Source organism: Ranitomeya variabilis, chromosome 3, assembly GCF_051348905.1.
Source record: "Ranitomeya variabilis isolate aRanVar5 chromosome 3, aRanVar5.hap1, whole genome shotgun sequence".
NCBI classification, from domain to species: Eukaryota; Metazoa; Chordata; class Amphibia; order Anura; family Dendrobatidae; genus Ranitomeya; species Ranitomeya variabilis.
The window spans coordinates 33,761,263-34,049,620 of record NC_135234.1 but is presented as its reverse complement, the minus strand read 5'-3'; the positions used below and the strand labels follow the sequence as shown (position 1 = coordinate 34,049,620).

At 44.9% G+C, this 288,358-nt stretch overlaps 3 protein-coding genes across 9 annotated transcripts; 1 reads left to right on the top strand and 2 right to left on the bottom strand.

Annotated features, from left to right (window-relative positions):
- Positions 1–4,765: 4,765 nt before the first annotated feature.
- GART (phosphoribosylglycinamide formyltransferase, phosphoribosylglycinamide synthetase, phosphoribosylaminoimidazole synthetase) lies at positions 4,766–50,293 on the bottom strand. 3 transcript variants are annotated; one of them, XM_077293928.1, is made up of 22 exons: positions 50,195–50,293; positions 46,912–47,058; positions 44,550–44,645; positions 43,940–44,114; positions 38,263–38,374; positions 23,773–23,841; positions 22,098–22,223; positions 21,563–21,650; positions 21,401–21,486; positions 21,001–21,169; positions 19,986–20,217; positions 18,023–18,117; positions 17,475–17,584; positions 17,154–17,352; positions 15,744–15,995; positions 15,437–15,589; positions 15,024–15,227; positions 14,715–14,858; positions 13,587–13,717; positions 12,950–13,091; positions 6,243–6,358; positions 4,766–5,650 (listed from the first exon to the last, which is right to left on the bottom strand). In XM_077293928.1, the coding sequence occupies exons 2-22, from the start codon at positions 47,054–47,056 to the stop codon at positions 5,444–5,446; spliced, it is 3,051 nt and encodes a 1,016-aa protein (XP_077150043.1). In that variant the 5' UTR covers positions 47,057–47,058; positions 50,195–50,293; the 3' UTR covers positions 4,766–5,443. The 3 variants fall into 3 exon arrangements, with proteins under 3 accessions (XP_077150043.1, XP_077150045.1, XP_077150044.1); XM_077293930.1 differs by having other exon boundaries at positions 50,098–50,207; XM_077293929.1 differs by lacking the exon at positions 50,195–50,293 and adding an exon at positions 49,931–50,042.
- Positions 50,294–72,621: 22,328 nt separating this feature from the next.
- Positions 72,622–126,332, bottom strand: PATL2 (PAT1 homolog 2). Of its 2 annotated transcripts, none has more exons than XM_077293926.1 (20): positions 126,249–126,332; positions 111,155–111,220; positions 110,334–110,436; positions 109,360–109,631; positions 105,423–105,494; positions 105,271–105,342; positions 104,808–104,975; positions 104,050–104,136; positions 103,758–103,927; positions 103,159–103,230; positions 101,751–101,886; positions 101,555–101,675; positions 101,073–101,170; positions 100,040–100,093; positions 90,912–91,060; positions 89,263–89,422; positions 88,911–89,051; positions 87,239–87,336; positions 86,389–86,538; positions 72,622–72,999 (listed from the first exon to the last, which is right to left on the bottom strand). In XM_077293926.1, exons 2-20 carry the CDS (start codon positions 111,176–111,178, stop codon positions 72,960–72,962), a joined length of 2,187 nt encoding a protein of 728 aa, XP_077150041.1. In that variant the 5' UTR covers positions 111,179–111,220; positions 126,249–126,332; the 3' UTR covers positions 72,622–72,959. The 2 variants fall into 2 exon arrangements, with proteins under 2 accessions (XP_077150041.1, XP_077150042.1); XM_077293927.1 differs by having other exon boundaries at positions 125,951–126,328.
- Positions 126,333–160,865: 34,533 nt separating this feature from the next.
- On the top strand, positions 160,866–287,798 carry SON (SON DNA and RNA binding protein). Of its 4 annotated transcripts, XR_013223674.1 has the most exons (14): positions 160,898–161,031; positions 168,255–168,376; positions 185,882–186,048; positions 203,626–215,877; positions 216,175–216,341; positions 219,265–219,408; positions 229,630–229,809; positions 270,587–270,697; positions 277,196–277,312; positions 278,133–278,739; positions 278,996–279,143; positions 284,827–284,892; positions 285,446–285,561; positions 286,926–287,798. XR_013223674.1 is itself a non-coding variant. In XM_077293922.1 (13 exons), exons 2-13 carry the CDS (start codon positions 168,258–168,260, stop codon positions 287,088–287,090), a joined length of 13,752 nt encoding a protein of 4,583 aa, XP_077150037.1. In that variant the 5' UTR covers positions 160,898–161,031; positions 168,255–168,257; the 3' UTR covers positions 287,091–287,798. The 4 variants fall into 4 exon arrangements, 3 of the variants coding, with proteins under 3 accessions (XP_077150039.1, XP_077150037.1, XP_077150040.1); XM_077293922.1 differs by lacking the exon at positions 278,133–278,739; XM_077293924.1 differs by lacking the exons at positions 168,255–168,376; positions 278,133–278,739 and having other exon boundaries at positions 160,866–161,031.
- Positions 287,799–288,358: the final 560 nt, after the last annotated feature.

Genomic DNA, 288,358 nt, shown 5'->3' with positions numbered 1-288,358 from the left:
ACTTCGCCAAAACCTGGGGAGAAAGAAAAGTACCTTCCCATCCAGCATGAATCAGACGTCCGAAATCCTGCGATGTGGGACGTCCTCGTCTCCTCAGACCGACAGGCTCTGGTGGGCGAGTGGGTGGGAGGCGGAGGCAGGGCCGGGTCCGGATCACCTGAACACGCTTCTGTGTTAGGGGCTGGGGTCCTGCCGACTAGATGTATGAGGACACGGGGTGGCAGTACACGCCGTACTCAGTCTCTGTGTGGGAGTACAGATGTGACTGTTCACACTGTATCCCTCCGTGGTACCTGAAAAGGAACGACGCACACTCAGGTAGATAAGGGTCTAATGAAAGACCCGTGTCCACCTCCTACTGACACTAAGCTAAACTGAATATCCAACGTCCTGTCGGTGGGGTGTACACTGCAGAGGAGGAGCTAACTTTTTTATTTGCATAGTGTCAGCCCCCTAGTGGCAGCAGCATACACCTCCATGCTTTCCTGTGTCCCCCAATGATGCGATAGAGAAAAGTGTAATGCAATGACATATCCACTTCTATTCCCATATGGGGACAGTGCATGGACAATAAACTTGACAACTCAAATTGCCCTAAGTGTGCAATATCAAGGAATTGGTGACATTCATCTACCATCCATACCAGTGGATCAAGATCGACAAGAAAAAAAAAATCACACTGTTGCAGTACTATGCATACAGGCTTGCCATTCATGACGAGTTCAATCCCCTTTTAAATGCTGGGAAGTTGACGCAACAATTTATCATTGACAGTTACGTCAAAATTTAATCCGACAGGATCAAATATATAAATCAAAAGGCATTACGCGTCGACAATTATGCCGGCGTTATGGATCACATCCATAATGCTGCATTACAGCAAGGGCTAAAAGCTGGGGCACCAGTAAATTGACCTGATTTCCAAAGATAAAAATGCCAAAGATGCCAATCCAGACGTGACGGCATCAGTTTCCTGTCATGTTGGCTTTTGCAATGACCATCAACAAATCTCAGGGACAGTCCTTGGATATTGTAGGAATTTATTTGCCTCTCCCAGTGTTTTCATACGGGCAGTTATATGTGACTTTCTCCAGGGGAAGGAAAAGCCAACAAATAAGGGTCAAAATATTTGAGACACAGAAGCAAGGTAAACTTATTCCTAATGTTAACAAATGGTTTACTGTCAACTGTGTGTACAAAGAAGTCTTTTATTAAGCGTTTAACAATTGTAAAAGCCAAAAAACTCCTAGCCGCAGTCTGCGGACCAAACATTGGGCATGGGCAGGGCCTTGGGGGCAGATCCCAAGGGCGCTCAACCATGTGAAATAGCTTACGCTCAGGAACATTGAGGAATAGTGCTATGGGATAGCTCTACCCGTTCATTTCCTTTAGGAATAGGGCTATCGGCTAGCTCTACCCGTTCATTTCCTTTAGGAATAGGGCTATCGGCTAGCTCTACCCGTTCATTTCCTTAAGGAATAGGGCTATGGGATAGCTCTACCCGTTCACTTTCTTCATGGATAGCGATATCGGATAGCTCTACCCAAACAGTATTAACCCCTTCCCGACCTTTGACGCCACGTAGGCGTCATGAAAGTTGGTGCCAATCCGACCTGTGACGCCTATGTGGCGTCATGGAATGATCGCGTCCCTGCAGATCGGGTGAAAGGGTTAACTCCAATTTCACCCGATCTGCAGGGACAGGGGGAGTGGAACTTCAGCCCATGGCTACGATCGCTCTGATTGGCTGTTGAAAGTTTAACAGCCAATCAGAGCGATTTGTAATATTTCACCAATGAAGATGGTGAAATATTACAATCCAGCCATGGCCGATGCTGCAATATCATCGGCCATGGCTGGAAAACCTAATCTGCCCCCCCCCCCCCCACCGATCGCCTCCCCAGTCCTTTCTGCCCCGTACTGTGGTCCGCTCCCCTCCGTCCTCCTGTCCGCTCCCCCATCCTCCTGTCCGCTCCCCCCGTGCTTCGATCCACCCCCGTGCTCCGATCCCCCCCCCCCGTGCTCCGATCCCCCCTCATACTTACCAAGCCTCGCGGTGTCCGTCCTTCATGGGCGCCGCCATCTTCCAAAATGGCGGGCGCATGCGCAGTGCGCCCGCCGAATCTGCCGGCCGGCAGATTTGTTCCAGGTACATTTTGATCACTGTGATAAAACCTATCACAGTGATCAAAATAAAAAAAATAGTAAATGAACCCCCCTTTATCACCCCCATAGGTAGGGACAATAATAAAAATAAAGAAAATATATATTTTTTTTTCTTCCCCCACTAGGGTTAGGGTTAGGGTTAGAATTAGGGTTAGAACTAGAGTTAGATTAGACTATATGCACACATGGTGCGGATTTGGCTGTGGATCCGCAGCGGATTGGCCGCTGCGCATTTGTAGCAGTTTTCCATCAGGTTTACAGTACCATGTAAACCTACTGAAAACCAAATCCGCAGTGCCCATGGTGCGGAAAATACCGCGCGGAAACGCTGTGTTGTATTTTCCTCAGCATGTCAATTCTTTGTGCGGATTCCGTTTTACACCTGCTCCTCAATAGGAATCCGCAGGTGAAATCCGCACAAAAAACACTGGAAATCCGTGGTAAATGCGCAGGTAAAATGCAGTGCCTTTTACCTGCGGATTTTTCAAAAATGGTGTGGAAAAATCTTACACGAATCCGCAATGTGGGCACATAGCCTTAGGGTTGGAATTAGAGTTGGGGTTGGAATTAGGGCTAGGGTTGGAAATAGGGTTAAGATTAGGCTTGTGGTTAGGGTTGGGATTAGGGTTAGGGGTGTGTTGGGTTAGGGTTGTGGTTAGGGGTGTGTTGGGGTTAGGGTTATATCTAGAGTTGGGATTAGGGTTTGGGGTGTGTTGGGGTTAGTGTTGGAGTTAGAATTGAGGGGTTTCCACTGTTTAGGCACATCAGGGGTCTCCAAACGCAACATGGCGCCACCATGGATTCCAGCCAATCTTGCGTTCATTAAGTCAAATGGTGCTCCCTCCCTTCCGAGCCCCGACGTGCGCCCAAACAGTGGTTTACCCCCACATATGGGGTACCAGCATACTCAGGACAAACTGGGCAACAATTATTGCGGTCCAATTTCTCCTGTTACCCTTGGGAAAATAAAAAATTGTGGGCTAAATAATCATTTTTGAGAAAAGAAAAATTATTTATTTTCATTGCTCTGCGTTATAAACTTCTGTGAAGCACCTGGGGGCTAAAGTGCTCACTATGCATCTAGATAAGTTCCTTGGGGGTCTAGTTTCCAAAATGGGGTCACTTATGGGGGAGCTCCAATGTTTAGGCACACAGGGGCTCTCCAAACGCGACATGGTGTCCGCTAACGATTGGAGCTAATTTTCCATTCATAAAGTCAAATGGCGCGCCTTCCCTTCCGAGCCTTGCCGTGCACCCAAACAGTGGTTTACCCCCACATATGAGGTATCGGCGTACTCAGGAGAAATTACCCAACAAATTTTAGGATCCATTTTATCCTGTTGCCCATGTGAAAATGAAATAATTGAGGCTAAAAGAAATTGTGTGAAAAAAAATGTACTTTTTCATTTTTACGGGTCAATTTGTGAAGCACCTGAGGGTTTAAATTGCTCACTATGCTTCTAGATAAGTTCCTTCGGTGGTCTAGTTTCCAAAATGGGGTCACTTGTGGGGGAGCTCCAATGTTTAGGCACACGGGGGCTCTCCAAACACGACATTGTGTCCGCTAAAGATTGGAGCCAATTTTTCATTCAAAAAGTCAAATGGTGCCCCTTCCCTTCCGAGCCCTGCCGTGCGCCCAAACAGTGGTTTACCTCCACATATGAGGTATCAGCGTACTCAGGACAAATTGGACAACAACGTCCCTGGTCCAGTTTCTCCTTTTACCCTTGGGAAAATAAAAAAATTGTTGCTAAAAGATCATTTTTGTGACTAAAAAGTTAAATGTTCATTTTTTCCTTCCATGTTGCTTCTGCTGCTGTGAAGCACCTGAAGGGTTAATAAACTTCTTGAATGTGGTTTTGAGCACCTTGAGGGGTGCAGTTTTTAGAATTGTGTCACTTTTGGGTATTTTCAGCCATATAGAACCTTCAAACTGACTTCAAATGTGAGGTGGTGCCTAAAAAAAATGGTTTTGTAAATTTTGTTGTAAAAATGAGAAATCACTGGTCAAATTTTAACCCTTAACTTCCTAGCAAAAAAAAAAAAATTGTTTCCAAAATTGTGCTGATGTAAAGTAGACATGTGGGAAATGTTATTTATTAACTATTTTGTGTCACATAACTCTCTGGTTTAACAGAATAAAAATTCAAAATGTGAAAATTGCGAAATTTTCAAAATTTTTGCCAAATTTCCATTTTTTTCACAAATAAACTCAGAAATTATCGACCTAAATTTACCACTAACATGAAGCCCAATATGTCACGAAAAAACAATCTCAGAACCGCTAGGATCCGTTGAAGCGTTCCGGAGTTATTACCTCATAAAGGGACACTGGTCAGAATTGCAAAAAAACGGCAAGGTCATTAAGGCCAAAATAGGCTGGGTCATGAAGGGGTTAACTACAGAGCTTTTTCATACACAAGGTAGGAGTGGCAGGAGAGGTACACCAGGTATCTGTGTTTGCTATTCGTCTGCACATACGCCAGTCTGGTGGTTCGTAATAACTTGCTCCCGAAGGGCGCGCAATCACTCGTCCCCTCTATGTGGAATGAACCATCGATATTGCACATCGCCACCCTTAATAAACCAAACCCACATGTACATCTTTTTCTTAGCCAAAACATTTATTTGAAATACTGTACATCAGGAGTACAAAAGAAAAAAAATATTTACAAAAATAATTTCTAGATATAACAGTATATCACAGGTTTACACACTGCATGTACAGCTCAAACACGGGTCCCAAAGCCTGACGGAAAGGCTTCACATGTAAGACGTCTTCCAACACGAATAGTGATCCGAACTATAACATTTGTGTGACTATGGTTGGAAAATGGATACCATGCCACAGCTCTGGTGGCCAACATGGCCCTGTGGTATCGGACTGTAGGGATCACATGACCCTTCACCTCATCATCTGCATGGACCAAGATCATAGACTTCACACATACAAAGGATCATTTGACTAGACTTCTCATTAAAGTCATCACATCTTATTTTGGTCCAAATACTGAGTGATGTGGTGACCGATTTCTCAATATATATCTTTGAGGACCATGTCCTCTGTGTAGGCAGATTAACAGATAACATTGTCTCCCTGCAGTCTCCACTAGAGGGAGCTCTCTGTATTGGAACAGTGCGCAGTGAGCTCCCTCTAGTGGCGACTACTGAGAACCGGCGTGCTATGCTTTCCTTCTGGTCCAGTGATTTGGTACACTATTGGAAAAAAAACAAAATGGAGCGAGATGTAGACAGAGTTATTCAGCACACGTTATGCTCAATGGTTATTGCACAGCAAGTCCTTATTCCAGCAGATTTTGCCATCTTCTCCCAGCTTTGCTGCACCACTGGCAACGAGCTGTAAAGCTGCGGGAAAAGCTTTGTGTTCAGCCTTTTTGACCCGTTCAGACAGGCTGTCTACAGTATCGCCAAACTCTACAGGTACGGCCTCCTGATAGACGATCGCTCCCGCATCCACCTCCTCCTGAAACAAACAAATAAAAACGTCATTTCTGGAACTAAAAATGAAAAGTCCACAATCCTGACTTGTTGTTTTATTGGAAGATACAAATATTTGGCAATGTAAAAATTTAGGAGAATCACTTCTTAGATCCTCAATGTGCTGACCCTCTGTTAATGCTCCTGGAAACATGAGCAAATTCACAGAACTGGGCCTTACTATTCCCAATGTCAACATGGACGTCCCTATAGTGTCTGATCCGTGATTAAGAAACCCTACTAACAAGTGTAAAAAGGTAACAATTGTACAATGCCAAGAGTGATAACAGAGGAACATTCTAAGAATTATGGTTTCATCGAAAAATGGGTATTCCCATTAGCAAAACATGCCCATAAATGAAGGGCAGATGAGGGTCAGTGGAGAGGTGGCCGTATGAGCACGGTGCTCTCCAAACATTTGTATGGGAGGTCCGACCACCTCCCCACTTCCAATGGCGCATGTAGGACTGACATGTATTATCTGGTGATCGCGTATCCTCTGGGGGATCAGCATCATTTCCCGGTCAATTATATAATATCCAATATAAAACACCGTTTTTAAGACTTCATGTACTTACAGCTACAAAGTGCACAGTGCAACCGGTGACCCTCACTCCGGCTTCTAACACCAGCTTGTGAGCGTGGGCTCCTTTAAATGATGGAAGCAGCGATGGATGGATATTGAGAATCTTTCCTGCAGAGAAAAATAAAAAGAACGTCAAGTGTCCTGTAGGACTGTGCTACAAGAGTCAGGCCGATGGAGACAAGTCGCTGGTGTGTAATAAAAGGGATAGCCCCCTACTCGGGATTCACCCTACAGGACCGGGAACAAAAGGGACTCTAGGTAAAACTGGCTCTGCCGTGTCCACCCAGTACATGAACAGTGATTAACCTGAAAAGTCTACATTTCATGCTACATTTTCCCCAATTTATCAGATTATTAGTCTATAATCATAAAAACAGTCACAAGGTTCTACTCTGGTCATAGGTCGCTGACTAACCAAGCCAACTTTCTCCGAGCCCCCATGCGACTGTATTATCTATAAACTAAGAGTCAATGCTGATGCCAACTCCTGGCAAACTCGGACAAGTGCTGGGGGCAAACCTGGCGCTCAGGGAGCCCACCTGGCCCTGTGTGCACTGCTTGTCCGGAGGCTCAGGAGCTGGTCATACATCATACAGCGCGGGGCCAGGTGTGCTGTACAGCCAGCAACCAAGTCTACAGTAAGATCCAATTTAACCCCAAATCTATTACAGCAGTGGAATTTACGAGTTTGGATATGGGGTCCTGATAGACACTACAGCCATATAGCAATACCTTCATATTAAAAAAATAAAATAAGTTGGCACATCACCACCCAGAATGTAAAAAAGGAGATTTTTGTTTACTTACCGTAAAATCTTTTTCTCCGAGCCACTCATTGGGGGACACAGGACCATGGGTGTTATGCTGCTGCCACTAGGAGGACACTAAGTAGACAGAAAGATTAACTCATCCTCTGCAGCATACACCCCTTCACTGGATACAATTTGAACCAGTTCGGTAGTAAAGCAGTAGGAGCATGAACAAAGACAACTATGTCAAAACCAAAGAAGTAACAACAAGCCAAAACAGGCTAACAGGGTGGGTGCTGTGTCCCCCAATGAGTGGCTCGGAGAAAAAGATTTTACGGTAAGTAAACAAAAATCTCCTTTTCTCCTACGCCTCATTGGGGGACACAGGACCATGGGACGTACAATAGCAGTCCCTGGGTGGGGAGCAATATGCTAAAACCCCATGTACCACTGGCTTACGGCTTAAGGAACTGCCGCTTGCAGAATGCGCCTGCCAAGGGCAGCGTCTGCAGAAGAGATGGAATGAATGTGGTAATGCTTGGTAAAAGTGTGCAAACTGGACCACGTCGCAGCCTTGCAGACCTGCTGTGCTGACGCCTGGTGCCGAATGGCCCACGAGGCGCCCACCGACCGAGTAGAATGAGCCGTGATCCCAGCTGGAATGGGAACACCTTTGACACGATAGGCTTCTTGAATGGCTGACCGAATCCATTTTGCCAGAGTGGCCTTTGAAGCAGGAGAACCCCTCCTGGGCCCCTCTGGAAGTACAAACAGGACGTCTGACGTGCGGAAGGGAGCCGTTCTTGAGACGTACCGACGAAGAGCTCTCACCACATCAAGAGTGTGTAGAGCCTTTTCGATGCGATGAACAGGAGCCGGGCAGAACGAAGGTAGAACAATCTCCTCATTGAGGTGGAAAGAGGAGACGACCTTGGGCAAAAAGGTGGGAGAGGTCCTCAATACCGCCTTGTCCGGATGAAAAATGAGAAAAGGAGGGCGGCAGGAGAGCGCAGCCAACTCCGAAACCCTTCTGATGGACGTGATGGCTACTAGGAAGACTACCTTCCAAGAAAGGAAGGTCAAGGAAACGTCCTGTAGAGGTTCGAAGGGATTCTCCTGAAGGGCTCCGAGAACCAAGTTGAGATCCCACGGATCCAAAGGTGACTTGTAGGGAGGCGCCACACGGGAAACTCCCTGGAAGAAGGTTTTCACCGGCAACCTATTGGCAATCTTCCGCTGGAAAAGGACTGACAATGCCGAAACCTGGCCCTTTAGGGAGCTAAGGGCAAGTCCCGACTCTAGTCCGGATTGAAGAAACTCCAGTATGGAAGGAATAGAAAATACTAGAGGAGATCGTCCCTGTGCATCGCACCATGAGAAAAAAAAGTCGCCAGGTACGGTGGTAACTACGCATGGAAACAGGTTTCCTAGCTCTGATCATGGTGGAGGACACCGTGGGAGAAAACCCCGCTTGACCTAGAATCCAGGACTCAACGGCCAGGCCGTCAAAGACAGGGCCCTTGAGTTCTGGTGGTAAATTGGGCCCTGTGAAAGGAGATCCACGCGATCTGGAAGACGCCAGGGGACGTCGGCCACCAACTGAACCAGTTCGGCGTACCATGCCCGACGCGGCCAGTCTGGCGCGACGAGAATCACCGGTACCCCCTCCGCCCTGATCTTTTTGATGACCCTCGGTAGCAGGGGAAGAGGGGGAAAAATGTACGGGAGACGGAATTGACGCCAAGGTAGGACCAGGGCGTCTACCCCGAGGGCCCGTGGGTCGAGGGACCGAGCAAGGAACTGAGGGACCTTGTTGTTCATCCTGGAAGCCATGAGGTCCACATCCGGGGTCCCCCAGCGATGGCAAATCTGCTGGAAGACCTCCGGGTGGAGGGACCACTCTCCGGAAGCGATGCCCTGGCGGCTGAGGAAGTCCGCCGCCCAATTTTCCACACCTGGAATGTGGATCGCCGAAATGGGCGAATGGTTCGACTCCGCCCAATGGAGGATGTGAGACACCTCGAGCATGGCCGTTTTGCTGCGAGTTCCGCCCTGACGGTTGATATATGCCACGGCCGTGGCATTGTCGGACTGTATTCTGACTGGATGACCTGCCAGAAGTCGGTGAAAGTGAAACAATGCCAGCCTGATAGCTCGAATCTCGAGGATATTGATGGCGAGACGAGACTCCTGAATGGACCACCGCCCCTGGGCTGTGTGCTGGTTGAAAACCGCTCCCCAGCCTATGAGACTGGCATCGGTGGTCACCACCAGCCACCGTACTGGGAGAAAGGACCTTCCCTGGGTTAGGGAGGACTTCAGCGTCCACCACCTGAGAGCCTTCCTGACCCGAGGGGACAGGATGAATCGCCGGTCGAGAGAGGACGGGTTGCCGTCCCAAGCCGACAGTAGTGCATGCTGCAGGGGACGGAGGTGAAACTGCGCAAATGGGACCGCTTCCATGGTCGCTACCATCTGCCCGAGAACTCGCATGCTGGCGCGAATGGAGTGGGATACTGGACGAGAAAGACGCTGGGCTCCCTGCTGCAAGGCCAAAGCCTTGTCTTGAGGGAGTATGACCAGACCGCGGAATTGTCCAGTATCATCCCCAGGAAGGAGATTTGTTGAGCCGGAATTGGAGAAGATTTTTTGAAATTTATCTTCCACCCCAGGCGACAAAGAGTATCCACCGTAAGAGCGACGGACTCTTCGCACGCTGGGTAGGAAGGACCTTTTATCAATAGGTCGTCCAAGTACGGAATTACCACCACTCCCCTGGAATGAAGAATGGCCATGGCAGCCGCCATGACCTTCGTGAAAACTCTGGGAGCGGTGGCGAGACCGAAGGGCAAGGCCACGAATTGAAAGTGCTCCCCGCAAAAAGCGAAACGAAGGAACTGCTGATGCGGAGGGAAGATCGGTATGTGCAGGTAGGCGTCCTTGATGTCTATGGATGCCAGGAATTCTCCCTTTTCCATAGACGCGACCACAGAACGGAGGGACTCCATCCTGAAGTGTCGGATTTTTATAAATCTGTTTAGTAGTTTCAGGTCTAGGATCGGACGTAGTGATCCGTCCTTCTTTGGGACCACGAACAGATTTGAATAGAAACCCTTGAATCTTTGTTCTAGGGGGACCGGAATGATGACTCCGTCCCTTAGTAGTGCCCGTATTGCCTGGTGAAACGCTGTGGCCTTTGACCTTTGAGGGCAAGACTGGAAGAAACGTGTAGGGGGGAGGGAGGAAAATTCTATTTTGTATCCGGTGGACACCAGTTCTCTGACCCACTCGTCGGAAACGACTGAGAGCCAGGCCTGACGGAACAAGAGTAGGCGTCCGCCTACTTTGTTGGAGTCCACCGGATAATGCAAGGAGTCATTGGGCGGAGGATCCATGGGATGCGGATCCCTTAGGCCCGGGAGGTTTAGGTCTGGGTCTCCAGTTACGATTAGGTCTGTAAGAGACCTGGGTGCCTCGGCCACCGCGCGAACCTCTACCTGATGCGGGGGTAGAGGATGTAGAAGACCAGTTGGTATTGGACCGAAAAGGCCGAAATGGAGGTTGCTGCTGGTACCGAAAGGGCCGGGTAGGCTTTTGCTGGGGAAGAAATTTACTCTTCCCTCCGGTAGCATCCGAGATCATTTGATCCAATTTTTCTCCAAATAGCCGACCAGCCTGGTAAGGCAGGGCTGTTAGAGAACGTTTAGAAGCCGAATCTGCTCGCCAATCCCTGAGCCACAGGGCTCTCCTGATGGAAATTGCATTGGCGGCTGCCTGTGCAGCGCAATTGGCTGCGTCCATAGAGGCGTTGACTATGAAGTCTCCGGCCTGCGCTATCTGGTTAACTAGGATGCTGGCTTCTGGAGGTAAGTCACTGGCTTGGATGTTAGAGGAAAGAGTCTCGGTCCAAGAGACCATAGCCTTAGCCACCCAAGAGGCGGCGAAAGATGGGAAGAGAGACGCTCCTGAGGCCTCGAAGGCGGAACGAGCCAGATAATCAATCTGGCGATCGGAGGGATTCTTAACGGAAGAACCGTCCGAAAGAGACAGGATGGTCTTGGACGCGAAGTGTGACACAGCAGGGTCCACCGAGGGAGACTGCAGCCAGTCCTTGACTAATTCCCGAGAAAAAGGGTATTTGGCCTCGATGGACTTTTGTCCAATGAAGCGTTTATCTGGGCGATCCCTATGTTTTTGTACAATCTCCTTAAAGTGAGGGTGAGTAACAAAAACATTTTTAACACGTTTAGTCTTTTTGAAAGACACCACATGTTCGGGCTCTGAAGCAGAGTCCTCAGTCACCTTCAGGGTCTTGTTTACCGCCTCAATGAGAGAGTCAAGGGACTCTTGGGAGGAGGGGGGGTCCTGAACGTAGGAGATGTCGGACTCATATTCAGAGTCATCCGAGTTTGGGGAAGGGGACCTGGAAGCAGCGCTTGCAGGTACTGAAGGGCCCGCTAGCTCTTGGTCAGGGGATGAAACGTGAACACGTTTTCTGGGACCCCGGGTAGAAAGTGAACGGGTATGCCCCCTACTGGTAGAAGAATCCATACAGTCGTCTGAATCCTCCACGGTTCGACCTGGAGAGGGGCCCCGGAGGGAGACAATTGCCCTGGCTAGGGAAGCCACAGATCGTGACAGAGAGGTTGCCCACTCAGGGGGGCTAGGCCCTACCGGGTCGACGGCTGCGGCATCGGTGACGGTACCGGCGTCGGCAAGGAGCGGCTGCACAGAGGGTGAGACGCAATCTGCACACAAAGGACTAGTGTGGGCTCGGGGCAGGGCCGCATTGCAGGTGGCACATACAGTGAAAAATACTGTGTGCTTCTTGTTACCCTTTTTTGTCTCCTTGGATTGAGACATAGTGCCTTAAGAACAGAGCGGGCAGTATTGCAGAGAAAGGGTTAAGCTTTCTTGGAGCAGCTTACCCACGGTCCTGTCTGTGTCCCCAGAGAGAGATATGGCGGTTCTTTCCAGGAGTTCTCCTTGGAGCGCTTGTAGAAGCGTGGGCTCCGTGCAGAGAGAGAGGAAATATGGCCCCCGAGATTAGGAGGGCGCCTCTCGTCCCAGACGAGAAGCGCCGATGAAGGGGGCGGAGCTACGGCCGTGGGAGTGGATTTGTCCCTTGCGGCCTACTCCGGCTGGAGAAGCCGGGCACTAAATTTATGAGGCCTGCCGACGATGTGCGGCGGCGGCCGCGACGGAGCGCCGCCGAGCACCACCGACCCCCGGTCGGCGGTGCCTCTCCCTGGGGACCCGGACCGCATCGCTGCCGCTGAGGGGGAGCAGGGGGGAGCCCCCTGAAGGTACTTACGGCCGCTATTGTTCCCGGATCTCACAGGTCTGCAGGGCGCTGCTGTGAGGATGTCATCTCAATCCATGCACCCTGGATGGGGATGGAGAGGCCCCTGATGTGCTGCTGTAGCAGAGGGGGGCTGCGGCACAACATCCCCTCCGGACTGCATACCCAGATTACATCGCTGTAATGCAAGGTCCTGGAGGGGGTTGGGGGGAAATCGGAACCAAAAAAGGAACCGTTGCCCTGGCGCAAACCTTATTCGTGCGCCATACGTCGCAGGAGAGGGACGGGGAGGTATACTCGCCGTGCTCGCCTGTTGATGGTTCGGGGGAGAGCGGACCTTATGAAAAAAAAAAAAAGGACCCGTCGCCCCCTTCACTCCGTTAAATAAAAATTAAAAATTTACAGAAAATTAAAAAATCAAAAATTAAAACAAAGTTGGGGTCTGGAAAAAAGACCCAAGTGCCTCCTAAGACACTAAGCAAGAACTGGTTCAAATTATATCCAGTGAAGGGATGTATACTGCAGAGGAGGAGTTAATCTTTCTGTCTACTTAGTGTCCTCCTAGTGGCAGCAGCATAACACCCATGGTCCTGTGTCCCCCAATGAGGCGTAGGGGAAAGAAAGTATTTAGTAACGGTGCACACTTACCATTCCACCTCCTGACAAAGGGACCAGATAAAATCCGCATGAAGCCGGCCAGACATACGAGCTCGATGGAGAACTCCTCGAGAACTTTCCCAACAGCGCTATCAAACTCTTCCCGGCTGCTGAACGGTCTGTGGTCAATCACCTGTGATGGAGCGACTGGATTAGTATAAGTCACCTAAAAACAGCCATAAAGTGAGGCCAAACTGACTAACAAGCCAAGTTACGTGGAAGCAAAAAATGGTGGAATGTGTCCAAAAGGAAGATCGCACTGTATTCTAAAGAAAAGCAGAACGGCCCCTAATAGGACAAGCCTGGAGCATTCTGGGAAGACCACCACAAGGTCCTTGTCAGCCCCTGCCAGTAGATGATGGTGGTGGTGCGCCCATATTTTATGACAGCCAGATTGAAAAAGGACACCCATCCTCCTTTATGTAGATGTAATGGATGCAGTGATTGCTATGGATCCTGGCATTTAAGGTGTTAAGTGCTGGGTATTATCTTAGCGGATAAAGCAAGAATAAAACCGATTGTAATTAATGTGGCCACGTGGAAGTCACGACACAACTACAGAAAGCTGCACGTGCAAACTATAATGTGAGGATAAACCAGAGAGCGCCATAGGAAGAGAAGATCGCACCTTGGTTGGAATCCCGGCAGCCTCCGCCTTCTGCAGACCTCCGACACCTGCCTTGTTGGAGATGACCAGGGCAATGAGAGCAGCGCTGCCGGGGGACTCGGTGCTTCTAATTAGGGCATCAAGGTTTGTGCCTGAGGAGAGGAAAGAGCAAACATGTTATAATGCTGCGCGGCTCAATATAAAGCAGCGCTGCACACAGACCGATACTGGCAGGTGAGGGCCATGTCTCACATATACCAGTTATCAGTCGTTATGTGCCGTTTATAGGCCAGGGCTACATGGCTTCTGGTACTGTGGTCTAACAGAAGTCTCCACAGTTTGTGCAAAAAACTAAATATATTATATTACTTATCCTGTTCTGATCAGTTACATCCTGTATTATACCCCAGAGCTGCACTCACTATTCTGCTGGTGCAGTCACTGTGTACAGACATTACATTACTGATCCTGAGTTACATCCTGTATTATACTCCAGAGCTGCACTCACTATTCTGCTGGTGCAGTCACTGTGTACATACATTACTGATCCTGAGTTACATCCTGTATTATACCCCAGAGCTGCACTCACTATTCTGCTGGTGCAGTCACTGTGTACAGACATTACATTACTGATCCTGAGTTACATCCTGTATTATACTCCAGAGCTGCACTCACTATTCTGCTGGTGCAGTCACTGTGTACATACATTACTGATCCTGAGTTACATCCTGTATTATACCCCAGAGCTGCACTCACTATTCTGCTGGTGCAGTCACTGTGTACATACATTACATTACTGATCCCGGAGTTACATCCTGTATTATACCCCAGAGCTGCACTCACTATTCTGCTGGTGCAGTCACTGTGTACATACATTACATTACTGATCCTGAGTTACATCCTGTATTATACTCCAGAGCTGCACTCACTGAACGTATACCAATTTGAACCAGGAAAAACCATTCTCCCCCGGCACTGCAGAACCTCATCTATACGTTAGGGCCATGTCGGATGACAGCCTGCTGACTGTTTCCTATACCCACCAGCAAAGCTATGACTATATGCATTAAATTACAGGCTGTAACTTCAGATCAGCAGTCTACTAGATTTTATGTCATTTTACTCTTATAAATCAGAATAAGTCCTTACCTGTCCCAGAAATGAGAACAGCTACTCTCACTCTCCGCTCCACAGCCAGACGTTCCCCATCACAGACTGATGCATACTTTTGTGCTGGCGGTTCTGTCCTGTTCAGAGCAGCAGACAGATTCTCAATTTTCACGCTTTCGGAGCCTATGGGAAGAGAACACATCACTGTAGTATCCAATACCAGCAATGGCAATTTCTATGGGACTGTGGGAGCCAAGACCTTCGTAGCATTGCTCTGCCCTTTATCATCAGCTCTGCTCCATGGCTCCCCACACGTCATTCCTGCTGGGTCACTGCAGGTAGTCTGACCTGTCGGGAGCAGGATTACTTCTCCGATGAACCAGGCATCTTCAACAGCTTGGATTTCCTTTAAGACGACATCTGCAAACATCTTCTCCACGACAAGCACAGCGCCGATACCACAGTTAAAGGTCCGGCTCATCTCCTCCTCAGATAGGCCACCTTCCTTCTGAAGCCAAGAGAAAATACCCGGTACCCGCCAGCAAAAGGCATCTGAAAAATCATAAATCGTGAAATAGAGAGGGGTATGTATGCATGTATGTACTTTACGCCCATTTTTCAGTCCACTATATAAAAAAAGAAGGGAGTAATTAAAAAACAAAAAAACAAACACAACAACAACAACTTGGCATTACATTCAGAGCAATTTCTGGCCCATTCGGGTCTCCTCCGTGACTAGCTACACATGCACAAATTCTCACCTAAAGTTACACCAAGTGATGCGGGCAGGACCCTGGGAATATTCTCCAGCAGACCACCCCCTGTGATGTGGGCATAGGCCTTCACGTGGCCGGACTTCAGGACGGGCAGGAGGGCTCGGCTGTAGATCTTGGTAGGAGTCAGTAACATTTCTCCTGCAAGAAAAGCAAAACCACGAAAGAATGAACATCTCAAGGACAAACATTTCACTGCGACAAGGAGAAGGCTCCATTCCGCAGAAGACCTAGGACGAGCAGAGCTAGTGATTAACAAGGTCTCAATTTACAATTCACGTTAAAACGTTCTCACCCAACGTCCCAGTCCCACATCCGGGCGGTGATGGCGACGACAATTCCAGAGACGACTTCTCAACAATCTTCCGGACTAAGCTGAAGCCGTTGCTGTGAAGCCCAGAGGAAGAGACGCCGATCACCAGGTCACCAGCAGCGATCTTCTCCAGACGTGGTAGCATGCAGCCTCGCTCCACTGCGCCCACAGCAAAGCCGGCCAGGTCATACTCCCCGGGGGCGTACATTCCTGGCATCTCAGCCGTCTCCCCACCTGACAACACAAGGCAATTAATATAAGAATGATCTCTATTAGATTTATTTAACATATCAAAAATGTCAAATAAAGTTAACATTTGGATGAACAGTCATAATCCTGATATCCAGATAGTCCACCCCTGGCGGCCTGGTAGGGTTTCCAGACTAGTGGAGTTATCATATGCATGTAGAATATACTGATCAGAGCAGAGTGGGGGAAAAAAAAACAACACAAATGTCATGGCCACCAACAAGGTACAACAGGCGACTCCAACATTCACTATCTGACACTTCTAGTCAATGCCAAATCCATTGGCTGGAGGTCTGCTGTGATTTCTGAGCAAATGTGTGTGTGGGGGGGCGGCTTTGACAACTGGGGGTGAGGAGAACGTGGAATAAAGGAAGGGGGCGGCTGTTGTAACTAGATGTATGAGTGCTGCTGTGACTACTACTGGGGGCGAGTTGCTGCAGCTAATGGGATAGTGAGAGGGGACCTGCTGTAACTAGAGCAATTGAGGGGGATTGTGGCCATCACTATTGTAAAGGGGGACAGGGGGTCTGTGTCTAGGCTAGTGTGATGAGCTGCTAGGACCACTGAAGAGCAGCCAGGACCACTGAAGGGCTGCCAGGACCACTGAGGGGCTGCCAGGACCACTGAAGGGCTGCCAGGACCACTGAAGAGCTGCCAGGACCACTGAAGAGCTGCCAGGACCACTGAAGAGCTGCCAGGACCACTGAAGACCTGCCAGGACCACTGAGGAGCTGCCAGGACCACTGAGGAGCTGCCAGGACAACTGGAAGCATGGGAGATGTCTGTTGTGACTACATTAGTGTGTGGTGAGGCTGTAAAATAGAAGCTGGCCATATCTAATGAAGGGGGCACCACTGTGACTACTGGGAATGTTATGGAGAGTAACTGGGATAGTTCGGTACCTGCTCCAATAACTGGGAGAGCAGAAAGAAAACAGGGAATAGAGAGAGGAGGAAAAATACACTGACTCTAGAATCAAAGATTTATTTTTTCCTTTTACTGCAGGGGGTAGACCGGGCCCCAGGGTGTCATATTTGGCACTAAACTATTAAAAGTGGAGTCCCAGAGTCTCAAGTATCGAGTTGCCTGAAGTAACAGCATTTTATTAAAGTCCAAGTGATAAAGCATAAGTCACTACACTACCTAGAAGGGCACATCCGGCCATCTGACAGGCCTTAGCGATACCCGAGACCACCGACTCAGCCACCGACACGTCCAAGGCCCCGCAGCCAAAGTAGTCGAGGAAGAACAGAGGCTCCGCTCCCTGCGCCAAGATGTCATTGACGCACATGGCCACCAGGTCCTGGCCAATGGTGCCGTGCTTGTCACACGACTGAGCGATCTGTGGAGAGAAGGGGACAGCTGAGGCCACGCTGGGCGATGCATCCGTGCAGGAGACGGACGGTTAGAGCATCGTATAAAGCTTTGCTGGTTATAAAGCTCTATTGTAGCTTTCCAGTTTACCTTTAGCTTCGTTCCTACACCGTCTGTACCAGACACCAGTATGGGGTCAATAAATCCTGCAGCTTTAAGGTCAAACAGGCCGGCGAACCCTCCGAGCTCCGCATTACAGCCTGGGGAAGAAATCAAATGGCGACAATGTACAGAAGGTACAACAAGTCCTGCCGAGCAAAAGCACGGTCCTGCCAACATCTGCTACAGCAAGTCACAACTACTTTTCTGGCACATAGCAGTCTGATGTATAGGAGCTGACCAGATTCTCATGCTCTCGAACTTGACCTTCACCCCTTTTTGAGTGGTGGCTCCTCCCCAGCATTCCTCCAGCACTATAGGTGCAAGATCTTCCTTACCTCGAGTATCCAGGATGCACTGACCAGTCCCATCCGGTGGCCGGCCTCTAACTAGAAGCTCGTCTTCTCGGCTATGCCTATATGTAGTTAGTGTCTCTGCTCTTGTTCTCCTGCTTATCATCTACAATTATTATGTTCCCTATGGACGGGTGACACCCGGCTCTGCTGGGTCACCACCACAGTTCATGAGAATAACTGTACCTGGTCTAGCTGTAGCTTCCGCAAATGGTTTAATTTTCCGCACCAGGTTATTTCCAGCCTCAATATACACACCACTGTCCTTGTAGGTGAGATGTCTGTAAGAAGCAGAAGTCTAAAGTCACCCTCTGTTATAATCTAGATCCTGATCAATATTTTACTCTACACAGTTATGCTGATTAACTTGTAAATTATAAAAATTCACTTTTTTTTTTTTTTTTTAAAGGGTAAGGGGAGATTATTATTTTTTCTTTATTAATAAATGCTTTATGGCGTTTGAACACCGTAACCATCTACGCAAGCGAGATTTCCCCTCACCTCTGTGGTATATGAGAGGGGTGAGCATCCTGTGTGCAGTATGGAGATGGCGTTTTGTTTTCTCCCATCCCTCCTAATTAGGCTAAATCTCAAAACAGCATTTTTTTCTGATTGAATTTTATCAGTTTACGTGAATATGTGATCCTTTTTTATTTACCATAAAAATTTGATGCTTTTTTTTTTTCAGCTGTAGCATTTTTTTATGTCAAAACTTATAAAAATAAAAAAACTAACAAGAATGGAAAAAAAAAAATTAATTCTAAGATCTGTATGAAGCCAGTCTTAAAGTAACTAACAGCATGAGGTTGTGACTGAGATACAGATTTGAGGGATGTGTCATTAATTAGGCTGTGTGCTGCTGCTTCAATACAATGAATGGTTTATCACCAGGAGATTATCACTGCCAGGATCGGTGCTCATGAGCCCTGGTCTAACCACATCCCCTCCCCTGAGAAGCACTGTCAATAGACTAAGTACATAGTGGACTATGGTGTGGCGGGGTTAGCTTTCTCCACTCTGCTTCATTTTAAACCTGCCAAAAGCCCACCAGGAATCTTCTGTTGGCAGTTTTCTTCTCATTGTTCCAATATTGGGCAGGAACAAAAACAAACTATTATACAAATATATAATCTAATAAATTACCGGTATTAAAATTATGTATTACAAATATAATATAATTAATAATAAAATATATATAAAATTACACACTTTTTTTTTAATAAATGTATTTTTTATTTTTTTCAGTGCCCAATTGCTCCAAAAGATAAGACTGTTACCTGTTCCTTCCTTCCTACCTGAGCGCGGGATAATTCTAGGTCTTTATTACGGAGCCTCTTCCAATATATGGAGTTCAAGATATAAGTCACGAGAACCAAAAGTTTGCTCTAGTAAGGTATCCCAAATTATTATTACCCTTTAAAATATTTAGGTTGTGTGTAGAATTATGAGCCAATGTGGATTTCAAGTACAAATCGACACAAGTTTGCTTTTGTGGATTTTAGTAGGGCATTTCACAAGGCACAGTCCACTTTTTAGCAACGTGACGAGCAAGAAGAAATGAGCAAAAGAAGAAAAAGAGCAACAATAAGAAGAATATATAAATATTGCAACTTTGACTCTGAAAACTGGAGTAGAGGAATGATAAAATCTCTCCCTTTATTGTATTTTCTGTCCATGACATTAACTACTTTGGATATTGTTATGCAAGTGATACGCAGGAGCTGCAAGGTTAATTCAGTGCATCTAAAAGGGTGAATTTTGCACCGACATCCGCAGCATCAATGCTGCAGGTCTCTAATTTCCAAGAATCCGATGCCTTGTAAAACAGTATTTTCTGCAATCAAATATGCAGCTTTGATGTGAATGTAAGACTGATGTAAGAGGATAGCAAGAGATAAAAGTAAATTAATAAAATAAGGGGGGGGGAGAGAGAGAAGGAAACCCAAAATAAAACATTCATGGACGCATGATAAATATATTGATGTTTTTTGGTGATAATTACATGGAGACGACACGGGCTTTAAACAAAACTTGTAGTGTTTTATTGCAACCAAATAAAAGTTACAGATGAAAATCTACTCAATAACAGTCGCTGGCCGGTTACAGTCACCGATGACACGAGTCTCACTGCTGATCCTCCCATACACACCTGTGCTGCCGGAGATAGGCGATGGCTCTGAAACCAATGTCCTTCCTGTACACGGCTCCGGGGAAGTCTATGGCAGACGCTCCTTTGTTGGCCTCTTCTAGTGCAGATGGTAAATCCTTCCTAAGTGAAGTCACGGTCAGAACTCGCCCTCCGCTGGTGACCACCTTTCCATCCTTCAGTGCTGTGCCAGCGTGGAACACCTCCATACCAAGGGTCTGGGCATTTGTTAGCCCTGGGAAAGAAACAAAAAATGTACCCAAGTGTGGTGTGTAATAAACACTGACTGGGTAGCCTGCCCCGGAAATACATGGCTCACAATACAAGCAAATGGATTTTCACGTAATGCATAAATATGGCCGTTCAAAGAGAAGAGGAGCTGCCCTGTGTAGTCATCCTCTGCTCAGGCCAATACCTGGGGATCCTGTACAACTCCCCTCTAAAAACACCAGAAAGAGGATATTCATGTAATGATGGATTTGCTTAATCTGATGAGCATTACAAAAGGCACAGATTCAGCTTTGACAAGCTACTTAAATAGATATGTTACTATGCATATATTATTCTGAATTCTACCCAGAGCTGTACTCACTATTCTGCTGGTGCAGTCACTGTGTACATACATTACTGATCCACAGTTACATCCTGTATTATACTCCAGAGCTGCACTCACTATTCTGCTGGTGCAGTCACTGTGTACATACATTACATTACTGATCCTGAGTTACATCCTGTATTATACTCCAGAGCTGCACTCACTATTCTGCTGGTGCAATAACTGTGTACATACATTACTGATCCGGAGTTACATCCTGTATTATACTCCAGAGCTGCACACACTATTCTGCTAATGGAAACCGTGAAATCTGATTTTTTTGTTACTCATCGCATGAATGAAAATAGAGAATTTGCACATTCGGTGTCATTTCTAAAGGTATAACCGAGTGACTAATAGCATCAACAACTGATCATTTCCAAATTTACATTAAATAAAAAAAAAAAAAAAAATTCCCTGTACCTGTGATTTCCAGGCCCTTGCTATAACTACCAGGATAGCCTCCACTGGCCATGACCACAGTAACAGCAGCGTGGTCTTGTAACCAGACTGGCATAGAACCAGCAAGTTGACCATCGATGGTGGCCTGGAGAACTTCATAGAGGTCGCTCTGAAGCAGCGGCAGAATCACCTTGAAAATAGAACAGTTGGTTAGTTCATGGTGAAGATCTATAGATACAATGTAACCGGATTTTGTGGGGTCACCCGGGGCCTTTCTTTTCCACCTGATGTGGCATGGAGAGACACTGCAGTAACCAGGCACGACAATGACTAAGGCAGCCATCCCATACCCAGCGGGTCTCACCAATGTAAACCCTTCAAACAAATCACACAACAGCCGTCAATCGCCTCCAAGACTCACCTGACATTCCGGGTCCCCAAATCTGCAGTTATATTCCAGCACCTTAGGGCCGTCCTTTGTCAGCATTAATCCAGCATAGAGAACACCTGAAATATAAAGCATCAATAATGGCAGAAAGTCTGGGAAACGTTCGCTTGTATCAAGTGGACGTCTCCTACTCACCAACGTACGGGGCGCCCTCTTCTCGGATCCCGTTCACGGTTCTTTGCAGAACAGAATCCCGGATCTCAACAAGCAAATCTTTAGAAACCTGACATGAGATTAAATGAAATAAGTGGCAAATTGAATACAGGAAGTTTAGCCGGCATGACTGAGGTTTGTGCAGATATCTAGCAGACTTTCAAAAGGAAAACCTCAAAGTGACACATTCCTATTAATTCTGGAGCAACTTTCCTGTAACGAGGCCAATGACGTTCCTCTGTTAACCCTCCTGTCAGTTTCTGTATGCGGGGTGTCTCCACATGGTGCAGCACTGATTTCAGTCTGTGTAGCAAATCCCTCATAACTAGTAACATCCAAATGTCAATTAATTCATAGGTTTCCAGTAGGAATAACGGAGCGACCACACAAGATTCAGCTATAGGGAATGTTGACCCTGTAGTCTTGTTTTATGAAGAATGCAATGACCACAACTGACAGGAGAAAGGACAGATCCTCTTTAAAAGGAACACACACTAGGCCCTACTTTAGGTTATACCTGGGGCACAGGACAATAAGCCCCCATTCCTCCTGTGTTGGGGCCTTGGTCTTCATCCATCAGTCTCTTATGATCCTGGGCCGGTGGCATTGGGGCAACAGTGAGTCCATCCGTGAAACACAGGCACTGCAGAGATTCAAAAGAGGAGCCAAGTTTGTGATCAGTTATTACAGCAGAATTGTAAAGATTATAAACCCCCCCCCCCAAAAAAAAAAAAAAAAAAAAAAACCCTCACAGCGCTACATCCTGAAAATGTAAAATGTTATGGGTCTCTGAAAATGGCAAAAGTCATTTTGAAAAAGAAAAAAAAAAAAGAAAAATTCCTTTTTGTATCAGAGACCCGTATCATTTAACATTTTCATGTGGCGCTATGAGGGTTTTTTTTTGTGTTTTTTTTTATACAAATTTCTGACATTTCTCATCACTTGAGGAGAAAAAAAAAACAAAAAAAACCCTCATATTTCCAAGTTTAAAAGTATGGCTCCGAAGAAGGGGAGGGGAAAAAAAACAAAACAAAACACAGAAATTGGTGGGAGCAGGGAGGGATATAGATATAGAGAATAAATATATATATATATATATATATATATATATATATATATATATATATATATATATATACACATACACTCACTGGCCACTTTATTAGGTACACCTGTCCAACTTCTTGTTAACACTTAATTTCTAATCAGCCAATCACATGGCGGCAACTCAGTGCATTTAGGCATGTAGACATGGTCAAGACAATCTCCTGCAGTTCAAACCGAGCATCAGTATGGGGAAGAAAGGTGATTTGAGTGCCTTTGAACGTGGCATGGTTGTTGGTGCCAGAAGGGCTGGTCTGAGTATTTCAGAAACTGCTGATCTACTGGGATTTTCACGCACAACCATCTCTAGGGTTTACAGAGAATGGTCCGAAAAAGAAAAAAAATCCAGTGAGCGGCAGTTCTGTGGGCGGAAATGCCTTGTTGATGCCAGAGGTCAGAGGAGAATGGGCAGACTGGTTCGAGCTGATAGAAAGGCAACAGTGACTCAAATCGCCACCCGTTACAACCAAGGTAGGCCTAAGAGCATCTCTGAACGCACAGTGCGTCGAACTTTGAGGCAGATGGGCTACAGCAGCAGAAGACCACACCGGGTACCACTCCTTTCAGCTAAGAACAGGAAACTGAGGCTACAATTTGTACAAGCTCATCGAAATTGGACAGTAGAAGATTGGAAAAACGTTGCTTGGTCTGATGAGTCTCGATTTCTGCTGCGACATTCGGATGGTAGGGTCAGAATTTGGCGTAAACAACATGAAAGCATGGATCCATCCTGCCTTGTATGGAGCATCTTTGGGATGTGCAGCCGACAAATCTGCGGCAACTGTGTGATGCCATCATGTCAATATGGACCAAAATCTCTGAGGAATGCTTCCAGCACCTTGTTGAATCTATGCCACAAAGAATTGAGGCAGTTCTGAAGGCAAAAGGGGTCCAACCCGTTACTAGCATGGTGTACCTAATAAAGTGGCCGGTGAGTATATATATATATATATATATATATATATATATATATATATATATATATATATATATATATATATATATATATATATTTTTTTTTTATTTATTTATTTTACACACACAGTTACTCCATTGACAGAAAATACGGTGGCAAATGTGATACATACAGACACCTCTTCCCCCTCCAGCAGCTCTTCCACCACAACTGTATCTCCAGCTTCTCCAAAAGTCCTGTCCTATATGAAGGGAATATACAATAAGAATTAATGCAGTGACAGCGAGCAAAGGAGAAGCAGAAGCATATCATTTACTCAAAGTGCATTATCCGTGGACATCTGCAATACCACAGACAAGAGAAGCTGAGAATAGAAAAGAAAAGCTGAACCCGAGTTCTATAAAGTAAAATATCTGCATAAATATTACAATGTATCAACAAGCCCAACATCATAAATGTATGAGACAAAGAAGAGATCCCAACCATATAAAAATAATTCATCAATTTTTATTAATCCAAAAAAGACAATAGACAACCATAAAAGATAATAGCAAAATGCCGTCTAGGGGACGCCAGAAAAATCCCCCACACACAATAGGATCAATAAACGAGTTTAAACGCTTCTTATTGTTGGTATATAAATTCAAATTTGACATAAATAGGGATTTTTGTATACTCACCGTAAAATCCTTTTCCCCGAGCCACTCATTGGGGGACACAGAACCTGGCTGCTGTCACCAGGAGGCTGACACTAAGTTGAGACAAAAAAAGTTAGCTCCTCCCCTGCAGTATACACCATACTGCTGGCTTCCAGAGACCCAGTTCAGTGTAAAAGCAGTAGGAGATTAACAAAATCTTACATAATATTAGAGTACAATAAATCAGAGTAAGTCAAGAACCAAAAAGAGAAACAAGCCATAAGGCTAACAGGGTGGGTGCGGTGTCCCCCAATGAGTGGCTCGGAGTAAAGGATTTTACGGTGAGTACACAAAAATCCCTATTTCTCCTTCGTCACACTGGGGGGACACAGAACCATGGGACGTCCCAAAGCAGTCCCTAGGTGGGGAACAATACAACCAAATAACTCCGTGTACCAACTGACTATAAATGCGCAACAGCCGCATGGAGAATACGTCTGCCAAGGGCTGACCAAGTTGAGTGTGCCCTAATCCCCGCCGGAATAGGTCTGCCCCTGACCCGATAGGATTCTTGAATAGCTGATCGGATCCATCTGGCTATCGTGGCTTCTGAAGCGGCTAGACCCTTTATGTGACCCTCCAGGAGCACAAAGAGGGAGTCCGATTTGTGGAAGGGGGCAGTCCTAGAAATGTACCTCCTGAGGGCTCTCACCACGTCCAAGGTGTGAAGGGACTTTTCCACCCTATGTCTTGGTTGCAGGCAGAAGGAGGGAAGAACGATATCTTCATTAAGGTGGAAAGATGAAACCACCTTGGGAAGAAAGTACGGAGGAGGACGTAGGACTACCTTGTCCTGGTGGAAGGAAAGGAAGGGCGCCCTGCAAGACAGTGCGGCCAACTATAAAACTCGCCTGATAAGAAGTAATAGCACAAGGAAATCGACCTTCCAGTAGAGAACAACCAGCGAGACATCCTGCAGAGGTTCAAAAGGGGACTCCTGAAGAACACTCAGGACCAAATTGAGATCCCAAATCTCTAACGGCATTCTATAGGGGGGGGTACTACGTGGGAGACCCCCTGAACAAAAGTCCTTACTTGCAAGTCAGTTGCAATCTTGAATTGGAACAACACGGATAATGCCGAGATCTGACCCTTGAGAGAACTGAGCGCCAGACCGGAATCCAAGCCGGACTGGAGAAATTCCAGAATGGAGAGAATTGGAAAAAAAAACGAGAGGAGGGCGTCCACGGAGCCTGCACCATGAGAAGGCTTTCCAGGTGCGATGATAGATGCGAGCGGAAGACGTCTTGCGAGCGCTTATGGTGGCAATGACTTGCTGGGGGAAAACTGCTTGAGTTAAGATCCAGGTTTCAACAGCCAAGACATTTAATGTAGGACCCCTGAGCTCTGGTGGTAGATCGGCCCTTGGCAAAGCAGATCTGGGCGGTCTGGTAACCCCCAGGGAACGTCGGCTACGAGTTGAACGAGCTCCGCGTACCACGCGCGACGAGGCCAATCCGATGCGAATAGAATCAAAGGAACCCCTTCCATCTTGATTTTTCGGATTACCTTCGGTAGTAAAGTAAGCGGAGGAAACACGTACGGGAAGTGGAACCGGTGCCACAGGGATATCAGCGCATCCACTCCAATGGCCTGGGGATCCCGAAAACGTGCTATGAAGTTGGGAACTTTTGCATTCAGTCTGGACGCCATCAGATCCACGTCCGGAGTCCCCCAGCGAAGGCAAATTTGCAGAAAGACCTCCGGATGGAGTTCCCACTCTCCCGAGGCAAGACCCTGACGGCTGAGAAAGTCCGACGCCCAGTTGTGGACGCCTGGAATGTGTAGTGTGGAAATGATGGAGCGGTTGTTCTCAGCCCAACGGAGAATGTGGGAGACTTCTCGCAATGCCGCTCTGCTGCGGGTCCCCCCCTGATGGTTTATGTACGCCACAGCCGTGACGTTGTCTGATTGAATTCGAATTGGGTGGCCCGTGAGGAGGAAGTGGAAACGTCTCAGGGCAAATCTGATCGCTCGAATCTCCAAGATGTTTATCGGAAGTCTCGACTCTCGAATGGCCCAACGCCCCTGGGCAGTGTGGTGGCGAAATACCGCTCCCCAACCAAGGAGGCTTGCGTCGGTAGTCACCACCAGCCAGTGGGTTGGGAGAAAGGACCTCCCCTGGCTGAGGGATGATTCCAAAGTCCACCATTTAAGCGCTTGCCTGATACGCGGGGGCAGAGGACATGGCCGATCGAGGGATAAGGGACTCCTGTCCCAGTTGTCCAGCAGAGCCTGTTGTAGGGGGCAGAGATGCAGTTGAGCGAAGGGAACCGCTTCCATTGCAGCCACCATTTTTCTCAGGATCCTCATGGCAAACCGAATGGAATGAGAAGAGGGACGACAAAGCGTCCGGGTTCCCTGCTGAAGCGCTTGGGCCTTGGACCGAGGAAGCAGGACCAGCCCCTGGGACGTCTCCAGAATAATGCCTAAAAAGGCGATTAGTCGGGCTGGAATGGGAGAGGACTTGTCCAAGTTGATCAGCCAACCCAGGCGTGAAAGGGTATCCAAGGTGATGCGGACACTTGATTCGCAGACGTGATAGACGACCTCCTGATCAAAGGTCCGTCCTAAGTATGGCAACACAACCACTCCTCAGGAGTGAAGAATGGCCATGACCGCCGCCATGACCTTTGTGAATACCCTGGGTGTGGTGGCAAGGCCGAAGGGTAAAGCTGGAGTTACACTAAACGACTTACCAACGATCACGACCAGCGATACGACCTGGCCGTGATCGTTGGTAAGTCGTTGTGTGGTCGCTGGGGAGCTGTCACACAGACAGCTCTCTCCAGCGACCAACGATCAGGGGAACGACTTCGGCATCGTTGAAACGGTCTTCAACGATGCCGAAGTCCCCCTGTAGCACCCGGGTAACCAGGGTAAACATCGGGTTACTAAGTGCAGGGCCGCGCTTAGTAACTTGATATTTACCCTGGTTACCATTGTAAAAGTAAAAAAAAAAAAAAAAAAAAAAAAACCCACATACTCACATTCTGATGTCTGTAACATCCCACGCCGGCGTCCACAGGGTTAAAACTGCTTTCGGCAAGAGCGCTGCTTATGCACGCGCTGCTGCCGAGAGCTTCTCTGCACTGAATGTGTCAGCGCCGGCAGTAACAGCGGTGACGTCACCGCTGTGCTCTGCTTTACGGCCGGCGCTGACAGTCAGTGCAGGGAAGCTCTTGGCCGGAGCGCGTGCATTAGCATCGCTCCTGCCGAAAGCAGTTTTAACCCTGTGGAAGCCGGGGGACGTGACAGACATCAGAATGTGAGTATGTAGTGGTTTTTTTTTTTTTTTTTAAACTTTTACAATGGTAACCAGGGTAAATATCGGGTTACTAAGCGCGGACCCGATATTTACCCTGGTTACAAGTGAACACATCGCTGGATCGGCGTCACACACGCCGATCCAGCGATGACAGCGGGTGGTCAGCGACCAAAAAATGGTCCTGATCATTCCCCAACGACCAACGATCTCCCAGCAGGGGCCTGATCGTTGGTCTATGTCACACATAACGAGATCGTTAGCGGGATCGTTGCTACGTCACCAAAAGCGTGACGTTGCAACGATATCGTTATGCGTGACTCAGCCTTAAGGCCGTGAATTGAAAATGGTCCTCCTGGATGGCAAAACGCAGGAACCTTTGATGAAGCGGGAAGACTGGGATATGGAGATAAGCATCCTTGATGTCTATTGATGCTAGAAACTCTCCTCTCGCCAGTGGAGGAGATGACCGACCGGAGAGATTCCATCCTGAAGTGTCGGACTTTTACGTACTTGTTCAGGAGCTTTAAATCCAAAATAGGGCGCATCGTCCCATCCTTTTTTGGAATGACAGAGGTTTGAGTAAAAACCTCCGAATCTCTCGTGTTCTGGAACCGGAACAATGACTGTTTCAGCGGAGAGTTTCGATGGCGCGGTGAAGTGCGCGAGACAGCTCCTGAACTTGGGAGATGAGAGGGAAAAACCGTGCCGGAGGGGAGGCGGAGAATTCTATTTTGTAACCAGAAGACACCAGGTCTCTGATCCATTCTTCGTGGATGACGGAAAGCCAGGACGTGTTGAAAGAGAAGCAGGCGTCCGCCTACTCTGGTGGTGTCGACCGGAAAACTCCCCGAGTCATTATAAAGGAAATCTGGAGGGCCTGGATCCCATGGTTCTGGGTTGCCTAGGCTTACCTCACCAGGACTGATTCGGCCTGTATGAGGGCCGAGAGTCTCTCTCTGTACGTGGAGATCGTTCTGATCTGGACGAAGCCGTCGAGGAGGACCAGAATGGGCTATTGCGAAAAGGCCGAAAGCGAAAATGTTGCTGACGCTGAAAAGCAGTTTTAGGCCTATGCTGCGAGAGGAATTTGCTTTTCCCCACTGTAGCATCGGAAATAAGCTGGTCTAATTTTTCTCCAAATAGACATCCACTCTGAAAAGGCAGAGAAATCAGACTTTTTAGAGGAGGAATCCGCACACCACTCTCTAAGCCATAGTGCTCTCCGAATGGTGACGGCGTTTGAGGTAGCAACTGTCGCACAGTCTGCTGCGTCTAAGGACACGTACATCACATAGTCTCCAGCCATAGCGATCTGTTTAGCGAGATCCGCCGCCTCAGAAGGAAGAGCCTGGTCTTGAATAGATTTTGCAAGGGCATCTGCCCAGAAAACCATTGCTTTTGCGACCCATGCCGCAGCGAAGGAAGGGGATAGAGAGGAACCCGAGGCTTCATATACTGAGCGAGCCAGGGAATCTAACTGGCGTTCTGTGGGATTTTTAATTGAAGCCCCATCGGGTACAGATAAGAGCGTTTTGGTAGCCAAAAGCGATACCAGAGGATCTACTGTTGGAGGTTCCGTCCAATCTTTGACAAGATCTGCGGAAAAGGGATACTTCAATCCCAGGGCCTTTTTACCCGTAAAGCGCTTATCCGGAAGCTCCCTAAGTCGCCAGACTATCTCTAAGAAATCCGGATGAGAGGCGAACACCCTATGGGATCACTTGGTTCTTGTAAAAGATACCGCATGATCCGGAGCCGAATTATGGTCATCATCAACCTTTAGCGCATGATTGACAGCTTCAATGAGGGAATCCACAGTCAATTCAAACTCCGGCGGCGGAGGGCTCCTGGGCACATTGGGCATCACAGGCTGAGCAGAGCGGGGAGCTTTGAGGCCAGGGGAGAGGACCCTGGCAGGTGGTACACGCAGTGAAAAAGGTGGTATGAACTTTTGTAGCTTTTTAGCCCTTGACTGCGACATGATGTACCCCAATATATGTAAAAACGCTGCTAGTGGAAGCTATGAGGGGTAAAGCTGCAGGGAAGCACCTAGTGCAGACTCCTTACCCAGGTCCTGTGTCCCGCAATCAGATGAGGTGGCGCTGAGTAGGGGAGAAGACGGTCATCCAGGGCTGCTGCACGTGCAGGAAAAAAGGAGGCCGGAGCAGCGGTGCTGTGCAGGGAAGATGGCTGCCGAGATTTGAGGGGTAGTCTCGCATAGAGCGAGAAGCGCCAGGACTGTTGGCGGAGCTGCTGCGATAATGCGAGTGGTGCCTATCAGGATGCGGCCTACACAAGGCCGAAGCCGGGGACTATATTTCTGGCAGCGTCCGGAGAGCACCCGCAGACCGCCGAAAAAGCCGTGGAGCCCTGCCGCTAAGGAGCCCTCCTGACACCGCCGGAAAACGACCCCTCCTGGGTGGCACTTACCCCAAAATGAAGGGGATGGCAGATGCTGCAGGTCAGAGCTGTGCCCGGGGTAGATGGGCCCCTTCAAGTCGTCCTGTCGCCCCAAGAATCAGCTCAGGCAGTGGCATCCCACGTCGCAGGAGAGGATACGGAGAAGTAATACTCCCATGCTCGCCTGTTGTTGGTTCGGGGGGGAGATCGGAGCCTTGAAAGGTTCCGTCGCCCCTTCGTCCGGGTAGAAAGGTTAAATAGTAAAAAATCCAAAGTTCTGGTCTGAATAGCAGACACAGTGTGTCTCCTACGGACACTAAGCTTGAACTGGGTCTCTGGAAGCCAGCACGAGGGTGTATACTGCACAGGAGGAGCGAACTTTGTCTCAACTTAGTGTCAGCCTCCTGGTGACAGCAGCATGGTTCTGTGTCCCCCAATGTGGTGAAGGAGAAATATTAAATATGAAGACGTTTTTTAAGAAAGTTATATTTTCTCAAACTATTATGCATATTCATAACAAATAATCAATGGTCAGATATCAGAAAAGAAAATTCTATCACCAGTCATATATTTCAGCATCACATAGAGACGTGGGAGATCTATCCTCCTAACAATCATGCAGTCTCCACTAAGTATACGCCTATTGTTTTTGCCTAGTGAATGTTGCTGGGATACAAAGATATGGCATAATATAGAGTTAAGTATGTACCTAAAAAAGGAGATTTTTGTTTACTTACCGTAAAATCTTTTTCTCCGAGCCACTTATTGGGGGACACAGGACCATGGGTGTATGCTTGCTGCCACTAGGAGGACACTAAGTAGACAGAAAGATTAACTCCTCCTCTGCAGTATACACCCCTTCACTGGATACAATTTCAACCAGTTTGGTAGTAAAGCAGTAGGAGCATGAACAAAGACAACTATGTCAAAACCAAAGAAGTAACAACAAGCCAAAACAGGCTAACAGGGTGGGTGCTGTGTCCCCCAATGAGTGGCTCGGAGAAAAAGATTTTACGGTAAGTAAACAAAAATCTCCTTTTCTCCTACGCCTCATTGGGGGACACAGGACCATGGGACGTACAAAAGCAGTCCCTGGGTGGGGAGCAATATGCTAATACCCCATGTACCACTGGCTTACGGCTCAAGGAACTGCCGCTTGCAGAATGCGCCTACCAAGGGCGGCGTCTGCAGAAGAGATAGAATGAATGTGGTAATGCTTGGTAAAAGTGTGCAAGCTGGACCACGTCGCAGCCTTGCAGACCTGCTGTGCTGACGCCTGGTGTCGAATGGCCCACGAGGCGCCCACCGACCGAGTAGAATGAGCCTTGATCCCAGCTGGGATACGAACACCTTTGACACGATAGGATTCTTGAATGGCTGACCGAATCCATTTTGCCAGAGTGGCTTTTGAAGCAGGAGAACCCTTCCTGGGCCCCTCTGGAAGTACGAACAGGACGTCTGACGTGCGGAAGGGAGCCGTCCTTGAGACGTACCGAGGAAGAGCTCTCACCACATCAAGAGTGTGTAGAGCCTTTTCGATGCGATGGACAGGTGCCGGGCAGAACAATCTCCTCATTGAGGTGGAAAGAGGAGACGACCTTGGGTAAAAAGGTGGGAGAGGTCCTCAATACCGCCTTGTCCGGATGAAAAATTAGAAAAGGAGGACGGCAGGAGAGCGCAGCCAACTCCGAGACCCTTCTGATGGACGTGATGGCTACTAGGAAGACTACCTTCCAAGAAAGGAAGGTCAAGGAAACGTCCTGTAACGGTTCGAAGGGAGTCTCCTGAAGAGCTCCGAGAACTAGGTTGAGATCCCACGGATCCAAGGGTGACTTGTAGGGAGGCGCCACACGGGAAACTCCCTGGAAGAAAGTTTTCACCGGCAACCTATTGGCAATCTTCCACTGGAAAAGGACTGACAATGCCGAAACCTGACCCTTTAGGGAGCTAAGGGCAAGTCCCGACTCTAATCCGGACTGAAGAAACTCCAGTATGGAAGGAATAGAAAATACTAGAGGAGATCGTCCCTGTGCCTCGCACCATGAGAAAAAAAAAATTCGCCAGGTACGGTGGTAACTACGCATGGAAACAGGTTTCCTAGCTCTGATCATGGTGGAGGACACTCTGGGAGAGAAACCCGCTTGGCCTAGAATCCAGGACTCAACGGCCAGGCCGTCAAAGACAGGGCCCTTGAGTTCTGGTGGTAAATCGGGCCCTGTGAAAGAAGATCCGCGCGATCTGGAAGCCGCCAGGGGACGTCGGCTACCAGCTGAACCAGCTCGGCGTACCATGCCCGACGCGGCCAGTCTGGCGCGACGAGAATCACTGGTACCCCCTCTGCCCTGATCTTTTTGATGACCCTCGGTAGTAGGGGAAGAGGAGGAAAAATGTACGGGAGGCGGAATTGGTGCCAAGGCAGGACCAGGGCGTCTACTCCGAGGGCCCGTGGGTCGAGGGACCGAGCAAAGAACTGAGGAACCTTGTTGTTCATCCTGGAAGCCATGAGATCCACATCCGGGGTCCCCCAGCGATGGCAAATCTGCTGGAAGACCTCCGGGTGTAGGGACCACTCTCCGGAGGCGATGCCCTGGCGGCTGAGGAAGTCCGCCGCCCAATTTTCCACACCTGGAATGTGGATCGCCGAGATGGGCGAATGGTTCGACTCCGCCCAATGGAGGATGTGAGACACCTCGAGCATGGCCGTCCTGCTGCGAGTTCCGCCCTGACGGTTGATGTACGCCACTGCCGTGGCGTTGTCGGACTGGATGACCTGCCAGAAGTCGGTGAAACTGGAACAAAGCTAGCCTGATAGCTCGAATCTCGAGGATATTGATGGCAAGGCGAGACTCTTGAATGGACCACCGCCCCTGGGCTGTGTGATGGTTGAAGACCGCTCCCCAGCCTATGAGACTGGCATCGGTGGTCACCACCAGCCACCGTACTGGGAGAAAGGACCTTCCCTGGGATAGGGAGGACTTCAGCGTCCACCACCTGAGGGTCTTCCTGACCTGAGGGGACAGGATGAAACGGCGGTCGAGGGAGGAAGGTTTGCCGTCCCAAGCCGACAGTAGCGCATGCTGCAAGGGACGGAGGTGAAACTGCGCAAATGGGACCGCTTCCATGGTCACTACCATCTGCCCGAGAACTCGCATGCTGGCGCGAATGGAGTGGGATACTGGACGAGAAAGACGCTGCGCTCCCTGCTGCAAAGCCAAAGCCTTGTCTTGAGGGAGTATGACCAGACCGCGGGAAGTGTCCAGTATCATCCCCAGGAAGGAGATTTGTTGAGCCGGAATTGGAAAAGATTTTTCGAAGTTTATCTTCCATCCCAGGCGAGAAAGAGTATCCACCGTGAGAGCGACGGACTCTTCGCACGCTGGGTAGGAAGGACCCTTTATCAGTAGGTTGTCCAAGTACGGAATTACCACCACTCCCCTGGAATGAAGAATGGCCATGGCAGCCGCCATGACCTTCGTGAAAACTCTGGGAGCGGTGGCGAGACCGAAGGGCAAGGCCACAAATTGGAAGTGTTCCCCGCAAAAGGCGAAGCGAAGGAACTGCTGATGCGGAGGGAAGATCGGTATGTGCAGGTAGGCATCCTTGATGTCTATGGATGCCAGGAATTCTCCCTTTTCCATAGACGCGACCACAGAACGGAGGGATTCCATCCTGAAGTGTCAGATCTTTATGAATCTGTTTAGTAGCTTTAGGTCTAGGATCGGCCGTAGTGATCCGTCCTTCTTTGGGACCACGAACAGATTTGAATAGAAACCCTTGAATCTTTGTTCTAGGGGGACCGGAATAATGACTCCGTCCCTTTGTAGTGCCCGAATTGCCTGGAGAAACGCTGTGGTGGCCTTTGACCTTTGAGGGCAAGACTGGAAGAAGCGTGTAGGGGGGGGGGGGGAGGGAGGAAAATTCTATTTTGTATCCGGTGGACACCAGTTCTCTGACCCACTTGTCGGAAACAACTGAGAGCCAGGCTTGACGGAACAAGAGTAGACGTCCGCCTACTTTTTTGGAGTCCACCGGATGATGCAAGAAGTCATTGGGCGGAGGATCCATGGGATGCGGATCCCTTAGATCCGGGAGGTTTAGGCCTGGGTCTCCAGTTACGATTAGGTCTGTAAGAGACCTGGGTGCCTCGGCCACCGCGCGAACCTCGTCCTGATGCGGGGGTAGGGGATGTGGAAGACCAGCTGGTATTGGGCCGAAAAGGCCGAAATGGAGGTTGCTGTTGGTACCGAAAGGGCCGGGTAGGCTTTTGCTGGGGGAGAAATTTACTTTTCCCTCCGGTAGCATCCGAGATCATTTGGTCCAATTTTTCTCCAAATAACCGACCAGCCTGGTAAGGCAGGGCTGTTAGAGAACGTTTAGAAGCCGAATCTGCTCGCCAATCCCTGAGCCACAGGGCTCTCCTGATGGAGATTGCATTGGCGGCTGCCTGTGCAGCGCAATTGGCTGCATCCATAGAGGCGTTGACTATGAAGTCTTCTGTGGCCTCAAAGACGGAACGAGCCAGGTAATCAATCTGGCGATCGGAGGGATTCTTAACGGAGGAACCGTCCGAAAGAGACAGGATGGTCTTGGACGCGAGGTGTGACACAGCAGGGTCCACCGAGGGAGACTGCAGCCAGTCTTTGACTAATTCCCGAGAAAAAGGGTATTTGGCCTCGATGGACTTTTGTCCTATGAAGCGTTTATCTGGGCGATCCCTATGTTTTTGTACAATCTCTTTAAAGTGAGGGTGAGTGACAAAAACCTTTTTGACACGTTTAGTTTTTTTGAAAGACACCACATGTTCGGGTTCCGAAGCGGAGTCCTCAGTCACCTTCAGGGTCTGCTTTACCGCCTCAATGAGAGAGTCGAGAGACTCTTGGAAGGAGGGGGGGTCCTGAACGTAGGAAATGTCGGACTCATATTCAGAGTCATCCGAGTTTGGGGAAGGGGACCTGGAAGCGGAGCTTGCAGGTACTGAAGGGCCTGCTAGCTCATGGTCAGGGGATGAAACGTGAACACGTTTTCTCGAGCCCCGGGTAGAAAGTGACCGGGTACGCCCCCTGCTGGTAGACGAATCCATACCGTCGTCTGAATCCTCCACGGACCGACCTGGAGGGGGGCCCCGGAGGGAGTCAATTGCCCTGGCTAGGGAAGCCGCAGATCGTGACAGAGAGGTTGCCCACTCAGGGGGACTAGGCATCGGCGACGGTACCGGCGTCGGTAAGGGGCGGCTGCACAGAGGGCGAAACGCAATCTGCACACAAAGGGCTAGTGTGGGCTCGGGGCAGGGCCGCATTGCAAGTGGCACATACAGTGAAAAACACTGTGTGCTTCTTGTTACCCTTTTTTGTCTCCTTGGATTGAGACATAGTGCCTTGGGGACAGAGCGGGCAGTATACGCAGAGAAGGGGTTAAGCTTTCTTGAAACAGCTTACCCACGGTCCTGTGCGTCCCCAGAGAGAGATATGGCGGTTCTTTGTCCACAAGCTCTCCTTGGAGCGCAGTGGAAGCGAGGGCTCCGTGCAGGGAAAGAGGAAATATGGCCCCCGAGATTTGGAGGGCGCCTCTCGTCCCAGGCGAGAAGCGCCGATGTAGGGGGCGGAGCTACGGCCGTGGGAGGAGATTTTCCCCACTGCAGCCTACTCCGGCTGAAGAAGCCGGGGACTAAATTTTTGGGGCCTGCCGACGATGTGCGGCGGCGGCCGCGACGGAGCGCCGCCGAGCACCACCGACCGGCGGTCGGCGGTGCCTCTCCCTGGGGACCCGGACCGCATCGCTACCGCTAAGGGGGAGCAGGGGGGAGTCCCCTGAAGGTACTTACAGCCGCCATTGTCCCGGTTCACACAGGTCTGCGGGCGCTTCTGTGAGGATGTGAACTCAATCCATGCACCCTGGATGGGGATGGAGAGGCCCCTGATGCATCACGCTGCTGTAGCAGAGGGGGCTGCGGCACAACATCCCCTCCGGACTGCATTCTTCTCCAGATTACATTGCTGTAATGCAGGGTCCTGGAGGGGGTTGGGGGAAATCGGGACCAAGAGGAACCGTTGCCCTGGCGCAAACTTTTCGTGCGCCATACGTCGCAGGAGAGGGACGGGGAGGTATACTCGCCGTGCTCGCCTGTTGTTGGTTCGGGGGAGAGCGGACCCTATGAAAAAAAGGACCCGTCGCCCCCTTCACTCCGTTAAATAAAAAATTAAAAATTTACATAAAATTAAAAAATCAAAAATTAAAATAAAGTTGGGGTCTGGGAAAAAAGACCCAAGTGCCTCCTAAGACACTAAGCAAGAACTGGTTGAAATTGTATCCAGTGAAGGGGTGTATACTGCAGAGGAGGAGTTAATCTTTCTGTCTACTTAGTGTCCTCCTAGTGGCAGCAAGCATACACCCATGGTCCTGTGTCCCCCAATGAGGCGTAGGAGAAATTGGTGTAGAAATTAATATTTACCTGTGGTGTGGATGCTCCTCACGTCCCCTCACCCAGACGCGCGTTTCGCCGCCTGCTTCTTCCACGCCCCGGAAGAAGCAGGCGGCAAAACGCGCGTCGGGGTGAGGGAACGTGAGGAGCATCCACACCGCAGGTAAATATTAAATTTCTAGGTATATACTTAACTCTATATTATGCCATATCTTTGTATCCCAGCAACATTCACTAGGCATAAACAATAGGCGTATACTTAGTGGAGACTGCATGACTGTTTAGAAGGATAGATCTCCCACGTCTCTATGTGACGCTGAAATATATGACTGGTGATAGAATTTTCTTTTCTGATATCTGACCATTGATTATCTGTTATGAATAGGCATAATGGTTTGAGAAAATATAACTTTCTTAAAAACGTCTTCATATTTAATATTTATGTCAAATTTGAATTTATTTACCACCAATTTGTGTATATAAGAAGCGTTTAAACTAGTTTATTGATCCTATTGTGTGGGGGGGATTTTTCTGGCGTCCCCTAGACGGCATTTTGCTTTTTTTATTATTATTATTATTATTATCACCACCATCATCTTTTATGGTTGTCTATTGTCTTTTTTGGATTGGATTAATAAAAATTGAAGAATTATTTTTATATGGTTGGGATCTCTTCTTTGTCTCTTACATTTATTGATGTGGGACATGTTGATACATTTTGATGAAGTGCCCTAGGTATTATTGGACACATGATGATTTGATATACCGTATATACTCGAGTATAAGCTGAGATTTTCAGCCCATTTTTTTGGGCTGAAAGTGACCCTCTCGGCTTATACTTGAGTCAGTGTCGGCGGGTGAGGGGGAGCGGCGGCTGTCACATACTCACCTGCTCCCGGCGCGGTCCCTGCATGTCCCATGGTCTCCGGGCAGCTCTTCTTGTGTTCAGCGGTCATGTGGTACCGCTCATTACAGTAATGAATATGCACGCGGTACGTGACCGCTGAACACAGGAAGATGCCGCCGGCTCCCGGAGACCATCTGACAGTGAGACGCTGCCTGGGACCGCGTCGGGAGCAGGTGAGTATATCAGGGGAGGTGAGCATTGCGCGATAGTCACCTTCCTCGTTCCATCGCTGCGCGCTGCTCTGTCTTCCATCCTCTGGCTATGACTGTCCAGGTCAGAGGGCGCGATGACGCGATTAGTGTGCGCGCCGCCCTCTGCCTGAACAGTCAGTGCGGAGGATGGAAGACAGAGCAGCGCGCAGCGATGGAACGTGGAAGGTGACTATCGCAAGTGCCGGGGGCCTGAGCGAAGAGAGGTGAGTATGTGATTTTTTTTTATTTTAATCGCAGCAACAGCAAATGGGGCAAATGTGTGGAGCATCTCATGGGGCCCCTAATGTGTGGAGCATCTCATGGGGCCCCTAATGTGTGGAGCATCTCATGGGGCCCCTAATGTGTGGAGCATCTTATGGGGCCATTATTAACATTTGTGCAGCATTATATGGGGTATATTTTAATATGGAGCATTATATGGGGCCTATTTTGCATGGAGCATCTTATGGGGCCCATCATGAACTGTATGGAGCATTATATGGGGCTCCTGATTCAATATGGATATTCAAAAACACTTAACCTACTGACGTCTCAATTAATTTTACTTTTATTGGTATCTATTTTTATTTTTGACATTTACCGGTAGCTGCTCCATTTCCCACCCTAGGTTTATACTCGAGTCATTAAGTTTTCCCATTTTTTGTGGGAAAATTAGGGGGGGCGTCGGCTTATACTTGGGTCGGCTTATACTCGAGTATATACGGTAAATATTACAATGTAGGCTAAAAATAAGGGACTAAAACTGCAGCCAGAACAAACCTGCATGATTTCCTTCACCGCTTTGCAGGCCTCCTCTTTACTGCTGGCTACAATCACTCCCTTCCCGGCAGCTAGGCCGCTCGCTTTTACCACCAGGGCACGGAAATCCGCACTAAAATATTAAGAAAAGGGGTACAAAAAGCAAAAATTACCGTATATATAAAAACGTAAAAAAGCAGCATGGTATAAGGGATCTAGCAGAAAATCCTCAGCCATAGTGGGACTGACCTGCAATACCATGCACAGCCATGGAAAAAGAAAGCATTTTCTAAAAAGGGTGGAAGGTAGAATGACAGGTCCCATTTAATCCCTTAAATAGTCTATGGCTTGTCCAGGACTAGAAGTGTCCATGCAGTCCACACTATTCTGCACTGTTCTAACACATCAATGCAGTGTAAGCTGCTCGCACAAGATTGTGGTGGCGAAGAGCCGAGTGTCAGACACAGCCAGACTCCACACACAAGAAAGATGGTTTATATTATGCCTTCTCAGTCTCTGTACACACAGCGCTGAATCAGCACATATGTATATAGAGCAGGACTCACTGACAGCATCTTGTCCACCGAACCAAGCGAGGATGCGATTGCCGGTTGTAGGGAGCAGGAGCTGTTGAGTCCTAGGAGACCCAGTCAGCTGAAATTCACATGTAACTGGGAGCAATATACCAGGGAAATTAACAAAAAGGATGTATTAATATGTTAAAATGCCCCTAAAAAAAGGTGGGAGCGCACAGTGGGTGAAATTAATAAAAAAAAAAAAAAAAGTCTGAACAAGAAAAATCTACATTAAAAAGGATTGAATGATAAGATGTGAAATTATGCCTGGTCAAGACGGGGTGGGGGGGGGGGGAGGAGGGAATGTCACAAATATAGCAATACCAAACTACACTTTGCTGATTTTAAGAAGATTGAGATTTAAAAAGTTAAAAAAAATGGGTCATTCCATGTCAAGTGGACCAGTGGTCCCCACTCGACCTTCTCCGATTTTGCTGAAAATTTCTAAGGATGTACATGTATGTTTGAAAAGAGGTTCTGTAAATTTTTAGGGCCAGATCTCAAATACATTGGGCACTGTTGACCTTTCACTGGAGGTTCCACCAAGCCTGCGGCTTCAGCTAAGAGGATTTTGCAAACTTTGGCACATAGCCATTAGAGTTCTATACTGGCTATGACGCTGAAATTTGGCATACTAGCTCAACTTTTGCTGCTAAACACGATAAAATTATTACCGGCTATGACAAAACAATATTTCGGCCGCAATTTTGTGTCAAAGTAGCTTGAAAAACGCGTCGCATAAAATTTATGCCAAACTGCCCATATATAACTCAAGACCAAAAACCAATAGTAACTGGTGCTTTGCCCTGTACACCAAACATCTACATGACTTTGCATTGCTGCAATATCACGGTCAAAGCATATGTATTTGTGGAAATATTCACACCCACATATGATGAAAAACTTAAACGAATTTTACCTATTTTTAGGTCAAATTTCTCAAAAAGGGTACCCCTAAAATATATTAATTCTGATATCATTAGAAAGAGCACATTTTTCTCTACAAGGATCATTGGGGGTTTTTTTGGAGTCTCAGTTTAAGAAATGAAAAATGCCACTGAACATGGTGTTATTTATTAATACGCAATGAATGGTAACTGCACTATTCAAACCCTTGCGTTGGTCCATGGTGGTTATACCACAACCAATTCCCTAAGAATTGGTATGATAATCCTACTAAGAATTGTAATAATGCTGTCTTTCGAGAATTGGCAGCCCCATCGACTATGAGCCATGGCCGATAGCCGTGCAAGGCGAGCCTCGGGCGGTCTCTATCGCAGGTTCCGAAGCCTGAGGGTGGGTGTCTTTGCCTAGGATCCCAAGCCTAATACTGGGTATCTTTTGTTGGTTCCCAAGCCATAAGGTTCAGTCTAAGTCGTCTGGAATTGTTGCTGCATTTGCAACATAATCGGTTCAGAGAAGCTGTATTGTCGGCCCATTGCTGTTGCAGCTGGTGCTGGAATTATTGCAATGATTGACTGCTCGGGAATCCAGCATGTATCATTTCTCACAGGCCAGTGAAAGAAGTTAGCTGGTCCATGAGGATGCATAAAATTTATTAATGCATCATGCTCGTCGACTGAAATTTCAGAAATATTTCCAATCCACCAGTTCCTATCGTAAATGCAGGCAATGTATTGCCCTGGCTGGGGGTTTGCAATTGGCACAAAAGGCATTTCTGATCTGACAGATCTATCTACATGGGCAATGAAAGATGATGGGTCATTTGACACCCTTGAAATGCAAATCTTTTTGTCATCAATTGGCACAAACTGGTGATTTTCTCTTGTTCCAGCAATCGTATGTCCATCTTTGAACCTTTCCCATTGAACTACCCGTATTTTGTCAATTTTTTCTTTTGGAACAAAAAAACTTGATTCCATGCAGTTGCTCGTTGCAAAAGTTGAATAAATCCACCAGGGTCAGTACTTGGTTTTCAGTTGGGCGTTGAAGACTGACACGAGCTGCCAACCTCTTTACTGTCCCTCCAATCCCATCACAGGGCGACTTTCCATGAATGGTACCAAAAAAATTCCATTCAGCGCTGATATTGAAATCAGCATTGTGGTGGCACAAGTAGAGAAAATTTTTGAAATTTTTGTACTGGGCTGCAGATCCATCGCTGAAGTAGTGGATATGACGAATCCCATAGATGAGTCTTGAGATACTCCACAATTACTGTTAAGAAAGTGTGGACTGCAACTGTGTCATGTCCTGAGCAATCACTGATTATGCACAAGCTGATGTTCTGCGCAGCTTCACCATTGAACTCCTTGAAGTAAATTACAAATGGGTGTACTGTAGCTTGACTATTTTCCCAGTGGAAACCTTGAATGGCATCTTGAACAATAAATGAGTAATTTTCAGCAAAGTCCATAAGGATCACAAGCTCTCCAGGTCTCAGATTTTCCTTCAACGATTTCAGATATAAACTTTGATGTTTGGCGATGTAGTGATGGCTACAAAGTTTAGAAATTTTCAAAACCAATTCTTCAATGAAATCTTCTATAGTCAGTTGTTTGGTATCAAGCGTGTCTCGATCAGTGTGAATCCATTGTTTGAACTCAATAATATCTTCAGGATCACTGTTGACAAACACATTGACTAGAAATTCTTTTAAAACTTCAGGACCCGGGCATTTATCACAACGGCCAAGCATACAGTCCTTGGATTCAATTCCACAGACCATTTTGCATATGAGCTCTTTGTAGTCATCATTGATTCGGCATGCTGCAAGCATTAGTTTGACATTTTGGTGAATGGTACACACAAACGGAATGTGTTCCAGCAGATCCAACGGTTACGCACCACTTTGGCCAAAGCTCACAAAACTTAGAAAATCCAATTTCAGGGCCATTCCGATCCCGATAGGCAACAAACATTTCCCTCATATTGCTCAGTAATAGTCGCTTTTGCATCTGCTTTTTTTCTCCTGCTATTCGCACTGATACATAGTCTTTTTTACCAGGGCACATTCGACTGAATTCATCATCCTCAAAAAATGCCTGCACCTTTTTCTTCACTTCCTCGGAAACTTTCTTGCCACACTTGATTCTAGGTAAGGCTAGGGTCACATTGCGTTATGTGACCGCGTTTAACGGACTACGTTACACCGCGGCATAACGCGGTGTTAACGTAGTCAGTTAACGCTGCCATAGCCTGTAATGGTGAACGCGTCGCTAGCGCCCGCCCACATTGGGCGTGCGCTAGCGATGTGCCGTCATTTGAGTGACGGACCTCGGACGCTGCTTGCAGCGTCTGCGGCGCGCCCGAGGTCCGTTCCTCGCTAGTGCAGATCGGGGATCTGCGCTAGCGTGGACGCCGACCCTAGATAAGCATTGCGTTAGCGCAATCCTCTAACGCTATGCGCTTAACGGATTGCCCTAACGCAATGTGACCCTAGCCTAAGGCTAAGATCCCATGTTCACATTTAAGCTTTCGAGCTTGTTTGACCATTCGTTCAGAGACACCGAATTCGTCTGATATAGCCTTAATGGACCAACTTTTAGGTGCCAATGTCAAGATTTGGACCTTTTTGGACAGCAATGGGCCGACAATACAGCTTCTCTGAACCGATTATGTTGCAAATTCAGCAACAATTCCAGACCACTTAGACTGAACATTATGGCTTGGGAACCAACAAAAGATACCCAATATTAGGCTTGGGATCCTAGGCAAAGACACCCACCCTCAGGCTTCAGAACCTGCGATAAAGAGACCGCCCGAGGCTCGCCTTGCACGGCTATCGGCCATGGCTCCTAGGCGATGGGGCTGCCAATTCTCGAAAGACAGCATTATTACAATTCTTAATAGGATTATCATACCAATTCTTAGGGAATTGGTTGTGGTATAACCACCATGGACCAACGCAAGGGTTTGAATAGTGCAGTTACCATTCATTGCGTATTAATAAATAACACCATGTTCAGTGGCATTTTTCATTTCTTAAACTGAGAGACTCCAAAAAAAACCCCCAATGATCCTTGTAGAGAAAAATGTGCTCTTTCTAATGATATCAGAATTAATATATTTTAGGGGTACCCTTTTTGAGAAATTTGACCTAAAAATAGGTAAAATTCGGTTTTTAAGTTTTTCATCATATGTGGGTGTGAAGATTTCCACAAATACATATGCTTTGACTGTGATATTGCAGCAATGCAAAGTCATGTAGATGTTTGGTGTACAGGGCAAAGCACCAGTTACTATTGGTTTTTGGTCTTGAGTTATATATGGGCAAAGTTTGGCATAAATTTTATGCGATGCGTTTTTCAAGCTACTATGACACAAAATTGCGGCCAAAATATTGTTTTGTCATAGCCGGTAATAATTTTATCGTGTTTAGCAGCAAAAGTTGAGCTAGTATGCCAAATTTCAGCATCATAGCCAGTATAGAACTCTAATGGCTATGTGCCAAAGTTTGCAAAATCCTCTTAGCTGAAGCCGCAGGCTTGGTGGAACCTCCAGTGAAAGGTCAACAGTGCCCAATGTATTTGAGATCTGGCCCTAAAAATTTACAGAACCTCTTTTCAAACATACATGTACATCCTTAGAAATTTTCAGCAAAATCGGAGAAGGTCGAGTGGGGACGATTTTTAAAACTGGTCCACTTGATGTGGAATGACCCTAATATAAAGTTAAAAAGGTGGAGATGCAGGTGGAAGAAAGGATGGGAAATGGAGTGTGGTGACTAAAAAACAGATTTCTGGCATTTCAATTTTTTTAATTTTAGCAGTCAGCAAATGCAATTTTAGATTTTATTAGTTCAGGCAATTTTACATATGGCGATACCAAACATGTTTTTAGAGAACATCTTTGATAAGTGCAAACGATAGCCTGCATTAAAAAAAAAAAAAAATTATAATTCTGAAATTTTTAAGAAATAACTTCGGGAAATGTCCCTCCAGTAAATATAATGAACTTGTAACTGTTACCCTTTGTCGGTGTCAGACTGTCTAGACTCACCCTATTCACTGCCCAGTTGCAATTTTACTCAAATTTCCAAGAGGAGTAACAGAGGAGCAGCAATATGGAATTGTGTAAGAGGGAATACAAGTATTTACAGACATGTCAGGAGAGCCGACAGGTCATCTTAGGGGGTAAGCAGAGTTTCTGGCGTGGGCTACCTAGTTATAAAGTCACAGGCCTCCTCTGGATTAGTGAAGGATTTGTACTTGGCTGTCGGGATACCATGGCGGACCATAAAATCCTTAGAAAAGCTTTTACTGGATTCCAGCTGTGCGGCCTTCGCTGTGGGCCCAAAACATCTCACTCCGGCCGCGGTCAGATCATCAACAAGACCTGGAATAAAAGAGGAAATGACTGGGTCTGATGTCCACAGCAACCAATCACAGTGCAGCTTTCATTCCACCAGTGCGGTTTTCAAATTGAAAGTGGAGCGCTGATTGGTTGCTATGGGCAACAAAGCCTTTATTACTATTTTTATGAGTGAGGCCTAGTATGGATGCAACAATGCAAGACACCCCTTTTTTTGGTCCACTAACAGATCACCATTTCTATATTGATGGCCTATTCTTAGGATAGGTCACCAATGTCTGATCGGCCAGGCGTCCCACACCATCCTTGGAGTAGGCCATCAATCTAAAAGTAGTGGACAATTTCTTTAATAGAGTTAATTAAAGTTAATAAAAAAAAAAAGCCAACGTGGCCACTAGACCAGCAGCCTGCGGGTTTTTACAGCTCAACAGGTGTAAGAAATCTATATGGCACCATTACCTGCGGCAAGAGGAGCTTCCGGCCCGACCACAACAAGGGCTACGTTGCCACTTTTGCAAAATTCGATAAGTTGGTTGTGATCGTTGGTAGGGACGTCTGTAAAACAAGAAAAGAAATAGCAACAGTAGAAAATGAAGAAAAAACAAAAAAAAAAAGTTATCCCCTATCCATTGTACTTGGCAGTCCCATAGACATTAAATGGAGCGTAGACCAAACATGCGCACCCCTGCTCCATTCATTCTACAGAACTCTGTTCTCGTGATCACTGGGGGTCCCAGCAGTCGGACCCCCTGCCATCAACAAGTTAGGGTTGAGCGACTTTTGCTTTTGCTTTTTTTGGGTCTCTGTCCCCCTCTCCCCCCGTCCCTGCAAAGTTTGTGTTTCACCGTGCAAATCGCTATATCCCAAACGTTAAGATGGCGGTTTTACCCCCTGTGACGCCGCACAAAGCAAGCCGGAACCTATGTCATCACGCTGCCCACACTCCTTCATTGGCTGAAAAAATGGCGGCGAAAGCGTCATATGAAGCGCGACTTTGGCGCGAAGATCGCCGACCGCATGGCCGATCCCACAGTGGGGTCGGGTTTCATGAAACCCGACTTTGCTGAAAGTCGGCAACTTTTGAAAATGCCCGATCCGTTTCGCTCAACCCTACTCATCATTACTGAACCATGGAAGAAAAGAGTAAGGGCCCCGGAGAGGAGAGGGATTTAATTAAGTAATGATTTGCTTTCTTATTTTATAACAATTCATTTAGCTGCGCAGCCCTTTATGGAGGGGGCACGGCAAAAACACATGATTAGAAAAGGAGGGGCGGTGAGATCAGGTCACTGGCACAGATTTAAAAGAAAAAAATAAAAGAAAGGGGAATCCCGGTTTACCCTTCATTCAAAGAGCTGGTTCCTACACCAACTCTATTCTAGAAAATAAAGCACAAACACTAGGAGCCCGATTCATTATTGCATTTGCACCTTTCTAGTTTTTTTTTTTGCCGGTTTCACTCTTGCACATTGTCATTTTAATTTGCGCATCTATAAAATCTAAATGCATGCTTAAACTTCTTATGCAAATTTTGCAATGTTGTAGAGGAACAGGTGACAATGCAAAAAAAAAAAAAAAAAAGAATTTTTAGGATTTTGAGCAAAACTCATGAATCATATGCGTCATTTCGAATGATCTGGAGCTTAATATGATCAAATATCAAAAAGACAAAAACAAAGTGAGAAAAAATAAAGTCTGTTGCTCACTGGGACCAGTCAAGAAGCAGATCGGTGATTAAGGCACGTTCACACGGTCAGTATTTTAGATCAGTATTTGTTAGACAAAACGAGGAGAGGAACAATCAGAGGAAAAAGTAAACAAATCCATCAGCAGGATCTTGCTGATGGTTTCCAAGTGCAAAAATAGAAAAGAATAAAAGAAAAAAAAACAGCAAAACCTTTTTTTGGGTGGAGGTAGGGGGTGGGTGTTTAAAGGACAAAGTCAGAGTCACAAATCAATTATGCCATAACTATAGGCCTAATCGACAACGACCGTTGGAAGATTAGGGTTTTTGGCAGATTTACACTCTCGGCATGACGGATTCCAGGAAGCCGTAATCATCAGATGATTCTCCATGTGATCCACACATGATGAAGGGAGGATGTAGAGAAGTTAATTGTGCCTCACAGGAGCCTTCGAGGAGTCCATGTACATGAGTGCCGATATTCAGGTGACAGCTGGATTTTTCTGATTTTACTGCAGATGGTGCACAACTAGTCGCCATGATATTCTAAAATTCTCACCGTCTCCGCTGGCACTTATACAGGGTAACACAAAAATGGATTTTATAGATTGTATTTGCCATAATCTAACATTTATACTTTTTACTCTCTTCTGCGTCGCGATGTATACAAGGAACGACAGATTCAACATCAAACACGAAAAATTAAAATTTACGGAAGCAAATAAAAAGCTGAACAGGTTTGCAGATTAAAGCCAGAAATATATTTTTGAGGATGGGCCAAGTTATGCACTTGGTCAGGACCTTAAACTTTAGAAGTTTCCCAAAAATAGTAAGTGCTGGCATTGCTAATGCTATCCCAGCCCCCTGTCTCCGGAGATACTTGTTCTCTTGAAGATCCCCTCATAGGGAATGTGTCAATGATATTGTCGAAATCAGACTTTTGTTACACAATATGAAGATGCCGAATTTGGGTCAGTTCTGCCGAAAGTCTGGAAACCACAGAAAAGTGAAAGCAGTCTTAAGGGTTAAATGGCCATAAGGGTCCTGGGCCTTTTATCACCCATGACCGCTCAGCCCAGGGCAGAGGCAAACACTTTAGCAGTGGAGTAACATGGACTCATCCAATATCAAACTTACCAGAATTTGAGATCTTTCCCTTGTTGGCCGTGCCGGCATTTCCCGGGGCAACCAGAACTTGCTTGACATGAGAAGATTGTGCCAGTTTCCAGGCTAACGCATGTTCTCTGGCTCCACTACCGATCACAAGAACCGTTTCCGCCATCTCTACATAGAAAAAAAAAAAAGAAAAAAAAAAGTCAAGAAAGAACTTGAGTCAAAGGAGATTGGTTCAATGCAATGTGACTGTCACCCCCCCCCCTTAATCTCTCCTCAAACATAGGATTGGGCATGTCAATATCCAACAGCCCGATCCCATTTACCCCTCCACCAGTTGGAGATGAATTCGAACATCCCAAGCCTCCTCCTCCACTGATTAGTAGACCCCCCACCACGTACAACATGATATTGTGGGGCTAAATCAGAAGGGTGCCAACATGTAATAGGAAGTTTGCATTGCTCGTCTGGTGGCCACGGAATACTGATGTTCTCGCTGGACCAGGGCCCTGCAAATAGTCTTGTTCAATTCTAGTGCAAACATTTTTTTCATGACACTCAACTGCAAAGATGATTTTTTTTTTTTTTTAAACTTAAGAGAACCAGTCATCAGGGTTTTACACCCCCAAACCCTTACCATTCTTATAGAAACCTGCTTTGCTGTTTTGGGCTATGTTCACATGATGCATTTTTGTGGGTTTTTTTAATTTTTTTTTTTTTTTTATTATTTTAGACAAGTTTCAGCTGCTTACAAAAAGCAGGTTTTTCTTAGTTTTTGCTGCACTTTTACTGCAAAAGTTTGATTCAATTTTATCAGGTGTTGGCACGAAAAAGAACAAACAGCAAAAAACTGATACCTGCGTTTTTTTGCAGAGTTTTTGCACTACCCATTGCTTTCAATGGATGAAAAATGCTGCAAAAACCCAGCTCTTTGACAAAACAGTCATAAAATAAAAAGCATGCTGTGTGCATGAGACTTCTGAAATCTCATACTTCGCTGATACTGTGAAACATGGCTGAAAATTTGCACTTAAAAAGCGGCAAAAAAAAGGAAGTGTGAACACAGCCTTAGGGTAAGTTCACACTGGGCTTTTTTTCTGCAGCAAAACCCGATTTCTTGGCAGGAAAGAAGCTGCGGCAAAAACGGCAGTGTTCACAAAAATACAAAAGATATTACAAAAAGAGACAAAACACAATATGCACAACAATTAGAAAATAAAAGGGATGAACGTATGAACTTATATCTCAGTCACAGGTATGACGTGTTGATAAAGGGGAGGAAAAGATCCCAAAGAAATGGTTCAGCAGCACAGGACAATGTTCTTAGCTGTCTGTCCAGCGTCTGACACCTCCCAAAAGGTACGTTTGTTTCATGCTTTGCCCACAAACCTAGAGACTCCTGCTTTTGCTGACCTCACTGGTTGGCTGTGTACAAGGAAGGTACACCTCTCTTTGGAAGTTATCAAAAATCCTATTTTCCATATCTTTGGCTGGAAAGCTCACAGGGCGACAATAGGGGCATTATATTTTCCCCTGCGAATTTACCATTCTTTTGAGACCAAACATGGCATGTATGCATGTTACTGGGGGACAGAAATTTGTTTCCCAGGTTTCTGATGGCCCTAATGGCCACGTAACGCCGCCATGTGTAGCCGTACAGAGGAAGACAGAGGGGGCTTGTGGCTGCAGGCAGGAGTTTGAGTCCTTACAGAAACAACAAGGGGGGGGAAGGGCAGTAAGTCAGCTTTGGTTGTGTAAGCCGAACAACGGAAAATGATTCATATTTCCTTGACACCCATTCAAGTGAATGGCGTTCGGGTCCGTTCTGCTGGATGACAGGCAGTATGGGCGCACCGTGCAGCCTGCAGGGGTAGAGCCGAGAGTGAGGTCACATCCAGCTGTCCTTGACTTTTCTGCAGCAAATACACTGCAAAAAAGAGTGAACCTGCATATTTGCAGCATTATTTCACCATCAATTCAAGTCAATGGGTGAAAATCGCTGCAAAAACGCTGAAAGAAGTGACATGCTCTATGTCAAAGAAATGGTGCAAAGCACAAAATCTAAACAGGGAGATGGCGGAAGAGGTAGAAGTGCACAGACTGGCCACTGCACAGCTATGGCTATGTTCACATTTGCGTTGTGCGGTGCAGCGTCGACGACGCAACGCACAACGCAAATGTAAACGCATGCACAAAGCAGTGTTTTGTGACGCATGCGTCCACTTTTGCACGGTTTTTGGCGCAGAAAAAACTGCATCATGCAGCGTCCTCTGCGCCCTGACGCATGCACCACAGTGTCGCATGCGTCACAAAACGCAAGAGCAATGCATGTCCATGCGCCCCCATGTTAAATATAGGGGCGCATGACGCATGCGTCGCCGCGGCTGCGCCAGACGCAACGCTAATGTGAACGTAGCCTAAGTCATCTAAACAAAAAAAAAAAAGTGGTACAGTGTTAGCAAGAAAAATCAATGTAAGTACTTTTATAAAAAGCATTTACAGAAAAAAGTTAAAAGGAAACAAAAATTATATATATTGAATTGCAGGCTATGGCCCGGGAGAGACACCTTTTGTCCATTTAATTGTAGACTGATAACGCAAGAGTGGCATGTCCAGCAGAACAGGGACCCATCAGAGGGAGGTCACCTTGCCGTGGTTGATGGGCACTCATGAATTGGCCAATTTATGTGCTAAGAAGCTTCATTCTTGTAAGTTCATCTTACTGAACAACACAGTTTAGATTCATTGTCTTCAGGGTTTGCATATATCTTGGCCCCTATAGAGTGCTGTGGCAACTGTTCACACCTGGGAGGTGCTGGTCAGGGATAGGAAAAAAAAATAAAAAATTATATATATAAATAATCAAGCATAAATAATTATGCTTGCCTTATGTATTATATACCACATGCATGCACTGAGCTGTAGATATATATGCAGAGAAAAATATCTATTTTCCCAGCATGTATTCATGTATTGCGTATACAGCTTGTAGAACTGTGGATAAATGTGATTAATACAAAAATATATATATATGCATGCTCACCCCCAGCTCAGCAGGCAGCAGTCTGACCGGACACAGCAGCCCCCACGTGTATGTGAGCCCCCAACTGACCGCACAGCAGCTCATACACCGGTCACACTGTATTACCACTCCCACACTGCCCCCTGCCGGCCGCATGTATATCACAGTCTATGCAGCTACACTCTCACCGGGATTTACAGCAGAGCCGCCCGCTGCCGCTTCTCCTCACCGGGCTCCTACCAGTGTTAATGTGGCGACCTATGTCCCGTTATTAGTGGCACTTACCGGGAAGTATCACAGCGGAGCGGACCCACGTGTTCTGTACAGGACGCACTGGGAGAAGGACGCTACAGCAAGCAGAGCGAATCTGCGTTTCCAGCGCCACCTGCTGGTCGGATGACTTTACTGAACCTTTCTAAAGTTTTTGAAACTAGAATCAGTGGTCAGTTTAGGCCGCAGTCATAGTAAAGGGTAAGTTCACACAGGGCGTTATTGCTGCGTTTCTTGCTACGTTTTATGCAAAATTTCAGCTGCTTTTTACAGTGCCAGCAAAACCTATGAGGTTTCAGAAATCTCATGCACACATTGGTTTGTCATCAGGATTTTGTGCTTTGCAGCGTTTTTTTTACATCGGCATCAGGGCCGCCATGCCCTTACTGGTATATGGGGCCCGGTGAGGAGAGGGGGCCCAGGGCGGGCCCCCTCTGTTCTGCTCACCAGACCCAAGTGAAAGGATCCTGCTTCTTCAGTATCTGACCGTGCATCCTCCAACTCATGATCAGTTAAAATCTGTTGTGCGCTTCAGCCGAATCGGAGAGGAGGTCCGAGGACACACCGCAGGAGCTCGGCAAAATCCTTTTTTTTTTTTTTTTTTTTGGTAAAGCCGCGGTATGGAGCATACTATACTATAATGGGGGGAAGGAAAAGGGGATGCATTATATCCCTATGGGGATGCCGCATTATACTGTGGGGTGCATTATATCCCTATAGGGATGCTGTATTATACTATGGGGTGCATTATATGCCTATGGGGATGCTGCATTATATCCCTATGAGGATGCTGCATTATACTGTGGGGTGCACTATATCCCTATGGGGATGCTGCATTATACTATGGGGTGCATTATATCCCTACAGGGATGCTGCATTATACTGTGGGGTGCATTATATCCCTATAGGGATGCTGCATTATACTATGGGGTGCATTATACTGTGGAGGGCATTATATCCCTACAGGTGTTAGGGGTCGAGTTCCCACCTCTGCACAGGGGGAAACTCAGGCCATCTCCGCTGCGATCTCCCATACTTCTCCTACCGCAGTGGAGCCTGCTCAGCGGAGACGTCGGTCCCAGCATCTCACTCAGTCTGACTCTGTACAAAGAGTTACTGCTGCCTTTCCTGCTTCTGCCACTGAAGTCAGTGCTGGGCAGCGGTGAGCAGACGCTTCTGGGACTAAGTCCTGCTTTTCTCGTTCTGAGCATGCCCAGAGTAAGATCTCTCAGTGGAGATCGAGGGTCACATGATCTGATACTGCAGCTAAGGTCATTGGTCCTTCAGGAAGGTCCTGTAGGTGCTCACGCTCTGTGGCAGCCTCTCATTGGTCCTTCTAGGAAGGTCCTGTACGTGCTGCAACTATTTAATGCTCGCAAGACCGCACAGCCATGCGCTAGTATTGTTCTTTGTTATGTGCTTTGCGCCAGTGTGGTCACGAGAGTATGTGTTCAGGGACCCGGCTGAAATAAGCCCCTAGAATGCTGGCACCTCCGGCGAGGAGTTTGTGTTTGTATGTATTCAGGGACCTGGTTGAAATAAGCCCCTAGAATGCTGGCACCTCCGGCGAGGAGTTTTGTGTGCATGCGTGACCAGTGACTGCTCTCTGTTTGGGCAGTTAGCCTGTGCCTCTGTGAAGTCTAACAGGGCACAGTGCTTTGCTTTCACGGCTACTCGGTGAATTAACTGAGTTAGTCCATACCGCCATATAGTGCCGCCGTTTGCTAGCAGCCGGTACTCCTGCACGGTGGACCCCAGGCTGCGAACGCACCAATATCATTAAAAACATCTCTATTTACTCGGTGCGTTCCGCTAGCCCTAACAACGGGGATGCTGCATTATACTATGGGGTGCATTATATCCCTATGGGGATGCTGCATTATACTATGGGGTGCATTATATGCCTATGGGGATGCTGCATTATACTGTGGGGTGCATTATATCCCTATAGGGATGCTGCATTATACTATGGGGTGCATTATATCCCTATGGGGATGCTGCATTATACTATGGGGTGCATTATATGCCTATGGGGATGCTGCATTATACTGTGGGGTGCATTATATCCCTATGGGGATGCTGCATTATACTATGGGGTGCATTATATCCCTATCGGGATGCTGCATTATACTATGGGGTGCATTATATGCCTATGGGGATGCAGCATTATATGCCTATGGGGATGCTGCATTATATCCCTATGGGGATGCTGCATTATATCCCTATGGGGATGCTGCATTATATCCCTATGGGGATGCTGCATTATACTGTGGGGTGCATTATATCCCTATGGGGATGCTGCATTATACTATGGGGTGCATTATATGCCTATGGGGATGCTGCATTATATCCCTATGGGGATGCTCCATTATACTGTGGAGTGCATTATATCCCTACGGGGATGCTGCATTATACTATGGGGTGCTTTATATCCCTATGGGGATGCTGCATTATACTTTGGGGTGCATTATATGCCTACGGGGATGCTGCATTATATCCCTATGGGGATGCTGCATTATACTGTGGGGTGCATTATATCCCTATGGGGGTGCTGCATTATACTATGGGGTGCATTATATCCCTATGGGGATGCTGCATTATACTATGGGGTGCATTATATCCCTATGGGGATGCTGCATTATACTGTGGAGTGCATTATATCCCTTTGGGGATGCTGCATTATACTATGGGGTGCATTATATGCCTATGGGGATGCTGCATTATATCCCTATGGGGATGCTGCATTATACTGTGGGGTGCATTATATCCCTATGGGGATGCTGCATTGTACTATGGGGTGCATTATATGCCTATGGGGATGCTGCATTATATCCCTATGGGGATGCTGCATTATACTGTGGGGTGCATTATATCCCTATGGGGGTGCTGCATTATACTATGGGGTGCATTATATGCCTATGGGGATGCTGCATTATACTGTGGGGTGCATTATATCCCTATGGGGGTGCTGCATTATACTATGGGGTGCATTATATCCCTATGGGGATGCTGCATTATACTGTGGGGTGCATTATATCCCTATGGGGGTGCTGCATTATACTATGGGGTGCATTATATCCCTATGGGGATGCTGCATTATACTGTGGGGTGCATTATATCCCTATGGGGGTGCTGCATTATACTGTGGGGTGCATTATACTGTGGAGTGCATTATATCTTTATGGGGATGCTGCATTATACTATGGGGTGCATTATATCCCTATTGGGATGCTGCATTATACTATGAGGTGCATCATATCCCTATGGGGATGCTGCATTATACTATGCATCTGATGAGGAATAACCTCATGACCCAGTATCAACATGGGTTTACTAGGGACCGTTCATGTCAGACTAATTTGATCAGCTTCTATGAAGAGGTAAGTTCCGGACTGGACCAAGGGAACCCAGTAGATGTAGTGTATATGGACTTTTCAAAAGCTTTTGATACGGTGCCACACAAAAGGTTGATACATAAAATGAGAATAATGGGGATAGGGGAAAATATGTGTAAGTGAGTTGAGAGCTGGCTCAGGGATAGGAAACAAAGGGTGGTTATTAATGGAGCACACTCGGACTGGGTCACGGTTAGCAGTGGGGTACCACAGGGGTCAGTATTGGGCCCTCTTCTTTTTAACATATTTATTAATGACCTTTTAGGGGGCATTCAGAGTAGAATTTCAATATTTGCAGATGACACTAAACTCTGCAGGGTAATCAATACAGGGGAGGACAATTTTATATTACAGGATGATTTATGTAAACTAGAAGCTTGGTCTGATAAATGGCAAATGAGCTTTAATGGGGATAAATGTAAGGTCATGCACTTGGGTAGAAGTAATAAGATGTATAACTATGTGCTTAATTCTAAAACTCTGGGCAAAACCGTCAATGAAAAAGACGTGGGTGTATGGGTGGATGACAAACTCATATTCAGTGGCCAGTGTCAGGCAGCTGCTACAAGGGCAAATAGAATAATGGGATGTATTAAAAGAGGCATAGATGCTCATGAGGAGAGCATAATTTTACCTCTATACAAGTCACTAGTTCGACCACACTTAGAATACTGTGCACAGTTCTGGTCTCCGGTGTATAAGAAAGACATACCGTATTTTTCGGACTATAAGACGCACTTTTTTCCCTCCAAATTTGGGAGGAAAGTGTGGGTGCGTCTTATAGTACGGATATAGCATGTGGGGAGGGGGGCAGCAGCGAGTGGGATCGCACTGTTATCCCACTTCATTTATCCCACTTCAGGATGTCCCGGCTGCCCGGAATCAGCTGCTGGGGAAAGCACATGGCCCCGCTGATTAAGTGCAGTGGATATTTATTAGCTGCTCCCCGCCCACCGATCAGCTGAGTGGTGAGCTGGGAGCAGCAAATGAATGCTGCACTTAAGCTCCAGGGAGAATCTGTGTGTCCGGGGGAGGAGGAGGCAGCAGCAGGGGCCAGGAGATCGCTGCATACCTGCCTGTGCTGGACGCTGAGCTGTCTGGTGCACAGGAAGGACCTGTGTCAGAAGTGGGCGGGCTGGAGCATCACATGGCAGCTCAGAGCCCTCCCTCTTCTGACATCATCACAGGTCCTTCAGACTCCCACCTAGAATCTGCAGCTTCCTCTTATGTCCTGCGCTGTGGAAAGGCAACAATAACAGGGAGGGCTCTGTGTGTGTGCAGCCATGGGATGCTCCAGCTTTTACCTCACCACAGTGTGGCTGGCTGCCACAATTAAGAGGTCAGTCTTTACAAAACACAATAAAGCACTCTGCCACTCCTTTGGTGAACTATAACTCCCAGCATGTCATAGGATCTGCAGGACATGCTGGGAGTTATAGTTCTCCCATGGGATTTTAAAGCAGCACTCCAGTGTTATTTTGCAGTGCTGGAGTGGTGCTTTCACTATAAGCCCTGTGCACCCATTCTTAGGGCTCATTTCCACATGCGAGGCACACGTCCGTATCTCGCATGTGGAAACCAAGCTGTGGAGCTGGCACTCCAGAGCGGAGCGTGCGGCCGCATAGGAACACATGGAGCTGCACAGCTCCGCTCCAAAGTGCCGGCGCCAGAGCTTGGTTTCCACATGCGAGATACGGACGTGTGCCTCGCATGTGGAAATGAGCCCTTATACTCACCCTCCAGCATCTTCATATCGTACTTCACAGACACCACACTGGTCCCGCAGCTTCCAACATAATAACATACTATTATATATAATAACACCACATATAATAGTATGTTATTTATGTTATTAAATATTTTACCACATTTTTTTGCTTCAAATATTTTTTTCCCTATTTTCCACCTCTAAAACCTGGGTGCGCCTTATAGTCCGGTGCGTCTTATAGTCCAAAAAATATGGTAGCTGAACTAGAGCGGGTGCAGAAAAGAGCGACCAAGGTTATTAGAGGACTGGGGGTCTGCAATACCAAGATAGGTTATTACACTTGGGGCTGTTTAGTTTGGAAAAATGAAGACTAAGGGGTGATCTTATTTTAATGTATAAATATATGAGGGGACAGTACAAAGACCTTTCTGATGATCTTTTTAATCATAGACCTGAGACAGGGACAAGGGGGCATCCTCTACGTCTGGAGGAAAGAAGGTTTAAGCATAATAACAGACGCGGATTCTTTACTGTAAGAGCAGTGAGACTATGGAACTCTCTGCCGTATGATGTTGTAATGAGTGATTCACTGCTAAAATTTAAGAGGGGACTGGATGCCTTTCTTGAAAAGTATAATGTTACAGGGTATATATACTAGATTCCTTGTTAGGGCGTTCCAGGGAACTAGTCTGATTGCCGTATGTGGAGTCAGGAAGGAATTGTTTTCCCCAATGTGGAGCTTACTCTTTGCCACATGGGTTTTTTTTGCCTTCCTCTGGATCAACATGTTAGGGCATGTTAAGTTAGGCTATGGGTTGAACTAGATGGACTTAAAGTCTTCCTTCAACCTTAATAACTATGTAACTATGAGGTGCATCATATCCCTATGGGGATGCTGCATTATACTATGGGGTGCATGATATCCCTATGGGGATGCTGCATTATACTATAGGTACTAGACACCACACTGATATGAAAATATGCCATAACAGTAGGAAGTGACGAGAAGAGAAAAGGAAGTTTGTAAAAGAAATTCTTTATTAATTAAGATGTATATCAAATATTTAAAAAGACAGGGGGGAAGAAAATACCTCCAATAAGTGGGGAGGAAACAGCAAAATCATAAATGCCTGCACTGAAACAGTAGTGTTAAAGGGACATAGCATACAGCTCTGGAAGAAGCTTAGTTGCGAAACGGCGCTCATTGGGCACTGGAAATGACACAGCTCTCTCTCTCCTAGCTGCACTGCATCGCAGCAACCACATTTCCACTTCAGGTAATATTCATGAAAAGAATTTCTTTTACAAACTTCCTTTTCTATTCTCGTCATTTCCTACTGTTATGGCACATTTTCATATCAGTGTGGTAAATAGTTAGCATATTGAAGTGCTTCCAGCCTACCTTACTTAAAGGGCTATTGGAATCATTATAGTATGGGTGCATTATACTATGGGGCTGCTGCAATTATTCTATGGGTGCATTATACCCTTATGAGGGTGCATTATACTACTATAGGGTACATTATACTGCTATGGGGGTGCAGTATAATGCACCCCCATAGTAGTATAATGCTATGGGGGTGCATTATACTATATACAGTGGGGCAAAAAAGTATTTAGTCAGTCAGCAATAGTGCAAGTTCCACCACTTAAAAAGATGAGAGGCGTCTGTAATTTACATCATAGGTAGACCTCAACTATGGGAGACAAACTGAGAAAAAAAAATCCAGAAAATCACATTGTCTGTTTTTTAACATTTTATTTGCATATTATGGTGGAAAATAAGTATTTGGTCAGAAACAAAATTTCATCTCAATACTTTGTAATATATCCTTTGTTGGCAATGACAGAGGTCAAACGTTTTCTGTAAGTCTTCACAAGGTTGCCACACACTGTTGTTGGTATGTTGGCCCATTCCTCCATGCAGATCTCCTCTAGAGCAGTGATGTTTTTGGCTTTTCGCTTGGCAACACGGACTTTCAACTCCCTCCAAAGGTTTTCTATAGGGTTGAGATCTGGAGACTGGCTAGGCCACTCCAGGACCTTGAAATGCTTCTTACGAAGCCACTCCTTCGTTGCCCTGGCGGTGTGCTTTGGATCATTGTCATGTTGAAAGACCCAGCCACGTTTCATCTTCAATGCCCTTGCTGATGGAAGGAGGTTTGCACTCAAAATCTCACGATACATGGCCCCATTCATTCTTTCATGTACCCGGATCAGTCGTCCTGGCCCCTTTGCAGAGAAACAGCCCCAAAGCATGATGTTTCCACCACCATGCTTTACAGTAGGTATGGTGTTTGATGGATGCAACTCAGTATTCTTTTTCCTCCAAACACGACAAGTTATGTTTCTACAAAACAGTTCCAGTTTGGTTTCATCAGACCATAGGACATTCTCCCAAAACTCCTCTGGATCATCCAAATGCTCTCTAGCAAACTTCAGACGGGCCCGGACATGTACTGGCTTAAGCAGTGGGACACGTCTGGCACTGCAGGATCTGAGTCCATGGTGGCGTAGTGTGTTACTTATGGTATGCCTTGTTACATTGGTCCCAGCTCTCTGCAGTTCATTCACTAGGTCCCCCCGCATGGTTCTGGGATTTTTGCTCACCGTTCTTGTGATCATTCTGACCCCACGGGGTGGGATTTTGTGTGGAGCCCCAGATCGAGGGAGATTATCAGTGGTCTTGAATGTCTTCCATTTTCTAATTATTGCTCCCACTGTTGATTTCTTCACTCCAAGCTGGTTGGCTATTGCAGATTCAGTGTTCCCAGCCTGGTGCAGGGCTACAATTTTGTTTCTGGTGTCCTTTGACAGCTCTTTGGTCTTCACCATAGTGGAGTTTGGAGTCAGACTGTTTGAGGGTGTGCACAGGTGTCTTTTTATACTGATAACAAGTTTAACCCCTTCCCGACATGTGACGGTATAGTACGTCACATGTCGGGACCCCCGCTTTGATGTGCGCTCCGGCGGTGAGCGCACATCAAAGTCGCGACATGTCAGCTGTTTTTTACAGCTGACATGTGCGCGCAATAGCGGCGGGTGAAATCGCGATCACCCGCCGCTGTTAACTAGTTAAATGCCGCTGTCAAACGCAGACAGCGGCATTTAACTACCGCATCCGGCCGTGCGGCCGGATATGAGCGCATCGCCGACCCCCGTCACATGATCGGGGGTCGGCGATGCTCCTCCATTGTAACCATAGAGGTCCTTGAGACCTCTATGGTTACTGATTGCCGGTGGCTGTGAGCGCCCCCCTGTGGTCGGCGTTCACAGCACACCTGCAAATCTGCTGTGTAGCAGCGATCTTATGATCACTGCTGCATAGCAGAGCCGATCGGGCTGTGCCTGCTTCTAGCCTCCCATGGAGGCTATAGAAGCATGGCAAAAGTAAAAAGAAAAAGTTTTTAAAAATGTGAAAAAAAGAAAAAAAATATAAAAGTTTAAATCACCCCCCTTTCGCCCCAATCAAAATAAATCAATTAAAAAAAACCCCAACCTACACATATTTGGTATCGCCGCGTTCAGAATCGCCCAATCTATCAATAAAAAAAAAGCATTAACCTGATCGCTAAATGGCGTAATGAGAAAAAAATTCGAAACGCCAGATTTACGTTTTTTTGGTCGCCACGACATTGCATTAAAATGCAATAACGGGCGATCAAAAGAACGTATCTGCACCAAAATGCTATCATTAAAAACGCCAGCTCGGCACGCAAAAAATAAGCCCTCACCTGACCCCAGATCACGAAAAATGGAGATGTTACGAGTATCGGAAAATGGCGCAATTTTGTTTTGTTTTGTTTTTTGCAAAGTTTGGAATTTTTTTTCACCACTTAGGTGAAAAATAACCTAGTCATGTTAGGTGTCTATGAACTCGTAGTGACCTGGAGAATCATAATGGCAGGTCAGTTTTAGCATTTAGTGAACCTAGCAAAATAGGCAAGCAAAAAACAAGTGTGGGATTGCACTTTTTTTGCAATTTCACTGCACTTGGAATTTTTTTCCCATTTTCTAGTACACGACATGCTAAAACCAATGATGTCGTTCAAAAGTACAACTCGTCCCGCAAAAAATAAGCCCTCACATGGCCAAATTGACGGAAAAATAAAAAAGTTATGGCTCTGGGAAGGAGGGGAGCGAAAAACGAAAACGGAAAAACGGAAAAAGCTCCGGGGGTGAAGGGGTTAAACAGGTGCCATTACTACAGGTAATGAGTGGAGGAAAGAGGAGACTCTTAGGCTGCCGTCACACTAGCAGGATTTGGTCAGTATTTTACATCAGTATTTGTAAGCCAAAACCAGGAGTGGAACAATTAGAGGAAAAGTATAATAGAAACATATGCACCACTTCTGCATTTATCACCCACTCCTGGTTTTGGCTTACAAATACTGATGTAAAATACTGACCAAATACTGCTAGTGTGACGGCAGCCTTAAAGAAGAAGTTACAGGTCTGTGAGAGACAGAAATCTTGATTGTTTGTTTCTGACCAAATACTTATTTTCCACCATAATATGCAAATAAAATGATAAAAAAAACAGACAATGTGATTTTCTGGATTTTTTTTTCTCAGTTTGTCTCCCATAGTTGAGGTCTACCTATGATGTAAATTACAGACGCCTCTCATCTTTTTAAGTGGTGGAACTTGCACTATTGCTGACTGACAAAATACTTTTTTGCCCCACTGTATGACAATGGGGTACATTAAACTAATATGGGATGCATTAAACTGCTATATATGACTGTGGGGTACATTATACTATTATGGATGACTGGGGGCAATATGGAGAGACATGGGGGAAGTATGGAGGGACATGAGGCAGAATGGGAGGACACGTGGGGTCCAGAATGTGATATAGTATTACTGTAGTGGCTTATTAAAGAATATTATTTTTGAGGATAGTGTCTTCAGTGTTAAGGAGGAGATGTCCTGTTACTGTGCATGGCAACACGGCTGCTTATTTTCTACATCTGGTGTAGTGTGGAGGTTGGGGAAAAATTGGGGAATGTGCTCTAGATATCTTAACTGTGTTATTTTCTACAGAGATGAGTCCTGGCTGGAAGAAGTGATGGCGGCATGCGCTGGATGAAGATGAAAAGCGAAGATAAAGGACTTCAACTAAAGATGTCACCGGTGACTCAGTGTGTTACCAGTACACTGACACTATACACATACAGAGCTCCTGTGTATAATGTTACTGATGATCACTGTATTATCTGTACACCGACACTATATACAGAACTCCTGTGTATAATGTCACTGGTGATCCTTGTATTACCTGTACACGGACACTATATACCGAGCTCCTGTGTATGTCACTGGTGATCTCTGTATTACCTGTACACGGACACTGTATACGATGTACAGATATCCTGTGTATAATGGCACTTATGGTGATATTAGTATTGTGTTTTTTTACTAATGATCAGTATTGTAGTATTCGGTCACCATGTTGTGGTAATATGTGATCTGGTCCTGGTGTGGCTGTATTTGTTCCTTGTGTTTTCTATTATTCGGTCACTGTGGTGGTAATATGTGGTCTGGTCATGGTGTGTCAGATTTTGTTACTTGTAAGTGGTATTATTTGATCACTATATGGTGGTAATATGGTGTCTAGTCATGGTGTGGCGGTATTTGTTACTTGTATGTGGTATTATTGTTCATCATGCGGTGGTAATATGTGGTCTGGACATCGTGCGGTGGTATTTGTCCCTTGCATGTGATATTATTCGGTCACTATGTCGTGGTCAAATGTGGTCTGGACATGGCGTGGCGGTATTTGTTCCTTGTATGTGGTAAGTAATATGGTGTCTGATCATGGTGTGGCGGTATTTGTTCATTGTTTGTTATATTATTGGCCATTTTAAAAATTAAAAAAATAAATAAAAATATACCTAAATTGTATTGGATATTTTAACAAATGTTTAGTAAGTTACAGTAGAGTAGAGTCCAGCCAGAAGGGTCTACCTTGTCTTGGTGGTGGATTAAAAAATCTTTTGGCCAAAACAAAAGCTGCTGATTATGTATGTGATGATGGGAACTGTAAATGAGTGACTGGTGAGGATGTGGTGCAGAAGTGGAGTTTTTCCAAGGGAGGGCGGTGGGACTGTGGATGGTTCAAGGAGTGAAGGCGGGGCTGGGGTAGAGCCTGGATGGAGTCTCAAGGGGGGCCCCGAAATTCCTAGTGGTTGTCCTGTCGGGCATGTCACTTCTTTCAGCGTTTTTTCAGCGTCTTTCACCTTGTCTTGAATGGATGGGGAAAAAATGCTGGAAATACGCAGGTTGACTTTCCTTGCAGCTTATGTGCTGCAGAAAAATCAAGGACAGCAGGATGTGACCTCACAGTCAGCTCGGCTACATCTAGATGGCAGGCTGCATGGTTGCATGATTCGTCCATACAGCCTGTCATCCAGCAGAGTGGACCCGAACCCCTTTCACTTGAATGGGGGATCCAACAATACAGAGTTTGACACGCTGTCATATGCATGACAGCGCGACAAACACCGCTTATGATCGTATTATAGGCAGGGAAACCATCCCCACTGGTCAGAGAGCCGCGGTTCCCACGCTGTCAAAAGACAGCGTGAGCGCTCAGCTATTATTGGAGGTATAAAGTTTACCTCCGGTCACTGGTGTCAACCGCTCCCATCATCCGATACCTGCTGCTGATAACAATGAGAGCAGGAGCGGCAGATGGGAGTATTCATCAGCTGCTCCTGGGCTGTAAATAAATAATTAAAAAAAACAACCTGTGTGGGTTCCCCCTATTTTTCATAACCAGCCAGGCAAAACTCACAGCTGTGGGCTGCAACTCTCAGCAGTCAGCTTCAGCAAGGCTGATCATCAAGAATTGAGTGGTCCCCAAGCTGTTTTTTTTATTATTTAAATAATTAAAAAAAATGTAATGGGGTCCCCCCCCCCATATTTAACGACTAACCTTGCTAAAGCAGACAGTTGGGGGCAAGTATTCTCAGACTGGTAAGGGGCCATGGATATTGCCTCCCCCCAGCCTAAATATATCAGCCTGCAGCCGCCCAGAAAAGGCACATCTATTAGATGCACCAGAATTCTGGTGCTTTGCCCAGCTCTTCCCACTTGCCCTGTAGCTGTGGCAAGTGGGGTTCATATTCATGGGGTTGATGTCACCTTTGTATTGTCCGGTGACACAGCTTAGTAATGGAGAGAAGTTTATAAGACACCTATCCATTACTAATCCTATAGTGGTATAGTTAATAAAGACAAAGCAAGAATAAAGTCCTTTATTAGAATTAAACAAAAAAAAACACAACTTATTTTTAAATAAAAATGGAAAACTAACACAGTAAGAGTATGTGCACACGCTGCGGATCCGCAGCATTTCCGCAGCTGCGGATCCGCAGCAGTTTCCCATGCATTTACAGTATAATATAAACCTATGCGAAACAATCCAGAGTGCACATGCTGCGGAAAAAAACACGTGGAAACGCAGCGGTTTATTTTCCGCAGCATGTCAATTCTTTGTGCGGATTCCGCTGCAGGTTTACACCTGCTCCAACAGAAAACTGCAGGTTAAACCCGCAGTGGAATCCGCAATAGAAAACGCGATAAGGGTATGTGCACACGTTGCGGATTTTGCTGCGGATTTTTCCGCAGCGGATTTGGAAAATCCGCAGTGCAAAACCACTGCGGTTTTCACTGCGGATTTTCACGCCATTTCTTCTGCGGATTCCTCTGCGGGTTTTCAACTGCACTTTCCTATTGGTGCAGGTTGAAAACCGCTGCAGAATCCGCAGAAAGAAGTGACATGCTACTTCTTTTGTTCCGCAGCGTTTCCACGCGGAATTTTCCGCAGCATGTGCACTGCGGCTTTTGTTTTCCATAGGTTTACATGGTACTGTACACCGCATGGAAAACTGCTGCGGATCCGCAGCGTCAAATCCGCAGCAAAAACCGCAACGTGTGCACATAGCCTAAATCAGCAGGAATAACCGCAGCGGTTTTGCACTGCGGTTTTCCAAAATCCGCAGACCTCACAGATGTGTGCACATACCCTTATACTCACCTAACATCCATTCCATTGAATCCCTCGTCTCCTGTAATAAACCAAAAATAAAACAACAGTATCCCTCACCTCTCCGTCGTTATGTCCCATGCCGTAATCCATGTCTGGGGGGATAGTTTTCAACCTGGATGGTGCGACCAAGATGTGACCGCCCAGGCTGAGAGCCACTAATAACTGAACTGCTGTGAGCGCAGCGTCAGTGACTAGTGGTGACATCACTGAGGCTACGTTCCCAGCCGAGCTGAGCTGCAGTGATCTCGGTGAGATCCCCGCTAGCACCGTGAGAAAGTTGCACGGTGGAGAGGCGAGTTCACCGCAGTGAAATTCTCCTGGTGAATTTTCCTCTGCATCATGCGACTTTGTCACTGAGGCTGCACTCACAGCAGTTCAGTCATCAATGGTTCTCAGCCTGGACGGTCGCATCTTGGCACCGTCCAGTTTGAAAACGATTAATCCCCCAGTCATGGATTACGGCGTGGTGAGGGATATTGTTGCTTTATTTTTGGTTTATTACAGGGGACGAGGGCTTTGGTGGAATTAGGCGAGGTCGCAAGTATGGTTTAATTAAGATTATTAAAGGAGCCTGTGTCATTTTTTCAATTAAAGGACTTCATTCTTGGTGTGTGTGTTTTTATACAATGTGACTATGGGGGTAATAATGCGGGCGTCTTATTGAAGCCTTTCCATTACTAATCTCGGGGCTTGATGTCACCTGACCATACAAAGGTGACACCAACCCCCCCCAACTATCACCCCACTTGCCATCGCTACAGGGCAAGTGAGAAGAGCAAGGCTTAGTGCCAAAATTGGTGCATCTTAGAGATGACCTTTTTCTGGGGCAGCTGATGTTTTTAGCCTGGGGGGCAGTATATCCTTCCTAGGCTGTTAATATCAGCCCGCAGCCATCTGTATAGCCTTTACTGGTTATTATATGGGGACCCTACATTATTTATTTTTTTTTGGTTCCCCATTTTAATAGCCAGTAAAGGCTAATTATAAAACTGTGAGCTAATATTAATATCCTGGGAAGTTCCTTAGGTTTTACCCCCTTCCCAGGCTATAAACATCAGCCCTCAGTTTTCCTTCTGCTGGTTACTAAAATGTTGGGGATCCCACACTTTTTTCAGAAAATAATTTTTTTACGTAAGTAAATACATGTGCAGTAAGTTGCGCACACTCTAATTGTGTATCTCACCGACATCTACAGTATATCTATTCTATATATCTCTATCTCTATCTCTATCTCTATATATATATATATATATATACACACATACATACATACACACACACACACACAATCTATTCAATTCTGCCGGGTCACGTTGTGATTTTACTCTACCCAACAGGTGAAATGTTGGATTTTCAAGGACATCGGTGTAAAAGTTGGATGGCACTCACATGGTCCGAGTGCTGTGATTTTTTTTTTCTCGCACTCTGATTTCAGTTGCTAAATGCTTTCTGATTTCTGATTACAGTCGCAGCAAGCTGATTTTTTTTTCCAATCTGAGCTGGAAAAAATAAGAAATAAAATCGCAGATTGACACATTGATAGAACAACATTGTTCCGAATGCAATCTGATTTTCTATCGAATTTCATTTGTCCAATGTAATCACAATTGGGAGCGAGTCATTACAGGGAGAGTCTGCTGCTTATCATTGTGCCGAAATGTCCTCATTTTACAACTGATGTTTTAGCTTATTCGCATTGGTTAAAGAGACGCACTAAAAACAAGTGCATTGCAACAAAATTGGGATATAAGTGATTTTCACTTTATTTGCTGTTCTTTGTAAGCCCATTTCATTATCTGTTTAGTGCTTTTTATAGTTGTCACAAACCGAAAACCACACGGCTATTACTGCGCCTGCGTGGGAATAGCGGAGACATGTATGTCACTTACGCAGCCATTCCATTCTGATGGGGATAAAAGTTAACCATTTTGCCAATCAGTGCAGGTCCTAGCGGATGGGCCGACACCAGAGAGTTATCACCTATCCTCTGGATAGTCTTTTCTCACGACAACCCCTTTTAAAAAGGGATATACTCATGGAGTCTTGACACTGATAAGGAATTTGCACACAAAAATATTTAATAAAAACAAAACAGACTTTATTCTACTAAGGCCGGTGTCACACTTGCAAGTGCAATGTGAGAAACTCCCGCGAGTCTCGATACCCGGCACTCAGGGCCGGAGTGTGCTCCTCTATAGATTTCTATGCAGCTGAACGCTCCATTCCGAACCACCGCCGGGTATTGAGGAGAGTTCTTCCCATTGCAGTTGCCAGTTTGACACTGATCTAAATGATTTGTATCCTTTGACCGCATGTACATGACAGAAGAATGGAGGGGCAATAGCGGAGTCCAAGGCAGACAGAATTTTGTTGGAGGTCAGACTGCAATTACTGGTTTGTAAAAATCAGGTTTACTTTAGGGATCTTTAATGTCAGATACCAATGTTTTCTAGAGCGGTCCGACCCAGGGCTAGTGTTAGACAAAGTGGGATCCAAATACTATTGCACCATCACACAAACATTTCGGTTGTATTTATATACGCTGACATAAGGCCATTAAATGAGCGCAGTCGACGGTATTGAAGTCGTTCGATGCTTGTTTGCTGGCTGATGAAGAATGGTGGGGACAGAACGATCACTGGTAGAGCAGTCTGTCCCCATACAGTATCATGTTAGCAGCATATCTGCAGTTTACACTGGGCGATACGTGGCTGAGAACTATTACTTGTTCCACCATAAACAATCCAATCACCTGATGAATAGGCAGCATTTTTTCCGTTCGTTGGGCAACTCATCTGTGCTGCCGGTGTTTATAAATGTGGATGCTCGCACAGTATGTGACATACAGTTTATGTACCGGCACACATACCAGTCTCATACTCCGTTCTTCAAAGACTCCCACATGGTAGAGCCTTTTTTTTTTCTTTCACATCAACATCAGAAACTCCTGGGTGGCCCTAATTTATTGAGGGCCCAGGGCAATTGTCCAGTTTTACCTCCCACCACACTGGTCCTGGTGAGATCTTCAGTCATCTTCAGGGATCGTTCAGGTAAGCAGTTAATGGGTCCACCTTCTGTAAGTTGGGTAGCATACAGAATAGTGTAGTTACTTACCGATAACGGTATTTCTCAGAGCCCATGACAGCACTACCAGAGAGAGGGAATCCGCCCTTCAGGGACAGGAAACCTACAGGATAAAAACGGCGGTACCTCTCTCCTGCTCCAGTTTGGTTTACAGAGCATCAGAGGTCCTCCAGGTTAGTGACAACAAGAATATACATATTTTTAGCAAAATACTTATGAAGATTACACCGTGTCTAAATCAAACACATTTCGTTTAATAAGGTGCTCACCGCACACGTGATAAGGGGGGGAATAAGCAGGTGCTGTCATGGGCTCTGAGAAATACCGTTATCGGTAAGTAACTACACTATTCTCAGTCGCCCATGACAGCACTACCAGAGAGAATTGCAGAGATTATTGCTTTAGGGAGGGACCACAGCCTGCAAGACCCTTCTTCCGAAGGTTAAGTCCGACGAAGAGGCTAAGTCTAAGCGATAGTGCCTAAAGAAGGTTGAAGGTGTTGACCAGGTGGCCGCTTTACAGATTTTATCTATTGGTACCTCCGACTTTTCGGCCCAGGAGGTCGCCATAGCCCTTGCAGAGTGTGCCTTGAGTCCTTCAGGCACTGCGTTTCCCGTGGACGAGTATGCCAGGGCTATCGCATCAGTAACCCAGCGAGCTATAGTGCTTTTGGAGGCTTTGAGTCCTTTCCTAGGTCCCTGAAAACAGACAAAAAGAGAGCCTTCCTTCCTACACTGTCGGGAGGATTCTAGGTAGTGTATTAGACACCTTCTCACATCTAAGGTGTGGAATTTTTCCTCTTTTTGATTTTTCGGGTTTGGACAGAAGGAAGGAAGGATTATTTCCTGGGATCTATGGAAATTGGAAGCAACTTTGGGTAGATAAGCAGGGTCTGTTCTCAAAACTACCCTATCCTCCATGATTTGTGTGAAGGGAGGGTTCGCAGATAGAGCCTGGAGGTCACTAATTCTACGGGCCAATGTTAAGGCTGTAAGAAGGGCTGTTTTGAGAGATAAGATTTTAAGTGGTATCGAATCTATGGGTTCAAACGGGGGTTCTGTCAGAGCTGAAAGTACTAAATTTAAGTCCCAAGATGGATGACTTGATTTTTATCGGTCTAGAATGTACAGCGGCTTTAATGAATCTTGTTACCCATGGGTTAGTGGCAATACTATCATTGTATAACGCCCCTAAGGCCGCTACTTGCACCTTTAAGGTGCTCACCGATAGGCCCATATCCAAGCCTTTCTGTAGGAACTCTAATATTTTGACTACTGGAACCCCATCTTGTAGTTTTACCCCGGAGGTGGCAGAAACTTTTTCCAGGTTTTACCATAGATTTTAGTTGTTATTGTCTTCCTACTTTTTAATAGTGTGGACACTAAATTATCTGAGAAGCCCCTTGCCCTTAGCAGTGACCTCTCAAGTTCCACGCTGTCAAGTGTAGATTTGCCGACTGAGGGTGGAGCACCGGTCCCTGTGATAAGAGGTCCGGAAGATCCGGAAGGACCCAGGGATCGGTGACCGATAGAATTCTCAGCCAGGAAAACCAGGCCCTTTTGGGCCAGAAGGGGGCTATTAGGATGATTCTCGCCCTGTCCTGTCTTATCTTCCGTAGAACTACCGGAATAAGTATATGAGGGGGAAAGGCATATGCCAGACCGTGAGTCCAGGGAGTCGAGAATGCATCCCCTGTGGTTTAGAGAGCAAAATTCCTTTACTTTTCTGTTCTCTATACTGGCAAATAGGTCTATTACTGGGACCCCCCAGACTTTGGTGATCTGATCGAAGACTCTTTGGTTCAGAGCCCATTCCCCCTGTTTTAGCTGGGTACGGCTTAGGAAGTCTGCTTTTTTGTTCACTACGCCCCTTATATGTAACGCCGAGAGGGATAGGAAGTGATGTTCGGCTAAGGCGAAGATTTGGGAAGTAGTTTTCATCAGGGCTTGGGATCTGGTCCCGCCCTGGTGGTTCAGGTAGGCTACTACTACCTGATTGTCCGAAAAAAACCCGGACATGATGACCCCGTAGTTTGGGAAGAAAAATTGACAGGGCATGGCTCACTGCGCAAAGTTCCTTTTGATTTGAGGATACCTGGTATTCTTAATCTGTCCATACCCCCTGAGTAACACTGTTTCCCAGGTGAGCTCCCCACCCCATGGGACTGGCGCCCGTGGTAACTACTCGATGTGCATCTATCACCCACGGAACTCCCTTTGATAGATTGTTGGGATCTAGCCACCAGTCTAGGGAACGAATAGTGTCTGAACTTAGAGTCATGCGACCTTCTAGGTGTCCCCTCAGTGTAACCTGATTTTTCAGGACATCCCACTCGAGGTCTCTCGTGTGGATTTGAGCCCACTGTACTGCCGGGAGACAAGCAGAAAGGGACCCCAGCAGTGACATCGCTCCTCTCAAGGTCATATGAGGGTTTGAGCGAGCTCCAGACAAAATACTTAATATTTTTTGTTTCTTCTGGTCTGGAAGGCGACATTTCTGTAAAACCGAGTCCAGAGTTAGGCCCAGAAACTCTTGCACCATGGTCGGTTCCAGTTTTGACTTTTGGAGATTTAGAAGCCAACCTAATTCCGTTAGAGTTTTTATTACTCTGCTGCATTCTTGTTGGCAGTGTTGGGCTGAGTTGCTGACAATTAGGAAGTCGTCTAGATATGGTATTATAATAACGTCTTTTTCCCTTATGTGGGCCGTCATTTCTGCTACCACCTTGGTAAAAACACGGGGCGCTACTGAAATGCCAAATGGGAGGGCCTTGTACTGGTATTCTTTTACTACTCCCTCCATGACTACCGCTAGTCTGAGGTATCTGAGTTTTTGTGGATGGGGACGTGATAGTACGCATCGCTGAGATCCAACACTACCATGAAACAATTTGGAAACAGGTTTTTTATTGTTGATTTTATCGATTCCATTTTGAAGGTCTGATTCTTTACATAACTGTTTAATTTCCGTAGATTTATTATTGTGCGGAAGGAACCGTCCGGCTTTGGAATCAGAAAAAGTGGGGAAAAGAATCCTTTCCCCCTTTCCAATAAGGGAACTTCTCGGATCACATCTTTGGCTATGAGTTTTGAGATCTCTAGTTCCAAGGCCTGTTGTTGCCGCCATGAGGGTTTCAATGGATGACCACATAGTGTTGGGGAGGAAGGGTGGTAAAGTTTATCTGAAGTCCCATCTTTATCAGGTTTAAAATCCAAGTACTGGAAGAGATTTTTTTCCCAGGCCGGAAGGTATTGAGACAGTCTCCCTCCCACCCTGGGGGAGGTGTCACTTAGGGTTTTTTTTATTTCTTGGGGAATTGCCAAAGAGGAAGCCCCTATCCCTATTTCTCCCATCCTCCCACCTGTTCTGTTCTCTAGGGGGGCGTCTGCGGAAAAACTTCCTGTTCCGAAAGGGCCGCCTAACGTATGGCGTGGCCAGGTTAGGGAATCCCTTCTTTTTATCCCCTGCTTTTTGTAGAATGTCATCTAGGGTTTCTCCAAATAGAAATTTTCCCTCACATGGGATTGAACAGAGTTTTTGTTTTGTCTGTAGGTCGCCTGGCCAGTTTTTCAGCCATAGCGTTCTACGAGCTGCATTAGACAGGGCTGCCGATTTTGAAGTGAGTTTGATAGAATCCGCCGAAGAGTCGGCCAAGAAAGCTGCCGCCCCCCTAATCATGGGAATTGATTCCATTACTTTTTGTCTGGATACTCCATCTCTTAACTGTTTCTCTAAATTGTCTATCCAAATCATTAGAGATCTAGAAGTACAAGCGGCTGCTATTGTGGGCCTTAAACATCCCCCTGCTGACTCCCAGGCCCCTTTGAGGAAGGTGTCGGCTCTTTTATCGAGGGGGTCTTTCAGTGTTCCCATGTCCTCAAAGGGCAGTGCAAACTTCTTTGACGCTTTAGCTACTGCCACGTCAAGTTTAGGGGCTTTGTCCCATGCTGTAGAATCATCTTCCGCAAAAGGATATTTCCTTTTAAGAGAGGGTACAGATGAATTTTTTCTTTCTGGTTTCTCCCACTCCTTTTTAATTGAGGCCTGCACGTTTTCGTTAAGTGGAAAAACTCTGTTTTTTCTGGCCCAGACCTCCAAACATAATGTCCTGTACCGTTTTGTCAGGACGTGGATCTAGGACACCCATTGTAGATCTTACAGTCTTTACAAGGGCATCTACTTCGTCTAAGGGGAAGCAGTGACGGCCTCCACTCTCAGAGTCCGAGGAGGAAGAGGAACCTTTTCTGTCTGATATATCTTCATCAGAACTAGAAGGATCGGAGTGAGAAAGGGGGACAGGTGTTCTCTCCTTAACCCCCTCCCCTTTAAGGGATTTGAACACTGTTTCTACCTCTGATCTTATTACTGAACGTAATTCAGAGGCAAAACTAGGGGTTTCTTCACAAAGGACTTGTCCTATACAGGAACCGCATAATTTCTTATCCCAGTTCTGTAACAGGGGTTCTCCACATAAGGGACAGTCTCTATGTTTAGTTTTCTCCGTTTTTTTTCTTGCCTAAAAAATAAACGGAAAAGGGGACCCTAATTATTTGGTGAACTTTCACGAAGATCACTCACCCATCTTGCGCAGCTACAGGTACCAGTTCTGGAGGAGGTACGGGATCTTGTATGAGACCCGAAGAAGGTGTCGGCTGGCTGGACATATTGGAGGCTTTACTCTGCGTTGTGGAATGGCTCCTGGAGCGGGTACTTCGGGTGCCTGCAGAGGTCCCTCTTTGTCTCGCCTGACTTGCGCTGGTGGTGTCGCTGCTGTTGCTGCGGCGGCGGCTGTAAGGGCTGCGCTGGCTGGAGCTGCTGATCGCTGTCCGCCATATTGGGACTGCATGCAGCAAAGGGCGCTCTCACAGCTGTCTTTTAAATAGTGCGCCGATCACCCCTCCTCCAGGGCTGCTTTGTAGGGAAGCGCTGGTCCCCAGTGCACACGCGCGCTCCCCGGGACCCGGAAGTAGACAGCGTCTATATCTGGTGCGGCGGCCATCTTGGTGCTCTCACACACCGAGCCGCCGCTCCGGACCAGGCCTCTGCTGCAAAGGCACGCCGGGTCCCTGAAGCCCCTACCCCAATCCGGGGAGGCAGCCGCGCTCCCCTCCGCACGCTCTGCAGCCCCATCGGACCCAGAAGCGGCGGCGTCGGATACCGTACCAGCGGTGACAGGGGCCTCCCCGCCGTCATACCTCCACTGGTCGGCTCCGGATCACAGGTACCGATCCTGAGGGTTCCCCTGTCAGGGACAGGAAACAAAACTGAGGCAGGAGAGAGGTACCGCCTTTTTATCCTGTAGGTTTCCTGTCCCTGAAGGGCGGATTCCCTCTCTCTGGTAGTGCTGTCATGGGCGACTGAGTAAGCAATCTGACCAATTCAAGGCAGCATGGTACGAAGCAAAACTCATTTCTCCAGAATGTCCTAGGAGCAGTTTTTCAAACACACCACCCTGCCGCACGTTGGTTTTGTCACCAAGCAGCCTGCATGTCCCAAATTTGCCAATATGGCCTGCAACTTCTCAGGACTTGTCTCCTATCAAGCACATCTGGGACAACATTGGTGGGAAATTCTAGAGGTAGCTGCCAGCAGTGGATCTTTATGATCTGCCCAAGTGTATTCAGTGCAGCAGAACATTCCTAAGATGACCATTAATAACCTCAGTGATAGCACCTAAGGCATGCAAGTTCTGAAATCTTTGCACATTGCGCTCAATTGAAGTTTTGTAAAATAGTTTCCATAACTTTTTTTTTTTTCATTATTTGCATATCATTAACATCCTAATGAGCTTTGAGGCACCAAGATGAAGGGTCATCAGCTGGCTCCTGGCAGCCCATCAAGATGGCATTGCAGGGAAACTGATGAGCACCTGGACACCACAGTTGGGAATCGCACCACTTAAGAACTGACAATAATATATAAAGTGGTTAAAAATCTGATCAGAGTTCGCTCCTGTTGCTGCTGTTCGAGACAGATGATGGATGTATAACAGCCATCACCTGTCCTGTGTGCAGCAAGTTCTTCTCCATACACCTGCACTATGATCAATGTGTAAGTCATGAAGGGCGTAATGGGATATTTTAATTTTGTACATTTATGAGATACCCACAGGATCCATCCTTCAAGGAGACAGCTTTCATTTAGACATTGGAGTGGTTTTGAGTATTTTCCACTGGCCGGTGACTAAAGCTCGTAGACATATGACACTTTCTCTGTTTATTTTGCATGTGCTGTACATCAATAAATGCAGTGCAAAATGCACACAAACAAAATATAAATAACATTCAGCATTTATACCCCTTTTGTTTTACAGCATCAGTATGTTTTTCTTCTTTATTTAATTCAAACATTAAAGGAACAGGTCCTCCTGACCGCCGGCTCCTTGACGTTTGAAAATCACGTCCAACAAAAAAACAACAAAAAAACCTCCTTTAAAACAGGATTAAATATCTAAATTTCCAAAATGGAAGCTCCACCCATCCTTGTTTTTTGGGTAAGTGAAGCAGGTGCCGATCCGTCCGTTTCAGATTCAGCATTTCATGAAGTCACAGCTGTATAGGGGGGTGCTGTGGGACACCTGCGAAGGACAAGACAGATTAGGTTTCTAGTAAGAAAAAATATATAATTTACGGTAATATAATATATTACAAAAGATTAACTTTTTTTAATAAAGCATTCAAAAAAACAACATTGTTTAATTCAGTCATATGGGAGGCTTTATCCCCTTTAAAAAAAATAATAAAAGTTTTAGATTACGGTAATTACAAACAAGCAAAGGGCAAACAGAGCACAATTCCATGTTTTTCGGGGTATTTTTAATAATCATTGTACAGTAAAAGTAATCTGGCAACACAGTATACGATGCCAAACTTAAAATTGTTAATGAAGTGGTGGGAAAAAAATATATATTATACATCCTATATCTAGCAAATGAGTTTCAGACTACGGTTATTGCATAAAGACTATAGCCTGAAACCCGTTTGCAGGATATTTTGGTGTATAGGAGTTGCGACTGTTCTTAACTGGCACTGTATTGGCCAACTATTGACGATTTCGACACCGTAATCCCCTTTCCTCCATGTTTTTTTTCTTGGTTCACCTAAAGTCTCAGACCTTCAGACGGGTGCGCAGACTTTCCTACCATCCTTTCATCAATGGAGCACTTTGTTTTTACATAGAGAGACGACTTTTCATAGATACCTTTTGGGGGTAGACATGATGTTTTGATTACTTTTTGTATTTTCTTGTGGGGAGAGGGGGGTGTGGGAATCCTTGCCATTTCTGCTCTAACTGAAAAAAGACCAAATCCTACCCCTAAAATCATCAATCTTTATTAATAATTACGTATAATACCAAAAATATATATAAAGTGAGATAAAAAGTACATCCCTCTAGGGAACCCCCCAAGGATAGGGATAAAGTTAATTTCAAAAGGTACCCTCTATGGAGTTTTTATAATGCCAGAAAAACCAGATAGAAAAACCAAATAGAAAAACCAAGCAGAAAAAATGAAAATAGGGATTTTTGTGTGTACTCACCGTAAAATCCTTTTCTCCGAGCCACTCATTGGGGGACACAGGACCATGGGTTATGCTGCTGTCATTAGGAGGCTGACACTAAGCTGAGACAAAAAAAGGTTAGCTCCTCCCCTGCAGTATACACCCTCGTACTGGCTTCCAGACACCCAGTTCAGTGCAAAAGCAGTAGGATAGAAACAATATAACAAGTAACATTAGAATATAACATGTCAAACAGTCAAGACCAAAAACAAGATCACGAGCCGAAAAGGCCACCAGGGTGGGTGCTGTGTCCCCCAATGAGTGGCTCGGAGAAAAGGATTTTACGGTGAGTACACACAAAAATCCCTATTTCTCCTTCGCCTCATTGGGGGACACAGGACCATGGGACGTCCCAAAGCAGTCCCTGGGAGGGAAACAATACAACCAAATACCTCCGTGTACCATCTGACTACAGGTGCGCAACGGCCGCTTGCAGGATACGCCTGCCAAGGGCCGCGTCCGCAGAGGAGTGAATGTGGACATTGTAATGTTTCGTGAAGGTATGCAGGCTAGACCACGTTGCAGCCTTGCAAACCTGCTCCGCTGTAGCCTGGTGCCGGATGGCCCAGGAAGCACCCATCGACCGAGTGGAATGAGCTCTAATCCCCGCCGGGATAGGACTGCCTCTGACCCGATAGGATTCCTGGATAGCAGATCGAATCCATCTGGCTATCGTGGATTTAGACGCAGCCAAACCCTTTCTGTGACCCTCCGGGAGCACGAAAAGGGCGTCCGATTTTCTGAAGTGAGCCGTTCTGGAGATGTACCTCCTGAGGGCCCTAACCACGTCCAGAGTATGGAGAGCCTTCTCGACTCTATTTTTGGGCTGTGGGCAAAAGGAGGGAAGAATGATGTCCTCATTGAGGTGGAAAGAAGAGACCACCTTTGGAAGAAACGCCGGAGAAGGACGTAGGACTACCTTGTCCTGATGAAAGGCAAGGAAAGGAGCCCGGCAGGATAAAGCGGCGAGCTCTGAAACCCTTCTGATGGACGTCACCGCTACCAGGAAGGCAACCTTCCAAGAGAGGACCGAGAGCGGAACGTCTTGAAGGGGTTCGAACGGAGGTTCCTGAAGGACCCCTAGGACCAAGTTGAGATCCCAGGACTCCAGCGGCATCCTGTAGGGAGGAACCACATGGGAGACTCCCTGGATGAAAGTCTTGACCTGAAGGTTGGTGGCGATCCTACGCTGGAAAAGTACGGATAACGCTGAGATCTGACCTTTGAGGGAACTCAGGGCCAAACCGGAGTCCAGACCAGCCTGAAGGAAATTCAAGATGCAAGGGATAGAGAAAACAAGAGGAGGGAGACCCCGGAGCCTACACCATGAGAAGAAGGATTTCCAGACGCGGTGGTAGATGGAGGCGGAAGACGCCTTGCGAGCACTTAACATGGTGGGGATGACCTGCTGAGAGAAACCGGCACGAGTTAGAACCCAGGTTTCAACAGCCACGCCGTTAAACGTAGGGCCCCTGAGCTCTGATGGTAAATCGGTCCTTGGCGAAGCAGGTCTGGGCGGTCTGGCAACCGCAAGGGAACATCGGCTACGAGCTGAACGAGCTCCGCGTACCAAGCGCGACGAGGCCAGTCTGGGGCGACCAGAATGACTGGAACTCCCTCCGTCTTGATCTTTCGGATCACCTTCGGCAGTAAGGGAAGGGGAGGGAACACGTATGGGAGCTGAAAATGATGCCACGGAGAAATCAGCGCGTCCACTCCTATGGCCTGGGGATCCCGAGATCGAGCAATGAAGTTGTGGACTTTGGCGTTCAATCTGGACGCCATCAGATCCACGTCCGGGGTCCCCCAGCGAAGACAGATCTGGTGAAAAACCTCTGGGTGGAGTTCCCACTCCCCCGAGGCAAGGCCCTGGCGGCTCAGGAAGTCCGCCGCCCAATTCTCGACTCCCGGAATGTACACCGCAGAGATGATGGAATGGTTGGTTTCGGCCTACGAAGGATGAGGGAGACTTCCTGCATCGCCGCCCTGCTGCGGGTACCCCCCTGGTGGTTGATGTAAGCCACCGCCGTGACGTTGTCGGATTGGACTCGTACTGGGTGACCCGCGAGCAGGGGGTGAAAGCGACTCAGAGCAAGTCTGATAGCACGAATCTCCAGGATGTTGATGGGAAGTTTGGATTCCCGAACTGTCCAGAGGCCCTGGGCAGAGTGGTGGAGGAACACCGCCCCCCAGCCAAGAAGACTGGCGTCGGTAGTTACCACTAACCAGCGGATCGGGAGGAAGGACTTCCCCCGGAGAAGAGATGGGCCCAGGGTCCACCATACGAGAGATTGTCTGACCCGCGGGGACAGGGGACAAGGGCGGTCGAGAGAAGAGATACTCCTGTCCCAGTTGTCCAGCAAAGCCTGTTGCAAGGGACGGAGATGGAGTTGAGCAAAAGGAACTGCTTTGATTGCTGCAACCATCTTTCCCAGGATCTTCATGGCGAACCGAATGGTTCGCGGGCGAGGATGACAGAGCGTTTGGGCTCCTTGCTGAAGTGCTTGGGCCTTGGACCGAGGAAGCAAGACCAGCCCCCTCGAAGTGTCCAGGATCATTCCCAGAAAGGAGATCCGACGGGCAGGAACGGGAGAGGACTTGTCCCAGTTGATCAACCAACCTAGGCGCGAAAGAGAATCCAAGGTAATGTGGACGCTGGACTCGCAGGCTTGAAAAGACGGGCCCTTTATGAGGAGATCGTCTAAGTAAGGTAACACGACGACTCCTCGAGAATGAAGGATGGCCATGACAGCCGCCATGACCTTGGTAAATACCCTGGGCGCCGTGGCGAGACCGAAGGGTAAGGCCGTGAACTGGAAGTGATCCTCCAGAATGGCAAAGCGGAGGAACCTCTGATGAGACGGGAAAATCGGGATGTGAAGATAGGCATCTTTGATGTCTATCGAGGCCAGAAATTCCCCTCTTTCCATCGAAGAGATGACCGATCTGAGCGATTCCATCCTGAAGTGCCAGACTCTTACGCACTTGTTCAGGAGCTTCAGATCCAGAATGGGCCGCACTTTTCCGTCCTTCTTTGGCACGACGAAGAGGTTTGAGTAGAAACCTTTGAACCTCTCGTGTTCCGGGACCGGGACAATGACCCCGCTCTGGCGGAGGATGTGAATGGCGCAAAGAAGGGCGCGAGTCTGAGTTGCCGAACTGGGAAGACGAGAGGGGAAAAACCGAGTTGGAGGAGGAGAGGAGAACTCTATCTTGTAGCCAGACGATACCAGATCCCTGACCCATTCGTCGTGCACGACGGAGAGCCAGGCTTGCTGAAAAAAAAAAGAGTAGGCGTCCTCCTATTCTGATGGTATCGACTGGCACCGTTCCCGAGTCATTGAGACGGGAATCTGGGAGGTCTGGAACCTCGGGTTCTGGGCTGCCTCGGTTTCCCGCGCCAGGAAGGATTCGGCCTGAAGGAGGGACGAGTGTCTCTGTCAGTGCGAGAGGAACGGTCTGATCTGGAAAGCCCGGAGGGATTGGACCAGGCTGGGCTGGTACGAAAAGGCCGAAAACGAAAGTAAGGCTGGCGCTGGAAAGCCGCCTTGGGCCTCTGTTGGGGAAGGAACTTGCTCTTTCCCCCTGTGGCGTCGGAAATAAGCTGGTCAAGCTTTTCGCCGAAAAGACGCCCGCTTTGAAAAGGGAGGGAGATCAGAGATTTCTTAGAGGAGGAGTCTGCGCGCCACTCCCTGAGCCAAAGAGCCCTTCTGATAGCAATGGCGTTGGAAGCCGCCGATGCTGCGCAATTCGCCGCGTCGAGGGAAGCGAACATCACGTAATCGCTAGCCATGGCTAACTGCTTGGCTAGGTCTGCCATCTCAGACGGGAGGTCCTGTTCATTAATGGATTTCGCTAGAGCATCCGCCCAGGAAACCATAGCCTTGGTCACCCAAGCCGCGGCGAAGGAGGGGGCCAGGGAAGAGCCAGAGGCTTCATACACTGAACGAGCTAGAGAGTCTAGCTGGCGTTCAGTGGGACTCTTAATTGAAGCGCCCTCCGGAACTGAAAGAAGCGTTTTGGAAGCTAGGCGTGAGACCGGCGGATCTACTAAAGGGGGATCCGTCCAGTCTTTCACGAGATCCGCTGAAAAGGGATACTTTGATACCAGGTCCTTCTTACCCGTGAAACGCTTATCTGGATGCTCCCTGTGACGCCTGACTATATCCAGAAAAGCTGGATGAGAGGCAAAAGATTTGTGGGAACGTTTGGATCTGGTAAAAGAGACCGCGTGTTCCGGAGCGGAATTAGCGTCATCATCCACCTTGAGTGTGTGATTGACAGCTACAATGAGGGAGTCAACCGTAGCTCTGAACTCCGGAGCCTCCGGGTCCAATGATACCTCGGACTCATGTTCAGAGTCGTGAACGCTGTGAGCCCCCAAAGAGGGTGAGCGAGAGGTGGAGCTGGCAGAGTCTGAGCGGCGAGGAGAGCGCCCAGGAGAGGTAGTGCGAATCCGTTTTCTGGATGACCGAGCCTCTTTAAGTGGAGAGCGGCCCCTGCTGGCCGACGATTCCCCTGCTATGAAGGGATCTCCTAACGCCTGTAGCGGATTACCCCGAACCCCGGGAGGATTTTGAATGGATTTGATGGCGTTGGCTAAAAAATCCACGGACTGCGAGAGTGAAGCGACGTACGGGGGGGGGGGGCTAGGTACGCCAGAGTCAGTGGCGGTGGAGGGCTCCTGGGCACATGGGGCATCGCAGGCAGAGCAGAGGGGAGAACTTTGAGGCTTAGGAAGTGGGGCCTGGCAGGAGGTACACGCAGAAAAAAAGGTCGTATGTACTTTAGATAGTTTTTTAGACCTTGACTGCGACATGATTCTAATGCAGAAAGAGGCCACAGGGACTATAAACTGGCCTGGGAAGCAGAGGGAGACGCTGCAGGGAAGAAGCTGACGATGTCTCCTTACCCCGGTCCTGTGTCCCGCTGTCCTGGGAAGCCGAACTGAGAAGCCTGAGATAGGAAACTGGCTGCACGTGGGCGCTGTGACACCGAGGTGCATCCGAGCAGGAGCTGCAGCATGTAGTGTGAAGATGGCCGCCGAGATCAGGAAGGAGATCTCGTCGGCTGCGAGAAGCGCCAGGGACCAGGGGCGGCGCCGCCGATGACGCGCAGGAGTGGGCGGAGCCTATCGGCAGCGACCAGCGGCTAGGCCGAAGCCGGGAGCTAAATTTGCGGCCTCGGCCCGGCGCGCGGCCGCAAAGTGCCGACGTTACAGGCCACCGATAGTGCGCTACAGCCCCTAATGTGCCCTGCTTAGGAGGAGCCCTCCGGACCGCCGGCGACCCCCCCCCATCCCCCACGAGACACTTACCCGAGGAGGTGAGAGGAGCCTTAGGATGGCTGGGACGGTGCAGGGGATGGGAAGCCTCCATCCACCAGCCCCAGATAGGGGAGTGGAGAGGAACCGTCCACCACCTGAGTCACACGTAACATTGGTGATGCAGTGTGGTCTGCGCGGACGCCACGGGGATAGGGCCACTGTACAGCCGAGGGTAGAACCTGGTGGACAGGGCAGATGTCCGGCAATAAAAAGGCCTGGCTGCAGAGGAGGATACTGGAGGTAAAACACCAGTGCTCCTCTGTACAACATGGGGAGATCGGCGCCCCTTTTAGGGGAAAAACCCGTCGCCCAAAAATGGTCAGCTCAGGCAGTGGCTCCCACGTCGCAGGAGAGGATACGGAGAGGTGAAACTCCCGTGCTCGCCTGTTGTTGGTTCGGGGGAGATCGGACCTCGAAAGAATCAGTCGCCCCCTTCGTCCGGAATGGATTAAAAAGAAAAAATCCGTGAGAATAAAAATCAGTGTGCCTCCTACGGACACTAAGCTTGAACTGGGTGTCTGGAAGCCAGTACGAGGGTGTATACTGCAGGGGAGGAGCTAACCTTTTTTTGTCTCAGCTTAGTGTCAGCCTCCTAGTGACAGCAGCATAACCCATGGTCCTGTGTCCCCCAATGAGGCGAAGGAGAAAAAATATTTAAAGCAATAATAAAAAATTATCAAAATATGAAATAATCAAAAACAACAAAAATAAGGCTAATACCTTTCTGGATACACAATGCCTCAACTAGCCCTAATTGGCCCTGGAATCTGTTATCCTTCCTGACAGCGGAGGTTGGCACCCTGTATGCGATATGGCGCCCCCACTCAACGACGGCTGTCCCTCCTATCCCTGGGTTATCCCTAATAAACTAATAATCACAGACAAAAGACATATAAATATGGATCAAGTTAGATCCATCAAGACACAATGTAAAAACACAATGAATATCCCTCTATATATGTTCCTTGCTATGCACTCCCACCACTATAATAGCTCTGGAGACTGAAGCCTATAGTGTACACCATGGGCTATAGATTGGTGTCACCATCTAATAATGTGCCTTTTTGCTAAATTAACTCAAGGCTGCCTTTCTGGATGATATAGGTAGATATATAAGTTGTATTGATACTGATTTTTCTACCCATATATTCTATCTCCATAGATATATGACTACAATAGTCTAGATCCCCTTAGTAGGCCAAACAATGTGTACGTATATCTCCATATGGGCAGAGGAACATAAATAAATAAAGTGCTTCATACATGACACACACTGATTCATATGTCATAAATATATAGCTCATAATCATCACTTAGCTCATAATTCCTGGGTGTTCCCTTCAGGCAGCCATGCAAATGCATCGGCTCATTACTGTCCCAACGCGTTTCTCCCCCGTCATTCAAGGGGGTTCATCAGGGGACCTACAGATTCGGAGTCCTTAATAGGTCATAGAGCTATAGACAGACATGTTAGTTCTGTCTGGCAAAAGTCTGTGCTCAGCGCTATGTAATCCACTCATTTTTATAGGATGGGATGGTGTAATCTCCACCCACCTTCATTAGGCTTGGCGTCCCGTCTATTCAAGCTCCATTACACACGTGCTGTGCTATTTCCGGGTCTGACGCTGCCCTATGTGATGATGTAACACGTCATGTATGGAACGCATCTGCGCTCCACCTATTGCGCAGCCGCGAGATCGCTGCCCTTTATGATGATGACACATATGTGTGGAACGCATCTGCGTTCCACCTAGTGCGCAGCCGCAGAGTCATCTTCTGTTAAACGACATCAAATGCCCAACTGACTCATCTCTCACTCTGGTCTACTGCGCAGATGCGCGCCAAATATCAACCATATATAACTGACCACTTTCAATGGCCACCACTGTCTAATAACGATGGCTAACTAAATATAAGAGTGGATATACCCGCACTATCAGATCTTGGGAGCTTTATCAAATACATATATTAACTTATAATTATTCTTGCCCATACATTAGCCTATACAATCTAATGCACTCCCAATAAATCATGGATGTACATATCCAGGGGTACTCCTACCCTCTGGAATCAATGACCACCTACTCATAGGTAACTGGCTATATTGTTTTCTCGCATAGGTAATATATCAACACCAAACATAGTTAAATGAAGCTTGAAAAGGTCAATTGCTCATTAAGTCCTTTAGGGTGGACTGTATCCAGCCAGAATATCCACCTTGATTCTCTTTGCAAAATTTTTTTGTCCCAATCTCCTTGACGAACTGAGGGTTCCACTACTTCAATTGTCCTAAACATAATAGATCCCAAATCTCCCCCATGGTGCATATTAACATGACGCGCAATCGGTGTATCTCTCTTATTGCGTATATCGCCGAGATGTTCACCAATACGCACTTTAAACTGCCTTTTGGTTTTGCCGATGTAATTCAATGGGCAGGTACACGTGCATAAATAGATGACACCGACCGTCCTACAATTTGCAAAATGTTTATTGTTGTATGTTCTATTCGTAACTGTACTCGTAAATGTATTGGAGGGTGTTACAAACCGGCAATAGCTACAGTGTCCGCACCTAAAAGTCCCTTTCGATCTATTGTCCAACCATGTCCCCTTTTTTTTTTCGGGGGGGGGCATAGTGGCTATTAACCAGCTGGTCTTTTATGGATTTCCCTCTCCTGTAAGTCACTGACGGTCTAGGTGTTATCCATTTTGCAATGTCAGAGTCACTCCTCAGTATGTTCCAGTGCTTTCTAAGTATCTGCATAACCTTGGGGTTTTGGTCATCATATGTGCCTATTAATCTTGTGAGATTCTCAGAATCCTGTGCTTTTTTCGTCATCAAGAGAGATGTCCTATCAGTACTGAGTGCATTATGGTATGCTCTTCTGATTACTTGTCCTGGATACCCCCGATCTCTAAATCTATTGGTGAGATCTCTCGCCTTGTTACGAAAATCAGCTATCCCTGAACAGTTCCTTCTTAATCGAAGGAACTGGCCCTTGGGGATGCCTCGTTTTTGCGGGGCAGGATGATAACTCTCCCATCTCAAGAGACTATTAGTGGCCGTAGGTTTACAGAAAATTGATGTTTTTATTTGGCCATCTGACTGTATAGAGATGGACACATCAAGGAAGGCGATTTTTTGGCCCCCTATCTCATACGTAAACTTAAGGCCAAGTCCATTGTCATTAAGATGATCAACAAATGTTACAAAGTCATCTTTGCTCCCTCTCCATAGGACGAGGATGTCATCAATATAACGGCCCCAAAATTGAATATTGGGGCCCCAGATGACATCCTCGTCCCTGAACACCACGGTATCCTCCCACCAGCCCAGGAGCAAGTTGGCATAAGTGGGTGCGCAAGGGCTACCCATAGCCGTGCCCCTGAGCTGGTGGTAGTACCTCCCCCCAAAGAGGAAAAAATTATGTCTAAGGACAAACTGCAATAAATCCAGTACAAACTCATTATGTGGCATTAGGTGCCTACCTCTGGTGCTCAAATAATATCTGACTGCCATAATGCCCTGTTCATGAGGTATACTGGAATATAAGGCTTCCACATCAATTGACACCAGGATAGTGCCTGGTTCAACACTGATGCCCTCCAACTTTTTGAGAAGATCCGTGGTGTCCCTAAGATATGATGGAAGAGCCGTTACAAAATCCCTCAGGACTTGATCAAGATATACACTACTGTTCTGGCATAGTGCATCTATGCCGGACACTATGGGCCTCCCTTTTAATGGGGGGTATCCTTTGTGTATCTTAGGATTTGCATAAAATGTCGCAGTCAGTGGATGCTTTGGCAGAAGAAAAGCCATTTCGTTAGACGAGATAAGACATTTCCGTTTAGCTTCAAAGACAATCTCTTTAAGAGACAACAGATATTCGGGGCTAGGATCACGTGCTAAGATCTCATAAGTTGTCCTATCAGACAGTAACTCAATACACATATCACGGTATTGTTCACTATTCATCACCACGGTGTTGCCCCCCTTGTCTGAGGGCTTAATCACAAGGGACGTATTCTCTTAGGTTCTGTATTGCCAGTATGTCATCATATGTCAAATTAGGGGGTATTCTATTCACTTTAGTGTTAATCTTCTTGATGTCTTCAACCACGAGTTTCAAAAATATATCAATACTGCTATTTTCTCCAGTAGGTGGCATTCTCGTGCTCTTACATTTCAGGTTAGTGAATGGGCCATCTCCCATATTTCTTTCACCTTCTCTGGCTAAATCAGTTAATAGCAGAACATCTGGGAGTTCCTCAATTGATATACCCAGTTGTCGACATTTATCTCTATCATTATGAGCAGAGAATTTTTTCCATCTAAGCTTTCTTAGGAATAGGTGTACATCCTTCACCCAGACAAAAGGGTCTTCGATTAAGAAGGAACTGTTCAGGGATAGCCGATTTTCGTAACAAGGCGAGAGATCTCACCAATAGATTTAGAGATCGGGGGTATCCAGGACAAGTAATCAGAAGAGCATACCATAATGCACTCAGTACTGATAGGACATCTCTCTTGATGACGAAAAAAGCACAGGATTCTGAGAACCTCACAAGATTAATAGGCACATATGATGACCAAAACCCCAAGGTTATGCAGATACTTAGAAAGCACTGGAACATACTGAGGAGTGACTGACATTGCAAAATGGATAACACCTAGACCGTCAGTGACTTACAGGAGAGGGAAATCCATAAAAGACCAGCTGGTTAATAGCCACTATGCCCCCCCCGAAAAAAAAAAAAGGGGACATGGTTGGACAATAGATCGAAAGGGGCTTTTAGGTGCGGACACTGTAGCTATTGCCGGTTTGTAACACCCTCCAATACATTTACGAGTACAGTTACGAATAGAACATACAACAATAAACATTTTGCAAATTGTAGGACGGTCGGTGTCATCTATTTATGCACGTGTACCTGCCCATTGAATTACATCGGCAAAACCAAAAGGCAGTTTAAAGTGCGTATTGGTGAACATCTCGGCGATATACGCAATAAGAGAGATACACCGATTGCGCGTCATGTTAATATGCACCATGGGGGAGATTTGGGATCTATTATGTTTAGGACAATTGAAGTAGTGGAACCCTCAGTTCGTCAAGGAGATTGGGACAAAAAAATTTTGCAAAGAGAATCAAGGTGGATATTCTGGCTGGATACAGTCCACCCTAAAGGACTTAATGAGCAATTGACCTTTTCAAGCTTCATTTAACTATGCTTGGTGTTGATATATTACCTATGCGAGAAAACAATATAGCCAGTTACCTATGAGTAGGTGGTCATTGATTCCAGAGGGTAGGAGTACCCCTGGATATGTACATCCATGATTTATTGGGAGTGCATTAGATTGTATAGGCTAATGTATGGGCAAGAATAATTATAAGTTAATATATGTATTTGATAAAGCTCCCAAGATCTGATAGTGCGGGTATATCCACTCTTATATTTAGTTAGCCATCGTTATTAGACAGTGGTGGCCATTGAAAGTGGTCAGTTATATATGGTTGATATTTGGTGCGCATCTGCGCAGTAGACCAGAGTGAGAGATGAGTCAGTTGGGCATTTGATGTCGTTTAACAGAAGATGACTCTGCGGCTGCACACTAGGTGGAACGCAGATGCGTTCCACACATGATGTGTCATCATCATAAAGGGCAGCGATCTCGCGGCTGCGCAATAGGTGGAGCGCAGATGCGTTCCATACATGACGTGTTACATCATCACATAGGGCAGCGTCAGACCCGGAAATAGCACAGCACGTGTGTAATGGAGCTTGAATAGACGGGACGCCAAGCCTAATGAAGGTGGGTGGAGATTACACCATCCCATCCTATAAAAATGAGTGGATTACATAGCGCTGAGCACAGACTTTTGCCAGACAGAACTAACATGTCTGTCTATAGCTCTATGACCTATTAAGGACTGCTAATCTGTAGGTCCCCTGATGAACCCCCTTGAATGACGGGGTAGAAACGCGTTGGGACAGTAATGAGCCGATGCATTTGCATGGCTGCCTGAAGGGAACACCCAGGAATTATGAGCTAAGTGATGATTATGAGCTATATATTTATGACATATGAATCAGTGTGTGCCATGTATGAAGCACTTTATTTATTTATGTTCCTCTGCCCATATGGAGATATACGTACACATTGTTTGGCCTACTAAGGGGATCTAGACTATTGTAGTCATATATCTATGGAGATAGAATATATGGGTAGAAAAATCAGTATCAATACAACTTATATATCTACCTATATCACCCAGAAAGGCAGCCTTGAGTTAATTTAGCAAAAAGGCACATTATTAGATGGTGACACCAATCTATAGCCCATGGTGTACACTATAGGCTTCAGTCTCCAGAGCTATTATAGTGGTGGGAGTGCATAGCAAGGAACATATATAGAGGGATATTCATTGTGTTTTTACATTGTGTCTTGATGGATCTAACTTGATCCATATTTATATGTCTTTTGTCTGTGATTATTAGTTTATTAGGGATAACCCAGGGATAGGAGGGACAGCCGTCATTGAGTGGGGGCGCCATATCGCATACAGGGTGCCAACCTCCGCTGTCAGGAAGGATAACAGATTCCAGGGCCAATTAGGGCTAGTTGAGGCATTGTGTATCCAGAAAGGTATTAGCCTTATTTTTGGTTTTTTTGATTATTTCATATTTTGATAATTTTTTATTATTGCTTTAAATATTTTTTTCATTTTTTCTGCTTGGTTTTTCTATCTGGTTTTTCTGGCATTATAAAAACTCCATAGAGGGTACCTTTTGAAATTAACTTTATCCCTATCCTTGGAGGGTTCCCTAGAGGGATGTACTTTTTATCTCACATTATATATATTTTTGGTATTATACGTAATTATTAATAAAGATTGATGATTTTAGGGGTAGGATTTGGTCTTTTTTCAGTTGGTTTAGTCATATACTCCCCTGTAAATAACTGGTTTTGTTGGTTATACCATTTCTGCTCTAACAATTATTTTCCCCCTTCCACAAAGGGAGATGGGGTGCTCAATGGAACTAAAGCTTGTCCGGGCTTGTCAACTTACTCCATTTTGTCCTCAAGTTTATGGATCGTCTGCTTGTCCAGGTAGCGGCAGAACAAGGATAGCAGATTACTAGGCAAGAAGAGAGGTTCCACCATGGATGATTTGGAGACATGGGAGAGTTCTCTTGCAACTAGGAACACTGTGTCCGTCCTGGAAAGGAAGAAACAATCTTATTAGATTGGTATAAGAACAATTAGTGGTTGACCCATTTGGACAACCATTTTCCATATACCCCTCTAAAAAGGCAATGCCAGCACAAAGCATTTTTGCCATTACATGATCACATATGGGGGGGGTAGGGTCTCAGACAAAGTCGTCCTAAATTGCTCTATGTTCAGATTTTATTTTTAATAGCATGAGAGGAATTGTCGAGGTATTTTTTTTTTTTTATACTATGTGCCTAAAAACCTAAAACCAGGCAGGTAGGTAGTTGCTAAAAGGCAACTACCTGCATGTTCTACCCATAGCCCAGTCAGAACAGTCACTGCTCCACGTTAAAAAAGCAGCTCATGTTCATGGGGCGCGACTAAGTGTCATGCAGATTGACAGTAGGGAGCTGGCGGGTCAATCTGCGGGAAGCCGGTGGCATGAAGTCTGCTGTCAACACAAAATTTAAGGACTTATTCAGGGCTATTTAAAAGTATCTCAACTTTCCGAAGACTATGTATGAGAGGTTATAATTTACTGTGGTTTGGGTGTAAGGACCCCCCAATGAGTGCACAGCTGAGGACATCTGCCGCTTCGTTGACTGTTCTCCGAGAGTTTCAGTTGAGCCAGTCTTTACCCTCGGAATAAGTGTTGTAGGTCTGGACTCAATTTCTTGTGAAGTGGTCTAAGTCAGAATATTTACCATATTTCAAAGTCTCCAATGCAGGGCTCCATCGGGGTATCTGATGACAGCAGGCTCTCCCCATGGCTCAGCAACGCATACAAGAGCGAGATCCCAAACTGAATACAACACACATGCAACTAAATATAGACACTGTTTTTATTAAGTCCGCTCCCCCACCCCACAAGGTACTGTTACTGCTGTGTACCAATAAAAATTGCCACAAAAAAAAAAGATTATAATATGCCAGGCCAGACACAAAGTTTGGTGTAAAAGCCATATGCAAGTCGGGCTGGATGAGAACTTTGGAACATCAATTTATTCTTTTAAATAAACTGATAATACAAATATCAACCATGGCCGGTACCCATAGACAGTGTGGCCAGTGTGGTGAAACGCGCGTCGATGTATTTGTGCGCTTTCTCCTTGTATCACTCCCCGGTGTTCATTACTACCCACCTCACTAGGTCTACCGGCAATGACCAGCTTATAGCCTTCATGCACTATTTGGTTGTGACTTTTGTGTTATTTACGATAATACTCATTGCATTTATGACTATGCATGGGCTACATATAGCAGTTATTTATTTTTTCCTTTAGTTAATTGTGGTGGCCATCGTGTGTTTTTGACCAAAACACTTATTGCAAGATAAATAGGGGCAAAAAATAACCCAAGCAAAACATGTCATAAACGCAATATATTTTGTTTGGGTTATTTATGATGGTGTCACCTATTTTTTTTGCCTTATTTTCATCTCAAAATATTTTTTACTTATCACATTTGGGTCATTTTCTATACATTTTATGGCACTTAGAGAAAATAGCTGGCCATCAAGGACATATAGCAAAAACACAAACATTGTACCGAATTTTTGTATATATTGACTGGGGGAATAATCCTCTGGGGTCCTATTGTCTTTTAGCATAGTTTAATCTTACACAATCAAATTTTTTTTTTATCTAGGTCCCAATTGATTGTTTTAGTCAACCTTCTGCCATTTAAACGTATACTGTTCCTTTGATAATTGTTTAAATAACCTTAATTTATACATTTTTGTAGCTTTTTTTGCCCATCACGGTACTATAATCACAGCACTATTGTCTTGATTAGATAGGCAGCTTTTTGATTGTTTTTGTACTGAAATGCTCCCTTTAAATCATATACGGTACTTAGTTTGAAAGCTTATTACATGTTATTGGGGCAATCTAATTACCCCTTGGATTTAGCTTTTGACACCCCCAAACAGTCGACTTTGCTAGGGGGTAGATGCGACAAACCAATATGTCAATTATAGAGCGTCCACGCAAATTACATGGGCAGCACAAGCCTGCCAGCCTGGAGGGGAGAAGATAGATGGGGAAAAAAAGCATACAAAAAAAAAACCAAACCTTTAGTGTCATAATGATAGAGTGGGTCCAGACCAGTCATCTCCATATTAAAAATGGAAGAACCAGTGTTGGGGACAACTCTCCATGGGTCTTCCAGTATATAAATTAACCCAAAAATTATGTCAGGAGTTTGTGCTAGTTAATCCCCAACTTCTCCTTTAAACATACACCCTTATCTCTGTGCCGGTCTTGGAATAGTAGTATTCTGAACTAGGGGCATAAAAGGATTTTTTTGTTATAGTTTTCCCATCGGTCTGTATAAAAGATAACTGAAGCCAAGTCTGATCGGTATATGAACGAATACCTGGTTCCGAAACGCCAGAGTGAGCGGTAAGTCCGGGCTCTCCGGCAAGGTCCTGGTAAGCTCTTGAATTACTCGGATAAGCTCGGTAAATGGAAGCCCCTTAATTATGGAGGTAAGCGGTCCATAAAGAACTGAAAGTGACTAAGGACAAAATTATAAGTGATGTTTAGGATTAGATAAACATGGCAGTTTGCCCTTACCTCTTTATAAGTGTGTAATATTTCACCACTACGCAGCGGAAAGACCAGCCAACCAATGAACAGGCATGGTGCTGCATTTTATATAAAGCAGCCATGTTTTTCAAACCCCAATCAATTTGTATGAAGAACATGACAGCTGTGATATCACTTACCTTTTCTGTGGCATCATTTTTAATAAGGAACGATAAGTGCTGAACCACCGTCAGTAGTATCTCCACTGCCTGTTCGCTGTGCAGAAAAGGAAGGAGCCGAGTTGTTAACTTCTTACCCTTCCCAACTAACAGAAGCTGCAAAAACTCATCTTCAGACTCCCTTAAAGAAAAATAAACAGATCAATCAGCCTTCATGTCACCAAACAGCATCACTTCTATTTAAGTCTTGTTTTGCAAGAAAAAAGTGCAGGACAGAAGCTGTGCCGATATATGAGCTAACGAAGACAGCAACATCCAGTATACACAGACCTCACATCCAGCATGTATTACAGGGAGGGACAGTCTCGATAATTAATCCGAAATGTGGATTAGGCTATGAACTGCATATTGGAGTGGTGGAGGAGGGTTTGGATATGAGCAAAGATGTGAAGATTACAGACAAACAGGGCAAGGTAACCACTACCATGCGCAAGAAATTCTCATGTCAAAAGAGGTTCATGGCATTTTTATCTGTTTCACACGTATCCATTTGTGTTCGATCAGGCAAGCCATAAACTTTTTTGGCTGGAATGATAAGAAAAAGCAAGAACCAAAATATATAAAGGGGATATGTACCCTCAACTTTTTTTGTTGTGTTTTTTTCCCTTCACAACGTCTACCTCATTTATCCAGTGCTGGTGGTTACACTCCATGATGTGTGTTCCTTTGTATCCTCTTTTGCACAGGTGGCATGGTTATTCCTGCTAACCTACATCCAGCCAGTAAGAGGACGGCACCGGAAGAGGCCTCTCCTCGAGGACGGCACCGGAAGAGGCCTCTCCTCGAGGACGGCACCGGAAGAGGCCTCTCCTCGAGGACGGCACCGGAAGAGGCCTCTCCTCGAGGACGGCACCGGAAGAGGCCTCTCCTCGAGGACGGCACCGGAAGAGGCCTCTCCTCGAGGACGGCACCGGAAGAGGCCTCTCCTCGAGGACGGCACCGGAAGAGGCCTCTCCTCGAGGACGGCACCGGAAGAGGCCTCTCCTCGAGGACGGCACCGGAAGAGGCCTCTCCTCGAGGACGGCACCGGAAGAGGCCTCTCCTCGAGGACGGCACCAGAAGAGGCCTCTCCTCGAGGACGGCACCAGAAGAGGCCTCTCCTCGAGGACGGCACCAGAAGAGGCCTCTCCTCGAGGACGGCACCAGAAGAGGCCTCTCCTCGAGGACGGCACCAGAAGAGGCCTCTCCTCGAGGACGGCACCAGAAGAGGTATATCCAAATGGCCCTTGGCAGCATAAAAAAAAAAGAAAATAAACTCCCACTCTTGCATCACCACTTTTTCCTAAAATAAGCACAATTCAATCTCTGCTGCCTGCTGTGGGGTAAGGATGCTGGTGGCAGTGTTGAAGGGCACAATTCCTCTAAATTGTGGTATTTGTTTGGTGCGGCTGTGGATGCATGTTGCGCTGCATTATTACATATGCTGCTGGGGGAATATGAAAACTGCACTTTTTTCCCCCCACACTACTAGAGAGGCCAGAGTGGTTAGGGAAAAAAAAAAAAAAGTCACAACTTTACGACAACCCGTTTTTTGGGAGGGACTTTGTGTATTTCCCATGTTCTCCTGGACACCTCAAATATCAATTCTACAAGTGTAAGGTCTCACATACTCCTCACAGCAGCAGGCTCCGATCTTCAATGCCTCATAGATCTTCTGCACTTTGTAGCTTTGTTTCTGCTGAAATCTCATATGTTGGTCTTCAGGAATATGAGGCATTTTTCTCTCCATCTCCTCAACTTCCAGCAACTGCACAAAAAGCTGAAAGACAAGTAAAAAAATGGTAACATACCAGGAATCATTTATGGTCACAGGATAACCCAACTCTACAGGCAGTCTCCTACAGTTTTCTACCATGGGCCAAACTTAAGACTCAAACACAAAAGAAGTTTAAAGGGAACCTGTCACTCCCCCGGGCGTTTTTAAGTAAAAGAGCCACCTTCTGCAGCACTAAGGCTGCATTCTGTGAAGGTGGCTCTTCATTTTTTGCTCCCTACTAACGCCGTAATATTAAGTTTTATAATTTTGGCGCCATACCTGTATTCTGTCCGGGGGGCACGTTTATTCCCCTGGACTCAGCCGCTTCCCAGCCCCTCAGTGCGCCGGGCACCACCTCCTCTGTTTGTATGCACATACCCGGCGCCTACGCTGTGCTCGCTCATTTTTCTGTCATGCGCTGTGACCGCTGCCCTGCAAGTCCCATCAGCTGATTTAGTGATCCCACCCCGCAGTGTGTTATGATGTATTCCCACTGTGAGGCTGGGAATCTGGTGCATGCGCAGGTAGTATCTGCAGCTGTCCCCATCTCTTCCACCTCTTTCCTCCAGCGTTATACGACTCGTCTGCAGCTTGTGATCACTGACGCTGCCGTGCAGACAAGTCGTATCACGCTGGAGGAAAGAGGCGGGGTGGGAGGTTCCCTTTTCTCCCCAAAGCATGTTTTCACCATCCTGACCAGGCCATTTTTTTTCCACTTTTCACCAGTGTCACTTTGAGGTTATAACTAACGCTTCAACAGATCCTAGGGATTCCGAGATTGTTTTCTCGTGACCTATTGCACTTCATAATAGTGGTAACATTTCTTCGATATGACTTGAAAAAGACGTGGAAATTGTGAAAAATTGGAACGTTTTGCAATTTTCTAACTTTGAATTCTTATGGCCTTAAATCAGTTATGTAACAAAATAGTTGATGAATAATATTTCACACGTCTACTTTACATCAGCACAATTTTGAAAACAATTTTTTGTTATGAAGTTATAAAGGTTAAAACGTGACCAGCGATTTCGAATTTTTACAATTTTATTTTTTTTGCCACATCATATTTCAAGTGACTGAGGAGCCTATAGGACGGAAAAAAAACTGCACCATTGAAGGTGCTCAAAACCACGTTCAAGAAGTCTATAAACCTTTCGTGTGCTTCACAGGAACTGAAGCAACATGGAAAGAAAAGAAATGAACATTTAAATTGTTAGTCAAACATAATTTTAGCCCCAATTTTTTTTATTTTTTTTTCACAAGGGTAAAAGCAAAAAATGAACCTCAAAATGTTGTTGTGCAATTTCTCCTGAATATGTCCATAGCCCATATGTGGGGGAAAACCACTGTATGGGTGCACGGCAGGGCTCGAGCACCATTTGACTTTTTGAATGTAAAATTGGCTGGAATTGAGAACGGACACCATGTCGCATTTGGAGAGCCCCTGGTCCCACAAGTGACCCAATTTTGGAAACTAGACACCTCAAGGAATTTATCTTGAGGCATAGTTTCAAAGTAGTAATTATGCTTTTGGTTTTACTGGTGTATGAATTTATAATGTGGTGTTATGTGTAAATTGTGGGGAGTACATCAGATTATACGAGTGTCGTCAACATGGTAAAACCAAATGTTAGTAATTTGTGGACGTGTGGTACGCTTTGAAGCAATCCTTAATGCACAGGCCAGATTTCTCAGGGCAGGTTTTTCTCTTGGAGCACTCTCCAACGTTTATTGTGATTTTTGCTGGTTGTGAAATTTCTCCAGGAAAATGTTGACCTGGGACAATACAGGCACTATCAGTTTCAGAAGTACTGGGACCCTCATCTTCCCGAGTACTGAACATTAGGGCCTTGTAAGTTCCCTGTATTGCCTTCAGATCGCAACAGCACAAAGGCATTGTACAGTTCCATCTGTACAATGTGCACAGCCAATGTTTTGTACCATACTTTAGCTTTTCGCATGGCACTGTAAGGTTTGAGGACCTACACATTCATTCTCTCCCCCCCCCCCCCCCCCCATGTACTTATTGTAATTAAAGATACAATCTGGCTTTGGGACTTGTGTTGTGGTACCTCAGACATTGACTAGGGTGGTCATGGTGAATGGTGGTCAAGATAAAGACATCCCTTTTGTCCTTATACTTGACCACCAGCATGTTGTCGCTGCATTGAGCTCCGCTTTCTCAGCAAAGGCCCATTTAACGGATTCAGGAGGACTGATTTCTTCACACTGTGCCTCATGCTATTGTTTCTCTGACAGAGGGTCTTGATGAGCTGAATGCTGGTGTAAAGTTATCTACCTAAAAGAGGATAGCCCTTATCCACCAGTTGCTGCTGCTGATCACAGATGGTCACAGCAGCCAGCACAGATAGTGGGGGGGCTGTAGGAACGCAGTTAAACGAAAGCTCCCCATGACTGTGTTGCCAAGGGGACTGGGGGAGCATTGTTTAAAATTAAAGCAGGGTCAGTGGGGATTGGTTTAAGGGGAGGAGGAAAGGGGTGGCCTGTAGCTTGTAGGGCGGGCTTTTAGGAAAAGTGCGGGAAGGGGGCCATTACCTGGTTAGGCAGCAGAGTGAGAAGACGCACGATGTCCTCTGTAGATGCATTGGTGAGGCAGTTGCGGGAGATGGCGCGGTCCAGGCACGGTGGCTGGCTGGAGGAACAGCTGGCATCTCTTCTGGGTGGTTCCGGTGTCCAGGGGACCAGATCCAGGAGGACCAGTCCCCCGGAGCGTTTGTCACCGGAGCTTGGAGCGTGCGGCAGACGCCGGCCACGGAGCCCCTCTCGGGACCCTGCGGAGGGCGCGGGCCACCAACCCTCCCCGGCCCGCCCTCTGGCAGGAATCCTCCGGCCGGCGATCCGGAGCATCAGCGGTGCAGGCCCGAAGTGAGGCGCAGGCTGCACCAGAAGTAGCCGGAGTAGTTCCGGTTCAAGGGCAGAGTATGGCGGCGGTGAGCAGGAGCGGTACCCGGCACGGAGCAGCAAGGACGGCTGCGCCGGCACCTGCGACGTCGACGACGAGGAGCCCTCAAGGAACAGCGGTGGCGCGGAGGGCCGGCAGGAATGAAGGCAGCGGTCCGGCGGCGGGTAGCATGGGGTCTGACCCACCCCAGGTGCCTGGCAGGGGCGGCGTTTCAAGAGGCAGGGCGACGGGCAGGCGTACTTCAGCCCCCCAGCCTGGCCCAGTCCGGAGGGGCCGCAGTTCGGCAGATGCTGGGGCTCGTGGCAGGGCCCAGCTAGAAGACAGGCATGGAGACGGGTTGGCAGCCGCCAGGTCCAGGTCGCCCAGAAGGTCGAGGGAGAGGTCCGTTACGTCTGCTCCGGTCCCCCCTGGTGACGAGGAGGCCAGGGGCGCGGGCCAGGAGCAACACAGCAGTGCGGAGGATTCCGGATCCGGGAGTGACACACGCGACTTCGGTGATCGCACGGCTGGCGGGGACAAAGCACCTGCGCAGCTTCGTGAGTATGAGGCTGATTCTTTTGCGGTGATGTATAGTGGAATACGGTCTGGGGATAGCTTGTATGGGGGGGGTCAATTTGGCAGGGGAGAGGGGTGGCTAGCTCTGTTGGTGTTCCGGGGGTCAGGGAGCTTTTGGAGGGTATGTCTCAGATTTTGAGGAGATTGGATGGGGGGGGCCCTGATAGTGCGAGGTCGTCTCCGGTAAGTGCGGGGTTGCCGGGGTCCGGCCAGGGTGGTAGTGGGATCTGGTAGAGCAAATGGCATTGAGCAAGTGTCGGCGGCAGGGGTGTCAGTGTCGGTTCAAACGGAAAAGGAAAAAGGGGATATGATTAAATTGGATGATAGAGCTAAGGGAGAGGTTTACGTGTGTTTTGAGGGGCCGTTAGGGGCTCACTTAAAGAAATAAAGGAAAAAAATTAATATGTGGAGATTTTCTCCCTCTTGCCTTTGGAGAAGTTTAATCTAGATAAGGGTAAGAAGGAGGATAGTAAAAAGGAGGAGGAAGAAAAGAGGCGCTGGCGCTTAATACCGCAGACTTTTGTGAATTGGCAGCAGGCGTTTTCAATCTTGGCGAGTGTTATTGGGGAAAAGTTTCCTGAGAACTGTTTGGGCCTGTTTTGCTACCAGGATGCTATAGGGGAGGCATATAGAGCGTACGGGGGCCAGGCGTGGCTTCGGTACGATGAGCAGTTTCGGCAAAGGAAGGCAGTCAGGCCCGAGATAAAATGGGAGCAAAAAGACAGGGTTGTGGTTGAAAGTTATGGCTCCAACGCGGTTTGGGCAGTCCTTTCATGGGGGGGACAGGGGAACTGGTCAGCAGTCCAGACAGGGAGCTGGGGGACAGGTGTCACAAGGGGCTAAGGACAAAACAGGGACGTGTTGGCAGTTTAATGACGGCCAATGCAAATATGGCAGTACATGCAAGTTCAAGCATGTCTGTTCTCACTGCAGCGGGGCCTCGCATGGAGCGGCAAAATGTTTTAAAAAAGCAAGGGGTAAACCAGCAGTGGGAGGCGGTCAAGGGGGCGACACTAGTGAAGGTTCAAAGGAATGCCCCTTATCCAAGTAGGTATCCAGATCGGGAAAAGGCGAGGTTACTATGGGACGGATTTTCTGAGGGTTTTTGGATTCCTCATCCGGCTCATGCTATCTCGTTTTAAAAAAAAATTTGAGGTCGGCCAATTTACAGGCGGACGTAGTTACGGCTAAATTGTTGAAGGAGGTGGAGTTGGGGCGTATGGCGGGGCCATTTAGCGTGTTACCAATGGAAGGGGTGGTTGTTTCACCTCTGGGGGTTGTCCCTAAAAAGGAGCCTAACAAGTTCCGCCTGATTCAGCATCCGTCGTATCCGAAGGGCCAGTCAGTTAATGACAGCATAGCTGAGGAGCTTTGTTCGGTGGTATATACTTCTTTCGATGTTGCGGTACAATGGGTGCGTAGGTATGGAGCTGGTGTCTTAATGGCCAAGACGGACGTCGAGTCGGCTTTCCGATTGCTTCCGGTTCACCCCGATAGTATCCCGTTGTTAGGCTGTTTTTGGAACGGGATTTTTTATTTGGATAGGCGTTTGCCTATGGGTTGTTCGATTTCATGTTCGTTGTTGGAGTCTTAGTACTTTTATTGAGTGGGTTGTTCGGGATGTTTCCTAAATTCCGTCTGTCATCCATTATTTGGATGATTTTTTGTTTGTTGGCCCCCCGGATTCTTTGTTTTGCGGAAATTTGTTGGCTAGCATGGAATGGGTGGCGGGTCAGTTTGGTGTGCCTTTGGCGCGGGAAAAAACGGAGGGACCTTGCACGGCTTTGAGTTTTCTGGGTATCCTCAGATTTGGAGCGGATGGAGTGCAGGTTACCTGAGGAGAAGTTGCTGGCGTTACGTCAGGAGGTGCTGAGATGTGAAAAATTGCGCAAGGTTACGTTAAAAGAATTGCAGTCGCTGTTGGGGCGGTTGAATTTTGCGTGCCGTATTATGCCTATGGGCAGAATATTTTGCAGAAGATTGTCCAGGGCGACTGCGGGTGTGCGGTCCGCACATCATTTTATACGATTGAATAAAGAGCATAGGGAAGATTTAGTCGTCTGGCGGCATTTCTTGGATAATTATAATGGCCGGGCTTTGATTCAACAGGAGGATGTGAATGATTTTGATTGCGACATTTTTACGGACGCAGCTGGCAGTGTTGGCTATGGGGCCTATTGTGCTGGCAAATGGAGTGTTGGCCAATGGCCTGATTGGTGGTGTGAAACTGGTTTGACAAAATTTGACATTGCTTGAGCTTTTTCCAATTGTGGTTTCGGTGTTCATTTGGGGTCGTTCGTTTCAGGATAGGCGGGTACGTTTTCATTGCGATAATTTGAGCGTGGTGGCGGTGATTAATAGTCTTTCATCTTCCTCTCCCCCAGTAATCAGATTGGTTCGGGAGTTAGTGTTGCGGTGCTTGGAGTTAAATACTTGGATTTCGGCCGTGCATGTTCCCGGCGTTCAAAACTCTATAGCCGATGCTTTGTCTCGTTTGCAGTGGGAGCGTTTTCGGGAGTTGGTTCCAGAAGCGGAGGATGCAGGAACACCATGCCCTTCTCATTTGTGGCGGATTGTTGCGGACGTGGAGGTCGGTTGATATAGGCCTCGGTGTCGGGAAGGACGTGGTCAGGTTACGAATCATCATGGCATATGTGGGAGGGGTGGTTGGAGCAGTTGGGTTCGGTTCATTCGGATGGTGATAAGGTGATGGCGATTTTGTTTTTGATTGGGTCGGCGGAGGAATGGGGTTGGTTAGTGTCGCGGCTGAATAAGTTTATAGCTGGTTTGGTTTCAAGCTTCAGGGTTCCGTGGATGTTACTAAGGATTTCTTGATTCGGCAGGCGTTAAAAGGTTTTCGGAGGGGTTTGTCAACTTGCGATGCGCGGCGGCCCATTTCTTTTGGGACGTTGGAACGTTTGGGGGAGGCCTTGGGGGTATTTGTAGTTCTCATTTCGAGGCTGTCTTGTTTCGGTTGGCGTTTTCATTGGCCTTTTTCGGGGCGTTGAGACTTGGATAGTTGGTGTCCCCTAATCGGCTTAAAGCAGGGGGTTTGTTAGCAGAGGATGTGGAATTTTGGGTTGGTGGAATCGCCTTTTGGATTAGGCGGTCAAAGACCGATCAGTTGGGTAAAGGGAAACGTGTGGTTTTAGGGAAGGTGGTTGGGGGTTTGATGTGCCCTCATCGGTGTTTGGAGGATTATTGGAGATTATGGCCTGGCAGGTCTGGCCCACTTTTGCGGCACCGACAAGGTGAGTTTTTGTCGCGGTTTCAGTTCACGGCGGTATTGAGAAAAGGGCTGACGTCGTTAGGCCTTGACCCATTTTCCTTTGGGTCACACTCGTTCCGGATTGGGGCAGCATCTGAGGCTGCCGGTTTGGGTTTGGGCCCGGAAATTATTAAGCGTATTGGCAGGTGGGCGTCTAATCGTTACCTGTCTTATGTTCGACATTGATGTTGGTTACTGGTTTGGCGGCTATTAATTGTTGTATTTTACAGGTTGGACCCCACTGCTGGCCTGGATATTTGGACACTTTTGTGCATTGGGGTGCGATTCGTGCGGATGCTAGGCAAATGGGTTTTAAGAGAGATGAGGTGTTGGTTCGTTGGTTGGGTTTTCGGGGCATGTTGTGGCACAGCATACTATCTGAATTTGCCCGCGCTGCTAGTTTGGATCATTCCCCGGACATTGTTGTGGTGCATTTGGGTGGGAATGATTTGGGGTCTAAGCTGGTAAGAGTTGATCCGGGATATCCGCTTCGATTTCCTGAGAATGTGGGTATCCTTTCCAGGAATGGTGACAGTTTGGTCGGACATCGTGCCTAGGAAAACGTGGAAGGCGGTACGTTCCCTTAAAGGGATTAATAGGGCCCGGGTGAAGCTGAACAGGGCCGTTGCAAGCTTTGTCTCCCGGAACGGAGGCGTGGCAGTTCGGCATTTTGAATTGGAGGCTGGTGTGGGAAATTTTTGGAGGCGGGATGGCGTTCATTTGAACGATATTGGTACGGACTTGTGGATGTTGGCTATTCAGGAAGGTGTTGAGAGAGCTATGGCGGTGGTGGGGCACTCGCGAGCATGAGGTGTCAGTGCTGCTCGTGGTTGGCGGGGGGCGGGGTTCTTGGAGTTGGTGTTTTATGGGGCTGATCTGGCTTTGGTTTAATGGCTCTGGACGGGGAGTTTACCCCGGGAGCTTTGGGGTTTTGTTTGCCCGGAAAAAACGGGTTACATGGTGCCCTCGAGCTGGAGGTTACGGCTGAGGGTAAAGAAGGTTTTTGTTTTAAAAGTTGGTTTGGGCTTTTGCCTATTGGTGGCCAGATTTATTAGCTCCAAGAACCCTCCCCTCAAGTTTTTATACAAATGTATAAATGGTTATTTATGTTTGTTTTGTTAATAAAATAACCGCTGTGGCCAAATTATCCAAAGAATTAATTGTTGTGTCTTAATTGTGGGTAAGAAATATATTGTGGGGAAAGGTGGTCAGGGGTAGGCTTTATGCGGCATCTTGAAGGACCAATCTTGGGATACGCAGTCACGCAGGAGATCTCAGCACAGGAGGATGCAGAAGCCGAAGGTGGTCACACTGGCCACCAATGAACTATTATCCCAGGTAGACAGGGAGGTCTCAACTGCTCTGCATGCCTGCTCTCAGGTAAAAGATGATTTGCATAGTAGGTATCATTTTAGATTAACCTCTTTGGTGCAGATTGACTGAATAGTTTCTGGCCAATCAGCTCCAAAGGGGTCAATCAGGTGAGGTGACATTGCGATCACCCCACCTATTGTGATGCCTGATTGGTGCTGTGTGTACTGACCCCCCTGGGGGACATTTTACAGGGCGGTGACCGGAAACAGTGAAAATAAATATTATATATATGTGGTAATTGAACGATGTGGGTCCGAACTCTGGAATAGTTTGGCAGAACGGAACGCTTATCCCAGTTAGAATGGAGTGATTGGGTTCATGTTCGATCGCTGCTCCATTCATTCCCTATGGGGCTGCCTAGTGCTGCACTCTGCTTTTTCCCCCAGCAGCTCCATAGAAATTTATTTTTTTTCTACAAAAAGAAATGTGGCACAGCACTCCACTTTGCATTAAAATATTACTTTATTGTGGTTCCACGGACAATGATTGCAGAGACCATTATGGCCGACAACAGTTTTGTAAGAATCACACTTCCTTTTGTGCCTCAGAGGAAGCACATCTCGCGTTCTGTCTGACAATCTGTCCATAGAACTGCAATAAAGTAACATCAATGCAAAGCGGTGAGTGACACATTTCACACGAATTACTGTCATTACTGGACTTTCATGGTGAGAACCGTTGCATAGTTTAACTCCTAAATTTTGGTACTGAAAACCATTATCACCGAATTGCACAGGATGTGAGTAGGAGCAGTGCCAGACCTTTTAATTTTTGTGCAGTGAAATTTTGCATTAAAAAAAAATAAAAAATTGACAAACAACTAAATACTACATGCAATATGAAGAACACAATACTTGCCAACCTTTTCAATGTGTTTGAGGACTCTCAAGCGCTGGTATCCAAGAGCTTTCATATTCTGTTAGTGATGGGAAAATAATTAGTAAACCCTACATTTTTAATTTGATCCTTAAATACATTTTTCAAGAAAACTTAAGAAAAAAAAATTGTTAACAGGAACCTGTAATTTTTAGAATCTAAACTGCCCCATTGTTAGTGATGCAATGTGCATCACTTACGCTTTTAATTAAAAATGGAGCTTTTATCCTGTGCAAAAAGCAATTTACACAGTTAGATCGTACCTGCTCGTTAGTCATATGGTGCGTTTCATTTAGTTACGTCGCGGTTGTTGCCACCAATGCAATTTGAATGATGTTCCCAGGGTTGTGCCAACCTCCATCAAATCCGCTCTGAGATTGCGCGCTTGCGCCGCATCGAGTGGGGAGCCGCACTTGTGCACTGAAGGTATTGTACGAGTTTAGAAAACTAGATAAACAGCCCCCTTTTATGAGGAGCACCGTAAAGAGCACATCTGGGGTTTATTTAATTTATTAGATTATTATATAAACTTGATGGAACTTATTCAAGGGGCAAGGCTCAGCAATCATTTGTTCTACTGCATAGAAGGCAGGGGGGAAGCTCCTGCTGCAGTCCATTATCTTACAGTGGGTATGTTTAGCAGAGTGTTTGAAAACAGGTTTTTTTTTATATTTTAGTTTTGATTGTATTAGGAAACAGTTTGCGGAAAGTAGTTTAAGAGGAATTACTGGTTTATTTTTTTTGCTTTTAGCATTTAAGAACTAGAAGATATAACTGAAGTTGCCAAGGACCATCCTATATTATTACCCCATTTTAGTCAATTCATATTAAGGGAATTTTTCCTGTATTACATTTTCTGAAATTCCGTAACCAACCACTTATGATTTTCAGGGACCACCGTGCAAGAGTTTTTTTCCATAATCATTTACAGCATTTTGCGTTTTAAACTAATTTACAAGATTTCAAGAAGATCGTGCGCACATCGTAAAAATCAAAATTTAAGACTAGCATTAACTTACTTCATCCGGCATGACATGGGAGATGGCATCAATTGCTCTTCTGGGGCTGTAACAGGTGGAAACTGCAACTTGTCCCAATGAGCCTTCAATATGTACAACTGAGAAGTTGAGGAAGGGAAAGTAGATTTGTATAGCACAAAAATACAAACATTTGGCGTCACAGTTGGGGTGTCCTAGTTGTGTCACAGGTGATGGGTGGGATTTCCAACCGCTAACATTATAATGACTATTGTACAATTCACCCCCCAACTCCCATCACACCAGAATTTGTCTGATGCAAGTGTTAAGGCAGGTGGTTTAATTTATTCATGGTACTTAGTTCAGCCAGAACATCGCTGAAACCATGGACAACGATGCAAAGCCTCAAACATCTTTTGTGGTCAAAGGGTAGAACACAAACTAAAGATCAATTGCATATCACACCAAACCCTCGAGTTTACACACTGCTCTAGAGCTTTCCAAAATTCACTTAAAATACATACCAGATTCATAGGTTTCAGCTTTCTGAATGTATGGAGTGACCAGTTTGGGTGGCTCTTTCTTCTTGCGATCTCCTAGAAGTTCTTCCTCTGCCAGTCGTCTCTCCAGCTTCTCATAATAGGTCTTATATATTAAAGAAAAAAGTTGTGAAAGTTGTACAGAAATTTAGAAAACAGTACTAGCTCTGAAAACCCATACTTGATAGTAGTAATCATCCAGGTGAGGGTTTTCACTTTGCAGTTGGATCATCTGCAGCTTGATGACCCATTCCTTTTCTTTCTGAGACATGAGGCTCGCATATGGATCGGGACTGACCCACTGCTTGCGGGATGCACTAGGTGACCATAAAAAATAAAAATGTTAGAGGTTTTTTTGAAGAATAAAATAGGAAATAAGTTGTACCCACTTGTTGACAGAGTAAAAGTTTTTCACGCAACTACTCAGTTGTGCACAGGTCAGCAAACTGGTACGAAGTGTGCATGGCTTGTAAGCAGATTTGTCGTGGAGGTTAATTTTATGTGAGCATTTGGTACTTGTGCAATTTACACCAGATTTGTGACAGTTACTCCACATGTAAAACCACCCTAGAGCATGAAATGTTAGAAAGTTATGAAAAAAAAAAGTTAGATTTTTGTCCATTTTGCTTTTAGCCAACATTCTGTGACAAGAGCAGGTGTGACAGATGCTGCTTGAAGGTGTTGGCCTTACCTGGCATGCCATCTGTGTCCAAGTGTCCAGAACAGACACGGACTGAGCCAAAAAAAAAAAAATAAATTAAAAGGGCCAACAGTAATTTTAGAGGCAGCTCCAGGAAGAGCTGGGCAAGACAGGCAAATGGAGTTGCGCCTCTGGAGACAATTAGACGTCTGTTTTTTCATGGATAGGATTTGTATCAGTTATAGTCTACGGGTTTGTTGACAAGCCTTTATTGTTGTAGACCAAGTGGTCCGCACAAAAAAAAATAAAATAATCGGAAATTATCCATAAGCTGTCAGTTTTTCCACTGACTGATATAAGAAGCTTAAGAAACCATTTTTTTCCCCATGCAAAGAAAAAGACTGATGACATACCGATGATGAAAACGAACAACTGATGATAATCTTCTAAAACCGTTTTTTGCATACAAGAAATCACTATCTGAATGGACGCTAGAAAGACAGATTGGTGGAAAGAGCCATACAGACAAGCTTGACTCCAGTTTTCACCAAATACAACATCTTCAAGATGTTTGTATGTTCTCATGTTTGCGTGGATTTTTTATGGTTTCCTCCCACTCTCCAAAGACATACTGATAGGGAATTTAGATTGTGAGCCCTAATGGGGACAGCTGTTCGGTCTGTGGAGCACTGTCTAGTTAAATGGCGCTGTATAAGCAGTTAAAAAATAAAAAAAAAAATGCATAAATCTTTCAGGAGGACAAGACCCTTTATAATTTTATTGTGACGCTCTGACCATAAGAGGTTGCACACATTGAACGAGGTAATGCCTTAGTGAGTTTCAGAGTTTGTGTGCACACTCTTGTGGACAAAATGTAGACGATGTCCTGGTAGAAATCTCCGAAAACATTTGTTGTTTTTTGGACTATAAAGTCGAAGTTCAGCATTACCTCTGTGGACGTTGTCTCTGGCTAAGGATGCGGCGGTGTTGAGGATGGAGCTGCGTTACATGTCCTGGGACTCTGCAAAGTAAACAGAATACACATGCTTAGAGGGATTGTTCGAAGTCTGCCATGCGATAGCTGGGAATGTAACTGCTGGACCTGGCTCCTCAAACATTTAAGTGCAACTTCCCAACTACTTGTTTTCTCTCTATCGCCACCCTCACCATTTCTTTGATTGGACAGCTCTGGCTTCATAGAGCCCGAGATGGAAAACAAGGAGGTGGGAAGGTGCGCTTAAATATTTAGACACATCCTTGGTGCACAAAGTGCCTATACTTTGTTTTAACAGTCATATGCCAACAGCCTTTTTAAATTCAGTTTCAATGTCTGTTAGCAATAGGTTTCTCCTAGTCAACTTACAAGCAGGAGGCAAGGAAGTCAGGCTGAAGTGAGATGTACTTGAGATTTTGCACACCGGTCAACTTCTTACAATATTAGCTACAGAAAACTGACTAATATCACTCATATATAATGTTATAGTAGCCATTACCATTAAAAAAAAAAAATCAGAAATACAAACAAACAGTCTTTAAACCTATACTTACTTAAACCTCTGCAGAGTGTTAGCCATTGGGCTAAAGAAAGGCGAGATACTAGGACTGGGAGACATAGGACCAAAGTGCATCCTGACCATCTTTGGGGTCATTGGTCTTACAGGGGTGCTGATGTTAGGGGACATAGGCCTGAAGGGAGTCGGGGACATGAAACCTGGAGACTAAAAAAAAACAAAAAAAACACATTATACATTAACAAAAATGCATGAGGGCACTATGGCCAAACAGGGAATGGTCAACAAGATTATTTATGTGAAATAGTGGAAAAAAAAATACAAGTTACCTGATTTGTAGTAAAATGTGGTGGAGGTCTCCTTGGCGGTGTAAATGGGAAAGAAGGACGCATCGTGCGAGGCATCAGTGGAGATTGCTTAATAAAAGAAAAGCTTTATGTTAAGTCCTTAATACATAAGTCACTGTGTACTTAAGTCACTGAGTGACAGCGGTGCTAGAATTCTATTACAATTTAAAAAAATAAATAACTGTGCCCCAAGTAACTATAGTTTCAAAAATTGACAAAATCAGATGTTAGTCGACTCTCCCTGGATCTGGCACTACACCACTGTTCCAATCTGTTTTAAAAGTCATGTCGACCGCTCTCATCACCGCTGCAGATTATTATTATTAATTTATTTATATTTAATTCTACATGTCTGCAGTTTGGGGTCCACCAAGTGAAAACCCTCTTTAAAAGGCAGGGCTAGACAGATGCATTTTCTTTGATAAATATTACAGGATATGATTGCAGAGGACCGTGTGGACACCGAGCTATACATAATTTCCAATGGAAAGTGGCAGAATAGCTACTGGCACATGGAAATTTCACATGTCACCAACATCCACTCCATTAACCAGAAGTGTGTGTGGTGCATGGCTATGGGTCCAGTATTCTTTGAAGAACATGTAAACCATTACCAGCATCTCCTGTAATGGGTAGATCAATCATCCGTCCATTATCCAGTACAAACCAAACAAAGGAAACCATTCTGTTTTTTTGTGATCTGCCTTGTCTAATTGAGAAGTATCCTTATGGTGGTTTACCTGCCTAATGAAGCGCTGTCTATACGGTTTAGGGGACATTATACCCATTTCCGGACCTTTGAGTCTTTGTGCACACATATATCCTCTTTGCATGGGAGAACCTAAGAATTCCAGGTTGGTGGGTGGGATGTAGGGAGCTTTATCCATAACTCGCAAAATGGCTTTATCCTATAAAGGAAAGGTTAAAGATGTTAGACAATCGTTAAAGGGTTATTCCTACCTTGCTTTGGAATATCCTAGTGGTGAGACATCTTTCTTAAAACAGAGCCGTGCACCTATACAAATTGTGAGGTGGCCACAAATGTGTAGCCCTCTTTATTTGTACGAGTATTTCAAGAATTGCTGAGCACAAGTGCAGAAAGTTTTTGAACAATCATACAAGTGAACAGACATGTGTGACCACTTCTCCATTCTCGATGGGCTCCAAAAATCAATGAACATAGGTCAATATCCCATGACATACCTCCAGTATCTGGCCAGCTATTGCAGCTGTTCCTTTCGGAGAGCCTACCCACAGTCCCGAGTCCATGCCACTCTGCAAAGAGAACAAAGTCTCAGCTGAGGAGGCCTATGGAAGAGAATCTACGTGGAGTGGGGTCTGTGTATGGGACTTACCACATTGTAACTTGAATCAAAGTCCCCCCAGCTGGTTCCAATCCCACTGTCAACAACAGCACTGTCAACACTCTGCAAAATAAGATAGTTAGGCCAGGTATTTTTGCTTTTACACAAATAAAATTACAGATTGCAAAGAAAGTGGTAAAGTTGCAATCTCACTTGATTATGTAGCCTCTTACAATGTAGACAGGGCCAGGTTTTAGATGGTGGCAGACAGGGCATTTGAACAATGACCGTACAGTAAAATAGGGCTCAATCAGAACACAGTAATACAATTAAATAGGATATCTAATGAAATTATACACAAAGTTCTTTATGTTTACAGTTGACACAAGTCTTTTCTTGTCCTAAAGCTCCAACCCAACGGATACTCACTACTGGGCCCGTCATTGTAGTCTTTCCTCTAGACGGCTCAAATCATCACTGAGACGCTAACGGGGGTCAACATTACTACCCGCCAGGTCGCAAGTCCAAGATAGGCAAGTTACTTGGTATACGGTATGCTAGTCACACTGGCCAGCTTTGTTACCTGAAGCACGACCTCGATTCCCACTCTACCATGTGTCTGTGCTGTAAGTAATGACACAAACATCCTTCCGATGTGGCTGGATTTTCTTCTCCGCTCTGGCTCTTCTCACTCGGATTAGGTCTTCTTTCTGGCCTTTGCTTGGCACAGATCTGGTCTCAACTCTACACTCCCATCTGGCCTCATAACAGCTATAAGTCAGCTCACTGTGCCGAACAACAGTCCTGCTACATGACTGGATTTTACCTACTCCCCTTCCATATTACTCACCCAAGGATCGCATCACAAGCCTCGATGCAATCCTCAGGCATACGGCAGTCTAACTGAATAACTGATCCCGGCAGAGAGGTTGGACAGGATAATGGGTGGGGGAAGGGATGAATATTCATTTGGTATTAACATATGCTTGACTAGCCATCGCAACTACATTCAGAGGCAACTTAGGAAAAAAAAAAAAACTAATTACCGGTAGCACCAATTCCCATTTCCAGGAGTCCATCATGGCAGCATGACAGGAGGTAGTCCTTCTCGTCCTCTAGGGACAGGAAGCAAAAGAGGTTAAAAGCCAGGTTACGAAGAGATCTATGAGTGGGGTACCCCATCACAGAGTTAGTTAACTGAACACTTTCGAGATCAGTTCTTTCTGAAGACCAAACTGTCCTCATGGCTGAGAAAAACTGCTACTTTGTTTTTGCAGCCCTTTAGGTGCACCGCAGAAATTGAAAGCATTGTCTTGTCTGCTCATTGATCTATTCATCCCACTAGAGCTTTCAGAAACTGACCGTTCGGACTTCACCCTATGTCCTAGAAAAGGAGACGGTTGTGATGTTGCCCAAAAAGATCTTCACATGGTGACCTCTGAAAGCATTCTGGCACTTCTGGAGTTTTTCCCCATACTGCTTGTAATAAGATGATCTCCTGCGCTCCCCTGAGGACTATGTACCCTGAAGGTATTGACACTACTTCTGCTCCCCAGCCTATTTGGCTTGCATCGGTGGTAACCTTAACTAATAGGGATAGGATCTATGGTACTCCTTCCTGGGGCTTCATTGGGGACGTCCACCATGCCAGGGAAGATTTTAGGTCTGCAGATATGTTTATTTTTTTGTCTAGCCCTGACAGATGTCTGTTCCAGGCTGACAATTTCTCTTTGAAGGTCTCTGGAGTGGGCTTGACTTTTCTGTGCACAGGAACGTCATAGCATACCTGATCGAGACTATTTTTCTCTGGAAGGATTGAATTCTGCTCCTGATCCCTTTCCTTTTTGTAGTGGGAAGAGAGAACATGATAACTTGATACCTCCCCAAAGTCTTTGAGGAAGAAGGGGATTGAGGGTTGGTTTAGCGTTATTGTGGAGGGAGAAGGGGGTTAATCAATTTTGTAACCCTCCCCTTTGGTCCACAGAATCCACTGATTATTTTGTGATGGCCTGCCAATCTACCAGAAATAATTGAAGCCTTACTCCAACTTCTCTGGCGTCATGTCTCCCTGGTGGGCCTGAAGAAAACTGAGTGGTTCTACCCTTGCCCCCTTTGGCGGTAACTCCCCCTTCCAGTTTTACCCATTCCCCATAAATCCTGTGTCTGGGATGGATGGTATCTGCAAAATGAATGATATTAGAGTGACGTCTTTAGCCAGATGGCAAATCTTGCGGAGTTAAGTTGTTACTCCTGGCCACAAACCTCACACATTCCGTTGTAGCGTCTGCTATGAATGGTGTCTGTTTTTAACATGGGATAAGATTCTAGAATGACTTCTCTGGGAGTGTTGGACTTTAACTGGGATGTTATCTATCCAAAAGGCACATGGACCTCGCTACAGAGGCGGCGGCTATGTTGGTCCTAATAGCAGCTACTGGCTGCCAGCTTCTTCTAAGTAACCCCTCTGCCTTTCTATCCATGGCATTACAAACTGCATGACAAAGCCTCAAATGATATTGATGTTTTGCCGCTCTAACCATGGGAATGTCAATCTTTGGGAACTCTTCCCAAACCTTAACTTCCTCCAGGTCAAAACGGCAGTCATGCCTTAAAATTTCTGGGGATGTCAAGTCTTTTTCTGTGTCTTCCCATTCCTCCATGATTATTGCTTTAAAATGTTTGTTGACTGGGAACACTTTCTCTATGTTCAGTCCTCCGAACATTCTGTCTTGTACAGATTGTGCCACCCTAGTATCCTTGATTTTCATGGTACTCCTTTCTGCTCTCAAACTGTTCGTGTTATCAGACGAGAAGAATTACTTCTTTCCCTTTGAGGGATATCTTCTGCTCCCTCTAGGTCCTGCTTGGAGTAGTAAGAAAATGCTTCCTCCATCTATCTTATGACAGGACATACAAGTGTCCCGACCAGAAGCGCTGGAACTCATGCCATGCGCGTCACCGGAGGCTCAGCTGCAGCTCGGTGCTGAGAGCCCTCCAGAGGGAAGCTGCGGAGTTAGGAGCAACATCCCCTCTACTGACCTGGCTGAGGGACCCCTACCCAGCAAGACATCAGCCCAGAGCATCTAAACAAGGGAAGTGACAAGATTGATTCCTCTAAGCTTCCAGGTAATCTTTGCGCCAATGTGCACTTCACTCTTGCGTCTGTCCTGATAAAGACAGGAAAAACACTGAGGGCGAGTTGGAGGGGGGCAGGGAATTTTTACCTCCTGTGTTTCCTATACCTAGAGGATGAAAAGGGCTGCCTTGTGTCATGTGGGACATCCTGGGAAATTTAAAAAAAAAAAAAAAAAAAGTACCCAACCTGAAAAGGCTGCCCAAGCTCCATTTAAGGATACTATTTGTAGGCTACACTGAAGTGACTTGACAGATTAACTTCAAAAAGGGGTATTCCCATCTCCAAGATCCTTTCCAGATATGTAGTAAGCGTAATATTTGCAAATGCCTCCAATTAGAAATGTAGTATAGTGCTCCTGAACTATAGTTAACTCTTCTGCAGTGGGATAAGATCTTGGACATTAGAATACCCCAGAAATGAAGAAGTGTTACGTTCGTGCCACACAGGCTAACGCTTATGGTGGGATAATAGAGGCCACTTATCAGTTATTTGAATATATGACAATTTTTATTAAGGGCACCATTTGATTGGAGTGCAACAACAAGAAGGCAGTAATATACAGTATTTAATATGAGGAAACTTTTGCAAAAGTGGAGACAACCAAAAAAAATAAAAAAAAAAAAAAAAAAAAAGTGTGCTACTTTGTTGACCAGCAAGGTTGCCAACCTGACTTTCTAGACAGCTTATCAAAACTATCACTTGTCCGGTAGTATACATGGTATGCGAAAGTCAGGCCACCAGGAAATATTGCATTTTTTATAAGCTTAATTCAATAGGCTTAGATTTTATTTTTTTTCTTAATTACGAGCTAGGGTCTATTGTAGGTAGTCTCACACTTTCCTTGAACATTACCTCCAAAGTTGGCTGCCCATGAATAGCCTTCATCACTGCTGGATCTCCCAAGTCAGTGTTTTTTGAGTAGTCAACATGACCCTCCATTTCCTCAGATAGGGTGACGACTTTCATGGAGTCCACCACAGCGTTCACATCTTGAGTGTCCTCTACATCCGCTATCTCCACAGGTGGCATTTCCTTTCCGTTTTTATCTTCTACATCTTCAATTATTTCAGGTTGTTGGCCTGAAGGATTCTCTTCCTTAGGAGTTTCCTCTTCAGATTCATGATCTTTGAAAAATAGAAAAATATAATAGAAACTTAAAACGAAAATTAAAGATTCATTACACAAGTGGTCAACAAATTGAAAGTGTATAATACTTAAACAATTGCAAAGAGTGATGTTTCACCAATCTGAAGCGTGCCGTAAGCTGCGCCTAGTTTATTAAAAGGCACTATTTATGGTCCAGTTTGACAATAAAGTTTGTATAGGGGGCAATTCAGAAAAAGAAGGGTTACTCATGTTGGAATTCCACATGTCCAATCTTTCTCAGAAGATCAGCTGCAGCAAAAGCTGCCTGCCAGCTGCTTACTCCCTTTTTCTTTTTAGAGATGCACGGTGGACAATAAGGGTTGTTGGCCAAACTTACAGTATGTTTCGCCAACAGTCATCTAGGGTGCAATGTCAACTTGTAGGTTAGTAACAGTCCCATAGACTGGCCAGTTCAACAATGCCATCATCAGAATGAAGGACAAGTTTGGCCAGCCAGGGTGATGGAACTATAACGGACACCAGTCATGCTTCTTGATGCCCTTGAATTTTTAAATATGTCCAAAACCTATTAAACCATATTGACAACTGTATGAACCATGCAGTGAAAAAAAGAAATCTAGGTATCCACTCATTGCAAACAAAGCAGATGCAAAGTTCTGCACCAGTGATATTTCATTTACAGGTTCCCACATTATTCTGCTTTACAGGCAAAGTCCTACCTAATCCAAAAGTCACCTCGTTGTACAAGTCTATGTCTTCATCTTCTTCAACCATTTCTTCCAGCAAGGAATCTTCTTCTGCCAGATAAAAATCCTCTGGCAGCTACAAAGAGGAGAGACTTATTGTGGATAAGGTAAGGTTCTACGATAACTAAGATTAATTTAATCACCAGTGTCACGATCATCCACCAGCCAGTAGTTGAGGAGGACCTTCTACTGCCATCAACATGAAGTCATAGGCGCCCCTCCAGTGTTGGCTCAGAGTTGTAACCTGGTTTCTCCACTTAATACTGAATCTATAGCAGGACCCAAACCTACATTAATGGAGTTGTGGTATTGGGCCACCTCAAGCACCATGGACTTTGCACACCGATCGGTAAGCCCCCAGCCTAGAATCTTAGGTGGAACCATTATGATTCCACCCAAGATCAGTTACCATCAAGATGAAACATGATTCATGCGAGAAGATCAGATCCCAATTTTTGGAGCTCAATATGAAGATATGGCTTAGGCTTAAAGGAAATGTGGCACCTTTGGGGCATTATTTTATCTTACACGCTATGATTTGCCCGCTTATCATTAATCACATCGTTTATGCCCACTTAGAATGTTAAATCATTGTTTTTTGGCAAAATTGTGACAACAGTGTAAACTTTATGAGAAGGGAGAAACTAGTGATCCCACTCAAGTGCATGCGAGCGCCCCTCCGAGTTCCTACATTGTTATTTTCTGCTCACTAAAAACCACACAGAATCCTTTTTAGTGTTTAGTAGAAATACTCCCATTTGGACCACAATAATTTTGTCATAGAAATCACTTACAATCTGTTCCGAGTTGAGATCCATGTTAACAAGCGTCAGTACAACATTAACAGTTTAAGTTATAACCTGTTAGGGGAGGAAAAAAAAAAAATGAAGTAAAGTTGCTGGTCTTTGTACAAATACTATTTACAAATTTGATCCAAGTATAATAAAAATGTTAGTAAATGTATAAACTTCCATAACACCGGTAGGCTGATATACAATTGCTCACTTATTTTAATTTTCCTGGGGAACACTTATAACTACAGGAAATGTCATCATCAATGCAATCACAATAGTTTTGTCTAGAAAGGCAAGTATAGAATTAAATGTCCACCAACTAGTAACCTTGAGGCTGCACACATTACTTTCCACCCTGTCGGATAAAATACTGGAGATATCAAAGAGTGTTTAGGCAAGAAGAGGCCGCTTACAGCGCTGTTCACCATGTCTTTCTGAATGACAATACATAAAATACGAGTCTGCAGAGGAGGCTTTACAGCACATGCTCACATACACCTGTCCTGACGTCACTTACAGGGGTGGTGCTGGTCTTTGATTTTCCTGCATGCCAGGTATTCTTACCATGTGCATTGACAGTGCACTCTTGCCAGCTCATCACTTCTGATCAGAGTCAGAGCGAGAGCACTGTTAGGCTGCGGTCACAATAGCAGTATTTGGTCAGTACTTTACATCTGTATTTGTAAGGCAAAACCAGGAGTGAAACAATAAGGCTGCGTGTCCACGTTCAGGATGGCCGGCGGCATCGCTGGAGCGGCGAAGCCGCTTGGCGCTAAGCCCCGCCCCCTTCTGGGACGCGATGATGCCGGATGTGTTAACTGTACACATCCGGGATCATCGCCCCCCTCCCATAGGGCCCTGTGTTATGCCTTGCGGGGACGCTGCGTCCCCGCAAGGTGTACGGACATGCTGCGATCTGAAAAGACGCGCAGCATGTCCGGAGTCGCAGGCCCGCCGCGTGCGTGTTTCCACGCATAGTGGACACGAGATTTCAAATAATCCCCTCCACTATGCTGGAACATCTGGACGCTGCGTGTTTGACGCTGCAGCGTCAAACACGCAGCGTTTACTGACCGTGGACACTCACCCTTAGAGGAAAAGTATAATAGAAACATCTGCACCACTTCTGCATTTATCACCCACTCCTGGTTTTGGCTTACAAATACTGATGTAAAATACTGACCAAATACTGCTAATGTGACAGCAGCGTCACTGTGCATATCGCACAGGATAAAAATCTACAAAGCACATCGGAATTAACAACAGATGTACGCTGAGAGCAGAGACTAGACAAGCCCCTGAAAACAGACATATCAGGAATGTATCAGTGGAAGGGCAGAAACTGGTGCAGTTACTGCAGCCTCTGCCCCCTGATGGCTCGCTTGAGTTTCCCAGCATGCACAAACAATGCAACAGCAAGGAGGAAGTTTTAGAAACTAACCTACAAAAAAAACCAACACAAAAAAAAAAAAAAATAAGCAGTAATCTAACAATAGAGACTTTTTACTTTTACACTGTGTGCAGAATTATTAGGCAAGTTGTATTTTGATCACATGATCCTTTTTATACATGTTGTCCTTCTCCAAGCTGTTCAGGCTTGAGAGCCAACTACCAATTAAGTAAATCAGGTTATGTGCATCTCTAATGAGGAGGGGTGTTGTCTAATGACATCAAAACCCTATATAAGGTGTGCGTAACTAGGCAACTTCCAGTCCTAAGTCAAAATGGGTCAGAAGAGAGATGACGGGCTCTGAAAAGTCCAAAATTGTGAGATGTCTTGCAGAGGGATGCAGCAGTCTTGAAATTGCCAAACCTTTGAAGCGTGATCACCGAACAATCAAGCGTTTCATGGCAAATAGCCAACAGGGTCACAAGAAGCGTGTTGGGCAAAAAAGGCGCAAAATAACTGTCCATGATTTGAGGAAAATGAAGCGTGAAGCTGCCAAGATGACATTTGCCACCAGTTGTGCCATATTTCAGAGCTGCAACGTTACTGGAGTAACAAAAAGCAGAAGGTGTGTGATACTCAGGGACATGGCCAAGGTAAGGAAGGCTGAAAAACGACAACCTCTGAACAAGAAACATAAGATAGTATGTCAAGACTGGGCCAAGAAATATCTTAAGACTGACTTTTCAAAGGTTTTATGGACTGGTGAAATGAGAGTGACTCTTGATGGGCCAGATGGATGGTCCAGAGGCTGGATCAGTAACGGGCAGAGAGCTCCACTCCGACTCCAGCAAGGTGGAGGTGGGGTACTGGTATGGGCTGGGATCAAAGATGAACTTGTGGGACCTTTTCGGGTTGAGGATGGAGTGAAGCTCAACTCCCAGACCTACTGCCAGTTTCTGGAAGACAACTTCTTCAAGCAGTGGTACAGGAAGAAGTCAGTATCGTTCAAGAAAAACATGCTCCATCACATGCCTCCAGCTACTCCACAGCGTGGCTGGCCAGTAAAGGTCTCAAAGAAGAAAAAAAATAATGACATGGCCCCCTTGTTCACCTGATTTGAACCCCATAGAGAACCTGTGGTCCCTCATAAAATGTGAGATCTACAGGGAGGGAAAACAGTCCACCTCTCGGAACAGTGTCTGGGAGGCTGTGGTGGCTGCTGCACGCAACGTTGGTCGTAAACAGATCAAGCAACTGACAATCTATGGATGGAGGCTGCTGAGTCATCGTAAAGAAAGGTGGCTATATTGGTCACTAGTTTTTTGGGGTTTTGTTTTTGCATGTCAGAAATGTTTATTTCTAAATTGTGTGCAGTTATATTGGTTTACCTGGTGAAAATAAACAAGTGAGATGGGAATATATTTGGTTTTTATTAAGTTGCCTAATAATTCTGCACAGTAATAGTTACCTGCACAAACAGATATCCTCCTAAGATAGACAAATCTAGAAAAAAAAAAACCCACTCCAACTTCCAAAAATATTAAGCTTTGATATTTATGAGTCTTTTGGGTTGATTGAGAACATAGTTGTTGATCAATAATAAAAAACAATCCTCTAAAATACAACTTGCCTAATAATTCTGCACACAGTGTAGTATTTTAGAAAAAAAGATTAAATTACTACATTAAAATAAATTTTAGTTTTAGACCAGCCCTTTAAGGATTTTTAGCGATTTTGAGTTTTTTCTGCTGTTTTCCATGGGAAAAAAAGCACTAAAAAAGCTTACGTATTCATCCCATCATTTAATGCATTCCGCATTTTTTTGTGCACAAGCTGCGTTTTTTTCTGCATTGGAAACGCATTCCGGAAAGAAACGCAATATATATTACATACCCACAAGTATAGGATAGGACCCTATAATAGCCCCCTTTCCCTTGCGTGGTTTGTACAGTATTAAACCACAATTAATCAGAGACTTCTTACAGGAAAATTGGTTGCTATGGGCAACAAAGACCATTTTATCAGCAGTGTGAAGCCCTCCCTAAACATATTTACATCATTGATGCGCGCTTGTGCTGAGCCCGCATCTTTCCCCACACTTGATTGATTTAGTCAGCCATCAAGTGCTTCCAACAGCCATGTGTGGATCAGAGATCCAGCCGTGGCTGTTAACCAGTTAAATGCCGCTGTGAATCACGGACGGCGCCATTTATCACTTGCTGGCCACGCGCCATTGATCCTGCCCATCGGCAGCCCTGTCAAGTGATTACCGGGCACCAATAAGTTGTCATGACACCTGGTGGTCTGCACACCGCACTTAGATGCACCACAAGAAAAATGTAAACATACAAAGCATAATTGAACAACCCTCTCTAATGGACTGATAGTTCTGCCATTAAAGCCCTGACACCTGTTACATGAACATATTTTGACACCCTATATATAACACGGGGGCATTTGAGCAGATCAAAGAATATTTAAGTGTATAGGCTCTAGAGCAAGATGAGGGAATTAAGAGGCTGAGTAATTCTTTACAAATATTAGCAAGAGAGTAGCCCAAGAATAGCACGATTTAGCTAAGCAGGTAATGGTAAACCATACATGAATGCTAAAGGGTTAACAATGATGTAGCGACCGAGATAGACCTGGGTCCCATCCCAATATAAACCACAACCCAAAAATCTAAGGGTATGTTTCCACGTTCAGGAAACGCTGCGTTTTTGACGCTGCGTTTTTCCGCAGCGTCAAAAACGCAGCGTCCAGATGTTACAGCATAGTGGATGGGATTTCATGAAATCCAGACTCCACTATGCGTTAAAAAACGCATGCGTTTTTGCCGCGAAAACGCATGCGTGGTGCGTTTTTTCTAAACGCAGCATGTTGCTACTATGAGCAAAACACGCAGGTACACCGCAGGTGACCTGCCAGTGACCTCAGGTGCAGTTTTGGTCAGGATTTTACCTGCATAAAATCCTGACCAAAGCCTGAAGCAAACCTGACCGTGGAAACATACCCTAACAAAGACACCCAGTCAAGTGCAAGTCAGTGCCGGCTTGCTGTGGGCTCCACCTAGTGGTCGGTGCTTATAGCAAGTGAGTAAATCTGCTATATAGAGGCGATCTGAACATCGCCTCTATGTAGCAGAGCCAATCGGGTTGTGACAGCTTCTAGTCTCCTATGGAGACTATTGAAGCATGCCAAAGGTGTAAAAAAAAAAAAATTAAAGTTTAAACCACCCCCTTTCACCCCATTCAAAATAAATCAGTAAAATAAAAATCAAACACATTTGTTATAGCCATGTTTAGAATCACACGATCAAAAAAGAAAAAAAAAAAAAATAGCCGGATTACTTACGGTAATGCTCTTTTAATGAGTCCATGACAGCACCCACTGGAGAGATAGGGATCCGCCCCAAGGAACAGGAAACCTACAGAGACATAAAAGGGGGCGGTCCCCCTCTCCTCCTCAGTTTAATTTCAGAGTACCCGGAGGACCGCCAGTGTTAGTCAATCATCACAATGTATCATCAGAATATAAACTTCATAGAAGTAATTACATTGGCTTTTATTAGGGAGGGATGTGACTGGGTGCTGTCATGGACTCATTAAAAGAGCATTACCGTAAGTAATCCGGCTATTTACCCTTCGCCATGACAGCACCCACTGGAGAGATTTCCAGAGACCAACACCGTGCTGAGGATAGTCCTGCCAAAGTGTAGGTCAGAGTCGGAAGACAGGTCGAGCCTGTAGTGATTATAGAAAGTGGAAGGAGCCAACCAAGTTGCAGCCTTACATATATCTTCGATTGGCACGTTCCCTTTTTCGGCCCAGGAAGAAGCCATGGCTCTGGTGGAATGTGCTTTGATGCCCTCCGGAGGTTCTTCATTTTTCATGGAATAGGCCAACCGGATAGCGTCTCTTATCCACCTGGATAATGTTGCTCTTGTGACTCCATATCCTTTCTTTTTGCCCTGGAAGGATATGAACAGAGCCCTACTCTGCCTCCAACTACTAGTTTTCTCAATATATTGCAAAACTACTCTCCTGACGTCTAGAGTATGGAATTTTTGTTCTTCAGGAGTAGAGGGGTCTTTAAAGAAAGTAGGAAGATATATCTCCTGTGACCTGTGGAACTTCCCTGCTACCTTAGGAAGGTATAGGGGGTCCGGTTTTAAGATTAGTCTGTCATGAAATGTGAGAAGGTAAGGTTGATCTATCGACAAGGCCTGAATGTCGCTGACTCTTCTAGCCGATGTTAAGGCTACTAAGAAGGCTGTTTTTAACGACAAGTGTTTTAAAGATGCTGTGTCTATAGGCTCAAACGGAGATTCTGTTAGAGAGTCTAAGACTAGGTTTAGATCCCACGGAGCTACTCTAGGTATGTGGATAGGAGTAACTCGTTCACAGGCCGTGATGAAGCGGGATACCCATTTATTACCAGCAATATTATGGCCATAGAGGGCACCCAGAGCGGACACCTGGACCTTTAGTGTGTTAACTGACAGACCTAACTCTTTCCCTTTCTGCAGAAATTCTAGTACAGATTTTATTGGGACTTCAGAGGGGTTTGAACTAGTATGGAACTGAAGAAACTTCTTCCATACTTTGGTGTAAATTTTTGTTGTAGATGGTTTCCTGCTAAGCAGGAGTGTATCAATTAGGCCCTTTGAAAACCCCCTGGAATTTAATATCTGCCTTTCAAATTCCAGGCCGTCAGGTGGAGGCTGTCCACCTGAGGGTGGAAGAAAGGTCCCTGGGAGAGAAGGTTTGGGATTGAGGGAAGGACCCAAGGATCCGTCACCGACATCGACCGCAGGCACGAGAACCATGGTCTCTTGGGCCAGAATGGCGCTATTAGTATTATCCTGGCCTGCTCTTCCCTGATTTTCCGTATTACTTGTGGAAGCAGAATTATCGGAGGGAAAGCATACGCCAGCTTGAATTGCCATGGTGTTTGAAGAGCATCTAGAATGTCCGGGTGATCTGCACGGGACCGAGATGCGAATTTGTGGACTTGTTTGTTTTGTTTTGTAGCGAACAGGTCTATTTGGGGTTTGCCCCATAACAATGTTATCTTGTGGAAAATGTAAGGATTGAGACACCATTCTCCTTGATGAAGAGTGTGTCGACTTAGGAAGTCCGCTTGTTGATTGTCCTCTCCTTTGATGTGGACTGCCGAGAGGGACAACAGATGCTTTTCGGCCAGGATTAAGGTACTGTTTGCGGAAGACATTAGAGCGTCTGATCTTGTGCCGCCTTGTTTGTTTAAATACGCCACTGTCGTAGTGTTGTCTGAACAGATTCGGACGTGGCTTCCTCGTAGCTGTGGGAGAAATTGACGCAGTGCATAGTTTACCGCATTTAATTCTTTTAGGTTTGATGAATATAAATCTTCATTCTTATCCCAGGTTCCCTGGCAGAATCTATCTCCCATGTGTGCGCCCCACCCGTGGGGACTAGCGTCCGTAGTTATCGTGTGGGATGGTGATATTACCCAAGGGACACCCCCCGCTAGGTTGTCTTTATTTAGCCACCATTCTAAGGAGGATAAGACTTTCTCGGATAAAGTTATTTTCGATTCAAGGTGCCCCAGAAATTTTCTCTGTTCCCGAAGTATCTGATGTTGTAATGTTCGGGTATGAAGTTGTGCCCACTGAACGGCTGGAGTACAGGAGGAGAGGGATCCTAGCAAGGACATTCCTGCTCTCAGGGACATTTGAGGTTTGTGAATGGCCGCCACAACTTTACCCTCTATAAGAGATATTTTTTCTTGGGGAAGTAGACATTTTTGCTTTATGGAATCTAGACTAAATCCCAAAAATGTCTGAAGGGAAAGTGGGGTGAGTCTGGATTTTTTATAGTGGACGATCCAGCCCAGGCTTTCTAAGGACGAGACAGTGTCAGCTAATCGTTCCGCACACTGAAGGGATGAATTTCCTACAACTAAAAAATCATCTAAGTAGGGAATGATTAATGTGTCTCTCTGGCGAAGGTAGGCCATTACTTCTAACATTACCTTCGTGAAGATCCTGGGTGCCGTGGAGAGACCGAAGGGCATGGCTGTATACTGGAAATGATGAATCTCCCCCTCAAGAGTTACTGCCACTCTTAAGTATTTTTGATACCTACTATGGATAGGGAGATGGTAGTAGGCATCTTTTAAATCAATGCCGCCCATTCTACAATTTGGGAAAAGGAGCTTAATGGCCGATCTAATAGACTCCATTTTAAACGTATAATTTTTAATAAACGTATTGAGTTTTTTAAGATTTATAATTGTTCGAAATGAACCATCGGGTTTAGGGATTAAAAATAACGGAGAGTAGAACCCTCTACCCTCTTGTCCCTTTGGCACCCTAACTAAAACATTTTTAACTATAAGACTTCTAATTTCTAGCTCAAGGGCCTTCTGTTGCACTGGTGAGGAAAGGGCTGTTAAAATAAAGGAATCATGGGGAATTTGGAGGAATTCTATTTTCATTCCTTCCTTAATAATATTTAGCACCCAGGAACTTGACGTGATTTTTCGCCATTGGGGAAAGAAAAATTTTAACCTGCCCCCTACTGGGGTGTCTGGTGTTTCAGAATTTGTTGTCTCTACGGAAGGGGGGGCCTTTGAACATAGTGCCACCCTGTTTTCCCTCTCTTGTGGCCCATCGTGACGATCTTTCATTTTGTGTTCTTTTCCCGAACGGCCTCTTCCTAAAGGTCTTCCTATAGAAAGGAATTGAGGGGTCAGGGAAGGCTTTTTTCCTCTCTTTTGCTTTTTTGAGGATCTCGTCTAATGCTTTCCCAAACAAAAACTCACCCTCACACGGAATAGCGCAGATCTTAACCTTTGACTGCGTATCCCCCTTCCAGCTCTTCATCCATAACGCACGTCTGGCATTATTAATTAGACCGGCTGACCTTGCTGCAAGGTGAAGAGAGTCAGCTGAAGCATCGGCCATGAATGCTGCTGCACCTCTAATTAGTGGTATCGCATCCCGCAATTTTTGTCTGGAGACCCCCTGTTCGATTTGTTGATCCAGCTGATCAATCCACACAAGCATGGATCTAGCTGTGCACGTGCTGGCAATTGATGGCTTAAATATGCCCGTGGAAGCCTCCCATTATCGTTTCAGTGACGATTCTGCCTTCCGATCTAGAGGATCAGAAAGTAGGCCCGCATCCTCGACTGGTAGGGCTGACTGTTTTGAGGTGGAGGCGACTGCAGCGTCCACCTTAGGGATTTTAGTCCATGAAATTAACTCCTCATCATTAAAGGGGTACTTCCTTTTGGAGGCTGACGGGAGAAAACCTCTCTGGTCCTGTTTCTCCCACTCCCTCTTTATCAGAGCCTTAACCGCCGGAATTACTGGGAATGCTCTTCTCTTCCTCTCCGCCAACCCTGCAAACATGATGTCTTGTGCAGTTTGGTCGTCTTTTGTATCCTCACAACCTATAGTATTCCTGATGGACTTTACTAGGTTGTCCACCCCATCAAGAGGAAAACAAGCTCGACCCTCAATGTCGGAATGTGTTGAGGAAGAGGATGACGCCTGCGAGGAGTCTGAGTGGATAACGCCTTCCTCCTCGGACTCAGAGCTGGATATAGCCTTTTCTTTCCCGGATTTTTTAGGGGGGGTACTGGCTTGTGAGATGGCCTGTAACTCCTCTCTAATTATGGCCCGTATATCTGTGACCGACATAGATGGACTCTGCATTGTTTCCGCCATACACTGATTGCAGAGTTTTTTGGGGTGGGAATCTGGGAGAGGCTCGTCACATAACGCACATTGCTTGTGCTTAGATTTCTGTCTCTTTTTGGCCTGGGAGAAGAAGACATTTGTGGAAAAGGGTGTCAGCTTTATAGGCAGAGGGGAAATCACACTCACCCAGTGAAGCTGTACGGTACCGAAATAGGAGGCTGCGACTTTCTGGATCTTGAATCCTTGGTCTCACTCCTGTGGCTGGCATCTGAGGACCTTCTGCTGGCTGGCTCACCTGCTGGGTCCACAGTCTTGCCTGGGGACGACATGTTGCATCGCCTGTGCGTTTGCAACTTCCCCCTTTTTATAGGCCAAGATCCGGTCTCAATCAATTTTTTTTTTTTTTTTTTTTTTCTTCAGCGGTGTACTGCGCATGCGCGAAACCGCGCTTTCCCTCACCGCTGTGTGGGTGACCCGGAAGTGCTCACCGGCCCCGGGGCAGTATGGGGATGTTTTCCCCCCCACCACGCACGCGCGGCCGCCATCTTTGTCCGGCCTGCGCTATGGAGCGGTGTGCCGGCTGCCGCTGCAGCTGTGCCTCAGAACTCGGACCTCATACCTGGCGGTCCGCGTTTGGAGCTCCTTTTAGGGCCGCACATCTGCCGCAATGCCTGTGGAATCGAGCAGCCTCCCGGACCATGCGTTCCATATGCCGGCCAGACGAGGGGGGAGCCGTCTAGCGGAATCTCCCCCGACGCTGCTTCTGGACTGCATCCCCTGCCGTTCTCGCGGACACCGCACAGGCGGATGCGTGTAGCCCAGGTATGCCTGTAGTTCGAAGAATCCAGAGATCCTGTCCCCTGGGAACAGGAAACCTAAACTGAGGAGGAGAGGGGGACCGCCCCCTTTTATGTCTCTGTAGGTTTCCTGTTCCTTGGGGCGGATCCCTATCTCTCCAGTGGGTGCTGTCATGGCGAAGGGTAAAAAAAGGATTAACCTGATTGCTAAACGGCGTAATGAGAAAAAAAAATTCAAACCGCCAAAATCACTTTTTTGGTAGTCGCTACACTGCATTAAAATGCAATAGCGGGCGATCAAAAGATTCTATCTGCACCAAAATGTTCTCATTAAAAACGTCAGCTCGGCACGCAAAAGATAAGCCCTCAACCAACCCAAATTCACGAAAAATGGAGACGCTATGGGTATCAGAAAATGGCGCACTTTAAAAAAAACAAAAAAAAAAAAAAAAAACACAGGAATTTTTTTTTCAACACTTAGATTAAGAAAAAAAAACAAAAACCTAGACATGTTTGGTGTCTATAAACTCGTAATGACCTGGAAAATCATAATGGCAGGTCAGTTTTAGTATTAAGTGAACCTAGCAAAAAGGCCAAACAAAAAACAAGTGTGTGATCACTTATTTGCAATTTCACCGCAAACCGTTCCCCCCCCCCCCCGTTTTCTAGTACACGACAAGGTAAAAACAATGGTGGCGTTCAAAAGTACAACTCATCCCACACAATATAAGCCCTCACAAGGCCATATTGACAGGAAAAAAAAAAAAAAAAAAAAGTTACGTTCTCTGGAAGAAGGGGAGCAAAAAAACCCGCAAAACTGAAAAAAGCTCTGGGGGGTTTAGAAGTTGAAAAGTCAAAAATGTAATATTTAGGCAGTGTTCACATGCAGTTTAAATGCTGCGTTCTTTTCCCCTTATTTGATGCAGATATGAATCGCTTTGATTATGAGATTAAGAATACAACAGCTTTTTTTCTGAAGCCTAAAGAAAAAAAAAATGCACCAAAACCACAGAGTTCAGCATTATCTTTAGACCACAGAAGGCGGATATTTCATGAAGTCGCATCCACTTTGCTTGGACATTTAGGCAGTGTTCACAAGTAGCATAAATGCTGCGTATTTTCTGCACAGAAATTCTGCCATGTTTAACAGTCCAAGCAAAGTAGATATCACTACGTGAAAACTGTGCCCCCTTTGGTCTAAACATGCGGCTGAACTATGCCGTTTTAGTGCATTTTTGTCTCTTTTCTTTTATGTGGAGCATAAAAAAAACATAATAAACTGCAGTTACTCTGAAGTGCAGTATCAAAACTTACATACTTTTACAAACACATTAAAAACACAGCTTCACATTTGCACCGGAAAGGCATCAAATCAGGAGGAAAAGTAAAAAAAAAAAAAAAAAAAAAAAAAGCAAAGATGCAAAAACCTGAGAAGGTTGGTAGTGTTCTTTGTTACAGACACCAGAGCCCGGATGTCATATAGTGAAGGTACATAACGAAGAGAGTTCTCACGGCTCCAATTGGGAATGAAGGAACAAAAAAATAAGTCCACAGGTCCCAACTAGAGATGAGCAGGATGCACATATGATGTTGCGCCAACCCTGGCCAGTCAAAATCTGCACAGGAAGGTAAGAAATTTTCAGTCTCCGTCCAGCCACGAGGTACCGCTGACCAGAATCCTGTGAACTGACCCACTCATCTCTAGGAACAGCTACCCCAGACACAGCGGACAGTCCTAGCTTTGGCAAATGGGCGTGGTTTGGGGCGTTACCAAAATTTGATGATTTCTGGTCAAGAGTTGTGAGGCATGTATGAGTTCTCAAACAAGTGTATGGGAACTAGGCCACTCAGTAATCCGACATGCCGTGCTACCGCTAGTCCCATGGTCACTGAATAGATAGTAGTGACCACTGATCCCTTTAAATCCCACTAAAAAAGGGTTCTAGTGATCAGGAGCGGCCCAGTAGTATAGCACCCCATGTATGTTTATCACCTATGCTATGGGTCAATTCCATATAATTAACCTGCACCAAACTATGCATATAACAGCCACAAGGCAACAAAGGAGCGCATGCATGCTATGGATGCATGCATCATGGCCAACACCTGCACCCAGCAAGCCTGGGTATGTGCTGGGGCCCACGAATCAAAGAAGCCGTGTCCTCCCGACAGTGCCAGCTGTGTTAGGGCATGTGCACACATAGCATTTCTTGTCATGGGAAGGGGGGGGGAGGGGGGGGAGGGGGGGTGAAAAAAAAAAACAAACAAAAACAAACAACAGCATTTTACAGCATCAGTAAAGCAAATGACATTTCTGAAATCTCAAGTAATGTTTTTTTTTTTCTCCCCTGCAGATTTCCCCTCATATCTGCAGCCTGTCAGTTCTTTCATCCATTTAAATGTGTTTATAAAAAACAAAAAAACCAACATGCGTTACATGAATGTTTCCAGCCAACAGAAGCACTTTCTGCGGCCCAAATATAACCAGAATACAAGTCCAGCTGCTGTGATCGGAGAGGGCTCGGTAGTTTTACAGTATAATGTACAAACAATCACAGGTTCACATTATCTAAGAGGGGAAAATCCCACCATCCTGTTTGGCATTATTGTGGTCTTCCAGCAGTTATCTGGGTATAGGGACATTGCTCCAGGGAACTAGTCCGAGTTGGGAAAACAATTATCCCCTAAAATGGGGCTATTAGCATTTGTCTCATACTGGGTTGTCTTACTCTAGAGCAGTGCTCCCCAACTCCAGTCCTCAAGAGCCACCAACAGGTCATGTTTTCAGGATTTCCTCAGTATTGCACAGGTGATTGAATGCCTGCCCGTGCAGGTGATGCAATTATCACCTGGGCAATACTAAGGAAATCCTGAAAACATGACCTGTTGGTGGCTCTTGAGGACCGGAGTTGGGGGGAACACGGATCTAGAACGCCACGTTAGACTATAGCTTGAACCCAATGGACTTATCCCTATCTACAACATTAAAGAATATGAAGCCATGTACCGGTTAGCTCAACAACAGTGGATCGGTGGGGTCCGACAACAGGCACCACCTCCGATCAGCTGTTTTCCTTGTTTTTGCTCTGGCAGCAGCCGGATATAAACACTGCTAAGCACAATACAAAGCGTAGTATCTACTGCCGTGTACTACAGAACAGACTACAGGCAAAATAGGAGCAGTGCCGCAATACTTAGCAGTGGCAGCTACACTTCAAAAAGGAGCTGTGGTGGTCAGCAAGACTTATTATCCAGGGAAAAACATGCTCATCAGTGGTAGCACCTGGTGTCAACCACTCATCAACACCATATCCCCTTCACAACAGATGACTTGTGTTTACGTCATCGGCCGTGTCCCTGCCTTTGATGTGGGCTGCACGCTGAGTACCCATCTTTTCTCACACTTGATGAGCGATTTAATCAGACATCAAGTGCATTTAAGGGTATGTTTCCACGTTCAGTTTTGCTTCAGGCTTTGGTCAGGATTTTATGCAGGTAAAATCCTGACCAAAACTGCACCTGAGGTCACTGGCAGGTCACCTGCGGTGTACCTGCGTGTTTAGCTCATAGTAGCAACTTGCTGCGTTTAGAAAAAAACGCACCACGCATGCGTTTTCACGGCAAAAACGCATGCATTTTTTCACGCATAGTGGAGTCTGGATTTCATGAAATCCCATCCACTATGCTGTAACATCTGGACGCTGCGTTTTTGACGCTGCGGAAAAACGCAGCGTCAAAAACGCAGCGTTTCCTGAACGTGGAAACATACCCTAAGAACCGCAAGTAGATCTGCGATCTCACCCGAGGCGATCACTGACAGCAATATTTAACAAGCGGAAGAACGTCACAATTCACACCCATCAGTGCCCCGGGTATGTGATTGCGGATAAGCTGTTATGTCAGACAGGGATCTGATGACGACCTATGTACCTGTCAGCACGGGCCTTCTGTGAACACCACCCATGGCCAGCATTTAAAGGAGATAATGATCTCTGCTATACATACTAGGGCTGAAGCTCTGCTATGTTAACAATAATAAAAAAATAAAAAAAAAAAAGTCAGATTCCCCCCCCCCCCCATAAATAAAGGAATTTATTCAGTACACTATGTGGTTGAATGAAGTGTGTGTGTGTGTGTGTGTGTGTGTGTGTGTGTGTGTGTGTGTGTGTGTGTGTGTGTGTGTGTGTGTGTGTGTGTGTGTGTGTGTGTGTGTGTGTGTGTGTGTGTGTGTGTGTGTGTGTGTGTGTGTGTGTGTGTGTTTTTCATCACTGCATGCAGAAATATCCAATCAAAATAAAAAGTTAAATAGTCTGTTAGGTAAACAGCGTAAGAAAAAAAAAGTTACTGAAAAGAGCTGATTAAAACATTATGTACCCCAAAATTGTATAAAAGCCATCAGACCAAGCCGCAAAAATCATGCCATCACCCAGAAAACAAAACAATGGAAACGCTATGGTTCTAGTAAAATAGCAACAAATGCAAAAACTTTCATACAAATTTGGTTTTTTTCTCCACCACCAATAACTTATACACGTTTGATATCCGCATACTCATACTGACCTGGGGAACAGTATTCACATGTCATTTACCATATAGTGAACAAAAAAAAAAACTCTTGGAAAGAGAAAAAAATATATAAAATCATCCAGGGGTGACAGGGTTAACTGTCCAAATATATTATGTGCATCCCATTCAGTAAAGTCCAATATACTCAAATTATCTTTTTTTTTGCTCACTTTGCCTGCCTTATTGGCCCCAAGCCCCCCACATCAAAAATGTTATAGGATAGTTTTTTTGGGGGGGGTTGTAAATCACCTATATCACATGCCCACAACATGCTGCTGCCACCACCAGGTTTCACTGTGAGGATGGTGTTCTTGGGGTGATAAGCTGTGTTTGGCACCAGACATAACATTTACCTTAATGTCTAAAGTTTTCAGTTGGGATTATAGAATAATCCTGGAGCCACAGCATGCACCTGCAGGCCACACTACACCTCCGATTTCACATGCGGCACCTAGTCCACATGCCATCGCCTCCTCTACATCGGAGGTATTCTCCCCTAGTATTCCTACATTTATAGATTATGTAGAAGGATTATGTAGGAACACAAACTAATCTAGCTATGACACACTATACCGCCACATATAAATCACAAAGCCAAGAGTGCAGCACATCAGATTAGGATTATATGCTTGGTAACTAGATCTCACCTACCACTCCAAACTATCCTCAGACAAGGCCGCTCACCCTCAGCAAACACACCCATTCACTAAATATTGCACTCAAAGGGTGTCAGCTGTGCGGGACTGGTATCAGGCCATTTATGAAGCACATTTAAAGGGCCAGCTGACTAATAGGAACAGTCATTCCTGCAACACATAGAAGTTATCCAGACTCCCTGTACTCCAACAACAACTGTGATATTTGGAGTGATTGATACAAGGGTTTTATGATCCAGGATGGAGTCCTATAGAGACCCCTTGTGACTATAGAAACATGTGCAAAGCTTCGGCCTTTAGGAGGCGCTGTTGTAGGGATTTACATTAGTAGGCCCAGTGCGATGATGACTATGATCCCAGCAGATTGGAGGCGGTTCTCAGGGCCCCCGGAACGACTGCCATGAAATACTAATGAGGCTAGTGGACCAGGGTTGGGAATCCATTCGCTCATCCCCAAATTTAAGGGCTCATCCTCACGTCCGTGATCTTCTCGTACCCAAGTTTCATCAGAGTTTGAACATTTTCATCCAATTTTTCTCTGATAAGAAAAAAAAAAGTTCTCCACCATCTCCTATCCATCAGTCTATGAAAAACGGGCAGGTGCCGTGTGATTTATTTATTTATTTTTTCACGAACCCATTGACTTTTGTTGCGCAGTTTGATCCTATCTGATCAACATCGACATGTCTGCGCAATTTTGCACGGTTATGTGAACAGCGCCGTACACTATCTGTGAAAAACCTGCATAGCACTCATACGCAAAAAACTGATGTGTGAATGAGCCTATAGGCTGTAAATTCAGGTCAGGGGAGCCATGTGCAGTTATTATTATTATTATTATTTATTGTTATAGCGCCATTTATTCCATGGCGCTTTACAAGTGAGGAGGGGTATACATAATAAAAACAAGTACAATAATCTTGAACAATACAAGTCATAACTGGTACAGGAGGAGTGAGGACCCTGCCCGCGAAGGATCACAATCTACAAGGGATGGGTGAGAATACAGTAGGTGAGGATAGAGCTGATCGTGCAGCGGTTGGTTGATCGGTGGTTACTGCAGGTTGTAGGCTTGTCGGAAGAGGTGGGTCTTCAGGTTCTTTTTGAAGGTTTCGATGGTGGGCGAGAGTCTGATGTGTTGTGGTAGAGGGTTCCAGAGTAGGCATTGCATTGCTGTCCGTATATAGTATACATGTTTCTGACGAGCTCCACACTTTTTATAAAAAAAAAAAATTTTATGTGTTTTTTTGCAAGAGATTTTTTTTCTAGTAAAAACGTGGGCAGACATTTTTCCTGATCATTTTTAAAATTTGATAAAAAATTTAAATAAAAAAAAAAAAAAGTAATAAAGAAGACACCAAACGGCTATATGCACATGGAGTACTTTTTTGCACTTTTTTTTTCAAAGCAGAAACTGAACAGAAACTCCATGGATTTAGGGAACTTAGCGCTATACAAAAATAAAGATTATTATTATTATTATTTTGAGGAGGATTTCTTGATTTTCCACTCAATTTCAGCTCCTAAATCTACTAAAAAAAAAAACAACTGGGAGCAGGCAGCATTTTGCCAAGTAATGACACTGAACCCATACAAAAAAATTGAAAAATATAGATTTGCATAAGAAGAGATTCTCATACTTCATCTTAGGCCGGCGTCACACATAATGTATAAAAATACGATCCATTTTTTACGGCAGAGATACGCAGAAATGTTCCTGAACAGTGATCTGTATGTCATCCCTATGCAATGCGAGGGTGCCAATTTTTTTCAAAAAAGGTATCCCTGTGTCTCCTTATGGTATCCGTATGAAAATCTCACCGGCTTGCAAAATGGACATATAATGGATCCATGGCCTCAAATATTGTTTAAAACATATATATAGTCAGTGAGACACATATATATATTTCTTAATATTTCATAGAGAGATAGGTAGCAGAATAACCGCTAATTCAATTGTCGGCATCTGTAAAATCATTACCGAACCCGACAGGATATGAGACACGGTTTACATACAGTAAACCATTGCATATCAGTTATATTTTTATATATCCCTCCCTAATAATGTTAGTAGTAAGGGTGTGTAAAATTTTGGAGCTGTAGGTGTTAAATTAAAGGATTCGTTCACGAAAAAAACTGGCGTGGGCTCCCGCGCAATTTTCTCCACCAGAGTGGGAAAGCCAGTGACTGTGGGCAGATATTAATAGCTTAGAAAGGGACCATGGTTATTGCCCCCCCCCCCCCCCGGCTTCAAACATCTGCCCCCAGCCACCCCAGAAAAGGCACATCTGTAAGATGCACCAATTCTGGCACTTAGCCTCTCTCTTCCCATTGCCCCGTAGCATTGGCATATGGGGTAATAAGGGGTTAATGTCACCTTGCTATTGTAAGGTGACATTAAACCTGGTTAATAATGGAGAGGTGTCAATAAGACATCTCTCTATTATTCATCCAACAGTCTGAAAGGGTTAAAAACACACACACACACACACACACACATTAAGAATAAAGTCCTTTAATGAAATAATGAAACACACAGGTTTTACATCTTTATTGCACTCTCAATCTAAGCGAAGCCCTCATTCACCTGTAAAAAATTCCAAAATAAAAAAGCAACAATATCCCAATATTCCATACCTGTCCACTGTACAGTCAAGTCCCACGCTGCGATCCATCTCAAGGGGTTAAATGATTTACAACCCGGAGCGCTGCTAATGCTACCGGCCGGGCTGTAAACCATGGAGGAATGAATGAAAAGCTGCCTGCACAGCCTCCCCGCCTGATCGGACATGAACTCATTAGCGTAGGAAAGTTTCTGAACATTTTCTCACACTGTTAAGTTCACCTTAGGTCAGGCGGGGCCGAGAACCCCTTACGTCACTGAGCATGCGCAGACTCCCCGCCTGATGCGGTGAACTTGACAGAGTGGGAAAATGTTTAGAAACTTTCCCACGCTACAGAGTTCTTGTCCATCAGGCGGGGATACTGCGCAGGCAGCTTTTCATTCATTCCGCCGTGGTTTACAGCCCACCGGGAAAGGTCAGAGAGGTCCGGCGCCTGCGCACTGCAGTACTTTACGCTGCCCTCAACAGGGCAGAGAATTATGCCTGCCGCGACAGAAGCAAGGAAGGGGAAGGCATCACATGAAGATGGGAGGCGCCTCACAGCACCGGACCACCCCTGGGTGAGTATAATTAGTGATGAGCGAGTGTACTCGTTGCTCGGGTTTTCCAGAGCATGCTCAGGTGGTCTCCGAGTATTTGTGACTGCTTGGAGATTTCGTTTTTATGGCGGCAGCTGAATGTTTTACAGCTGATAGCTTGATTACATGTGGGGATTCCCTCGCAACCAGGCAACACCCACATGTACTCAGGCTGGCTAGCAGCCGTAAATCATGCAGCTGCGTCAACAAAAACTAAATCTCCGAGCAGTCACAAATACTCGGAGATCACCCGAGCGTGCTCTGGAAAACCCGAGCAACAAGTACACACTCGCTCATCACTAAGTATAATCTAACCTCTTTTTCTCATCTTTCAGGATACATTGGGGGCTTAGCTACAGCATTACAGGCGGTGGCCGCAGCTTAGATGCGAAGAATGAGGTGACAGATTCCCTTTCAACTTCCGTTTCTGCAGAAAGGAGGCAGCGATGAGAACACTGAAGGAGTGGCTTTTAAAGGTGCAAAATACCCTACAAGGCTATGTGCTTAGTTTATACAGTCAGTTTGGGCTGACAGACGCCCTTTAACCCCTCTCCGACATCAGACATATTAGTATGCCGATGTCGGACTCTCTCCCTTTTGATGTGGGCTTTGGCGGTGAGCCCACATCTTTCCCGGTACATGTCAGCTGTTTTGAACAGCTGACATGTTACCTAAACAGCCGCAGGTGGAATCGCGATGCACCCGCGGCTATTAACCCGTTAAATGCCACTGACAGCAGCATTCAACGTGCTTCCAGCAATCACACCGGAAATCCGCCCACCGATGACCCCCATCACATGATCGTGGGTCACCGGTGGGTTGGCATGACAAGCAGAGGTCTCCTGGAGACCTCTATGGTTGTCACTGCCGGATTGCTATGAGCGCCACCAGGTGGTCTACGTTCATAGCAAGTGAGTAATTCTGTTACATCTGATCATCGCCTGTATGTAGCAGAGGCGATCGGGTTGTGGCAGTTTCTAGTCTCCCATGGGGACTATTGAAGCATGCCAAAAGTAAAATCAAAATATCATATCTGCATCAAAATTGTATTATTAAAAATGTCAGCTCGGCACCCAACCGAAATCACGAAAAATGGAGACACTACGGGTATCGGAAAATGGCGCAATTTTTTTTTTACAACGTTTGGAATTTTTTTTCACCACTTAGATAAAAAAAACTAGACATGTTTGGTGTCTATGAACTCGTAATGTCCTGGAGAATCATAATGGCAGGTCAGTTTTAGCATTTAGTGAACCTAGTAAAAAAGCCAAACAAAAAACAAGTGTTGGATTGCACTTTTTTTTTCAATTTCACCGCACTTGGAATTTTTTTCCCGTTTTCTAGTACATGATATGGTAAAACCAATGGTGTTGTTCAAAGGTACAACTCGTCCCACAAAAAAAACAAGCCCTCACATGGCCATATTGATGGAAAAATAAAAAAGTTATGGCTCTGGGAAGAAGAGAGCAAAAAATTAAAATGCAAAACTAAAGAAAACCTCTGGTCGTTAAGGGGTTAAGGAGGAGCTGTCACCTGGTGAGTTGTAGCCAGCTTTTGCTTTTATTTTATTTCCACTGCTCTCCTGATTATTCCACTTTTTGTTTTATTTAAATTAACTATATGGTTCCCTTCATGACAGACGTATGAAATTTAAGCCTTCATAAATCCCCCCATAATATAAAACACGTAATAAAGGCATGCGCATTTAGACTACTGCATGTTTACTTGTTGTTTTTTATTATTTATCATTTAATGTTAAAGTGGACCTGTCACTAGATCAAAAGCAGACAGTTTTTACACATATTTTATTCCTGCTGCTCTCATTACAGTTTGCTTTATTGAAATTCGCCATATGGTGACAGAGATAGGGTCCGTTTAATTTAGTGTTAATTTTTCTGGTCTTTACTAAGGGGGCGTGGCTCCCAGGGAAATAATGACGAGCAGCCTAAAAACACGCCTCAGAGGATCCTGTGAGCTGCTCCTCCTTAGTAAAGACCAGGAAAAATCTGCACTAAATATAAAGGGCTGTATTTAACTAACAGATAAAGGAAAATCTATATATACGTATATATATTCACAAGTAAGTACTATATGGTGGGTTACAGTAACAAAGTAAAAAAGAGTAAATTATCACACAGCAATGCGACTAAATACAATATCTGTGTAATGTTCTATTACATACACCGTTCTTCATATCTAGCAGTTAAACGACTGTTAATGCCTTTATGTCTCCACTTCGCGGGAGTCACTCTCAGCACTCAGCCCATCCCCCATCATAGTCTCTGTAAACACTTCTGATCGTTACACTGGCCCTAGTGGGGGTCACTGGTATTTCCCACTAGGCTGCAAGTCCTAGATATGCGAGTCACTGGGTATACAGTGTGACCTTCGCATTGGCCATCACCATTCCCTGAAGCACGGCCCCAACCCACTCCATGTACCGTACATCTACGCTGGAAGTAACGGCCCAGAGGAATGGTCCTCTGCTACAGGTGGATTGTCTCCCGAGCCTGGTTTGCATCTAGTCACGGACTTCTGCTGCTACTTACAGACTTCTACTGGCGCTGCTTACAGATCTGCTGGTGCTGGTTACAGACTTCTACTGTCACTGGCCATGGAGATCTACTGCCACTGGTCACATACTTCTACTGGTGCTGGTCACAGACTTGTACTGGCGCTGGTCACAGACTTGTACTGGCGCTGGCCACAGACTTGTTCTGGTTTTGGGCACAGACATCTACTGGCACTGGTTACCTAATTCTACAGGTACGAGGCATGGATCTTCCTCACAGCTCAGGCCTTCCTTGGGCATCTGACAGCTCTTCGACCCTTCTGTGGCGATGTTGGCTGTAAGCCCACCTAACAGCCACACGGCCTACCCTGGTACAAGTTCTGGCTCCAATTCCCTCTTCTCTGCCCGGCCAGGCCTTTCATAATTAGTAACTGTGATACAAGTGTCACCTGACCTGGTGTTGTCTTTAAACTCTTTCTGTGTGAACATAGATTCCCACTATCAAGTTCCTATTGCTGTAAATCTTTCTTTACTTTCACTTTCACCAGTAGATGGTGGTGTTCGCTTGCAATTACTCAGCTAGGTATAATCTTCAACTGAACTCTTCTCTCTTGTTCACTTCCTTACACTGCCATGTCAACAAAGGTCGATGTAGTGGTGGAAAGAAAACACCTGACCAGTAGGAGGTGATTAATGCTGATTTTTTTAAATCTAAAGCAATACTATACGGGTTAAAAAATTTTTGGGGACAATCCCGTTAAAAAAAAAACACATGAACGAAAGGCAAGTTGATTTAGCCACAGCCGTTCAGCAACAGGGATCAGAGAACCAGGGTCGCCCTTTTTAGCTATTGTTCCGAACTAGAAATACCGGTAAATGTTTTTTCATTTGTATGTTTTTTTTATGTTAGTTTTCTACTATTCCTATTATTGCCTTGTAGCAGATCTCCTGCAGTAGGGAGAACCAGTTCCATCACGCACAAATATTTTGTAACGAGCGGCTATTTTTATTTTAGTTAATTATTTGCTTCCATCAATGTCATTATGACTTAACTAAACATAGATTGTGCCAAAGAGCAGAGTGTCTCATCGGGTTTGCTCCAACGACAATGTATGGGTTACTTCCTGCAGAACAGGGGAGCACATATTTTTCTGGTTCGAGGGTCATATTGTCAGATTAAAGAGGACTTGTCATCAGAGCAAATGCGGACAGTTTCTGCTCTTATTTTATTTCCTTTGCTTCCCTGAGTTTTCCATTTTTTTTTGTTTTTTTTTTTAATCTGCTATATGATTCTAGTGAGATGAGCCTTTTTATTTAGTGCTAATTTTCATGATCTTTATCAAGGGGGTGTGGATAACAGGGTATTTATGCAAAGCAATCTAAAGACATGCCTCAGAGAATCCCGTGAGTCACATCCACTTAGTAAAGACTATAAAAGTGAGCACTAAATAAAAAAGGCCCATACGTCTGGATGTGTCAGGACTCTGAACATTTTTATTACCTTTTGTGCATTACTGCCCTTTTCCAAGATGGCGTGTTTGGTCTCATGTGCACTGTGTCTTCCTGCTATAAAACTCCACCCCAGACTTAAGTCTGTGCTAGAGTATTCTGCCTTGCATCCAGCTCCTGACTCTGGTGACTTCCTGGCTATATACCTGCTCCTGTGAACCTGTGTGGTGATCCTGCTACTCTGCTCTGAGTTCCTGCTGCATACACCAGTTTCCAGTAATCCTCCTTCATCTGCTGCTCGTGTTTACTTCCATCTGCATTTGCTGGACATGTAAGCTGTTGCTGCTCTGCAAAGACCTGAGACTATTACCCAGGCCTCCCTGGTTGAGCTAAGATATTATTTGAACTGCCTTATAAGCATATCTATCTGTGTTTGGACTAAGACAAGGACTTTTTCGTGTCAAGTATCCTCAAGAATAATTGTGCTTCATAGACTTTCTGCTTGATTGCATTTCCCTCTGAAGTTTTCTATAGACTGCTAAGCTGCGTTTAATATTTACACCAAGTGTTATGGACTTGAGTTTCTCTCTGCACCTGTTTGAATCACCGTGTGATAATATAGACTTTACCACTTATAAAACTGTGTCCTGTAGTTGTCTTGTTCCACGCAAAGAGTCTCCTGAGTTATCCCCTATAATTATTACAGGATACTCTAACCAGAAAAGAGGAGACTGCTGGAACAATGACTGCAGAAAGCAGATTAGAGCAGGTGTTTTCCATAATTAGATCACTGCAGAAAGATGTGGAAGGTCTGCAAAAGAAGTTTGGAATCTTTGAACACAATCAACAAGTGTTTGGACAAACTTTGCAGGACTTAAGCAACCGCATGGCAGCCCAGGAAAACAAACTTGCTGGCATAGAGTCCCAGTATGGATGGGCTTTTCAGGATATAAGCACGCAAATAGCTGCACAAGTGACTTTACCCTCTGGGCAACCGCCACCAGCTAGCCCACCTAAGTTGCCCCCATTCAGATTTAATGGTGATCGCGACAAATTTCGTGGCTTTGTGAATCAATGTATGCTATATTTTGATGTGCATGCTGACCATTTTCCTACTGATAGATCCAAAGTATTGTGTGTAATAATGCTGCTGACCTCACGAGCGCTCGCCTGGGCGAATCCGATGATTGAGTCTCGTGACCCACGGTTAAATAACTTGGATGATTTCTTGGCCGCTATGGCATTAATGTTTGATGATCCTAATCGCCGTGCAACTGCTGAATCTGCTTTATTGTCTTTACGCCAGGCTGAAAGTTGTTATTGAGTATGCCACTGAATTCAGGATTAGCGGTAGATACCAATTGGGACAGTTATGCACAATTGCCTATTTTTAAAAGGGGTCTGTCTAGTATTGTAAAAGATGAACTAGCTCGCTCTGAGTCACCACAAGAGCTAGAGACATTTATACAGCATTGTGTGCGCATAGACATTCGCCTTACTGAGCTTAGGCAGGAGAAATTTGCTGCATATAACCGCATTTCTAACTTTTCCCTTCCTTCCAAAGAGCCTGCAGGTAAAACCTCTCGGGAGGTGGAGGAGGTGCCCATGCAAATTGATTCCGTTCAGAGGCGTGAGATCAATGAGCGCCGGGAGCATCGCCTTTGTGAAAGTCTATGTTTCTACTACTGTCAGTCTAACCACTTTTTAATCAACTGTCCCAAGTGTCCCAAGCGGTCTAACAAGGTGCTAGCAGCGGTAGGAGAATATGACAACTGTGATGATTAATCTGACATCTCTGAATGTAGCCTGCCTTTAAACGCTGTATTCCATTCACTTTCTATGACTTCACCCCCCAAGGAGCTGAAGGAGAAGAACTCTCACTGTTCTCTCCCCATTAAGATCCTGTGTTCAGGACAGTGGATTTCCAGTGCAGCTATGATTGACTCTGGTGCAGGTGGCAATTTCATGGATATCGCATTTGCCAAGGAACATGGTATTGAAATTCAGCAAAGAGCCTCTCCAATTACCATGGAAACAGTGGATGGATCACCTTTAATCTCTGGGCCTGTGGATCAGGAGACCGTACCCCTTGAAATTTTGTTGGAGCCTAATCATCAGGAGCAACTTTCTTTCTTGCTTATTTCTTCTCCTCATTTTCCTGTGATTTTAGGCATTCCTTGGTTGCGTTCTCAGAACCCAATTATCAACTGGGAGACCAAGGAGATTATCTTTCCAACAAGGAGCAACTCAGCGTTAACAGAAGCTGTCCCTGAGTCCACGGCTATGGAACCACATGTACAGGTATTTACTTTACCTTCAGCATATAAAGAGTTCTCTGACATCTGGGACAAGAAGAATGCAGATCAGCTTCCTCCACACAGGCATTATGACTGTCCCATTGAGCTACTTCCTGGGGCAGCTATTCCTTTTGGTAACGTATACCCTTTGGCGACACCTGAGCTTCAAGCCTTAAAGGAATATATTGATGAAAATCTGGCCAAGGGCTTCATACGTCCTTCTTCCTCACCAGCAGGGGCACCTATATTTTTTGTAAAAAAGAAGGATGGGACCCTGAGACCCTGTGTTGACTATCGGGAACTTAATAAGGTAACCATACGAAACCATTACCCTTTGCCTCTGATTCACGAATTACTGGAAAGAGTCCGCCATGCTAAGGTGTTCTCTAAACTGGATCTTCGTAGGGCTTATAATTTGGTGCGTATTCGTCCAGGGGATGAGAGGAAGACAGCATTCAGATGCCGATATGGACACTTTGAATATCTTGTGATGCCCTTCGGGCTTTGTAACCCCCCTTCAACGTTTCAACACCTTGCTAATGACATTTTCAGAGATTTGTTGGACCAGTTTGTGGTGATCTATTTGGACGATATACTAACCTTTTCTGACTCTCTACAGGAACATGAAGAACATGTCAAAACTGTTTTAAGACGTCTGAAAGAGAACCATCTGTATATTAAGCCGGAGAAATGCGAGTTCCATCGTTCTGAGATACAGTTCTTAGGTTATATCATCTCTCCTCAGGGGCTGAACATGGAATCTGGTAAGATTCAGGCTATCCTTGACTGGCCGGTACCCAAGAACGTTAAGGAGGTCCAACGTTTTATTGGTTTTGCAAATTTCTACAGACGCTTCATTCAAAATTTTTCTGATATTGTCCGTCCCATTACTTCCTTGACAAAGAAGGAAAAGCCCTTTAAGTGGTCATCACAGGCTCAAGAAGCTTTTGATCGGCTTAAGATCTGTTTCACCTCAGCACCGCTGTTGATACACCCAGATCCAACACTTTCTTTCATTGTGGAGGTGGACGCTTCTGATAATGCTTGGGGGGCTATTCTCTCCCAAAGAACTGGAGAGAAGGGTCTGCTACATCCTTGTGCTTTCTTTTCCCCGTAGACTAACCTCAGCAGAGAAGAATTACGACGTGGGAGACAAGGAATTGCTGGCTATTATTGCGGCTTTCAAAGAATGGAGGCATCATCTGCAAGGAGCTGCACAACAGATCATAGTGCTAACTGACCATCGCAATTTAGAGTTCCTTAGATCCGCTAGATGTCTTTCTCCTCGTCAGGCTCGTTGGAACTTATTTTTAAATCAATTTAACTTTGTTATCTCTTACCGTCCAGGTTCTCGTAATGGGAAGGCTGATGCTTTATCCCGAATCCATGCTGCGGATTCCGTACCTGGAGCCCCGTCCAAGACCATTCTATCTGATGCCAATTTCATCGGAGTTATCCACGATCTGGACTTGTGGAAGAAGTGCAGGGAGGCTTATGACGGTGATGTATTTCTGGCCAACCCACCTGTGATATTAATCTTGTCTTTAAGGGTGGCATGTGGTTCAGAGATCGACGTATCTACGTCCCTGAGGTCATCCGTCTCTAGATCCTCAAGTTGGTACATGACCCCAAGTTGGCTGGTCACAGAGGGGTACAGAAGACACAAGAGTTCCTGAGCCGATTCTTCTGGTGGCCAACTTGCCTGAAGGATACCAAGGACTATGTTCTCTCTTGTGAGGTATGTGCTCCTTACAAGACTCCTCATGTGGCACGTACGGGTCTTCTACAACCATTACCTTTTCTGTCCCGCCCTTGGGGGTCTATATCAATGGACTTTATTGTGGAGCTGCCTACATCGGGGGGCATGAATTCAATCATGGTGGTAGTTGATCGCCTGACTAAAGCTGCTCATTTTGTTCCGTGCACCGGCCTCCCCTCAGCTAAAGATACAGTGAACTTGGTTATACAGAATGTCTTTCGGTTGCATGGGGTCCCGGATGAGATCATCTCTGACAGTGAAGTACAGTTCACTTCAAGATTCTGGAAGGGGTTTTGCTCTGCACTCAATATTAATGTCTGTCTCTCTTCTTACCATCCCCAGACAAATGGTCAGACTGAGCGGATGAACCAGACGCTGGAACAATATCTAAGATGCTATGTCAGCCATCTCCAGGATGATTGGTTGGAGTTGCTGCCGTTAGCCGAATTTTCATATAACAATTCTCAGAGCGCCTCCACTAAATTTACACCTTTCTTTGCCAATCTGGGTTATCAACCATGTACCTTACCTAGGTCTCCAATTAATTCTCCGGTTCCAGCAGTGGAGGAAAGGCTGACTGCGATGAGGCAAAATCTGGAGGTTCTGAAGGAAACCCTGACCACAGCTCAAGAACGTTATAAGAGATCGGCTGATAGATTCCGTAAACCTGCACCCATGTTCAAGGTAGGAGATTCCGTGTCGTTAGCAACTAAGAATCTGAAGTTAAAAGCTTCCTTCACAAAAACTTGGACAGAAATTCATTGGCCCTTTCAAGATCAACGGTATTGTGAGCTCTGTGGCCTGCCGGCTGAAGCTGCCTAGGACTATGAAGGTGCACCCAGTTTTTCATGTATCTTTACTAAAGCCTGTATCTCCTAATACCTTCCAGGGACATGTTGTGCCACCTCCGCAGCCTGTGGTGATTGATGGGCAAGAACAATTTGTGGTGGAGGAAATTATTGATTCCAGGATTCGCAGGAATCGGCTCCAATATCTGATAAGATGGCAGGGATATCCCCCTGAGGAAGACTCTTGGGAACCTGTAGAAAACATCAATGCCCAACAGAAGATTTCTCGTTTTCATCAGAGATTCCCTGAGAAACCAGGTCCAGGATCGTCCTGTGGCCGCTTCTAAGGAGGGAGTAATGTCAGGACTCTGAACATTTTTATTACCTTTTGTGCATTACTGCCCTTTTCCAAGATGGCATGTTTGGTCTCATGTGCACTGTGTCTTCCTGCTATAAAACTCCACCCCAGCCTTCAGTCTGTGCTTGAGTATTCTGCCTTGCATCCAGCTCCTGACTCTGGTGACTTCCTGGCTATATACCTGCTCCTGTGAACCTGTGTGGTGATCCTGCTACTCTGCTCTGAGTTCCTGCTGCATACACCAGTTTCCAGTAATCCTCCTTCATCTGCTGCTCGTGTTTACTTCCATCTGCATTTGCTGGACATGTAAGCTGTTGCTGCTCTGCAAAAACCTGAGACTATTAACCAGACCTCCCTGGTTAAGCTAAGATATTATTTGAACTGCCTTATAAGCATATCTATCTGTGTTTGGACTAAGACAAGGACTTATTCGTGTCAAGTATCCTCAAGAATAACTGTGCTTCATAGACTTTCTGCTTGATTGCATTTTCCTCTGAAGTTTCCTATAGACTGCTGAGCTGCGTTTAATATTTACACCAAGTGTTGTGGACTTGAGTTTCTCTCTGCACCTATTTGAATCACCGTGTGATCATATAGACTTTACCACTTATAAAACTGTGTCCTGTAGTTGTCTTGTTCCACGCAATGAGTGTCCTGAGTTATCCCCTATAATTATTACAGGACGTGTATGATGGATTTAAAAAAAAAAAAATCAAAAAATATTTATAGGAAGAACAGAAAGAAAACAAGAGCAAAAACTGACCACGTTTGACCTCCTGACAAGTTCTCGTAATATCACTTCCAAGGGCTGTAATTAAATGTACACAGGTGTTCTCATCTTGGTATACTAAAAGGATGAACAGTCTGCATGCACTACTGCGCAGGCTCGGCAGCGCCATCTTGGAGGAGGATTTTTTTTTCCTTCTCTAGCAAGATGGCACCGCCGATGCCTGCGCAACAGTAGCTCCACATCCTCATTGTTACCCAATCCACACTGAGCAGATAAGATAAGGCTGTGTAGTATGTCCCTGACTTAGGGTACCGTTACACAAAACGATTTACCAACGATCACGACCAGCGATACGACCTGGCCGTGATCGTTTGTAAGTCGTTGTGTGGTCGCTGGGGAGCTGTCACACAGACAGCTCTCCAGCGACCAACGATGCCGAAGTCCCCGGGTAACCAGGGTAAACATCGGGTTACTAAGCGCAGGGCCGCGCTTAGTAACCCGATGTTTACCCTGGTTACCAGCGTAAATGTAAAAAAACCCAAAACTGTACATACTCACATTCCGGTGTCCGTCAGGTCTCTCGCCGTCTGCTTCCCGCACTGACTGAGTGCCGGCCGTAAAGTGAAAGCACAGCACAGCGGTGACACACACACCGAACCAGCGATGACAGCGGGAGATCCAGCGACGAAATAAAGTTCCAAACGATCTGCTATGACGTACGATTCTCAGCAGGGTCCCTGATCGCTGCTGCGTGTCAGACACAGCGATATCGTATGGATATCGCTGGAATGTCACGGATCGTACCGTCGTAGCGACAAAAGTGCCATTGTGAGACGGTACCCTTATGTCTTCCTCCATCTCCACCTGGTCCACATGCACAGCTTCATGTTTTATTATCAGCAGTGACTGTTTAATTAGACACAGAAGCAGGATCGTTGCGCTGATTGTGGCGGTCTCCCTGCTCACCATCTTTGTGGAGTCCTCAAAGTCTTGGAGAACTGTACAAATGTCAGACATCCATGCCCACTCTTGAGTTGTTAGGAGGCTGATCATAATCAGGGGTGGATTAAGGGTAGCCAGGGCCCCTGGCTGTTCAGACACTGTGGGCCCCCCCCGGTCATGTAACGGGGTCATGTGACGGGGTCATGCGACGGGGTCATGTGTGTCATGTTACAAAGATTTTGTAAGCCGCCACCATAACACGGTAGACACTTTTGGCCGGGCCCTACTCTACTGTAACCTATTAAATATTTGTTAAAATATGCTATACAATTTAGGTATATTATGATTTATTTTTCAATTTTTAAAATGACCAATATCACATACAAGGAACAAATACCACCGCACCATGACCAGACCACATATTAAAACCACAGTGATTGAATAATATCACATACAAGGAACAAATACCGCTACACCATGTCAAGACCACATATTACCACCACATGGTGACCAAATAGCACATACAAGGGACAAATACCGCAACACCATTTCCAGACCACATATTACCACCACATAGTGACTGAATACTACAATACTGATCAGTAATGCAAAAAAACAAAACACAATACTATTACTATAAGTGCCAGTATTCACAGGAGATCTGTACTTAGTATGCAGTGTCTGTGTAGAGGTAATACAGTGATCACTGGTGACATTATACACAGGAGCTCTGTATATAGTATACAGTGCATAGTGCCAGTGTATAGGTAACACACTGACTCACCAGTGATGTCTCTAGGTGAAGTCCTTCATCTTTCATCCAGCACAGACCGCCATCATTTCTTCCAGCCAGGACTCGTTTCTGCAGGAAATAACACAGTTATCTCGAGCTCCGCTTGCAGAACACATTACTTAATTTTTCACAACTTATTCATTACACCACATGGAGAAAAAAAGGCGATATAGTGTCACTCTGCACAGTGACAGGACCGCCCCCCCCCCCCATTTAAAACAGTGTCCTCAAAAAATATAATAAATACATCACTGCAGTAATAATATCCCATAATTAGCCCCTATGGTAATAATATTCCCCATCCTGGCCCGTTTATCTCATTCCTGGCTCCAGCCATATGTTCTCGTATCCTGCCCTCATGAGTATCCATTCTACCCCATATGATCTCCCCATCCTGCCCCATCTGTCTCAATCGTATCCATCCTGCCCCATGATCCAATCCTGCCCCATGTCTTTCATTCTGCCCCGTGTCTCCAATCATGCCCCGTATCTACATTTTGCCCATGCCTCCAGTCCTGCCCCCAGTGTGTCCAGCAATCTGCCCCAGTATGTCCAGTGGATCGCCCCCAGGCGCAGGGCAGTGGGGTACTCGGTACCGCGTCCCTCTGTCTCGGTTCTGGGGATGTCAAGGTGGCCCGACCCGGTCCGTGGCCCTGCTAAGGAGCGCACAATTTAAGGTGTAGTTTGTCAAGTGTTTGTGACGCCACCTGTGGTTTTCGGTCAGGGTGACCGACGCTGCTAGGGGTCCGCTGGGGTGATGGAATGGCAGCTAGATGGTATACCTTCCCACGGGTGAAGTATGTCCCCAGGGCTTCCCTTGATGAGTGGGTGGTAATGGTGGATGTTGTAAGGTGCGATGAATAACAAGGACACAAAGGTTGCAGTCTCTTTACCTTTTACTGAAGACTTCAGCGTCCACAGTCCAGAGTACCGTTCACAGGGCTGGCTGAGTCCGGCCAGTCTGAAGGCACATCCAGAGTTCCCTTTGCAGGTGGAAATCAGTAGCCTTCCTACTAGCGCCTGTGTGTGGTAGTACCTCCCTGCTGAGCACCACGGGATAGTCCTCACAACTGTCGTGTTTGTTTCTGATGTTCTTTCTCTCTGTCCCCCAGATGGTATGGATAGGACGACCCGTATGACGGGGTAGGCCTGGAGCTATTTTATAGGGACCCTAGAGACGCCCCTCTCCCACAATTTGCCTCCGTTGTCTTCATTAGGTTAAAGGTTGGGCAGACAACTTGGAATTAACTGTCCTGCCGTTGTTTGAAGTAATGCGTAGAGCCTATTACTCCCTCGGTGTTCCGGCCACCGGCTACGCGCCTCAGAAGGATGTTGCCGATCTTAAGGCAGAACTCCTCCCGGTATTATCTCCTAGTGCTGTGATCTAGTTTCTCACTTCTCCACAATATACTTCGCTTCTTGTCCTTTCTTAGGATGCTGCCGCAATGAGGTGCAGGCGCAGCTCCGTAACGTTCTATCTCTTGCTATGTCTCTGTCAGGATCCCACCCCTGACAGGGACCTCTGTCTACAGCTCAGATGTTCCTCCTTCTCCCCCTGTCTGCCTGACAGGTCTTCTCTGGGTCGAACCCAGGTAGCTTCTCGCTAACTTCCTATCCAACCCCCAGTTTTACCCGAGTGTGAGGAGTGGCCTAATACATAGAACCTTTTGCTCCCCCTGGTGGCCGGAGTGTGAAGTGTAGTGTGTGACTGTGATACCTGGTCAGGTGAACTCCTTTAGTACCATCAGACGTACCATCACTCCCCCTAGTGGAAGAGCGACAATACTGCAATGACCAGGACTCTGGGGCGCTGCACCAGCATATTGCCCCAGTGTGTCCAGCATATTACCCCCAGTGTGTCCAGCAATCTGCCCCAGTATGTCCAGCATATTGCCCCAGTGTGTCCAGCAATCTACCCCAGTGTCTGACTCCAGCATATTGCCCCCAGTGTGTCCAGCAATCTGCCCCAGTGTGTCCAGCATTGCCCCCAGACAGTGTGTCCAGCAATCTGCCCCAGTATGTCCAGCATATTGCTCCAGTGTCCAGCAATCTGCCCCAGTGTGTCCACCAGCAATCTGCCCCAGTGTGTCCAGCATTGCCCCCAGACAGTGTGTCCACCAGCAATCTGCCCTAGTGTGTCCAGCATTGCCCCCAGACAGTGTGTCCAGCAATCTGCCCCAGTGTCTCCAGCATTGCCCCCAGACAGTGTGTCCACCAGCAATCTGCCCCAGTGTGTCTAGCATTGCCCCCAGTGTGTCCAGCAATCTGCCTCAGTGTCTCCAGCATTGCCCCCAGACAGTGTGTCCACCAGCAATCTGCCCGAGTGTGTCCAGCATTGCCCCCAGTGTGTCCAGCAATCTGCCCCAGTATGTCCAGCACATTGCCCCAGTGTCTAGCAATCTGCCCCAGTGTGTCCACCAGCAATCTGCCCCAGTGTGTCAAGCATTGCCTCCAGTGTGTCCAGCATTTCCCCCAGACAGTGTGTCCACCAGCAATCTGCCCCAGTGTCTCCAGAATTGCCCCCAGACAGTGTGTCCACCAGAAATCTGCCCCAGTGTCTCCAGCATTGCCCCCAGACAGTGTGTCCACCAGCAATCTGCCCCAGTGTCTCCAGCATTGCCCCCAGACAGTGTGTCCACCAGCAATCTGCCCCAGTGTGTCCAGCATTGCCCCCAGTGTGTCCAGCAATCTGCCCCAGTGTCTCCAGCATTGCCCCCAGACAGTGTGTCCACCAGCAATCTGCCCCAGTGTGTCCAGCATTGCCCTCAGTGTGTCCAGCAATCTGCCCCAGTGTCTCCAGCATTGCCCCCAGTGTGTCCGACTCCAGCAATCTGCCCCATTGTCTCCAGCAATCTGCCCGTGTCTCCAGCATTGCCCCCAGTGTGTCCAGCATTGCCCTCAGTGTGTCCAGCATTCTGGCCCGCCTGGGCCCCCCGGATTGCCGTTAGCAAAAAAAAATAAAAATCGAGTTCTCCTCACGTGACCTGTGCGCTCCAGCGGCGAGCTCCCTCCAGCAGCGCGCACTCGCCAGCAACTGACAATGATGTCAGACACCGGCGATGTGTGCTCTGCGCCTGCGGCCGACTTCAGCTGCCAGCCTCCAATTGGCTGGCGGCTGTTAACTATTGACGTGCGGGAGCGCGCCCGCACGTCAATAGGTGAAACTGCCGCAGCACCGGTAGGGGCCCAGTGAGCAGATGAGACGGAGCCCAATGCGGGCCCCCTCTGCCCACCGGGCCCATACGCCAGTCAGGGCAGTAATGCCCTGACTGGCGGCGGGCAATCTGAGCGGTAGCCGAGGGCCCCCCCACACCGCTGGGCCCTGGGCTACCGCCCAGATTGACCCTATTATAATCCGCCCCTGACCATAATACCGACGGGTATGTTGGAGTTGGCATTCCACAACTGGCCTCTGCTGCTCACAAAGCCTTGCCAGCATGTACAGTGTGGAATTCCAGTGCGTGGTGACATAGCACACCAGTCGGCGAGCTGGCACTTGCAAGCGCTGCTGCAGCACTACCAGAGCGGCGGCAGCTGCAGCTGACTTGCGTAATTGGATGCTCACATAGTGTACCTTGTCTAGAAGCTATGGCAAATTTGGGTAGGTTTTCACCAACATGAGCAGGTGGGCCAAGCATGGTACGTGTGTGAGCTTGCCAAACTTAATAATTGCTGTTGGAGAAAATAGCGCAGAATAGGGTCTTATCCAAGATAATTGGGGTTAATACAATTAGATTTTACTCACCAGACGAAGCTGATATTATAGCATATAGGATTATCTGCTGCAGCAGATCCACCAGTCACTAGGTGACAGAACTATAGAGATGAATGGGAAAAACGTAGATTTGATCTGCACCACCGAATAACTTGAGGGTCCAGAGTTGTTCACAAACTAGAGTGTGGTTTATTCAACGCGTTTCGAAGTACAATTACTTCTTCAATAAATGCCACATACATGCAGGTACAGGGAACATTGAGGCTTTAAGTAACAGAGAAATTAAAATTTCGGCGCCAACGTAATCACCTGTAGAGCTGGTTACAACTTATTGTTTATGCCAGTTTCATGTGCAATTTGAGTCTTTTGCCATCAGAGAGGGGCTGCACTCTGCTTTAAAGTTTTATATACCACCATAATGTTGCAATAACTGCTTTAAACTGAATAGATGACTAACTGAATCTGGGAAAAATGTTGAGCCTTTTTTTTAGCTTTATATACCACCGTAATTTAACAATAACCACATTAAACTGTATGGATGACTAATTGAATCCCGAAAAATTTTGTGAACTTTTTTTGGAGGTTTTTTTTTTAATGACCATAATGTAACAATACATGTGTTAAACTGTAGTGATGACTAATTAAATCCAGAAAAATGTGGACTTTTTTAAAATGTGGACTTTTTTATGTTTATCCCCTTACAGCCATTGGATGGAATAGTACGTTCGATGGCAGTATCTCCCGCTTTGATGTGGGCTCCAGCGGTGAGCCCGCATCAAAGCCGGGACACGTCAACAGTTTTGAAAATGTTTTTAACCCCTTCACCCCCAAGGGTGGTTTGCACGTTAATGACCGGGCCAATTTTTACAATTCTGACCACTGTCCCTTTATGAGGTTATAACTCTGGAACGCTTCAACGGATCTTGGCGATTCTGACACTGTTTTCTCGAGACATATTGTACTTCATAATAGTGGTAAAATTTCTTCGGTATAACTTGCATTTATTTGTGAAAAAAACGAATATTTGGCGAAAATTTTGAAAATTTCGCAATTTTCCAACTTTGAATTTTTATGCCCTTAAATCACAGACATATGTCATGCAAAATACTTAATAAGTAACATTTCCCACATGTCTACTTTACATCAGCACAATTTTGGAACCAAAATTTTTTTTTATGACGGAGTTATAAGGGTTAAAAATTGACCAGCAATTTCTCATTTTTACAACACCATTTTTTTTTAGGGACCACATCTCATTTGAAGTCATTTTGAGGGGTCTATATGATAGAAAATACCCAAGTGTGACACCATTCTAAAAACTGCACCCCTCAAGGTACTCAAAACCACTTTCAAGAAGTTTATTAACCCTTCAGGTGTTTCACAGGAATTTTTGGAATGTTTAAATAAAAATAAACATTTAACTTTTTTTCACACAAAATTTATTTCAGCTCCAATTTGTTTTATTTTACCAAGGGTAACAGGAGAAAATAGACCCCAAAATTTGTTGTACAATTTGTCCTGAGTACGCTGATACCCCAAATGTGGGGGTAAACCACTGTTTGGGCGCATGGCAGAGCTCGGAAGGAAAGGAGCGCCATTTGACTTTTCAATGCAAAATTGACTGGAATTGAGATGGGACGCCATGTTGCATTTGGAGAGCCCCTGATGTGCCTAAACATTGAAACCCCCCACAAGTGACACCATTTTGGAAAGTAGACCCCCTAAGGATCTTATCTAGATGTGTGGTGAGCACTTTGACCCAACAAGTGCTTCACAGAAGTTTATAATGCAGAGCCATAAAAATAAAAAATCATATTTTTTCACAAAAATGATCTTTTCGCCCCCAATTTTTTATTTTCCCAAGGGTAAGAGAAGAAATTGGACCCCAAAAATTGTTGTGCAATTTGTCCTGAGTACGCTGATACCCCATATGTGGGTGTAAAACATTGTTTGGGCGCAGGGCAGAGCTCGGAAGGGAAGGAGCGCCATTTGACTTTTCAATGCAAAATTGACTGGAATTGAGATGGGACGCCATGTTGCGTTTGGAGAGCCCCTGATGTGCCTAAACATTGAAACCCCCCACAAGTGACACCATTTTGGAAAGTAGACCCCTTAAGGAACTTATCTAGATGTGTGTTGAGCACTTTGACCCAACAAGTGCTTCACAGAAGTTTATAATGCAGAGCCGTAAAAATAAAAAATCATATTTTTTCACAAAAATGATCTTTTCGCCCCCATTTTTTTATTTCCCCAAGGGTAAGAGAAGAAATTAGACCACAAAAGTTGTTGTGCAATTTGTCCTGAGTACGACGATACCCCATATGTGGGGGTAAACCACTGTTTGGGTGCATAGCAGAGCTCGGAAGGGAAGGAGCGCTATTTTACTTTTCAATGCAAAATTGACTGGAATTAAGATGGGATGCCATGTTGCGTTTGGAGAGCCCCTGATGTGCCTAAACATTAAAAAAACCCACAAGTGACACCATTTTGGAAAGTAGACCCCCTAAGGAACTTATCTAGATGTGTTTTGATACCTTTGAACCCCCAAGTGTTTCACTACAGTTTATAACGCAGAGCCGTGAAAATAAAAATTCTTTTTTTTTCACAAAAATGATTTTTAGCCCCCAGTTTTGTATTTTCACAAGGGTATCAGGATAAATTGGACCCCAAACATTGTTGTCCAATTTGTCCTGAGTACGCTGATACCCCATATGTGAGGGGGAACCACTGTTTGGGCGCATGACAGAGCTCGGAAGGGAAGGAGCGCCATTTGGAATGCAGACTTAAATGGATTGGTCTGCAGGCGTCACGTTGCATTTGCAGAGCCCCTGATGTACCCAAACAGTACAAACCCCCCACAAGTGACCCCATATTGGAAACTAGACCCCCCAAGGAACTTATCTAGATGTGTTGTGAGAACTTTGAACCCCCAAGTGTTTCACTACAGTTTATAACGCAGAGCCGTGAAAATAAAATTTCTTTTTTTTTTTCACAAAAATTATTTTTTAGCCCCCAGTTTTGTATTTTCACAAGGGTATCAGGATAAATTGGACCCCAAAAGTTGTTGTTCAATTTGTCCTGAGTACGCTGATACCCCATATGTGGGGGGGAATCACTGTTTGGGCGCATGACAGAGCTCGGAAGGGAAGGAGCGCCATTTGGAATGCAGACTTAAATGGATTGGTCTGCAGGCGTCACGTTGCATTTGCAGAGCCCCTGATGTACCCAAACAGTACAACCCCCCCACAAGTGACCCCATATTGGAAACTAGACCCCCCAAGGAACTTATCTAGATGTGTTGTGAGAACTTTGAACCCCCAAGTGTTTCACTACAGTTTATAACGCAGAGCCGTGAAAATAAAATTTCTTTTTTTTTTCACAAAAATGATTTTTTAGCCCCCAGTTTTGTATTTTCACAAGGGTATCAGGATAAATTGGACCCCAAAAGTTGTTGTCCAATTTGTCCTGAGTACGCTGATACCCCATATGTGGGGAGGAATCACTGTTTGGGCGCATGACAGAGCTCGAAAGGGAAGGAGCGCCATTTGGAATGCAGACTTAAATGGATTGGTCTGCAGGCGTCACGTTGCATTTGCAGAGCCCCTGATGTACCCAAACAGTACAAACCCCCCACAAGTGACCCCATATCGGAAACTAGACCCCCCAAGGAACTTATCTAGATGTGTTGTGAGAACTTTGAACCCCCAAGTGTTTCACTACAGTTTACAACGCAGAGCCGTGAAAATAAAAAATCTTTTTTTTCCCACAAAACTTATTTTTTGGCCCCCAGTTTTGTATTTTCCCAAGGGTAGCAGGATAAATTGGACCCCAAAAGATGATTTCCAATTTGTCCTGAGTACGCTGATACCCCATATGTTGGGGTAAACCCCTGTTTGGGCACACGGGAGAGCTCTGAAGGGAAGGAGCACTGTTTTCCTTTTTCAACGCAGAATTGGCTGGAATTCAGATCGGATGCCATGTCCCGTTTGGAGAGCCCCTGATGTGCCTAAACAGTGGAAACCCCCCAATTATAACTGAAACCCTAATCCAAACACACCTCTTACCCTAATCCCAACAGTAACCCTAACCACTCCTCTAACCCAGACACACCCAACCCTATTCCCAACCGTAAATGTAATCCAAACCCTAACCCTATCTTTAGCCCCAACCCTAACTGTAGCCCCAACCCTAGCCCCAACCCTAGCCCTAACCCTAACCCTAGCAATAACCCTAGCCCTATCACTAGCCCTAACACTAGCCGTAACACTAGCCCTAACCCTAGCCCTAACCCTAGCCCTAACCCTAGCCCCAACCCTAGCCCCAACCCTAACCATAGCCCTAACCCTAGCCCCAACCCTAGCCCTAACCCTAGCCCTAACCCTAGCCCCAACCCTAGCCCTAACCCTAGCCCTAACCCTTGCCCTAACCCTAACCCTAGCCCTAACTCTAGTCCTAACTCTAGCCCTAACCCTAATGGGAAAATGGAAATAAATACATTTTTTAATTTTTTTATTTTTCCCTAACTAAGGGGGTGATGAAGGGGGGTTTGATTTACTTTTATAGCGGGTTATTTAGCGGATTTTTATGATTGGCAGCTGTCACACACTGAAAGACGCTTTTCATTGCAAAAAATATTTTTTGCGTTACCACATTTTGAGAGCTGTAATTTTTCCATATTTGAGTCCACAGAGTCATGTGAGATCTTGTTTTTTGCGGGACGAGTTGAAGTTTTTATTGGTAACATTTTCGGACACATGACATTTTTTGATCGCTTTTTATTCCGATTTTTGTGAGGCAGAGTGATCAAAAACCAGCTATTCATGAATTTCTTTTGGGGGAGGCGTTTATACCGTTCCGCGTTTGGTAAAATTGATAAAGCAGTTTTATTCGTCGGGTCAGTACGATTACAGCGATATCTCATTTATATCATTTTTTTATGTTTTGGCGCTTTTATACGATAAAAACTATTTTATAGAAAAAATAATTATTTTGGTATTGCTTTATTCTCAGGACTATAACTTTTTTATTTTTTTGCTGATGATGCTGTATGGCAGCTCGTTTTTTGCGGGACAAGATGACGTTTTCAGCGGTACCATGGTTATTTATATCAGTCTTTTTGATCGCGTGTTATTCCACTTTTTGTTTGGCGGTATGATAATAAAGCGTTGTTTTTTGCCTCGTTTTTTTTTTCTTTTCTTACGGTGTTTACTGAAGGGGTTAACTAGTAGGGCAGTTTTATAGGTTGGGTCGTTACGGACGCGGCGATACTAAATATGTGTACTTTTATTGTTTTTTTTATTTTATTTAGCTAAAGAAATGTATTTATGGGAATAATATATATATTTTTTTTCTTTATTTAGGATATTTTTTTTATTTTTTATTTTACACACAATGTGGGGAATTTTTTTAAACTTTTTTACTTTGTCCCAGGGGGGGACATCACAGATCATTGATCTGGCAGTGTGCACAGCACTCTGCCAGATCTGCGATCTGCTGTGCAGGGCTGCAGGCTTACCAAGTGTCTGCTCTGAGCAGACACTCAGTAAGCCACCTCCCTCCCTGCAGGACCCGGATGCCGCGGCCATCTTGGATCCGGGACCTGCGGCGAGGAGGGAGGTAGGAGACCCTCAGAGCAACGCGATCACATCGCGTTGCTCCGGGGGTCTCAGGGAAGCCCGCAGGGAGCCCCCTCCCTGCGCGATGCTTCCCTATACCGCCGGTACACCGCGATCATGTTTGATCGCGGTGTGCCGGGGGTTAATGTGCCGGGGGCGGTCCGTGACCGCTCCTGGCACATAGTGCCGGATGTCAGCTGCGATATGCAGCTGACACCCGGCCGCGATCGGCCGCGCTCCCCCCGTGAGCGCCGCTGATCGGTGATGACGTACTATCCCGTCGGTGGTCATACGGGCCCACCCCACCTCGACGGGATAGTACGTCAGATGTCAGAAAGGGGTTAAAAATATGAAAAAAAAAAATATATATATAAAAGTTCAAATCACCTCCATTTTGCCCCATTCAAAATTAAAACAATTAAAAAATTTTTAAAACCTACATATATTTGGTATCGCCGTGTTCAGAGTCGCCAAATCTATCAACAAAAAAAAAATTAACCTGATCACTAAACGGCACAGTGATAAAAAAAAGTCAAAAAGCCAGAATTAAGTTTTTTTGGTCGCCGCAACATTGCATTAAAATGTAACAACGGGCGATCAAAATATCGTATCTGCACCATAATGGTATCATTAAAAACGTCAGCTTGGCACGCAAAAAATAAAAGCTAACCCAACCCCAGATCATGAAAAATGGAGACACTATGGGTATCGGAGAATTGCACACTTTTTTATTTTATTTTTTTTTAGCAAAGTTTGGAATTTTTTTTACCACTTAGATGAAAAAGAACTTTAACATGTTTGGTGTCTATGAACTTGTATTGACCTGGAGAATCATAATGGTAGGTCAGTTTTAGCATTTGGTAAGCCTATCAAAAAAGCCAAACAAAAAAACAAGTGTGGGATTGCACTTTTTTTTACAATTTCACCACACTTGGAATTTTTTTTCCCGCTTTCTAGTACATGAAATGGTAAAAACAATGGTGTCATTCAAAAGTACAACTCATCCTGCAAAAAATAAGCCCTCACATTGCAATTTTGACTGAAAAATAAAAAAGTTAGGCTCTGGGAAGGAGGGGAGTGAAAAACAAAAACGCACAACCAAAAAAAGCTCCAGGGGTTAAGGGTTTAAACTACCATAATGTTACAATAACTGCGTTAAACTGTATGGTGGACTAGTTGAATCCAGGAAACATTTTTTAACTGTTTTTGATTGTTTTAGATAGGATAGTTCTGTAATGTTACAATAACTATGCAAAACTTTATGGATGTCTAATTGAATCCAGGAAAAAAAATACATATTTTTTTAAGTGTTATATACCACCGAAATTTAAAACAAGGCATGTAATACTCTATGGATGACTAACAGAATTAAGAAAAAAAATGTAAACTCTTTTTTGGAGTGTTTTTGAACTTTTGTATTTGTATTATACACTACTGTAATGTAACAATAACCGTGTTAAACTATATGGATGACTAGTTAATTCCAGAACATGTTTTTTTTAACTTTTTGTTGTAGTTTTATATATCACTGTAATATTACAATAACCGTGTTAAACTGTATGAACAACTAATAGAATCCAGGAAAAATTTGTAAACTTTTTTTGAGTTTTATATATCAACGTAATTGTCACGGGTGTGTCTTTGCGTTTTTGTATCTCTGTTATGGAGCGATATCCTTCTCCCTCTAGGACCCAATAGCTTCCTCCAACTTCTACTGCTAAACAAACACCTGTGCTGAACCTTAAAATACATTCAGTTGCTGCAGCATGATGAGGGTATTAGCTCATATTTGCCTCTGTCTTGATGGAAGTTCTTGCAGTCTGTTGGTGTTTTCCCTGAGGACCCTTAGAGGATTGCAGGCATGATATCTCTGTTGTCTTCTCAAGCTAAGTGTTTCCCCTATCCGTCTTCCCTGTCTTTAGTTTTAGTGGGGAATGACTAGTGCTCACCCCTCCCTTCCCTATGTAGGGCCTATCGCTAGGGTCAGGCAGGGATTAGGTTCCTGTTCGGCGATAGATGCGGAACCTATATAGGTATGTTTAGGGCAGACAGGGTCATTTTAGATCTGCCTAGGGATCTCCACCCCCTCTTCCCTAGTGTTTGGTTTCCCCCTTCCCTCTTCCCGTTGCTGTGCACTTATCCTTCACTCAGCGTGACAGTAATATTACAATAACCGCATTGTATGGATGGCTAAACTAATTAAATCCAAGAATGTTTTTTTACCGTTTTTGGAGTGTTATATACAGTATCACCGTAATGTAACAATTACCGCTTAAAACTGTATGGATAACTAACTGAATCCAGAATAAAATTGTGATTTTTTTTTTTAGTTTTATAAAGAAACATACTGCCGTAATATAACAATAACCACATTAAACTGTATAAATTACTAATTGATTCCAGAAAACAAAAATTGGAACGGTTTTTGGAAGTTTTATATACCACCATAATGTAACAATAACCATGTTAAAGGGAACCTGTCACCCCCAAAATCGAAGGTGAGCTAAGCCCACCAGCATCAGGGGCTTATCTACAGCATTCTGTAATGCTGTAGATAAGCCCCCAATGTAACCTGAAAGATGAGAAAAAGAGGTTAGATTATACTCACCTGGGCGGGCGGTCCGATCCTATGGGCGTCGCGGTCCTGTCCGGGGCCTCCCATCTTCTTACGATGACGTCCTCTTCTTGTCTTCACGCTGCGGCTCCGGTGCAGGCGTAACTTTGTCTGCCCTGCTGAGGGCAGAGCAAAGTACTGCAGTGCGCAGGCGCTGGGCCTCTCTGACCTTTCCTGACCTGTATGGATGACTAATTGAATCTAGGAAAAAGTTTAACTAGATTTGGAGTTTTATATGCCACCGTAATGTTGCAATAACCATGTTAACCTACATGCATGACTAATTGAAACCAGAAAAAAAATTGAACTATTATGGAGTTTTATATGCCACCATAATGTTACAATAAGCCTGTTAAACTGTATGGATGACTAATTGAATTCAGAAAGAAATTTGGAACGTTTTTGGAAGTTGTTCATATCACCGTAATGTTACAATAACCACATTAAACTGTATGGATGACTAATTGAATCCAGAAAGTTGAATCCAGGAAGAAATTCACCATTATGATACAATAACCGAGTTAAACTGGATGGATGACTAATTTAATCCAGAATATTTTTTTTACTTTTTTTTTAATTTTATATAGCATCACAATGTTACAATAACTGAGTTAAATTGTATGGATGACTAATAGAATTTATCTTTTGTGTTTTATATACAACCGAAGTGTAAAACAAAGCACGTAATACTCTATGGATGACAAATTCAATCCAGAACAATTTTTGAACGCTCTTTCTGAGTTTTATATACCACTGAAAATTAACAGAAAGCAAGTAATATTATATGAATGACTAATTTAATCCAGAAAAAAATTTCAATGCTTTTTTTTAGTACTATATACCAAATGTAACAGAAAGCACATAAAACTGTATAAATCTTTAACTGAATCCAGAAATATTTTTCAATGCTTTTTTTTAATGTTATATACCACAGAAATGTAACAATAACCACATGAAACTGTATGGGTGCCTAAATGAATCCAGCAAAAAAATTTAATTTTTGAGGGGGGGCGTTTTATATGCCACTGTAATGTAACAATAATCTTGTTAAACTGTATAGATGACTAATTGAATCCAGAAAATGTTTTAAACTTTTTTTTTTATTTAGTTTTATATATCATCGTAATGTTACAGTAACCGCGTTAAACCATATGGATGACTAATTTAATCCAGGAAAAAAAAATTTGAACACTTTTTCGGAGTGTTATATACCACCAAAATGTAAAACACAGCATATAATACTTTATGGATGACAAATTCAATGCAGAAACATTTTTATGAACACTTTTTTTTTTGGAGTGTTATATATGAGTGAAACTTTACAGAAAGCATGTAATACTCTATGGGTGACTCATTGAATCCAGAAATATTTGCTAATGCTTTTTTGTAGTTTTATGTACCACTGAAATGTAACAGAATGCACCTACTACTCTATGAATGAGTAATTGAATAAAAAAAAAGTTTCAGCTCTTTTTTTTTGAATATTAAATAACACAAAAATGTACCGCAAAGCACATACTGTATGGATGAGTAATTGAATCCATAAAAATGTTTCACCGCTTTCTTGGAGTGTTATGTAACATCAAAATGTACTGCAAAGCATGTAATACTGTATGGGTGAGTAATTGAATCCAGAAAAAGATGGCATTGCTTTTTGGAAGTGTTATATGGCACTGAAATATACCACAGAGCACGTAATATACTATGGATGAGTAATTTAACACAGAAAAGATTTTCAAAGCTTTTTAGTAGTGTTATGTAACAACAAAATGTACCACACAGCACGTAATACTTTTCCTAACAGTGGCCTATGTTTACTTTTTTACTGCCATTTGCAGAGACTTCATCCGAGTATACGGACAACCAATGGAATGACTGCATCATTCTATCATCCACAAGAAAATGGAGCCTGTGAGCGTTTCAACTGGACACTGATTCAGATGCTGAGGACGCTAGAGGACGACCGTCAAGTCCATTGGCCTGAGTATGGGGCCAAATTAGTTTGGGTGTGCAACAACCGGGTGCACGGCACAACTGGGTACGTGCCATACACTGTGCTGTTCGGCCAAAAAGGGTGAAAGAACACCGAGTTGGACCCCGAGGAGGACTACTCGTGGACGGGGGTGTCCACCTAGGTCCCTGAACATCAACATCATTTACAGACTCTGCATCGGTTGGTGCAGACCAAGTTTCGGGAGCTTGAACATCATGAGACGATGCCTCTGCGAGGGACAGCTCTCAAGGCCAGAGACCGAGTACTGGTTTGAGACAAGCGGCCTCAGGGCATGTTGGAGTATCGGTGGGAGAAATTCCCGTATCGGGTGAAATGCCGGATTGGATCTGAAGGTCCTGTCTATGAAATTCAACCCGAAGGGGAAGAATACGCCCCCACTTGAGTAGTCCATAGGAACATGCTACGTCCTTGCTTGTCACGAGACCCAGATCACTTGGAGATAACGCGAAACGTTCCTGAAACATTCCCTTCTACAATTGTTGAGTGTAAGGAAGAAGAATTTTCCGGCCCATCACCTATCGACCCAGGAGAGGCTCAGGAGCCTGAAACTCCTGAGGTGGCTACTCCACTGAATCTGGGAGTGTCCCCGCCCTCACCCGTTCAACCTGACTCCACTACACAACCTGACTCTGCTACTCAAGCGGATCATTCGAGAAATGGAAGAGTGTCAACGTTTGCTGCAGGAACTCTCGCTCTTGGAATGGCGAACTAAAGGAGAGGGGAAGTGTAAGGTGGAGAACCGGGCCGCGGGTACCGGTCCGGTACTGTCGGGGCTGTCTCCTCTGTTGTCCGGGGGAAGGAGTAAGTGACCGGACAGACCTTTGCATTCAGAAATAGAGGGTGTGGCTAGGTGGCAACAGCCACAGAGCATGCAGAAGCAGTCAGTCTTGGCGGGAACAAGCAGCACAAAGAGAAAAGTGATCTGGCCCTTGAGTACTGGGGCTGCGCCGGCCCGCTTCTGTGTACTCCCGCCGCGACCAGCGGGGATTGCAGAGAGAGAAGTGCAGCGTGCCCGGTAACTGGCAGTAAGCGAGGTGTCATGCGCTTCGTGACCGTGAGTACAGCGCACGTGCCGCAGAGAGAGAACCGGTTACTAGACAGACGTTTGCGGCCCACCTTACCACCATATATCTTCCCACCCACTGGGGGCTCTGATCGTGCTGCGGTGTTTTCTACGGCCGCATATGTTCATGGACTAGGGGCTCAGCGGAAGGTACTGGACACCGACCGCTGCCGCCAGAAGACGGACTGTTATTACCAGCTGAATCTCCTTGGACAAACACCATGCCGACTGTTGATGGCGCTACCAACCCCCAAGTGATACCTGTATTCTGAAGAACTTCTGACACGATAAGTGCACAACAGAACTACTGTCACTTTGTTTATTTACCTGCATATACCCTGCAATTGGACTGCTATTCCCCTGTTTCACCCTTCATCTCCCTGTGAGGATTTAACCGCCTGTTAAATTAAAACTATTAAATTTGTTAACCCTTGCTCTGCCTTCTGTCTGTCACTGCATCCCGCAACCTGCTCATACCTGCACATGAAGAAAGAGACATAGCGAATCAGAAGAACTATACTACGTTTCTAATTAGAGGTCTTTGCTATTTTTTTTTTATTATTACACCTACTACATATTGGGATAGGATCTTGGTGATTGGAATACCCCTTTAAGACCACTGAAGACAATTGTAAACCCCAGGTAACCGGTTGTTACGCTGGCATTGCTTTCCTCACGGGGAGAGTGATGTCACGCTTGGAAGCGAGGAATGATCCCTTTAACAGGTATTCAGCACATACAACACCGTTCTGACTCCAGGCTAGAAGAGGGAGCCCTACACCCGACTTCAAGGGAGCTGCTTTCTCTGGTCGGGAGGAGGAGTCAGTTGCTAGGCAGTTGCTAGGCAGTTAGGAAGAGTTAGTCAGTTGGTGAGAGGAGAGCGAAGAGTGAGGAAGGAAAGCTGGGGCCGTGCAGATGAGTGATTCTGCAGCTCCTCTGAAGGAAAAAGAGAGCAGAGCAACTTGTAAATAGACTGAAAGGAGGACGGAGCAAAGGCAAAGTGAAGAGCTGGAGAGAGAAGTTGTGACTGAACTTCCTCCACGCTGAGCGCATATACCGGTAGCCGGAAGACCGAGGTTGTGGGGGTAACTTCATGCCCCACGGCAGAAACCAGCAGACAGCTAGATTTCTAGTTACCTGTCCACCGAGGACACAGTAACAGGTAGAGCCGGAGTCATGATAGGGATCCTGTAAAAAGGCTCGAGTTACCTGTCGTACGGGTTAGTGTCCTACCTAAAGGGGGACAGAGAGAAAATGTGAGGACCTTGTGTGAGGACCAAGGCAGCAAGGGACTACAACACAGCGCTAAAAGGAAGGCTTCCAACTCCACCAGGTTAGGGGGGTTCCTGAGACGCTTCCAAGCCAGCCGGACCACCACCAGCACCTGCGATCCGATACCCTGGACTGTGGCTGCCTGAATCATACAGTAAAGAGACTGCATCCATGTGTCCTCCGTTTCTTTCTACACCACCTACCACCTGTCCCTACTACACCGGGAACCCTGGGGACCCAGCTTCATCTGTGGGAATCCAAAACATCCCTGCTGCCATAACATCACCCCAGTGGACCCCTTTAAGCAGCGTCGGTCACCCCTGACCGAATACCACAGGTGGCGTCACAAACTTTTATTATTCAACTAACCCCTTTAAAGGCCGTCCCTTTAAATGGGCGCTCAGGGCCACGGACCGGGCCGCCGCCACCGTGACACATCCCTTTAAGTACCGGACATGGTACTGAGTACCCCGCGGCCCTGGAGGGGGTTTCACAATCATTGGCCTCCATGGTGATGGTGAGGGGGATGGCATGAGCCTAATGGTGTCATTGATTTACTACAGTGGTAATGCAGTGAACCATAAGTGACCACGGCAGAGAAGTAAACAGAGACCGGTGGGGAGCACAAGAGAGCCATAAAGGATCCATCAGGTGATCAATGATTGCTTTTGTCATTTTATGACATTCACTTTAGCCAAATTGTTGTTGATCCCAGAAAACACCTTTACATAATTCTAGTAATTGGACAAGCAAGGGGGAAGGAGCTGAAGACTAAATTTTTCGTGGATCTGAGAAGGTTCCATGTCCTAGCGAGCCAAGAGATAGCTACAGGCAGCGTCAGACTGGAGTACCTTGGGCCCACCAGAGAAAAATCATTCTTGGGGCCCACCATGCATTTATATAGAAATAATACCAATTCTGTTGCAAAATGAGGTAATATCAAAGTGTTTATTAGCCTATCACGGTAGCCTTCAAAAGGAACCTGAAGACTCTTTTTCACATGTAAAGTCCCATGGAATAAATGGTGCTATAATAGTGAATAATAATAATTAGCCAATAAATAACCAATTTAACTTAATGTATAAATAACAAACTAAAGAAACACTCCAGGCAAAACAGAAACACTTATGTCTCGTTCAGGGCCTGTTGGAAAGTTGCGTAACTCAACAATAAATACTTTCAAGGTACATTTTCTTTAAGTCTAAGTCCCACAAATGGAACTTGCATGTATTTTGGGCTCGGGGCCCCGTCACACAGTGATGTAAGTGGTGCGGTAGACAAAGTTCTGGCCATCTCTCCACTAACAGCGAAACAGATGCCTGTTCCATTTGTGAGAACCACATCTACTATGGTGGCACATCCTGGAACTATGGGAGCACCCATTACAGTGCAATAATAAAGAATGAGTATTATTTACTAGATAAAAATAAATATTATATAAAACTGACTTTACTGAACAAAATGTATAGTTCCCAAATAAGTAAGAATTTCACCTTTCCCAATTTTAAAAATTGGCAATCAAATTTGCCTACAAGCCATCTCAGCATATTCTTAGCATCTACTCAGTAATGCAAAGACACAAAATGAGCTCAAAATATGCTGAGAATATGCTGGGATCACCCAGCAGCACATCAAGCCAGCCCCACCAACAACACTGTTAGGCCCCTTCACATGTCCATATAAAACACGATATCGGGGTCACTAGTGTTTTCAATCAGTGTGCCGTCCATGAGCCATCTGTGCTTTTTGGATACTGGAAATGACATTACAAAACCTCTCACATACTTTCCATGAGAGCAGATTTAGGGCTGATTCAGGAGATAAGGCAAGGGTGGTGGCCCTGGCATCTTCACCTTCAGAAGTATCCTGGGGAATAGGGCAAGCTAGGGCACCCCCTAGTGTTAGGGACAGGGAAGGAGCCCCTGGTCCTGGGTCTCCCAACAGCTGAATTGTGACATAGTAAACACCTACAATAGTGTCCTTTCAGTTCTTCTCTCCTTGTATTCTTACTCAAAGAGTTTCTACAGAGCTACCAGTCTCTGAAACTTGGATCTCTTTTGTTTACCATGCTCTGTGCATTTGTATAGACACATTTTAGTTTGTAGTCAGTTTCTCTTGCTCCTCTATTTTCATTAAGAATTTCTTGCTTTTGTTCTTTATGTCCACTTCTAATAGTTCTGAAGAGAATTAATTAACTGCATATTTGTTTCTGGCCATATGTTTCCCATCCCATATTGTCTTTAGACTGCTCTGCATAATTAACCTGTGAGCCCAGCCCCCTTTGTAAAAAAAAAAAAGACTACATATCTCTGGAACAGTACAGTGGATTTAAAAAAAAAATAAAAATAAAAAAGGGGTACTCAGTGGGGCGGCGGGAATGAAATAAGAGCAAAAACTGGACTTTTTTGACCTGGTGACAGGTCTATAAATGGTTGGTGCATACTGGTGCCCATTGTCCCCCTACCAAGCCAATGGCAGCTCAGTGGTCACATGGGGCTGCAGAAGACGACGATCGGTGAGTATAGTATTACGGTTACACACCGTTAGATAGGACAGATTAAGGAATACAAATTTTGAAGAAACTTCTTAAATAAACCCAAATGACAAAAAGTAAATAAATAAAAATCTCCACTCTATAACTTTTTTTTTCAGTCGCTTCACTACCCCTCCCCCTCCCCACACCCAAAAAGAAATGCAATAAAAATTGATCAAAACTTCATGTTTATCCTAAAATGGTACCAAGAAAAACTACAACTCTCACACGACTCCATCGGCGGAGAAATAAAAAAAAACAGTCGGTCTCAGAAAATGGGGACAATAAAAAAGTTTTTTTTTAATTTTAATTTTTTTTTTAAATATTTGTAACCCGTATAACGTATAAAAAACAAACACTCTACAAGTTTGGTATCGCCGTAATCGTACTGATTTGGAGAATCATAATAAAGAAAAAAAAACTATTTCCGCAATATAGGGTTTTTTTTTTTTTTTTATTCTTTTACCCAGTTAGGATTTTTTTTCCCCATTTTTCAGTATGTTTCAGAGCGAAAGACAACTCGTCCCACACAAAAAAAACAAGCCATGCGTGTGGAAAAAGAGCTGGTTATGAAGGGGTTAAAAAAAAAGGGACACAACATGGCGAAAGTGTATTTTGTTTGCTTTATTTAACTTTTCAATATACTAAACTTTATTTATACATCACGGAAAAGCCAATTATAAGGCCGAAGGCCCGAGCTCCAGAGAGGCAGAAGCTCTGACCCTGCCGGGCCCGCGGCCACCGTTATATATATATTTTTTTTACACGGGAACGCGCATTCCCGCGCACGCTCCCCTCCCATCCCCTCGCGCCCGAGACTTTGACATTCGTTGACTCGCCCCGCCCAATTGCTACGTCACTTTCTCAACTGCTCGCTGATTGGTCAGAACTCGGAAAAGCACCACCCGCAGCTGTAAGCTGAGTAAAGGAAACTCCGGCGTGCGCGCGCACGCTCTCGCCGGCGCCTCGTGACCGCGCGCGTCAGTGCGTCAGAAAGTGCCTGGACCGTCGGGAGAAGGAGGCGGAGTAGGTCCGGAGCGCCATGGCGACCAACATAGAACAAATATTCCGTTCCTTCGTGGTGAATAAATTCAAGGAGATTCAGGAGGAAAACCGGAACAGGTAAACGAGCGGCCGACCTTCCACGTCTGCGGCCTGGGCGAGACACTGAGGCGGCCGCTGTGAGTGCCGCGGCCTGGCCCGGGCCTACATGGCGCTGTGTGTGAGGCCGCAGCGGCCGGGAAATGTGCGCCATCCGGGCCTAGGGAGGGACGGGACTACAACTCCCAGCATGCCCATCCTGCACGAGGGATGGAGGGGGTTTTACTGCTTATTTATTTTTCAGGTCATGCAGTGTTTTTTTTTTCGTTTTTTTTTTTTGCTGGGTGTGCAGGTAACGTCGTCAGCCGGGGAGATGCTGGGAGTTGTAGTGTCTAGCACTGGATTGCTGTACAGCTGCAGACCTCTACATGTCACTTGTGAGACTACTACTCCCAGCATGGAGCTACAGAGTATATCTGTATATACACAGCGCGGTGCGGTGACGTCCGGTCATGTGACCGCGTACTCCCAGGGCTATGTGTACTAAATCAGATCATGGACCGAGGACAAATGTTGGAACTTAGAAAAGTAGTTTTCTTTTACAAAAAAAACAAAAAAAAAAACTTTTTGCGTCAATGAGCTCTATTTTGTGCTATAAAAAGAAATAAAAAATAATTATATATATACTAGATGTGTGTGTGTGTATGTAATATATATATATATACATACATATACACACACACACCAAAATTGAGCTTGAGTTGGTACACATGCAGAAGTGAAACACATGTTCACATTGGCCACAAAACATATAAAACCTACAAGAATAAAAGTGAGCAAAAACCCTGCTGTAACTAAGTAAATAAAAAGCAAATGCTGATAGATATATATATATATATATATATATATATATATCTATCTATCTATCTATCATGCTGCATCCCTGGCAGTGCACGTGCATTTGTCTTCCATGCATGTATTTCCATTCATTATTTTAAAATCCTTTTTAGTTTTAATTTTTACCCATTTAAACTAGTGGAATAATTTCCTGACTCTGTTAAAAAAATAAATAAATAAAAAAAAAAATTGTATATATGCCGTATATACTCAAGTATAAGCTGAGAATATCAGCCCATTTTTTAGGCTGAAATTGCCCCTCTCGGCTTAGGCTACTTTCACACTAGCGTCTGGCTCGGCCCGTCGCCGTGCGTCGGGCCGAGGTCCCCGACGCTAGCGTTGTCCCCGCCGCACAACGGGGGCAGCGGATGCATTTTTCCAGCGCATCCGCTGCCCCATTGTGAGGTGCGGGGAAGCGCGGGGAGGTGGGGGCGGAGTTCCGGCCGCGCATGCGCGGTCGGATAAAGCGGACCGTCGGGAGCAAAAAACGTTACATGTAACGTTTTTTGCTCCCGACGGTCCGCCACAGCACGGCGCAACCGTCGCAGGACGGTTGCGACGTGTGTCATTGCGTCACAAATGCGTAGCTAATGTTAGTCAATGCAGAAAAAACGCATCCTGCAAGCACTTTTGCAGGATGCGTTTTTTCGGCAAAACGACGCATTTGCGACGTAATGCAGTTAACGCTAGTGTGAAAGTAGCCTTATACTCGAGTCATCCCAGGGGTCGGCAGGAGAGGGAGAGCGGCAGCTGTCTAATCATACTCGCCTGCTCCTGGCGCGATTCCTGCACGTCCCTGATTCTCCGGGCGCTGGCAGCTTCTTCCTCTTTTCAGCGGTCACATGGTACCGCTCATTACAGTAATGAATATGGACCCCACTCCACTACCATAGGGGTGGAGCCGCATATTCATTACTGTAATGAGCGGTACCATGTGACCGCTCAACACAGGAAGAAGCTGTCAACGCCTGGAGAACCAGGGACGTGCAGGGACCTCGATAGGAGCAGGTGAGTATAACGGGGGTAGTGCGCGATATTCACCTGTCCCTCGTTCCACCATTGGCGCCGCACCGTCTTCTGCATCCTCTGCACTGACGCTCAAGTCAGAGGTCGCGATGATGCGATTAGTGTGCGTGCCTGAACAGTCAGTGCAGAGGACGCGGAAGACACAACGCGCCGACGGTGGAACGGAGGACAGGTGAATATAGCAAGTGCCGGGGGCCTGAGCGACAAGAGGCGAGTATGTGATTTATTTTTTTTTTAATCGCAGCATATGGGGAAAATATCTCTATGGAGCATATTATGGGGCCATGTGCAGCATTATATAGGAGCAAATATCTCTATGGAGCATCTTATGGGGCCATGTGCAGCATTATATGGGGCAAATATCTCTATGGAGCACCTTATGGGGCCATGTGCAGCATTATATGGGGCAAATATTTATATGGAGCATCTTTTGGGGCCATAATCATCATTTGTGCAGCATTATATGGGGCATATTTTAATATGGAGCATCTTATGGGGCCCATCATAAACTGTATGGAGCATTGTATGGGGCGTATTTTGTATGGAGCATTGTTTGGGGCCCATCATGAACTGTATGGAGCATTATATGGGGCTCCTGATTCAATATGGTATTCAAAAACACTTACCCTACTGATGTCTCAATTAATTTTACTTTTATTGGCACTTATTTTTATTTTTGACAGCTGCTGCCTTTTCCACCCCAGGCTTATACTCGAGTCATTAAGTTTTCCCAGTTCTTTTTGTGGCAAAATTAGGGGTCTCGGCTTATACTCGGGGCGGCTTATAATCGAGTATATACTGTATATAAAATATATCCTATCTATCTATCTATCTATCTATCTATCTATCTATCTATCTATCTATCTATCTATCTATCTATCTATCTATCTATCTATCTATATCTCTCTCTATCAAGGACAGGGTCCTCTCCCCTCTGTCATCGTAAATTTGTGTACTGTAAATGATATCTATAGCCCTGTATGTAATCCCTTTCACATTTACAGCACCATGAAATTAATGGTGCTATATAAATAAATAAATAATATATTTTATTTTAAACAAATGCAATGTATGTATTAAATGGATATGCTTGCTCTACCTCAATTACTCAACCTTCCATACCTGTACATTGTGGGTGGGTATTATTATTTTTTTTTACCACGCTACACAGGACATGTGCAGCGCAAGGATGGAGCGGTTATCTGAATTGTGCATACAGATTGGCTCTCACTATGACAGCCAGGATTAGAGCTGCATCAGATCCTGTTTAGATGCCATGTAAGGGAAAACTCTCCATCTTATCAACTAATCTGCACCCCCTAAGTAGCCATCATGAGGTGCCAATAGGGCAGCCAGTGACTTGCACACATCAGTCTGTTTCGTCCTGCCAGGGATGGAGCAAGATCGAGCGTCAAGTCGACCGCTGACAAGTTTGATAATGCACTACACATGCAGTACAGTGTGTTATCAATGCCTTCGAGAGATCCCATGTCTAAGGTCTAATGAGTATAATAAAGAAAAAGAAAAATGTAAATAATAAAAATAAATGCTTATTTCAGTACAGACAAACTACCTAAAAACACACACATTTGCTATCGCTTGGTTCATACTATAAAACCAGTTCATTATTTTTCCCAGATGCTGAATATTGAGTTGGAAAAAACCAAAACCTTCCAGAATTGCTTTCTATATTTGTCCAGCCTAGCAAAAGGTGGTCGAAGACTTGTATGCGCCCCAAAATATTAAAGTCAACATTTTTATTCTCTTAATATATTGCGATCAGTATATTATATAGCACTGTGTGCTTATAATTGCTCATTTCATCCTCCCACCCAGTTAATTCTTCTCTTTTCCATTAGGTCTATGACATCATCTCATTAAAACACTGAGTAGCTGAATCCTTCTAAGCTCTATGTAGCAACAGGAGGTCAATTTTCCCTGTATGAGTCATGAGTCACTGCAGAATTCTCTGGCAAGGGGAGAGGAGCAGCTGTGGCAGGAGTTAGAGGGTGGGATGATAAATGCAGGGACAGAAGAGTTTTTGTTTCTTCATAGAGCAGAGAAAAGAGAAGAATTTACTGGGTAGAAAGGCAAAATGAGCAATTGTAAGTGCACAGTGATATATATTATGGCAATATATGAGGATAAAATCTGTCACATGAGTGCTTCTTTAATAAAATGACAGCTCGTTACACATAAAAAAAAGATATACTTGCACTGTAATAAAAAAAAAAAAAAGTTACAGCTTTCAGAATGACAACTCCCCCATCCACCCTTCCCCCGAAAGGATTGTTAATTTTTATATACCGTATTTTTCTGATTAGGAGATGCACTTTTTCCCCCAAAATTTTGGGGGAAAATGGGGGTGCGTCTTATAATGCGGATTTATCTTACCGGCCGCGGTGGAGCGGGGTCCTAGGATCGCTGCTGGAGGAGGCAAGAGTGGAGTGTACATTTTGTGAAAGCCCAGAGCCCCCGCACTTACATGGTTTACTATGCAGAGGACTCCGGGAAAATGGCTGCCGGGCGGCGCATGCGCAGATGGAGATATCTGCACCAAGATCTCGGGAGATGAGATCTCAGCGCCAAGATCTCCATCTGTGCATACGTCGCCCCTGGCAGCCATTTTCCCGGAGTCCTCTGCATAGTAAACCATGTAAGTGCGGGGGATTGGGCTTTCACAAAATGTCGGTAGAACCCCCGGAGCGGCGCGCCGCACACCCAAGCACCACCACCTCCCAGCCTGCGGAAACGCTCCACTCTTGCCTCCTCCAGCGGCGACCATGGGACGCCGCTTCACCGTTGCCACCATCCCCAGTAAGCAATAAGACGCATGGGTTATAAGAAGCACCACCATTTTATTAAAAAAAATATATTTATTTTCTATTTTTCTCAAATTTCAAAATTTGGGGTTTGTCTTATAATTAATGAATAAATTGGGTACCATCATTATCATTGAATTGCAGAATAAAGTTGACATGTTAATTATGTTCCATGGCGAACACAAAAAAAAAACCATTCCAGATGTGTGTGTGTGTTTATAATACCATACATATATTTTAAGTTTACCCTTAGTATAAAAGCTTGAAATAAATGGTGATCAAATAGTCTTAAAACAGCTCTGTCTGCAGAAAAATATAAAACTTATGGGACTAAGAATCTGGTGACCAACAGTGTTTTTTTTTTTTAAGGTTTTTGTGTGGAAAAGAAGTAAAATATAAAAACACCACATAAATTCTGCATAGTCATAAGTGTATTGACCAGCAAAATAAGAGTGACATGTCAATTATTCTGAATGGCGAATGGTTGAACTGTATAATTACTTTATTTTTTTTAATTCTGAGACTAGACGGATTCGGCTTCTCTCATTAGAAGTGAATTAATAGAAGAAAGATGAGTCTAGGTGTCATGTGACCACATTTATGCAAATTTTATACATATGGTCATGTGACTGTGAACATCGGGAATCATGGTGGTGTGTGCACTTCACGGTGTCACAATTTGGTGTTCTGCCATCTCATGGTCACTGCAGAAATTTGTCCCAGGCTTGAACAACCCATCTAACCCCAGAATAGTACGTCCGATGGCAGGACCCCTGCTTAGATGCGGGCTGCGGCAGTGAGATCGCATCAAAGCTGGGACGGGACATGTCAGCTGTTTTGAACAGTTGACATGTGCCCTCAATAGGAGCGGGTGGAATCGCGATCCACCCGCACCTATTAACTAGTTAAATGCCGCTGTCAAACTCTGATAGCGACATTTAACAAGTGCTTCCAGCCATCTGGAAATGTGCGCACCGGTGACCCATCACATGATCTGGGGTTATCGGCGTGTCAGCATGACAACCAGAGGTCTCATTGAGACCTCTATGGCTGTTGATGCCGAACTGCTGTGTGCGCCACCCTGTGGTCGGTGCTCATAGCAACTCAGCTACATAGAGGCGATCTGAACATCGCCTCTGTAGCAGATCCGATCGAGATGTGGCAGCTTCTAGCCTCCCATGGAGGCCATTAAAGCATGGAAAAAGTAGAAAAAAAATATGAAAAAAATGTAAAAGTTCAAATCGCCCCCCTTTTTGCCACATTCGAAAGTAAAAAAAACAAACAAAAAAACCCCCCAAACATACATATATTTGGTATCACCGCCTTCAGAATTCCCCGATCTATCAATAAAAATAAACGATTAACCTGATTGCTACATGGCTTAGCTATTTAAAGAGTCAAAACGCCAGAATTATTTTTTTTTTTCGCCGTGACATTGCATTAAAATGTAGTAACGGGATTAAATGAACATAACTGCAGTAAAATGATATAATTAAAAACATCAGCTCTGCACACAAAAAATAAGCCCTCACCCAACCCCAGATAACGAAAAATGGAGACGCTACGGGTATCGGAAAATGGCTCAATTTTTTTTTTAAAAAGTTTGGAATTTTTTTTTCACCACTTATATAAAAAAAGAACCTAGACATGTTTGGTGTCTATGAACTCATAATGACCTGGAGAATCATAATGACATGTCAGTTTTAGCATTTAGTGAACCTAGCAAAAAAGCCAAACAAAAACCAAGTGTGGGATTACACTTTTTTTTGCAGTTTCACCGCACTTGGAATTGTTTTTCCTGTTTTCTAGTACACGACATGGTAAAAATATTGGTATTGTTCAAAAGTACAACTTGTCCCGCATAAAATTAAGTCCTCACATGGCCATATTGATGGAAAAATAACAAAGTTATGGCTCTGGGAAGGAGGGAAGCGCAAAATCGAAAACGTGCAGTGCATTGTTATCAATTCACACTTTGGGACATCTGGAAAATGACACCTGCTTTTCAATGACTTGTTGTCAACTTGGTTCTTACCGATGAAAATGTGTCAGATGTCAAATGTGTAAAACTGGAGAAAAAGCAGAAGTCTACCGCAATGTTGGACAGCACCAATAGTGCAGAGCCCTGAAGTTTAGGCCTCCAGATTGGCTGCCATGTGCAAATACGGATGCATTACTTGCTAACCGTGCAGTGTATAAGAGAAACTTTGCAAGTGTGTGTGTGTGTATAATATATATATATATATATATATGTTTTTGTTTTTTTTTTCATACAAGATAAACTGCTAATAAAACACTGATCCATTTATTTAATAAAAAATGGACGTTTGAAAGAGACTTTCAGCTCAATATCCCGCTGGTCTCTGACTCTCCCAGTAGTCTAGGCGTTGTGGATTGGGTCCCGTGCGGCTGATTGAGCTGTCCACACTGCTGCCTGTGATGGGAGTAATGTTGTCAACTTTGTGTTTCCCTGACTAACGAAATAGCCGCTCTGCAGGTTTAACAAGTAAAAAAAAACTGATCTTTTGTTTGTTTTTTTTTCGCTATTTTGTTTGTCAGGGAATGAAAATCACCGGTGATAAGAGCGATCTCTCCATATCACAGGCAGGTACAGGGACAGCCGCTCCGCAGTGCGAGGACCTCAGCAAACAGCTCCCCATATCTCTGCTTCCTGGACCTCTGTGAGTGTTATATGGGCAAGAAGGGGAGGGAGGGGGGTGTAAAGGAAACCTGTCAGGAAATTCATGCTGCCCAAACCATCACGACAGGTTTCCTTCGTAAAAATTACTGTTATATTCTGAAACACTGTAGTGGTAATGGAGACGGGTGAAGCGGAGGGCGGTTTCCCTTCATTGACAGTCACCCCGCTACCCCCAATTTGGGTGAGGGCTATCAAGGGGACCCACGAACCCCCCCTCCCCATCTCCTCTAATTTTATATGCTGCAGGTTCCTGACAAGGGCCCTTTAACCCCTTCACAATCAATGACATATTTACATCATCAGCCATATTCCTGCCTTTGATGCTGAGCCTGCATCTTTCCTAACACATGACAGAGGATTTAACCAAACATCAAGATCCGAGCTCTACATGCGGCTGTTAATAAGTTAAATGCAGCTGTCAGTCACTGACAGCAGCATTTAACATGCGCCGGCCACGTTATCGCTGGGTTCTCATGATAGCCTGGGGTCTGCAGAAGACCACCGTGCCTGTCATCACAATCCTCCTGTGAACGCCGACCCATGGCCGGCATTCATAGCTTGTGATTTCTGTTAAACAAAGCAGGACTGAAGCTCTATGTGTAGCACAAGTGATAGCACTATCGCTGCTTCAAGTCTCTTAATGGGACTATTAAATAAAGTAAAAAGTGGAAAAATGTTTTAAGACCCCCCACAAGTACATATCACCCCTTTTGCCCCATTAAAAATAAAACCATAAAAAATACACATTTGTTATCGCTGCGTTAAGAAATGTCCAATCTATAAAAATATAAATTAAATTAATCCGACCAATTATATAATTAAATGAAATATCACAGGTGATTAAAACATGTAATCTAACCGAAAATGGTATAAATATAAACGTCAGGGTGCAAAAAATAATCAATCACCCGGCCGCAGATCACAAAAAACGAGTCGTTACTGGTCTCTGAAAATGGCGACAAAAGCAAAACTTTTTTTCATACAAATTTCTTGATTGTTTTTTTCGTTTCACCATTTAAGTAAAAAATAAACTAAACATGTTTGGTATCTTTGTACTCTCCGTGCTTGCGTGGGTTTCCTCCGGGGTCTCCGGTTTCCTCCCACATTCCAAAGACATACTGATAGGGAATTTAGATTGTGAGCCCCATCGGGGACAGCGATGATAATGTGTGCAAACTGTAAAGCGCTGCGGAATATGTTAGCGCTATATAAAAATAAAGATTATTATTATTATTACTCATACTGACTTGGGGAATCATTATCAGGTCAGTTTTACCATATAGGTAACATGGTAAATATAAACAAAGTATGGAATTCCACTTTTATTTGCAATTTCATCATTGGATTTTTGTTTCCGTTTTTCAGTGCACTTTATGGTAAAATCAATGGTGTCATTCAAAAATACAATTCGGCCCACAAAAATACAAGCCCTCATACGGTCATATTGATGGAAAAATAAAAAAGTTATGGCTCTTGGAAGAAGAGAAGGATAAGACAAAAAAACAAATGGAAAATTGCACTAGTTTGTAGGGTATGGACATGATCTTATAACAGCTGGATTTTGGTGCAGAGGAGGGGATAATATCTCTGTAGGGTATCACTAAAATATATACAGAACCATGCTATAGCTCCTCCACTGAGGTACAATCCTGCCGTGTAGGTGACCGGTCACTATAGCATTACCTGCAAAGTCTTGTTTAGGACGTGTCTGCTGTTTGCATTTTTTTACTACAAATCTGTAAATAGTTTGTTCTCTGGATTGCTGTATGTAAGGTTGCCCAGGTATGCAGGGTGTTGTAGTGTTCAGCTCTGAATAGTACCCAGGCTACAGTTGGATACTATATGTTCCCGTTTGTTTGCAGGGGAGACAGACTGCTGCGAGAGGTGTCTGACAGCTCGTTTTCATCTCGCCATGTTGAAAGCGCATGAACAGTTGACTGAGGCTAATGATCATGTGTACGGGGGAGGTCTGGAGGGTTAGCGGTCTGTCAGTCGTACTTTTGACTCACCGCTATCTTATGTGTATGGCCAACCATGACCGACTTGTTCTGATATGTATGGCTACCTTTTAAAGAGCTACTTTTGAGTTGTCTTGAGTAGTTCTGCACTTTGCTTCCTTCCTGATTTCTAGCACGCTGGCCTTTCCTCCTTGGGTAACAGTTCAAGTGAGCAGCAGAAGTATTAGTAGAACTATAAAGCTCAGCAAAAGATCTTCTAGTACACATTCAGCCATCAGTGCATTGTTCTGAAACTACACTGCTATCCGTGCCTTTCAACGAGCACACGCTGTTAGAGCCACCTTGGGCTGGTGATTTTGCAAGACTTACAACCTCTTGTTAGGAGCTGAGGGGGGAAGGAGGTGAGCATCTAACGTCTGTATAGAAATCGTTGGGATTTTAGGAATCACCTTCTCTCGTAGAATGCAACTACTGTGCACACTCAGGGTCTGGGCAGGCACTAGTGGCTGAGCTACCTAGAAACCAGCTGTACAATATGTAAGATAAAAGATCTCACAGCAGATCGAAAAAGCAAATCAGTTGCAAACTTAATTATTTTCATGCTGTCTAATTAAAGTAATTTACTAACTTGAGAACACCCTTTTAAAATGGCTGCAGCAAGCGAGAAGTTAGACTTGAGATGCTTTTGAGAAGTAAAAAGGATGCATAGCGACTGGACAGGATTTCTCCCCATAGTCGTGTATGTTGTTGCAGACAAGGTTGCACAAGTGTTTTTGGTCAGGAAACTTGTGGTCGTGTAGCTCTTGCCCTCTCCATATCGTACAGATGGTCTAATGCCTTGTTGGGTATCCACTAATGATGAGCGAACGTGCTCTGATATCGTGTTAGCCAAGTATCTTGGGGGTGCTCAAATAATGTTTGTCTCTGCTGCCCCATGTTTTCAGCTGTTGGATGTAACACGTGGGGATTGCCTAACAACGGCAAAACATGCAGGGACTCGAACATGTTATTCGAGCATGATACTAAGATATCACGTTATCCGAGCATGTTCGCTCATCACTATTACCCACAGCTCGAAAATATCTGCCAAAAAACATGTATCCAGTTGTACATGGTGTACCCATTCATCATTTGTATTATTATTATTATTATTATTTTGTATATTGGCAGATTTTTTTTTTTTTTTGCGTCAAATTATTCAAAATGCTGCACGTGCTTCAGAAATTTTGCCAAAATATACATGCTTTTTCTCCCCTTGTCTTTAGGTGTATGTTGTGTATATTTGCTGCAGTTTATTTATTTATTTTTTTTGTTTCCCGGCTGGAAAAAGGTTACAATACGCACATTTTTCAAATGTTTTTTTTTTTTTTTTTTAGAGTTTTTACTGGCTTTTTTCCACCTGTTATTAGAATGGGTGAAACATGCTGAAAGAAACGACATGCTGTGGATTAAAAAAAGAAAAAAAAGGCTAAAAGTAAAATAACAGGAAAAAAAAATACGTTTGTGGTCTGCATGAGATTTTTCCAATCGTATTCACTTTTCCTGGTACTAAAGAAATGCATTTGCTTCACAGAAGAAGAAAAAAAAAAAGCAGTGAAAACGCAACACATTTTGAGACGTTTCAAAAGGTTGCAAAAATATCTGAATGTCCTAAACTTCACTCACATTGGCGAACTAACCTTCCCCCTCCCCCCCAAAAAAAGCAAACCAAAAAAAAACAGATGAACCCACAATGACTTTAAAAAGGTGCAAATGGAAAGATGAATATTGCACAAAACACTAAAAACTCATTAAAAAAAAAAAAGTACCAAAAACGTGAACCTGAATATATATATATTTTTTTAAATTCTTCATATCCTTTCAGAGATGGAAGGGCCATTTTATTTAGTGGGTAGTGGGCCCAGTATTTACAAAGAGGGCGTGGGGTCACAGGATTCTCTGGAGGTGAGACATTAGTGTAACTCCCTCTTGAAAAGCCATAAAAACTAACCCCATACCTCTGGAACCACATGGTGGATTAAAAAAAAGCACAGAAATTGGAATACTCGGGAACACACGGAATGACTGGTCACTTTGGACCAGATTTGTGTGTGCATATATATAATATACAGTGCCTTGTGAAAGTATTCGGCCCCCTGGAACTTTTCAACCTTTTCCCATATATCATGCTTCAAACATAAAGATACCAAATGTAAATTTTTGGTAAAGAGTCAAAAACAAGTGGAACACAATTGTGAAGTTGAACGAAACTTATTGGTTATTTTAAATTTTTGTGGAAATTCAAAAACTGAAAAGTGGGGCGTGCAATATTATTCGGCCCCTTTACTTTCAGTGCAGCAAACTCACTCCAGAAGTTCATTGTGGATCTCTGAATGATCCAATGTTGTCCTAAATGTCTAATGATGATAAATATAATCCACCTGTGTGTAATCAAGTCTCCGTATAAATGCACTTGCTCTGTGATAGTCTCAGGGTTCTGTTTGAAGCACAGAGAGCATCATGAGGACCAAGGAACACAACAGGCAGGTCCGTGATACTGTTGTGGAGAAGTTTAAAGCCGGATTTGGATACAAAATGATTTCCAAAACTTTAAACATCCCAAGGAGCACAGTGCAAGCGATCATATTGAAATGGAAGGAGTATCATACCACTGCAAATCTACCAAGACCTGGCTGTCCCTCTAAACCTTCATCTCAAACAAGGAGAAGACTGATCAGAGATGCAGCCAAGAGGCCCATGATCACTCTGGATCAACTGCAGCTGAGGAGGGACAGTCTGTCCGTAGGACAACAACCAGTTGTACACTGCACAAATCTGGCCTTTATGGAAGAGTGGCAAGATGAAAGCCATTTCTCAAAGATATCCATGAAAAGTGTCATTTAGGCTATGTTCACACGCTGCGGATTTTGCTGCTTTTCCTCAGCTGCGGGTCCGCAGCGGTTTCCCATGCGTTTACAGTACAATGTAAACTTATGGGAAGCGCAATCCGCAGTGCACAAATTCTTTGTGCGGAATTTGCAGCGGTTTTACACTTGCTCCATAATAGAAAACCGCATGTGTAAAACCGCAGTGGAATCCGCACAAAAACCTCGGTAAATCCGCAGGAAAAATGCACAGTTTTTTTGCCCTGCGGATTTATCAAATCCGCTGCGGAAAAATCCGCAGAGGATCATTCTACGTGTGCACATACCCTTAAGGTTTGCAAGAAGCCACCTGGGAGACACACCAAACATGTGGAAGAAGGTGCTCTGGTCGGATGAAACCAAAATCGAACTTTTTGGCAACAATGCCAAACGATATGTTTGGCGTAAAGGCAACACAGCTCATCACCCTGAACACATCATCCCCACTGTCAAACATGGTGGTGGCAGCATCATGGTTTGGGCCTGCTTTTCTTCAGCAGGGACAGAGAAGATGGTTAAAATTGATGGGAAGATGGATGGAGCCAAATACAGGACCATTCTTGAAGAAAACCTGTTGGAGTCTGCAAAAGACCTGAGACCTGATTTGTCTTCCAATAAGACAATGATCCCAAACATAAAGCAAAATCTACAATGGAATGGTTCACAAATAAACGTATCCAGGTGTTAGAATGGCCAAGTCATAGTCCAGACCTCAATCCAATCGAGAATCTGTGCAAAGAGCTGAAAACTGCTGTTCACAAAACGATCTCCATCAAACCTCACTGAGCTCGAGCTGTTTGCCAAGGTAGAATGGGCAAGAATTTGTATCTCGATGTACAAAACTGATAGAGACATACCCCAAGCGACTGGCAGCTGTAATCGCAGGTGGCGCAACAAAGTATTAAGTTAAAGGGGCCGAATAATATTGCACGCCCCACTTTTCAGTTTTTGAATTTCCACAAAAATTTAAAATAACCAATACATTTCGTTCAACTTCACAATTGTATTTCACTTGTTGTTGATTCTTCACCAAAAATTTACATTTGGTATGTTTGTTTGGAGCATGATATGTGGGAAAAGGTTGAAAAGTTCAAGGGGGCCGAATAGTTTCACAAGGCACTGTATATCTGTAATGTGGCACCGTATGGGCCTGCACTTTGTCTCCATCTACTTCCCATTTTATTTAGAGGCACAGAGGTTTTTGAATACATGTAAAAGTATAGGGAATGCATGGAGTATTTATTATGGAATCCCGGGGAGGGTTTATCGATCTTTTTTGCAGGTATTTTGCCAAACCACAGTCGCACATTTGGACTGCCACGTTTGCGCTATAACTTTTTCTCCACTCCTAAAACTGTGTGCCAGGTTACCAGAGACGGGTTTAACAAGTTTGACGAAGAATTGTTAGTAAAGAATAATAGGAACAAAAATCATGGCATGAACTTTGTTTGGCTTTTTGACCAGCCCAAGATGGGCCAAGTTTATTAACTATATGAACCTCAGTCTCAATAAGTCTCCCCCCTTTGTGTGTTTTGCATTGTATTTACCTGCACATTTCCGCATACAGTATGACGGCTGCTTGCACATTTACTAGCTGCCTCTGCAAAGTGCATAATACAAAGTCCAAGTACATTTATCACTCTGGGCCCTAGTTATAGTACGTAATACTCTGTACAATCACATCAAGGTATGTGGGTCACTCTGCAAATAGTCGTTCTATGACAGTGCACAGGAGCCGTGGCCAGGCCATCAGTGATGAGTATTAGCTCCACAGGAGACCTGGAGGTGACTGCAGACTGCTGAATGATTGCTATGATGCCCGCAGCCCTAATGAAAGCTTCAACCATGCTCAAAAGTGATTTTATGTAAAAAAAAAAAAAAAAAATCCACATAAAATAATAAAACACACAGTGTAAAGCTATAGATTATAGAGTAACAATTTTAAGACCGGGCCATTTTCTTGTGTTTATGATCACATTTCGTACATGTTTCAGAGCTCCAAACATTTTCTTTCACCATCCCATATTAAAAATTTTTTTGCTGCTTTTTTTTCGAGGTACATGAGGTCTAAACTTTAATGTCTCCTTTATTTCTTTATTCTGTAATCTGAAAATGAAATTGGGTCTTTAAAAAAAAACCAAAAACATTAATTCACAACTTTTAAAGTCTATTAAAATGCATTTTAAAATGTTTGTCTTCCATAGCAATTATTCTTTTTTTTTTTTTTTTGCTATTTGTAATTGCCCCCTCATTTATTTCACACATTATGCCCCCCCATAAAAGACCTTTGGAGGAATTTCAACACTAAAATACTTTATTATTTCTCTTTGGGACTGGCATGTTATCGCCAGTTACAGCTCCTTCTCTCTCCCGGCACCAAGTGATCACGAATGCTGGGAGCAGAGAGAGAATTAACGCTTTCCATATTGTATACACAGTGCTCTACAAGGCATCAATGGTACTAAACCTTCTTTGCCTTCTCTATGTGGAGCCTGGCTGTTCCTGAGAGCTGGCTCCACAATCCTGCTGACTCCGCAGATGCATATTCTTAAACATCATTGCAGAGTCCTATTCGGATCACTCTGATCTATAAAGTCGATATGCAACCCAGAAGAAGATACAATTTTTTTTTGCTGCACTATATATATATATATATATATATATATATATATATATATATATATATATATATATATATATATATATATATATATATATATATATATATATATATATATATATATAATTTTTATATGGTGTGTCAATCCAAAAAATAAGTCACATTGCGCTTGGGACAGAAAATGGTCCACGTCCATAAAGTTGTCCCGAGATCAAGAACACCTGGCTATTGCCCTCCTTAGTCCTATCCACAGTTCTCCACAAGTGTGCTGTTTTTGGAAGGAAACAACCTTATGTTAATTAATCATGACAACCCCTTTAACCCCTTAATGACCGCCAATACGTCTTTTAACTGACCTGAGATATAAGAGAATAGCCTCCCCGTACAGGTGACAATCCAGCAGCTGTCAGCTGTACACTATAGCTGGCAACTTTCTGCATCAGCCACGATCAGTGTTTGCACCATCCATATCTGTTTAACCCCTTAGATGCTGCTGTAAATAGTGACTACATCATTATAAATGGTTAACAGAGTGTGGGGGCTTCCTCTTTATCCCAATTGGTGCCCTCAGATCATGATTGTGTGGTCCTGATGTCTGCCATGGCAATTCATGACCAAATTGCGGCCTTAGAGTCTGACGGCTGCAGTAATCTGTTCAGAAGTTAGATGCATTTAGGTGGTAAAATTAGCAATTTTCAAAATTTGAATGATTATCCCTTTAATCCAGATGGTCATACCACAGCAAACCATTAATAAATAACATTTCCCACATGTCGGCTTTACATCAGCATCATTAGTAAAATGTTATTTTATTTTGTTTGCATTTTAGGAGGATTAATAATCTAGCAGCAATTTTTCATTTTTTCAAGGAAATTTACTAAATTTATTTTTTTAGGGACTTATCCATGTATGAATATCCATATTGGGAAACCCCCAAAAGTGATACCATTTTAAAAACAGCACCCCCTGACATATCGAAAACTGCTGTCAGGTAGTTTATTCAGGTGCTTTACAGGAATTAATGCAAAGTGGTATGACAGAAATTAAAATGTGTATTTTTTTAACATTTTTCTCAAATTTTTGATATTTTTTATAAATAAACACATAATATATTGACCTAAATTTACCATTATCATAAAGTATAATGTGTCACGAAAAAATAGTCTCAAAATCACTGGGATTCGTTGAAGCGTTGCAGAGTTATTACCACATAAAGTGACACTGGTCAGATTTAAATAATTTGGCTCCGTCACTAAGGGGTTAAAATGTTAAAGAAACTGAGGAGCGAATGCAAAAAAAAATGTGGCAACCCCGCCACTATACTGGGTGACTGTGTTTCTGCTGACTGGCAGCATTACATTAAACTTATCTGCAAGTCACTCTGTAGCTACAGCTGAATTTCCCCCCATGTCTCTCCTGTGAGGGTCTCGTCTCACCTGGTTACTTCTCCCTCCACACTAACCTCTGTTCTGCTGTGAAATGTAGATGGGTGGGGTGTGTTGTGGCAGTAGGTCATTACGTCATCAGCCTCTCTAGTGGGCAGCATCTGCCGATACCCGCTCCTAGGCTTTGGTCCACATTCATTTGGGCGCTGCTCAGTAAACCTTATTTACAAGAAGTCATTAGGGAACCTGACTATAATGGAATAGAATGAGGATGACGGCAGGATAATGACTGTAATGACATGTTGTGGGAGAGCTTCTGTATTTCGATCCTGTTGCGTTTATACTGGCACGTTATCGTCAGTATTACTGACACATTATAACTCGGCGGTTGTCATTCTGCTTATATGATAAATGCAACACCAATAATATACCCTACGGTGGTTAGCTGCACATTAAATGTATACCTATAAGAAAACGCACCACACATTGATAATATGAAAAAAGCACTTTATTATATCAATGAAAGACCAAAAAGGGGTCCTGGACGAAGCAACTTCTTGCGAAACGCGCGTCGGGTGTGGTGGACGCCTGGTCATTGCTCCATTGTCTGGTAAATATGTACTGGTGTATCATTTAACATGATGAATAAGTGTGGGTATAATCTATCGTAGCTTTTTGTATACTCTTTTATATGTGGTCTTATATGGCACATTAGCCTTTCCACTGTGACCACACATTTAATTCTCTTGCAAACATTGCATTTGATTTTCCTTTTGATTGCATTGCTACGCCACACTTAGTCACCATATGTTTTTTGTGCTTATGTGTCAATCCTATACAATGTGAGCGCTACATGTACATTAATACATTTATGTATATATTGTTATGACCTTTTTCCAGGTGTCTACCCTTTTTTTTTTTTTTTCTCCTGTATGTTGTATTTTACCTGCGGCCTATTTTAGGCTTTTTTATGACCATTTTTGGTCTTTCATTGATATAATAAAGTGCTTTTTTCATATTATCAATGTGTGGTGCCTTTTCTTATATGATAAATGATAAAGCCTGAAGGACTGATGCTATAATGTGCACAGAGGCTAACTGCTTGTATGTAGGTGTGCTAATTTATACTGCCTGATTAATCAGAATAAATGTCCTAAAAATATCTGACTCCTAAATCCTTATCCTAAAACAGGCCTTTGAAGCTCGGCAATCTCTGGCAGTCACAAAGAGAATGAGTGGAGTGGAGCATATGCTTGACTTTCACTCCATTATGGCTGGACTCCATTAGCACCTTCCTTTGGTTCATTGGGGTCCCAACAATTGAACCTTTGTCAATTGAAAAGTTATTCCCTATATTATCAATAGGGCAAATCTTGTATACGTGGTACAACAGCATTGAGGTGACATCAGATATAAAGTTGATGGTTGAATAATCTTTGGGCAAATAATACAGGAAATTCTAGGTCTTGGTCTCTGTTTAGGAAGTGGGGGCTGCTCCTTGCCTGTCTATATATAAACCTATAAAGAATTGCGCAGACTAGAACTTCACATACAAAAATTACATAGATTTTATTGGCAATAACATATAAAATTTATAAAGAATAACGATAGAAATGGTACCAAATGAAAACACAACACCACAGATCAAAGGTAATTGAATCACAAAGCCATATAAGCCTCATTATTCATTAACCCCGTGGATATAGTCTCTCTCCCCTTAACGGCATAGTCATTGAAAGTTCCCACATATAGGTCAGTACAACAAACGGCATAGTGGATTAAATCAAACTTGTATAATTACCATTACATCTGGTCTGATGGTGCCATGACCCCAACGCGCGTTTCGGCTGCGTGTGCCTTCTTCCGGGGGAGTCACTTCCTTGCCTGTCTGCGGGAAGTGGGGGGCTGCTCCTTGCCTGTCTGCGGGAAGTGGGGGCGGCTCCTTGCCTTCGGGAAGTGGGGGCGGCTCCTTGCCTGCCTGCGGGAAGTGGGGGCGGCTCCTTGCCTGCCTGCGGGAAGTGGGGGCGGCTCCTTGCCTGCCTGCGGGAAGTGGGGGCGGCTCCTTGCCTGTCTGCGGGAAGTGGGGGCGGCTCCTTGCCTGTCTGCGGGAAGTGGGGGCGGCTCCTTGCCTGTCTGCGGGAAGTGGGGGCGGCTCCTTGCCTGTCTGCGGGAAGTGGGGGCGGCTCCTTGCCTGTCTGTCTGCGGGAAGTGGGGGCGGCTCCTTGCCTGCCTGCGGGAAGTGGGGGCGGCTCCTTGCCTGCCTGCGGGAAGTGGGGGCGGCTCCTTGCCTGCCTGCGGGAAGTGGGGGCGGCTCCTTGCCTGCCTGCGGGAAGTGGGGGCGGCTCCTTGCCTGCCTGCGGGAAGTGGGGGCGGCTCCTTGCCTGCCTGCGGGAAGTGGGGGCGGCTCCTTGCCTGCCTGCGGGAAGTGGGGGCGGCTCCTTGCCTGCCTGCGGGAAGTGGGGGCGGCTCCTTGCCTGCCTGCGGGAAGTGGGGGCGGCTCCTTGCCTGCCTGCGGGAAGTGGGGGCGGCTCCTTGCCTGCCTGCGGGAAGTGGGGGCGGCTCCTTGCCTGCCTGCGGGAAGTGGGGGCGGCTCCTTGCCTGCCTGCGGGAAGTGGGGGCGGCTCCTTGCCTGCCTGCGGGAAGTGAGGGATTCAAGGAAGGTCTTGTACTAATAGTAAAGGCAGAATGCTGGTGACAAATCACCCACTGAAAAATAGGACATGGCAAATTAAAACTGCGTTTGAATCTGGAATGTTCCCGCGTACATTAATCTGGGATGTGCACCAAAAACTATTTTTTGTTGTAGGGGGATCAGGGCAGAAAGTCTATGGCTTTTCTACTGGCTTTGTGAAAGAACTAGTGCATTATACGAGGGGCGTTCATTAAATATTTCCCACTTCCTGTGGACTGAGAGCAATGAAATTTAGCACAGTTCTTAGTCCCTCTCTATATAGGTGCCACCTAGGGGGACACACGTCTCCCATCTCTTTAACCCCTTCTCCCATCTCTTTAACCCCTTCACGACCTTGCCCTTTTGCGTTTTCGTTTTTCATTCCCCTCCTTCCCAGAGCCATAACTTTTTATTTTTCTGTCAATATGGCCATATGAGGGCTTGTTTTTTGCGGGACAAGTTGTACTTTTAAACGACATCATTGGTTTTACCATGTCGTGTACTAGAAACCGGGAAAAAAAATTGCAAGTGCGATGAAATTTAAAAAAAAAGTGCAATCCCACACTTGTTTTTGTTTGGCTTTTTTGCTAGGTTCACTAAATGCTAGAACTGACCTGCGATTTGAATTCTCCTGGTCACTACGAGTTCATAGACATCAAACATGTTTTATCTAAGTGGTAGAAAAAAATTCCTAACTTTGCAAAAAAAAAAAAAAAAATAATAATAAAAAAAAATTGCGCCATTTTCCCATAACCGTAGCGTTTCCATTTTTCGGATCTGGGAAACGCTGAGCTGACGTTTTTAATGATACCACTTTTGTGCAGATATGTTCTTTTGATCGCCCGTTATTACATTTTAATGCAATGTCGCGGCGACCAAAAAAACGTAATTCTGGCGTTTCAAATTTTCTTTCTCGCTACGCTGTTTAGCGATCAGGTAAATCCTTTTTTTTTGTTTTTTTTTGATTGACTGGGCGATTCTGTACGCAGCGACACCAAATGTGTAGGTTTGGGTTTATTAAATTGTTTTATTTTGAATGGGGCAAAAGGGGGGTGATTTAAACTTCTATATTTTATTTTTAACATATTTTTTTAAAACATTTTTTTTTACTTTTGCCATGCTTCAATAGCCTCATGGGAGGCTAGAAGCTGGTATAGCCTGATCGGCTCTGCTACATAGGCGCGATCGTCAGATCGCCCCTATGTAGTAGATTTACTGCATTGCTATGAGTTCTGACCACAGGGTGGCGCTCATAGCAATCCGGCATCAACAACCAGAGGGACCTCAGGTTGTCATGCCGACGCCTCGCTGACCCCCGATCATGTGACGGGGGTCGGCGATGCGCTCATTTCTGGCCCGATGGCCGGAAGCGCCGGTTAAATGCCGCTGTTAGCATTTGACAGCGGCATTTAACTAGTTAATAGCGGCGGGTGGATCGCGATTTCACCCGCCGCTATTGCGGACACTTGTCAGCTGTACAAAACAGGAATGCATTGATCCGCTTACTTTCCGCATGTGGCTATGCCCACCATGCGGGAAGTCAGCGGATCATGTGCGGTTGGTACCCAGGGTGGAGGAGAGGAGACCTCTTCCAGGCTCTGGGAACCATATAATTGTTAAAAAAAATAAATAAAAAATAATAATAATAAACTGCATCGCAGACTTTATGTATAAGCTTTTTTTTGGAGGTTGCTCCTTCAAGAACTTTTCCACAACAGACCTATGTGAGAATTTTTTTTTCTCGCCACCCATCGGCACCTCATGAGATGACTTTCTGTTAATGACGTAATGATCTTTTAGGATGTATATTGAAAATTATAATTAGCATTTATTTTTTTCTGTACCCCAAAAAAGTCAACACAGTCACTATGTGGCATTGTGATGTGTAGGTTTATTCTAAAAATGAAGGTGTTTGTAATGGAAAATGTAGGAGAGTTAGTGTCGACACTCCCATTGTGCATTACAATACTTCTGTATTCCAGTGCAATACGACTCTTCTTTACACTTTTAACTGTCTTCTGTTAATGGCACGCCTGACGGCTATTGTTAGGCCTCTGGCTGCCAAGGGAACCAGTGGCACCCTGCCATCACATTGTGGCGGTATTGATAGGGGTGACGGGACAAGCCACCTTTGAGCCCAGCTGTTGTCAGACAGCCGACTGAGTCCGCGCAGATACTTCTGATGCAGTGCCCTGAAAAAGCACGATTACGGCCACAAGGACACTATTGGTACCTGTTTATGGATGATTTATCAGATGCCTGCATGGTTTTTTTTGTTTTGTTTTGTTTCATTTTTCATTTCATACTGGTTCTTACTGTGTAACATAGTTATTAAGGTTGAAGGAAGACTTTAAGGCTATGTGCACACTTTGCGGCGTCCTCTGCGTGTTCTCCCGCAGCGGAATTGATAAATCTGCAGGGCAAAACCGCTGCGGTTATCCCTGCAGATTTATTGCGGTTTGTTTTGCGGTTTCCGCTGCGGGTTTACTCCTATACTATTGATGCTGCATATGCAGCAATATGCGGCATCAATAGTAATGTTAAAAATAATAAAAATTGGTTATATACTCACCCTCTGACGTCCCGATCTCCTCGGCGCTGCACGCGGCGGTCCGGTTCCAAAGATGCTGTGCGAGAAGGACCTTCGTGATGTCACGGTCATGTGACCGTGACGTCACCGCAGGTCCTGCTCGCACAGCAACTCAGACCGGACGGCCGCGTGCAGTGCTGAGAGGTGAGTATATCATTATTTGTTATTTTAATTTTTTTTTAACACAAATATGGTTCCCAGGGCCTGGTGGAGAGTCTCCTCTCCTCCACCCCGGGTACCATCTGCACATTATCCGCTTACTTCCCGCATCGTGGGCACAGCCCCATGCGGGAAGTAAGCGGATCAATGCATTCCTATGTGTGCAGAATCGCAGCGATTCTGCACAAAAGAAGTGACATGATGCGGAATGTAAACCGCTGCGTTTCTGCGCGGTTTTTCCCGCAGCATGTGCACAGTGGATTGCGGTTTCCATAGGGTTTACATGTAACTGTAAACGCTATGGAAACTGCTGTGGACCCGCAGCTGCAGAAACGCTGCGGTTCCGCGGTAAAAACCGCTATGTGTGCACATAGCCTAAGTCCATCTAGTTCAACCCATAGCCTAACCTAACATGCCCTAACATGTATCTATGGTTGCCCACTGAAATAGTTACTCCGGAACTGATGCTATTTACCCTATGTTACAGGTTATCATGGTGATAGTGATTGAAAAATTAAGTTTTGTAAGTGTCATACCTATACATCATTTTAATAATGTCGAGGTCAGTAGCGAGCATAGCACCTAAGTTGTTTGGAGGGATGAGGCTCCCTCTGGCACACGATGCACACGCACCACACACCATACGCTACACACACGCACACCATTCTGCAAATTGCCTTTTCAGAGGAGAAGATAAGACTAAAGCCAAACCAGAATCTGTTTGAAGAGTGTTTCAGGGTGTTGCCCCTCTTCAGTGCAAATTATGAGATCTGATTTGGCTAGGTGAGAGGCTTAAGACGGAAACTGAGGCCTGGCTTTTCACTATCTACAATGAGAAGTGTTGCCCCTTAGATGTCAGGCCTGGCTTGTCACTCTCCACAAGGAGAAACGTTACCCCTTAGATCCCAGTCTTATACCTCTCACCTAGCCAAATCAGATCTCATACTTTGCACTGAGGAGGGGCAGCACCCTGAAACATATGTCTGCAAAATGAGGTTCTGGTTTGGCTTTTATCCTAAGTAATATGGCAAGGCTAGTTAAAGAGTCGATAGCGACTTTTAGGATTGCTACTTCCAATAGGTGGCACTAGAGTTTTAGTCCTCTCATTCTCTGCAGAGTCAATTTGCATATTTAATTTCCCAGAGGAGCATGCATGGCCTTTAAGTCTCCTCACTCTGACATGCCAGGCCTGGCTTGTTACTCTCCACAAGGAGAAACGTTACCCCTTACATTTTTCACCATTTCAACCGTAAATTAAGGCTCAAAATGGTACCAATAAAAACTTGATTGCAGAAGCCCAGAAATGACTTATTTTTGTATTTAATATTTCTTTTCATTGTGCATATATAATGGCGTTGCATTTATGATTGTTACAGTAAATTCCAAAATATAAAGGTGGAATTGCGTTAAATCAGTTATTACTTAGTATCCGTGAGCTTTTCATGAGCCAGTCCATATCAAGAGTGTGGAAAAATAGAGGAATCAGAAATTTAGGCAACTGACTCCACAACTGTTACTTATTTTTTTTTACCCCGTGTTTATTAATACACTCCCTGAAGAAAGAGTAAGGCTACCATCCATGATGAGCGTTTGGTGAGTTTTTGATGTTTCAGAACTTCTGCACCCATCAGGGAAACTTGGGTTACTTGCATTTTTTGGAAAACAAGCAGTGTAATAAAACACAACAAAAACTCATCGTGGGAACGTAACATTAAAGGGGTTGTCCAGTCTAAATCGATAAGTGTGCATTCTCTCTGAATCCGCCCAGTGCGTGCACTGTGTGCTGTGAGAATTTACCGGCTTTTGAGTCAGGACCGGCGGGTACGTATGTGTTCTACCTACTCCCAGCCATGGTCTGTCTAGTGGGTGCAGCCTTGCTCAGTACAAGGGTATGGAGCAAGGCCGTGCCCTCTAGTCAGGTTCTGGCTGGGAGTATGTATAACATATACATCACCACTGTTCCCGGCTAAGAAACCGGCGAATCCCTGCAGCGCACAATGCATGCGCTGGGCGGATTCACAAGTCCGCAGTCAGAGTGATTGCAAATTTATCAATTTTAGACTGGAGAAACCATTTAAAGTCATGTGACTGCCGGACGGTGAATCTTTGCCTGTCATACAAATGCCGTTTTACAGTCAGACCAATATAAATGATGCGCACTGCGCAAAATATCATTTCACCCAAAGAGCCATTTTGCTCGTTCATCGGTTGATCGCCATCCTGTTTACACAGCAAGATAATCGTGAAAATAGCGTTTTTAAGAAATCTCTCCAAATCGTGCTGAAAGACTTCTGTTTTCACTCCAATAATACACTGCACACATAGCATTTTTTTGATTTTCAGACTTGCATGAACTGTAGGCAATAAAGTAGGGCATTGAATCCCCTGCCGCCGCCGTAGTTCTGATGCTGCCCGCTGGTCTTTGTGTACGCTTTACTTATTTATTTTCTCTCTAATGGAGCACAGCGTAAGATTTGCTTCTCACTGACAAGGTCCAATCAACATATCTTTGTTGGGGCATGCATACTGCCAAATTCTACCAGTCACTCCATTCATAGGCCCGTCGAGTTCTGCGATCGGCTTTTTTCGGAAGCCCCATTGAGAATGAATGGAGCAGTGGTCCGGCGTCAGACCTGCTGCCCTGTTTTGTAATGGGAATAAAAATTCCCAGTTCTGACTATCAATACAGATCCCTGCGGTACCAATACTCACAAATTTTTCGCAAGTTATCCCCTATCCTACTGAAATCAATGACATGACCGCTCTGCCAGTGCTATGGCCATACCGTGCTGCTCATGAGTAGGTGCTAGTTTCCGAACTATGGTCTCTTTGAGTCCTGCCCACTGCCCTTACCACATCGAAGCTGAAGGCCAGCTGTAATACTGGACCAGGCAGGCTAGAAGTTGCCTCCTGTCTCAGAAGTTTAACCCATAAGATGCTGCAGTCGAAAATGACCATGCTGTCTAGGGGGTTGAGTAAAGAAGGAGGTGGTTCACCCTGATAGGCTACCCGCCCCACAGTAATGCAGTCATAAGGATATAATGGGGCGAGGTCTGCCATCGGCAGTGGTTTCACAGGCTGTAGTATTTGTCATAGCATTATACAAGCAATCTAACCTTATTGGGACAAAAATATATTTCTGATTTTTAAAGGACTCGCCGCATCTTGGTATTAATGATTCTTCTCCTTGTTTCCTTAGTGAAAACATGGACGGCTCTCATAATGGTGAACTTCCCGCCCCGGAGACTGAAAATGCTCCTGAAAGTTCAGCAGGTGCTACTCAGAATGAAGGAAGCAGTGAAACGGTTACTAAACCTGAAGACACAGAGGCTAAACCCATGGAAATCGTGGAACCTCAGGATCCAGGTAATGAGTCTTCATTTATTACCGGCTTACACGGGCTGAACTGCCTTCAAGAAAGCATTATACACATCTGTATATTTTGATCAACGTCAGTCTGCCATGGCATTCTTTTATAGAGAAAGCCAATGTGATGGCTTCATCATCCCGCTAATAGGAAATATCGCCCATAGGCCGCATTGACTGTAATGGGTTCTGTAGTTTGTAATAAAATTAGTAACGCAAGCTGCGCTAATTTTGCCATTGGAAGCTCCAACGGACCAGTCAGAAGCTCTGAATGTTAGCGTGATAGTGTCATTATATGCCTTTTATTATGGGTGTCTCGAACTATCAATGTACCAAGTATATATGGCACAGTTTTGATGGTATTTATCAAATAGTTATTTATTTATTTATTTTTTTAATCCTTCTACATTTGAAATACTGACTCGTTGGGTTTCAGTGTGCCTTTTTAAAGTGCAACTAAACCTTTAAATAAAAGTATCATGATATTTTCTAGCCCCACAAATGTGCTCAGCGGTGAAAGGTCCTTAACAGAAAGTCTTTGTCTGTCTACTGATGTGTGTTGCTTGCTCATGCAGTAGCCATTTGCTTTTGTGCAGTGGATTTTTTTTTTTCCAGGACTGGAATCCTTACTAATGTTAAAAGCGTTTAAGGGGCCACATTTGATCAAAATACACTTAATTACACTTTAATCACTTCCTGACATAAAATGTATTGGTATGTTGGGTGTCAGTACATATGGAGCAAGCTCAAGAGCTGAACCCGCATCAAACCCAGCAGATAATGACCGTATTACGTCTGGAGGAAAGAAGGTTTAAGCGTAACAACAGACGTGGATTCTTTACTGTAAGAGCAGTGAGACTATTGAACTCTCTGCCGTATGATGTTGTAATGAGTGATTCATTACTTCAATTTAAGAGGGGACTAGATGCCTTTCTTGAAAAGTATAATGTTACAGGGTATATACACTAGATTCCTTGATAGGGCGTTGATCCAGGGAACTAGTCTGATTGCCGTAGGTGGAGTCGGGAAGGAATTTTTTTCCCCATGGTGGAGTTACTCTTTGCCACATGTTTTTTTTTTGCCTTCCTCTGGATCAACATGTTAGGGCATGTTAGGTTAGGCTATGGGTTGAACTAGATGGACTTAAAGTCTTCCTTCAACCTTAATAACTATGTATGTATTCTACTGCCAGCACCTGTGTCTAACAGTAGCTTCTATCTTCTGTTTAACCACTTAATTGCTACTTTTCATCTCTTAACAGCATTTAAAGGGATTGTCTACTACTTGGACAACCGACTTCTTAATTGCTATATTCCGCCATGTAAAATAGAAACAACCTGTACACGCCTCTGTTGCCAGGGTGCCCTCCAGCAACAGCGATGCCGAGTCTCCCGGGGCTTGCATGACTTTGTCACGTGATCCCTGCAGCCAGTCAGTGACCGCTACTGAGCCTCTTACCATCAGACGAAACTGATATCCAGAAGAAGTCAGAACTGCTGCTCTCACATCCTCCTGATGTCAGTTTTGTCTCGACAAAGTGATTGTGAAGCTTCCCATTAGCAGCCGCAGATTGTCATGTGAGCCCTGCAGCCAAGCTGACGCAAACCCCAGCACCAAGTCGGAGAGTATAGAGATTGAAGTGGTGGTCCGAGTAGTAAACTACCCCCTTAAGTAGCGGTCTGGTGCTGCCGTCCACTCTGATGCTCCTTGCCATTGCAGGAGGACAAACATAAAAAGTTTTAAAAAACACAAAATAAAATAAAGCTTTTAGCCCCTATATGTCTTCGGTCGTGTCCCTGCCTTTGATGCGGGCTCCGGCACTGAGCTTGCATCTTTCCCTGCACATGACAGCTGATCTGATCTAAAAACAGGCAGGGAAATGTTTTACCTCTCAGAAAAAAATCATTGTGATCCCCCAGCTGCCCTCTCTGTATACTCTTTTGCTTCCTCCCCTGCCCACCTGCCCTGTGGTATGATCAGACCATGTTCCTTTACGGTCAGACATAGACATTACACAGTACACCGCAGAGGAACATTTAAAAGATTACTTTGGCAAAGGAACATTTTATTTAATCACATCCAATTGTGGAAACTATGATTATTCCAAGATCTATTCATTAAAATTAACTTTTATTCACAGGAAAATCCCTTTAAATAAAATAAACTTATTTGTTATCACGACCTCCATAAAATTCCAATCTATTGAAATATTTCATCTTTTAGCCTTTATGGTAACAAAAACAGTTGTCAGAACATAGTGACATGTACCAACAATATATATAATTATAAGTAGTGTGTATGTTACTAACTATTTTTTTAAATTAGTGAAAAAAAAATTGATATCAGTGTAATCGTACTGACCTGAGGAATCAGGTCACAAAGTCGTTTTTTCAGCACAATATTCGAATGCTTTAAAAATAACTAACCTAAAAAAGCAATGGTGCAATTGTGCGTTTTTTTTTTTTCTTGACCATTTCACTACTGTACTTTTTTTTTTTTTTTCTAGTTTTTCAGTTATATGATAAAATTAATGGTGTTATTCAAAACCACAAAACTTCCTGCAAAAAAAAACAAACAAAAGTAATGGGGGTAAAAACAAACCTCAGAAACAATAATTGGCCACAGCAGAAGGGATTAAAGAGGTTTACTACTGGGACTACCCCTTGATATACTCGGGCCCAATAAACTAAAAAAAAAGCTTATACTCTCCTCCCGTGCTGGCGCTGTTCCCACTGTGTCTGCACTCACGATCTTGGGGCTCTCGTGTGGTTGTTGTGACTCATGACCCCGGTGCCCAGTCAGCGCTGGCATCACTGTCCTCACCTTCTGACAAATTGAGCATGAAGAAGTCTGCGGGAAAGGTGCCGGCACGGGAGGGGAGTATGCACCTTTTTAATTTTATCTAAACAAGGGGAGAAGAGTCAGCTCACCCAGTGCGATGCAAACCTGTAGCTGTGGATGTCCTCGCACGGAGCCGACAGGGACCAAGCGTGGCAAAGCATGGAAAGATCAGGTCCTCCAGCGAAGCAGTAGGTACTTAAAGTAAAAGTCAGCATTTATTGGTGCAGTTAAAACCGTAGCGGCTTCTCCAGTGGCAAATACCAACGCTTTTCGGCTAACACGCCTTACTCATGGAAACCATGGTAACTTCTACTTCAAGCAACCACTACTTCGCTGGAGGATCTGTTTTTATTTTATCGGGGCCAAGTGTGGAGTATGAGAAGGGGTTGTCGTAGTAATGGGCAACCCCTTTAAAAACACTTAATAAAAATTGATGTACAATAACTAACAAATTGTATTGTGGTACCGTGTTAGCCAGAAAAATCGATGTGAATACTTTTCTGACCAATGATGACAGAAGTATTCTAGGAGTGATCCCTTTATTGGCTAACCAGAAAATATGTTTGCAAGCTTTCAGAGCACAGTGGCTCCTTCTTCAGGCAAGATTATTTTTTGTAATCCCGCCTGAAGAAGGAGCCACTGTGCTCTGAAAGCTTGCAAACATATTATTTTCTGGTTTGCCAATAAAGGTATCACTCCTAGAATACTTCTGTCATCATTGGGCAGAAAAGTATTCACAATAATAAAAATTGATAATGTTTGACCCCCATTACCCTGGGGGAAAAAAGCAGTAATTACAGGCTAGCTGACTTTAAGTTTTTTCTTTTTTTTCCCTTTAAGGCTAGGTTCACCACATCATCTGCGTGTCAAAACGCATGCAAAAGCGTGCTTACACCGGCACACATCATCTTGTGCATGCTTTTAATTGCGTTTTGGCATGCGTTTGTGTTTATGCGCATGGTGGAGGCGGTGACATAATTTTTTGGACATGCGCAGTCTAAAGTACGCATGCGTATGCATGTCCTTGCGTACCAATGCCTTCCCATAGTAATGCAGTTTTTTATGCAGACAATTGCGCAATATTTGACGCCTCAAAAAATGCAACATGTTGCGTTTGCCGGACACCAAGAAGCAACTCCATAATAATAATTTTATATAGCGCCAACATATTCCGCAGCGCTTTACCAATTATAGAGGGGATTTGTACAGACAATAGAAATTACAGTATGACAAAAACACAGTTCAAAATAGATACCAAGAGGAGTGAGGGCCCTGCTCGCAAGCTTACAATCTATGCGTACGCATCCGCATGCGAATAACATGTCCATGCATACACAATGTTAGATATGTGCGCAGGACGCATGCGGATCATACGCTGCGCACAGAAACCCTAACGTGAACACGGCCTAATTCTGCAATTTATCCGATGCTCTTAGATGAGATTGGACTTCTAACATTGAATCTGTATTTGCCTTTCTCCACGGAAGCCATTGGCAGCGGATAGGGCTGCTGTTTACTTGCTGCTCCCTTTATACTAGCAAAGTTTTCTGTAATTGGAAGTACACTTTTCCTTTATGGCAGCACGAGAGCGTTCACGTTGTAGACCGTGTTCATTCACTGTCGATATCACTGGTAAACACCCTGCGCTCTGTACAGAATCTAAAATGCAGAAAAGCTATGGAGGAATACTTAGTCCAGGAGAGGGAAAAGGCCTGTGCCACACCAGTAGGAACATCTAGACCCTAACAGGGGTTGTCTAGGCCACACTGGCTGCAGACTTGTGAATCCCCTCAGCATGCACAGTGCGCGCTCTCAGGATTCCCTGATGTCTGTGCAGGCGGGCACTTGGTTGCAGATATGCAGTTTGTATACATGTGTTCACATGCCGACTAGACATGCGCTGCCTTGCTTAACACAAGTGAATTGATTGAAGCTGGACAAGTCTAGTCTTAATGTGGCTGTAACACTGCAAATCGCACACTTGTGGTCACATGACCGCCAACACTGGAGAATCCTGACACCCTGTGCTGTGAGCATTTTTATGTCTGCAGTTAAAAACTTGAGGCCCAAGCCTGGGCACCCTCTTTTTTAATATAAAGCAAACGGTTATCTTTTTCTCTCTCTAAAAAAAAAAAAATATACTATTCAAATGACCGCAGGTTTTAAAGGGCGCTCTCTGAGAAGTAATCCACAATGGCAGCTGTCGCCTATTTCAGACTGCAGCCCATCCTATGCATGTATTAGGATTGGTAGCAGCTTGAAGAAACGCTGCTCTAGACCGGTGTCTTTGAGCTGCTGTATAGTAGAGCTAGTGACTGTCAGGGTGGGGGGCGAGCAGAACCTATCTGCGTAATCAGACTAACAGGTTTACAGGGGAACAAAGACCAGGAAGAAGAAGTGACTGCTCAGTTCTCTGCTGTTACATGACAGGATTCTTACTCTCTGGAAACCCTACTGATTTGAGATCCACTCCAGAGCCAATGAACTGTTGCAAAGGGCAACTTAAAGGGAAGGTGCCATAAAAAAAATTTTTTTTACAGCAATTGTAAAAATGTAAAGAATTAATGTTTAAATTTTCTTAAAAAATATTTTCATTTGTTTATAATTTAGTAAAATATGAAAAATAATTTGGAAAGTTTTGGAATTTCCACTTTTAAATACTAGGGGGAGCAGCTGCTGAAATTTCAGAAAAACCTTGTGTACAACAAGCTCACATTACTGCACTGCAGTAATTATGGGCGGAGTCTGCTGACGTGTGTGATGTCTCCTCCCCTTCCCTTCTGGGTGTCTGCTAAGGGATAAGAGGATGATATTCAGGAATCCAGTGAGCAGCCATTTTGTTGGTGACTGCAGAGTAAGGCTGCCGTCACACTATCAGTATTTGGTCAGTATTTTACCTCAGTATTTGTAAGCCAAAACCAGGAGTGGAACAATTAGAGGAAAAGTATAATAGAAACATATGCACCACTTCTGCATTTATCACCCACTCCTGGTTTTTGCTTACAAATACTGAGGTAAAATACTGACCAAATACTGATAGTGTGACCGCAGCCTTGTACTGACAAGTAGACAGTCACCGAGGATGGCAGGCAGCAAGGATTCTGGGAGATATGTGGTGGAGGGAGCAGGGTGACAGCAGCACAGAGTATTTCAGGAGAGCAGTGTGCTGGTCTATGGGGGGCACCATGTTCAGTGCGCGGAGCAGCCAGGGATTGTACATGGAGCGCTGTCTTTTATACACATGGATGGACCGTCTGCTCCTCAGAAATCCAGGAAACATTTCTGCGGATTGATGGCCTGTTCTGATCCAGACTTTGCATGCAGACCCCATTCCCCTCCTCAGATCCTGTCTTCTCCATCCTGTCCTGGCGATGTGTGAAAGTGAGACGTCAGGCGAAGTACGGGGTGACGCTGGGAAGGAAATGTAGCCATAGAGTAATGATAAAAATGAGACCCCTCTCTTCAGCTGCCTCACTAGCCCTGACTGCACCTAACTGGAGGTCATGCTGCCCCCTCTATTACCCCAGACCCTCGTGCAGGTGCTCAGCCAGAACCACCGTAGAATGGGTCCACTTTCTGAAGATAATACTGCCATAGTGTTCTCACATAATACCGCTATATAGATCACACATAATACCGCCATATACATCACACACAATACTATCAAATAGATCACACAATACTGTCATACAGTTCTCGCATACCACCATATAGATCACACATAATACCGCCATATAATTCTCACCTAGTACTTCCACATAGATCACACATAATCCCACAATATAGTTCTCATATACCACCGTCATACAGTTTTTACATCATTCCACAACACTGAGCAAACATAATATTGCCATATAGATCACATATAATACCGTCACATAGATCACACAATACTTGGCGGCATAATGGGTGATATTATATATATATTATAATATCCCGGCATAATGTGTGGTCTTTATGGGAGTATATGTGATATATATATATATATATATATATATATATATATATATATATATATATATATATATCGGCATTATACGTGATCCATATGGTATTGTGCTGCTCTAGGGAGGTGAGAGACGTATGGTGGAAGGAGCAGGGTGACAGGAGCACAGTATTTCAGGACAGCAGTCTACTGGTCTGTGGGTGGGAGGGTGTGCTCACACTCACACGCTCGCAACTGTATACTTATAGCCTTTACTGGCTATTAAAATGGGGGACACCCCCCAAAAAAAGACGTGGGGCCCCCTTATAATTAATAACCATCAAATATTATGCAGACAGCTGCGGGCTGACATTAATAGCCTAGGAAGGGGCCATGGATACTGTCCCCCCCCCCCAGGCTAAAAACATCAGCTCTCAGCCGCCTTTTACATGCGCCTTTTCTGGCGCTTTGCCTGGCAATTTCCACTTACCCTGTAGCAGTAGCAAGTGGGGTTCATATTTGTGGGGTTAATGTCACCTCCATATTGTCCGGTGACATCAAGCCCACGGCTTAGTAATGGAGAGGCGTCTATAAGGCACCCATCCATTACTAATCCTATAGTTGTATTGTAAATAAAGACTCGGCCAGAATAAAGTCCTTTATTAATCTTTTTTAAACCATACCGAACGCATAATCCTCGACTCCCTCATCTCCCACAACAAAAATAATAAACCACATTGGGGAAAGACACGCAGGGGGAAGAGGAGTGCATAGGAGAGGATTAGATACTGACTGCTGAGCCGTGTATCTAATCCTGGCCTGTGTGATACCGACAGCTGAGCCGTGTATCTAATCCTGTCCTGTGTGATACCGACAGCTGAGCCGTGTATCTAATCCTGTCCTGTGATACCGACTGCTGAGCCGTGTATCTAATCCTGTCCTGTGTGATACTGACTGCTGAGCCGTGTATCTAATCCTGTCCTGTGTGATACCGACAGCTGAGCCGTGTATCTAATCCTGTCCTGTGATACCGACTGCTGAGCCGTGTATCTAATCCTGTCCTGTGTGATACCGACTGCTGAGCCGTGTATCTAATCCTGTCCTGTGTGATACTGACTGCTGAGGACACAGTACACGGGACAGGATTAGCTACCCAGGACAGAGGTAGCAGTGGTAGGTGTATATAGAGGCAGGTAGCAGTGGTATATAGAGGCAGATAGTGGTGTACAGAGGCAGGCAGGCAGTGGTATACAGAGGCAGGCAGGCAGTGGTATACAGAGGCAGGCAGGCAGTGGTATACAGAGGCAGGCAGGCAGGCAGTGGTATACAGAGGCAGGCAGGCAGTGGTATACAGAGGCAGGCAGTGGTATACAGAGGCAGGCAGTGGTATACAGAGGCAGGCAGTGGTATACAGAGGCAGGCAGTGGTATACAGAGGCAGGCAGGCAGTGGTATACAGAGGCAGGCAGAGAGTGGTATACAGAGGCAGGCAGAGAGTGGTATACAGAGGCAGGCAGAGAGTGGTATACAGAGGCAGGCAGAGAGTGGTATACAGAGGCAGGCAGAGAGTGGTATACAGAGGCAGGCAGAGAGTGGTATACAGAGGCAGGCAGAGGTATATAGAGGCAGGCAGGCAGGCAGCAGTGGTATATAGAGGCAGGCAGGCAGTGCTAGGTGGTATGTAGGGGCTGGTAGCAGTGGTAGATGCATAAGAAAATAAAAACGCTGTACTTACCTTCTTTCCTCTCCCAGGAAGTGCTGAGTCATGTTCAGGGCAGAGCAGTGTGACGATCTCCCTGCTGTGCTCTGAACAGGTCGGCAGTGATTGCAGCCTGTAATGTAATACTAAGTACAGGCTGCAATCACAGCTCCTCGCTGCAGATATTTACCCTGGACCCTCGGCAGCAGCTTCTCCCAGCAGCAGCTTCTGCCATCGCATGCACTGAGCTGTGTGTGCGATGGCAGAGGGAAATAAACAAAATGGCCGCGATCTCCTCTCACAGCTGTGACGCGGCAGCTCAGTGGGCGTGGCCAAGTCACAGCTGAGAGGCAGGAGATGCGGTCGGAGCCCGACTGTTGGCTCCTATGTACATGGCTGCCGTAAGTGAGGTGTGCAAGTGTCGTGCCCAGACACTTACACCCACACTAATGAAAATGGCGGCCTCCAGTGGTAAAAGTAAAAGTGAATAAATAAAAAAGTATTAAAGAGGTACATTTACTTTTGTATTAAAAATAATTGATTGTATAATCAATAATTATTAATACAAAAACTAAAATCACGGCACCCTCCCTTTAAGACTGAGCTTTAGAAAATAATTTTTTGTTCAGGCTCTCGTCCTCCTAAACATTAAAGGGAATCTATCGTCAAGATTTTCTCCACCTTGTCTGAGAGCGGCATGATCTGGAGACACAAAACCTGATTCCAGAGATGGGTTGCTGGCTGCTTTTTGTGGTATCATCACAGTTTTATTAGCTGGAGATGATTACTAGAGGAGTAAACTGTCATGTAGTCCTCCTCCCGTATTCATGAGCTCTGTATGACCCCACTCACACCAATGATTGGCAGCTTTCTGTGTACACTGTGCATAAGCCGAGAGCTGCCAATCTGTGGTGTATACAGCTCTGCTTTCGAATAACTGCTAGATCAGCAGCACAGAAAACAGCCCGGCAAGTGAAACCTCACTAGAATCCGAGCCTGCCAGATGAGGGAGCAAAAACCCGGTGACAAATTCCCTTTTAACAGGCAAAACGTAAGCAACTTCAATGACAACACTAGAGATGAAATATCACAAACTGAAATAACATGCAAAACAACAAACAAACAAAAAGAAAGCAGGGGGATGTGTGGTATAAGCGGTATAACAAATCAGCGTACACAAATGCTAGCAATAATGCAAAAGCGACCATCTTTCATTCCAAAGCACATATAGGACCAAACATGTAAAAAAAAAAATTGAAAAGCCCAAAATTGACCAAGATCCCCTCCTTGCCAGCAGATTTTTTTCTGCTTGTATCATACTTTATTGTGACTTCTCTATCTCCATGTTCTGCGGGTTCACTTTGTATACGCTTTATTTTCTATACTTTTACCATTCTTTTACCTGGCCTCATCAGTCCTTAAATTGCGGTGTGTTAGGGAGCAGGAATTTCACTTATTGAGGTGCAGACTCTTGTTAACTTTTGACCCTTTGTTGTGCACATTTACTTGTTTTGAAATGATTGATCCTGCGTGTTGTGTTTTGGAAGAAAGTAGTTTTATGTTCTCCTAAGCTTTGTTCTATATTGTAGTGCTTATATTACATGCTTCGTCTTTTTTTTTTTTTTTCTTCTCTCTCTAGCGCTAATTAATTTTGACATTTTTCAAATTTTTGGTACTTTGAAGTCTGTCTTTAGGAGTATGTTCCCACAGTCCATAAACGCTGCGGGTTGGACGCTGCGTACATCCGCAGCGTCAAACCCACAGCATCCAGATGTTACAGCATAGTGGATGGGATTTTAAGAAATCCCATGTCCACTATGTGTGCTGAGACGCCTGCGGATCACCCGTGGAGACGGACATGCGGCGCGTCTTTCCAGACCGCAGCATGCATATTTATCTTGTGGAGATGTGAGCATGTCCAGAGCGCTGCCCAGCACTGAACATCTGCACATAGCCTTGGCCATTTATCTGAATCTTTACCGAATTTTTCAGATAAGATTAACTTTACTCCTACGCCTCATTGGGGGACACAGGACCATGGGTGTTATGCTGCTGCCACTAGGAGGACACTAAGCAAACAGAAAGATTAACTCCTCCTCTGCAGTATACACCCCTTCACTGGCTACAATTTCCCAGTTCTTGCTTAGTGTCTGTAGGAGGCACTTGGGTCCATTTCTAAACCCCAATATTTTTATTTTTAATTTTAATTTTCTGTAAATTTTTATTTTTTATTTAACGGAGTGAAGGGGGCGACGGATCCCTATTTTATAGGGCCCGCTCTCCCCCGAACCAGCAACAGGCGAGCACGGCGAGTATACCTCCCCGTCCCTCTCCTGCGACGCTGGAGCACGCCAATTTTACGGGGCGACGGTTCCCACTTGGTCCCGATCTCCCTTCCCCCCCTGCTGCGGCGAGCACACAGAGTCCGCTCTGATGTACCTCTCCGGGGGCCCCACAGAAAAGGCCCACTATGGCGTTGCACAGGGATATTCCAAGGCCCTGCAACATCTTCAGAAGGCGAGCTGAAGAGGATCTGAATGTGAGGAAGTGCAGCGCTCAGCTGACAGGGGGACCGGCTACCGGAGGGCACTGTAAGTACACATCCCTCCTGCCCCCCGAAGCTCAGGGGGGCGCCGGCGTTACCTGCGGGAGTCCCTGGGGAGAGGCGCCGGCGGTCGGGGACCTGCGCTGACAGCGACGCTCTTTGCGGCCTCACCGCCGCACATCGCCGGGCAGGCCGAAAATTTAGTCCCTGGCTTTTCGGCCCGAGTAGGCCTCAGTGGGCAGGTACCTCCCACGGCCGCAAAACCCCGCCCCCCTTTTCGGCGCTTCTCGTCTGGGACGAGAGGCGCCCTGCAGTTCTCGGGGGCCATATTTCTTCTTCTCTGCAAGGTGGCACACGCTTCCACCTGCAGCCCAAGAACCGCCACGGCTCATTCCTCCCCGGGGACACAGACACAGGATCGTGGGTAAGCTGCTTCAAGAAAGCTTAACCCTTTCCCTGCACACTACCCCGCTCTGTCTCTAAAAGACACTATGTCTCAATCCAAGGAGACCAAAAAGGGTAACAAGAAGCACACAGTGTTTTTTCACTGTTTGTGCCACTTGCAATACGGCGCTGCCCCGAGCTTACAGTAGCCCGCTGTGTGCGGATTGTGTCACAGCCTCTGTGCAGCCACCTCCCGCCGCCGCCGATATCGCCGCCGAGGCCGCAGCCGTCGATCCTGTAGAGCCTAGTCCCCCGGAGTGGGCAGCTACTCTGTCACGGTCCGTGGCTTCCCTGGTCAGGGCAATTGATTCCCTCCGGGGCCCCCCTCCAAGTCAGACCGCGGAGGATTCAGACGACTGTACGGATCCATCCTCCAGCAGGGGGCGTACCCTGTCACTTTCTACCCGGGGTTCTAGAAAACGGGTTCACGTTTCGTCCCCTGACCATAGGCCAGCGGGTCCTTCAGCGCCTGCAAGCTCTGCTTCCCGGTCCCCTTCTCCAAACGACCCTGAATATGAGTCCGACAATTCCTACTTTCAGGAATCCTCTCCCTCCCAAGAGTCTCTCGACTCTCTCATCGAGGCAGTCAACCAGACCTTGAAGGTGACTGAGGACTCCGTATCCGCACCCGATCACGCGGTGTCATTCAAAAAGACTAAACGTGTTCAAAAGGTTTTTGTCACTCACCCTGAGTTTAAGGAGATTGTACAAAAACATAGAGACCGTCCAGATAAACGCTTCATAGGGCAAAAGTCCATCGAGGCCAAATATCCTTTTTCTCGGGATCTGATCAAGGACTGGCTGCAGTCCCCTTCAGTGGACCCGGCTGTGTCACATCTCACGTCAAAAACCATCCTGTCTCTCTCGGACGGTTCCTCCGTTAAGAACCCCTCTGACCGCCAGATTGACTATCTGGCTCTCTCCGTCTTTGAGGCCACAGGAGCCTCTCTCTTCCCTTCCTTCGCTGCCTCTTGGGTGGCTAAGGCTATGGTCTCTTGGACCGAGACACCTTTCCTCGACCATCCAAGTTAGTGACTTATCTCCAGAAGCCATCAATCTGGCTAACCAGATAGCCCAGGCCGGGGACTTCATGGTCAGCGCCTCAATAGACGCAGCTAATTGCGCCGCACAGGCAGCCGCCAATGCAATCTCCATCAGGAGAGCCCTGTGGCTCAGGGATTGGAGAGCAGATTCGGCTTCCAAGCGTTCTTTGACAGCCCTGCCTTACCAGGCTGGTCGGTTATTTGGAGAAAAACTAGACCAGATGATCTCGGATGCCACCGGAGGGAAAAGTAAATTTCTCCCCCAGCAAAAGCCTACCCGGCCTTTTCGGTACCAACAGCAACCTCCATTTCGGCCTTTTCGTCACAATGCCAACTGGTCTTCTACATCCTCTGCCTCCGCACCAGGACGCGGTTCGCGCGGTGGCCGAGGCGCCCAGGTCTCTTACAGACCAAACCGTAACTGGAAACCGAGACCACACGGGTCTAAGGGATCCACATCCCATAGATCCTCTCAATGACTCCTTGCATCATCCGGAGGGCACCAACAAAGTAGGCGGACGCCTGCTCTTGTTCCGTCAAGCCTGGCTCTCAGTCGTTTCCGACGGATGGGTCAGGGAACTGGTGTCCACCGGATACAAAATAGAATTTTCCTCCCCTCCACCCATGCGTTTCTTCCAGTCTTGCCCTCAAAGGTCAAAGGCCACAGCGTTCCTCCAGGCAATACGGGCTCTACAAAAGGATGGGGTCATCATTCCGGTCCCCCTAGAACAAAGATTCAAGGGTTTCTATTCGAATCTATTCGTGGTCCCCAAAAAGGACGGATCGCTACGCCCGATCCTAGACCTCAAACTCCTAAACAAATTCGTCCAAATCCGACACTTCAGAATGGAATCCCTCCGTTCTGTGGTCGCGTCTATGGAAAAAGGAGAATTCCTGGCGTCCATAGACATCAAGGATGCTTACCTGCACATACCAATCTTTCCTCCGCACCAACAGTTCCTCCGCTTCGCATTTCGCGAAGAACATTTCCAATTCGTGGCCTTGCCCTTCGGTCTCGCCACCGCTCCCAGAGTCTTTACAAAGGTCATGGTGGCTGCCATGGCCATTCTTCATTCCAGAGGAGTTGTCGTACTGCCGTACCTGGACGACCTGCTGATAAAGGGTTCTTCTTGCCTAGCCTGCGAGGAGTCCGTCGTTCTCACGGTGGATACTCTCTCTCGCCTCGGTTGGAAGATAAACTTCCAAAAATCCTCTCCAGTTCCGGCACAACGGATCTCTTTTCTTGGGATGACACTGGACACTTCTCGCGGTCTGGTCATCCTCCCTCTAGACAAGGTCTTGGCCTTGCAGCGGGGAGCTCAGGGCCTTTCCCGCCCAGTCTCCCACTCCATTTGATTCAGCATGCGCGTTCTCGGGCAGATGGTAGCTGCCATGGAAGCGGTTCCATTCGCGCAATTTCATCTCCATCCCCTACAACATGCGCTGCTCTCGGCATGGGACGGCAATCCGTTCTCCCTCGACCGCCGATTCCTCCTGTCCCCACGGGTCAGGAAGACCCTCAGGTGGTGGACGCTGAAGTCCTCCCTAGCCCAAGGAAGGTCTTTTCTCCCGGTGCAGTGGCTGGTGGTGACCACCGATGCCAGCCTCATAGGCTGGGGGGCGGTTTTCAACCATCACACAGCTCAGGGACGGTGGTCCACTCAAGAGTCCCGTCTTCCCATCAATCTCCTGGAAATACGAGCTATCAGACTAGCATTGTTCCAGTTTCACCACCTTCTGGCTGGTCACCCAGTCAGAATCCAGTCCGACAACGCCACGGCCGTGGCGTACATCAACCGCCAAGGGGGAACCCGCAGCAAGGCGGCTATGCTCGAGGTGTCCCACATTCTTCGTTGGGCCGAGTCCAACCATTCCACATTCCAGGTGTGGAGAATTGGGCGGCGGACTTCCTCAGCCGCCAGGGTCTCGCTTCCGGCGAGTGGTCCCTTCACCCGGAGGTTTTCCAGCAGATTTGTCATCGCTGGGGGACCCCGGATGTGGATCTCATGGCATCCAGAATGAACAACAAGGTTCCACAATTGTTTGCGCGGTCCCTCGACCCACGGGCCCTCGGAGTGGACGCCCTGGTCTTGCCTTGGCGCCAATTCCGCCTCCCGTACATTTTTTCCCCCTCTTCCCCTGCTGCCGAGAGTCATCAAGAAGATCAGAGCAGAGGGGGTACCAGTGATCCTCGTCGCGCCGGTTTGGCCGCGTCGGGCATGGTATGCGGAACTGTTTCAGCTGGTCGCCGACGCCCTCTGGCGTCTTCCAGATCGCGTGGATCTCCTTTCACAGGGCCCAATTTACCACCAGAACTCAGGGGCCCTGTCTTTGACGGCCTGGCCGTTGAATCCTGGATTCTAGGCCATGCGGGTTTCTCCCCCAAGGTGTCTTCCACCATGATCAGGGCTCGGAAGCCCGTATCCATGCGCAGTTATCACCGTACCTGGCAAATTTTCTTCTCATGGTGCGACACACAGGGGCGATCTCCCCTAGTATTTTCTGTCCCTGCCATATTGGAGTTTCTCCAATCTGGCCTGGACTCGGGACTTGCTCTCAGTTCCCTCAAAGGTCAGGTTTCGGCATTGTCAGTGCTCTTCCAGTGAAAAATCGCCAATAGATTGCCGGTCAGGACTTTTTTCCAGGGAGTTTCCCGTGTAGCGCCTCCCTACAAAATGCCTTTGGATCCGTGGGATCTTAATTTGGTTCTCGGAGCTCTTCAAGAGACTCCCTTTGAACCGCTATCTGACGTTTCCATGACCTTCCTTTCTTGGAAGGTAGTTTTCCTAGTGGCTATTACGTCCATCAGACGGGTCTCGGAGCTAGCGGCACTTTCCTGCCGCCCTCCATTTCTAATTTTTCAGCCGGACAAGGCAGTATTGAGAACCTCTCCCGCTTTTCTTCCCAAGGTCGTTTCTCCTTTCCACCTCAATGAGGAGATTGTTTTGCCTTCGTTCTGTCCGGCTCCAGTCCATCGCATTGAAAAGGCTCTGCACACTCTTGATGTGGTGAGGGCTCTTCGTCGGTACGTCTCGAGGACGGCTCCCTTCCGCACGTCGGATGTCCTGTTTGTACTTCCAGAAGGGTCCAGGAAGGGTTCTCCCGCTTCCAAAGCTACGCTAGCTAAGTGGATTCGATCAGCCATTCTAGAATCCTATCGTGTTCGGGGTGTGCCTATCCCGGCTGGGATCAAGGGCCATTCGGCACCAGGCGTCAGCACAGCAGGTCTGCAAGGCTGCGACATGGTCCAGTTTGCACACTTTCACCAAACATTACCACATTCATTCTCTCTCTTCTGCAGACGCCGCCCTTGGCAGGCGCATTCTGCAAGCGGCAGTTCCGTAGCCGTAAGTCAGTGGTACATGGGGTATTAGCATATTGCTTCCCACCCAGGGACTGCTTTGGTATGTCCCATGGTCCTGTGTCCCCCAATGAGGCGTAGGAGAAAAGGAGATTTTTGTGTACTCACCGTAAAATCTTTTTCTCCGAGCCACTCATTGGGGGACACAGCACCCACCCTGTTAGCCTGTTTGGCTTGTTGTTACTTCTTTGGTTTTGACATAGGTTGTCATTGTTTATGCTCCTACTGCTTTACTACCGAACTGGGAAATTGTAGCCAGTGAAGGGGTGTATACTGCAGAGGAGGAGTTAATCTTTCTGTTTGCTTAGTGTCCTCCTAGTGGCAGCAGCATAACACCCATGGTCCTGTGTCCCCCAATGAGTGGCTCGGAGAAAAAGATTTTACGGTGAGTACACAAAAATCTCCTTTTCCCCCAAAAATTGGGAGGAAAATGGGGGGGTGCGTCTTATAATCTGAAGGTAGTAGGGGAGTAGCAGCTGCGGTACAGCAGGGCCACAGGAGGCCTGTGGTGGCAGGAGTGGGGTGATGTTTTGTGCCCTGGGCTCTCATGAGATGTCGGTGGTAAGCAGAGTCCCCTTCCCATTGATTTCCCTGCGGTGGGCTTCGGGAAAATGACCGTCGAAGGCTGCGCTTGCACAGATTGAGATCTTTGGATACTCTGGCCTCCTGAAGCAGTGACTCTGCCTCCTGTGACCTCGCTCCACCTCCGCCGTCCCCTCTGCAGTAACATACCGTAAAATCGGACTATAAGACGCACCACCATTTTAATTAACATTTTTTTGTATTTTCCTCCCCAAAACTTGAAGTCCATCTTATGGTCCTTAAAATACAGTATTTTTTTTTTTTTACAGTCTGTAGATCTTTATTTAGATGTCTTAATATTTCAGAAGGGCTTTTTCTGATATGTAAAGGGAAATGGTATGCTTCCCCAGGCCCCCCAAACCACCACAATGTGTTTTGTTGATCCCTTTTATATACTTCCTAACATGCCCCATTTTGTGGCTTATTGATTTTTTTTTTTTATTATGGTTAAAATCAGTTTTGTAACTGATATTGCAATATGCTTATTGGTGAGTTCCTAGTCTTGGAAGCACTGCTTTATTTAACCAGACTAATTATCACTCCCGTCATGGCAAAAGTGACATGATTTGCAAGAGTGGCATCACTGTCAACAATTTGCATATCTGCCTGACAATGCGCAATAAACGGAGTGAACTCTCGACAGCTTCATCGGCACCCTGCTCATGCCTAGGAAGGCAGCAGTGATGCAAGACACCGCTATTACCGCTTACGTTTTGATAATCTCGTGGCTGGCTGAGTTTTGCCTCTTTAAATACATGGTGGGTTTGAGGGGCCTGAGGAAGCTGACCAGTTCCTTTTAAACTTAAAGCTTTCCAGAATGGCTGGATCCCCAACAATCCCAAAGAGAAAGGTTCAGGATCAGCTAGCGGTCCTAGTAGGGTAATTTACATAAAATAATCGCAGCTCCTGTCCAGCTGTTACCTTGTATAGTGGGTCAGGTCTTCTCGAGTTGGGGTGAGCATTTACACCATAACATTGCTCCTAGATGAAATTTTTGTAAAGTGGAGGGGAGAGCAAGTGTAGGGGAGTTGTCAATGTTAAATAAGAAAAACCTCTATATTTCTAGAAAATGATAATATAAAAGTGATAGTCTTTAAACAGTTTGTTTTCTTAATACTTTTTTAATTTTTTTTTCCAGCACCTGAAAAGGACAGTGAATCAAAAGACTTAAAAACAACAGATTTAAGTTCGGATGATGAAGTAAAAAAAGATTCATCAAAGAAAAAGTCAAAGAAGCACAAAAAACACAAAAGCAAAAAGAAAAAAAAGAAAAAGAAAAAAGAGAGAAATGAGAAGAGGTCCAAATCTACTTCGAGTGCTGAAGACCAAGAGAATGCAAGTTCAGAAATAAAGTCTTCTTGGAAACCAGTAATTTCACCTCCAGGAGAGCAAGACAGAATTAATATTTTGTCATCCCAAACTGTGGAGAATGTAGATGCTCTGCCTTCACTGGGAGTTCAAGAAAACGTAGATTCTGTTAAAGGACAACCTAGTGGGCCCCAGTTAGATATTGATTCTGGGTTTTTTGGTCCTAAGTGTCCAAATGAAATGCAGTTTTCAGTTTCTTCAAATAATCTCCCTATCTGTGAAGTAGAAATGGCAGAACCTTCAAAAAGCCTGGATATTAATTGTCAACAAAATAATGAAAACGTGCAATGTACAGATGAACAGCATGAAAAACTGCATACAAACTGTGAAACGACTGAAGCCCTCCAAAAAGAAAAATCTTTGCCGAAACCAGAAACAGTACATTCAGAAGGAAAAAGTGTTGAATTGGGGGAAAGTAGATTAAATTCTGAAGGAAATAAAGATCTCCTTAAACAACCTGACAATATATCATCTTTACCATTGCCGCCACAGACAGAACCAATTAGCGCTTGTCTATCAAAATCAATAGCAAAATCACGATCAAGGTCGAAATCCTTAACAAGAGAAATTCGATCAAGGTCTAAGTCCTCTACAAAGGTGCCAAAGAAACAAGCTAGCTCAAAGTCTCTTACTAGACAAAGATCACGTTCAAGCTCTGTTGTGCGAAGGCACAGGTCCCGATCCAGCTCAGCTGGCCAAAGACGGAGATCAAGATCCAAAACTCCCATTAGGCGAAGACGATCACGTTCTACCACTCCTGTGCGATATTCTAAATCGCCAATAAGGAGTTGGTGGTCAAAGTCTATAAGAAACAGGCAAAGGTCTGTGTCAATTGAAAGGAGACGAAGGTCTAGAACAAGGTCCATTGGAAAGAGGCGTAGGTCTAGATCAAGGTCATCTGAAAAAAGACGTAATTCAAGGACAAGGTCCAGTGCTAAAAGAATAAGATCAAGATCAAGGTCAGCAAATAGAAGAAAATCAAGATCGACTAGCCGTAAACATAAAGTGCGCTCAAGATCAGCAAGTAAACGAAAATCGAAATCTGTGATAAGGACTCCTTCAAAGTCTAGCTCGCCTTCTAAGAAGCGGAAATCAAAGTCTGCCTCTCCCGTTAAAAGACAAAAGTCAAAAACAGCCTCCCCTGTTAGGAGGCGTAGGTCTAGATCTCGTTCACCTGTACAAAAACGCAGGTCGAGATCTGTTGTGGCCTCTAAAAGACAGAGATCTAGCTCTGCCTCCAGAAGACGCAGGTCAAGGTCTACCTCCCGAAGACGCAAGTCAAAGTCCCCCTTGACTTCCAGGAGGCGCCGGTCGAGGTCCCCCTCTGTTTCCAGGAGGCGCCGGTCGAGGTCCCCCTCTGTTTCCAGGAGGCGCCGGTCGAGGTCCACCTCTCTTTCCAGGAGGCGCCGGTCGAGGTCCCCCTCGGTCTCCAGGAGGCGCCGGTCGAGGTCCCCCTCGGTCTCCAGGAGGCGCCGGTCGAGGTCCCCCTCGGTTTCCAGGAGGCGCCGATCGAGGTCCCCCTCGGTTTCCAGGAGGCGCCGGTCGAGGTCCCCCTCGGTTTCCAGGAGGCGTCGGTCGAGGTCCCCCTCGGTTTCCAGGAGGCGTCGGTCGAGGTCCCCCTCGGTTTCCAGGAGGCGCCGGTCGAGGTCCCCCTCGGTTTCCAGGAGGCGCAGATCGAGGTCCACCTCAGCATTCAGGAGGCGCAGATCGAGGTCCACCTCAGCATTCAGGAGGCGCAGATCAAGATCGGCCTCCATAAGACGCAGGTCGAGATCTACCTCCAGAAGACGCCGATCAAGAACAGGCTCAAACACTAGGAGGCCTAGATCTATATCTGGTTCAGGTGTACAGAGACAAAAGTCACCATCTCATTCAGCAAGCAAAAGAAAGTCAAGGTCTACTTCAGTTTCAAGGGGAGACAAATCCACATTGCTGTCAGTATCTGGTAAAGTCCAGTCTGGGTCTTTAATTTTGAAGTCAAAATCTGTGGAAAGTGAACCTACATTGCAGTCCAAATCTTCTGCTGAAGAAGAGATACCTGGAAGCATGTCAATAGACGAAAAAACCCTTCCCATCTCTGAATCAGCTGTGGAAGTACTTGGTCCAAATGAATCTTCAGTAGAAAACCATAGTGTAATGAAATTGCCTGATGTGACTTCAGTGACTCAATCAAAAGAAAGTTCATATGAGTCAAAAAACAGTTCACCAGTAGTTATGCTTATGCCATGCAATGATAATAGTATAGACATGGAGTTGTGTCCAGTGGAACAGAATATTTCTTCTAATACTGCATATAATGAAGACATTTCTATAGAATGCGACATGGATATCGAGCCAGACTCTTTAACACCTACACATATTGATTACATAGAACAGTCTGCAGAAATTGTATTTATAGCTGAAAACTCTAACACCTTTGAGGTTGAGAGAGCAACAGATCATGCAAAGGTTGTGGAGCTAAGGACCGATGAACAGCCAGAACAAGATACTTTAGGCATTGGTGCAGAAGATGGAACTGTGTGTAAATCATTTGGACTATCGCTGTTGGCAAGCTCTTGTACCGTAGAGTCACCTGAATATAAGGCGTCTGAATTTTGTGATGAGAGATCCATGGTTGTTCCCTTAACCGATTCTGTGTGTCACACTAAATCTAACGTGGAAGGAGAACCTGAATTTGCTTATGAAGGTTCAGAGTTCGCATGCAAAGCTACCACCTCTCCAAACACAGAACTGTCAAGTACTGATCCTTTGCCAAATTGTATAGAGATACTGCAAGATTCTGAATCCATCAAATACATGCAAAATGCTAGCACGGATACACCAGTGATTAAATACCTGTCTCAGAAACATACTGATTCTGACCATCCTAACCTCGCAGAAAAGGAAGACATACCGGAATTGCATGCAGAAAAGCGGGTGGATTCTTCGAAAACCTGTTCAACAAGTGACCATATCACTTCTGAAGCAAAATCATGTTTTTCTCCAGTTACTTGTAATTTGGAATTGGATTTGGATTTATCATACAAGGATGAAGGTATCAAGATCAATAGTTTAATTTCAGATGAAAGCCAAAATGTTCCCGTGCTTGCTAGTTCAAGCAGTAGTATTTCCCCCCAAATTTGCAAACAAATTGTGGAAGATTCTTCAAGTATGTTAAACGATGATTTTTCCCACGAGAAAAGCACTTCCAATTTAAAATCTCCAACCTTGGATGAAGATGTTATAAAACAAAGTTCCTTGAAAGAAAGGCTTGAAACTCAATTCATAGATTATGAATCTAATTCAAAAAAGATAAGTAAATCAGAAGAGGAGGTTGTGGAAGCTCGTCAGTCCAAAGCAGATTCTCAAAGAACGGAGTTAGAACAAATAAAAAGCAGACTTACTGCTGAACAAAGTTTTTCCAACTATCCAAAACAAAATTCCAGAAATGACACGTGTACGCCCAATGAAACCGAAAGTGCCAATGCACCCAGCTGTGTTACAGATAAGGAACTCGTATTAAATGATTCTAATTTGAAGGAAACGGGTGATGAGAAATTATCACACCCTATTAAAACCACTGTAGAAGTAAAGCAGACTTTAACCACTGTATCTATTAGTGAAGATCTTGGTAGTGGTTTTCAAGTTGAAAAATCTAAAAACTTGCCAGTATCCTCACCTTTTGGGATGAATCTTGTGAAATCTTCTCAGCTGCTTGAAGATGAGCTAAATGTCCACAGCTTATTGAAAGGAGAAAAGGTCTCCACCGCTGAGGAAGAAAAGTCTACCTCTGAAATTGTTCTTCGTGATAGCTCAGTTTCACCTAGTTTAGATTATCATGAAATTACCAAGTCTAAAGAACCAGCTACTAATAGTGTATGGCCTTTGACTGATTCCGCAAAACAAAAATTGGAAGACCAAAGACATGAAGTAATTTCAAACACTAATAGCACAGAATTGGATTGTAAAGATGTTCCTAAACCTCCTTTAAACAGTATGAATGACGGCTGCACTAAACTTGATGCGGACAAGGTCTTGCCTGACCATGCTCAATTTGAGAGTTCTGACAGTAGCCAAAAGAGTAATGAAGTAATCTGTCATTTAGAAGAAACAAGTAGTAAATCAAGAGAGCAGAGTTCCTCTGTTTTGCGTGATGAAAAATGGTCTAATAGTGATCAATTGAATAATGAGGAAGCTAAACTGGGGACTCAGGAAAGTGTTTCCATTACAAAGACTGTTCAAAGACATTCTTCTGGTGACTTAACGCAACTGACAGACTCTGTTTTCAGTAAGCACCATGATCGTGAATGCTCCACTAAGCGTGCAGATGATGTAATAAATCTAAATGCAGTTGTTGACCACAGCCATGAAATTCGTGTTCAAGAAGGTTCATTCCAGTCATCAACAGAAGATAAGCAAGCTGAATTAGAAACACTAGATCAAAGTTCAAAGGCCAAACCTGCTTATAGTGGTTTCAGAAATATTAAGTCCTTGGAAGATCCAAAGTTGTCCCCTAAGCCTTTTTTGCATGAGACAGGGAAGCCATCTGTTAGTACTGTGCCAGTTCAATTCAAATTTAGCAAAACCTTTAAGACTCTCGGCATCTCTCAACTATGTAGCACATCTGAAGACTCATCGGATGTAGAGATTTCTAAAGTTAACATCTCTTCAGGTATTCTCCGTAGCGCCAATGCATCTACATCAGATACTTCAAAGTCTAGTTCGAAGGCATCTTTGGAGCTATCAAGTACTCAAAATACTGTAAATGATGGTGTAAAATCTAAGTCTAGTTCCACTGTTGAATCCTCGTGTGATAAATCTGAGCCCCCCCAATCAGACCTTCAATCTAGGCATCTTTCTGAGAAGGACCTTTCACAGGTTGATGACCTCCAAGCTGCAGATGATTCTGGTTCTAGTACAAAGCACACATTTCCGCACATTAAGCAGCGGCAGTACCGATCAAGATCTATAGCTAAAGATAGTCGAACACCTTCTGAAGATAGAGGACATGCCTCCCGTTCCCGATCAAAGTCTATTTCTCGAAGACGACGTTCAGGTTCTAAATCTTCATCACGGAAAAAGCGGTCCCAGTCAACCTCAAGAAAGAAAAGTTCACATTCTAAGTCGGATAGAAAAAAACGCTCCCGCTCCAGGTCAAGAGGACGAAAAAGGCGTTCACAATCAAAGTCCAAGGGCAAAAAGAAACGATCCACTTCAAAATTGTCAGGAAAAAGAAAACGTTCCACATCAAAATCATCTGAGAGGACTGAGGGTTCTAAATCTTTAGCAAAGCAGAGGAGTTCACGTTCCAAGTCAATAACACGAAAAAAGAAATTGTCTAAGTCACCAGAAAGGAAAGGCAGGTCACGTAGTAGATCAGAATCAAAGAGAAATTTACACTCCAAAACAAGTTCTACAAAGCGATCTCGTTCCAAGACTCCAAACCGCAGGAGAAAATCACATTCTAAATCATTGTCATCAAGAAGTCGCTCGCGTTCAATGTCTGCCCCTTGGAAACACTCAAAGTCTTCATTACGTAGGAAACGCTCTCATTCCAGTTCAAGATCAGTGACACCAAGAAGACTTTCCCGTTCAAGAAATAGGAGGCGCTCTTTTTCAAGATCTCCAGCTCTACGAAGTTCTTCAAGATCACGTTCGCGGTGGCAGCGTTCCAGATCTCGTGGAAGATGGCGGCGTTCCCGTTCTCTTTCAACCTCCAGACGTCGCTCTAGGTCAACATCTAGGCTTTCATCTTCTCTATCAACTAAGAAAAGAAAATCGTTATCACCTCTTCGTAGGAGGCGATCTCGATCACAAAACAAGCAGAAAGAAAAGTCTCCTGTAAGTAAGCTGAAGTCAACCTCACCACCGCCACTGTTACAGAAAAAAACTCCCTTGTCAAAACCTGCAGGTTTTAAGCACAGCATTGGGTTAAAATCTCTTATTCAGAAGCAGTTATCCCAAGCCAAGTCACAAGGATCAACCGGAAAGCTGCCCAAGGAACAAATACCTTTACTTAATATAGCAAGGAGAACACCGTTACCACTTTTTTCTTCTAGAGCACAGGCTTCTATGTCTAATTTGAGTACTGTTGGACAAATGTCTATACCTAATTTGGCTGAGGTGCCTCTGCCCAGTATGTCTGCAGGAAGTCACATTCATATGCCTAGTGTACCACCTGCAGAACCGCTTTCTGTATCCAGCTTGGCTGCTGAAACACAGTTGTCTGTTCCTGACATGACAACTGCAAACCAATGGCACATGCATGATATGTCTGGAGCATGGTCTGTACCTGATATTGCTGCAGGAACCCAGTGGTCTATGGGAGACTTAGGAGCTGGTGCCCAATGGCCGATGTCAGATCTAACAGCTGGCTCACACTGGCCCATGCATGATATGACCGTTGGAGCTCAGTGGTCTATGCCTGATCTTGCTGCTGGCACACAATGGGGTGTCCCCGATGTAGCCACTGGAGCACAATGGGCAGTGCCCGACTTGACTGCTGGAGCACAGTGGGCTGTGCCTGATCTTACTGCAGGGTCTCAGTGGGCCATGACTAATATGAGAGCTGGGGCTCAGTGGGCTGTGCCAGACTTGGCAGCAACAGCACAATGGACAGTACCTGATCTTACTGCTGGAGCACACATGCAAAGGGCTGATTTGGCACCAGAAGCTCAAGTCCCAGGCTCAGATCTTGCACCTGAAGCACAAGTCCCTGGTTCTGACCTTGCTGCTGAAGCCCAAGTCCCTGGTTCTGATTTGGCTGCTGAAGCACAGGTGCCTGGATTTGACATGGTAACTGAAGCTCAAGTACCACCTGAACAGGACTTGATTTCTGAAGAGCATAATATGATGCCTGATGTAGCTGCTGAAGCCTTGGTGCCAGTTGCAAGCTCAACAGTTGTGCCTGATGTTGCAGCTGGAATTCCATTACCTGATGTTACAGCTGCTGCACAGATGCCTGTACCTGATGTTACAGCTGCTGCACAGATGCCTGTACCTGATGTTGCTGCTACAGTACATATGCCAGATGTGGCGACAGAAGCTCAAAAGCAAATGTGTGACTTTGTTTCTACACAGACCTATATGTCTTTGTCTCCTGAACAGTCAGTTGAGGATTTACACTTTGGAAAGCCTGTTGCATCTTCCGAACATCAAACAGAATCCAATGCATGCAATGCTTTTCAGCAGCAACCATCACTTGAGTCCAACGTGAATACTTCACAGAACTTAAAAGTTGAAGAGACTTTATCCTCTGAGCAGCAATTGCCACTCGATTGTATTGAGAAATCTCAGTCTACTGAATTGAAAGATAAAACCAGCTTGGGGGACAAGGATGACCTACATTTAAATCAGGAGCCAGTAACAGATTTACTAAATAACCTCCCACAACTAGAGCCTGCCGTGGACTCGGAATGTCATTTCAGTAGCGAAACATGTAGGGAATCTGATGTTCCTTTCGCTTCCTGTGAGAGTTCTGATTACACCACCCATTCCATATTTGTGGAGTCAAATGCTACAAAAGAAATGGGATCCGATGATTTGTTGACGTGTGATCCCCATGATAGCCATAGTAATATTTTTGTTGAACCCCAAACGATCCCTGTCCAAACAACATCTGTTGAATCCCAATCTTGCCCTGGCCAAACACAACCAAATGAATCCCAATCTAGCCCTAACCAAGAATCATTAGTTGAACCCTATGAGGACAGTGGCCAGGATCCACTTGACCTAACAAACTCAAAGACTGACAATTTACAGATTAAATTGTATAATACTTCGGATCATACACTGATGGAGGAACCGTATACTGTACTCACAATTGCAAGCCCTGATAGCTTATTACAGAATGAATCCTCTCTTAATTCTGATACCACAGTGGAAATGAATTCTCACAGTATTTCTAACCTCAAGGAAATTGAAGCTTGTAGTCCAAACATTTCTGAGAAAGTGGACCTCCTTTTCCCACCTGAACATGCTTCTAGTCCAGAACAAACTCCCCTTGTTGAACCATTTACTAGCCCTGATCACCCTCAGTTAGTGGAACCCTATAATAGCCCAGAACATCCTGAGTTGGTGGAACCTTACAACAGCCCACTGCACTCCCTTTCAGAGAAAATGTGTACCAGTCCAGAACACCCTCAGCTTGTCGAACCTTACGCTAGTCCCGAATTTCCACAGCTAGTTGAACCATATGCCAGCCCTGATCATCAACCGCTAGATGAACCCTACCATGACACAGAAAACCCACAGGTTTGTCAACCTTCCAGGAGTCCTGTCTTAACTGAACATGCTGGCAGCCCTACTGCAAAACCTGATCTGTGTTCTACCTCTGGACAAACTTTAGTATCTCCCATTGTGACATGCCCACAAACTAATTGTGACATTGTTTTACTGAATGAGCCAGATATCAATACGGACTCACCCAGTGCTGATGATTCAAAAGGCAAAAAAGATTTTTCTCAACTGCATGAATACTCATCAGAGACATTAGTGCTACCTAAGACACAAGAAGAGATGGTTGATTCTGATTATCCTCAGTCCAGTAAATTACATACAAGTGTATCTCTGCAAGAAGTTCCTTGCCCTAATCTCATTACCGCTTATTCATTAGAAAGCCGTTTTAGTCCCAAGGAGACAACTTCAGAAGAATATTCCTCTGCAGAAAATCAGTCAGAAGAAACTTCTATAGGAACTCATTTGGAACACCCTACAAGCCCTGCCCAGCTCTTGACTAAACAGCCTTGCAGTAGTCTTCAAACAATTCACGAAGAGGAATCGTTTTCCATCATCGACCATAAACCTCTTAATTTATGCACTTCACCTAATACAAAGCTTGATTCAGCATGTATTACCACCAATGAGGAGCTTCTGAGTGATCATGTCGCCGATGAAAGATTTCAGTCAAAAGAACTGTATTGCATTAATGAAGTTCCCCAATTACCTAAACACTTAAGTTCTGAACAAGAGAAACTGTATAATCTAACAGTTCAACCTCAGGAAAACTTTCAAAGTCCATTTATAGTACACACAAATAATCAATCTCTTAATGATGATCAAGCCCAAATACCAGAATATGAGCACCCTTCTGCTGAGTACACAAACAAAGACGATAATTTACATGTTCCCGTCTTATCAGATACCATTGTAAATTTGCATAGTGGAGATCCATCTTGTCCTATCATACCTTTACCAGACCAAGATGAACATGAAACTATCACTGAGCCTTTTCACTCTGAAGAAAGTAAAGCTTCTGTTTGTGATTTTCCTGACAAATTATTTGTTACTGAAGTCGATGAACTCTCGGACAAAGCTTCTCCCAGCCCAGACGTAGTCTTGCTTCATGAAACACAAAGCTATTGCTCGTCTCCCTCAAAAGAACTTTCTGATTCCACCAATATTGTTTCAGAGCATTATTCTGATTCTGAACACAGCATATCCTCTGAATATTCTGTCAAAATTAACCAAAACCTTGACCAAACTGATGAGACTCCTAGCACTGGTGTTATCCATTCACAAGAAATATTTCCTGACAAATATGTTGAAAACACATTACCTACCGAAAATTCATCATTTCCACTAGATTTGACATGTGTAATTCAAGATAAACTACATTGTTTGACTTCTACCCAAGCCACAGACTCATCTGTCGAATGTATAAAGCATAAACCTGAGGATAATGGGGAATGTATTACAACGAATAACCATTTTACAATTACTCCACCTGACCTATTGCCTTATGATTCTGATCAGCCTACAGATACTTGTACTGGACCATCATCTGAGCCAGTTCCATTTAATTCGCAACCACCACCAGAACTTCTACCTTATGATTCTGAGCAACCTGCACACTCTTTTCTCAGTATTTCAGATTATTCTACTGAACAAGGTTCTTCAGTTTTTCATGCACCACCTGAGCTATTGCCCTACGATTCTGATCAGCCCATTGACTTGCATAATCAACAACCACAACATACTGAAGAACTACTGGTCCATGACTCAACCACTATCCATCCTGAACCTAACAAAGCTCTGCCTTCAGTGGACTCTGAGGAAAGCTTAAGTAACAGTGCATGCTTAGATATACATGAAGTACCAGAAAAATGTGAGCCTTGCAATGAAGCTGTTGATCCACAACCGAATTTTGTAAAGGAAGTTTCTTCTGAATCTCCTTTGACAGAGCACATGTCTCCTTCAGAAACTCGACAAGAACATTCAGTTCCTTCTCCAGTTGCTGATTGTATCCTAGAGTATCCAGGTTCTTCCTTGTCTTCAACCGATGAAAACCAGTCTGTTCATCAATCTGTAGAAAATGAGCAGCCAGTTGTTCAGCTAGAGTTAGGTTCAGACAGTGCAGAAGATCTAACTTTCAGGAGTGAAGACAAAACAGAACAAATTTCTCTATTAAAAAATATTCCTGACACTTCTGAGGCACAGTGCACTTCTAAGTTAATGAACACTTCGGAATCTGAAACATCAAGAGTTTTGCCTTTGATGCAAGAAGACGTTTCTTTGGATACTACCCAGCAGAGTACACCGCAAAAAACCCTGATAGATGCTGACTGTACACAGTCTCAACCTGCATCTAGTAATACAGATCCCATCTCAGAAGTGAAAAGCAGACCAGAACATTCACGTTCAAGATCCCGAGACAGAAAAAAATCTAGATCTAAGTCTGTCCCAAAAAATAAACGTTCTCGCTCTAAATCTGTAACCAAGAAGTCACATTCTAAGTCTCTGGTGAAATCAAAGAGAAGCAAGTCTCGCTCCGCTTCTACTGAAAGCAATAGACAATCTCCTGTAGTAAAAAGGAAGGAATCCACACATGTGGTGCGCAAGAGATCTTCAAGGTCAGCTTCTGTCGGAAGTAGAAGGCGGTCTCGCTCTGTATCAGTCTCTCCTAGAAAACGTTCAAAGTCCTCTTCTGTTGGTCGCAAGAGTAATAGGAGGCACTCTCGATCGCCCTCTGAGATTCATAGGCGGTCTCGTTCACCATCAGTCCCCAGTAGGAGACGATCTCAATCATTAACCCGCAGAAGACGCTCCCCTTCATCTCCTGCAACTCGCAAAAAAAGCTCCCCTTCACCTTCCGTGATGCGCCGGAGACGTTCAGTTTCTGCTTCGCGCAGGAGACGCTCCCCTTCACCGACTGCATCTCGTAGAAGACGCTCTCCTTCACCTACCACTCGGAGGAGACGTTCACCCTCTGTCACTCGCAGGAGACGCTCTCCTTCACCTATTGTCACTCGCAGGAGACGCTCTCCTTCTATTGTCACTCGCAGAAGACGCTCTCCTTCCCCTATTGTCACTCGTAGGAGACGATCTCCCTCTTCCACTCGCAGAAAGCGTTCTCGATCACCATCTGCACCTCGCAGGAGGCGTTCTCCTTCGCCCTTTACCACTCGCAGAAGACGCTCTAATTCACCCGCAACTTCTCGTAGGAGACGATCGCCATCACCGGAGTTTCGCAGAAAGAGATCCCCATCATTGTCTGTATCTCACAATCGGCACTCCCGTTCTCCATCTGTACCAAGAAAAAGACGATCTCGTTCTACATCTGCCTCCCGCAGGAGAAGGTCTCGGTCCGCTTCTCAGAGGAAACGCTCCCGTTCTGTTTCCTCCCCCAGAAAAAAGAGGTCTAAATCTGCATCAAAATCACCGACAGGCAAACAGTCAAAGTCTGATCGTTCTCCGAGTCCCTCACAGAGTGATATTTCACGTAAGCGGAAAACGCGGTCACGGTCCTCATCGAGGGACAAGAAAACTGTTGAAAAGAGAAGAAAAAGGTCAAGCTCTAAAGATTCTTCTAAAGATTACTACAGTGCTAAACAAAGGCGGAAAAGTCGAACACCACCAAGACGGAAAAAGTCGAGATCTCCTGTCAGAAGAGCAAGTGTATGCAAATCTCCAGTTAGAAGGAGACGCTCGAGATCGCCTATTAGAAGGAAGAGTTTTAGTAGGTCTCCCATTCGTCGAAAGCGATCAAGATCTAGAGATATGTCTATGGACTCCGCCCGATCCCCTAAACGTCTCACGGATCTTGGTAAATATGCTTTGATATCTAGTTCTATGTTCTGTATTACTACTGATCTTGAAGGGGTATAAATCTTCCATTTTATATGTTCAGCTAAATATTGGTAGTTTGCGGCCTTGGATCTCCACCAATTGTCAATTTATAGTGTGCTTTGGGACTATATCTGTCCAGTGCTAAATAAATTAGAGATCTAGTTTGAAACCTCTTCTTGAAATCTGGTGGTCGTTGTTGGTAGACTGATTTTGTCTCTTATGTTTTATCTTTGCAAAAGATGAGTGGTTTCACAATACCGATTTACCTTTTCAGACAAAGCTCAACTTCTGGAAATAGCAAAAGCTAATGCAGCGGCCATGTGTGTTAAGGCAGGTGTTCCTTTACCGCCAAGCTTGAAGCCTGTTATAACATCAACTGCAGGCGTGGATGAAAATACTACCCATCGGACGTATGGTGTAACCATACAGGAACTTACAGAGGTTAGTAGAAGCCAGTTTCTAAAAAAGAAAGAAAAAAAAAACCTTTTAGATATAGTGTTGAAAACATGAGTCATTAGATATGACCAAATCTTAGCCAATATTTTGGCATTTTGCTTGTTATTACATAAGTTTGCGATTACAACTATTATGATGCCTTGTGCGTCTGCCACTTTCTTTTGTTGTAAAAGGTGAATATTTGAGATTTTTTTTTTCCAATATGTGAGAATGGTGCAATGGAAATTTTGAGGGAATGTTAACACTGGGTATCGGTCTTAATGATTTCATTAATCAGCCCTGAAAACCTTGTGTATTCATGTTAAATTTAATTGGGATCTGTGTGTTATGGGGTAAAGTTATGAGAAAACAAATACCGTATATACTCGAGTATAAGCCGACCCGAGTATAAGCCGACCCCCCTAATTTTGCCACAAAAAACTGGGAAAACTTATTGACTCGAGTATAAGCCTAGGGTGGAAAATGCAGCAGCTACAGGTGAATTTGAAAAATAAAAATAGATGCTCCATACCGTTCATTATGGCCCCATAGCTGTGCCATATAGTGCTCTGCACCGTTCATTATTGCCCCATAGCTGTACCATAGAAAGCTGTTCCATATAGTGCTCTGCACCGTTCATTATTGCCCCATAGCTGTAGCATAGAAAGCTGTGCCATATAGTGCTCTGCACCGTTCATTATTGCCCCATAGCTGTACCCTAGAAAGCTGTGCCATATAGTGCTCTGCACCGTTCATTATTGCCCCATAGCTGTGCCATATAGTGCTCTGCACCGTTCATTATTGCCCCATAGCTGTGCCATATAGTGCTCTGCACCGTTCGTTATTGCCCCATAGCTGTGCCATATAGTGCTCTGCACCGTTCATTATTGCCCCATAGCTGTGCCATATAGTGCTCTGCACCGTTCATTATTGCCCCATAGCTGTGCCATATAGTGCTCTGCACTGTTCATTATTGCCCCATAGCTGTGCCATATAGTGCTCTGCACTGTTCATTATTGCCCCATAGCTGTGCCATATAGTGCTCTGCACCGTTCATTATTGCCCCATGGCTGTGCCATATAGTGCTCTGCACCGTTCATTATTGCCCCATGGCTGTGCCATATAGTGCTCTGTACCGTTCATTATTGCCCCATAGATGTGCCATAGAAATCTGTGCCATATAGTGCTCTGCACCGTTCATTATTGCCCCATAGCTGTACCATAGAAAGCTGTGCCATATAGTGCTCTGCACCGTTCATTATTGCCCCATAGCTGTGCCATATAGTGCTCTGCACCGTTCATTATTGCCCCATAGCTGTACCATAGAAAGCTGTGCCATATAGTGCTCTGCACCGTTCATTATTGCCCCATAGCTGTACCATAGAAAGCTGTGCCATATAGTGCTCTGCACCATTCATTATTGCCCCATAGCTGTGACATATAGTGCTCTGCACAGTTCATTATTGCCCCATAGCTGTGCCATATAGTGCTCTGCACCGTTCATTATTGCCCCATAGCTGTGCCATATAGTGCTCTGCACCGTTCATTATTGCCCCATAGCTGTGCCATATAGTGCTCTGCACCGTTCATTATTGCCCCATAGCTGTACCATAGAAAGCTGTGCCATATAGTGCTCTGCACCGTTCATTATTGCCCTACAGCTGTACCATAGAAAGCTGTGCCATATAGTGCTCTGCACCATTCATTATTGCCCCATAGCTGTGCCATATAGTTCTCTGCACCGTTCATTATTGCCCCATAGCTGTGCCATATAGTGCTCTGCACCGTTCAATATTGCCCCATAGATGTACCATATAAAGCTGTGCCATTGCTGCTGCAATAAAAAAAAAAACGACATACTCACCTCTCTTGCTTGCAGCTCCTCAGCGTCCCGTCCCGGCGTCTCTCTGCACTGACTGATCAGGCAGAGGGCGGCGCGCACACTATATGCGTCATCACGCCCTCTGACCTGCACAGTCAGTGCGGAGACACACCGGGAAGACGGAGCGGCGCCCGGCGTGTGAAAAGCGGACAGGTGAATATGTAATACCTGCTCCCGGCGTCCTGCTCATTCTCCCGGACAGCTGGTCTTCGGTGCCGCAGCCTCTTCCTCTATCAGCGGTCACCGTTACCGTCATTAGAGGAATGAATATGCGGCTCCACCCCTATGGGAGTGGAGTCCATATTCATTTCTCTAATGAGCGGTCCCACGTGACCGCTGAACAGGGGAAGAGCTGCGGCACCCGGAGACCGTGGGACAGCGCCAGGAGCCCCGGAAGCGGGTAAGTATGCCTCAGCGCCCTCTCCCCCTCACCCGCCGACCCTGCCGCAGACCATGACTCGAGTATAAGCCGAGAGGGGCACTTTCAGCCCAAAAATTTGGGCTGAGAATCTCGGCTTATACTCGAGTATATACGGTAAGTGACGTGATGCGGATTCTGCTAAAAAACAGTGTCAAGTAACCATGCCGATTATTGGCAAATTAAATTGGAAATCTGCAGCAAAAGTCTGATGGTCGGCTTTGTATATTTTCCACGGACTCCTTGTAAATCTATGGCGATGGTTCGAGTGTGCTTGGTGGAGAATCTCCAACAAATCATGACCTTAAAGCTGGGGCTACACTACGACTTTGGCCGTGACGCAGGTCAAGTGGCCAAAGATTGCTAGGTGTGTAGTTGTTACAACACAGCACAATAAAAGCGAGTGGGGTTTCATTAATGTCACTGCTACATCGACAGGCAAGTCACAAAATATTCAACCTGATATGATTGGCATGGTCGCACTTCCCTTGAGGTCGCAACGTAACCTCCATCTCTTGTACTGTGCCGTGATGCTGTGACTTGTTTCCAAAGTCGCCATGTATCCGAGCCTAATTGTGAACTTTTTTTTTTTTTTCATATAGTTAATCCTTATTTTTATTTTTTTATAGAAATGCAAACAAATTGCTCAGAGTAAAGAAGATGACGTGATTGTAAATAAACCTCACGATTCTGATGAAGAGGAAGAAGACCGACCTTTTTATAATCACCCGTTTAAAGTCAGTGAACATAAACCTATTTCCTTCAGTTTACTGGTAAGTACTTGTCAATTATATCATTTCTATCTATTAAGTAATGCGTTAATGAAGTGTCGTGACTTTAAAGGCATTTTCTTTTTTTTCCCCAAGATCCAAAATGATTGATTTTGGTTTTCTGTAATTTTGCCTGAATTGATAAGTGTTGACAGTGGTTTGAAAGAGGGATCCAAAGTATGAATCTTAACATTGGGGGAGATTTATCAAGCTAAATAGAAAGGATTTTGGACACTTTTAATGTCTTATCTGACAATGGGGTGTGGCTTGGCAGGAAAGGATCATGGCTAGTGATCAGCGAATATACTCGTTGCTCGAGATTTCTCAAGCATGCTCGGGCGTCCTCCGAGTATTTTTTTAGTGTTCGGAGATTGTTTTCTTCGCCACAGCTGAACGATTTTCATCTGTTAGCCAGCATAAGTACATGTGGGGGTTTCCTGGTTGCTAGGGAATCCCCACATGTACTTATGCTGGCTAACAGATGTAAATCGTTCAGCTGAGGTGAGGAAAACTAAATCTCCGAGCACTAAAAAATACTCTGAGGACACCCGAGCGTGCTCGAGAAATCTCGAGTAACGAGTATATTCGCTCATGACTAGTCATGGCCTAGTGTGCAACCATGTGCACAAAATAAAACTGTGAAGTGTGGCACATATAGTAAGCCAGCTTAATAGGTGATATAAACTTAAACTAGCCAGGCTTTTAATGCCACAAAAACTACTATGGTAAATCTGACGCATTTTAAGAGTATTGGGTCTTAGGTTTGCTTGGTCTAAGAATTAGACAGTATTGATAAATCTGCCCCATTGGTTTCAGTATTTGATCTGCTTCCTTTCAAGTAGAAAAAATGGTTAAGTAAAATAATCAGACTTTTCTATGTTTTTGTACCATTTTATAATTAAAATTGCTTTAACAGTTGTCTGTGCATTGTTGTAGATTTTTGTCTGAATGTTTAATGTAGAATAATGTCCAGTTATTCAGTAAAACTAAAAGCCTTGAACACTAATAATAACCTTCTTTACCATAACCACAACTTGACCTTCTGTTTTCGCCTACCTGTGCACCAGCGTAACACAATATGTAACCTTTAATTTTTAATCCTCCCGGTTTGAGTATGTCTCTAAGATGACCGATCTCTCTGGTCTATATTGTAATGAGATCTAATCTGAAATTACAGTGGTCACAGGTTTGTATCATGTGAGAAGCTGAAAGTTTTATCTGCTTCGAGAGTCCCAGAAGCAAACTTTTCCAAACCCATCTGTATTACACAATATTTAGTTGCCGGACCTTTAGTAAGTAAAGGGTTTTTTTTGCTACGCCTTATTGGGGGACACAGGACCATGGGTGTTATGCTGCTGCCACTAGGAGGACACTAAGGCTACTTTCACACTAGCGTCGTGTGACGTACGTCGCAATGCGTCGTTTTGGAGAAAAAACGCATCCTGCAAATTTACCCCCAGGATGCGTTTTTCTCCATAGACTTGCATTAGCGATGGATGCGTCGTGTTTTGGCGGACTGTCGGCACAAAAAAAGTTCCATGTAACTTTTTTTGTGCATCGTGTCTGCAATTTTCGACCGCGCATGTGCGGCCGAAACTCCGCCCCCTCCTCCCCGGACTGCAGAATGGGCAGCGGATGCGTTGTAAAACTGCATCCGCTGCCCACGTCTTGCAGTTATTTTTACAGCGTACGTCGGTACGTCGGCCTGACGCTTTGCGACGGGCCCGTACGACGGATCAGTGTGAAAGTAGCCTTAGTTAACACATAAAGAATAGCTCCTCCCCTGCAGTATACACCCTCCTGCTGGCTCCAAGTGAACCAGTTCTTGCTTAGTGTCTGTAGCAGGCACTTGGGTCTGCTTTCAGACCCCACCGTTTTTATTTTAGTTTTTTACTTTTTATTCTATTTTTTCCTTAATGGAGCGAATGGGGGCGACGGTTCCTTTGTAGGTTCCGATCTCCCCAGAATCATCAACAGGCAAGTACGTGGAGCGTTCCTCCCGTATCCTTTCCTGCACCGTTGGATGCCAGCCCTGAGCTCACCTTATGGGCGATGGTTCCTTTGCGTTCCGATCTCCTCCCTCCATAGCAGGCGACCACATGGAGTAGCCCTCCATCTACCTCTCCTGGAGCCAGGTGCATAGCCGGACATAAATATGTATTGCGTCCGTGCAGCCCCCCTCTGCATCACCACTAATATAGCAGATGACGCAAGGCGGCAGAAGCTCTCCACCCCCTCCCTGACTATGGCGACGGTGGATTGAGCACCGGCCCACCGCATCTATCGTGAGTACACTGCGGGGGCCGAGGCACTGGGGGGTCCTGGACCCTGGGTTATGGAAGGTCCGCACCTTAAAGCCCCGGGTTCGTGGGTGGTCTGCAGTGCGGAAATTCAATAAAGGTGTGGCTTAATAATGGCGCTAATAGCGGTCACGGCGCAGCTGGCCGCAACCGCAGGTTTAAAATTTAGACCCCCGGCTTTTCCTCTTCATACAGGCTGGAGTTTTGGCCACGCCCACCGGCAGTTACCGCCGCCCACTCTTTCTGGCGCTTCTCGTTCCCTGAGAAGCACTCTTACTTCCTGATCTCGGCGGCCATCTTGGTACACCCACAGGGCTGATGCAGCCCTGCTCCAGACTTTTGAATCACAGCCTTCAGGACTAGCATTCTCTGTGCATACACCGCGGACCTCCCCTGGGGACTCAAGACACAGGACCTGGGTAAGCTGCAGAAACATGGCTTAACCCTTCCCCTGTTAGTAAGCGCTCTCCTCAAGGCTATGCTATGCCTCAATCAAAGCCTCACAAAAAGTCTGGGAAAACCCACACTATGTTCTTTGCGGCATGTACCGCTCTTAAGGTGTCATTACCCCGGGTCACAATACTGCATTATGCACACCTTGTGAACCGGTGACTGCTCAGGAACCACCTGTTGCTGATACTGAACCCAGTGAGGCTAGTCCCCCTGAGTGGGCTACCTCCCTTACCCGGTCTATGGCATCCCTGGCAAAAGCGTTAGAATCGTTCCGAGACCCTTCCTCTAACCAGGGCACTATTTCAGGCAACGCTTCCGATGATCAGAGCCCCTTATACACTAGGGGTCGTACCTTGCCAAGGAGCTCTCGCTCTTCCAGGAACAGGACTCATGCCATATCCTCAGACCATCACCGAGATTCGGGTTCTGAGAGCTCCATTTCTCGCTCCCCTTCCATTGGGGCTAGTAGAGAACCTGTTTCAGAGGACGATTCTGATACGTCCCTAGATCAGGATTTCCATCACGATCAGGAGACTCTCGACTGAGTCAGTGAATAAGGCTTTGAAGCTTGAGGAGGAACCTTTATCTAAAACGGATCATGCCGTGTCCTTTGAGGACCAAGCGAGCTCGTAGAGTGTTCGCCACTCATTCCAAATTTAAGGAAATCGTTGAGTCTCACAAGATCCGTCCAGATAAACGATTCACAGGGCAGAAGCCCATGGAGTCAAAATATTCCTTTGCCCAGGATCCAAGAATAGATTGGTCGCAGTCTCCCCCGATCGCGCCTGGCTACTAAATCTGTTTTATCCTCCTCGGAGGGCACCTCTATTAAAAACCCAACCGATCGTCAGATCGACAATATGGGGCGTTCAGCCTTTGAAGCCTCAGCAGCCTCACTCTTCCCAACTTTTGCTGCTCATACGTGGGTTGCTAAGGCTATGACCCACTGGGCTGAGGTCTTGGCTTCAGCGGTGCTGGATACCAGTGTTCTCCCCGAGATAGCAGATCTCGCTACTCAGCCAGAGTTGGAGATTTTGTAGTGACCGCGTCCCTGGATGCCGCTAACTGCGCTTCTTAAGAAGCAGCATACGCCATCACCATTTGGAGGTCCTTATGGCTCAGGGACTGGCGTGCGGATTCTGCTTCCAAAAAGTCACTGACTTCTCTACCATACCAGAGCGGTCGCCTTTTTTGGCAAAAAGCTCGACCACTTGATTTCCGACGCTACTGGAGGGAAGAGATTTCTTCCACAACCACAGGCTTGGTCCCGATTTTTATTTATTTATTTATTTTTTTCGTTACAACTTAAACTGGTCCTCTACTTTCACATCTCCCGGTTCCGGACTCGGCACACCGTGCAGACAGAGGTTCCCAGGCCTCTTATGAACCTTCCTCTTGATGGAGAGGCAGGCCTAGGCAGTCGGGATCCAGAGGCTCCACAACGGGCAGATCTTCCACACAATGACTCCCTGTGGTATCTGGGGGACACCCTCAAAGTAGGAGGCCGCCTGCTTTCCTTCAGTGCCGCGTGGCTCTCTGTCGTTCACGACGAGTGGGTCCGCGACTTGGTGTTCTCCGGATACAAGATAGACTTCTTATCTCGTCCTCCCAGGGCAAAAGCATCAGACTTCTTCCAAGCTATAAGCTCTCTGAGAAAAGACGGAGTTATTATTCCGGTCCCTCAAACGGTTTCAAGGTTTTTATTCAAACCTCTTCATGGTTCCAAAGAAGGACGGAACAGTACGGCCCACACTGGACCTAAAACTGCTGTTCACGTTCGTCAGGGTACGACGGTTCCCGATGGAATCACTTCGTTCTGTCATCGCCTCCATGGGAAAAGGCGAGTTCCTGGTGCCTATAGACATCCAGGACGCGTACCTCCACATTCCTATTTTTCCTTCTCACTAAAGGTTTCTTCGCTTCGCAGTTCAGGCACAACACTTCCAATTCGTTGCTCTGCCCTTCGGCCTGTCCTTCGCCCCCACAGTATTCACAAAGGTCATAGCTGCTGCCGTGGCCATACTCCACACCGAGGAGTGGTGGTGCTACCGTATCTAGACTATATACTCATCAAAGGCCCCTCTTTCCGCACCTGCAAGGAGGCTGTGAACATTACAATAGATTCTTTTTCTCGCCTGGGTTGGAAGATAAACTTAAAAAAATCTTCCCCAGTACCGGCTCAGCGAATTTCCTTTCTAGGAATGATACTGGACTCGTCCGAGGGGTTGGTGCTTCTTCCCCCGGAAAAGATCTCAGCCTTACAGCGCGAAGCTTGGAACTATTTTGCTATTGTGGCCTTGGAAGCGGGAAACCCCTTCCTTGGCCCCTCCGAGAGCACAAACAGGGCATCTGACCTGCGGTAAGACGCCGTCCGCGAGACTTATCTCTTGAGAGCTCTCACTAAATCCAGTGTGTGGAGGGCCTTCTCGATGCGATGTACTGGTGCCGGACAGATAGACGGTAAGACAATCTCCTGATTGAGATGAAAGGATGAGACAACTTTCGGCAGAAAGGACGGGGATGTTCTCAAAACCACCCTATCCTGATGCAAATTCAGGAACGGAACTTGACAAGACAGAGCCGCCAGCTCTGAGACTCGTCTAATGGATGTGACCGCATCCAGGAAGGCAACCTTCCTTGAAAGAAAAGACAGGGAAACCTCCTGTAGAGGTTCGAAAGGAGCTTCTTGCAAGACTCCGAGGACCAGATTAAGGTCCCATGGTTCCAACGGCATCTTATAGAGCGTCACCCTATGGGAGCCTCCCTGAATGAACGTCTTCACTTGTAATCTGTTGGCAATCCTGCGTTAGAACAGAACGGACAGGGCTGAAATCTGCCCCTTGAGAGAACTAAGGGCGAGACCTAAGTCCAAACCCGTTTGTAAAAATTTGAGGATGGAAGGAATGTAAAATTCAAGAGGAGAACGTCCCCGGTCGTTGCACCAGGAAAAGGAGGTTTGCCAAGTGCGATGGGAACGTCCCCGGTCATTGCACCAGGAAAATAGTTTTCCAAGTGCGATGATAAATGCGCATAGACGTAGGCTTTCTAGCGCTGATCATGGTTGAGATTACTGGAGAAACCTGCCTGGGTTAGAACCCAGGACTCAACGGCCATGCCGTCAAACACAGGGCCTCTGAGTTCTGGTGGTAAATGGGGCCCTGTGAAAAGAGGTCTGTGCGATTCGGTAATCGTCAGGGAACAGCGGCGACTAGTTGAACTAGTTCCGCGTACCACGCCCGGCTCGGCCAATCTGGCGCAATGAGGACTACCGGTACTCCCTCCGCTCTAATCTTCTTGATGACTCTCGGCAGAAAGGGGAGCGGGGAAAATATGTACGGAAGCCGAAAATGATACCACGGGAGTACGAGTGCATCTGCCCCGATTGCTGCTGGACCGTGGGATAGAGCTATGAAGTCGGGAACCTTGGCATTTAGCCATGAGGCCATAAGATCCACGTCCGGGGAGCCCGAACAACAACGAATCTGGTGGAAGATCTCCGCATGGAGAGATCACTCCCTGGAGTCGAAGCCTTGACGACTGAGGGAATCTGCCTCCCAATTGTCCACTCCTGGATGTGAACCGCAGAAATCATTGAGCTGTTTTCCTCGGCCCAAAGGAGAAAGTAGCCTACCTCGTTCAAGGCTGCCATGCTGCGGGTTCCCTCTTGTTGTTTGATGTATGCCACTGCAGTGGCATTGTCGGACTGAAACCTGATGGGACGACCCACCAGGAAGGGATGGGATTGGAGAAGAGCTAACCTGATTGCCCTAATTTCTAAGATGTTCATCGGAAGGCGTGATTCCTGAAGTGACCAGCGGCCCTGAGCAGTGTGATGTAGGAACACCGCTCCCCAGCCTAGAAGACTGGCATCTGTTGTCACATCAACCAATGTACTGGAAGAAAAGACTTCCCTTGATTCAGGGAGGATTTCAATGTCCACCACCTGAGAGACTGTCTGACTCGCTCGGGAAGGAAGACGGTCGAGGGAGAACATGTTCCTGTCCCAAACAGCCAGGAGGGCATGCTGTAAGGGACGGTGGTGTAATTGGGCAAATGGAAACGCCTCCAAGGCTGCTACCATCCTGCCGAGGACTCTCATACTGAAGCGCAGAGAGTGAGTGCGAGGCTGAGTTAAGCTATTCAGGAGTCCTACCGAGTCAGAGGTCATTCTGTCCCAGCAGAGATTAAAGGGAACCTGTCACCTGAATTTGGCGGGACCAGTTTTGGGTCATATGGGCGGGGTTTTCAGGTGTTTGATTCACCCTTTCCTTACCCGCTGGCTGCATGCTGGCCGCAATATTGGATTGAAGTTCATTCTCTGTTCTCCGGAGTACACGCCTGCGCAAGGCAAGATTGCCTTGCGCTGGCGTGTACTCCGGAGGACACAGAATGAACTTCAATCCAATATTGCGGCCAGCATGCAGCCAGCGGGTAAGGAAAGGGTGAATCAAACACCCGAAAACCCCGCCCATATGACCCAAAACTGGTCCCACCAAATTCAGGTGACAGTTTCCCTTTAAGGCTCATTCCACTCAAGGGGTGCGTCTTGGGCCATCCGGCACCAAACTTCTGCAGCACAAGTTTACAGAGTTGCGACCTGGTCCAGTCTGCATACATTTACAAAACATTGCCATATTCATTCTCGGGTCTCGGCAGATGCGACCGTCGGCAGACAAATTTTGCAGGCGGCTGTGCCGCATCTAACCTGTGGGTACAAGGAGCAATTACAGTTGATTCTTCCCCACCCAGGGACTGCTTTAGGACGTCCCATGGTCCTGTGTCCCCAATGAGGCGTAGGAGAAATAGGGATTTTTGTGTACTCACTGTAAAATCCTTTTCTCCGAGCCAATTATTGGGGGACACAGCACCCACCCTGTTAGCCTAACGGCTTTGGTTTTCTGTGTTGCCTTGGTTTTGACATAGTTCATCCTGGTTAAATGTTAAGCTCCTACTGCTTTGTTACTGAACTGATTCACTTGGAGCCAGCAGGAGGGTGTATACTGCAGGGGAGGAGCTATTCTTTCTGTGTTACTTAATGTCCTTCTAGTGGCAGCAGCATAACCCCCATGGTCCTGTGTCCCCCAATGATTGGCTCGGAGAAAAGGATTTTACGTTGAGTACACAAAAATACCTATTTCCAAGATTCTAAGTAACAGAAAAAATTACCTACATGTGTCTCCAAAGATCAGAAACCATTTGTTTCAATTATCTTGTTCAGGTCTGTGCAGCACCTTGGTTTTGATGAGGCTGGAGATTTTCAGCAGCATTACATTCACTGGAATTTTTTAGTTGCAAGACAGGATTACTTAAAGTGAACCTGTCAGCAGTATTTTGCTAAGTTAACTACAGGCATTGTCAGGTTGCCGCTGTTGTACTGATAAAAGTAACTACGGTGAAGAAATGTCTTGTGTTTCTTGTGTAATCAGTGATAGAAGTGGCAAGACTGTAGGCAGTCATTTCTTCCTGCTCTAAGCCAGAGAAGCAAAGGAAAGACCTGCCCACAGGCCGCCCCGAAACACAAACATGTTCCTCGTCAGAGACAGACTGTGCTTTGGGGCTGCTTGTGGGCAGATCTTTCCTTGGTTTCTCTGGTTTAGAGCAGGAAGATAAGACTCCCACCTACAATGTCTGTAGTTTACTTACAAATTCCTGCTGACGGGGTTGCTTTAATGCAGTTTTCCATAACTCTTAGTACATAAGAGTACCTAAATACATATTACAGTGCCTTGTGAAAGTATTCCGCCCTCTGGAACTTTTCAACCTTTTCCCACATATCATGCTTCAAACATAAAGATACCAAATGTAAATTTTTGGTGAAGAATCAACAACAAGTGGAACACAATTGTGAAGTTGAACGAAATTTATTGGTTATTTTAAATTTTTGTGGAAATTCAGAAACTGAAAAGTGGTACGTGCAATATTATTCGGCTCCTTTAACTTAATACTTTGTTTCGCCACATTTTGCTGCGATTACAGCTGCAAGTCGCTTGAGGTATGTCTCAGACTTGGCCATTCTAACACCTGTATACGTTTATTTGTGGACCATTCCATTGTAGATTATGCTTTGTTTGGGATTATTGTCTTGGAAGACAAATCTCCGTCCCAGTCTCAGGTCTTTTGCAGACTCCAGCAGGTATTCTCCAAGAATGGTCCTGTATTTGGCTCCATCCATCTTCCCATCAATTGAAACCATCTTCCCTGTCCCTGCTGAAGAAAAGCAGGCCCAAACCATGATGCTGCCACCACCATGTTTGACAGTAGGGATGGTGTGTTCACTTCCCTGTCCCTGCTGAAGAAAAGCAGGCCCAAACCATGATGCTGCCACCACCATGTTTGACAGTAGGGATGGTGTGTTCAGGGTGATGAGCTGTGTTGCCTTTACGCCAAACCTATTGTTTGGCATTGTTGCCAAAAAGTTCAATTTTGGTTTAATCTGACCAGAGCACCTTCTTCCACATGTTTGGTGTGTCTCCCAGGTGGCTTGTTGTAAACTTTAAATAACACTTTTTATGGATATCTTTGAGAAATGGCTTTCTTCTTGCTGCTGTTCCATAAAGGCCAGATTTGTGCTGTGTATAACTGATTGTTGTCCTATGGACAGACTGTCCCACCTCAGCTGTAGATCTCTGCAGTTCATCCAGAGTGATCATGGGCCTCTTGGCTGCATCTCTGATTGGTCTTCTCCTTGTTTGAGATGAAAGTTTAGAGGGACGGCCGGGTCTTGGTAGATGTGCAGTGGTATGATACTCCTTCCATTTCAATATGATTGCTTGCACAGTGCTCCTTTGGATGTTTAAAGTTTTGGAAATAATTTTGTATCCAAATCCGGCTTTAAACTTCTCCACAACAGTATCACAGACCTGCCTGTTGTGTTCCTTGGTCTTCATGATGCTCCCTGTGCTTCAAACAGAACCCTGAGACTATCACAGAGCAGGTGCATTTATACGGAGACTGGATTGCACACAGGTGGATTACATTTATCATCATTAGGCATTTAGGACAACACTGGATCATTGAGAGATCCACAATGAACTTGTGGAGTGAGTGTGCTGCACTGAAAGTAAAGGGGCCGAATAATATTGCACGCCCCACTTTTCAGTTTTTGAATTTCCACAAAAATTTAAAATAACCAATAAATTTTGTTCAACTTCACAATTGTGTTCAACTTGTTGATTCTTCACCAAAAATTGACATTTGGTATCTTTGTTTGAAGCATGATATGTGGGAAAAGGTTGAAAAGTTCCAGGGGGCCGAATACTTTTGCAAGGCACTGTATATAATGCCTCCAAAGATCAGAAGTAATTAGTTTTAATTACCGTATCTTGTATACCTCCGTGCAGCACAATTGTTTTGATGCATCTAGATAAGGTTTTTTTGCACTTTGTCAAGGGGATACCCAATCCATGTTCATTTTATAGTTTACTCTTAATTTATCTGCTGTATTATTGTTTTTCTTTGTTTTTTAATCTAGAATCCCAGCTTGAAACCAGCTCCCAAAACCCAGGTAACTTTGACTAAGGAATTCCCAGTGTCCTCTGGGTCTCAGCACCGGAAAAAGGAGTCTGATAAAGTATATGGAGAATGGGTCCCAGTTGATAAAAATACAGAAGAAAGCAAGGATGATGTCTTCACGAACACAGTCCCCTCTCAGGTAAGACATTACTGTGTGTATACACAGAGTATAAGCACTTTGTCCTTACATCCTCCAGGTTTATAGTTGTCCGCTTATTCCTTTTCCGTCCTGTACTGAGGTTTATCTGACTTATCTTAAGCATTTGGACAGAATCTGATTAGTTTGAGTGGGACTAAGTTTTTGTGAAGATCCACGGGTGTAATAATAATGCAAAAACTTCAGTTTTGACTTTCATTGGCCCAGCGTTGTTTTTGTGTCACTGCAACCATCTTCGAAACGTTCAAAATTCGACCAGTAAAAAGTGGTCTCCATAGCTTCCTCTCATTTTCTCTTTGTATGCTATGTATCATCTGGTAGCAGAAAAACGTGATCTGTCAGATGCCAATAATGCTAAAAACCTCAAAATAAAGTGCGTGCTTCTAGCATGTGCTGTGCAGAATCCAGCCGCCTTTATCGTTCAACTACTTATGTAATAGTACTAGTGTCTTCTATTGTAGGTGATTCTGTTTTTCATACCTTTTCATCAATACATATTGCAATATGGCATTTTCTTGTTTTCCAGTTCTAGAATTGTTTGAGGAAAGTGGATAAAAACCACACTTAGATACCTGTTGCCAAACCAACGTCCTGATGGGCTGAGACCCTCCCTTCTTTAATGGCCTCACATGGACCTAATGCTTCCAGATCCTGAGTTCTGATTGGTTGCAAACTGGTCATTAAAGAATACTAAAGGACCGATTCCTAACAGCTACAGGAAAATGCAAAGACAACCAGCCCCGCAGAAACTATGTAAACTTCATCAAATCTATGGACGTATATATACATTTTTTTTTTTTTCCTTTTCTTTTCTGTGCAAAGTTGTGAATGCTCTTGGCATATGTCCACATAATATTGTCATGGTATGAAGCATCCAAATCCATGAAACAAAGTCCGTAACCAGTTAATTACTTTTAGTAGACTTGTAATAATTCACTTTTTTTTTTTTTGTAAATTAAACTTTTAATAAAGCGAGAAAAAAAATTTGGCTTTTGACCTCTATATATGGCTACAGCTACTGCACAGCGCTTGTTTTCATATACCATACGTAGCCGTAATTTGGAGGTACTTTGCATGGATCTTGTTTGAGGCCTTTTGTAAAAGTGATTTTTGGAGTTAACACCTTTTTAGCTGTTTTATGCCCCCCCTAATAGACTTACAAATTAGACCTTTTTTTTAAAAAAAAAAAATCTGTTATTTACATGTGTTAATTACATAAAATTAATCAATTATTAGATCCACCTTTATAACTGGTTGAACAGAAGAATAAGACGTTTCTAGTGTATTACACTGGCCGCTCTGGCTGATGTCTTATGGTACCATAGTGGTCAAAATAGTTACTGGGCGTATGTCATCTGTTCACAGCCCGTCCAAAAATGTATAAATTGCATATATGTCATGAAACCTTAGCAAACTAATATTGATAACTGGACCATAAAAATCTCTTGTAGCCTCTTTAGTATTGAAGCAGAAAAATGACATCTTAATCCTTTAACACAATCAGTGAAAATATATAAAATGTTTTACCAAAGTCGAGGATATTTACCTTAATATCTTCAGTTCCCAGTGTTTACTGTAGGAATCAGCAAGCAGTTTTGTATTTTTTTTTTGTTTCTGCTTGTCCCGCCCCTGCTTAGATGGGTCCCACCCCCGCTTAGCTTGATCCCACCCCCACTTGATTTTTTTTCTGTCATGAAAATATGTAAAAAAGGCCTTTTTTTTTTTTTACACTGTCCTATTAATTTACTAGGTTTCAAGAGACTAGCTCTTTAGTCTTTCAACTGTCCATCCACTCGCAGAGTGAAGCTTACGTCAGATACACCTTCACTGCTTTTACAGCCATTATATCTTCACTTTTCAAGGGTGTAAAGATCTGAACTTGAACGTTTTTTCAATAGACTTGACACATATTTCCCAACTTAACACCGTTGATATTCGGATGCGATCAATACAAAATGAAAAGCATTTTTTCGCATTTTGTTTATATAAAACTTTTGCAAATCCAGTCTTATCTATGAAGAGCTTGTTTGGGTGTTAAGTTGCACAAAGCAGTGCGACTTTATCATAATTTTTGGTCTTTAAAAATTTGAAGAAACAACTTTTTTTTTTTGCTGTAAGAATCCTCCAGTGAGGTGACACTATTCCTATTTAGACTGTAAAATTACCGGTGCAAAAAAACAAACAAAGAAACAAATGCATAACCTGTTTGGTTTTTAAACACGGTCTATATGTGATCCCTCCACTGCCAGAGACTTGCCGTGCCTTGCACTATGGACGCTTCTGGTAGCAGAGCAGTGGAAACTGCTTGTAAATATGTTTCTATTGTAAATGGACTTGCTATAAAGTGAAAAAAAAAAAAACCGCTGTAAATACATATTGGTATGTTAAAATGTACGAAACTAGTCGAAAAATGGGCAGAGTAGTCGTGTGCTTTGTTTTACACCAGAATGTTTTTTTTTTTTTCTTTTTTTCTTCTGATATTCTTGGTTTGTGAAGACTTGTGTGAATTCACTCTTGACTTTTTTTTTCTGTCTTGTCTGCTTACAACTTTCTTAAAAGCACGAATTTCTCGAACAGATTTGTGTAGCGTCCAATGACCCTCGTTTTCAGCCTGTTCTTTCGTTTTTCTTTTTTGTAACCTTGGAAAGAAGCAGACATGACCACCTTTAGCAGCTTACGTTGACTTTTGTCCTAGAATGTTCTTGACTGTTTTGATAAGACCTCACCACGTTTCCTCGCGTCCCATTTGGCTGTAGTTGGTAATTTTTTAGATCAATTGGGGACAAATGCTTTATATTTAAGCTTTCCAAATTGATTAGATGGGGACAGCTATGTTTTGTATCGACAGAGGACGTCAAATTGGCACTTATGAAACTGGACACTAGAAAAAGGGATTGTCACCTAAGCAGCCGTGCAAATTCCAGGTTTCGGAATATTAAAGCACCTCCTTTTAATTTTTTTTTTTTTTGTACGGGTAAAGCACTTTTCATAAGTGTCCGTCTGATTATTATATTTAAAGTCAACGTAAGCCAAAATCATAAAATGCTGTCAGATGGACTATTCCGAATTTACATCAGATACCAAATAACAAGTTCTTGTAAATGTTTAATTTCTTTCCTTTTTTTTTTTTTTCCTCCTGGAAATGTAATTTTGAAAACGAATAAAACAGATGGTTCAAAATGTTTGTCGTAAATGTTCTTATTCATTAGTAATCGGTTTTGATGTATAAGGTTGTTATATTTTAATTTTTACTGGATATAAAAAGGACAGATTGGGTTGTGGATAACATGTTAGCATCATGAGGCTCTGGAATTGTTACGTCTATTGAAAGTCTTAATTCTCTTCTGTAGCTTCTGAAAACTTTGTGGAGAGTCAGTTTTGTTTTCTTGAGCTTTGGGTAACTGAACTATATTTTATCACAGCGGTTTATGTTCATCTTAAGATCTATGATGTCCACCGCTTTCCCATCATAGATAAAGTGGTGTAGACACAAAAAGCAAGCTAAAGTGTTAAAGATTATGGGACACAACCACTATGATAAATTAATGTTTTGTTATGGAGCAGAGAGTGTTGTCATTGATCATATTGGCTTTGCACTGGACTTTTTTCTCCTTCTTCTCCGAGCCAATCATTGGGGGACACAGACCGTGGTGTATGCTGCTGCCCCTAGGAGGATGACACTTAAGTGAATACAAAAAAGTTTGCTCCTCTTAAGTATACACCCTCCTGCTGGCTCTCAGCTAACCAGATCCTGCTTAGTGTCCATAGGAGGCACACGGACGGGTCTGCTATTCAGACCAAAAGTTCTTATATTTTATTTTTCAGTTTTAACTTTTTACCCTTTTTGATTTTTACTTTTTCCATGGACGAATGGGGCGACGGATCCTTTCAAGGTTCCGATCTCCTCGAACCATTAACAGGCGAGCACGGCGAGTGTCACCTCTCCGTATCCTCTCCTGCGACGTGGATGTGGGATGCCATGCCTGGGCTGATTTTTAGGGGCGACAGGTCCCTTGAAGGGCACATCTTCAACAGACGAGCACATGGAGTGTCTCCTCCATGTATCCTCTTCTGCAGCCAGGCCTATTGCTGGACAACTGGCCCTGTCCACCCAGGGGCTTGAACTCTATGGATGTACAGAGGTCCCCCACCTTCTATTGGCGTCCGTGCAGCTCCCACTGCATCACCACTGTTGAAGCGGATGATTGAAGGAGGCGGACAATCGAGGGTTCCTCTCTGCACCGTCCAAAACCTGCAGCAGCAGAGAATTTTTTTTTTTTTTTTCTGACCTGCTGGAAAGAGCTGCGTACTCTGCCATCCGGCAGCTTCCGGGTAAATGCCCCTCTAAGTGGGCTTCGGGTCTGAAGTGGCTGGAGGGCTCTATGCCGAGGTCTGGTTGGCGGATCCACATGCTTCCCCGTTTGGCGTCGGCCGGCACCAAAAATTTAGTCCCCGGCTTTGGCGTTGTGTAAGCCGCAACCTGGAGGCTCCGCCTGCACTATGCCGCGCTTCGGCTGCTCCGCCCACTTTTCAGGCGCTTCTCGTCTAGGACAAGAAGCGCCTTTGCAAATCCCGACGGCCATTTTCATCCTCCTGCCGCTTCTGGACATGAACTGGCATCTGGAAGCGGCTGCTCATCTTCACCTCCTGCTGCTTCTGGACACGAGCTGGCATCCGGAAGCTGTGACTGTACAGGACCCGGCGATATATGGAGCTGAGGACAGCGATTCCAACGTGACGCCGGGGATCACAGGTTCTGGGTAAGGAGGCCCTGCTCCCTTACCCTCTGCTGTATTCCCCTGCAGCCTTCACCGGTCGAGGATGTCCCTCTTAAAGGCAGTATGGGTAGAAATCCCTATTAAAGCTACCACATAGGGGCTCAGTAACAATAGGACTACTAGATTCTTCTTTTTCACAAAGCCCGTGACCCCAAATGCGCTCAAGAGCCCTCCGCCGCCACCGATACCAGTGTACTTAGTCCCCCTGAGCGGGTTTAGTCACTGTAGCAATCCATGGCTTCTCTGGCCAAAGAGATTGAATACCTCAGTGACCCATCTGTGGATCAGAGCGTTCGCAGGACTGATTCAGATAGATCCTAGCCTTTGATAGCAGGGGCCGCAAGCATTCTAGAAACTGAGTCTAGAAAACTGATCCTAAGTACGTTACCTGAGCAATTACGTGCCTTGGCGTCCGTGAACTGTCTCTCGCTCTCTCTCGCCAGAGTTCAAGAAAAGGGGGATTCGCTTATCAGGGCCGTCAACCAGACTCTGAAGATGGACGAGGATTCTGCCCGGAACACGCAGTGTCTTTCAAGACTATTCGCCCTCATACAGCGTTAGCCAATTTACACGTAGGTTCGGGTTATACTTAACCGGCACAGACAGCGACCTGATAAACGCCTCACAGGACAGAAGCCTCTAGAGTCAAGGTACCACCATTTTTTCAGCTGATATGTGGAAAGATTGAGTTGAATCCTCCTGCTGTAGAGCCGCCAGTTTTTTGTTCGGCTCCAGAACCCTTCTATCCTGGCCGCATGGATCAACCCACGGACCTCAGGTTCATCACTATCAATTGTTGCCGCGGTGGGAGTAGCTAAAGCTATGGTTTCCTAGACTCCTCTTTGGATGTGGTTAGCTATGCTGCACTATCAGGGGCAAATGCCCCTGGTTAAACGTAATCACGTTCAAATGGACATTATGGATAAGTGTATAGAAAACGGACTGTGTGTGTTAAAAAAAAAAAAAAAAAAAAAAGTCTGACATCTCTTCCTTACCAGAGTGACTGTTTATTTTGAGTGAAGCTGGTTCAGCTTGTCTCTGATGCTACTGGAGGAAGGAGCAAATTTCCTCCGCAGCAAGGCTTAGATGTCCTTTTTGGCGTCAACAACAAATTCGTTTTTCGGACACCATAGATTCACTGTGTTAAGATGGAATCATTGATCTGGTCCCAGTAAATGAAGGGCTCAAGAAGTTCTACTCAAATCTGTTTGCAGTTCGGTCATTACTTTGGCTGCACGGGGTCCTGGTCATGATCCCACCATGGAGGTTATCGGACCTGCAGCACCCATAGGCAACAGTCCTGGGTAAGTGCTCTGACCCCTAGGCCCCATAGCTTTTCCCTGCAAAGGACGCATGGGATTAGCTTGTCATGGGGTATTCTGTGGGCTCATTTTGCAGGGACTGGGATCTAGACTGCACCATACCGCCCCTTTCCTGAGTGGGTTTCGTCACTGTCGCAGCCCATAGCGTCACTGGTCACAGTGATAGTCACTTCCTCTATCGGTCGGGGTCTTCACTAGCTTGCCTCAGATGATTCTTCCATCTGTAATGCAGCACGTTGATTCAGTGGTTAGCACTGCTACCTTGCAGAGCTGGAATCTTGAGTCAGATCCCACCACGGATCATACAAACTTGTCGATAAGAGGGGCGTTTGTATGATCCATCGACAACGGGATACTTACCTCCTTATTCCGATTTTTCCCTTCTCTAGATATTCCTGTGCTTTGCCATTCCCAAACAGCATTTTCAGTTCACGGCCTTGCTACCGTTCCCACAGTGCTCTCGAAGGTCATGACGGCTGACATGTACATCTTGCACTCTCGGGGCGTGATCGTTCTGCCCTACTCAGATAACCTTCTAATCAGGGGTCTGTCCTTCCAGGACTGCGCGAAGTCTGGCGATACTCTTTCTCACCTGAGCACCCAGATAAACGTATACAAGTCTTCCCTCGTTCTAGCTCAGTGGATATCCTTTTTAGGAATGACCCTGGATGCCTGAGGGTTGGCGATTCTCCCTCAAGACAAGGTCCGAGCCCTTCAACAAGGAAATCGCGCACTTAGCTTCTCATCCTGTTATTCCATCCGGTTTGCCATGAGGGAAAATGGTAACAGCAATGGAAGCGGTCTCTTTCCGCTCAGCTGCATCTCCATCCCCTGCAACATGAACCCGCTTTCCCTTGATCGCCGGTGCCGCTTGCCCCGGAGGGTCAGGCAACCTCTCAGGGGTGGACATTGAGGTCTTCTCTCCAGGGGAAATCCTTTCTCCTGGTGTAATGGTTAAGTGGTGACTACCGATTCCAGTCTCATTGGCTGGTCAACTTGGGAGTCGAGCCTCCCGATCAATGTCTGGAAAATCCGAGCAATCAGGAAAGCCCCGCAGCAGTTCCATTATCTACTGGCGGGTCTCCCCATCCGAATTAAATTGGACAAAGCCACGGCTGTTGCATATATCAATCATCAAAGGGGTACACGCAGCAGGGCGGCCATGCGCGAGGTAGCCCATATTCTCCGATGAGCAGAGAGGAACCACTAGGTATTTTCAGCAGTCCATATCCCAGGCGTGGAAAATTTGGTGGCAGTTCTTTCTTAGCAGTCAAAGTCTCGCCTTGACACAGTGGGAACTTCATCTGGAGGTCTTTCGACAGATATGTATTCATTTAATGACTCCGGACGTGGATCTGATGGCTTCAAGCTTGAACGCCAAGGTACTCCACTTCAGAGCTCCATCTAGGGATCCCAAGACCATCAAGGTGCATGCACTGGTCTCTCCGTGGCATCAGTGTCGTCTTCCGTTTTCTTTTCTTGTGCGGGTCATCAGGAAGATCTAAGTGGTGGAGACTCCAGTAATCCTTGTCACCCAGGTTTGGCCACCCTGGGCATGCTATGCATGGCGACTGTCGGATTGTCCAGATCTCCTCTGCCAACGTCCGTTTAGTCATGAGAAATCAGGGGTCCTGTGTTTAACGGTCTGGCCGTTGAACCCTGGGAGCTATCTCAAGCTGGGTTCTCTCATCTGGAGTTTCCCACCATGATAGCGTTGGGAACCCTGCATCTGCTAGCATCTATCACCGCACCGGATAACCTCTTTCAAACGGTGCAGGTACCGCGGACTTCCTCGTGTCTTCTGTTCCCTCCATTTTGGCAATTTTCTCCAGTCTGGTCTGGAATCAAGTTTGGCGCTCATATCTCTCTCCCTCCCCCTCTCCCTCCCCCTCCCCCTCCCCCTCCCTCTCTCTCTCTCTCTCTCTCTCTCTCTCTCTCTCTCTCTCTCTCTCTCTCTCTCTCTCTCTCTCTCTCTCTCTCTCTCTCTCTCTCTCTCGTGAGGTTTTTTTCATTCAAACAGCCTCCCTTGTGGTATTCCCCTATAGAATGCCGTTTGAGGCCTTGGACCTTATATTGGTCCTCGTTGCTCTTCGGCAGACATCCTGTTGCAGGATGTCTCGTTGCCAGTTCTGTCTCGAAAGGTTGTCTTTTCTTGTTGCAGTGCCGTCTATCAGGCAAGTCTCAGCTAGCCACTCTGTCCTGTCGAGTTCCTTTCCTGATTTTCCACCAGGACATCATCTTCGTTCTTTGTCAACCAAGGTGGTCTAGTTTTTGGTTGTTTTTTTTTCACCTTTAACGAGAACATTGTTGGGTGGAATGAGCTCTTCACATCCTGGATGTAGTGAGGGCGCTCAGAAGGTTCGTCTCGAAGACTGCGCCCTTCAGTAGGTCGGACGCCCTATCCGTGCTTCCTGAGTGTCTCAGGCAGGGTTTAGCCGCTTCAGGGCCACAATACCAAATGGATTCGCTTGGCTATTCAGAAGTCCTACCGCATCAGAGATAAGCCTATCCCAGCGGGGATTAAGGCACACTTTACTCGATCGGTGGACGCTTTTAGCATCGGGCGTCGACAGAACAGGTCTGCAAGGCTACGACTTGGTACATCCTACGCTCTCAGACTTCTGCACATGCAGCCCTTCGCAGACGTATTCTACAAGTGGCGGTAGCGCAACTTTAGTCAGTTGGGACATGGAGGTCGATCTATTATGTTGTTCCCCACCCATGGACTGCTTTGGGACGTCCCATGGTCTGTGTCCCCCAATGAGGCGAAGGAGAAATGGGGATTTTTGTGAGTACTCACCATAAAATCCTTTTCACCGAGCCAATCATTGGGGGACACCGCACCCACCCTGTTAATCTTTTTGCTTGCGCATGTTTTTTTTAAAATTTGATGATGTACTCTAACATGATGTTAATGATCTCCTACTGCTTTTGCACTGAACTGGTTCTCTAGGAGCCAGCATGAGCGTGTATACTGCAGAGGAGGAGCTAACTTTTTTGTATTCACTCAGCGTCCTAGTGGCAGCAGCATACACCCATGCTCTGTGTACCCCAATGATTGGCTCGGAGAAAAGGATTTTATGGTGAGTACTCACAAAACCCCCCTTTTTTATTTTTTTTAACACTTTTTGATTTTATTTTTTTTTCTTTTCCGGTGGGCTTAAAAAAAAAAACCCTATACACCAGGGGTGTCAAACTGCATTCCTCAAGGGCTGCAAACAGGTCATGTTTTCAGGATTTCCTTGTATTGCACAGGTGATCATTTAATCACCTGCACAGAATGATTCCAGCACCTTGTGCAATGAGAAGGAAATCTTGAAAACACGCATGGTTTGAGGCCCTCGAGGAATGCAGTTTGACACCCCTGCTATACACATTTAGATTTAAAGGGATTGTCTGGTGAAAACATGGTATTGCATATTCACTACATAGGTGATAACTTAATGATCAGTGAGTGTCGGAATGCTGGAACTGCACCGATCAGCAGAACAGGACACTTACCTTTTTATTTTTGTTTGAAGGAAGTGGCAGTGCACTTGCTTATTGGGTGCTCCAGTTACTCCCTACTTATGCCGACAGCTCCATAGAGAATGAATTTTGTAACGGGGGTAAAATTTCCCCTTTCTGTCGATCGTTTGGGGTCCCAGAGGTTGGACTGCCACAATCAATAAGTTGTCACCTATGTTGCTGGTTGAACTATCGTTATTTTGACACATTCTGGCATGATGTCAATTGATACTGGGTGACGAATGAATGATCTTTCTGGGAATCTTTCGACAAAAGGTTGTTCATGGACTCAACTTTTTTCTTTGAATAAAAATCTTTTACACAGGAAAAAAAAAATCAAACAGCCGACTTCATATCTAACAATGAGAGTAAGTGGCTAAAATTATCGTTTCTTCTTAAGCTTATACCTGCTAATCAGTGGTTGAGAAAGATGAGTGCAAATGAGCGGTATTCTAGTGTCTATGAGAGAGCCTTAAGGTAGAACCAACTTTAAAGGGAACCTGTGATTTGATTGATGCTGACCAAACCACGGGCAGTGTTAATTAGTCTGGCTGCATGATTGCAGTCAGGAATATTTTTCTTTGAAATGCACCAGAATTTCAGAGAAATTATAGTTAAAAGATTCGGTCATAGAGGATAGCAGGAAACAAGACTGGTCCTGTGCCGTCCCTAGCTGGACCTTCCCAGTGATGTTGATGCCTGTAATGAGAGGTTTCTCTCTGTGTACACACAAGGGAGTGAATTGTCAATCACCTAGTGCAGCACTGAGAAGAGCCAATCGAGGGCGGCACCAGACTAGGCTCTGCTTATTGTTCCCGGCCAGATCTAACTAGATTATCTCTGAAATGCCGAAGATTTTTAGAGAAAAATTATAACTGCCTGCTATGATGCAGCCAGGCTTTGATTCATGCTGCAACCGGTTTGGGCTACATGAATCTGCTGACAAGGTTCCCTTTTATAAGAATGAGTTGTGGACCTTGGTGCACATGACATTCTCTTGGATGAAGCCGTAAAATAAGGAACATGACATGACGGCAATGTCGAGGCCACCTACAGTTTACGATCTGCTCTCATTTTTTTTATATGGAGGACTTGTTTCTCATACACTTGCAGTTCACCACTCACTTCCTTTTATATCGGTGCAATACAGGGAAGTCTTATTCTCCCCGAAAGATGGGAACCCTGTCCAATTTCCAATCAAAGCCCAGTTTTTAGGGCTTTTTTATTTTATTTTAATTTTTACTTCTCCACCAGTGCCAGCCCAGTTGTTGGCAAAACCCTTCAGAGTGTTTTTTGGTTTTATTTTTGCCGCCAATCACCCTGATGCATCATGATACATGGACGTATCATTGTCGGAAATTCTCGCCATTGACCACAAAGGACAACTGGAAACCGTTCTAATTCCGATGGGGACGAAAAGAGACAAACGGAAATTTAGAGATGGGTTTTTCAGAGGGTACACCATTTTGGATTTGGAAATACATCATTTAGTACAAAGTTGGTAGCATTATACAGATATTGAGAAAAATGAACATAGTAGGTCTGGTGTGTATATTGGATGATGGCTTTCACCTGTGGAAGTACATTGTCATGAGGAATGCGATTCTCTAAATAAATGTGATTTTTGTGATTGGCTAGCAGAATTCACCCTTTGTGGGCCGATAGATATTTGTACAGGGGCAGTGATGTCACGGCTGCTCAACGTTTATATCCATCGTCCGATCCCAATAAGCGATGTCCTAAAGATGTGGGAGATGGCTTCAGCTGTCTGTAATGGAGTTGACAGGTAATGCCGTACGCAACTTTACTTTACCCTCCAGTGGAAAGTCATCTGTAAATCTGAACAATATTTTTTACTTTAATACCCTCTTGAATAAATTAAGTCTTTGGCCACATCAGTAGCATGTCTCTCAATTAAGACTAGAGTTTACGAGCTCCATCAATAACTGTGGCCTACTCAACATGAGCCATGTCTTCTGCCAAAATTTGTAGATGGTGATAAAGATGCTATGCCAGACAAATTGTTCACGTTGCCATTGGCATCCTAAGGTTGCTTTGGAATAATCTTGATATGTTTTAAGAAAACATGGCTGCTTTCTTCCAGAAATTGTTCAGCCATCAAATAATTGGGTTCAATTGCAATACCAGACACAGCCCATGTATCGGTGAGGCTCGTTACTGAAAAAAATGCAACCCCTTCAACCTAGCTTTAAAAAGTGACTACATTTTGCATATATAACCACTTTTACTGCTGACCTCTGCTTTTTTCCCCACTGCCTCCTTTTCTGCTTCTGGACTTCTTGTCCCCTTCTATATGAGAAGACCTTCAAAGTGGCATGGGGGGTGAGGTGAGTAGTCTAAACGCCTTTCTTGTGCTAAGTGATGGACACACGCTGATCTGTTTCATTCTCTGCACAATAATGTTCTTTGAGTCGCTGTCTTCTTCACTCCTCGGCTGTTACTACTGTACATCAGGAATGGGCACGTCACCATAGTCTCCTTCCCTCAGCACATGAAAGAGGTGTTGTTTAGGCTTCCAATTGTGCTCCTCATGCCACCGGCCATCAATCATGGTGGATTGAAGAAGACCCAAAATTAGTGATGAGTGAACATGTTCAGATAAGGTGTTACCCGAGTATACTAGGGTGTTAACCAAGAGTGTCTTCTGCATTTTCGAATAATATGTTTGAGTCCCCCCGCCTGCATGTCTCGCAGCACATGCATAGATTGCCCATAACTGCCCAAAATACTAGGTGCAGAGGAGGCTGCAGTAAAAAAAAAAAGCTTCCATCGGTAACACTTACCCCACCCTATCACTTCCATGGAGCTAAGCTGCAATATCCGACACAGCCTGCAGACAAATTCAACACTTTCTGGAAATGAAAGCAGCCATGTTTTCCTAATCCTGTTGAGGACCTTTAAATTCCTTGGCATATTTCTGTTATGACACTACAGGGATTGTTTCAAGAATGCAAGTTATTACTTGTCCATGGGATGTACTGATCACTGGGACACCCACATTCCCGAGGATGGGTGTTTGGTGTTTCGCATTTATATGGACGATTGTCCTACATGCAAACCTCTGCTTCATTCAACATTTGTGAGACTGATATCTCTGGCAGATCAATACACATTGAATGTGGTAGTGGTGCCCATGCATGACCATCGTATCATTCAAACAGGCAACTTTAGAGCCCTGTTCTCATTAGTGGGAATCCCAGATATCAGTAAGTTGTCTCCAATCCTGTGGATAAATGATAACAGACTTTTAGTCCAATCCCTTTAAACGTCCAAATTCACTATTGTAGAAACAAACTAGAAGTTAAGACGTCTTGATGATGTTTCATAAATAATCTCTGTACAGTTGTGGTCAAAAGTCTTGAGACGGACACAAATTTTGGTCTTCAGAGTTTGCTGCTTCAGTGTTTTCGGTGTTTTAGGTTTGTGTCTTTGGTTACTGAAGTACAATAAGCATTTCATAAGTTTTTAAACTTTTATTCACAAATTCATAAAGTTTATGTTAAGACTCAATATTTACAGTTTTGACTCTTATTTTTGAAGACTTTTGCTCTTCGTCATGGCAGCTGGATATCAGCTTCTGGGCCAAATCCTGAAGTTTATCCATCCCAATTTATTTCTGTGCTTTGTTTGTCTCCTGTTTTTTAAAAAATTGACAACTGGTTCCCAGTGCAACTGAGATCTGGAGAGTTTCCTGGAGATGGACTCGAAATGTCCAAAGTGTTGTTTCCCTGAGCCACTTGGAGACCATGTCACAAGGCAAAAGTGATAACCATCATGCTGGAAAAAGCATTGCTCATCACCAAATTGCTCCTCAATCGATGGTAGAAGTTGCTCTTCGAGGATGTTTAGATCCCATTCTTTATTCATGGCAGTGTTCTTAACCAAATTGTGAGTGAGCCCCTCCATGGATGAAATGCCCCCACACATGAATGGTTTCAGGATGCCTTACTGTTGGCATCACACTAGACTCATGGTAGCACTCACATTTCCTTCTCAGGACAATCATTCTTTTAGATGTTCCGAACAGTGTGAAAGGGCTTCATCAGAGAAAAGAACTTTACAGGAAGTGCAAGAATTGTACAGCAGAGGACTTGGGTAAAGGATTTTCTCTCATGTAGTTCCTTCAGACTACTAGGACAATTATTTTTCCAAATGTCCCAGAGAAGAAAAATGTGAATGCTATCATGAGTCTTATGTCATACCAACAGTTGGACACCCCGAGACCATCCATATATCTGAACTTCTCATCCATGGTGTGGGTTCACTTAAAATTTCACCAAAGAACACTGCCTTGAATAAAGAATGGCATCTAAATGTTCTTCCCAACGATCCAGTAGCAATTTGATGATGATGCTTTTCCAGCATGTTGGAGATCGTCATAGGGCAAAAGTGGTGACTTGGTGAACAAATATTTTATATTTTTGGTCCATGACAGGAAAACTCCCCAGATCTCAATCCCATTGAGAACTTGTGGTCAATCCTCAAAAAGCGGGTAGAGAAACAAAAGCACAGTGGGAAACTTCAAGAATTAGTTGTCATCGGTCAAGATTTATCCCAGTAGCTGATAACCAGCTGTCAGGGTGAAGGGCAGAAGCCTTCAAAACCAAGGTTCAAAGCTGGAAATATTGAGTATGTATTAGTCTATAAAAGTTTAAAAACTTAAGAAATGCTGATAATTGTACTTCAGTAACCAGTGAAGCATTTGACTAAAAGTTCGAAAATAGCTTAAGCAGCAAACTCTAAAAACCAACATTTTTGTCAGTTTCAAAACTTTTGGCCTCGACTGTGTATCATGTATTAGATAGATATTCATAGAGGGGACACTAGACTATAGATGTAGACTCACCCAAGGAGTAAATTTGTGGCTCCCTTACATTCTACTAAATATTTTTTACGCCATATGTTCCCTTGTTAAATATTCCGGCTTTCATTTATTTCAGGATTTTATTTTTCTTCCTCCAATCAGGTCATAACTTCAGAGCTTGATTCCTTAGTGTAGTTAGGCTGTGTTGGCGCTCAGAAGTTCTGACCAGATGGGATCCGTTAAACAGGTGGATGATGCTGATCCAGTGCTGATGTCACTCTGGGGCAGGAGGGGAACAAATAAAATCCTAAAATTAAGATAAGTAAGCCTTTTATATACATATATTATTATTTTTTTAACTTTTTCATCTGCATGATATTAAGAATGTTCTACCCAATATTTTTTTAAGCGTTTTCCTGTGTTTGCTTTTGTGTTCAGTGGACAACTCCAGCCATACTTGAAAATTCACATTTCAATGCCATTTTTACTTTTTCTACCCTGTTCATTGGGGCTAAAAAGGAGGATCTGGGATGCTGTTGGCAGAATCCTCACATGGGAGAGATGTATTATCTGTCTCCGTAGAATTAATTGGTCATTAGTGAATTTTCTTCCTGAAATACCAAAAAGACAGGAAACTATTTTTCCCAATATCAATTTTCCCAATATAAAAAAAAAAAACTTCTAGCGTTCCACGACTTCTAAATGACATCTCAGTAGTGGGGTTGATTTTCTACTTTTAGATTATTAACTTTTTTTGCTGGTGTCCAATATACTTTGTTGTTTTTGCTGTCAGTGAATAGAAGCAATGCTTACTTACCTCCCAGAGGCTGAAAACCTGCCCCTAATACCAGCCATGCAGTGTACTTTTTGGATTGAACATGATCTGGACAGATTATCTGCCTCTGTGTAACTGACAACAAGCATGGAAACTTAGAAGAATTAACCCTAAAACTACATTAGAAAGTTGCAGAGCATTTCTTGTTGTTTTTTTTTTTAAAGAAAAAAAAAGAACCTAAAATTCTACACAACTGCCAATTAGTCTTCTGTAAACAGCTCCAATTCAAATCATTGTCTCCATGGTAACAGACTACAAACTCCCGTGTAGTCTGATCTTGTAGTAATGCTCCTTTCCATTTGTCCCCTCCTTCTTACCAATGTACATTTGGGATGTTCGCAAGCAAAGAGATCCTGCAATCATGATTGACTAGAGTTTTGTCTGTTACCATGGAGACGCCTGGACCTAGAAAAGAGTAATAACGTTTTAGAGATATGTTTACAATGGTTTTTGGCCTCTAAATAATGTTTATAATTGATAGCAGACGTCAATGTACCTTTTTTATGCCTTATTAAGAAATCAACCCCCCTTCCCCCCCAAAAAAAAAGGAGGAAAAAAAAGCTTTTAAAGCAAATCAAATCTGGATTTTCAGGATTGGCTGAATTTGTCCTAAACTGAGAGCCGTAGATGGTCTGTACCCATTGTACAGGGTAGGGGTTTTCAGTAATTCACATAATCCACTTAGAACATACATGCCAGCTGCAGTACACGCATATGGGCACCAGTGTACACAGCACATGCATAATGGCACCAGTGTACACAGCACATACATAATGGCACCAGTGTGCACAGCACATGCATAATGGCACCAGTGTATACAGCACTTGCATAATGGCACCAGTGTACACAGCACTTGCATAATGGCACCACCACTGTATACAGCACTTGCATATGGGCACCAGTGTACACAGCACTTGCATATGGGCACCAGTGTACACAGCACTTGCATAATGGCACCAGTGTACACAGCACATGCATAATAGCACCAGTGTACACAGCACATGCATAATAGCACCAGTGTACACAGCACTTGCATATGGGCACCAGTGTACACAGCACATGCATATGGGCACCAGTGTACACAGCACATGCATAATGGCACCAATGTACACAGCACATGCATAATGGCACCAGTGTACACAGCACATGCATAATGGCACCAGTCTATACAGCACATGCATAATGGCACCAGTCTATACAGCACTTGCATAATGGCACCAGTGTACACAGCACTTGCATAATGGCACCAGTGTACACAGCACATGCATATGGGCACCAGTGTACACAGCACTTGCATATGGGCACCAGTGTACACAGCACTTGCATATGGGCACCAGTGTACACAGCACTTGCATATGGGCACCAGTGTACACAGCACTTGCATATGGGCACCAGTGTACACAGCACTTGCATATGGGCACCAGTGTACACAGCACTTGCATATGGGCACCAGTGTACACAGCACTTGCATATGGGCACCAGTGTACACAGCACTTGCATATGGGCACCAGTGTACACAGCACTTGCATAATGGCACCAGTATAAACGGCACATGCATATGGGCACCAGTGTACACGGCACATGCATAATGGCGCCAGTATAAACGGCACATGCTTATGGGCACCAGTGTACACGGCACATGCATAATGGCGCCAGTATAAACGGCACATGCATATGGGCACCAGTGTACACGGCACATGCATATGGGCACCAGTGTACACGGCACATGTACAGGTGCTTCTAACAAAATTAGAATATCATCAAAAAGTTAACTTATTTCAGATCTTTAATACAAAAGTGAAACTCCTATATTATATAGTCATTACAAACAGAGTGATCCATTTCAAGTGTTTATTTATGTTAATGTTGATGATTATGGTTTACAGCCAGTGGTAACCCAAAAGTCATTATCTAAGTAAGTTAGAATTAACAAAAAACTCCTGCCAAGGCTTTCTAAGTGTTTATAAAGATCCCTTAGTCTGTTTCAGTAGCTCCACAATCATGGCGAAGACTGCTGACTTGACAGATGTCCAGAAGGCAGTCATTGACATACTCCACAAGGAGGGTAAGCCACAAAAGGTCATTGCTAAAGAAGCCGGCTGTTCAGAGTGCTGTATCCAAGCAATTAATGAGATGTTGAGTGGAAGGAAAAAGTGTGGTAGAAGAAGGTGCACAAGCAGCCAGGATAACCACAGGCTTGAAAGGAGTGGACTGCTGCTGGAGTCATTGCTTCAAGAGCTAACACACACAGACGTATCCAGGACATGGGCTACAAGTGTCGCATTCCTTATGTCAGGCCACTCATGACCAATAGACATTGCCAGAAGCGTCTTACCTGGGCCAAGGAGAAAAAGAACTGGACTGTTCTCAGTGGTCCAAGGTGTTGTTTTCAGATGAAAGTAAAGTTTGCATTTCATTTGGAAATCAAGGTCCAGAGTCTGGAGGAAGAGTGGAGAGGCCACAATCCAAGCTGCTGGAGGTCTATTGTGAAGTTTCCACAATCAGTGATGGTTTGGGGAGCCATGTCATCTGCTGGTGTAGGTCCAATATGTGTTAGCAAGACCAAAGTCAGCGCAGCCGTCTACCAGGAAATTTTAGAGCACTTCATGCTTCCCTTTGCCGACAAGCTTTTTGGAGATGGAAATTTCATTCTCCAGCAGGACTTGGCTCCTGCCCACATTGCCAAAAGTGCCAATACCTGGTTTACAAACAGCAATATCACTGTGCTTGATTGACCAGCAAACTCGCCTGACCTTAACCCCATAGAGAATCTATGGAGTATTGTCAAGCGCAAGATCTATGGAGTATTGTCAAGCGCAAGATGAGACACCAGACCCAACAATGCAGACAAGCTGAAGGCTGCTATCAAAGCAACCTGGGCCTCCATAACACCTCAGCAGTGCCACAGGCTGATCGCCTCCATCCCACGCCGCACTGACGCAGTAATTGATGCAAAAGAAGCCCGGCCAAGTAGTGAGTGCATTTACTGAACATACATTTCAGTAGGCCAACATTTCGGATCTTAAAATCATTTTTCAAGCTGGTGTTATAAAGTATTCGAATTTACTGAGATAATAACTTTTGGGTTTTCATTGGCTGTAAGCCATAATCATCAACATTAAGAGAAATAAACACTTGAAATAGATCACTCTGTTTGTAATGACTCTAAATAATGAGTTTCACTTTTTTGTGTTTAAGAACTGAAATACATTTTTTGATATTTTATTTTGTGAGAAGCACCTGTATATTGGCACCAGTGTACACAGCACATGCATAATGGCACCAGTGGATACAGGACATGTATATGGGCACCAGTGCATACTTCCATGAATTTATTTAGTAGCCGTTTGATGTGGGCTGATTCCCCTATTTAGTTTTTAGATTATCCTCTTATATACTCTGTGGGCTTTATTAGAATTTTTGCCCATTACCACCCATTAGCCATTTAGGTGTTATATTTTTTTCTGGTTTATGTCCCTACTTAATCATAAGCTTTCCATGTGCTTTTATTTTCCTAATAAAATCCCCACCACTCTTGTAATTTTTTGTTTTTAGCGGTTGCGAATAAGTGCTAAGATTTACTCGTGTGGCATCTACAAATGTGTTTGCACAGCACCATCTTATACGAGTTTTAGACTGGTAAATTCTGATCAGATTGTTTGTCTCTAGTGCTGTTCGTATCGAGATTGAGGGGAAGCAGGGAAAGGGAGGACTAATGCTGCTCATAACAAGATATTGGACTTTGTGTGCAAAAGGTAAGCAAGGGACTTGTTTGAACAGAGAATATTAGTCCTCAATCACACTAACAGCATTCCCTCGTGATCCTTTATACCATTTGGTGATATACATAATGGTAAATGCATAGTAGCAGCTTATTAGCCAAACCTTAAAGGGAATCTCAGAAAGATCAAACCTCCTCCAAATTGTACATATGTTCACGCAAGTCTTTGAAAACTAAATCTATTCACACCTTTATATAACTGAACTGTTGCTGTATTCCCGAGAGATTTGGGTTTTAATTCATATGCAATTTAGGTATTAAGTTATGTGGGCATGACAGAGCACTTTCCAAGACTGCATACCAAGGTTATTTACCCGCCCAGCACCAGCCTCTTCAGCTTGATTGATGGATCACTGTGTGATGTCAGGCAAGGAAATCAGACTGGGCTGTCAATCAAGCTGAAGAGGCAGGGGGTTGGAAGGGGGGAAACAAGTTCTGGAAGTTCCCCCTCACGCCAGGAGCACTTAACACCATATTTGCACATGAATTAAACGCTTATTTCTCCTGAATGTGTCAACAAATATAAGATAAGCAGTCATGATCCGAAAGTGTTAGCACCCTTGAAATTGTTCCAGAAAATGAAATATTTCTCCCAGAAAATGATTGCAATTTCACGTTTTTTTTTTTACATGGTTATTTTCTTTGTGTGTATTGGAACAAAACAAAAAGGAAAGAAAACCTTCACACAATACCCCAATAATGGTCCAGACAAAATTGTTGGCACCTTTCTAAAATTGTGGGTTAACAACTTTTTCGAGCATGTGATGCTCGTTCAAACTCACTTGTGGCAAGTAAGAGGTGTGGGCAATGTGAAATAACACCCGAAACCAGATAAAGAGGAGTTGACTCAATCTTTGCATTGTGTGTCTGTGCGTGCCACACAAAATATGGAGAACAGAAAGAAAAGGAACTGTCTGAGGACTTGAGTACTAAAATTGTTGAAAAATATCAATAATCTCAAGGTTAAAAGTCCATTTCCAGAGATCTTGTTCTTTTGTCCACAGTGCACCACATAATCAATAAATTTACAACCCATGGCTAATCTCCCTGGATGTGGTCGGCAGAGAAAAATTGAGGAAAGGTTGCAACGCAGGATAGTCTGTATGGTGCATAAGAAGCCCCAATCAAGTGCCAAAGAAATGTAAGCTATCCTGCAGGCTCAGGGTGTATCAGTGTCAGCACAAACTATCCGTACACATTTGAATGAAATGAAATGCTATGGCAGGAGGACCCCACTGCTGAAACAGAGACCTAAAAAAGCTAGACTGCAGTTTGCTAAAAAAAAAGTACACAAATAAGCCAAAATCTTTCTGGGAAAGTGTCTTGTGGACAGATGAGACCAAGATAGAGCTTTTTGATAAAGCACATAATTCTGTTTACCGAAAATGGATTGGGGCTTACAAAGAAAAGAACACCGTACCTACAGTCAAATATGGTGGGGGTTCAAAGATGTTTTGGGGGTTGTCTTGCTGCTTCTGGCTCTGAGTGCCATGACTGTGTGCAAGGCATCATGAAATCTGAAGATTACCAATGGTTTTTTGGGTGGCAATGTAGAGCCTAATGTCAGAAAGCTGGGTTTGCGTCCTAGATCATGGGTCTTCCAGCAGGACAATGACCCCAAACATACCTCAAGAAGCATCCAGGAATGGAAACAAAGCTATGTAGCGTTTTGAAGTGGCAGCAATGAGCCCTGATCTAAATCCCATTGAACAACAGTGGAGAGATCTAAAAATTGACAAGAAGGCGCCTTCAAATATGTGAGACCTGGAGCAGTTTGAAAGAGTGGTCAAAAATTCCAGTTGAGAGGTGTAAGAACCTTGTCGATAGTTATAGGAATAGATCTAAAGGACATGCAACCAAATATTAAAGGGAACCTGTCACCCCCCCCCCCCCCCCCCCCAGGCGTTTTTAACTAAAAGAGCCACCTTGTGCAGCAGTAATGCCGCATTCTGACAAGGTGGCTCTTTTAGTTCTGGTTGCTGTAACTGCCGAAATAATCAGTTTTGTAATTTGTCATAAATACCTGGTCTTCAGTCCTGGAGGCAGGCCTTTCCCCCCTGCTTCAGACGCCGCACAGCCGTCACTCAAATCTTCTTGGCACCGGGCGCCGCCTCCTCCTCGCTGTTTTGAAATGAGCTGGCGCCTGCGCTCTTTTGTCCTGCCTTGGGCAGGCGCAGTGAGTGCTGCCCGTCTGTCCTCATATGCAGTCCAGCTGTCTGCGCCTGTGCGGCCGCCCTGCCTGTGAATCCCAGCCCCGCACTGAGAATAAATCAGAAGACACTGCGGGGCGGGGATTCCCAGGCAGGGCGGCTGCACAGGCGCAGTCAGCTGGACTGCATATGGGGACAGACGGGCAGCGCTCACTGCGCCTGCACCAGGCAGGAGAACAGAGTGCAGGCGTCGGCTCATTTCAAAACAGCGGTGAGGAGGCGGCGCCAAGAAGATTTGAGTGACGGCTGTGCGGCGTCTGAAGCAAGGGGGAAACGCCGGCCTCCTTGACTGAAGAAAAGGTATTTAGGACAAATTACAAAACTGATAATTTCTCTAGTTACAGCACCCAGAACTAAAAGAGCCACCTTGTCAGAATGCAGCATTACTGCTGCACAAGGTGGCTTTTAGTTAAAAACGCCTGGGGGGGGAGGGGGGTGACAGGTTCACTTTAAGTTAAGGGTGCCTACAATTTTGTCTCAGTTTTGGGGTTCTGCGTCAAATTGTCCAATTTGCCCCCCCCCCCTTTTTTTTTTTCTGGTGGCGTTCCAATACACACAAAGGAAATAAGCATGTGTATAATAAAGCGTGAAATTGCAATAATTTTCTGCCACAAATACTTCATTTTCTGGAACAATTTCAAGGGAGCGAACACTTTGGGCCATGACTGTAAATGTTTTCGTATTTAGCATTCAAAGACTTCCATGCTTATATGCGGTTTGGTGCGGAGGGGAGAGGGGTCGATCTTACTGACTGGTTCCCTGTGATGGAATGAAGATATTACCCAAGTAAGAGGCGATATATGACTCCTAGTTGATGCTCGTTATAACTGGTGAGGGCTAATGAGTAAAACTGCCATTACAGTCCAAAAATAGTCAGCCATGGTGTAGCTCTATCAATGGCCTGCACTGAAGGGTCATGTCATCACAATATGCACCTTCCTCCCAAAGTTTGCAGTAATGGCAGAAGACTCGGCCTCCACATTTCCCAACCCAATGGTACAATGGCCTAAACCTCTCCTACCTAGCTACTGTTGTAATCCTTTCCTTTACCACCACCTGATACTTCTCCTCTTGCAGCCTCCAATGGCACCCTAATAGGCCCAAGTAGGTGTCATTTTGAAGAATATGAAGTTTAATGTCTAATTATTTTGCAAGCAAATTAGATCTATCCAATGAAAGAGATGGACATGCTGCTGAGTCAAGACAAGCTGTCTACACATTTGCAACCCTATATGGTTAGATTGACATACCAGAGGGCAGGAAATATCATCAGAATCATGGTTTCCAGAATGCAAAGCAATCAGCATACTGTAGGGGGTAGTTTTCATATTAAACAAGAGTTGTCCTGTTTTGTTTTGTTTTCTTTATGCCTTTAAAGGGCCACTGTCACCCCCCTCCAGCCGTTATAAACTAAAAGAGCCACCTTGTGCAGCAGTAATGCTGCATTCTAACAAGGTGGCTCTTTTAGTTTTAGGCTCAAGTATACCCCCAAAAAAAGCGATTTGATACTTAGCCATAATTGGTGTCTCTAGCCACGTAGGCTGGTCCTCCCTCCCCAGCTCGAAACGCTCCTCTGCCGTCACTCACATCTTCTTGGTCTTTCTGTGCCGCCCCCTCAGCGCTGTTTAAGTTTTCAAACCGGCGCCTGCGCTGTGTAGTACTGTTCTGCGCAGGCGCAGTAAGCTCTGGCCGTCTGCCGTCCCAGCCCCGCACTGTGTTATGCATTATGCACAGTGCGGGGCTGGGATTCCAAAGGTGGGGGCCGCACTGCCCACGCAGGCGCAGTGTGAAAGCCTGGCTTGGACGGCAGACGGCCTGAGCTTTACTGCGCCTGCGCAGAACAGTACTACACAGCGCAGGCGCCGGTTTGAAAACGTAAACAGCGCTGAGGGGGCGGCGCAGAAAGACCAAGAAGATGTGAGTGACGGCAGAGGAGCTGGCCAAGCTGGGGAGGGAGGACCAGCCTATGTGGCTAGAGACACCAATTATGGCTAAGTATCAAATCGCTTTTTTTGGGGTATACTTGAACCTAAAACTAAAAGAGCCACCTTGTTAGAATGCAGCATTACTGCTGCACAAGGTGGCTCTTTTAGTTTATAACGGCTGGAGGGGGGTGACAGTGGCCCTTTAAGGCCATGTGCACATGTTGCTTTTTATCAAGCAGATTTGTTAACAAAACCAGAAGAGCAAAGTGAATGAGAGACCTGAGTGTCATGCACATATTATATTTGACTTGTATATTGGCTGCAGAAAGTAATCTGTGGCATGTCCATTCTTTGTGCGTTTTTTCTCAGTTTTTCACCATTGACTTAACTCAAAAACACTCGTTTTTGCAGCTGCGTTTTTCCTCCCAGAAATGGTGCAGAAATATCTGCATTCATTTATTCAACGTGTGCACATAGCCTAAAGGTGTCTGCGGTAGAGGATTGTTGTTCCCCCCCAACACTTTTTACTTAATTCATGTTGCGAATTTGCCTTTTGATGCTGGTCCCCCACTAGTCTCTATATTCGGCTTCAGAAATGTTATGCTTTGCCGGAGCCAATTGCTATTTGGACCAGTGACCTGCTAAAGTCAGTGATTGTCTGCGGCTGTCATGTCTTTATGATGGGACGTCATCACTGCAGGCAGAACAGTATGCCTTTTAAACTCATTTGCTACATTTTAGAAAAAGTCTCCCCACACCACCCTGTTATTAGGTCTCCCCTCACTACCCCCTTGTATGTCTCCCCACACCACCCCCTTTTATTACGGTAGGTCTCCCCACACCACCCCCTTTTATTAGGTCTCCCCACACTACCCCCTTTATTAGGTCTCCCCACACTATCCCCTTTTATGTCTCCCCAAACTATCCTTTTTATGTCTCCCCACACTACCCCCCCTTTTTTTTATCTTCACTAAACTAACAGACCACAGTGACCATAAAATTGGAATTGTACTTCTTTCAATTTTATTCTTTGTTTGCTAATCGGGATGTGTGAGACCTTCTTCAAGGCCAGTTGTACAGAGTTAGGGTACCGTCACACCGTGCAATTACGATCGCTACGACGGCACGATCCGTGACGTCGCAGCGTCGTATGACTATCGCTCCAGCGTCGTAGACTGCGGTCACACTTTGCAATCACGGCGCTGGAGCGATGCCGAGGTTTGCTGGTAACCAGGGTAAACATCGGGTTACTAAGCGCAGGGCCGCGCTTAGTAACCCGATGTTTACCGTGGTTACCAGCGTAAAAGTAAAAAAAAACAAACCGTACATACTCACCATCTGATGTCCGTCAGGTCCCTTGCAGTCTGCTTCCTGCTCTGACAGTGCCGGCCGTACACTGAGAGCAGAGCGCAGCGGTGACGTCACCGCTGTGATCTGCTCTCACTTTCCGGCCGGCGCTCACAGTCAGAGAGGGAAGCAGACTGCAAGGGACCTGACGGACATCAGATGGTGAGTATGTACGTTTTTTTTTTTTTTTTACTTTTACGCTGGTAACCAGGGTAAACATCGGGTTACTAAGCGCGGCCCTGCGCTTAGTTACCCGATGTTTACCCTGGTTACCAGCGAACGCATCGCTGGATCGCTGTCACACACAACGATCCAGCGATGACAGCGGGAGATCCAGCGACGAAAGAAAGTTTCAAACGATCTGCTACGACGTACGATTCTCAGCAGGGTCCCTGATTGCTGCTGCGTGTCAGACACTGCGATATCGTAACGATATCGCTAGAACGTCACGAATCATACCGTCGTAGCGTTCAAAATTGCACTGTGTGACAGTACCCTTACTTACTGGGGTATACTGGTGCCGCTGATCTGGGGGAGCAGTGCATCTGGTCATACGGATGTATTGTTGGTGAATTGTAGTCCACATCAAACTATAACCATGATGCATTTCCGAATAGCAAGTGGAGCAACTTTTTCCCCAGTCAATCACTCTAACTGGTTTCTAAATAGTTACATCTGTTGGATCTGTTCCCCTCCAGGAGTACGAATGTCTAACACCATTACTATAATTGATGGTTTAGATTGTAAATACGCCAGGATCTGATGTATTATTGGGTAATGGCTTAATTTTTGTAAAAAAAAGTTTTAGACAAAGTGAATAAAAGAAAACCCATCGGAAAGAATCTCAAATCTTTAGCTCCATGTTTATGGTCTGTATTTAATGAAAAGTCGGCCATCATCCAACATGCGTAGATTGTATCATCCCTTTAACCTGAGCCGTCGGCACAAGGTGAAGACCAATGTGAACAAGGTCGTCATCAACTGTGAACGCAATCGAAAAAAGAACTAGATTTTGGGTTCAGAACCTGAAATTAGACATTTCTACTTGTGCCTCGCTAAAGGAATGAACTGGAATAAAAAGAAGGAACATTGAAGGTTACAATTCAAGTGAGCCAGAGATCCTTGCGAAGAATCATGGGACACAGACGACTGACTTCTGATCTACAGGTCCTTCTCAAAAAATTAGCATATAGTGTTAAATTTCATTATTTACCATAATGTAATGATTACAATTAAACTTTCATATATTATAGATTCATTATCCACCAACTGAAATTTGTCAGGTCTTTTCTTGTTTTAATACTGATGATTTTGGCATACAACTCCTGAAAACCCAAAAAACCTGTCTCAATAAATTAGCATATTTAACCCGTCCAATCAAATAAAAGTGTTTTTTAATAACAAACAAAAAAACCATCAAATAATAATGTTCAGTTATGCACTCAATACTTGGTCGGGAATCCTTTGGCAGAAATGACTGCTTCAATGCGGCGTGGCATGGAGGCAATCAGCCTGTGACACTGCTGAGATGTTATGGAGGCCCAGGATGCTTCAATAGCGGCCTTAAGCTCATCCAGAGTGTTGGGTCTTGCGTCTCTCAACTTTCTCTTCACAATATCCCACAGATTCTCTATGGGGTTCAGGTCAGGAGAGTTGGCAGGCCAATTGAGCACAGTAATACCATGGTCAGTAAACCATTTACCAGTGGTTTTGGCACTGTGAGCAGGTGCCAGGTCGTGCTGAAAAATGAAATCTTCATCTCCATAAAGCATTTCAGCCGATGGAAGCATGAAGTGCTCCAAAATCTCCTGATAGCTAGCTGCATTGACCCTGCCCTTGATGAAACACAGTGGACCAACACCAGCAGCTGACATGGCACCCCACACCATCACTGACTGTGGGTACTTGACACTGGACTTCAGGCATTTTGGCATTTCCTTCTCCCCAGTCTTCCTCCAGACTCTGGCACCTTGATTTCCGAATGACATGCAAAATTTGCTTTCATCAGAAAAAAGTACTTGGGACCACTTAGCAACAGTCCAGTGCTGCTTCTCTGTAGCCCAGGTCAGGCGCTTCTGCCGCTGTTTATGGTTCAAAAGTGGCTTTACCTGGGGAATGCGGCACCTGTAGCCCATTTCCTGCACACGCCTGTGCACGGTGGCTCTGGATGTTTCCACACCAGACTCAGTCCACTGCTTCCTCAGGTTCCCCAAGGTCTGGAATCGGTCCTTCTCCACAATCTTCCTCAGGGTCCGGTCACCTCTTCTCGTTGTACAGCGTTTTCTGCCACATTGTTTCCTTCCAACAGACTTACCATTGAGGTGCCTTGATACAGCACTCTGGGAACAGCCTATTTGTTGAGAAATTTCTTTCTGGGTCTTACCCTCTTGCTTGAGGGTGTCAATGATGGCCTTCTTGACATCTGTCAGGTCGCTAGTCTTACCCATGATGGGGGTTTTGAGTAATGAACCAGGCAGGGAGTTTTTAAAAGCCTCAGGTATCTTTTGCATGTGTTTAGAGTTAATTAGTTGATTCAGAAGATTAGGGTAATAGGTCGTTTAGAGAACCTTTTCTTGATATGCTAATTTATTGAGACAGGTTTTTTGGGTTTTCAGGAGTTGTATGCCAAAATCATCAGTATTAAAACAATAAAAGACCTGACAAATTTCAGTTGGTGGATAATGAATCTATAATATATGAAAGTTTAATTGTAATCATTACATTATGGTAAATAATGAAATTTAACACTATATGCTAATTTTTTGAGAAGGACCTGTATATGCATTTGTACAGTGCTGGGAAGCATGTTAATGGAAAATAAAAATAAAAAAATCATATTTATTGCATGGAGTCTTTATTTTATATTTTTTATTTGTATATATATTTGAAACTAGAAGTTTACATACATTATATAAAAAGACACCTCTGCATGTTTTTCTCAATATCTGACATGAAATCAGAATAAACCTTTCCTGTTTTATGTCAATTAGGATAATCCTAATAATATTTGACAAATGCCAGAATACGGAGAGAATATTTCAAGGCATATTTATTACTTACTGCAAAGTCAAAAGTTTCCATCCATTTCATTAGTATTTGGTACCATTGCTCTTAAACTGAATGACTTGGGTGAAACGTTTGGGATCTCCTTCCACAAGCTTCTCACAATAGTTGGTCGGAATTTTTGCCCATTCCTCCTGACAAAACTGGTTTAACTGATCCAGGTTTGTAGGTCGCCTAGCTTGCATCGGCCTTTTCAGCTTTGCCCATAAATTTTTAATAGGATTGAGATCAGAGCTTTGTGATGGCCGCTCCAAAACATTGACTTTATCCTTAAGCCACTTTGTTACCATTTTGGCAGTATGCTTCGGGGCATTGTCCATTTCTTAGACCCATTCCCGCCCAAGCTTTAACTTCCAGGTTGATGTCTTGAGATGTTGCTTCAGTATTGCCACATAATCTTCCTTTCTCATGGTGCCATCTATTTTGTGAAGTGCACCAGTCCCTCCTGCAGCAAAACAATCCCACAACATGATGCTGCCACCCCGTGTTTCACAGTTGGGATGGTGTTCTTAGGCTTCCAAGCTTCTCCCTTTTTCCTCCAAATGTAACGATGGTCATTATGACCAAAAGGCTCAATTTGTTTCATCAGACCACAGGACATGTCTCCAGAAATGAAGGTCTTTGTTCCTGTGTGTATTTGCAAACATTAATCTGGCTTTGTTTCTTTTGGAGTAATGGCTTCTTCCTGGCAGAGTGGCCTTTCAAGCCATGTTGATACAGTACTCGTTTCACTGTGGATATGGACACAATCTTACCTGCCTCCACCATCATCTTCACAAGGTCTTTTGCTTTTGTCCTTGGGTTGATATGCACATGTCCGACCAAAGTACGTTCATCTCTGGGACACAGAACCCATCTCCTTCCTGATCGGTATGATGGCTGGACATTCCCATCTTGTTTGTACATGCATATAATTGTTTGTACAGATGAACGAGGCACCTTCAGGTATCTTGAAATTGTATCCAAGGATGAGCCAGACTTGTGCAAGTCGACAATTTTCTTCCTGATATCTTGGCTGATTTCTTGAGACTTTCCCATGATTCTCCACAAAGAAGCAGTGTTTCAGGTGTGCATTAAATACATCCACAGGTGTCCCACTCAGATGTTGCCAAAAATCAGAAGCTTCCAAACACATGACCGCATCATATGGGCAGTCCAGAACTGTTTAAAGGCATAGTAATCTTAGTGTATGTAAAGTTTTGACTTTGCAGTAAGTAAAAATGTCTTAAAACATTCTCTCTCTCATTATTCTGGCATTTGGCAAATATTAATAATTATGGTAATCCTAATTGAAAGGTTTATTCTGATTTCATGTCAGATATTGAGAAAAACCTGCAGATGTGTCTCTTTATATAGTGTACTAGCTGAAGAGCCCGGCGTTGCCTGGGCATAGTAAATATCTGTGGTTAGTTATAGCACCTCACTTCTCTTATTTTCCCATCACGCCTCTCATTTTCCCCCTTACATCTCTCATTTTCTCCCTTACACCTCTCATTTTCCCCCTCACTCCTCTTATTTTCCCCCTCACTCCTCTCATTCCCCCCTGACACTTGTCATTTCGACCTCACATCTGTCATTTTCCGATCACTCCACTATTTTCCCTCACTCCTCTCATTTTGCACTCACACCTTTTCATTTTCACCTCACACCCCTCATTTTCACCTCAGTATATACTTGTTTGTCATCTCCCTTATATATAGTATGCACCTGTATGTCATCTCCTGTATATAGTATATACCTGTATGTCATCTCCTGTATATAGTATATACCTGTATGTCATCTCCTGTATATAGTATATACCTGTATGTCATCTCCTGTATATAGTATATACCTGTATGTCATCTCCTGTATATAGTATATACCTGTATGTCATCTCCTGTATATAGTATATACCTGTATGTCATCTCCTGTATATAGTATATACCTGTATGTCATCTCCCCTGTAAATAGTATATACCTGTGTCATCTCCTCCTGTATATTGTATATACCTATGTCATCTCTTCTGTATATACTATATACCTGTATGTCATCTCCTATATATTGTATATACCTGTAATCTCCTGTATATAGTATATACCTGTATGTCATCTCCCCTGTATATAGTATATACCTGCTGTATGTCATCTCCTCCTCTATATACCTGTCATCTTTTATATAGTATATACCTGTATGTCATCTCCTGTATATAGTATATACGTGTCATCTCATGTATATAGTATATACCTGTATGTCATCTGTATATAGTATATACGTGTCATCTCATGTATATAGTATATACCTGTAAGTCATCTCCTCCTGTATATAGTATATACCGGTCATCTGCTCCTGTATATAGTATGTACCTGTATGTCATCTCCTCCTGTATATAGTATATACCTGTCATCTCCTGTATATAGTATACCTGTCATCTGCTCCTGTATATAGTATATATGTCATCTCCTCCTGTATATAGTATATACGTGTCATCTCCTCCTGTATATAGTATATACGTGTCATCTCCCCTGTATATAGTATATACCTGTGCGTCATCTCCTGTATCTAGTATATACGTGTGTCATCTCCTGTATATAGTATGTACCTGTATGTCATCTCCTCCTGTATATAGTATATACCTGTGTGAAATCTCCCCTGGGTCATTCCATGTCAAGTGAACCAATGATTTTTACCACTATATTTTTAATTCTTTTGAGATTTTGTTATTTGGTAATAGTGTCAGAGAATGCAAAATGTGAAGAAGAAAAAATTCTAGATATTTTTTTTTTTTTTTTAATTGATTTTCAAAGTTTGGAAAAAGTGTGAATTTCGGTGTTGCCTGCCTTTACATTTCTCCCCATAACTCAGGCTAGAAAAGAGATAAAGAAACAAAATAAACACCATTCTACTCAGAACTGTACAGGCTTTCACCAGATATGTCACAAGAGTATCTTTGATAATATTTTACCTATGCGAACGCAAGTGCAAAACTTTAAAAAGCATTTCCGAAAAAAACATTTAATTTAAAAATTTTAAAAAGTGCACATGTGCCTGCTATGCTCCTAGCCACATCTGTACCAAAATACAAGCTGGGATCGTGATGGGATCATATTTTAAAAAATAAAACTATTACAGTGTCAGTTCAAAAATCTTGATTTCAGGTCTGTTCAGCCTGTGGTCTAACAGTGTGGGGTCCATATTTCCCAAATAATCCATGATTGCTAGATATTCCTGTATTATTTTATTATGTTACCACTGAGAAGCAGGAGAGGACAGAGGAGAAGCTTTGTTAGGGCTGAGGATGACCGGGGTAGATGGTGACTGCAGAGCAGATGACAGGCCGGCAGCTCGGGCCTCCACAGACCGTATTCACACCAAATCTGAACACCCAGGCAACTCCTCAAATGGAGGGAGAAAAATATTCTTAACATCCAGTTCATGTGTTGTACAAACCAGGACTACAAAGAGGAGGAGGAGAGTTTGTTATATCGGTTACAGGAAGCAGAACCCATCACAGGGACTCAGCAATACCGGACTGTCATCCCATGTAGTGGAAATAAAGACAGTGACGTCCATGAAGTGGTAGAAGGCGGCACAAGATCGGCCATGGATGACACAACTGGTTATGTGACCTGAGAATATGATCGGCGCTGGCGGCTACTGGACTCTCCAAAGATTGTGAAAATGAAGACGTAGAAGTGACTCTTCTGCACCTTCTGGTCCAGCGCCGTCCTTAGTGTATCCAAGAAAATCAGACATTGTAAAAGTGAACAAAAATCAGATATAAGTCAGGTGGAGCCGAGCACCATGACAGCTGCACATACTCTGACACAGAAGGAGACGGCCATTGCTAGTGAGCGCTTATGGGCAAGATGGCATTTCATCCTCCAGAAGGGACACATTGATGATAGAAGGCCAGTGTAAAAACCTACTATTAATTGTTTGATTAGTTCATATTTTATAGAACGAGGATTTAACTACTGGACTATTCTTCTTAAACACTTCAGAAATGACATGTTTAGTGATGTAGTAGAAAAAAAATTGTTCCATGTATAAATAGGTGGTAGAAATATTGGTTCTTTTAATCTTGTTTTTAACATATAATTAGGATCAGACTGTATTTAGAAAATCACACTTGAGGATATGATCACCTTTTATCTTTTGGCTTGTTCAATGCATTCAGGTTGGAAATGCTGAGCAAGTTGTTATGATGATTAAGTTGTATTTATTCTGGCACTTCGGTATTTGTTTTTTGTGTTTCTTTATTGTTACATATAAATGTTGAATGCAATAAGTTGTAATTTGAAAAGAAAAAAGGAAGAAACTCACACACACATAAAATCAGATGATTCAAGGCTTAAAAAAAATAATACAAATTTGATAGATCCCAAGTTGAATCCCTGTACAAATATAAACAAGGACACAAGTAACACACATGCATGTTTTCACAATTTTAAAACATACGTTTTTTTCAGAATTGCGCATCAACATTTTTAATTTGATTTCTCCAAAACAAAATATAAAGAAACATAGTCTTGTGACATATCAAATGAAAGCCGCTAACGTTCTGAGAAAAATGATGCTTCTCCCACCTCTATATCTTAATTCTAGCCCGAGATATGATAAAAAATGTAAAGCCATAACAGACCAAAATCCGCGCTTTTTCAAAACTTTAAAAATCTGTAAAAAATTTACTGATGAAGAAAAAAATTCTAAACTTTTAATTTGTAATTCACTAAAGTTGTACTTCATAAAAACAAAAAATAAAAAAAATCTAAAGACATAAGGTAAAAAAAATTCATATTTGGATCACTTGATATGGAATGACCCCCCTGTATATAGTATATACCTGTGTCATCTCCCCTGTATGTAGTATATACGTGTGTCATCTCCCCTGTATTTAGTATGTTCCTGTATGTCATCTCCCCTGTATATAGTATATACCAGTGTGTCATCTCCTCCTGTATATAGTATATGTCATCTCCCCTATATATAGTGTATACCTGTGTCGTCTCCTGTATATAGTATATACATGTCATCTCCTCCTGTATATAGTATATACCTGTGTCATCTCCCATGTATATAGTATATACCTGTGTCATCTCCCCTGTATATATAGTATATACCTGTGTCATCTCCCCTGTATATATAGTATATACCTGTCATCTCCCCTGTGTATATATAGTATATACCTGTCATCTCCCCGTATATAGTATATACGTGTCATCTCCTCCTGTATATAGTATATACGTGTGTCATCTCTCCTGTATATAGTATATACGTGTCATCTCCTGTATATAGTATATACCTGTGTCATCTCCTGTATATAGTATATTTGTCATCTCGCCTGTATATAGTATGTACCTGTATGTCATCTCCTCCTGTATATAGTATATACCTGTCATCTCCTCCTGTATATAGTATATACCTGTCATCTCCCCTGTATGTAGTATATACCTGTGTCATCTCCCCTGTATATAGTATATACCAGTGTGTCATCTCCTCCTGTATATAGTATATACCAGTGTGTCATCTCCTCCTGTATATAGTATATACCAGTGTGTCATCTCCTCCTGTATATAGTATATATGTGTGGGTCATCTCCCCTGTATATAGTTTATATGTGTGTCATCTCCTGTATATAGTATATACCTGTGTCATCTCCTGTATATAGTATATACCTGTGTGTCATCTCTCCTGTATCTACTATATAATTGTCTAAGGGTCACTTCCGTCTTGTCTGTCACGGTTATTCGTTCGCTGATTGGTCTCGCCAGCTGCCTGTCATGGCTGCCGTGACCAATCAGCGACGGGCACAGTCCGGAAGAAAATGGCCGCTCCTTCCTCCCTGCAGTCAGCTCCCGCTCCGTACTCCCCTCCAGTCAGCGCTCACACAGGGTTAATGGCAATAATGGCAGCGTTAACCGATCGCGGCATAGCGCGGTCGGTTAACGCTGCTATTAACCCTGTGTGACCAACGTTTTACTATTGATGCTGCCTATGCGGCGTCAATAGTAAACATATCTAATGTTAAAAATAATAATAAAAAAAAAAATCGTTATATACTCACCGTCCGTCGGCCCCTCGGATCCACAACAGGCCTTCCCTGCTCGCGACGCTCCGGTAACCGGTCCATGCTGTGATCTCGCGAGATGACGTAGCTCGCTGGGCACTGTACTGGCACTATACTACGTGACTGGGCAGTATACGATGTGGCTGGGCACTATTCTGGCACTATACTACGTGACTGGGCAGTATACTACGTGAGTGGGCAGTATACTACGTGGCTGGCCACTATACTATGTGGCTGGCTACTATACTACATCACTGGGCACTATACTACGTGGCTGGGCACTATACTACGTGGCTGGGCACTATACTACGTGGCTGGGCACTATACTACGTGGCTGGGCACTATACTACGTGGCTGGGCACTATACTACGTGGCTGGGCACTATACTACGTGGCTGGGCACTACACTACGTGGCTGGGCACTATACTACGTGGCTGGGCACTATACTACGTGGCTGGGCACTATACTACGTGGCTGGGCACTATACTACGTGGCTGGGCACTATACTACGTGGCTGGGCACTATACTACGTGGCTGGGCACTATGCTACGTGGCTGGGCACTATGCTACGTGGCTGGGCACTATGCTACGTGGCTGGGCACTATGCTACGTGGCTGGGCACTATACTACGTGGCTGGGCACTATACTACGTGGCTGGGCACTATACTACGTGGCTGGGCACTATACTACGTGGCTGGGCACTATACTACGTGGCTGGGCACTATACTACGTGGCTGGGCACTATACTACGTGGCTGGGCACTATACTACGTGGCTGGGCACTATACTACGTACGTGGCTGGGCACTATACTACGTACGTGGCTGGGCACTATACTACGTACGTGGCTGGGCACTATACTACGTACGTGGCTGGGCACTATACTACGTACGTGGCTGGGCACTATACTACGTACGTGGCTGGGCACTATACTACGTACGTGGCTGGGCACTATACTACGTACGTGGCTGGGCACTATACTACGTACGTGGCTGGGCACTATACTACGTACGTGGCTGGGCACTATACTACGTACGTGGCTGGGCACTATACTACGTACGTGGCTGGGCACTATACTACGTACGTGGCTGGGCACTATACTACGTACGTGGCTGGGCACTATACTACGTACGTGGCTGGGCACTATACTACGTACGTGGCTGGGCACTATACTACGTACGTGGCTGGGCACTATACTACGTGGCTGGGCACTATACTACGTGGCTGGGCAGTATACTACGTGGCTGGGCAGTATACTACGTGGCTGGGCAGTATACTACGGGGCTGGGCAGTATACCACGGGGCTGGGCAGTATACCACGGGGCTGGGCAGTATACCACGGGGCTGGGCAGTATACCACGGGGCTGGGCAGTATACCACGGGGCTGGGCAGTATACCACGGGGCTGGGCAGTATACCACGGGGCTGGGCAGTATACCACGGGGCTGGGCAGTATACCACGGGGCTGGGCAGTATACCACGGGGCTGGGCAGTATACCACGGGGCTGGGCAGTATACCACGGGGCTGGGCAGTATACCACGGGGCTGGGCAGTATACCACGGGGCTGGGCAGTATACCACGGGGCTGGGCAGTATACCACGGGGCTGGGCAGTATACCACGGGGCTGGGCAGTATACCACGGGGCTGGGCAGTATACCACGGGGCTGGGCAGTATACCACGGGGCTGGGCAGTATACCACGGGGCTGGGCAGTATACCACGGGGCTGGGCAGTATACCACGGGGCTGGGCACTATACCACGGGGCTGGGCACTATACCACGGGGCTGGGCACTATACCACGGGGCTGGGCACTATACCACGGGGCTGGGCACTATACCACGGGGCTGGGCACTAGCATATTCTAGAATACCCGATGCGTTAGAATCGGGCCACCATCTAGTATAGTATATATCTGTATGTCATCTCCTCCTGTATTAGACCTCGTTCACACGTTATTTGCTCAGTATTTTTACCTCAGTATTTGTAAGCTAAATTGGCAGCCTGATAAATCCCCAGCCAACAGGAAGCCCTCCCCCCTGGCAGTATATATTAGCTCACACATACACATAATAGACTGGTCATGTGACTGACAGCTGCCGGATTCCTATATGGTACATTTGTTGCTCTTGTAGTTTGTCTGCTTATTAATCAGATTTTTATTTTTGAAGGATAATACCAGACTTGTGTGTGTTTTAGGGTGAGTTTCATGTGTCAAGTTGTGTGTGTTGAGTTGCGTGTGGCGACATGCATGTAGCGACTTTTGTGATATGAGTTTTGTGTGGCGACATGCGTGTAGCAACTTTTTGTGTCGAGTTGCATGTGACAGGTTAGTGTAGCAAGTTGTGTGCAGCAAGTTGTGTGTGAGGCAACTTTTGCATGTGTTGCAACCTTTGTGCATGTGGCAATTTTTCCGCATGTGCAAGTTTTCCATGTGGAGAGTTTTGCGCGTGGCGAGTTTTGAGCGGTGATTTTTGTGTTTCGATTTTTATGTGGTGAGGTTGGTGTGTGTGTGGTGAAATGTGCGCTGAGGGTGGTATATGTGTTCGAGCACGTGGTAGTGTGTGGCGCATATTGTGTGTGTGTTCATATCCCCGTGGTGGTGTGGTGATTATCCCATGTCGGGGCCCCACCTTAGCAACTGTACAGTATATACTCTTTGGTGCCATCGCTCTCATTCTTTAAGTCCCCCTTGTTCACATCTGGCAGCTGTCAATTTGCCTCCAACACTTTTTCTTTCACTTTTTCCCCATTATGTAGATAGGGGCAAAATTGTTTGGTCAATTTGAACACGCGGGGTTAAAATTTTGCCTCACAACATATCCTATGACTCTCTTGGGGTCCAGACGTGTGACTGTGCAAAATTTTGTGGCTATATAAACATAAAGAACAAAAACCGAACTGATGTCCATATAATAATTGATTTTATTAAAGAAAAAAATTAATAACAAGAAATAACACTACATAGATTGGTAGGGGGCGAGAAAGAAACCAAAAAAGGTAAGGCACAAAAAGGATACAGCAGCATGTAATACACAGTCTAAAATATAGCAGTACTATGTGAATAAATAAATAAATACATATATATCACATAGTAAAAGACTGGAAAATATTAATGTAAGTTTGTTTACACCCCAGCATACAATACCACAAAATTAATAATAAATAAATAAATATGTATATATGTGAGCAAAGTGCAAACACTAGTGCAAAAATAAAGTGCACAAGTGCAAAAAATTGATGAGGTAAGCTGCTCGGGTAATAACTAACTGCAGGAGACTGCCATCTAGTGTCTAGGCACTGATCCAAGACTAGCTCCAGTTGCTCCCCATGAATGATTTATATGTTTACAGGTGTAACAATCATAATACAAGGAAGCAAAGAGTGAAGCAAAGAAAAAGCGCCCAGGGCAAGTTTTTACCTGCAATGCTGCTGTCTCCAGGATGTGCCAGTCCCCGACGCGCGTTTCGGCGCTAGCCTTCGTCAGCCTTTATTTTTGCACTAGTGTTTGCACTTTGCTCACATATATACATATTTATTTATTATTAATTTTGTATTGTATGCTGGGGTGTAAACAAGCTTACATTAATATTTTCCAGTCTTTTACTATGTGATATATATGTATTTATTTATTTATTTATGTATTTATTTATTTATTCACATAGTACTGCTATATTTTAGACTGTGTATTACATGCTGCTGTATCCTTTTTGTGCCTTACCTTTTTTGGTTTCTTTCTCGCCCCCTACCAATCTATGTAGTGTTATTTCTTGTTATTAATTTTTTTCTTTAATAAAATCAATTATTATATGGACATCAGTTCGGTTTTTGTTCTTTATGTTTATATATGAATTTCCGAGTTGTCTGGTATTACGTCCATTGTTTTGGGTATATGTGCACATATAAACATTGACCATCTTCGCACACGTGTAGTTTTGCATATCCCTTGCCTTGAGTTATTTATTTAAAATTTTGTGGCTGTAGCTGCAAAGGTGCAGATGCCAATCCCGGACATGCACGCACGCACGCACGCACGCACGCACGCACGCACGCACGCACACACACACACACACACACACACACACACACACACCTCTTTATATATTAGATGTAAATTTCTGGTTTCAACTGTATATAGATATGATTTTACTCTGGTAAAAAAAAACACATCGATCCAGTGAGACCTAAACTTAATTCTAGCTTAGAATTACTTAATGATATTAAAGTTTAACCCCTTAACGACTGCCAATAGTGGCAGTTAAGGGTACTTCTTCCTCATCACCGATTTTTTTAACGGCACTGAGAAATAAGGGTCTACCGGTAGCGGAGACCTTGGAGCACATGATCATGGCCGGTTTTTACGGTCCCCTGTCACGGGAGCAGTTATTCACCTTATAACGGTGATCATAAAAAATAAAGTCTGATTTAAATTTAATTTCTCTCTCCTTTGATATTATCTAACAACATATCAGAGAAGAGAGAAATTGGGTTCCCAGAGCATCCCAATACCTCCACCATCACCATGCCCTTCTGTTCAGTCCCCTGGCCCTCTACATCATTTTCCTGAAAAAAAAAATGGTGGGCGCATGCTCCTGCCGAAATCTTACAGCCGGTGCCCATAAACAATATGAAATTTTTCCTATTAGTTCATTTTGATCACAGTGATCAAAATAAAAAAAATAGTAAATCAAATCCCCCTTTGTCGTCCCCTTAGTTACATTTTTTTTTCATTCTCTGGGGTTAGAGTTGTGTTGGGTTGCAGTTAAAATTAAGTCATTTTCTAAAGTTAAAAAAAGCGCAAGTGTTAGCTACTCGAGTTTGCATGGGGTGCTCTGGTATGCACGGAGTATAGCAGATCCCTGGTTTTTTTTTTTGTGTTTTACAGCTGCAAGACATGCGGTTCAGGGACTCAAGCACCCGTGATACTTGGAGCATGCCAGAGCACCCAATGCAAATTGGAGTATTGAGCACTTGCGCTTAACACTAATGATGACATATTCAATATGACAACCTAATGTTATCAAATTCTATATCGTACCTGTGGGTTCAAAACGCTCACTACACCCCCTGGATAAAATCCTTGAGGGTTGTGATTTCCAAAATGGTGTCACTTGTGGGGGGGTTTCCACTGTTTAGGGGGGTCTCCAAACGCGACATGGCGTCCACTCTCGATTCCAGCCAATTTTTGTGTTCAAAAAGTCAAACGGCGCTCCTTCCCTTCTGAGCACTGCCGTGCGCCCAAACAATAGATTTCCCCCACATATAGGGTATCGACGTTCTCAGGAGAAATTGCACAACAAATTTTGTGGTCCATTTTCTTTTGTTAGCCTTACGAAGATAAAGTTTGGGTCTAAAGTAAATTTTTTGTGCACAAAGATAAATGTTCATTTTTACCTTACGCATTGCTTCAATTCTCATGAAGCACCTAAGGGGTCAATATATTTCTCGAATGTGGAGTACCTTGAGGGGTGAAGTTTTTAGAATGGTGTCACCTTTGGGGACTTTCTGTCTCGGAATCAGCGGGATCCGTTAAAACATTGCAGAGTTCTTATATAAAGTGACAGTGGTCAGAATTCTAAGATGTGGCTTGGTCATTAAGGTCAAAATTGGCTCACTCACTAAGGGGTTAAGGAAAGGAAAACCCCCATATAGACTTGAGAACTATTTAAAAAGTAGTGATAACTTGCACAACATCTCCAACAGTCACACGATTCCTTTAGATGTATATTTAATTCCAAGAACTAACACCACCCTAATGTAGTTCACCTTCATTAACTTGAATGAGGCTAAGCTGTTAAACGAGGCAGAACCCCTGTATGATGAGGCCCGCTTTTAAGCTTGAAACCTCCCAATGAGCCACACACATGGCTGAGTCGGAGCGGACAAGACGGCTCTGGAGGTAGCACCTTATACAATAAGTCAGGCTTGTAAGGGCAGGAAAGTATTTATGCTTTTAAAGTGTGTTCCAAGTTTGAGATACAGAAGTTTAGGAAGGGATCTCCAGCAGGGACAGAAATCGGCGAGAGTTTAGACTGTGTACAAAGATGACGGAGATATGTAACCAATGATGAAATCTATCACCGGTACTGTCATATATAGGTATTTTTCACACTGTCACTGTTGGGAGTCTCGTCCCCATTGTATTAGGAGTGAGTAGATAGTACCTGCACGTGTCTATTTGTATCATCCTATAACTTCTGAATGGCAATGTTTGCTGAATAATATTGAAGCGCACAGATTTTAATATGCACTTAACATGGTCGTCTACTGATTTTTGTCTTCAAAATGGACACATGGCGATATTTAAATAACCAAAGCCATTTAATGACTATTCCCCCTGGTACTTAACGCTTGTATCCGCTTTCTCCCTCTTCTGGCGGGTGGACATCACATGACCAATGTTTGGCTGCAATGGTCATGTGCTGTCTGGGCCCAAAGAGAAAGCGAGGACATTAGAAGCAGTATTTCGGAACTTTGGGGGGTATAGTAGGTGACTGTGTTTAACTTTAGCCACAATGGACTCATTTTATGAGTGATAAAAAGCAGTGGACAAGCCCTTTAAATGTGTAACTGATAAATGAGTGTCCATTTATTGCCTTTTTTATTTTATTTTTTAGCTTGCACACTTACTATTGTTGTCCTATTCTTGGATTTACTGCAGACATATACTTTCTCCCTGACAATATCCAAAATACTGTACTGGGGTGTGTGTAAAGACTTGCACCCTTCCCTGTGTACCAGGCTGGCACATAGGTTACATGGTCCTCCATTCATTGGAGTGGTCGTTATATAAGAATACGTTTTGGTGATTTTATTGGAAATTTATGACTTCACTCCCTATGTACAACAGCCAGATGTGCAATGGACGATTGATCTGTGATTTTATAGGGGATCAGATAAAACCTGTTAAAAAAAGCAAAAAAAAACCTTACGCAAACGCTGCAATAAATATAGTTTCTCGTTTTTCAGAGATGTTACTGCAGAAATGGCCATGTTTTGCTGTTGCACTTGTATCACGTCCACATGCAATTCTCTCAATGGCACATCACTGTATATTGCACAAGTGATGAATTCTGTATGTATATGTGTGTGTTAAGCCGCGCTATTTTTTTCCTCTCTTGCAGCCAGTGGACATCAGCTCTGCAATGAATGAACGTGCAGTCGCCCAGACCCGGCTCACAGGAAATCCATTTGACATTGAAGCCGCGTATATGCTAAATCGTGCACAAGAGCAGGTTAGTTATGCTAATTTTTATTATTTTGGTGTTAATTAATTTGTAGCTCATATTATATTTTAAACTGGTTGTCCATCCTTATGATATGGATGTCCTTATCATCAAGATCAGATTAGCCAGACGACCTCATTCAGACATTCATGTATCACGTTCTGTACACAGATCTCTTGACCCAAACTTTACAACCTCGTACAACCTATTAAACTAGTAATAAATCACCAACTTTCTAAGGAAATATATTTCTAGAGGCGCTATTGACATGCAATTCTCGCCAGATGTCGGTGACAACCCATCTAACCCCTACAGGCAAAGAAATCAAACCATAGATATCCGTAAATTGTGTAATAATGACAAAAAAATGACAAAGTGAAAAAGTATGGGACAAGTGAAGAAAGAAGTGCAAAATGTCATGGATGTCCCGACACCAGCTGAAATCTATTAGGAACTAGAAAGAAATCCTGCCACTTAGTAAAAAATAATAGCTGGTTCAACTGATGGCCTATAAAAAAGGTATCTCATTACCAAAGTTCCACACAAAAAAAAATCTCATGATGAGCTGTCTCAAGACCTCTGCAGCTTTATTATGGCTAAACATGGCTTTGGTTACAGAAGAATATTTAACCCCTTCCCGACCTTTGACGCATACGCTGCGTCATGAAAGTCTGTGCCAATCCGACCTATGACGCAGCGTATGCGTCATGGAATGATCGTGTCCCTGCAGATCGGGTGAAGGGGTTAACTCCCATTTTACCCGATCTGCAGGAACAGGGGGAGTGGTGCTTCAGCCCAGGGGGGTGGCTTCACCCCCCCGTGGCTACGATCGCTCTGATTGGCTGTTGAAAGTGAAATTGCCAATCAGAGCGATTTGTAATATTTCACCTAAAAAACTGGTGAAATATTACAATCCAGCCATGGCCGATGCTGCAATATCATCGGCCATGGCTGGAAATACTAAAGTGACCCCCCCCACACCCACCGATCGCCCCCCCAGTCCTCCGTTATGGGGTCCGGTCCCCTCCGTCCGCCTGCCGGCTCCCCCGTCCTCCTGTCCGCTCCCTCCTTGTTTGTATTCACCCCCCCTGTGGTCCGATCACCCCCCCTGTGCTCCAATCCACCCCCCCACCACCCCTTCATACTTACCGATCCTCCCGGTGTCCGTACGTCTCCTCGCTGGGCGCCGCCATCTTCCAATATGGCGGGCGCATGCTCAGTGCGCCCGCCGAATCTGCCAGCCGGCAGATTCCTTACAAGTACATTTTGATCGCTGTGATAGGTTCTATCACAGCGATCAAAATAAAAAAAATAATAAATAACCCCCCCCCTTTATCACCCCCATAGGTAGGGACAATAATAAAATAAAGAAAATATATATTTTTTTTTTTTTCGTTTTCCACTAGGGTTAGGGTTAGAACTAGGGTTAGGGGTAGGGTTAGGGGTAGGGTTAGGGTTATGGCATGTGCTGATTTGGCTGCGGATCCGCAGCGGATTTGGCCGCGGATCCGCAGCGGATTGGCCGCGGATCCGCAGCGGATTTGGCTGCGGATCCGCAGCATATTGGCCGCTGCGAATTCGTTGCAGTTTTCCATCAGGTTTACAGTACCATGTACACCTATGGAAAACCAAATCCGCTGTGCCCATGGTGCGGAAAATTCCGTGCAGAAACGCTGCGTTGTATTTTCCGCAGCATGTCAATTCTTTGTGCGGATTCCGCAGCGTTTTACACCTGTTCCTCAATAGGAATCCGCAGGTGAAATCCGCACAAAAAAACACTGGAAATCTGCTGTAAATCTGCAGGTAAAACGCAGTGCCTTTTACCTGCAGATTTTTCAAAAATCGTGCGGAAAAATCTCACACGAATCCGCAACGTGGGCACATAGCCTTAGGGTTAGGGTTGGAATTAGAGTTAGGGTTGGAAATAGGGCTAGGGTTGGAAATAGGGTTAAGATTAGGCTTGTGGTTAGGGTTACGGATAGGGTTAGGGGTGTGTTGGGGTTACAGTTGTGGTTAGGGTTAGGGTTGGGATTAGGGTTAGGATTAGGGTTAGGGTTGGAATTAGGGTTACGGGTGTGTTGCGGTTAGGGTTGTGGTTAGGGGTGTGTTGGGGTTAGGGTTGTGATTAGGGTTATGGCTACGGTTGGGATTAGGATTAGGGGTGTGTTGGGGTTAGTGTTGAAGTTAGAATTGAGGGGTTTCCACTGTTTAGGCACATCAGGGGTCTCCAAACGCAACATGGCGCCACCATTGATTCCAGCCAATCTTGCGTTCAAAAAGTCAAATGGTGCTCCCTCCCTTCCAAGCCCCAACGTGCGCCCAAACAGTGGTTTACCCCCACATTTGGGGTACCAGCGTACTCAGGACAAACTGGGCAACAACTGTTGGGGTCCAATTTCTCCTGCTACCCTTGCAAAAATAAAAAATTACTTGCTAAAACATAATTTTTGAGGAAAGAACAATTATTTTTTATTTTCAGGGCTCTGCGTTATAAACTTCTGTGAAGCACTTGGGGGTTGAAAGTGCTCACCACACATCTAGATAAGTTCCATCGGGGGTCTAGTTTCCAAAATGGGGTCACTTGTGGGGTGTTTCTACTGTTTAGGCACATCAGGGGCTCTGCAAATGCAACGTGATGCCCGCAGACCATTCCATCAAAGTCTGCATTTCAAATGTCACTACTTCCCTTCCGAGCCCTGACATGCGCCCAAACAGTGGTTTACCCCCACATATGGGGTACCAGCACACTCACAACAAACTGGGCAACAAATATTGGGGTCCTATTTCTCCTGTTACCCTTGTGAAAATAAAAAATTGCTTGCTAAAACATCTTTTTTGAGGAAAGAAAAATGATTTTTTATTTTCACGGCTCTGCGTTGTAAACTTCTGTGAAGCACTTGGGGGTTGAATGTGCTCACCACACATCTAGATAAGTTCCTTGGGGGGTCTAGTTTCCAAAATGGGGTCAATTGTGGGGGGTTTCTACTGTTTAGGCATATCAGGGGCTCTGCAAACGTAACATGATGCCCGCAGACCATTCCATCAAAGTCTGCATTCCAAAACGTCACTACTTCCCTTCCGAGCCCCGGCATATGCCCAAACAGTGGTTTACCCCCACATACGGGGTATCAGCGTACTCAGGAGAAACTGGACAACAACTTTTGGGGTCCAATTTCTCCTGTTACCCTTAGGAAAATAAAAAATTCTGGGCTAAAAAATCATTTTTGAGAAAAGAAAAATTATTTTTTATTTTCATGGCTCTGCGTTATAAACTTCTGTGAAGCACTTGGGGGTTCAAAGTGCTCACCACACATCTAGATTAGTTCCTTGGGAGGTCTAGTTTCCAAAATGGGGTCACTTGTGCGGGAGCTCCAATGTTTAGGCACACAGGGGCTCTCCAAACGTGACATGGTGTCCGCTAATGATTGGAGCTAATTTTCCATTCAAAAAGCCAAATGGCGTGCCTTCCCTTCCGAGCCCTGCCGTGCGCCCAAACAGTGGTTTACCCCCACATATGAGGTATCAGCGTACTCAGGACAAATTGGACAACAACATTTGGGGTCCAATTTCTCCTATTACCCTTGGGAAAATAAAAAATTCTGGGCTAAAAATCATTTTTGCGGAAAGAAAAATTATTTTTTATTTTCACGGCTCTGCGTTATAAACTTCTGTGAAGCACCTGGGGGTTGTAAGTGCTCACTATGCATCTAGATAAGTTCCTTGGGGGGTCTAGTTTCCAAAATGGGGTCACTTGTGGGGGAGCTCCAATGTTTAGGCACACGGGGGCTCTCCAAACGCGACATGGTGTCTGCTAAAGATTGGAGCCAATTTTTCATTGAAAAAGTCAAATGGCGCTCCTTCCCTTCCGAGCCGTGCCGTGCGCCCAAACAGTGGTTTACCCCCACATATGAGGTATCAGCGTACTCAGGACAAATTGGACAACAACGTCCATGGTCCAGTTTCTCCTTTTACCCTTGGGAAAATAAAAAAATTGTTGCTAAAAGATCATTTTTGTGACTAAAAAGTTAAATGTTTATTTTTTCCTTCCATGTTGCTTCTGCTGCTGTGAAACACCTGAAGGGTTAATAAACTTCTTGAATGTGGTTTTGAGCAGCTTGAGGGGTGCAGTTTTTAGAATGGTGTCACTTTTGGGTATTTTCAGCCATATAGAACCCTCAAACTGACTTCAAATGTGAGGTGGTCCCTAAAAAAAAATGGTTTTGTAAATTTTGTTGTAAAAATGTGAAATCACTGGTCAAATTTTAACCCTTATAACTTCCTAGCAAAAAAAAAATGTGTTTCCAAAATTGTGCTGATGTAAAGTAGACATGTGGGAAATGTTATTTATTAACTATATTGTGTCACATAACTCTCTGGTTTAACAGAATAAAAATTCAAAATGTGAAAATTGCAAAATTTTCGCCAAATTTACATTTTTTTCACAAATAAACTCAGAAATTATCGACCTAAATTTACCACTAACATGAAGCCCAATATGTCACGAAAAAACAATCTCAGAATCGCTAGGATCCGTTGAAGCGTTCCTGAGTTATTACCTCATAAAGGGACACTGGTCAGAATTGCAAAAAACGGCAAGGTCATTAAGGCCAAAATAGGCTGGGTCATGAAGGGGTTAAACTGCTGAAGGTTCCAGTGAGCACTGTTGGGGCCATCATCCAGAAACGGAAATAGCTTCATTTTACTGTAAACCAGCCACAACCAGGTGCTCCTTGCAAGATTTCAGACAAAGGAGTGAAAAGAATTACCAGAAGAGTCGTCCTAGAGCCAAGAACCATTTGTGGCGAATGACAGAAAAAAATCTGCAATCAGCAGGTAGAATTGTTTCAAAGAAAACAGTTAACCACTCAAATCTCTACGTCCTGTATGCATTCTCGCCACGGAACCTCCATAGCCTATATGTATGCTCACTATGCAAGTTTAATCAACTTTTTAGTCTGGTCAGATGAGGCTAAAATTGAACTTTTTGGATGCCGTAATACACAACCTATTTTGAGGCCAAAAGTCACTGGATATTACCCTAAAAACACCATACCAACAGTGAAGTGTGCAATTAAGAACATCATGGTGTGAGGCTGTTTTTCAGCATACGGCACTGGCAAACTTCATATGATTAAAGGCAGGATAAATGGACAGATGTACCGAGACACTCTTGATAAAAAATCTGCTGCCATCTACCAGGATGATGAAGATAAAACGAGAGTGGATATTTCAGCAAGACAATGATCCCAAATACACAGCTAAGGAAATGCTCAATTGGTGTCAGAGAGAAAACAAAGCTGCTAGAATGGCTGAGCAATTACCTGACCAGAGTCCAACAGAAAATGTATGGAAGGAACCTAAAGCTCAGAGCTCCTAGAAGGAGCCGATGGAATCTTCAGGATGTGAAGTGTTTGTGTGGAAGAATGGTCCAAAATCACACCTGAGCGATGCCTGCAACTAGTTTCCCCATACAGGAGGTGTCTTGAAGCTGTCATCACCAACAAAGACTTTAATGCAAATTAATGAATACATTTTAGCAAGCGTGATGAATACTTTTTCCCGGTGTCATTTCTCATTATTACAGAAAACGTATGGACCTCTATGGATGATTTATTTGCCTGTGTGGGTTGGATGGGTTGTTACTGACACCTGGTGAACAATTTCATGTCATAATAGCACCTTTAGAAATATATTTATTAAGAAAACGGGTGACTTGTTCAGTACTTATTTCGCCCGCTGTAAATGCTGGATCAGGAGATCCACAGGAGTCTTACTCAGTCTTAACAACACTTGTCGTTAATGGAAAGGACGATACAGATAGGCCAAAGGTTATAACTTACGGCACAAATTGGGAATCTAGAAGTTGAGTAAGTATAGGTCCTCAAAATCATGGGGTTATATTTTTGCCCTTGGCAGTCAGGACTGTGAAGTCGGAGTCAGTAAAAATGTACCAACTCCAGCTTCAAAATAAAAATAAAAAAATATTCTATGCTATGTATATGAAGTATTGCTAAAAAATTATACACAAGCTGTTAATGAAGGAGTTAGAAGTTTGGCTTACCAACGTTATAGCCCTGTTGGCAACATCCAGTGATCCACTGGGACAGAAATGATTACTTTCACGAAGAGCTTATTCACATGTCGGTGATATTTCTCATCCGCAAAAAAAAAAAATTGTGTTCTTGGCGTTTGGTCACTCACTTTTTGCCTTTTCAGTTTAATCTGTTTTTCTTGTATTACAAAAAAAGTACTTGAAGTTTTCTGAAGCTTTTCCTAACAGTCCGTGAAAAATGAACATCAAACAGATGGCATCCAAGTGCTGTCTATTTTTTTTTCACGGACCCATAAACCCACAGACACTTTGACCTCAATGTTTCTGCCTCCTAATAGTCACTTTTTCAACTTTTTATTCTACTTTTACACAACTTGCTGCTTTTCATTAAGCCCCTGTCTAGAAGAAGTTCCCCCAAAATCTCTCCTCTTATATTTGTATAATATCTTCTACAGATCGACGCCTGGGCTCAATCTACATCGATTCCTGGACTGTTCACTGGGACCACCGGAGCACAGATCCTGTCCCCAGAAGAAATCAGCATCAGCGGCCCTCAAGCCTGGCTTAGAAAGGTATATGTCAAGCAAGCGGAGGTTTTGGCCTGAGCTGTGCAGATGCTGAGGACACGGCCAGCGCTTGCTTCCCTTAGACTATTAGTACATGTAAGCGTGTCATTACAATGTGTCACAAACCGCCATGAAATGAAACGAATAGTACTTTTTGCCAGTTGCCTCCATTCCGTTTCATTTTCGGCAGTTTTTTTTTTTACACCGCCCGTTTTTTAAATCTTTTTTTCCCCCCCTATATTTTTTTTTTTTTGGTGAAATCATGAATTCCTGTGTTTCCCAAAAGTGGTCTGTTTCACTGTTCCTTTATCCGTGTTGGTCGTTCACATGATAAGAAACAGAATAATGTCCTACGAATACCCATTTTCTCTACCGCATCATTGAAATCTCTTGTGCTTGTGCCAAGAGTCTCACTATAGAGCAACAACTGATGGTATGCAGAGAAGTGGAGATGTCAATGTGCCGAAAGGGAGAGGACAAGTCAGGAGAAGACCATCTACATTGACCACCTTGTGGAAGAGAAAGCACAGGACTGTCCTTGGATTACTCGACCATCTCGAAGTTTCTGAAGGACCTCAGCAGCGCTACGGCTTTCCCGACTCTCCCCTCTGCATATCAGATGTTGCTTCATACACTTATAGGACTCCATTCAGGGATTTTGCAATCAAATGAAGCGGTTTCTGATTTTGGAAATTTCTGCGTGTTAACATGTGAACGTAATACACCCAGGGCTCCCGGACGGAGCGGAGGCGCACTTTGTTGTATTGCATGGCGGGAGCGGCACAGTGAAACAGACCTTGATGTTGAAAATTCTATCATTACAAAGCAGGTTCTAAAGAGGAATCGGACCCCGGTGTGACTATGGCTGGGGTCTAGGTCACTCCCAGCCCTTCTTTTATGAAAATGTTCCTGGCATTGAGAAGGGCGAATGGAACTCATAAGTAAGTAAACCCTTGGGTGTTGAAAAGCGAGGAGAATCCAGCATGGAGGGAGGTTCTTCTGCATGATCTGGTTCAGTCCAACATATCTGGACATGACAGGTCAGAGGCTTTTCGAAGCGATCTACATTTTGGTGATTGAGTACACTTAACCTTTTGTATTTTCTTACTGTACCATGTCGAGGTCTGCTCTGTATCCCACTAACGTTGGTCGGGGGTGGGGTGGGGGACCGTGTGTTACTGTTCAGAAGCCTGTTTTTTGCCACAGTCCAGGATGAAGTATTGAGGCTAGAATTGCCCAGTATTGAGTTTTCAGGAAGACCGCTTTCTGCGTGGGTAAGCAATGGGTTACAAGAGAGGGGATAGTTCACAGTCACCTGTGAACTTTCACCGCTCTGTATGGAAACTTGTTGCAGGGTCAGATCCTTGTATGTGCCTCGTGTCCATGGTCTCTGCCTGCTCTCCTATCACAGCGCTGCGGCCACAGAGGCATAGGTACGTAAGCATTTCAAGAGTCTTTACATTTCATTTACTTCGTACAGACGGTCTGTGGGCTTCTATGATTGTATGACCAGAGGACTGACTAGTCAGGATGCTTACCGTAGGAAGTCTGTACTGTCGTTGTATTAGCTGTGTCTGTATAGTGACCGCCTTCATTGGGTTTGGAAATCTGCACTTGAGACCTTTTTCCTGCTGTCTTTGCGCTAATACTCTGCTCGGCTATTTTCTTTCTCTCCTGTCTTTTTCCTAGGATCAGTTTCTGAAGGCTGCACCCGTCAGTGGAGGATGGGGGGCTCTGCTCATGCGAAAAATGGGCTGGAGGGAAGGAGAAGGACTCGGAAGGAATAACGAAGGAAACGTCGACCCTATTCTTCTCGATTTTAAGACTGACCGTAAAGGTAATTAGCCTGTAAAGTTTTTGATTTTTCTTTTTTTTTTTTTTGGGGGGGGGGGATTTTGATGTTCTGTGCACTTGATTGCTGCAGCCAATCACTGTGCTCTGCTGAGGTAGATGACACAAGCTACTGAGTCCGATGACTGACTGCAGCGGTTACATGCACTGTAAGTGTGATGTCACTGCTGTACTCAATAAAGACCAGCAGAGCGAAAGCGCTGTACCTCAGGGGAGGGTCAATGCCAGCTCCAACCCAAGAATAAATTCAAATTTAAACCTGAAAACCACTCTTTGGAAAATTGTATTATCGTTTCATAAAGAATAATTGCAGCAGTAAGATACGCATCAAAGTATTTTTATTTATATTGCAGTCATCATATTATATAGCACGGTGTACTTACAATTGCTCATTTTGACTTTCTACCCAGCTAATTCTTCTCTCTTCCATTAGTTCTATGACATCACATGATTAAAAACTGTCTAGCTGAATCCTTATAAGCTTTAGGTTGAAACAGGAGGTTAATTTTCCCTGCACAAGTCATCCTCCCCTTCAGCTCCTGATCCAGCTCCCCTGCCTTTCCCCCTGCCAGGGACTTTTGCAGTGGATCATCACTCATGCCGGGAAAATTGACAGATACAGTCATGGCCAAAAGTATTGACACCCCTGCAATTCTGGCAGATAATACTCAGTTTCTTCCTGAAAATGATTGCAAACACAAATTCTTCGGTATTATTATCTTCATTTAATTTGTCTTAAATGAAAAAACACAAAAAGAATTGTCCTAAAGCCAAATTAAATATAATTCCACACCAAACATAAAAAAGGGGTGGACAAAAGTATTAGCACTGTTCGAAAAATCATGTGATGCTTCTCTAATTTGTGGAATTAACAGCACCTGTAACTTACCTGTGGCACCTAACAGGTGTTGGCAATAACTAAATCACACTTGCAGCCAGTTGACATGGATTAAAGTTGACTCAACCTCTGTCCTGTGTACTTGTGTGTACCACATTGAGCATGGAGAAAAGAAAGAAGACCAAAGAACTGTCTGAGGACTTGAGTAACCAAATTGTGAGGAAGCATGAGCAATCTCAAGGCTACAAGTCCATCTCCAAAGACCTGAATGTTCCTGTGTCTACCGTGCGCAGTGTCATCAAGAAGTTTGAAGCCCATGGCACTGTGGCTAACCTCCCTAGATGTGGACGGAAAAGAAAAATTGACAAGAGATTTCAACTCAAGATTGTGCGGATGTTGGATAAAGGACCTCGACTAACATCCAAACAAGTTCAAGCTGCCCTGCAGTCCGAGGGTACAAGTGTGTCAACCCGTACTATTCGTCGGTGTCTGAATGAAAAAGGACTGTATGGTAGGAGACCCAGGAAGACCCAACTTCTTACCCCGAGACATAAAAAAGCCAGGCTGGAGTTTGCCAAAACTCACCTGATAAAGCCTAAAACGTTTTGGAAGAATGTTCTCTGGTCAGATGAGACAAAAGTAGAGCTTTTTGGGCAAAGGCATCAACATAGAGTTTACAGGAGAAAAAAAGAGGCATTCAAAGAAAAGAACACGGTCCCTACAGTCAAACATGCTGGAGGTTCCTTGATGTTTTGGGGTTGCTTTGCTGCCTCTGGCACTGGACTGCTTGACCGTGTGCATGGCTTTATGAAGTCTGGAGACTACCAACAAATTTTGGAGCATAATGTAGGGCCCAGTGTGAGGAAGCTGGGTCTCCCTCAGAGGTCATGGGTCTTCCAGCAGGACAATGACCCAAAACACACTTCAAAAGCACTAGAAAATGGTTTGAGAGAAAGCACTGGAGACTTCTAAGGTGGCCAGCAATGAGTCCAGACCTGAATCCCATAGAACACCTGTGGAGAGATCCAAAAATGGCAGTTTGGAGAAGGCACCCTTCAAATATCAGGGACCTGGAGCAGTTTGCCAAAGAAGAAAGGTCTAAAGTTCCAGCAGAGCATTGTAAGAAACTCATTGATGGTTACCGGAAGCGGTTGGTCGCAGTTATTTTGGCTAAAGGTTGTGCAACCAAGTATTAGGCTGAGGGTGCCAATACTTTTGTCTGGCCCATTTTTGGAGTTTTGTGTGAAATGATCAATGTTTTGCTTTTTGCTTCATTCTCTTTTGTGTTTTTTCATTTAAGACAAATTAAATGAAGATGATAATACCGAATAATTTGTGTTTGCAATCCTTTTCAGGAAGAAACTGAGCATTATCTGACAGAATTGCAGGGGTGTCAATACTTTTGGCCATGACTGTAGTTAAAGGAGCTCTTAAAGGGAAGGTGCCATCAAAAAAATTTTTTTTACAGCAATTGTAAAAATGTAAAGAATTAATGTTTACATTTTCTTAAAAAATATTATCATTTGTTTATAATTTAGTAAAATATGAAAAAAAATTTGAAAAGTTTTGGAATTTCCACTTTTAAACACTAGGGGGAGCAGCTGCTGAAATTTCAGAAAAACCTAGTGTACAACTAGCTCACGTTACAGCACTGCAGTAATTATGGGCGGAGTCTGCTGACGTGTGTGATGTCTCCTCCCCTTCCCTTGTGGGTGTTTGCTAAGGGATGAGAGGATGATATTCAGGAACCCAGTGAGCAGCCATTTTGTTGGTGACAGCAGAGTAAGGCTGCCGTCACACTATCAGTATTTGGTCACTATTTTACCTCAGTATCTGTAAGCCAAAACCAGGAGTGGAACACTTAGAGAAGTATAATAGAAACATATGCTCCACTTCTGTATTTATCACCCACTCCTGGTTTTGGCTTACAAATACTGAGGTAAAATACTGACCAAATACTGCTAGTGTGACGGCAGCCTTAGGCTACTTTCACACTAGCGTTGTTTGCAATACGTCGCAATGCGTCGTTTAGGAGAAAAAACGCATCCTGCAAAGTTGTCTGCAGGATGCGTTTTTTCCCCATAGACTAACATTACCGACGCATTGCGATGTATTGCCACACGTCGCAACCGTCGTGCGACCGCCGCCACAAAAAAACGTTACATGTAACTTTTTTTTGTTTGTCGAGTCCCACCATTTTCGACCGCGCATGCACGGCCGAAACTCCGCCCCCTCCTACCCGGACCTTACAATGGGGCAGCGGAAGCGTTGTAAGACTGCTTCCGCTGCCCACGTCGGGCATTTCTTTCACAGCATGCGTCGGTACGTCGGGCTCCTCAGATCCTGTCTTGGCGATGTGTGAAAGTGAGACGACAGGCGCAGTCTGGGGTGACGCTGGGGGGAAATGTAGCCATATAGTAACGATAAAAATGAGACCCCTCTCTAAAGCTGCCTCACCAGCCCTGACTGCACCTAACTGGAGGTCATGCTGCCCCCTCTATTACATCAGACCCACGTGCAGGTGCTCAGCCAGAACCACCGTAGAATGGGTCCGCTTTCTGAAGATAATACTGCCATAGTGTTCTCACATAATACCGCCATATAGATCTCACATAATACCGCCATATAGATCACACACAATACTATCAAATAGATCACACAATACTGTCATACAGTTCTCGCATACCACCATATAGATCACACATACCGCCAGTGTTCTCGCATACCGCCATATAGATCACACAATACCGCCACATACTTCTCACAATGCCGCCATATAGATCTCACATAATACCGCCATATAGATCACACACAATACCACCATATAATTCTCACAATTCTGATCAAGCATAATACCACCATACAGATCACATAATACCGTCATATAGATCTCACATAATACCGCCATATAGATCACACACAATACTATCCAATAGATCACACAATACTGTCATACAGTTCTCGCATACCACCATATAGATCACACATACCGCCAGTGTTCTCGCATACCGCCATATAGATCACACAATACCGCCACATACTTCTCACAATGCCGCCATATAGATCTCACATAATACCGCCATATAGATCACACACAATACCACCATATAATTCTCACAATTCTGATCAAGCATAATACCACCATACAGATCACATAATACCGTCATATAGATCTCACATAATGCCATAATACAGCATGACCCCTGCAGCTCCTGTTATCGCACGCATAGAGTTGTGTGTGCAATGGGGAAAGACATGCAGGGGGGAAAGGAATGCATAGGAGAGGATTAGATACACGGCTCAGCAGCCAGTATCATACAGGATAGGATTAGATACACGGCTCAGCATAGTATCACACAGGATAGGATTAGATACACGGCTCAGCATAGTATCACACAGGATAGGATAAGATACACGGCTCAGCAGAGAGTATCACACAGGAGCAGATTAGATACACGGCTCAGCAGTCAGTATTCCACAGGAGGATTAGATACACAGGTCAGCACAGTATAGGATTAGATACACAGGTCAGCATACAGTATCACACAGTATAGGATTAGATACACGGCTCAGCACAGTATCACACAGGAGAGGATTAGATACACGGCGCAGCAGACAGTATCATACAGGATAGGATTAGATACACGGCTCAGTTAGTATCACACAGGAGAGGATTAGATGCATGGCTCAGCATAGTATCACACAGTATAGGATTAGATGCATGGCTCAGCACACAGTATCAAACAGTATAGGATTAGGTACACAGCTCAGCAAAGTATCACACAGTATAGGATTAGATGCATGGCTCAGCATAGTATCACACAGTATAGGATTAGATGCATGGCTCAGCACACAGTAGAGGATTAGGTACACAGCTCAGTTAGTATCACACAGGAGATGATTAGATGCATGGCTAAGCAGACAGTATCACACAGGAGAGGAGTAGATACACAGCTCAGTAACATACATGGGAGGAGATAACTGCTCAGAGTCAGCACCACAAAGGAGAGGATTAGATTCCCTATCCCCCTCCCCACTGATACTCACGACTGCCTGCTGAGTGCTTCTCCCTCCCGTCCATGGTCTCCTCCTCCTCCTATGACTGCAGGGCTCCTGCGATCATCCTGGGAAGCTGGCCTGGAGCTCACAGATGCAGTGTGAGCTCCAGGAAGATGGCGCTGGTCTCCTGCCTCTGCCGTGCTGTGGACGGCTCAGGGGGCGTGGCCAGACCAGAGCAGGGAGCAGATTATAATGGTAGGTATAGAGTCGGCTCCCGACCGCAGATCTCTATGCCCTGGGCTGCCGTAAATGCAGAGTGTAAGTGACGTGCAGCTACACTTACACTCCTGCAAAGCAAAATGGCGGCGCCCAGTGGCTTAAAAAAAAATTAATAATAAAAAAAATGTTAAAGTTTAAAAAAAGGAAGTTTGTATGAAAAATAATTGTTTATATAAACAATTATTTTTAATACAAAAAATAAAATGCGGCACCTTTCCTTTAAACAGGAGATACATTTGCCCTTATTGTTTCAGTTTTTAGGATTTTTTGCAGCCTGTAAATGGTCTAATAAAAATACTACAGAGATCCATAGTTACCTGTTTCCTGATCTCCATTTTCCAGCAGCGAGTTCCTCCCTGTTCTCCTCCTGCAGACATAGGCGAGGAAAGGAGCTACTGCTGCTGCAGCCAGTTGCCTCACGGCCAGAGATGAGATTCACAGATTATGTTCCTTTATATCTCTCATATGGGCTGCTGAGCTCATTTCCTTTGTGTATTTTATAAATCGAGCAATAAGTTACTGTTTTCACTAGTCATTTTTTTTTGCGTTCTAGGTTTGGTAGCGGATGGTGAAAAAGCTTCAAACAAACCGGTTGTGCCCGCGATGAAGGATCTGTCTGGTGAGTTGATCTTTATATCTAATCATTCATATTGCATTTTAGGTCCAATATTCTTGTTTTGTTTTTGTTTTTTTTTCTGGTACAGAGTTCCAAATCCTTAGCAAAGACGGATTTAAAGGTTGTTTTTTTTTGGAGACTACAATTTTGATGGCCTGAGCACAAAATTTGTGATGATGGCACAAGGGTTCAATCGCCCCCCAAACCCCCCCCCCCCCCCCTCCCCCCAGTGATCCCAAGAACAGGGCCCCTGTGTGAACTGTTCCCATAGACCTGTTTCCCATCGCACGGCCCTGTACAAGACTACAACTCCCATCATGCGGACTGTCATGAGAATGGTAGATTTGCAACAGCCAGGAGAGCTGTGGATTGGGGGACCACTTCCAGAGACAGTGAATGTTAAGGGGGGGGGGGTGTCAAGCATGCATATTATTGCTCTATTCACACCGGACACTCTTTCCCCTGAGCAGCAGTGGTCCCAGCGCTCATAAATTTATCACATTTAGTTTAGTTTTCTTTCGTTTGTTTGTTCAAGAACTTTATGCATATTTTGCAGGAAAACATCCCATCTCTGCGCTGATGGAGCTCTGCAACAAGAAGAAATTTTCTCCTCCTGAATTTGAGCTCGTGGACGACACCGGACCGGAGCACCGCAAGCGTTTTCTTTTTAGGGTAAGAGACGTTCTATAGGCTCTCAGGGCTGGATGTGTCCTCTAGAGGGGTAGATGGGGTTTGGTCAAGTGTGTGATGTCAGGGCCACAGACTAGATAAAGAGGAGTGCAATGGCTTCCCGGGAACAGGTTACATGGGTAATTACGCAGGAACCTTGTGCTTGTTGTATCGGTGACATGAAGGATATGTCAGACCAACAATAGTATAGGCATTCTGTTATTCCTATCAACGTTTCCCGTCAGTAGCTTTGGGCCACAGGACCACGTCCGCTGCTCATGAATTGCAAGGACCTCTCAGCTTAGCTGACGTTTTAATAGGATATATGCTGTTTTTCTGTAAAATTATTTTACTGTTTTACATACTGGGTGACAAGGGTGCAGTCAGAGTAGTTGGTGAATAATCAGACACTGCACTAAAGATATCATAAAGACTAGAAATGCTCCCCATACAGCAGTGCGCCCGGCCATTCCCCCGCTACCCTGTACGGTGGAGCGCCACCCGGCCATTCCCCCGCTACCCTGTACGGTGGAGCGCCACCCGGCCATTCCCCCACTACCCTGTACGGTGGAGCGCCACCCGGCCATTCCCCCGCTACCCTGTACGGTGGAGCGCCACCCGGCCATTCCCCCGCTACCCTGTACGGTGGAGCGCCACCCGGCCATTCCCCCGCTACCCTGTACGGTGGAGCGCCACCCGGCCATTCCCCCGCTACCCTGTACGGTGGAGCGCCACCCGGCCATTCCCCCGCTACCCTGTACGGTGGAGCGCCACCCGGCCATTCCCCCGCTACCCTGTACGGTGGAGCGCCACCCGGCCATTTCCCCGCTACCCTGTACGGTGGAGCGCCACCCGGCCATTCCCCCGCTACCCTGTACGGTGGAGCGCCACCCGGCCATTCCCCCGCTACCCTGTACGGTGGAGCGCCACCCGGCCATTCCCCCGCTACCCTGTACGGTGGAGCGCCACCCGGCCATTCCCCCGCTACCCTGTACAATGCTGCGCCACACACACACACAGGCAGAGTGTCTGGGAGCCTTTTATTGCGGGCTTGCACGCTGCAGCTGACACTTTTATAGGGGCAGTTCTATATTAAGCAAGGGAGTAATCCAGGCACAACTTCTACTGTTCACGGCCTCGTGTAGGGCTGATCTGATACTCCTTGCTCGGAATTCCTGTGCCCCTTCACACCCTTTCCTAGGTCGAGGGGACGGTGCACGATACTTGTATTCATTTCCTATGTGTCTTGATCCATCCCCTCCGCTAGATATAATACAATATATTGGTTTTTCCCTGAGTTTTTCTTTCTGTGCACGAGAACATTAAATACCTGGATAATAAGTTTACATTCTCCGCCGCCCTGACAGGTATCCGTAAACGGAGTGTTATGTCAACCGAGTCAGCCCAGTCTTACCAAGAAGCTCGCCAAGGCTACCGCCGCCGCCGCTGCTCTCCAGGCCCTGGGTGCATTACCGAAGGAAAACATGACCTCGACAACCAACTTCTGCAGTGCCTCGTCCACTACACTGTAGGTCCTTACATAATAATACAGTACTAATGTGCAGACGAGGGAACTCTACCTATCTCTACGTGAAATCCAAGCAAAGGCGTAATTTTTTTATATCTGCATGACATTAATGTGTTTTGTATCCAAGACCAAGTCTGTTGCTTTTCTAGTTTATGGCTTGTTTGGATTATAATGGTTCTATAGTTTCTTTTATGTCTAATCTCCTAGTTTACAGCTTTTTCTATCACTGGTGGAACAACTTTGTGCATATTGCTATGTTACCATCAGTCTCTCCCGCTGGGTGCAGGAGAGGGTGCCAGGCATAATACCTATGTAACGGGATGCCATGATGACTCCTGTGACACATTGGTGGGCTCTGTAATCTTGAGGCGTGGGGATAGTATCATAGATTTTAGTGTAAAACCGGCAGTGCTGTGCTGTAACTACAATTCTCAGCATGTCGTGACAGCCATGCTAGAAGTTGTAGTATTGCTACAGCTTTGAGACCACCACCCTACACATTCCCCACCACCCTGATGGTTGTGACTGGCACAGCTCTCCACCCTTCCAGTTTTTGTTTCGTGCATGTGTTTCATTTGTGATTTTATACATGAATTGGATCTTTATGGCTTCGTCGGTGGAGCCAAATTTCTCCTGGCCAGAAATGTGGTCTGCAAGATTAAACATTGCTTAATTGTAAATAAATCTTAATAAACTATCACATCTTGTCTGATTCATTGCATCCTTTCATCGTGAAGATACTTGTGCACAGCCTCTAGTAATTTTCTTTTCCCATAAAAATTTAAAACATTTCTTGCTGTCTTGTTTTTTAAAGAAAAAAAGTGTAATATATTTTATTATAGATCTCACATACCATACACAATCTACAAAAGGCATATTTGTCATTTTAACAGTATGGGAATGGGAACGAAACCTTCTAAGCAAAGAATAAATATACATCTCGAAAAAAACGTAGGTTACCCTCCAGAGGAAGGTATCAAAGTAATGCAGGAGTGGAGGAGGATTTACATTTTCCACATACGTGGCAATCCCAGACCAAACGATTCTAAGAGATAACCATTGTATACACAGTAATACCCACTTCTCTTCTCACTACTCCCTGTCCAACCCAAAAAGAAGTACCATAAGTAAAATAGCAACTATAATAAACCTCATCAGCTAATAATCGACAGCATTTGAAGCCTCAAACTCAAGTCAGAGTGAGCAACCCTTGGCAAATATGTTTGGGCATTTCCTGGGCATATAAAGTACTTTGTAGAAGGTAATATATTT

Coding starts and splice junctions, on each gene's coding strand:
- GART (XM_077293928.1), bottom strand. CDS start 47,056: ATGGCGGAAACGGTTCTTGTGATCGGTAGTGGAGCCAGAGAACATGCG. Junction 23,842..38,262: donor CGGTGAAGGAAATCATGCAG/GTTTGTTCTGGC, acceptor CCCTTCATATAG/GACAGGACTTTTGGAGAAGC. Junction 21,487..21,562: donor AGAGGGCGCCCCGTACGTTG/GTGAGTAGGAGA, acceptor TTTATATTTCAG/GTGTTCTCTATGCTGGATTA.
- PATL2 (XM_077293926.1), bottom strand. CDS start 111,178: ATGGATCTCAACTCGGAACAGATT. Junction 105,495..109,359: donor ATGGGCAGCCAACTTTGGAG/GTAATGTTCAAG, acceptor CTTATTTTGCAG/AGTGTTGACAGTGCTGTTGT. Junction 103,928..104,049: donor CACATTTTACTACAAATCAG/GTAACTTGTATT, acceptor GTTTTTTTTTAG/TCTCCAGGTTTCATGTCCCC.
- SON (XM_077293922.1), top strand. CDS start 168,258: ATGAAAATCACCGGTGATAAGAGCGATCTCTCCATATCACAGGCAGGT. Junction 216,342..219,264: donor CCATACAGGAACTTACAGAG/GTTAGTAGAAGC, acceptor ATTTTTTTATAG/AAATGCAAACAAATTGCTCA. Junction 284,893..285,445: donor CGCGATGAAGGATCTGTCTG/GTGAGTTGATCT, acceptor CATATTTTGCAG/GAAAACATCCCATCTCTGCG.